At 39.7% G+C, this 247,512-nt stretch overlaps 1 protein-coding gene and 1 long non-coding RNA gene across 5 annotated transcripts; one reads left to right on the top strand and one right to left on the bottom strand.

Moving 5' to 3' along the window:
- Positions 1–57,512: 57,512 nt before the first annotated feature.
- LOC126253627 (mucin-5AC-like) lies at positions 57,513–199,711 on the bottom strand. 4 transcript variants are annotated; one of them, XM_049955104.1, is made up of 15 exons: positions 199,621–199,711; positions 186,813–186,881; positions 186,598–186,707; positions 180,098–180,230; positions 179,282–179,942; positions 178,619–179,199; positions 176,777–176,899; positions 159,090–159,462; positions 150,511–150,982; positions 135,164–135,361; positions 127,857–127,940; positions 102,234–102,395; positions 88,231–88,428; positions 79,103–79,248; positions 57,513–65,122 (listed from the first exon to the last, which is right to left on the bottom strand). In XM_049955104.1, exons 2-15 carry the CDS (start codon positions 186,876–186,878, stop codon positions 64,986–64,988), a joined length of 3,444 nt encoding a protein of 1,147 aa, XP_049811061.1. In that variant the 5' UTR covers positions 186,879–186,881; positions 199,621–199,711; the 3' UTR covers positions 57,513–64,985. The 4 variants fall into 4 exon arrangements, with proteins under 4 accessions (XP_049811061.1, XP_049811062.1, XP_049811063.1 ...); XM_049955105.1 differs by having other exon boundaries at positions 127,857–127,937; XM_049955106.1 differs by lacking the exon at positions 102,234–102,395.
- Positions 199,712–200,355: 644 nt separating this feature from the next.
- Positions 200,356–240,505, top strand: LOC126253425 (uncharacterized). Its single transcript, XR_007545955.1, has 3 exons — positions 200,356–200,480; positions 237,581–237,738; positions 239,327–240,505. It is a non-coding gene; the product is annotated as an uncharacterized LOC126253425 (long non-coding RNA).
- The last annotated feature ends 7,007 nt before the right edge of the window (positions 240,506–247,512 follow it).

Raw genomic sequence — 247,512 nt, 5'->3', positions numbered from 1 at the left:
ACAACCTAAAGGCTTTTCCTGAATGTTCTTTCTGGTTCTTGGTTTTTAACTGATATGTCCGGTCAATCTGTTGGGTAGAATATCCATATTCCCATAAAACTGTTTTCAGGTGGGCAAACTATGTAGATCTGAGATTGTGAGCTCTGTGTGTAGTTTTAAGCATGCTCATACACTGCTAAAAAGAAATAAGGGAACATGACTCTGTGCATCTGCCATTATTTGAGCAATAATTGTGGACTGAGTATATTACCAAATTATACCTTCATCTTTCACAAAATTAAGTACACAACAAAACATCATTACATTCTTGATTGTCTACATGAAAAGAACTGAAATCTCTAACAGGTATTGAAAACAAAGTGGAAACAATCATTCATCCCATTATTCAGGGCACTTTTCATTGGACTTTGACAGTTTCAATAATGTGTATGCCCTCCATGAGCCTTTATCACTATCTGACATCTATGTGGCACACTCTTGTATAAGTCTATGTTCCTGTGATATCCATTTCCATTCTTCAATGAGAGCCCATGATTATTTTGGAGATTCTGTGGTGGAACAGGATGACCACAAACACAACTGTCAAGCATGTCACACATATGCACAATGGGGTTTATGTCAGAATTCACCATCAGCCATTCCATTTCTTCAATGTACGACCTTGGAAAGACATCTCTGCTGATGCCTGCCACATGGGTCCTGGCATTAGAAGGATTTCAGAGCATCACTTTATGCTGCAGCCACTATGCAATCCAACAGGATCTGCTTTATGGACTGCCTGATAGTAAGGCGACAACAGATAATGTTAAGATCTGTATGGAGGTCAACACTGAAGTCTGAACATCAAACAATCTTGGCTCGTTTTGCCAGTGACTAAGTTGCCAGTTGACATCGGAATAGCAGAACTGAACGTGAGCTGCAAGATGTTATCATCTCAAGTGGAGTCCTTGAACAGGATGTCTGGGTCATAAGGTCCTTTCCCATAAACTGTTTATTACAGTGTTATCGGAGACAGCGGCTCCAGTGGCCCTTCTGAGAACGTCTTTCAGTGCCCTGGCAGTATTCATATGGTGCCACATACAGAGATGGCCAGATATTGGTCCTCATTTGGGGTTGTAATGCATCGGTGATCTTGTCCAACCTGTCTCCCTGCAGCATGTTTACATCCAATGGATGACACATAGAAAGGCATTGGCATCTACAGCAGCCCAACCGATAGTCGATCCTTTTTGGATCATACAGACCACCCCTGCAACTTGTATTTCATTAAGACATCACACTGCATGTATTTAGTTGAGTACAACAGCCGCAAATAACAAATTCCATCTGTCTACTTCACTAGAAAACACTGGGACACTTGTACTCGCTTCCTTCTGAGGGGTCCCCTGACACTGTAATGTATAACACAGCCAATAGATAGTGAACGATTTTAATTGTTGCCTGCACTGAAACCATAGATCTCAAGCCATGCAATAAGACCACATATACCACCTGTATCAAAATAGATTTACGTATTGGTTGTTGAGCTGTCGATACACATGTCCCCTAACTCTTTTGAAGAGTGCAGTCTGTGACAGCTGATAACTTGATGCTTGTAAATACGTATGTGGGTGGGCTTTCCGTGAAAAGCAGGCAACGATCATTCTGTTTCCATCGTGAACCAGACGTTGTTATGAATGGAGATGAGAAGGTGTAGAAACTCCATTAATTTCTCTATGGGGTCACACTATGGAACTATCATCCATATAACTCCAAAATACAATTGCTTTAAGGGCAGCTGATTTAAGTGTGCTTACCTCAAAAAACCTTCATAAAAAGGTTGGCCACCAAGGGAGAAAAAGGTCTACCCATGGCAGTGCTGTAAGTCCGTTCAAAATATTCTGGTTGATTATAAAATAGGCTGAGGAAAGAGCATGCTAAAACAAAGCTGTGAAGTCCACCTGAAACTTATTATCAACTAGTGTCGAAGAATGAGAGGTGATACCACACGAGTGCTGACTACACAATCCAAACTGCTTACACAGAGAGTTCCTAGTCTATTGACAAAGTCAGCTGAGTTATCTATGTGATGTGAGCATCTGCCCATCAGTTGTCTCAGTAAAGAAGCATATGTAAGAGCTCTAATGTTGCTCACTACTGGACTTAAAGAAGACATTCTTTACGCATTTTTGGAAGGCCATACTGTTTTGGTGGTACAAAACTTAACCTCTTGAGGTGAGGAAGAGGAATTCAAAAGTGCAGAAGTTTTTTTGCTGCTCACACCCTGAACGGTAATAATCAATTGTCCTATAGGTAGAATTACTCAGCAGAGCATGCATCTTATCATCATGCACATTACGAGGTAGCAAAATGGTTGCATTACCTCTCTCAGCTTTTGGTACTACTATGTTAAGGTCCTCTCGTAGATTTCATAGAGTGACCCTTTCTGTGGCAATTAAGTTACTGCATTGAGAAGAAGCCATCTAAAGAGCACAGCAAGTTTCCCTTTTCATTTCTTCTGAGGCATTCAAAGGAAGACATCTTCAATACCACTCACAAAACTTATACAGACGGTTTCAAATCATCCAAATTTTTCTCCATGGAATGGGTAATGAAATGTTATGCAGTTACTTCTTGTGGTGATGGCTGCTAAGGCAACAGACAATCAAATTTTGACATCTTCTGAAAACTTGCATCCTTATGGGCCCAGCTGAACTTGGTCAAAGATAATAACACTAAAATACACAAGTACAGTATGGTTTTCTCTAAGTCAAAAAGAGCTCTATTTACCTCACTAATTAACAGTGAAACATGGGAGGAAGTGTACAGAGAAACAACTATAAATGGGAAGTTTTCAAAGTTTCTGTCAATGTTTAAATTCAGATTTGGAGAAGTATTTCCTAAAGTTCTAAGAATCACTAAATCATTAACAATAACAGCTGGGTAACCAATGGGATAAGGAAATCCTCTGAAACCCTGAAGCACCTTAGCTCAGTGAAAAACTACCATAACAATTCAGCATTTCATAACTATTATCATACATACATAAAGATCTATAGAAAAGTATTGTTAGCAGCTAAAAGGTATCAAAAAAACAAATTTATAGAAAAAGCTAATAATAAAATCAAAGCAGCATAGAAAAACACCAAACAGGAAAATAATAGGAAAACATTAAAGCCACTAACATTCAATTTCAACACAATGATACCAAAATAAATTACCCCAAAAAACTAGCAAACTTTGCCAATCAGGATTTCAGCAACATAGCAACCAAACTACAACAGAAGTTCAACAAAACAAAGCATTTACAAATGCTGAACAAAATACCACAGACAATGATGCTACGACCAACCACAGCAGGAGTAGTATGCAATGTTGTGAGTAACCTAAAATGTAAAAATTCTGAAGGCATAGATGAAGTACCTGTGTGCTTACTGAAGGACTGCATAGACAACATCAAAGACTCCTAGTGCACATCATCAATGAATCCTTCTCCACAGGTTGCTTCCCAGACATAGTAAAGCATACAAAAATTCTACCTATATATAAGAAAGGTGACCCAGAAATCATAGAAAATTACAGGCCAATCTCGTTACTGTCATCCTTTTCAAAAGTCATAGAGAGCATAATGAAAAACAGGCTCGTGGGGCACTTAACAAAGTTCAATCTTCTGAGTAAAGAGCAATTTGCTTTCCGGGCTGGCAAAAGCACAAATTCAGCTGTAGCTCATTTCTCAAACGTTATCCTCGAAGCACTAGACAAAGGGGACCACGTAACAGGGATCTTCCTTGATTTGACCAAAGCGTTTGACACAGTAGTCCACACAATTCTGCTGAACAGACTAAAGGCACTAGGAGTAAGAGGAGCAACAAACATGTGGTTTCATTCATACATACAAAACAGGGTCCAACAGGTGGAGATCACTCAAACTAACTCCAATCATACCTTTCATGCCCAGAATACATCAATATAGGAGTCCCCCCAAGGAAGTGTGCTGGGCCCAATCTTCTTTTTAATATACATCAACGATTTTCCAAAAAGTGTCAAACATGGTGAATCAGTACGGTTTGCTGATGACAGTAACATCTTAGTCAAAGCTGAGTCACCAAGTGTGCTCAATGAAAAAGCTAAGGAAACACTTCAGCATGTATGCCAGTGGATAGAGACTAATAATTAAACCATAAATGTAAAAAAAACTAACAGTATTAGTTTCCACTTAAACAGAAAACCAAACGGGTACCAAGCTAAAAGTTAATGACAAGCACATAGAATGTGTACCATCAACAAAATTTTTAGGCATACATGTCAACTCTCAACTAAATTGGACCGAGCACACTGCGGTACTTGGAAAGTGAACAGCTTCAGCATGCTATGCACTTAGGATAATAAATTCAGTGTGTAGTAGCTTGTGTACTAGAACTGCATATTTTGCTTATGTCCACTTTATAACTAGTTATGGCACATCCTTCTGGGGAACAGCAGAGCAGAACAGACAAACAATATTTAAGTTGCAAAAAAGGGCTGTAAGAATCATAATGGGAAGTAGCAATAGATCCCATTGCATGGAGTTATTCAAATCTTTGGGTATATTGACAGTTCCATGTGAATACATTTTGCAGACAGTAATATACGTAAAAAAACACATTGACCAATTCCCGATAAACAGTTCCGTACATGCACATGAAACCAGATACAGACAACACTTACACCTCTATAGGAAAAACAAATCAAAAACTCAAAATAGCATGTTATATAACGGAATTAAATTGTACAAAAATTTTCCACAAGGGATCAGAGACATAAGTGAAATAGATAACTTCAGGAAATCGCTAAAAAAATATCTGTTGGAAAAATGTTTTTATACTGTCAAGGATTATTTGGAATGATGTAAATACAAGGTGATTCTAAAGTCACTATACATTTCAGTGATATAGTAACGGAATATTTGTTTCTTGCAGGTACTACAACAGAATGCTAACCAAAGAAGAATGAATCGCGATTGTTTCTGCTCATCTTCATGGAATAACAGATGCGGACAGACTTTGCCCGTTGATTCCGGAAAACAGGCCCCACCAGGCTTGCTATCAAGACCCTAGTCAATGAATTCCAGCATACTGGTAGTGTTGCACATGAAGAACGTCCAGGGAGGCTGGCCATAACGCCAGAATTCTGATTGTGATAATTATAAAATTGTATACCTATTGTATATACTTCTGTTGACAACGTCCATGCAATCCTGATTGTCTACAGATGCATAAATAAATAAAAGATACTCTTTCAACCCAACAGTCCGATTCAGAACAAAGATGTGTTGCAACCATTAAATGTAACTGGTACAGTTCTTCTGAAATTATGCCCAGCCTTTATTTTGTATAGCAAATCCTTTCCTCAACAGTAGCATTACCAGGTTTCTCCGTAAAGTGGCAGCCATAATAAACTGTATCACTCTGGCAAATTTTGGTATTATGCATTATGCCATGGTCCTCACAATTCACAAAAAGTTTAAACAACTTAAAAAAAATTGCTCTTAGCCACTTAGCTTATTGAAACTTCAGACATGAGAGGCCACTCCTCCCTTAAAGTCGTCTGATGTGAATTTTAAAATTTTCCCGTCAAACTGATGGTTAAAACCAGTTTGGGCTTGCAGCCAGTGGTTGTCCAATACATTCCACTATATTTTAACTGGGCATATGCCAGTCGTCCTCAGGTGAGCCATCAAAGAGCGATGAAGACATCCCCCATTCCACAATATATAGTGTGCTGTCAATATTTCATGCATGTGTCAAAATAATTTTGACAGATGTACCACACTACCCGGTGGCAGCGACCTCCCTCATGTAGCTGTGGATCTCGGCTGTCCTCTGTGTCGCCACTTGTCACAGCTGTTAGTGCACTCTGCCATCTTCAATTTGAGCAAATCATGGAGAGGATAGGATCTCATGTATTGTCAAGCTGGTAGTCATTATAATGTTTCATTAGATTTTCCATCGGGCATATTGTTGTGTCATATCCAAACAACACACAGCCAGGGCAAAAGCACCACAGGCACAAAGATGCAAGCTGGTGCCAGTGCCCTAAAGACTCATCACTTGCGCGAGTTCTGCCAGCACCATGGGCGGCATTGAGGGTGAAGATATCGACTTCACCTCGGCCAATTGCCAGCTGAGTACAATCCACCAATGACTGGATGATGACAGAAAGAAGCCTACTTGGAAGACAAAAGGGCAGTTCTCACCCACTTGGTTATAGATCATCATACAGGGCTGATTTAGAGAGGGAACGTCATTTAGTGAACTCTTGGAAGTGAACAGACAGTTGTTGTAAATCACATTTGCAGTATACTGTGAAGTTTACCTACAATATTTTGCACTTAGTCATTGAGCGCCTCTTTTGTGTTATATTACATGAAGTGTTGCAGGCCTCATTATTCAACAAGTCACAAAGATAAGCACACACTTTTAACTCATTTGTGTGACTTTGTTACTAATTTGTCAGAGTGTTGTAGAACCTTGGTTCTCCTGCCCTGTTACCTGAGCCTGTGGTATAGCTGTGTAATAGTGGCAGGGAGAAATTATCTTAGTGGTGTGCTGCACCAGAAGCCATTTCACGAACTACTGTAACAACAGTGGCAACTCGGCCTCCCCAGCAGTAGCGGCAAAGCCTTTACAAAACTGGTGACAACAGTTTACAAAACATATTTCCATGTATACTCTAATAATGGTGTCCCAAAAAGTTGTTTCTCTGTACAGAATCGTTGTTTTATCATACATAACCCATTTAATGTTCAGTAGAAATACAATGTTTGGCAACAGTGGACCTCCTAGGTGTAAAAGGCAAGTGCATGTTGATTTCAGTGCAGGGTTCTTTCACAATAGGTATGGTCTGACCTATGTAAGCTATACCACATTGGGAAAGTATTCCATAAATTCCAACATTCCACAGTAACAAATTATCCCAGAAGGCCTGCAGTCTTCGATGGTTGGCACAAAAACCACTTTCACCTAATATCTATGAATTATTCTTGCTATCTTAAACAAAATGTTGCCAAATAAAGGAAGAAAAGCTAACGATTTTGCCTTTGTGTTCTCCTCTTTCTCCACTTTATGCTTCTTGGTTTTAACTGAGAGTTCCCTGTTAATTTGCTGGGTAGAATATACATTTTGCCTGAATGCTATCTTTAGGTGGATGAACACTTTAGGCAAACTATTGAGTCTGAGACTGTGTGAGCTCTGTGTGCAAGTGTTTTAAGCATGCTCATTGTTTTCAATGGGTAATGACACTTGTAAACACATATCAGTGTGAACAGGCTTTCCAAGAGAGGCAGGCAACCATGTTTCTCTACTTCTATAGTGAACCAGATGTTGTTATGAAAGGAAATGAGGTTACGTAGAAATTCCATTAACCCTTAATGCCAAGTGATGTGAATTCGCATCATAACATTGTTGTACTAATAATTGGAAGGTTAAATGTTTTTGAGCACGTGTGCCGGCAGGTGCTACCTCTGAATGAAGCTAGCAACACTTATGACAAGTGCAGCATTGTCTGAGTGTTTCGGGTACCTCTAAAGTGTGACGATTTTTTATTTTTATCTTTCATCTAGAAATTTATTCAAGTATTAAGGAGTTAATTTATCTTCTCTATGAGGCCATACTATGAAAGAACCATCCACATATCTCCAAAATACATTTGGTTTAAGGACAGCTGGTTCAAGCATGCTCTCCTCAAAATCCTCCATAAAACGTATTTTAGAGGTATGTGGATGATACTTTCATCTCATAGACAACGTACATCTCATAGACAATATACATTAATGGAATTTCTACATCACTTCATCTCCATTCATAACAACATCCAGTTCAGTATGGAAATAGATAAAGATGGTTGCCTGTGTTTCTTGGGAAGCCCAGGTATACTTATTTGTATTTACAAAGCATCAAGTTGTCATCGCCCATCGCATATTACAAGTGTGCTTGAAACACTTTGGTAGAGAGCTCACAAAGTCTCAGACCTAGATAGTTTGCCTAAAGAGTTTGCCCACCTAAAGACAGTGTTCAGGGAAAATGGATATTTCACCCAGCAGATTAACAGGGCATTATCAGTTAAAAACGAGGAACCAGGAAGTGGATAAAGAGAACACGCAGGCAAAGCCTTCAGCATGTCTTCCTTTTGTTGGCAGCATTTCTTTTAAGATAGAATGAATTCTCCATATATTTCAGATGAAATCCACCATCCACCATCTAAAACTGCAGACTGCCTGGGATCAGTGAAGGACAATTTGTTACTGTGGAACACCAGAACTTACAAAATATGTTGCCAATGTGGTATGACTTACATAGGTCAGATCATGTGCACCGTGAAGGAACACTGCACTGAAAATCTACGCTGCACTCAATTTTTGCAATCCAACAAATCCACTATTGTCGAACACTTTATTTGCATTTGACATTCAATGGAGTTTGATAAAACAATGATTCTGACCACGGCAACATCTTTTTGGAATTGCATTATGAAAGAAAATCTAATGAATTGTGACAGCAGCTACCAGCTGGTTGATGTGTGGATTCAAATTGAAGATAACAGTGTGTGCCAATGGCCAGAGCAACACAGAGGACAGCTGAGTCCCAGTTACACCAGTGAGGGTAGTGTGGTCCATCTGTCAAACTGATTTTGATGCAGAATACTTCCAGCATGCTTCATATTGTGAAACTAAGGATTTCTTTGATGGCTCACATTAGGGTAACTGGCAGATGCCCAGTTGAAATATCATGGAATGAATTGAATGACAACTGACCAAAATTTGTTTCAACATTCAATTCGCTGGGAAAATTTTGAAGTTCACATACAGATTACATCTTCCTAGATTTCAGAAAGCATTTGACAGTGTACCACAATGTTGATTACAAACCAATATATGATAATGCAGCATATTTGTGCAGAAATGTAACTTGACTGAGGAATATTTGACTAATAGAACCCAGTACATTATACTGGATGACAAATGTTCAAAAGAAATGAAACTAAATCAGTTGTGCAAATGGGAAATATAGACTTCAAACATTCTCAACATGCACTAACCATTTATCAGACAAGGTAGGTTTGTGTGTACAATTAATAACAGCTAAGTAATGATGAATGTGTAACATATGCATTGTTATCAGATAGGCTTGGTAGCATTGTAAGATGTTCATTGATGACACTGTTATCGATAGAAAAGTGTCGATGTCGTATGTTTGTAAGAAAGTGTAAAAAGACTTGGACAAAATTTTCACTTGGTATAATTAATGGCAGCACTCTTTTAATGTGGATAAATGTGTGATAATGTCCATAAGAAAGAGAAAGAACCCAATAATATCAATGATTAATGGTGTACATCTTGATCAAGTCCCACCATATGCTATGGTCACAAGGAAATGGACACTAAGAAATGCGAGATATGACAGTGAACTTACAGAGGGAAGTGGTTACCTGAAACTGATTAATCAAGAAAGCTGCGAATACTTCATTAGGTAGTAACCTACCAAAATCATCTGTGAATGCTTCTTTTCTGTTGGAAATGGAAATGTCGTGTGGCTAGGGCCTCCCGTCGGGTAGACCGTTCGCCTGGTGCAGGTCTTTCGATTTGACGCCACTTCGGCGACCTGCGCGTCGATGGGGATGAAATGATGATGATTAGGACAACACAACACCCAGTCCCTGAGCGGAGAAAATCTCCGACCCAGCCGGGAATCGAACCCGGGTCCTTAGGATTGATTGACAGTCTGTCACGCTGACCACTCAGCTACCGGGGTGGACTTTTCTGTTATTATTTTAAATAAGATCCCCCAAAGGCCTTGTTTGTCTGCAAAGAACAAAGAAGGTTCCCGAAACTATCAATGGAGACATGCCTTCCAGATCGCAACTGCAGAAATAAGAAATAATTTGTGTAACACCCAGTCATTATCTCATGAATCAATAAATCATTCACACTTTTTCTGGGGGAAAAGGAAAACATTTAACAGAAAAAAGTTCAAAGGCTACTCAGCTTTCTTTCCAGTATATTCTTTGAAGTTCATTTAAATGCATATAGACCTTTCAGTTTAATCCATACTGGCATGATAGTTCACCATAAATCATGTGAATAATAATCTAAAATACCAGGTGCCTACTGTGCTTATCCATACACAGCTCTACTGTAATTTTTTTCCTTAAGTACAACCCACTATCAGTGAAGTCTTGCGATAATTCCAGGTGTGAGCAGGAATATGGTGTCAAGAAGCTCCTGGTGAATTAATGGTGAGCAAAGAGGGGGGGGGGGGGGGGGGAAGTGTGCCACAATAATGACTTTTATCTCAGCTGAGTTATATACCACCCTCCATTAACAGAAGTTTAACCACAGTTTTTTGAACATTGACAATTTATATTAAATAATATTCATATATTTAACACACTTTGAGATACTGAGCATTTTTAAAACTTGTACTTTATAAAATGCAATAACATCCAGTTTCAGTGCTGGGTAAAAATGCAGAATTCTTCAACATCTTATGAAATTCCTTGAGATTTCCCTGATTTTTCCAGATAAAATATAAGTCCCTGAGAATTCCAGGTTTTCCAGAAGTCACTATCCTGGTAAAATATCATGTGGTGTGGAATGATACCTCACATATCTAGGTACAGGAAGTACAACTTTACATGTTGACTGCCTCATGCATAGTGATGGATGTTTCATTACCAGGCCACGGTGTCATGTGTGAGGATCTGCTGTGGCACCAGTGGGTACATTGTGCGAGGGTCTGCGGTGGGTGCGAGCAGCCTTGTGGCAGACAGCATGTTAATTATGCATATCATAACTGTTAGCGAACAACCAAAAACTTTTCTCTTAATCAACTAGTACTGGTAAACAATTTAAAGCTTTACTTGTTAACAAACTTGCTACTGCTCTGTCTCACATCCACCCACATCTGTCTACACATATTATAAATTACAGTCCAGGTTAATCTTAGGAACTACTTTAGGAATTTTGATACAGTTTTCACTAATAGATGGACTGATTCACAAGGAAGATTTGTGTGTATAATTATTAACTGCTAAGTATGATAAATGTGTAATTTATGTATTGTTATCTGTTCCATATTCAACTGGAATCTGGAGTCACATCTCATGGCAATGATGGATGCTAATTGGTCAGTTTCAGAGTAGGGGGATCTGGCAGGAAAAGCAATAAACAGCTGCCAAAACTCCAGAGAACATTGAAACTTGAATAACATCTATGTCAGGGCTGCTGGTGTAGCAGTAAACATGTGTTTGGAAATTAATAAGTTGCAGGACCCAGTCATGCCACCATTATTTCAGTCTGCTTTCTAACCTACCATTCACCTCTCAATGATGTGACAAACTATCAGAAACAACAGGCAGTTTGCATTTCACATTAAACTGTAGGTCCCCTATCCATGGTTGGATAATTGTGGTTTGTTATGGACTCCCCAGTACATCTACATCTACATCTATGTGATTACTCTGCTATTCACAATAAAGTTCCTGGCAGAGGGTTCAATTAACCACCTTCAAGTTTTCTCTCTACCATTCCACTCTCAAATGGTGCGCAGGAAAAATGAGCACTTAAGTTTTTCTGTGCGAACCCTGATTTCTCTTATTTTATCGTGATTATAATTTCTTCCTATGTAGGTGGGTGCCAACAGAATGTTTTTGCGATTGAAGGAGAAAACTGGCGATTGAAATTCATGAGAAGATCCTGTCGCAACAAAAAACGCCTTTTTTTAATGACTGCCACTCCAGTTCACATATCATGTCTGTGGCACTATCTCCCCCATTTCATGATAATACAAAACAAGCTGCCCTTCTTTGAACTTTTTCGATGTCATATGTCAGTCCCACCTGATAAAGATCCCACACTGCACAGCAATACTCCAGAATAGGGCAGACAATCATGGTGTAAGCAGTCTCTTTAGTACGCAAGTTGCACCTTCTAAGTGTTCCACCAATGAACCGCAGTCTTTGGTTTGCTCTACCCACAACATTATCTATGTGATTGTTCCAATTTATGTTATTGGTAATTGTAATTCCCAAGTATTTAGTTGAATTTACAGCCTTCAGATTTGTGTGACTTATCACATAATAGAAATTTAGTGGAAGAACCACAGCGGTGTCCAATTGAAAGACTTCCACCAGTCCATTGAGCCACATGAAATTATCATTTCCACAATCTGTACATCTACACATTTCTCCTTCTGTATAAATTATAAATTAAAGCTCTCTTCTGCATTATTCTGTCTATATGTAAATGAAGGCTAATCTCAGGCAATTGCTATCCATGGGTTGTTCCTCTATCACAGATACATGACCCTGGACAGGGAGGCAAGGGTTGTTACCTCACACCTCTCTTCTCCATGCAGCTGTTCTTGCTTGTTTATGATTGTGGTTGATTACCATGTTATAGTGTCTACATTATAAGCTCAACTGTTTTAAAAGCTAGATGTTCAAGATTGAGTAAGTTCTTTGACACACCATTCTCAAATGCCTTACTTAACAAGATACAGTCAGTCAAGCAATCAATTCAAATTTTAAAATATAGCATTAATATACCACACAAGCAGTAAGGAACTGAAAAAAAGGGGGATGCTTTAATCAGAGACACCAAATACACCTAAGTTGGATTATTGAGTCAAATCTCTGTCATTCTTTTGGTCCTGTCTTCACTTAGCAAGTATCATTTCAACATTTAAATATTTTTTTTAATCTCTCTCTCTGGTGTTGCAAATCTTTTCAGCTGATGCCTCACTGGGCAACTTGCATGTCGATGATGATAAAATGATGATGAGGCCAACACAACACCCAGCTCCGATTGGATAAAATATCTGACCCGGCTGGGATTGAACCTAGGCCCACTGCACGGCACTCTTATTCATTGACCATACAGCTAAGGTGGCTGTGTTCATTTACTTGTTTCTGTTACTGATTTGTGTCATTCTCGTGTAACATATACACAGGGTGAGGCAGAAAAGCAGGCTCTTTTAATTAGTCTCTAGATGTGGAATGGTATTATTGACAACACTGAATGTTATTCACATACGAGGTGCGGCTAGAAAAAAACCGGACTGATGCTGGAAAAAACATTTATTTACAATTATTTACAATTTCATGTTATCTCCTTCAATGTACTCTCCTCCTCGGTCTCTACACCGCTCCATACAAATTTTCCACTGTTCATAGCAATGCTGCAGATCATTTTCGGTAAGTCCATACATTACTTCCATCGCTTTTTCTTTTACTGCTTCAACAGTCTCAAATCTAGTTCCTTTCAAAGCTGACTTGACTTTAGGGAAAAGAAAAAAGTCACAGGGGGCCAAATCAGGTAAGTAGGGTGGATGATCTAAGATGGGAATGTTGTGTTTTGCCAAAAACGTCTTCACTGACAACGCACTGTGAGCTGGGGCATTGTCTTGGTGAAGGATCCATGACTTTTTTCTCCACAAATCGTTCCGTTTTCTCCGTACTCGCTCACGTAGGGTAGCCAGGACGCTAATGTAGTAATGCTGATTCACTGTTTGTCCCTCTGGTACCCAATCAATGTGCACAATCCCTTTGATGTCAAAAAAAACAATCATCATTGCCTTGAATTTCGATTTTGACATTCGTGCTTTTTTTTGTCGTGGAGAACCAGGAGTTTTCCAATGCATCGATTGGCGTTTAGTTTCGGGCTCGTAAGTAAAAAACCACGATTCATCGCAAGTAATAACATTTTGTAAGAAGGTGGGATCACTTTCAATGTTTTCCAGGATGTCAGAACAAATCATTCTTCGGCGTTCCTTCTGTTCAATTGTGAGACACTTTGGAACCATTTTTGAACACACTTTGTTCATGTTGAAACTTTCATGAAGAATCTGCCTAACACTTTCCTTGTCAACTCCTGTTAACTCAGACACTGCTCTGATTGTTAAACGGCGATCTTGTCGAACAAGTTTACCGATTTTTTCAATGTTTGCATCAGTTTTTGCTGACAATGGTCTGCCAGTGCGAGTGTCATCACTGGTGTCTTCGCGGCCATCTTTAAATCGTTTAAACCACTCAAACACTTGTGTTCGCGATAAACAATCATCGCCGTACACTTGTTGTAACATTACAAACGTTTCACTTGCAGATTTTCCTAGTTTGAAACAAAATTTGATGTTATCACGCTGTTCTTTCTGTACACTCAACATTTTCCGACACACAGACAAAACGTCAACTACTTAAAACAGACGCCACGGGCAGACTGAGTGCAGGAGGCAGATGAAACTTGAGCAGTAGGCAGAGCGAGAGTCACATGACAGGCCACGCGACTTTCAGCCTTATTGCATTCGTTTTATTGTTTCACCAGTACTAGTCCGGTTTTTTTCTAGCCACACCTCGTATTTCAGGTAGGTATGCCATTTGCTGATATGAAGTACAGAGGAGGCTTGAATGTGTTGTTGCTGTGAAGATCTTTTGTGAAAACTAACCCTGTTGCTGCTGCTGGTCGGGAATACCATCACCATACCAATCTTAGACAGAATGATCCTCTACCATCAGCACATACAATGAGGTTATGGGTGAAAAACCTTGGAACAAAAGAAAGTGCATTTAGGCTGAAACCGCCTTGAAGGCCTTGAAGTTTGGTGCAAGATGAGGTGCAAAATCTTGTAATCAACAGTCCAAAGTGTTCAGTGAGACAAATTGCAGCAGTAATGGGAATTCCAGTCGTGGTGTGCACATAAGATTATGGAATGACTTAAAGTTGCAACTGTACGAGATACACTGAGGTGGCAAAAGTCACATTATAGTGATAGGCACATATACAGATGGCGGGAGTACTGCATACACAAGGTATAAAAGAGCAGGGCATTGGTGGAGCTTTTGTACTTGGGTGATTATGGCCACATAGAGGTAATTAACAGACTTTGGACACGGAATAATAACTGGAGCTAGACATGTGGAACATTCTATTTCAGAATCATTAGGAAATTCAACATTCCAAGATTCACATTGCCAAGAAAGAGCATGCCAAGAATACCAAATTTCACCAGGTACAACTTAGTTGCCAACGGCTTTCACTTAATGACTGAGAGCAGCGGTTTTTGCATAGCTTTGACAGTGGTAACAGACAAGCAACACTGTGTGAAATAACCACAGAAATCAATGTGGGGTGTATTACGAACATATCCATTAGGGCAGTGTCGCAAAATGTAGCATTAATGGACTACGACAGCAGATGACTGACACAAGTGCCTTTGCTAACAGCACATCACCTGCAGCCCCTTTCCCAGACTAGTCAGAATATCAGTTGCGCTCTAGACGACTGTAAAACTCTGGCCCGGTCAGATGAGTCCCAGTTTCAGTTAGTAAGAGCTGATGGTAGGGTTCGAGTGTGATGCACACACAATGAAGCCATAGACATAAGTTGCCAACAAGGCACTATGCAAACTGTTGGTGGCTGTATAAATGTATGTCCTGTTTTTACAGTACTAGCGCCAGTACTGGCAGTGTCATTGTAACTGCCATCTGATTCACATCTCCTGTGCAGCAAGCTACGTAAATTTAAAAATTAACTGTGTTTTTCTTATTTTTTACTTCTTTTTTCCATGTGTTTTGCTTTCAGGAAGCTTTAATTTTCGAGTACTAATAATAGTGTTCCATAGATTTCGGGTTTGTTTTGAATACAGTCCAGAGACAGTTAGTGCTTATTTTCATTGTTTCCAACAAGAAGAGTCTACTAACCACAGTTTCGTCAGTTATCAGCCGCCTTTAGTGAATTAGCAGTCTAGTTAAAAGTTGATTATTTAACTCTCTACAGTAAATTGTTGATTTCCTAGGATGGATAGGATGTGTGACTGCTGTGTACAGATGCAGGAGGAGCTAGCCACTATTCATGAACAGCTGAATGTGCTGATGGCCATGGTCAGCTGTCTTCAGGCTGCTGCCTCGGAGTGTGGTGGCAGTTTGGTGCATCGCATGGTACACCTCAGGTGTTAAATGCTTCACCCACGGTCCCTGCTGTCGAGACATCTTCGCAGGTACCGGGCGCGGTTGGGCCACTCTCTCCCCAAGGGGAGTGGCAGGTTCCATGACGTTCGTGTTGCATGAGGCAGAGGGTCAATGTGGAGGCTGGTCATCGCCCGCTCTGCCTGTGAGTGGACATGTGGCTGCTCTTTCAGCGAGGTCTGAGCAGGCACACAGGGGGGGGTTGTTAGTGATTGGGAGCTCCAATGTTAGGTGGGTGATGGAGCCCTGTAGGGAAATAGTGGAAAGGTTGGGGAAGAAGGTCAGTGTTCACTCTGTCTGCTTGCCGGGGGGTCTCATCCGAGATGTGGAGGAGGCCCTGCCAGCAGCAATAGAGAGCCGAGGGGAAGGATTAAACCAAGGGCTCAGACAATTCTGTGGAGATCTGGGGTGCAAATTTCTCTACCTCCGCTATTGGGTGGAGAAATGTAGGGTCCCCCTGAATAGGTCAGACATGCACTACACGCAGGAAGTGGTTACAATGGTTGCGGAGTACGTGTGGAGTACACATGTGGATTTTTTAGGTTGGAGAATTCCCTCCCTAGGCCCGACAAGATGCCTCCTGAGACGCGACAAGGTAACAGAAGGCAAAATGCAACAGGGAATGACAATATTAATGTGGTAATAGTAAACTGCAGGAGTGTCTATAGAAAGGTCCCAGAACTGCTCTCATTAATAAATGGCCACAATGCCCACACAGGGATGGAAAGTTGGCTGAAACCAGATGCAAACAGTAATGAAATCCTAAACTCAGATTGGAATGTATACCGCAGAGACAGGCTGGACAGTGAAGGGGGAGGCGTGTTTATAGCGATAAGAACTGCAATAGTATCAGAGGAAATTGACGGAGATCCGAAATGTGAAATAATTTGGGTGAAGGTCACGGTTAAAGCAGGCTCAAACATGCTAATTGGATGTCTCTATAGGCCCCCTGGCTCAGTAGCTGTTGTGGCTGAACACCTGAAGGAAATTTGGAAAATATTTCAATTAGATTTCCTGTCCATGTTATAGTTTTGAGTGGAGATTTTAATTTACCAGATAAAGACTGGGAGAATCAAAGGTTTATACCGGGTGGCAGGGACAAAGAATCCAGCGAAATTTTTTTAAGTGCATTATATGAAAACTACCTTGAGCAGTTAAACAGAGAACTGACTCGTGGCGATAACATATTAGACCTTCTAGTGACAAACAGACCCGAACTATTTGAAACAGTTAATGTAGAACAGGGAATCAGCGATCATAAAGCAGTTACAGCATCGGTGATTTCAGCCGTAAATAGAACTGTTAGAAAAGGTAGGAAGATTTTACTGTTTACCAAAAGTGACAAAAAGCAGATTTCAGAGTACTTGACGGCTCAACACAAAAGTTTTATCTCAAGTACAGAGAGTGTTGAGGACCAGTGGACAAAGTTCAAAACCATCGTACAATATGCATTAGATGAGTATGTGCCAAGCAAGATTGTAAGAGATGGAAAAGAGCCATCATGGTACAACAACTGAGTTAGAAAACTGCTTCGGAAGCAAAGGGAACTTCACAGCAAACATAAACATAGCCAAAGCCTTGCAGACAGACAAAAAATACACGAAGCAAAATGTAATGTGAGGTGGGTTATGCGAGAGGCATTCAACGAATTCGAAAGTAAAATTCTATGTACTGACTGGGCAAAAAATCCTAAGAAATTTTGGTCTTATGTCCAGACACTCTATGACCAAAATGGTACTGAAACAGAGGATGACAGACTAAAGGCCGAAATACTAAATGTTTTATTTCCAAAGCTGTTTCACAGAGGAAGATTGCACTGTAGTTCCTTCTCTAGATTGTCGCACAGATGACAAAATGGTAGGTATCAAAACAGATGACAGAGGGATAGAAAAACAATTGAAGTCTCTCAAAAGAGGAAAGACTGCTGACCGCTGGACCTGTTGGGATACCAGTTCGATTTTACACAGATTACGTGAAGGAACTTGCCCCCCTTCTTGCAGCGGTGTACCGTAGGTCTCTAGAAGAGTGTAGCATTCCAAAGGATTGGAAAAGGGCACAGGTCATTCCCATTTTCAAGAAGGGACGTCGAACAGATGTGCAGAACTATAGACCTATGTCTCTAATGTCGATCAGTTGTAGAATTTTGGAACACGTATTATGCTCGAGTATAATGACTTTTCTGGAGACTAGAAATCTACTCTGTAGAAATCAGCATGGGTTTAGAAAAAGACGATCATGTGAAACCCAGCTCGCGCTATTCATCCACGAGACTCAGGGGGCCATAGACACAGGTTTCCAGGTACATGCCATGTTTCTTGACTTCTGCAAGGTGTTTGATACAGTTCCCCCAAAGTCGTTTAATGAACAAAGTAAGAGCATATGGACTATCAGACCAATTGTGTGATTGGATAAGAAGAGTTCCTTGATAACAGAATGCAGCTTATCGTTCTCAATGGAGAGAAATCTTCCAAAGTAAGAGTGATTTCAGGTGCGCCGCAGGGAAGTGTCGTAGGACCGTTGCTATTCACAATATATATATAAATGGCCTTGTGGATAACATTGGAAGTTCACTAAGGCTTTTTACAGATGATACTGTAGTATATTGAGAGGTTGTAACAATAGAAAATTGTACTGAAATGCAGGAAGATCTACAACGAATTGACGCATGGTGCAGGGAATGGCAATTGAATCTCAATGTAGACAAGTGTAATGTGCTGCGAATACATAGAAAGAATGATCCTTTATCATTTAGCTACAATATAGCAGGTCAGCAACTAGAAGCAGTTAATTCCATAAATTATCTGGGAGTAGGCATTAGGAGTGATTTAAAATGGAATGACAATATAAAATTAATCATCGGTAAAGCAGATGCCAGACTGAGATTCATTGGAAGAATCCTAAGGAAATGCAGTCTGAAAACAAAGGAAGTAGGTTACAGTACACTTGTTTGCCCATTGCTTGAATACTGCTCACCGGTGTGGGATCCATACCAGAGTAATCGCGAAAGCATTACGGAGATAGATAAACTCCAGTGGAAGACTCTGCAAGAGAGATGCTCAGTAAATCGGTACGGGCTTTTGTTGAAGTTTCGAGAACAAACCTTCTCAGAGGAGTCAAGCAGTATATTGCTTCCTCCTATGTATGTCTCGCAAAGAGACCATGAGGATAAAATCAGAGAGATTAGAGCCCACACAGAGGCATAGCGACAATATTTCTTTCCACGAACAATACGAGACTGGAATAGAAGGGAGAACTGGTAGAGGTACTCAAGGTACCCTCCGCCACACACCATCAGGTAGCTTGCAGAGTATGGATGTAGATGTAGATACATGGAAATGACTGCATCCTCTGAACCAACTGAGCCAATCATTGACTGGAAATAGTTATGTTCAGCTACTTGGAGATCAGTCATGGACTTTATGTTCCCAAACAACGATGGAATTGTTATGGATGGAAAAATGCTATGTCACTGGGCCGTAATTGTTTGCGATTTGTTTGAAGAAAATTCTGGACAATTCGAACAAATGATTTGCCTCCCAGGTCACCCGACATGAATCCCATCGAACATTTAGAACAAGTCAGTTTGTGCACAAACTTCTGTACCGGCAACACTTTCGCAGTTATGGATGGCTACAAAAGCAGCCTGGCTCAATATTTCTGCAGGGGACTTCCAAAGACTTTTTGAGTCCATGCCACTTTGAGTTGCTGCAGTATGCCAGACAAAAGGAGGACCGACATAATATTAGGAGGTATCCCATGACTATTATCACCTCAGTGTACATGTTGTGTGACAGTTAAATGAAAGTGATTATGAAAAGTGAATTACTCTTGCTGTTGAACTGTTGACTAAACTTGGAAACAATGAAGGCCATTTAAATTACCTATGGGTGAGTGAAAAGGCACATTTTCATCTCATTGTCGGTGCAGTGGACACCCACCACACTGCCTTTACTGGTGCGACAATAATCCTTGCAAACTCCATCAACACCCCTTACACAGTGAAATGTTGCTTTTTGAATAATTATTAGAATATGCCCCAATTGTTTAATTAAGGCTAAAATACATTAAGAATAAATTTTCTCTGTGTAAATAAATCTGTAAAGTAAGGAGAAAAGGTCACAATTTAATGTAGGGAATGTATTTTTTTGCATTTCCGATAAAGAATGTTCTAGAGAAATGTTTATATATTGAAACTTTACGCTCTGTAAAGCAAGTTGAAGGCAGTCACCATAGTTTGTTTTTGAATTATATAAAAGCAAAGCTCTCTCTCATTTGTTTTCGATGGTTGTTTCAAACAATGTAAGTGCCGCTCTCCTATCTGTAACTTTTGGTTAAATAATTACACTAATTTAATTACAATAGTCATGTTTGAATTGAGAAACTACTTTCCTCTTCCACTAATGCCACATCTCAATTTATTATGTTGCATTTTAGAACTTTTTCGGGCTGCAGTGAAGGAGAATTGCCAACAAATTGTTTGGTGGCCACAGCCAACCTGTACTACTGTTCAACTGGCATTTACTTTATCAAACTTTTATTTCAGCATCCCTGAGATCTGTTTTACCGATCTTTTCTACCAGTAACTGGGCAAGGTAATTACGCAAACTGTGTAATTTTGAGATGGGTCACTGGCCTCTAAACAATTCTGTCGGTCAACATTCTCGTCGGTCTGATGGATATCTGATGTTGGATGGCGTAATGCTATTTCATGACAAACTAAAAAAAATTCTTTGCACCATTTTACCGTTTCAAAAGCTTTGCCACCAGCAGAAGTGATTAATAAGTTTTATTTTTCTATTATATCGGTATTGTTATAACAGCCAAAAGTCACAGTGTGGTGCACTGTCTCTTCAGTGGACATGATCGACCCTGTCTTTTTTGAGGATGTACGTGGTCAAGCAACCATAGTCACATCTCAGTGGCATGCTTCCATGGTTCACACATTCCTCACACCAGAACTTGAACAGTTCCCTGCAAATGAGTACCAGTTTCAGCAAGATGGTGCTATGTCTCATTGTGCTCAAATTTCAATGCCAACAGTGCATGGAGTATTTGGTAACCACATCTTTTCAAGGAATGGTGATATTCTGTGGCAGATCACCTGACTAACTTCCTTTGGAGATTGCTCAAACAAAGTGTGGATGCTAGTACACACAAGTATGGAACTGAAAGACATCATTCAGGCAGAAATCAGAAACGTTCTTATACAGATGTTAGAACATGCCACAAATGATTTGCAGCACAGATTCTCTGGGTATCAATGTAACAATGGTGGCCATCTAGAAAACATAATTTTCAAAACATGAAAAGTGCATGAAATGGCAATACATAAGGATTTTGTTGTTGTGGATGAAAATGTTTTATAATAAAATCCTTGGACTATTTCGCAATATCCAAATTGGCCCATTTTTCTGCCACACCCTGTACTTCATAAATCAAAACCATGAAAACCAAAGACCCGAACTGAACTTTCTCAAGCACAGATGTCATGTACTCTGCTCCAGTGATCCAATCGTACTGCTTCACCTAGTCATCTTCATCTCCTCACAACTATCAAAATTGGCAACATTTTTATTTTGCTGATATCATACAAGAAAACTCCAATACCTAAACCATGAGTGTTCGACCCATGGCCCAAAGCCAGTCTCAATGTGGCCCAAATCAAGTATCAATGTGGCCCAATAAGTGAGGATCTATTACATGATCGGGGGAGGAGGAGGGGGGGGAGGGGGAGGGAGGGGAATCCATAAAATTGCAGTTATGATAAATTGAATATTTTCAAGCTAAAACTCCCACCACATGATGCTATTCTCTCATCTCCCCCCCCCCCCCCCCCCCCCAAACAGTTATTATTATATGTGGCCCAAAAATTTTCTTCTTCCCCTTGCCTTCTTCTAGGGTCGCACATGTAAGCTGAAAGGTTGGGCACCCGACGTAAACCATCTTAACTACACTTAAACATCACTAAAAATGTGATAACAGGGCTCCACTTAACACCATGCAACAGTTTTATTACTGCATTTGTTTCACCCTAGTGCCGTACAATAACTACAAATATGTATGGTTTCAACCTTTACACACAACACAAATCTGCCTGATAAGATGTCAGCAGAAACAGTATATCATCTCACTCACTTTCATTCCAGCATAAGAAAAGTGGATGCACAACCCCTGTGCAGCACAGGAAACTAGCATATGAAATCGAAAAGTGAGCCTATGTATTTATGGGCACAGCACCTGAACTTCCACCTGTATATGTATGGGCGTAGCAATTAAAGCGTTGAAACCACTTTTACCATTAAAGGCGTATTACACAAAATTGAAATTTTGAACATTAAAATAAATACTTGGTACTATCTACGTACCCAGCAGTAACAACTAAAATTTCTTACCAGCTCTACATTCCAGCTCAGATGGCCCATTCAATACCAACAACATCTATAGCATCATTCATCATTCAGATATGCTATTGAATGTTTAGGACTGGATTGATGATTTCCAGCCACTGTGAGCTTCCCAGACCTCGGAGCCACTTCTCACTCAGGTATCATCAAAAGGCTGGCTGCACCCTGTTCTTGTCTTCTCAAGTTGCAAAAATCCATGGCTGTAGTAGGTACTGAACAGACGTGTGTCTAGTGACAGAATTAGAACATCGTCTGCTGAAGGTAAATTCCAGTCAGCCATTCTGTTTCTTTGTGATTTTGTAGTTTTCTGGCGATTTTTTTTTTTTTTTCAAATTTGTTATGAGAAGCAATCAATAGAATTCAGTACATGAATTAATACAATTCAGTAAATGAAATTACACAAGCCAACTGAAGCAAGAATGAGAAAAAATGGCATTTTAAGAAATATTGTCCACAAGGAGGAATTTAATAGTTACTAACAAATCTTCAGGATGAAAACAGTGGGTTTTATCACATTTCTTAGTGTATCAGTCTCTAGAACAGCCATTTGTACACTTAGAAAATGAGAATAACAAAATTTAAACCATCTGAAGTGCAGTACTACACGAGAATATGAAAAATAGTGTGGAGAGGTAAAATTCGGAATCAGGAGGTATTCAATAAAATATGTAAGGTCAGGACTGGTTTGGCAAACTTTTTACTATAAGGAGCAGTTTCTCAATAGGACACTCACTTAGGCATCAGTCATAACGTAGTTAAGTTGTGTGTAAAATAAGCACATGGACAATGGATTCTAGCAAGGATTTCTGTGATGAACAGAGCAAGTGCAAATTGGAATTGTGGTGGTGTTATACATTGCTTGTCTTTCACCTTGGCTGTTACCTGTGTAGGTTGCTTCTGTCCTTATCACATTGCAGAATTGTGATCTGAGTCAATTACTTTGGTTGTAAGGTTTATAGTCAGTCAGATTGAGGCATGACGTATGGTTGGCTAAAACTGTGTACATTGTGCTAAGGCAGCTTCTGAACTGGACAGTTGGTTCATTTAAATTGTAATTACGTTGCTTGCGGTGTGAGGTTGTGCTGGTACCCTCCAGCTACCAGGTCGCTTAGTCTTTTGGTGAATGATCAGTGTCTTACCCAGTTGTGTTCCTGCTTGAAGATTGAAGTTAGGAGTGCTTATCTGCAAACAAAATCTGTTAAGATATCAGTGAGGGGACCATCAGCTGTTGACTTGTTTACACATAATAAATCCCCAGCTTCCTGGTTCTGTAATGTAAGCTACAAGCAGTGTGGCCACATTCAAACAAGTTGAGTGAGCTCCGGGGTTACCAGCTAAGGTTAACTACTAGTGTAAGATCAGAATAGTGCCTAGGGCTGGACACTGATTACTAATTAAGAGATATATACTGCAGTTTTTCTGCCCATGTACGTGCATGGTTCAGGGTACCCTGCACCACGGCTAGTCATTTCCTTTCTTGTTCCACTCACAGATAGAGTGAGGGTAAAACAACAGTTTGTGGTCTTTTCACAAAATGTATGTTAGCTGCAGTAAAATCATTCAGCAGCCAGCTTCAACTGCTGGTTCTCTAAATTTCCTCAATAGTGTTCCTTGAAAAAAATGTCTCCTTCCCTCCAGGGATTCCCATTTGCATTTCCATAACACTTGGGTGTTGTTTGAACCTACTGGTAACGAATCTAGCAGTCCACCTCTGAACTGCTTCTATGTCTTTTTTTAATCCGACCTGGTGCGGATCCCACACACTCGAGCAGTACTTAAGAACAGATCGCACTAGTGGCCTATATGCAGTCTCCTTTACAAATAAACCACACTTTCCTAAAATTCTCCTCTTAAACCGAAGTCTCCTTCCCTCTCATAATCCTCTCATGCTTGTTCCATTTCATATTGCTTTGCAACTTTACACCCAGATATTTAAACGATGCAACTGTGTCAAGCAGGACACTTGTAATACTGTATCTGTACATTACTACTTTCTTTTCTCTACTCAGATACATTAACTTACATTTTTCTACATTTAGAGCCAGTTGCCATTTGTCACACCAACTAGAAATTTTGTCCAAGTCATCATGTATCATCCTACACTCACCCAACTTCGGCACTTTCCCATACACCACAGCATCATCAGCAAACAACCGCAAATCACTGCATATGGAATCTGCCTGTTGTCCTTCATTCATAGATCACAGAAAATCATGTAAGAAAAGGGCAAGCTGAGTTTCACCAAAGTAATGCTCTGTGAAACCGTGCTGATTTGTGAGCATAAGCTTTTTGGTCTCTAGGATATTTCATATAATATTTACAGAATATTCCATCGATTCTTAATAATTATTGTGGAACATTAATATGTTTTATTCAAGTTATTAAATTTACTATTTTCAACCTCTGAATACGTTCTAGAATTCTGCGGCAAAAAGATGTCAAGGATCTTGGTCTGTAATTTTGTGGGTGTGTTCTTTTACTCTTCTTCTATACTGCAGTCACCTGCACTTTTTTTCCAGTCGCTTGGGACTTTGTGCTGAGTGAGAGATTTGCAAGCTAAGTAAAGGGCCAATGCTGCAGAGTGCTCTTTGTAATACCAAACTCGGATTCCATCCAGACCTGGTGACATGTTTTCAACTCTTTCACTTCTTCTCTATGCCAGGGATGCTTATTACTATGCCATCCATACGCCACTTTGTGTGATGTTCAAAACACACATTTGTACAATTCTGGTGTGTGAACGGTTTTTAAATTACTTATCACTCATGTAAGACTAGGCATGTTTCTACCTGCTTAAGTCGAGTTATTATTACAAATGCTAGTGCTGAAAACCCGTGCCTGCCTAGTACTAAGCTACTCATCACATACGCTGGCCAGTATTAGTAGTGCTTTCCAGTTGTGGCTAAGTATGCTAGTGGCCCAGATTGGAATGTATTAGCTAGACACTGGGTGTCCTTTGAGTGGCTAGTATGATTGGTTCTCTGTGCAGTTTGTGTGCACTACGTCACTGAGGTGGAGTGTATGCATCTTTGTGGCCAAGGCTGATAAGGGAAGTATATCTATATATCCTTTAAGTGAGATGTATTGTTAATTAAGTCTGATTTTCAAATTTCAAGGCTTAAGAAATTTAGAGCCACTAAAATCAATGGAGACCTTACCATGATATGCTTTCTAGCCACAGAGTTCGTTTTTAAATTATTGAAACATTTTAAGAATTGCAGTCAATTTTAGAGTAATACAGTTTTCAGAATCATAAAATTCAGATCTAAATATCGCAAATCACTTTAGAATTTTGAAGTTTCGTAAATATAATAGTGAGTTACTTAAGCTGCAGAAATAATGACAGCCCAATAATCTATAGCTGCTAAATCATAGTGTTTTGGTAAATGACCTTCCTTCTTTCTTATCTGGCAGATGCCAGAAAGTAAACTGTTGTTGGCATTGCCAGTTGTGACTTATACAGATCTCTGTTTCCGACAACACTGAGGGTCCTGGTCAGAAGAGTCTATTAAATTTGAATCTGTATTGGGGAGTTACTTCCTTGCTGATAGGAACGAGAGGCACCAGAACCTCCTCATAGATTATGGTCAAATAAACTCAGCCCTCTACTTCCTAAACATGTACCACCATGGGTTTAATGAACAGCAATACCTGGATATATTTGTCTCTCAACTCAAGTAAAATCACCACTATTAAAATCAACAAATGTGGATGGTAAGTTTCACAAGATGCAGGCTTATATTGAAGTAGTTTGATTTAAAGCACATCACATCATAGTCATTATATCCTACATACATGTAAACAAGAGGGGAACAGAGATTCAAAATTCAAATACTACTTCAAAATGGAAGTGTTTAAGCCTTGTCTAGTTGTGTTGTTGTGGTCTTCAGTCCTGAACTGGTTTGATGCAGCTCTCCATGCTACTCTATCCTGTGCAAGCTTCTTCATCTCCCAGTACCTACTGCAACCTACATCCTTCTCAATCTGCTTAGTATATTCATTTCTTGGTCTCCCTCTACGATTTTTACCCTCCACACTGCTCTCTAATACGAAATTGGTGATCCTTTGATGCCTCAGAACATGTCCTACCAAACAATCCCTTCTTCTGGTCAAGTTGTTCCACAAACTCCTCCCCAAATCTATTCAATACCTCCTCATTAGTTATGTGATCTAATCTTCAAAATCTTCTGTAGCACCACATTTCGAAAGCTTCTATTCTCTTCTTGACCAAACTATTTATCGCCCATGTTTCACTTCCATACAAAGCTACACTCCATACAAATACTTTCAGAAACGACTTCCTGACACTTAAATCTATACTTGATGTTAACAAATTTCTCTTCTTCAGAAACGCTTTCCTTGCCATTGCCAGTCTATATTTTATATCCTCTCTACTTCGACCATCATCAGTTATTTTGCTCCTTAAATAGCAAAACTCCTTTACTACTTTAAGTGTCTAATTCTCTCAGAATCACCCGACTTAATTTGACTACATTCCATTAAACTCGTTTTGCTTTTGTTGATGTTCATGTTATATCCTCCTTTCAAGACACTGTCCATTCCGTTCAGCTGCTCTTAAAAGTCCTTTGCTGTCTCTGACAGAATTACAATGTCATCGGCGAATATCAAAGTTTTTATTTCTTCTCCGTGGATTTTAATACCGACTCCGAATTTTTCTTTTGTTTCCTTTACTGCTCGCTCAATATACAGATTGAAAAACATCGGGGATAGACTACTTTTCTGTGTAAAGATGGCGACGCATATAGATGTGGTAGTAAATCGGTCCATAAATTGCGAGTATTTAGCGTCAATAAGGTGCAAGTTATGTGACAAAGTCGTATCAAGTGGCATTAGAATTTGTTCAGTGTTGCATATTTGGTATCATTAGCAGTGCTTCGCGAAAATAAATCAAGAAAACATTTCGTGTACATGTGGAACAAAGTGTAACGGACGTCTGGCAGCGAGTGAAATGTGCCGCGCAAATCGTGAAATCATAGCACTCGAATCATTGCAGAAAGAACTGAAAGCCACAAGAGAACATGCTCTGTTGTTGGAAAACATTATTAAAACTCTATCTGACCCATCACATAAAGAACTCGGTCAACTTCAGGGGTACAGTGAACCAAAGAAATCTTCAAAACCTAAATTTGTTTCCAGTGAGTTAAAAGTTCCGTTTATTACGGATTGTGAACTTAAAAATGTTGAAACAAGCAACTCACACCAAGACTACGAATCGGAATCGGCGGACAGGAAATTTACAAAGCGTAATAAGTCAGTAAAACGTAACTGTCTCGATGTTGCAAACAAAGTGACTCCTAAAAACTTTGGTAAGCCTACAGTTTTGCTTGCTGACAGCCACGGAAGAGGAATTGCAGGAATTCTTCGTTTCCAGCAGGATCTCAATGTTAGAAGTGTGAGAACTGGAGCAGGCCTAAAAGAAGTTTTGAAAGTCTGTAAAAACAATAATCACGTGACACAAAGTGAATGCATTGTAATATTGGGCGGCGCAAACGATGTATATAAGAATGAGCTAATAGTAGCAAAAAGAGTGCTAAGAGATGCGCTATGTACAAAAGAGGATCAAAAAGTTATTGTTGTAGGCATACCACACAGACATGACCTTACTGAATCTTCTTGTGTGAACAGAGAAATCCAAAAATCAAACAGGGTGTATAAAAAGATCTGCAAGACACTTCAAATGCTTTTTTCCTCAGTATTGAAGATCTTGAAAGACAGCACTTCACAACACATGGTATGCATTTAAATAAATGGGGCAAGTCGCTGCTCAGTCAAAAGATCAAAATGGTAGTTGATAGTGTTTCTCCTAGATGGAAGAAAAGTGATCCTATTCCGCTACCACTGGTAAGGGACCCCTGCAAAGTATCTTCCCTACCATGTACTCCAGTTGCAGCAGTAACACAACATTAGGTATCACTGATTACAAAAGAATGTGCTGGGAGAGAAGAAGCTGTAACTACAGTTACAACAGGTAGAACACCTCATTCAGGAACTAAGATAACAGAAACAGCAAAAGTGGCAGCATATTCAGCAACAAGTGTACCAACAGGTGATCCAGCTGTCCATTCTGCAACATTTGAACTACCTACAGTGGGAACCCAGCCACTTAGATCATGCCCTGAACAAGAAGAAGCCAAGAGACCTCCAAGAGTAGAAGCAGTATCAAGTGTAGCGGGCAAACAGAAAACTGTACCTCCATTACGTCTAAATGATTTTTTAGTAGAAGGCAGCAAGGGGAAGAAGCCCATAAGATAAATAGTGCCAGAGATTTAATAGCCTCTCAGCAAAATAGTGCATCTGTAAAGAAAGACAGGTTTGATTTTATAATCTGTTATCTTAACATTGAAGGAGTAAGGGATAAAGAATTTATTGTCAATGACTTTGGATTAGAAAATAAGTTTGATATCTTTTGTTTAAGTGAACACTGGTCTAGTGAGAGTGAACTTACATTTATTAAATTTGATAATTATAATCTAGCCAGTAGCTACTGCAGAAAATTGCATTTAAGAGGTGGTTTGGCAATATATGTTAACAAGTCACTTAGCGGTACAGTCAATAGATTAGATCTAGATTTTCTGTGTGATGAACAGAACTTTGAAGCTGCTGGTATAGTAATAGACAGGTTTAAGTTAGTTGTAATTTCCCTGTACAGGTCACCTAAGGGTATAATCAATGTATTTTTAGAAAAACTGGACCTGCTGTTACATGTACTTACAGATACTAGATGGATACATTATGATATTGTGATAGGTGGAGATCTGAATGCTGAATTCGATGTCACAAAACAAAAACATACTGTCACTGAACTCCAAAACCTACTAAGACAGTGCAACTTACATTCAGTCAATAACAAGCCTACAAGAGAACATGCATGTCTTGACAATATTTTTGTACATTTTAAAACAACAGAAGAATCATGTTTTGTGACAGTATTTCCATATTCTGATCATGATTCAGCATCTTTAAATTATACGAGTAGGTTCCCTCTTGATAAGAGTAATGTAAATAGGCTTGTCCCAGACGTTGTGGTCACTAGACCGGTCACAGATGAGAAAATTGACAGGTTTCGTATGTCCCTTTCTAACAGAGATTGGTTTGGCCTGTGTTATGATGAGACACATTATACTCTAAGCAATTATCTGCCAGCAAAGGTACTATTTGATAGGTTTTTCAAAGCATTTTTAGGACACTTTAATGACTGCATACCAATAAGGAAATGCAAAGTAACTGACAGAATCCTAAAAGCAAAAGTTCCAAATAGACAAAATACATGGTATACAAAACAGCTGTCTACTATGAAAAATCATGTTATGTTGTTGTACAATATTTATAAAAGTCTGAAAACCAACCATGCTAAATTAGCCTATGTTAGATCTAGGAATGAGTACAAAAAAGCAATTTGTATTTATACGCTGGGTCTGGCCTAGGGAAAACTATGCTATCTAACGAATACATCGATAGGTCGTGTGGAGAACGAGTGTTTAGGATCTTTGGTAGTGTTAACTCTGCCGCGTGGAGCGCAGGCCGAGCAGAAAGGGGTCTGGGTGGAGTAGTGCGGTTGAGCAGGTGTGTTGTGTGAAGCTCCCGCGAGTTGCCGCGCTTTCGGGGTTTGGCAGCATGTAATTGCGCTCGACTTGCGATGATAGTTTCTGGCGGGGTCGCGGACGGGAAGCATTAGCTGGCGCACATCAAGAGCCCGTTTTGTCTGGTGACCGTGTCGAGAAGGAGGCGCGCCAACATCCAGCTTCTGCAACAGCGACGGCCGACAATGAGTGACTGTCGCCACCTCCTCGATCGACGGCTTCAAACCTTCAATCAACCAACAAGGAAGACTGGAAGCACGTAAAGTTTTAGAACTGTATGGCAGACCTCAGTTTTTCAAACTTTTAAAATTGTTGCATCACAAAATTACAGAAACTTAGCACGAACCTTTGTTGCTCATTGTCCCAATTACATTGCCAAGCAGGGTCCCTTCCTTTTCCGGAATGAACCCGAGTGTCATTGAAATTCATACGCCAGCATTAAAGTAATATTCCATTTCACTGCTTTAAGTTCAAAGTTCAGTTAAAGTATTCATAGCTGGCTACAATATTTAGATTACACAAGCACAAATTAAGAGTGCGCGTTTTGTTACCATATTTTAGCTTACCTGTGACTGCAGCTCAGCTTGGTACGTACTAAATTTTACTATTGTTAATTGTTCAGAATCATTTAATTCAAGTTCAAAGTTAAATCTCTTATTTCTAAATTGCGTAGATTCAAATAGCTATTGAAATGATTGTTGAGGTAGTCCAAGACTAACCGTATTTTACTGAATTTCGATGTGCTTCAGAAAGAAAGCTCACTATTAACTTCAGTCACTAAATTAACTTTCGATTTTCCGGTTTTATTCATTCTTTTGCTAAATTAAGTCAGAGTGTAGCGAAATTTATTACCTCCGACAAACTTTCAGTTTTCACACTACACGTGTCAACCTTCAGTTGCCATGCTTCTAGTGCTAATTATATGTGTAATAACCTTTCTTTTCCAGTTACTATAGTAATTGTCCTTAGGACTGGCGACCGTAATTTCCCCCAAATCTCAAATATCTAATTACTGCTAGTTAATTGTTAATGTAACGGCCGCACATTTACTTTCTTTATTAACTTTACCCCCTTTTCAAAATTAATTTCCACCAGTTTCATTTGCATTTTTCCTTTCATTGAGATGTAACCCTTTCCTCCCTCTTTACCTACAGATTAACTTCGGTGACGATTGCTTTTCCCAAATTTCCATTAGGTACACGCGGTTTAATTTTTCAGTCATTAAGGTCGATAAGTGAGGGGGAGGTTACAAGCCTTAAAACGTGTTACAGAGACAATTGAGCAAGCTTCACTCTGGTTTAAAGCAAATAGGTTCTTGCTTAATGAAAGCAAAACCCAGCAGATGGTATTTAGTTTAAAAGACAAGTTTCCATCAGATGATCCTAGTTGTGTTAAATTTTTGGGGGTGTATTTGGATGATAAACTTTCTTGGAATCCACATATTAAGTATATTAGTGGTAAATTGTCTAGGGTAATCTATTTGTTAAGGCGATTAATGCACTGTGTACCTAAAAATTATGTTAGAGTATCTTACTACTCATTTTTCCAAAGCATCATATCCTATGGCATTATTTTATGGGGAAACTCCACTTGTGTGCATGATATACTATTGCTGCAAAAGAAAGCTATTAGGATAATTACAGGCTCACCATACTAGGCTCATTATAAACCTTTGTTTACTCAACAAAAAATCATGACAGTAATAAACCTATATATTTATTATGTTTTAATCTACACAAAAAAGAACATACCTAAAGTAAAACGCAGGGCAAATATACATTGTTACAGCACTAGGACAAACAGCTCTATCTATACGCCCTACCACAGACTGTCAAAATCAGTTAACAGTTATGAACTTATGGGCCACAAATTATTTAACAAACTTCCACAAGCTATACAAAATTTACCAGAGCAACAATACAAACAAACACTTTATGACTGGTTAGTTGTAAACCCATTCTACAATATAAAGGATTTCATGACCTGTGATATTAAACTGTAAAGTTCTTAACAATTCTGTTCTTTTATAGCTTGTACTGTACTGTATTGTATTATGTGTATGACTTTGTCTATTGCTGTAATGGCTTAAAGACAATAAAATTATTATTATTATTATTATTATTATTATTATTATTACAACCCTGTCTCACTCCCTTCCCAATATAATATAATAAAATAATGGAATAGATGATAATAAAATGGGTGGCTTTTTAAAATGTATTGAATTAATGAGATTAATTTTTCGGCATGAATGACAAGCACAATAAGCTGAGCTATGCCTGGAAATAAGTTCGTATTAGTTCATATTATTTTGGAGGGCAAAGTAGTTTCTTTCTCCGCTGTAGATTTGTGCTTACCATTCTTTATAATGCTACGTTTGGTCGCCGTGTTCACCTTTGAAGTCTTGACCGTGTTCCCATTAAGCTTATCGGATCTTCGTAATTTTCCAAAGTACACAGGTGGGCTTTCTGTTAATAAAACAATACTGTATTTTTCTAAACGGTGCACATATGAAATACATACTCCTCACTTATTCATAGCGACCCCAAAATGGCGGTCTACAATTACTCGCTAAAAATGGCGTGCTTCTCACTCGTTCACTAGCTGAGCGCGAATCCTTCCTTCCTTCTACTGGTGCCAGAAAAAATCCTCTGTTTTTTAACAACTGAAAGTCAAAAAATACATGACGGTAGGCATAGACTCTATGATGGGCTACCGCTTCATCTTCTCTCTTTGCCTTTAAAGAAGACGAAAACATAAAGGAAATGCGAAAGGTTTATCACACCAACCACTGCTTCCCTTTCATGCCCCTCGACTCTTATAACTGCCATCTGCTTTCTGTACAAATTGTAAATAGCCTTTCACCCCCTGTATTTTACCCTTGCTACCTTTAGAATTTGAAAGAGAGTATTCCAATCAACATTGTCAAAAGCTTTCTCTAAGTCTACAAATGCTAGAAACTTGGGTTTGCCTTTCCTTAATCTTGCTTCTAAGATAAGTTGTAGGGTCAGTATTACCTCACGTGTTCGAATATTTCTATGGAATCCAAACTGATCTTCCCCAAGGTCGGCTTCTACCAGTTTTTCCATTCGTCTGTAAAGAATTCGTGTTAGTATTTTGCAGCTGTGACTTATTAAACTGATAGTTTGGTAATTTTCACATCTGTCAACACCTGCTTACTTTGGGATTGGGATTATTATATTCTTCTTGAAGTCTGAGGGAATTTTGCCTGTCTCATACATCTTTCTCACCAGATGGTAGAGTTTTGTCAGGACTGGCTCTCCCAGGGCTATCAGCAGTTCTAATGGAATGTTGTCTACTCCTGGAGCCTTGTTTCGACTTATGTCTTTCAGTGCTCTGTCAAATTATTCAAGCAGTATCATATCTTCCATCTCATCTTCTTCTACAGCCTCTTTCATTTCAATAATACCGCCCTCAAGTACATTGCCCTTGTATAGACCCTCTATATACTCCTTCCACCTTTCTGCTTTCCCTTCTTTGATTAGAACTGGGTTTCCATCTGAGCTCTTGATATTCATTCAAGTGGTTCTCTTTTCTCCAAAGGTCTCTCTAATTTTCCTGTAGGCAGTATCTATCTTACCCCTAGTGAGATAAGCCTCTGCATCCTTACATTTGTTCTCTAGCCATCCCCGCTTAGCCATTTTGCACGTCGTCGATCTGTTAGTGCAGATGGTTGTTGTCTTGCAAACGTCCCCATCTTTTGACTCAGGGATCGAGATGTGGCTGTACGATCTGTTACAGCCATGCGGATAAGATGCCTGTCATCTCGACTGCTAATGATACGAGGCCATTGGGATCCAGCAAGGTGTTCCGTATTACCCTCCTGAACCCAACGATTCCATATTCTGCTAGCAGTCATTGGAGCTCGACCAACACGAGCAGCAATGTTGCGATACAATAAACCACAATCGTGATAGGCTACAATCCGACCTTTATCAAAGTCAGAAACGCGATGGTACGCATTTCTCCTCCTTACACGAGGTATCACAACAATGTTCCACCAGTCAACTGCTGTTTGTTTATGAGAAATTGGTTGGGAACTTTCCTCATGTCAGCATGTTGTAGGTATCGCCACCGGCGCCAACCTTGTGTGAATGTTCTGAAACGCTCATCATTTGCATATCACAGCATCTTTTTCCTGTCGGTTAAATTTCGCGTCTGCAGCACGTCATCTTCGTGCTGTAGCAATTTTAATGGCCAGTAGTGTATTAAGTCACTACAGCATGAATATTCTTCAACAATTTTCTGATGCATTTTTCATAAATTTCTGACTTATTCTTCTCTGTTTTCTTACTTCAAAACTTACGGTATTTTATTCTTTACATTAATATGATACGAGACTGAGCTGAACTGTAATATATTAACATTATAGACAGTCAATAAAAACACAAAATCCACTTCAGCAGATGAGCATATATCGTGGGAACTAATTCCAAACAAAAACAAAACCAATGAAGCTGATGACCATCAGCAAGCAGCACTTGCACGAAAGAGAAAAGGAAAGTCAAGTGAAATATTGCCTACAACATTTTCAGTAAGGAAAAAGATGGCATCTCAGCATTTGTCTGTTGATTTTTTATATTTTATAGTACAGTCACGGGGGGGGGGGGGGGGGGGATGGTGAGAAATATGAACATGAAATCAAACAGACTGAGAATTTAATCATTAAGGAAAAAGAAATAAGGCTCAAAATTCTGCACCAAAATGTAGAATACACGAGCAATAAAACAACAGCAGTATAAGTACCATAAGGGGGGTTATTTTTGCCCTTTGTGGGTAACTTTGGTCCACTGGTCAGAAAAAGTTTTAAATTTTTTCCTCTGCTAAAATTAATCTTTAGCATGGAGTAAACAAGTTCTTATGCCTTTACAGTGAGAGAATGATCTACATGCTTCTGAGTTCCTTGAAGTAATACTGTACTGGTAATAATACTAGAGAAGGAAAGCTGCTACTCACTATATAGCGGAGATGCTGTGTCACGATAGGGACAATAAAAAGATTCACACAATTAAAGCTTTCGGCCATTAAGGCCTTTGTCAGCAGAAGACACACATACACACACGCACACACACTCACATAAATGCAGCTTGCACACACATCTGCAGTCTCAGAGATCTAAGACCACACTGCGAACAGCAGCACCAGTGCATGATGGGAGTGATGACTGAGTGGGGGTAAGGAGGAGGCTGGGCGGGGGAGGGATAGTATGGTGGGAGTGGCAGACAGTCAAGTTTTGCAGTTTAGACGGAGGGCAGGAGAGAAGGTGCGGAGGGGGGAGGGGGTAAGTAACGGAAAGGAAAGAAATAAAAGAAATTAAAAGACTGGGTGTGGCGGTGAAATGAAGGCTGTGTAGTGCTGGAATGGGAACAGGGAGAGGGCTGGATGGGTGAGGACAGTGACTAACGAAGGTTGAGACCAGGAGCGTTACCTTTGTTAGTCAATGTCCTTACTCAGCACTACACAGCCATCAATTCACAGCCACACCCAGTCTTTTAATTTCTTTTATTTCTCTCCTTTACGCTGCTTACCCCCTCCCCCATCCACACCTTCTCTCCTGCCCTCTGTCTAAACTTAAACACTTGACTGTCTGCCACTCCCACCATACTATTCCTCCCCCTCCCCACCCCAGCCTCCTTCTTACCCCCACCCAGTCGCCACTCCATCATGCACTGGTGTTGCTGTTCGCAGTGTGGTCTCAGCTCTCTGAGACTGCAGATGTGTGTGCAAGTTGCATTTATGTGAGTGTGTTTGTGCGTGTGTGTGTCTACTGCTGACAAAGGCCTTAATGGCCGAAAACTTTAATTGTGTGAATCTTTTTATTGTGCCTGTTGCGACTCAGCATCTCCGTTATATGGTGAGTAGCAACTTTCCTTCTCTGGTATTGTTACATTCCATCCTGGATTTTCCATTATTAGACTGTACTGGTAATGCTAGACTCAATGTCAATCGTAAGTATTTTAACAGCACCCCAATAACTTTGGCCTGGAGTGTTCACATCAGTTAGGCTACAAATATAGTGAGTATAATTTTGCATTCCATCTGTATTAAGTAATAAAGCCAGAAACTGTCATTCATGTGAAATTCAGTTTCTGTCATTTAACAATTTTACAAAATAATGCTCTTGTTTAAAAATATACTCTTACTTTAGTCTGGGCCAAAGTAATTTGGAAATGAAAATGAAATGGTGCTTGGAATCTGATGGTGATTCAGAATGTTTCTTTGATGTGCAAGATAATGTCCAGCACAACAAAGTGTTGAAATATAAATATTCTAGTCTTATACGACAAGGAAGTATATTCTGGAGTTGGGACTGATGAGGGTGTTAAAGTGAACTGTATTCAAATCTCCAGAATAAAAATATAATCTATTTTATCCTTGGGACGTATTCATCAGAATTATCAGTCCAAAATGTCTAAAAAATTATGGCTATTTCAAAGTAACAAGCTTCAGTAATTTGTGTAATAATGCCCATGTTCATACTGTACAGTATCCTTAACATATGATATAGTCCCACTCAAAATAGTTACCATAGCGTAACATGTAACTTAAAAATTAGTCAGTCAATAGCTGAAATATACTACACATTTGAATATTTACGATATCAGTTTCTGAATATAGATCAGTAGTACCAATCCTTACGATATCAGTTTCTGAATATAGATCAGTAGTACCAATCCTTATCTTCAAAATTTAGTGTTTTATTTGTTTCTCATGCTCCTGAATGTCTACTGTAGAGATACAGCTTGAGTTTACTTTGTTCCATCATCATTATTACCACTTTGTCATTAAGAAATTACTGAACTGGTCAATGCAGCCTCAAGTGCAGCTAAGACCTGCCCACTTTTTTCTTATGGTACCACAGCAACAAATGTGATGTTTTTTGTTTAATAACTTACTAGAAAAATGTATTTGAAATTCTCTCTCAAAATGAAATATGCAGTTTTACTGTAAAAGACTGTGTTCTTGCTAACTATTTATGTAGATCAGAATATAAGGGTGGAGGAGTAGCACCAAAATTTGTTGACACCTGAGAATTATGATAGCAGTATGTACAATACATACAGAAATTTACCTACAACTAAAGAAAAAGACTTTGAAATTACAGGCATTGTGCATGAGTTAAAGAGGTTCTGTGGTTGCTGATCACCATATGGCAAAATAAATACTTACCTCAAAAAATGTCAAATCTACTAGAATAAAAAGAAAGTGAAAGACTGTGTATAGTATGTGGTAATTTTAACATTGATATAGGAAGACACACAAAGAAAAAAAAATTGAGGAGTTGTTGATACAGTACAATATGAAGACAACTGTAATGGAACCTACAAGAGCAACTTTTGGAACCTGAGTCAACTATTGATAATATTATCACAAATATGCATATATAACAAAGGTTCTACAAACAGGACTTTCTGATCATTTTTGGACAACTACCTGAAGGATATGGAAATCTAAACACACAAACAGAAAGAGATATTAAGCTTTTCAGCCAACAAAACATCAACATATTTAAAGTAATATTGAGACACTCTTCAAGTTCAGGGAACAGATGAAAAATACAATGTTCTTCAAAAAACTTCAACATAGTACTTAAGTATAGCATTTACAAAACCGAAGAGGAAAAGAAAAATTCTCCAAAACAAGCTGTGGATCAGAATGGAGTAATAGAGCTGTAGGCAACCTTTAGAGTAATAAAACAGCGAGAAAGTACTGAAACCTACGAACAGCACTTGACATACACACAGTAGATACGACAAGAAAAAGACAAATCAGTTAATGACAGTATTTCAAAATCAACAAATAAAATGAAAACTGTGAGAAGAGCAACAAAAAGTCAACTGTGCCCTTTTCAAAGGAAGCATCCTGGCATTTGGCATAAGCCAATTTAGGAAAACCCACGGAAAAACTAATCTGGGATAGCCATAGGGGGACTTGCAATTATGTCCTCGCAAATGTGAGCCCAGTTCCTTGTTGCATCACAATATTATTTTGAAAAGCTTGAGACTATATTGAGCAGCTCAGACTGGTGGGGCAATAATCATGTGCATAATGTTTGTGTGGAACGTCTACCATGTCTTCTTTCTTTATACAGTATATCATGTGCACTAATATGTCCACATATAGTATCCCACTTAAGACCTACATGTTCAGCAAGACAATACATAATGATGAATTATGAGTAGGTCTGCCTTTGGTAAGCACACAATTATTATCTTTCTTTAATATCCAAAAATGTTTAACGACAGTTGTGACACATTCAGTTGGTATTTTTCTAAAATACATATATACAGATTAAGTTAGGAAATATGTTCCAACAGATTTTGTTGTTATTTAAGTTACACAATATGAATTCCATGAAGGCTCGGGATTGCCCCTGGGTAACATCTACATCTACATACATACTCCAAAATCCACCATACGGTGCGTGGCGGAGGGTACCTCGTACCACAACTAGCATATTCTCTCCCTGTTCTACTCCCAAACAGAACAAGGGAAAAATGACTGCCTATATGCATCTGTACGAGCCCTAACCTCTCTTATCTTATCTTTGTGGTCTTTCCACAAAATGTAAGTTGGCGGCAGTAAAATTGTACTGCAGTCAGCCTCAAATGCTGGTTCTCTAAATTTCCTCAGTAGCGATTCACGAAAAGAAGGCCTCCTTTCCTCTAGAGACTCCCACACGAGTTCCTGAAGCATTTCCGTAACACTCGCGTGATGATCAAACCTACCAGTAATAAATCTAGCAGCCCGCCTCTGAATTGCTTCTATGTCCTCCCTCAATCCGACCTGATAGGGATCCCAAACGCTCGGGCAGTACTCAAGAATAGGTCGTATTAGTGTTTTATAAGCGGTCTCCTTTACAGATGAACCACATCTTCCCAAAATTCTACCAATGAACCGAAGACGACTATCCGCCTTCCCCACAACTGCCATTACATGCTTGTCCCACTTCATATCGCTCTGAAATGTTACGCCCAAATATTTAATCGGCGTGACTGTGTCAAGCGCTACACTACTAATGGAGTATTCAAACATTACAGGATTCTTTTTCCTATTCATCTGCATTAATTTACATTTATCTATATTAAGAGTTAGCTGCCATTCTTTACACCAATCACAAATCCTATCCAAGTCATCTTGTATCCTCCTACAGTCACTCAACTTCAACACCTTCCTGTACACCACAGCATCATCAGCAAACAGCCGCACATTGCTATCCACCCTATCCAAAAGATCATTTATGTAGATAGAAAACAACAGCAGACCTACCACACTTCCCTGGGGCACTCTAGATGATACCCTCACCTCTGATGAACACTCACCATCGAGGACAATGTACTGGGTTCTATTACTTAAGAAGTATTTGAGCCACTCACATACTTGGGAACCAATCCCATAGGCTCGTACCTTAGGAGTCTGCAGTGGGGCACCGAGTCAAATGCTTTCCGGAAGTCAAGAAATATGGCATCCGTTTGATACACTTCATCCATGGTTCGCAAGATATCATGTGAAAAAAGGGCGAGTTGCGTTTCGCAGGAGCGATGTTTTCTTAAGCCGTGCTGATGCATGGACAGCAACTTCTCTGTCTCAAGGAAATTCATTATATTCGAACTGAGAATATGTTCGATTATCCTGTAACAAACCGACGTTAAGGATATTGGTCTGTAATTTTGAGGATCCATCCTTCTACCCTTCTTATATACAGGCGTCTCCTGCGCTTTTTTCCAGTTGCTCGGGACTTTACATTGGGCAAGAGATTTGCGATAAATGCAAGTTAAGTAAGGAGCCAATGCAGTAGAGTACTCTCTGAAAACCGAATTGGAATCCCATCAGGACCTGGCGATTTATTTATTTTCAACCCATTCAGCTGCTTCACAACCCCAGGGATGTCTATCACTAAGTCCTCCATACAGGAATCTGTATGAGACTCAAACGGCGGTATGTTTGTACGATCCTCCTGCGTGAAAGATTTCTCAAATGCTAAATTTAAAATTTCAGCTTTCGTTTTGCTGTCTTCCGTTGCCAGACCAGACTGATCAGTGAGTGACTGGATGGAAGCCTTCAACCCGCTTACCGATTTTATGTAAGACCAGAGTTTCCTTGGGTTTTCTGCAAGATCTTTTGTTAAGGTATGACGGTGGTAGTGGTTGAATGCTTCGCGCATCGCTCTTTTTACAGCAGCATGAATCTCTAATAACTTTTGCCTGTCCTCATTCTACCGATCTTTCATGTACCGCGAGTGCAACTGTCTTTGCTTCCTGAGCATTCTCCGAATTGCGCTGTTAAACCATGATGGGTCTTTTCCGTCCGTAACCCACTATTTTGGCACATACTTGTCCAATGCTTGATTTACAATGTGTTTAAAATTTGCCCATAATTCTTCTACGTCCATCGTACCGGAAGTAAATGCAGTCGATTCATTTACTAAGTGTTATGCTAACAACTGCTTATCTGCTCTTTCTAGAAATAATACCCTCCTAACCTTCTTGACCGACTGTTTAACTTTCGTAACCATAGTCGTAATGACAACATCATGATCACTAATCCCTGTCTCAACACTGACACCGTCGATGAGGTCTGGTCTGTTCATGGCTACCAGATCTAAAATATTTCCATTACGCGTTGGCTGTCGATTTGGCTGCTCAAGACAGTTTTCGGATAATGTGTTCAAAAGTAATTCACACGACGGCTTGTCTGCACCACCTGTAATGAATCCATAGATATCCCAGTCTATATTAGGTAGGTTGAAGTCGCCTCCGACTAATACAGCATGATCAGGTGATCCGGGTACTTCTGCGATACAGAATGTAGACTCCCTTTGAATGATTCTAGAACTGTCACGGTGGAACCTGGTGGCCAGTAATAACACCCCACAATTAACTTTATTTCCCCTAGCCCTGTTAAACGTGTCCAGATAACTTCACAATCACACTCTACTTCGACCTCAGTAGACACAATATTTTCGTCAACTGCAATGAAAACACCACCTCCTACGGTGTCCAATCTGTCTTTCCGATACGCGTTCCAACCTTCACTGAATATTTCAGAACTTCCTATCTCAGGGTTCAGCCAGGTCTCAGTCCCGAGAACAATTTGCGCGCCACATGCTTCCTGGAGGGCAGTTAATTCAGGAACTTTATCCCGAACACACTGAAAATTTACTGCTAATATCTTGATACCTGAAGTGTCTTTATACTGAGCGCGTCCTAATTTCCCTGCCTGCACGTCAACTGGTGAGTGTTCATCAGGACACCTTGCACTACAGCCTAGCCTTAAAAACCCCCATGTGCACACCACAAGTACTCTGCTTCTTCTTCTTCTTGCCATGATATTTTGGCTGCCAATCATTCAGCCACCTTCAGGCATGTGTTTTGCAGTGGAGATTGCTAGTTCACATCTACCTTTATACAAAAAAATTGACGCGAAAATGCACGCGCTAAGACAGCCGCTACATGAGCAACCTCTGTAGAGTTATTTGCCCTCTTCAAATATGGGTCCATCTACGTCGCACAAACATGTGTAATGAGGTACTACGTATGCGTGCTCTGTCAGAATGTGCACATCTTGGAGTTAAAATTCAGAAGTCAAAGTGAATACAATTAAATACTGCTAGATGTATCATTGATCATAAAATGTTTTCTTCCTGAAGAAATTAAGTATATCACAGGGTCACACGCCTTGTCCAGTTGGAAGCCCACAATCACGTTAAATTATCTTGTGCCATACGTATTTCCATTGAATCCCAGAAGGATCTTGTTGGGGGACAGGATTTCTATGACTGAGTAATCCATGGAATGTTCTGTAAAGGTACAATGCTCAGCAATGGCTGAGTTACTGGGCTACAAAAGGCACCTGAAGACGGCTCAGTTGTTGCCCACCAAAATATCATGGCAAGAAGTCGATGTTAACCGAAAACTCATGGAATACTCTTTATGCTGGAGAAATTTTACGAATCATGCGTAGTTTTCACTTTATCTTTCATTCTAACTCACTGTCTGGTTTGTGGCTGTCAAGCAAAATCAGCCACAGGTCTAAATTAGTGCACCATGTCATCTGCAAATATAATGAATATCGATATGTCATTTGCACTGAATTTTTTGTTTGTAATCCAACCTTTAAAATATAAATATCCTGGTAAAAATCATGGCATATCCTCCTTTTTTGGCTTTGCCAATGCTATATTTAGCTTTTCCTGAGCTGTGGCTGACTTGTATGTGTGTGCTAAAAGTATTTTCATCATTTTTGTGTAGCTGGATTGACCTGCGGCCATATACTTGCATCTGCGGGAGTCGCCAGCAGAACATCTGTAGACGCACAGTGAAGGATAGCATTATTCTGTGGCGGTGCGCACAAAGGACAGATTGTTTATTCTTTGATTATATATAATAGGTCTATTGTTATTGATTCAATGTTAATATGAGCTTTTCGTTGCAATAAAAAAATAAAATATTATAGCCTAACTACTTCGTGAGTCGTTCTGAAGATTGTAATAAGACGTACATGGCAAAACATCTTTTGATATTATAAATCTCTATCATTCCCATACATGAGATAATCCCCATTACTGAAAAAAATTTCACCAAGTACAAGAAACTGAATTCAAATGAAATTAAAGAATTTGTAAGACTGTCAAGAATAAGTCTACTTCAGTATCAAAGTCAGCGTATCAACAAGATGAAGGTCTTGCTGTGGGGAATTATCTTGCTCGATTTCTATCTATCTTCATAATAATTTTGAAATACATTTTTGTAATTCCCACCTCATTCCAGCCAATAGTATTTCTTTCTGCAGACGTTATGCTGATGATACCTTTATTGTATTTAAAACATGTGAAGGACATGAAATCACTTAGTGAGTCCCTGAACTGCTTCCACCTTAAAATTAAATTTACATATGAAATAGAAAATCAACATAATGAAATTAGTTTTATGGACTTTATAGTGTCCCTTTCCATATATTTGACATGAACAATATAAATAATGAAAAAAGAACTATACATGCATAATGTTATGAGAACTTTAATGCCTAATTGTGATACGGACAAAGTGACGAAATAACTTTAAAGACAATTTATCGATTCTGATAATAGAAAAGAAGACATTACTCTCCGTGAAATAAGATCACATGTGTAAACTAAAGAATTGAACACTATAATCTTTGTTATATTATAAAAGGACTGGAAGACAATGAACTTAGTCGGCTGCTGTTGTTTTCTTGTGTCTTAGCTATTGTTTGAATGCAGAAGGTACGACTGTATTGTGATAGCTTTTGTCTTTCTCTCGTTTAATTGCTAGAACACAACTGATGTGTAAAATAGTTACGAAAATATAATAAGCTAATCTGGAGTGCAGAGTAATCATTTAAGGAGGCCACGCCACATTTGTTATAACGCAAGAGTTTGTGTAGCATTTTTTTGCAGCTGCGACCATCTTTGACTGAGAAAGTTGGCCGCTATTACGCGGCGCATTTAAACTTTTTATTTCCACAGGAAATACGACAAAGGTGGAGCAAAAGAACTTATTTAAAAATACTATCAAAATTAATTAGCATCAAATCACAAGATTTATTTCATCATAAAGTGACTATTTTCAGTGATACAATTTATTATAGGTCAGGTACCTCTCTGCATAAATTTTATTACGCTAACGCATCTGATATTATTTGTAGAGAGCCTGGCACTCGTTTTCAATCAGAATTTAAAGTTTAATGTGGCAACCTGCAAATATAATATCGCTTCCAGAATGAGATTTTCACTCTGCAGCGGAGTGTCCACTGATATGAAACTTCCTGGCAGATTAAAACTGTGTGCCCGACCGAGACTCAAACTCGGGACCTTTGACTTTCGCGGGCAAGTGCTCTACCAGCTGAGCTACCGAAGCACGACTCACGCCCGGTACTCACAGCTTTACTTCTGCCAGTACCTCGTCTCCTACCTTCCAAACTTTACAGAAGCTCTCCTGCGAAACTTGCAGTTCTGCAAGATTTTTGGATGTGCATAGCTTTGACTACCCAACAGCCAATCTCCACTAGCTGTGGGCAAAAGCTGACCGGTTATGCATCAGCAAAACAATGGTACAGCCAGATACAGCCAAGAAAGCAGCTCATTAGTGCAAATCACTGACAAGTAATAACAAAATAAGTGGTACAATTGCAGATTCCAAGTAAATTCTTTCATGACAAGACCTTTTTATTACATTGTGTTTCCTTCAGAGTAAAGCCTACCCAATAATACACTCATAAATTAAGACTGAACATTACGCAACACCTCATTCAACATGCCTGCTCTTCACAATTGCTACTATATCAATGAAAATAATAGATTCTTGAAAATATAGTGTAATTGGATGAATAAAAAATTACTGACCAAGCGGCGGCAGGAGAAAACACATATAAAAAAGGACATTACATATGCAAGCTTTTGGTGGCAGTGACTCCTCCTTGTAACAACAACAACTGTACATACAATAATTTTTTTCTTCTGATTTTCGTTAAATTAGTGTAATCGATGTTCTGATTTCATTTCTTTTTCTTTTCATGCCATGATGTTAAAGGAACTGTAACCAATTTTCGATGTGAATATTAATGTTTATGTCAAATTGCAAGCAATATTATAACAAAATGGAAATGTAAGGAATGTTGAAACAGTTGTAAGATGTTAAAGTTGTAATTATGCGCCTGGTCCATACGTAGGCAATGTATTTGGATATGTGGAATGCAAAACCTTTGGTGAATACCCTGTCTGTAGGGGAGCGGTAAAAGGTGGATGGCAGGCGGGCGCGGGAAAATGCACACGGGCGCGGCACGGCAAAAAGGGCTCAGCAGTAGTAGTCGGAGTTGGGCATCGGTCTGAGAAACACGCTCTGGATCGAAGAGGCTCTCATGGAAAACGTGATTTCTTTGAGCCTCGGATGTGCCGTTTCCGACGACTATACAGCATGGCTATATTCCATAGGCACTAAAGGGAAAAGTATTGCGACGCTAAGAAGAAGCAAAGTGTCGATACATCAAGAGCCATAGCTGTGATTGTATGTGTGCTTTGCGCCTCGCCATCTCGTCGCCCACCAACCGCTGCATCGACACGAACAGGTTGAAACTTTTAGTACTGTATTCGTGTGGACCAGTGTTACTTTTGTTCCTGACTGTTCAATAACAACTTAACTTTTACCAGAACTGTCCTATCATTTAATTATCCTCATCACTAACCTAGACAGTGTACTTTCCACATATTGTGCAATCCGAGTGTCCAGAAATGAAGATTTAAAGTTTATGTTAATAATACTTACCTGCAGACCTATCTATGTTAGAATGATGCTTAAAGAACTTTGTTGTTAATGAATATATAGTTCTGGCAAAGTTGGAAGATAATGTTGAAATTGGTTTAGTAATGAAGTTTAATTAATTAGAGACAAAAATAATGATAGTTAAATAAGCAAGAAATAAGACAAAAAGAGTAGTAACTCATGTATTGGAAATCTTGAGTGCTTAACGATTTCGATAAACTAAAATCTCAGTACAGTGATCATAACAGTTTCAGCCTCCCCCCCCCCCTTTTTCTTTTCTATTCATTTAAATTCTGAAGTGTACTGAACTGATTTGACTAGCAAAGTTAAAGTCAATATAAAAACAAAATTTATTAGTGTTTTACCTTTTTCAAAATTGACATTGTATGTATGTTTCGAAAGTGCTATTTCTAGGGTAACCTATGCCAGATTTTAATCAGATCAATAGACAGTACGAAGTCTGTAGTAAACATTATAGTGTATTGTTGTGTATTTATGGCTTGTTCACATTAGTACAGAAAGTGAAATCATTAGTTCAGTAGATTTTCTGGTTCTAAAATTTACCACATTATGCAGTGCTATTACATGTTGTTTTGTATGAACATACATCAACTTGTACTGGGAAGAAACTCAGTTAATGCCTAATTAGGCTGGCGACCGTATTATTAACAATTTGGTAGCATCTGCTGTGTCGTTTCTTGTCCGTCCTAACGTGTAGTTGCACTTCAGACTTGCTTGACGCATAATTGTTGTTACTGAGTGGGTGAAAGTCTGATTTTGCCTCCATTCGGGTACACGCGGTCAATATCTACCCCAAAATCCTTTCTTATAAGGTGAAGCCCGTCAACTTACCATAGTACAGGCTTTAATAAGTATCATACGCAGTAGCGTAGTGTTACAAGTGGCGACCGTGACAGGACATCCAGTTGTTGTCGGCCACAAATTAACGTGAATACCGAACAGTGGATGTTCAGTGGCACGAATTGCAATAAAATTCAGTAAAGTAAATAGCAGTGAACGTCAAGTACGGTGGAGTGGGGTGTAATTTGCATTCAGTATTGACAGGAGCGTAGACACGGTAGATGTGCCGAGCATAATGGAAGATGCGCATGGCAATGACAGGAGTGTACGCAGCCAGATAACAGATGGCGTTAGCGGAAGACAATTGGCGTACATACAATATCACGAACACGTTAACGAACAGATTGAAATGTCGAGTGTGCCTCGAACACAGCAAGGGATAAAACATGAAGTAGAGGGTGACTTTGTAGATGATAGTGGGTATGTGAATGAATCCACTGACATATTTGATTCTCCACAGATAAAGAAAGAACCGAAAGAAACTTTTGAGGTAGGATCGGAACACACAGATTCCGTAGAACAAAATAGTGTGAAAATTTTAAGCATGAACGATTTATTTGAACAATTAACCAAACAAATTGCGGGACAGAATAATCAGCTTAAAACACACGTTGCAGAGCAGCTCAAAACGCAGAATGATCAGCTTCAGAAACAAGTCAGTAATCAGGTTAGTCAGCTTAAAACACACGTTGACGAGCAGCTTAAAACACAAAGTAATCAGTTCAAAACACAGAACGAGCAGCTTAAAACACACGTTGGGCAGCTTAAAGCACAGGTCGAAGAACAAGGAATTAAAATTAGTAAACAAATAGAACAGGTAGAACAAAAAGTGGGTAATTTATGCTCTGTAGTAAATACTATGAAATTTGAAATTGACTCAGTTAACAAGAATATGGATACTATGCAGGGGGAAATTGACAACATTAACAGTAGATTTGATGTTGAAATCCTCAACATCCAAGAGAAAGTAGAGCCTCTGGTTGAAACAAAAGTAGACGAAAAAGTTTTCGGTCTTAAAACTGAGATCGTACACGAATGTCAACACGGAATCTCACAATTGAAAAAGGCAGTTTCAGACACTGAAAGAGATTTAGGTGAGAAAGTTACCGGATGTGTACAAAAATATGAACAAAATACTTCGAAAATTCAAGGCAAAATTTTCGATCTTGAGAGTAAAATTAAAGATAGACCTAGTGTTGTCTGTAGTGGCACACCACTTACGAAGCTGTTAGAAGGTGAGGAACGCTTCGATCCCGCCAAGAAACATAACGGATGGCATCCGTTAGATTTCATCAAAAATTGTGAGAGGATATTTCCTGAACACTTGTCTGATCAGGAAAAGATAAACGTAGTAATTAGCACCTTAGCAGGTGATGCTAAGCGCTGGGGAATTAATTTGAATGCCGAACGAATGACGTTCGAAGAATTTAAGCAAAAGTTTACGGAAGAATATTGGTCCGAACAAAAACAGGATCATTTATGGCGCGAGTTTATCATGGCCAAGCTTCATGATAACAGGGGCAGGAATTCTTTGAAAGATTTCTGCGAATATTGGTACCGGAAGTTGACGCATTTAAGAGGGAGAAGATCCGATTCGGAAATCATATGGGAGCTATACAAAAAGCTTCCAGAAGATTCAAAGATATACGTGGGAAGCAATCATCGCAGCTTCCAAGCGTTTCTTGAAAGGGTCGAAGACGAAGACCATTGGTGCGAAAGTCGTGCCAATCATCAAAATTTTAGTAACAGGAATAACCGTAATAATGACGAGAGAAATGACGGCGATGGGTTTCGCGTCAATATGATACAGAGAGGTAGAGGTAGAGGAAGTTATCCAGGTCGCGGTAGAGGGTACACCGTGCAAAATAATAACGACGCGGGAAACTGATTTCCGCGAACGTTGCGGGCCAAATGGAAGCGGACAGTATATACCGGCCCCGATTTAAGAAATGTTACCGGACCGACAGTAAAGTTATGAGACAGGTTAGAGACAGGCGTGGAACGGCGCAACGTGTTGTTGCGAAACAAGCGTCAGGTGCGAGCGCGAATGAGTCATCTTTGCCGCGCAGAGCGATACTTGTTAACAGGTGAGTGGAGCATCAGAGGGCAACGGCCCAGCCTAGCAGAACAGCTGTTCAGAGAGAAGCCGCTAGCGATGAGGCAGCATTAGATACGAACATTGCCGTAAGAGCTGGTGATTACATTACGAGTGGTAATTCAAGGGCGAAGGAAATAATAGACGAAACAGTGGATATACGGAGAGGTGCGGTTAGCAGTGTTAGCAATGAAGTAAATGGCGAGAATGAATTAGCAGAAGTAACTGATTGGCGTGTGCAGATCGACGATCTGTACAAGGGCCTAAAGCAATGTGAGTGGGAGGATTTTAAGAAGGAGTATGAGGCAAGGAAGTTAGTTAGTGGAAAAGGAGATAGTAGGGACGTCGATAAGGTGACGTGGCCCGAGTTTAAAGAGGAGAGAGTAAATAGCGCCGCGCAAAGTACGCGTGCTGCCAATAGGTCGAAGGTTAAAGATAGAAAGGAATTGGAGAATGAAATCCTCAGCATAGACGAGGAAGTAACTTCCGTTAATGATCCGCCAACAGTACAAGCTGCTACCGAAAGGCACCGTGGGGAAGAGGCAGGTGATTACATGAAAATAATTGAAGTCCACGAGGTTACATTAAATATGAAGTAACAGTGGATGTGAGTAAAGCTGATAATGAGGCCGTTTTGCCAAAAGAGGATATTAAATTAAAATCAAAGCCTGACGAAAATGCAGAGGGCGAACTTAATGCCTGTCTCAGAAAAGCTTTTATGTTAGAACCTGAAAGCGATCCAGAATGGTAGGATTCTGACGATAGTTCAGATGACGAATATTTCGGTAATAGTGGAAATAATGGAAATACAGTTAATTGCGATATTGTATATATTGATGATGAAGTTTCAAAACAAAACCCAGATGCTGAGACTGAACAAAGAAAGAAAGAGCCACCTGACGACTCAGGGTCTATTTTACAAAGAGTTCAAGTAATTAATGACTTTGAACTCCCGGAACCAAAGAAACCGCCAGCTATAGGTGAGGTGAATGTTAAAAGCATATCTTGGGACGATGTTATCGTCGACCCGGATTTGCTTAGGGAAGACCACAATAATGAAAAACATTCGACGGTTAAACAAACTGTAATACCAATTGAAATTTATAATGTGAAATTGCGAGTACTTCTTGATACTGGATCTCAGATAAGCGCAATCTCCCAGTCGTTTTTCGAACACATTTGTGATAAGCCTGGACTAGTAATTATGTCAGTGACGGGTGTAAAAATTGTTGGCGCTACTGGCAAAACTAGCAAGCCGGTAAAGAACCAGATTTTGGTTGAATTTAGTATAAAAGGACAAAAATTTGTACACGATTTTTTGGTTGTGCCAGACTTGAGTACTGAAATTATTCTGGGAATAGATTGGTTAGATAAAGAAAAGGTTATTATTGATTGTAGCCAGGAAGTGATCAAAATTAATAATGCATCTAGAAATTTGGAATTAAAATTTGAGGAAAATGGGAAGGTGTTCGATTCAGAAATTGATTCTTTATTGTTGGAGATCAACCAAGGGAATGATGGTTTGACAAACATGTATGAGGTGTACCATGTCCAGAGGTTAATAGATGAGAGTGACAAGCAGGGGCATAATTTTAAAGAAATTGTAGAAAATTTGAAGGAGATATCTCCTGATCAGAAAACAGAATTGCTTGATATTTTAGAAAGTAATAACACCGTATTTTCGGACAAACCTGGCTAGTTAAGAACTTCGAATACCAGATTGAGACCATAGAGCATAAACCTTTCTTTGTAAGACCGTTTTCGGTACCCATATCAAAGAGGCAGGCTGTGCAAGTGGAAATAGATAAAATGATAGAATGGGGTGTAATCGAACCGAGTAGCAGCGAATATAATAGTCCCCTTATCATCGTGAACAAAAGGGATGGGGGAGTGAGAGTAGTTATTGACGCCAGGACTTTGAACAAAATTGTAAAGAAGGAAATAGACAGACCTGAAAATCTGGACGAAATGCTCCAAAAATTTTATAACGTGAAGTATTTAACCAGTCTGGACATGACCGCCGGATACCGGCAAATCCCATTGAGTAAAGAATCCCGTAAATTTTCTATTCGCCGGGAAATGCTATCAGTATAAAGTAGTGCCATTTGGGCTTAGCACTTCTGTAGCAGTATTTATTAGGACACTGGACTTTGTATTGGGGAGAGAATTGAGTTCCCGGCTAACCATTTATGTAGATGATTTACTGATTGCTACAGAAGAATGGCAAGAGCATTGTGAATTATTGCAGAAAGTTTTTGTTGCTCTACAAGCAGGGGGCATGACACTTAAGTGGAAGAAATGTGAATTTGTGAAGTCGGAAATAAAGTTTCTGGGGCACATTGTTACTACGACCGGTGTTGGCAAGGACCCGGAAAAGTTAAGTGCAATAGCAGGGTGTCCAGCTCCTAGAAATAGAAAACAGTTGAAAGCCTTTTTAGGTTTTTTGTGGGTTCTATAGAAAATTCGTCAAGGGGCAAGTTTTTAATAGTCCTCATTTGAATAATCTACTTAAGAAAAATAGTGCTTTTGTGTGGACTGAAGGGTGTATGAGAGATTTCGAAAATTTAAAAAGTGAACTTTTGAATGACAATATTTTGCATCACCCCATACTGTCAAAACCTTTCCACATGAGTACTGACAGCAGTGCTTATGTAATTGGTATACAAGTTTTCCAAGAAATCTGTGATGGCAAAGAAATCGAACACAGGACTATCGCGTTTGCTAGTAGAACTCTAACAAAATACGAGAGAAACTACACTATATCGGAAAAGGAAGCTTTAGCCATTATATGGGGGTTAAAGAAATTCAGAAATTATCTGTGGGGCCATAAGCTCATCATACATACTGACCACAAAGCTTTAACTTTTCTTAAAGATTGTCGTTTACTTAATGGTAGGCTAACTCGTTGGGCTTTGTACCTGCGACAATTTGATTACGAGATTTGCTATGTTAAGGGTACTGAGAATTATGTGGCAGATGCTTTATCTCGATTGCCTAATGGTATGAGTGAAGTGCCCAATGAAAATGGTGAAGAGGGTACTTTTCAGATCAGGTATATGAAAGAGGTTTCAGGAAAAAGGAAAATTGAGCAAATATGTAAAAATATGAGATACCATCAAATGAGGATCCGACATGGAAATCTGTGAAGGTAAATTTTGACAGTGTGCAGTATCCTCAAATTAAGAAATGTTACAAAATTTTTAAAGGCATTTTATGTAGGAGGAAAGATTTAGTCATTGAGGAATGGAGAGTATGTTGGCCACACCAGTTTGATACTGATGTCGTGGATTATTTTCATTTAGCATTGGGGCATAGTGGGCCAAAGAAATGTTTGGATAAATTGAATAATGTAGTAGTGATTGCTGGTAGTGTCAGTAAGAAGGTAAAGGAACGGATTAAGTCGTGTGATGTCTGTCAAAAGTCCAAAGTACCGAACAGAACTAGTAGAGGTCCAATGCAAAGTACATTACCTGAAGACACCCTAGAATTATTATCTGTAGATTTGTATGGTCCCCTCCCAAAGACTTCGGGAAATTGTGCATATATTTTAGTAATTTTGGAAGTATTCTCAAAGTTTGTGAAATTATACCCCTTGAAAAAAGCAACAGCAAAAGCTGTATTTAGTAGGATGGTTGAATACTTCAGAACCATTGGGAAACCCAACGCAGTACTATCTGACAATGGTCCCCAGTTCATATCCAAAATTTGGAAAGAAGGAATGGAGCAAAATGAAGTGGAGGTTAAATATATCACAGCCTATCATCCTGCTAGCAACCCAGTTGAAAGTTACATGCAAGAAATCGGGAGATTGTGTAGAATGTACTGCAGTCATAACCATAGAGTCTGGGGCAGATTTATATCAGATTTTGAGAATGTCATGAACACCTTACATCATGAATCTACTGGATTCCCACCGGAAGAAATTTTGTTAGGCAGCAGAAGTAAAAGTTTAATTGAGGAAAAACTAGAGTTTCCACCTTGTACAAGTTTGGGGTTGAGTCAAAAGAAAGAATTAGTCAGAAAAAGGGCAAAGCAAAAAGCTGAATCTAGATCTAAAAGACATGATAAAAATCTGAAAGTTTCAAAATTTAAAATTGGGGATTATGTTCTTTTAAAAACCCACAAACTGAACCATGAAATTTCCAAATTTAAATACATTTATAATGGACCGTATATAATACAGAACATTCCACACGATAATGCTTACTACCTGGTCTACCCAAAATCCAAAAGACCTTTAGGTGTAAGAAATGTTGTGGACCTGAAACTGTATGTTCCTAGAAGTGAGTGACCTAAGCACAATCAGAAAGCAATTTGCAATAAATATGCTATATTTTATACTGAAACTATTTTATTCCAAATGTAACTAATCTTTGTAAATATGCGTGTACCAATATCAGTGTGCTAATGTACTTATGTGAGTTTCAGATTACCAAATGTACTGTAAATGTAAAGATGTATGGAGAAAAGGGATGAAAAGAAAGGGTAAATGCTGCAAGCCAAATAAAAGATGGGACTGTCAAAAATCAAAGTGGGCAGTATATGAGTCATAATATAAAGGACTGCCAAACACCAATGAGGGCAGATAAATAGTCAATGGAGAATTGTAAGTGTGGTACAGGTGATGTGGTAAAATGATGCAAAATGGACTGCCCAAATCTGAATAATAGGCAGCAAATATATGTAGTGATTTTTCTAAATATTATTGTATGTTTATTAGTAAGTAAGGAAATGAACTGCCATTCAATGCCAGCAGCAACAAATTGTCTTATAGTGTATATAGATATTTGCATTTGCTTTTGTAGTTAAATGTTTGTGTTCCAGATTTTGAAATTATTTCTTTAAGAAATTTAGTAAAAATAAGTAATTTGCTATTTAAATAATGTTGTGATAGGAGACTGGACTGTGCCAAAGGCACTTAAGTAAATGTTCTTGATATGTTAAAAAGTGTAGACCTATATAATGTGAGTGAAAGGAAGCTTGTGGTATAAATTTTTTTTGGATGGGAAATTCACATAAAGATTCAGTACTACTGTATAAATATAAAAATTAGTGTTCTCATCAAATTTGCACTTAGTGAAATTTACTGGAAACAGGGGCATGTGTAACAACAACTGTACATATAATAATTTTTTTCTTCTGATTTTCGTTAAATTAGTGTAATCGATGTTCTGATTTCATTTCTTTTTCTTTTCATGCCATGATGTTAAAGGAACTGTAACCAATTTTCGATGTGAATATTAATGTTTATGTCAAATTGCAAGCAATATTATAACAAAATGGAAATGTAAGGAATGTTGAAACTGTTGTAAGATGTTAAAGTTGTATTTATGCGCCTGGTCCATACGTAGGCAATGTATTAGGATATGTGGAATGCAAAACCTTTGGTGAATACCCTGTCTGTAGGGGAGCAGTAAAATGTGGATGGCAGGCGAGCGCAGGAAAATGCACACGGGCGCGGCACGGCAAAAAGGGCTCAGCAGTAGTAGTCGGAGTTGGGCATCGGTCTGAGAAACACGCTCTGGATCGAAGAGGCTCTCATGGAAAACGTGATTTCTTTGAGCCTCGGATGTGCCGTTTCCGACGACTATACAGCATGGCTATATTCCATAGGCACTAAAGGGAAAAGTATTGCGACGCTAAGAAGAAGCAAAGTGCCGATACATCAAGAGCCATAGCTGTGATTGTATGTGTGCTTTGCGCCTCGCCATCTCGTCGCCCACCAACCGCCGCATCGACACGAACAGGTTGAAACTTTTAGTACTGTATTCGTGTGTACCAGTGTTACTTTTGTTCCTGACTGTTCAATAACAACTTAACTTTTACCAGAACTGTCCTATCATTTAATTATCCTCATCACTAACCTAGACAGTGTACTTTCCACATATTGTGCAATCCGAGTGTCCAGAAATGAAGATTTAAAGTTTATGTTAATAATACTTACCTGCAGACCTATCTATGTTAGAATGATGCTTAAAGAACTTTGTTGTTAATGAATATATAGTTCTGGCAAAGTTGGAAGATAATGTTGAAATTGGTTTAGTAATGAAGTTTAATTAATTAGAGACAAAAATAATGATAGTTAAATAAGCAAGAAATAAGACAAAAAGAGTAGTAACTCATGTATTGGAAATCTTGAGTGCTTAACGATTTCGATAAACTAAAATCTCAGTACAGTGATCATAACAGTTTCAGGCCCCCCCCCCCTTTTTCTTTTCTATTCATTTAAATTCTGAAGTGTACTGAACTGATTTGACTAGCAAAGTTAAAGACAATATAAAAACAAAATTTATTAGTGTTTTACCTTTTTCAAAATTGACATTGTATATATGTTTTGAAAGTGCTATTTCTATGGTAACCTATGCCCGATTTTAATTAGATCAATAGACAGTACGAAGTTTGTAGTAAACATTATAGTGTATTGTTGTGTATTTATGGCTTGTTCACATTAGTACAGAAAGTGAAATCATTAGTTCAGTAGATTTTCTGGTTCTAAAATTTACCACATTATGCAGTGCTATTACGTGTTGTTTTGTATGAACATACATCAACTTGTACTGGGAAGAAACTCAGTTAATGCCTAATTAGGCTGGCGACCGTATTATTAACAATTTGGTAGCATCTGCTGTGTCGTTTCTTGTCAGTCCTAACGTGTAGTTGCACTTCAGACTTGCTTGACGCATCATTGTTGTTACTGAGTGGGTGAAAGTCTGATTTTGCCTCCATTCGGGTACACGCGGTCAATATCTACCCCAAAATCCTTTCTTATAAGGTGAAGCCCGTCAACTTACCATAGTACAGGCTTTAATAAGTATCGTACGCAGTAGCATAGTGTTACATCCTCCTGGCAGAAGGGTTGAAGGGGAAGGAAGAGGTGTGAAGTAAAAGGACTGGAGGAGTTTATGAAAGAGGTAGACTCCAGAAAAGTCACCCAGAACCCCACGTCTGATCCAATTCCACAAAGTCACCTAGGACCCAGGGTCAGACCTAGTGTTCTGGGCGACTTTTCCGAACTTGACACTTTTCTTAAACCTCTCTACTCCTTTTCCTTTACCCCTCTTTCTTCCCCTACAACCCTTCTGCCAGAAGAAGGACCCACTGGCTCCGAAAGCATGCATACGTAATGCCCTTTTTTTATATGTGTGTTCTCCTGCCACTGCTTGGTCACAATTATTGCTAACCAAAGAATGGCTGCTTTCTGTGCCACATTATTTAAGAGTACTGTGCCTTAAAAAAAAAAAAAAAAAAAAAAAAAAAAAAAAAAAAAAAAAAATTATATTTATTAAAGCAACACATAATAAATCCCAAAATTGTGAAATCGCTTATAGTTGGAAAATCTCTCAAATTTTAATGTGTAGATCTCATATTTTAAGAGGTCTTCTGGACATTAGGATTCATTGCTATTTTTCATGTCTATGCATTACATTGTATTTCTGTCACTCAATACACCTCCTTAACCTAAAAACAATTGACACCATTGACCTTTACTAAAATGTCAGGTCTTTTATATCATGTATTGTGTTCTTACACCTCTTCAGTTCTAAAGCTATTATGTTAGCGTCAGTATCTTCCAAATTTTACTTTCAGTGCCTAATAATTTAATTATTTAATGTGAATTATATGTGTTGACATTATCTATGAACTTCAGACTTATTCTTCCAGCATTCCTATTATTTATATTATTATACCTCTTAAAACTGGTGCATCATGAAGAGTAGCATTCCAAGTACTGTATCACATTTCTAACATTCCTGAAGTTCTAATAAAATTAAAGTTGCCACCCACCTGGATTTTGTTGGATATACACAGCATATTAATTCAGCTATTTAAATCTGCCAGCAATATTATTTTCCAAGACATGTACGGAGTTTCCTGTCACTGTTCTGAGAACGACTTCCATTATTCTACTTAGAAAAAGATTATTACAAAATCAAAACTCTGCTGTGTGTTGCAGTGACATTTATGTATCAATTATCAATAGTGACGATTTTAATTTTCTTTACAGCAGTAGAGGCATGCTGATAATTTATAGTTTTTAATGATGTCATGGTTTTCTTGCAAAAGTAGGCCTTTGCTTTGGTGGCTTTAATGAAACATGGAAGTTCTGTTTTGTAAGTGCACTTGTATAAATCTATTTCTTACTTTATTTAATAATTTATCATACTGATATAAAAGTAAATACGCCATCCGTTTTTAACAAAATCTAGGTGCCATCAAAACCTGTGCATTTCTTCAAGCTGTCCTGAATTTTAAAACATTTGGATGGTAATGTAAAGAGAAATTCACTCTCTGCCAATATCTACAAAATAATGGCTATGCTGTAACGCAGAAAAAAAGATGTAATGTAATCCCAACTGTCCAAATCATTTGTAAAAGAAAAAAAAAATATATTTAAGAGATCTGAATGGCTGAAGAATTTTCAACACACACTCACCCTCCCTTTTCCTTATGAAATTGAATTATGTGCTGGATCCAGACTTGAGGGCAAAGGTGTACAATTTTTAAATGCACTTAACTGCCTTTGGATATTATTTTTCTTAAAATATCAAGTAAATGCAACTTAACTTTCCATTACTTTGTCTTCATTGATCTTTATGTAACGTACCCAGCAACATAAGGAAAACAAACAAGTCTTATGAAAAAGACTTTAAGATGTTTAATAGTTACCAAAGCAAATATCTGTGCAATGGAGTGATCACTATGACATACATAGATTAATTCTGCAAAGCACACATTTAATAGTTAGAACGCATCTGATATTGGCCTCTATATAATTTGTAAAATTCCCTATGAAAACAAGGACACAGATATAAACCAATTTTGATCATACCTTCGACAACATTGGCAAAAAACTGTTATTCTCGTTAATTCAAAATTTATTCATTATTGGAGCTTAACTGAAGCCCTTGTTGCACTTCTAATTTTTATATATATATAATAACGTTGTAACCTTGGTTCAATTATGGCAAGACGATACATGCTGGGTACAACATTATTTTCACGAGTCTTTTCATTGTATACTCTTGATCTCGTTATGTAACTTACTTGTGATGGGTTATGTGTATTTATATCTTGCAAAGCTTCCTAATATTATAATTTGTTTAAGCTCTTTGCAAACTGTGGCTGAGTATGGAAAATAGAAATTTTCCTTTTCCACATGATAGATGACTGCTCCGAAGGTATGATCCAGCAAATACACTCTTACAATGGAGATAACAGTCAATTCCAGAAGAGCAACAAGTGTTTGTCATGATATTTTGTCATAATAAAAAAGTTTTACTACAGAGTTTTATTTAATGTACAATAATTTACACAATTCACTGCCCATGGAGGGGGGGAAAAATTCTTCGACAGCAGCAAAATTTACAAATTCCACATTTCATCTCTATAGTAAGTGGAGACCCTACTATGGTTTCCAAAAGTAACATGTTACCGATTTCTTTGTTTCCCAGCTACTAAAGCAGTAAGGGTATCTGAACACTTCTGCAAAAATTCATCAACAGCAGAAGACACTCTTCAAACAATTGAAATTTCTGATCATTTTTAAAAATTTCAGGATGTAGCAAATGTACACCTAATGCCACACAGCTTAACATTACTACTGACATCATCGCTCACAATGGAGGCTTCAAGAAAATTCCACGATGAATATTTCACAAATTACTGTAAACAAAAATGTTAAATGCAAAAAAGGTTTAAATCAATATATCTAGTTTCAATTATCAACACACACTGTTCATAATGCTGTTTGATCACGACTTCATTCTGTGTATCTGTGACGTGATCAACACTTTATGATCTATGACTGCACTTATCTGTGTGGCTGTGAAGTGATCAACACTATGATCTATGACTGCACTTATTTTCCTCATACAATCACATCACACGAATATAATTTTTCTTAACAAAAGTAACATCATGCGGTGTATTATGTCCATGGTACATCTGGTTTAATATAAATTTCACTGCATGTAAGATATCTGTTACAAATTTACATGTCAATATCTATATAGCATGTTTTACCACCACTATTCCATGACCTGGAAATCTTATGAATGTGAAATGACAACATATGTACAGCAGTATTCTTTAATAATATGTCTCCCAAATGAGAATTTACATGAGCATTTCCGCATTTTCAAATGGCTTTTAATATTATGGTATGGCTACTGGTTATTGCAATTATTCAGTGAAACATGAAAATATCCAGTAGTTATAGAGCTAACAGAACATGCTGATGAAGATGTCATACAAAAGGATACATGACTGACTGACTGACTGACTGACACACACACACACACACACACACACACACACACACACACACACACACACACACACACGTATAAAAATATATATGTACAGTTCTCATAAATTAGCACCACTCTCAAGTCCATATATACAAATTATGAAAACATTAAATTAGGTACATGCTTCTGAGAATACGGGGGAGACCAACAAATTGTACTCTTTAAGGCAAATATACCAGGCACCTCAAATGTGTCCTAATAAATTAAACATTATGTCTGCCACTGTTTCATGAAGTGTGCTTAGTACAGCACTGTTATTCACATCAATGCACAAATATTAGACTTTTCATATAGCAACATAAGGCACGAAAAACTGAAAAAACAGCACTGCCATTATGATTATGTTTTGTCACCACTGAATCTGCGTTGAAAGAAATTTTCAAGGACAATATACTTTGTTCGTAAAACAAATTTTGTACAATATTCAATGCATACACACAACCTTTATACATTCCACTTGCAGCCTTGTGTTCCCTTGACTGTATTTGAAATTAAGGCAGAAGACAGTAAACGCAGTTTCTGGCAGTAGTGGACAATTCATTTTGTTCCATTCCACCTACTTACGACAGTTTGCTAATCACATAAGCTTTTGTTTTAAACATAATGGATTACATATTTAGACTTATCAAGATTAAAGAGGTTAGTCATTTTCAGTACAACCTTTTAAAAGTAACAGGTAGTTCACATATTGTACTATTCAAAAGTTGCATTCTTCCTTAGTATTCTATGGCACAATTTGCAATTTAGTAATGGTTGTAATCTTTTATACCTAACATTTTTCAGTTAATGTTACAATTCAGAAGACAGACTCGTACCAAGAACTGTCACAGTATTAAATCTACATGCAGTCACCCAAAATTTACAATTAACCAAGGCACATCTAACATACTCCAGAAGACACAAATATCAAATAGTACATGGCAAAAATGATACAACACTGAATCAATGCCCACAGACTGTAGGCAAAGTATTTCTTACCAAACAAAAGTAACAGCCATGTGACTTTTGAGAATCACGCCTTGATAATTATGAAATGATATGGAAACGATTCAACTGCACATTGTATCACAGGAAATAGTGACATTAAATACTTTTTTGCCATATGCTGCATCTTGGCAGACTTAAAAGAAAATAGCACTGCCTGACCTGGAACACATGTAAGGTGTTAGGATTGCTAGCACTGCTTGTTCTACAGTTTATATGGTACAATCATGCAAAACTGGCAGAAACAGATGGCCGGGGGTGGGGGGCATACCTTAACATTCGAGTGAGCCATCAATCCATCAGCACAGACACACATTTCACTAACAAAGCTGTTGCAATTCTAAAATCACTATAAAAGAAAATAGGTCTACTATATACTTATAGAAGGTATGTCCAATACCAAAATGAAGATCATCTTTGCAGAACACAGGTTAGTTTATTCTGATTCTTGAATGAGCTTGGGGCTCCAAATACGTGTACCACAATCCAATGAGAAACCCAACAGTGCCTCTACTTTTTCTGAAGAAATAATGTATAACTTCCCACATATATATGTTATTTAGAAATGCTCAACAATATATGCTCTTTCAAATTTACAATAAAAAAGACACCATATAAATGAAAGCAGAATAATTTATCAATCCTTACAGTAACTGAAATGCTGTCATACATGTTGTTCAACAGACAGATAGCGTTTTCAGTCACCCCTAGATGTCCAGATATTTTACTGTGCACACAAAAAGTATCAGCAGCGACTATATCCTCAAAAGTTAACAGGACATAATTCTCCTATAATGGTGGCAGCATTTTATTCGGAAAAGATACAAATCTATTAATGCAGTCTGTTTAAACAAAAAGCAATTATCTGAGTACACTAATCCACTGCAGACACTGTCACTTCCTCACTCACCTATTTTCAACATACCGTGCTTCCACAAGAAATAATAATATTCACAATAATGGTGCAGACTACTCAATCAATGAATTAAAAGAAAAATATCATGTGATGGGAGAGTCCACACTGCGAAAGACGAGTGCTGAATTGATAATCTGGGGTATCTTACACCTTGCACGTAACACGCGCGTGCGCACACCCGAAAATACACACACACACACACACACACACACACACACACACACACACACACACACACACACAAATAGAACTAGCACGAATTCCCTATGGTGGGTGCAGAAACACCCTGTGATAAATGTCATGAAATTATCTTCCAAGAAATCTTTGGTAAGTGCAGAGACTTGTGTGATAGAGAATAACTTAAAGTACATTTAAATAATTTGAAATGTGAATATAGAATCAATTGCAATGAGTGGGTAAAATAGTTCCTAATACAAGGGCCAATTTTCTCTTGACTGCATTGCAACTTCTGTTGTTACAATTTATCTGAAGAACATTTGGAATTTGCTCATTGTCCCGAACACTATTATGGCTGCTACAAGGTTTGGTAGATAAAACATTGGAGAATAATATCTAAATATTTAATAACAATGGCTTGAAGAGGTCAAAAAGATTGTTGCAGTTACCTGGGCATGGAAATAAACTTAAGATTCTGATATTGCAAAACACGTTTGAAATATTAATGTTATGTGGGCAATCACTGAAAAAAAGTAAATGAATAGGTAGAGGTATAATTTAAGTGAAATGTGTCTATTTAGTTTTGTAATCTATCTTTTAACAATAAATAAGAATAATTCAACTATGTATTTTGTCTATCTGGCAGTAACAGACCTTCATAATGGCAAACTATTTACAAATTATACTGTTTCATATTTAAACATACACTTGTAAAAATGGTAAGTTGATTTAAAGTGACTCTTTAAATTTTAAGACAGCAAAATTGTACGTCTTTAGTGATTACTACGAGTAAACAAAAATAAACCTGTGTCACCTAATGATTAGACATGACTGATGAGAGACAACAGTATACAAAATATTGACACTTAAAATGAACAAAGAGCCAATGTACAAAGTAGTAGCTGTAATGTGTAGCTCTAACATGCAACACCATCTATAGCTTCTGGCAAACAAAATTTGCAATGCGAAAAGCACACCAAACAGAAACAAGTTACTTCTAAGACTGCCTCCAGAAAGGATGTATGCAAGTGTAGGCTTCCACAGTCATCATCATACTACAAACTATTCTCAGTATGTGACCATGTCATCACATTATATTCACCAAAATTTTAATCATTTGTAACAATGGTGAAAATATTGGTCAATATAACATGACAAGATGAACATAAATACAAAAAAGGATTTATTAAATTTCTTGAAATGATACTGTTTTATGCTGATGTCACTACCCAATCAATATACCTTTTCAATACTCTTAATCGCTGTTAGAATTATGGAAACACACAAAAAGCTTAACTATTAAGAGGCATAAGGTGCACATTCAAAATATTGTAACTATTCTACATTCATTTACAGCTTGTTCTAATAATACTTCATTCATACACACAAAACAGACCATTACACTCCAGAAAGGAACATATGACAAAGCGAGTATTTAAAATATTTTAAAACAATGAAAGTAATACAAAAATTCTAGAATCGACATGAACTAAAGAGTAATACTATTTCAACAAACATGAAAAAGGTAGGTGAAGCACTGAACTTTACTTTTAAGATTGTTCTATCAACACTATATGAAAGACATCAACTATCACAAAAATATTACATCCTAAGAATGACTATGTAAGCTTTAGTGACATGTCTTATACCTTTTTAATAAAGGAAACTGTTAATGGAACAATATGAATTACCTAGACACTGCCATTTCAGATACAAATTGGTTTCCAATTCCAAAATGTTATCAATTAATAGTTAACTATCACATGCCAAACACCGAAATTAATTTCCATAGCCCATCACGTAATTGAGTGGCAGGCAACACTTATTTGTTATTTCTGTCAATGTCAACAAAATGTTTAAATTTGTTTGTGATAAACCTTACAAAAGTGTTAACTAGAGGATTTCAAAGGACTGTCATCCAATTTACATTAATACACAACCTTGCCACAGGTATTATGCCAGCAAAAGAGTAAAAGGACTGAGATTAGCTTATGAAAGTTATTAACACTGGTAAAATAAGATAAATTGTACACCAACAAATAATGGAAGATAAAGTGTCTACTTTACTGGTGTGAAAGGGAGTTGTAGTGGAGAAGGGATTACTGCTTCAATGAAACACACTAAGAGATCAATGACAGATTTTTGGAACCTGGCACTCATTCACAGAAATGAAAGGGTGGAATGGAAAGGAGGAAGAACAGAACAGGTGAGGATGTGGACAGAAGAATTGAAGAATTCTTACTCACAGGAGTGTGAGATTAATTTGGCTTATGTGTTTCCCCTCAGTATTGGTGTCACGTTTTACACCACTAACAAGGAATTGTCCCCAGTGGGGTGATCAACTTTTTGAAACAATCTATACAGTGATGTAGGTCCATGGAATCAGATCCTGCAGCCATTCACCCTGGTAGTGCCTCCTTTAAGAGTAGCTGACAAAACAAAATTTCGGAATTTCGCATGATGTTGTATAGCTTGAAAAATATTAACAATTTACTGATTGGTTGCCTAACGTAATGATGAAGGTACTAATGTGACATGTACAAGATACATTTAAAACAAATACTCGTCACACTATGGACAAAATAACAAGGAAGATATTCTAAATGAAAGCAGTGATTATAAGTACAACAAAATTCAAGCAAACTGAGAAACAAATAATGAATGCAATAACATAGATGAAAATGTAGATGAGAAAACGAAAGAAATTAAATCTAAGGTAATACATAAGAATAATCAAAATAATACAAACAAGAATTCCAAGAGGAAAGGACTGACAGTGAAAAAAAAAAAGAAGTGAGAAAGGAATAGAAAAAAAGTTACATTTAAACCATTTAACTAAATAAAAATGATGAATAGTCATTTTGATAAAGATTTTAAAATAAAAATATTTCAATGTATCTGCCGATATTCGAACTGACAAACTTTTTAGTGTCACGCTAGTACCTAAACCATGACACTAAGTAAGCAGTCTGTTAACTGATACTATTTTTAAAGCTATAATAGAGCACCATGCGAAATTCCAAAATAGTTTTTTGCTGATTACTTGCAAACAAGGGTCCACCAGGTAGAAGGACTGCAATGTGAGATTCCCTGGATGCTGATCTACATCACCATATAGATTGCTTCAAAAAGTTGGTCCCACCACTGGAAATCTCTCCTTGTAAGCAGCTTATGTCTGTCTTAACTTGGCTGAAATTTCATGTAGGAAGTACTCTTTAGCCAGCACTTTTACAAATTATACAACTGAGGAACAATGTTAAATAAACAAAAACTTCTGAAAAAAATGTAGAAGGGTTACAACTAATATTTGCAATGGCAAGAACAGTAATTGGCTTGCCCATGGCAAACAAATATGAACTTTTAAATTACAGTAAATTATGACCACTGCTGCAGAATTCCACTGAAGAATGATGCAAACAGTACTTGCATTAATGCAGCATAATGATGAACAATAATTTGTTAAAAATGGCTCAACTTTTAGTGTTGTACTTATTCTGGTGATTCTCTACCCAATACTGACATACACATTGTGTCTGTTATACACCACACGCACACACACGTATAAAAATATGAAATACATATTAAATTTCACCACAAGTATTTGCACATTATATTGTCCCTGGTCACACTAAAAATGACATGCATCATTAAAATATTATTTGTCAAATCTTTTTAAAAGTTGTGAAACAATGAATGATTAAAAAATGCAGTGGTTGCTAATGAGGAAACACAATGTGAGCATCACACATCTCATGCACCTATATTTTACTGCTTCATAATAGGTGCTAAACACAGATTCCTCAAAATGTACACCGAAAGCCATGCAAGAATCTAATTAATGATGTAACTTTTGTTTGTATCCAAAATATATTGTGTTCGTAAATGAGCATTTCCAATGAAGTGTAATTTCAATATTCAAGGAAAAAGAGGTTCTTAGTTTCTCAAGAGAACTTTCATTATTTCAGTTCCTTTGTTATCTTAGCAGGGTAAACAAGACCAGAGATCATTATGAATACAATGTATTCAAAAGTAGCACTCAAATCAATGAGTGTTTATACTCACACGTAAATAACGAAATTAACAAATTTACCCAGACAAATAACTGTGACTGAGCTTTCCACATATTCCATTATATATTTATACATATACAAACAGCTGTGAGAACCATGCAGCTGACATTAAATTGTCATGGTCCATTTACCCATATTTATATGACATTATAAAAGACATGACACTAGTGGAACACATCTCGCAAAACACTACACCAGTAACATACAGCTTTAGAAATAAGTTATAATTTCTCCCCCTAACAAAAAAGAAATACTTTTAAGAAAATCACTCCTAGGTGACTACACCTATGTCAAACTTTACTACGTTTTCTAATTGTAGCTTGTGCTTCTCGCAGAAGCAGATCAAAGGAGTCCTCTTGCCTACTCTTCACGCTTGGTCCTCTTGCTGGAAACTGTCCTACACTGTCATTGCTTGTTGCCAGACCATCTATAAAAAAATTTGAATAATGTAAATTACAAAATTAATTTGAAAATTTAGATTGTATATGTTTGAGCTGTATAATCACATTCAAATCCATGGAAGAAGTGTACAAAAGATGAGAAACTCCAGAGGCCACCAAATACCCCTTCGATTTTGACTACAATCTGGTTCATACTGTTAGCAGAACACAAAATTCCAACTATTCTGGTTTCTTCAATTTATTTTTAGCAACCTAATAAACTAGCACTTTAGTACAAGGAACCTGTCCTATGATGGTTTTGTAAATTTCATTTCTTTGCTTTTACGCACAACACATACAGAAAACGTAGCTCAAAACTGAGAGAAATGCAAGGAAGAGGAAGCATTGGCGGGGAGGGTGGGGGTTGGGACTGGTGATGTGCGAGGAATATGGGTGCCTTACTCAGAAGGAAGATTACATTTATCCAGTCAACACCGGCTATCAGTTAACATTTTAGTGCTCACAAAACAGGAAAATAATACAAAGAGACACTATGATACCAATCAACACAGCACCCACTACATTATAACTACATGAACAATTTCCCAAGTATTTTTTGAATGTGATAATTGCTTTTTTTTCACGTTTAATTGTGTTCAAAAATTATAGTAGTATATTATCCTTCATATAAATGGCTAACTCCTAAGACCCAAGTAATTTCTCAATTTCACATAGCATAATGCTGGTTTGCTGTTGGAGAAATTGTCAGTTTTTCAATCATTGTCACTAGGAATGTGAAAATGAAGCATTTATTTCTGGTGAAATTCACATCTATTTTTGATAAAATTCGCATCTAAAATTCTTTTGTTTGTGAATGATCAGACATACAAATTCCTAAGGTTGTCACACCTCGCGACCACAAAACTTTACTGCGAAACTGACTGTTTAAAAAAAAACGTGGTGGCTCAGGAGCTTTCTGATTTGAATGTCTACTTTGCAAGAACTTCTACTGCCTTTTCTCTGAAATGGCCTTTGTTTCCCTCTGTTGTCTGCATTTAACCTTTCAACAAATGACTTGTTTCTGTTGAGATGCAGCAACACGTTTTCCACAAGTGAACTGAGTGTGCTTCTGATCGATTAGATTTTTCTTTTTCCAGCCCATTCGATAACTACATAAACAGCAAAATATTAATTCCAACCCTTTTCGGGCATTCATAGCTGTGAAACAAGTATGTGACAATAGTACATAGAAGGGAAAACCAATAGAGGTACTCAAGGTACCCTCCGCCACACTGTCAGGTGGCTTGCGGAGTATGGATGTAGAGGTAGAAAGAACCAAAAAGATATTTAGCACAGAAGTACAACAGAAAAAATAATAGTACATTAGGAGAGGAATATTTGGCGCAGTCAAAATACATTGACAGGTTGTTTTCTGGTCATTATAATGCAGAGTGTGAAGACTATAATCTGTCATCCGCAAACATAAAATAGCATTTTTACTACCAGAAGGGATAGGAGCGGTTTGGGGAGACAAGCTCCGCTAGCCTCTCGCAACTGTGATCCGTGCTTCTGCAAAAGCAGAGCTGACACACAGTAACAGTGACAATGATCCCAATCCCCTCTGGTATTGTGAGTGTCGTACTCAATCTGCGATGGACCAGAATTAATGTTTTCAGTCATTTCAAAATACGAGAAGAAAACAATGAGCAATGCACAGTACAAAGCATCTGGTAAAGGCTACCACAAAATTGCTTGCAGAGGTTGGCAGCAGCAAAAATGAGGTAGATCAGGCCTGACCTCTAGCAGCATTTAACGCAATCACGGTTCAAAACACCCACCACCTGAAACTTCCCAGTTAAAAGTGTACTCATTACACTAACTTCTGAACTTCATGTCTGATACAGTGCTGCTCACTTCAGTAAGTTTCGCTGGAGACATGCAGATTGGGAAGAAGAAGATTAGAAACCATGCTGAGACCCCTTTCCATGATGTATGAAGATGGAACTGCTGGCAGAATTGCTGATATCCATTTCTAAACTGTACTTCAAGATCTTGATTAGTAATTATTCTGAACAGATCATCTTGTAATATGACATACTTTTCTCCAATATCACTGTATGGACTGATAATCCACTGTGGTATTTCCATAGTCAAAACATCTTCAAATCTGGTTTCAAAGCCTGTGTGAAGGACATTTAAATGTTGAATGTAGGTAACTGGTTAACCTCATTAATTTAGTAAACAAGTCTGTTAAATAACCAATGTCTGGTTTCCACTTCATTAAATTTTCTTTTAAAAATGGATCTTTAGGATCCAAGCCCCATACACGCTCAAAAAGTGAGAAAAATCTTGTCAAACAAAAGTCTTTTGACAGCCAATATACTTCAGTGTGAAGGAATAACAGATTAAGGTTCTTATCCGTATCTTCTTCTTCACTACACTGCACAAATAACCTAGAATTCAACACATTGCTTTGAGGTTACTATATTAATGACAAATTGAGGAGATTGATGCATTCTAACACTCAAGAGTTTTAGCAACTAAATGTAGTCAATGGATGATTCAATGCACTGCAAGCATCCTAGGAAAGTTTTGTTTTAAATGGCTAGTAAATCCTCACAACAGTGCCCATACATGATAAGTGTTCCATCTGTTGCCACTGATATTATATTTGATAAAGGGATTGCTTTTTCCATGAACTAATCTTTGAAAATGTTTAAATATTAATTTACCTTTAGTGACTTATCACAGTTATTGCAAACAGCAATTGTATATGGATGTCTTTGTCTGTAACAAAACTCACTACCCCTACAATAATCTTCATTACCACGTAAAGTTGACACGTCCAGTCTTATGGAGAAATGAGTCATTTGAATATTAATTACAAAAGATGCTTTCAAGATTGTCATTCATTTCACCAAGACATCTTTGAACTGCGTTTCTCAAAGGAGTTCTTTAGAGCGTATCATAAGCAGATTTGTGTAAAACAGTTTTTAAAACTTCTTCAATGGCTGCCAAACTGAAATGTTTTCCAGATTTTGCTATAAGATGGGAGATATTGTAGGACACACGCAAACCACTGTGTCTTTGTGACAATAAAGCAAACATACTGGCCACTGTGGGCCTCTTTTTAAGTTTTACTTTAAATATTTTGAAGTATCCCAAATCTTTACCTGTATTATTTGAGTGACACCTTCTCATATGACCTTCCAGCTTGGACAGTTTCTTAGTGTTATTGCTTCACATTTTGTTGCATAAAAGGCAACATCTGAGTCCTACTTCGCATTATGCGACGTGCATCTTATACGGACCATTCAAATACCCATAACTGGTGTGGCACTGGAGCATCGCGAGCACTGTTTTGTCTTTGCATTGGTACACTTTTTATTTTGCAAACACATTCTTATGCACACTATCTTTTCAAACTGGGCTTCTATAGATGAAAACTGGTTACTTTGCCGATATTTATAGGCAGAAAATAATGTTATTACAAACTATCTCTGACAATGTAGTTAACCTGAATACGATCAAATCCCTATGAAACAAGGTCTCTTGGGTAATATTGCATTTTTAGGCAGAATTTGCATCTACATTCGCATTTATTGCGAAATGCGAATTTTTCAGGCCCCTAACTATCACTAACGAAAGAGTCTTCTCGAAAATTGCTGGACAGAGAAGGGATAATGTTAAAGTGTGGTAGTTCGAGATTAAGAGAATACAGGGGATGTGATGTCATTTCTCTGCGAAGCTTCTACAGCATTAGGACGTTCATTGCTGTCTTGCAGGAGAACTTGATGTAGTCATTTTGGTTTCTTTGTCTGTAAAGTGTTGTTTTTATTACGACTATGATAGTAAAAGTTATTAGATTCAAACTACACTGACTAGCAACCTAATAAAACAGCAGCTAGATTTGTAGATGGATGTGTTGTGAAGTACCTGAGTCAACTGTAGTTGAACGCAGTGCTGGTCCAAGAACATTTCTCCAACACAAGCACCTTATCATATGGCACTGCCACTGTGATAAAAGTGTATACAAATCTTGAACACGGTCACCACTGGCACCCCAAGCGCATGTTCCTAATTGTTTTACTTCCCATACAGAAATCTTACAGTTTCTAATGTGGCACCGGCCCCTTGTGCCACCTGACATCACTCAGTCCCGCAGTGGGCCAGAGCTGCTATGAGCTACCCAACTAACTTTCCGTGCTTGCGTTGTTTCAGCCCTCTCTGATAAGTGCCGGCAGCAGTAATCTTAGACATATACGTGGGAAATAGTGCCAGCCCCAGCAGTCAGTAGTTTTACTCCCGATAATGAAGGCAGAGCTTGAGAATTTTATTCAAATTGATGTGCCTTGAAATGCGAGAAGATTTTATTCAGTCAAGTCGTCGTGAAAGACTCCGTGGACACACATCTTTCCTCTATGGTGAGGACGTAACGCACAGTGTGAGACTGCAGGAAAAATTGCACAAAAAGAGATCACATCTGCTCAGTTCTTTAGCATTTTTGCAACGCTGCGAGGACAAGGAGGTAATTCCTCACTTTGCTGTAGTTAAGAACCACATCTGAACTGCTGCAGTGGACAGGATATTGAAGAGGACAAGTCATGCCAAGTGAGACTGAGGATACAGCAGACAAGATATGAGCTTCGTCTTAATGCCAGAAACCTGTTTGATAGTCATCAACTTTGTCACCATTCGACTGGGAGTGGGTAGACATATCCATGGCAGCACAATAGTGTTCTAGATTGTGCAAAACAACATCCAAGCAATGCAACAACTTTGACTGGAGGAACTGACGTGGAGAATGATAAGGCCCACAGAACAACTGTTAATCTCTCCAAACACGAACTGGACAACAGCTCTGTGGCAGCACTGAGTAATGGCCTTAATTTTTCACTAGTCCTGCGCCATCTGTCAGTTTTGGAGGTTATTAGTGGAATAGAGCAGTGCACGCGGCATCTCTCGCACGACGCAGCTGATGATGATGTCAGACTAATCACCAGCCATATACTGTCGAAAGCTAAGCCACCGAAATCAGATATCAGCTAGGAGGAACGATGTAGCTTATGCTAATTGTAAGAAAATGAGGAATTGGTTGTCTTGCCAGCCAACAAAAGAAATGCCACTGTGGTTCTGAACACTGAAGACTACTGCCAGAAGGTGCTACATTTATTGAAAGATGACATGTACTGGAAGCTTAGTCGCGATCCAACACAAATTATAGTCAGGAAGACAGGGCAGTTATTAATGGAAACTGGTTTGCCACATTAAGTAATGAAGAAATTAGTACCTCACACCGACAGTCCTCCCAGGCTTTATGGACTTCTGAAGATACACTCCTGGAAATTGAAATAAGAACACCGTGAATTCATTGTCCCAGGAAGGGGAAATTTTATTGACACATTCCTGGGGTCAGATACATCACATGATCACACTGACAGAACCACAGGCACATAGACACAGGCAACAGAGCATGCACAATGTCGGCACTAGTACAGTGTGTATCCACCTTTCGCAGCAATGCAGGCTGCTATTCTCCCATGGAGACGATCGTAGAGATGCTGGATGTAGCCCTGTGGAATGGCTTGCCATGCCATTTCCACCTGGCGCCTCAGTTGGACCAGCGTTCGTGCTGGACGTGCAGACCGCGTGAGACGACGCTTCATCCAGTCCCAAACATGCTCAATGGGGGACAGATCCGGAGATCTTGCTGGCCAGGGTAGTTGACTTACACCTTCTAGAGCACGTTAGGTGGCACGGGATACATGCGGACGTGCATTGTCCTGTTGGAACAGCAAGTTCCCTTGCCGGTCTAGGAATGGTAGAACGATGGGTTCGATGACGGTTTGGATGTACCGTGCACTATTCAGTGTCCCCTCGACGATCACCAGTGGTGTACGGCCGGTGTAGGAGATCGCTCCCCACACCATGATGCCGGGTGTTGGCCCTGTGTGCCTCGGTCGTATGCAGTCCTGATTGTGGCGCTCACCTGCACGGCGCCAAACACGCATACGACCAACATTGGCACCAAGGCAGAAGCGACTCTCATCGCTGAAGACGACACGTCTCCATTCGTCCCTCCATTCACGCCTGTCGCGACACCACTGGAGGCGGGCTGCACGATGTTGGGGCGTGAGCGGAAGACGGCCTAACGGTGTGCGGGACCGTAGCCCAGCTTCATGGAGACGGTTGCGAATGGTCCTCGCCGATACCCCAGGAGCAACAGTGTCCCTAATTTGCTGGGAAGTGGCGGTGCGGTCCCCTACGGCACTGCGTAGGATCCTACGGTCTTGGCGTGCATCCGTGCGTCGCTGCGGTCCGGTCCCAGGTCGACGGGCACGTGCACCTTCCGCCGACCACTGGCGACAACATCGATGTACTGTGGAGACCTCACGCCCCACGTGTTGAGCAATTCGGCGGTACGTCCACCCGGCCTCCCGCATGCCCACTATACGCCCTCGCTCAAAGTCCGTCAACTGCACATACGGTTCATGTCCACGCTGTCGCGGCATGCTACCAGTGTTAAAGACTGCGATGGAGCTCCGTATGCCACGGCAAACTGGCTGACACTGACGGCGGCGGTGCACAAATGCTGCGCAGCTAGCGCCATTCGACGGCCAACACCGCGGTTCCTGGTGTGTCCGCTGTGCCGTGCGTGTGATCATTGCTTGTACAGCCCTCTCGCAGTGTCCGGAGCAAGTATGGTGGGCCTGACACACCGGTGTCAATGTGTTCTTTTTTCCATTTCCAGGAGTGTACATAATGAACATGTTCCTCTTAGGCCCATTGTTAGTGCAATCAGCTCGCTCACCTACAGACTGGCAACACATCTTGCCACAAGTGGGTCATTTGAACACCATGATGTAAACTCGCAGACATTTGTTGAAACGTTCACGAAAATGAAAATAGGTCAAAACAATTTAATGGTTATTCTGGACTTGGTCACTTTTTACTTGGGCGCCAGTATAAGACACGCTGGATCTTTCGGCTCAACAGTTTCCACCTGGAATCGTCAATTTGTTCCATCCTGTTCTAATGACAATGTACTTCTTGTACTGTGACGAACATTATGAAATGACAGATGGCACAGCAATGGGCTCACCACTGTCTCCTGCAGTTGAGAATTTCTTCATGGAGCACTTTGAGGAGCAGGCTCTGAACTCTGCAGTGTTGCATCCATCTTGCTTCCTTAGGTATGTCTATGACGCCTTCCATATCCTCATGGTGAAAGTACACTGCTTCAGTTGGGCGGAAGGCTTGGGACTGACTTGGTCATACAGTGTACAGGAAACTGAAGGACACTGATCGATATTAGAATGCCGGTAGTTTTCACCACCCTGTACACAAGAAAGTGGTCCTGACCACATTAATACACAGAGTCAAAGTTATTTCTGACGACGACCACCTACAGTCTGAATTGCAGCACTAGAGGCACATGTTCTGGGAGAATGGCTACAGCAAAACGGACATTGTAAATGCTTTCAGGTGTCATCTAACAAACATGTCTCGTAAACTGGCAGAAGAAGCCGAGCCGGCAGCTTTCCTGCCATACTGTGGGGCAACGAGCAGCAAGTTAGGACGCGTACTACAGAGGCATGGATTGAGACCAGTATTCCGACCTGCCCCCAAGATATGAGATGTGTTGCATCCTGCTGAAGACAACATAACTCTTCGTGGGCCCAGAGTGTATGGTGTCCCTTGCGAGAGTGACAGTATCTATATTGGCCAGACAATTTGCACAGTTGCAGAGTGTTGTACTGAGAACAAGAGACATATTAAACAAATGGAGTTTGGTGAGTCAGCCGTAGCTGACCATTGCCTTGGAAATGGACACAAAATGAACAGTTTGAGAAAACGAGAGTCTTGGCCATGTGTCAATATACTGGGACTACGTTATAAAAGATGTGGCTGAGATTACAATGAACAGCAACAATTTCAAGAGAGACCAGGAATACACACTGAGTAGGGCATGGGGGTGGGTTCTGGATGTCGAAAGGAAGCAACAGCAGATGCTTATTGCCTTTAGGGAGGTGGGAGCAGCAGTTGCAAGTGTGGTGCTGGCCTCTCGCACCACTTGACACCACATGATCCCGCAGCGGGCAGGAGCCACGATGAGCTGCTCACCTCATCTTCTGTGTACATGTTGTTTTGGCCTTCTCTAATTCGTCCAGTGGCCATAATCATAGGTATACATGCAGGAAATAGTGCCAGCCCTGGCAGTCAGTAGTTTTACTCCTGACAATGATGATGGAGAGGCCATCAAAAGCTCGAGAATTTTATTTGAACTGACACGGCTTGAAAACCGAGAAGATTTTATTCCCTCTTAGACTGGCGCTCCAACTTGTGTCTTGTGCCCAAGACATGCCCTGGTTGGACGATACACATAACTAATCTCAAACTATGGACATTACACATTTCCATCAATAATAAATGTCTTGCTAATTTGATTTTCTTTCAATTAAAGATGATAGTTAAATAACAATAATAAAAGCGTAGGACCTCTCCAAAATTCAAGAAAACTGGATATCAAAACTTAGTGAATTGTGTAAATTTAATTTCCATATGGGAAATGGCAACTGTTTCACACATCCAAGTTCTCCTGCCGAAGTGTCAATACTAAAGTATTTTTGGAACAGAATATACAAGGCCATTTCTTCAATCGAATTACATTCTCACCAAGCAGTCAGAAAGGCATTTCAGTTCAGAAGCTGTTGTTAAGGCATTTGGTCAAAGGTTTGATGCAGCTCTCCATGCTTGTCTATCTTATTAAAGTATCTGCAAACTCACACTGCAACTGATGCGTGGCACATAGAAACACCCAATAGTAAAGAAGTGTTACTAACTTTTCACCTACCACTCTCCTTCTGGAACACGAGCAGACTTTCCTACATTATTATTGCTGCTGGTTGTCTTCAGTCCAAAGACTGGTTTGATGCAGCTTTCCAGGCAGTCTATCCCCTGCGAGCCTCTTCATATTTGAAAACTACTGAAACTTCAAGCCTTTGTCTTCATCTATAAATTTTATCCCTCCCTCCCCCCAACTTCCCTCCATTAAGAAATTAACAATTCCTTCAGGCCTTCAGGACGTATCCTATCAACCTATTCCTTCTTTCAATCAAGTTGTAACTTCTCAATTGGATTCAGATCCTCTTCATCAGTTATCCAGTTTCACTATTTAATCTGCAGCATTCTTCTGTAGCACAATATTTTAGAAGCTTCTATGCTCCTCTTACCTGAACTTTATTATCCACATTTAACTCCTGTAAAAGACAAGTATTATGTTGTTGTTGTGGTCTTCAGTCCTGAGACTGGTTTGATGCAGCTCTCCATGCTACTCTATCCTGTGCAAGCTTCTTCATCTCCCAGTACCTACTGCAACCTACATCCTTCTGAATCTGCTTAGTGTATTGATCTCTTGGTCTCCCTCTACGATTTTTACCCTCCACGCTGCCCTCCAATGCTAAATTTGTGATCCCTTGATGCCTCAGAAAATGTCCTACCAACCGATCCCTTCTTCTAGTCAAGTTGTGCAACAAACTTCTCTTCTCCCCAATCCTATTCAATACCTCCTCATTAGTTACGTGATCTACCCACCTTATCTTCAGCATTCTTCTGTAGCAGCACATTTAGAAAGCTTCTATTCTCTTCTTGTCCAAACTGGTTATCGTCCTTGTTTCACTTCCATACATGACTACACTCCATACAAATACTTTCAGAAACGACTTCCTGACACTTAAATCTATACTCGATTTTAACAAATTTCTCTTCTTCAGAAACGATTTCCTTGTCATTGCCAGTCTACATTTTATATCCTCTCTACTTCGACCATCATCAGTTATTTTACTCCCTAAATAGCAAAACACCTTTACTACTTTAAGTGTCTCATTTCCTAATCTAATCCCCTCAGCATCACCCGATTTAATTTGACTACATTCCATTATCCTCGTTTTGCTTTTGTTGATGTTCATCTTATATCCTCCTTTCAAGACACTGTCCATTCCGTTTAACTGCTCTTCCAAGTCCTTTGCTGTCTCTGACAGAATTACAATGTCATCGGCGAACCTCAAAGTTTTTACTTCTTCTCCATAAATTTTAATACCTACTCCGAATTTTTCTTTTGTTTCCTTTACTGCTTGCTCAATATACAGATTGAATAACATCGGGGAGAGGCTACAACCCTGTCTCACTCCTTTCCCAACCACTGCTTCCCTTTCATGCCCCTCGACTCTTATAACTGCCATCTGGTTTCTGTACAAATTGTAAATAGCCTTTCGCTCCCTGTATTTTACCCCTGCCACCTTCAGAATTTGAAAGAGAGTATTCCAGTTAACGTTGTCAAAAGCTTTCTCTAAGTCTACAAATGCTAGAAACATAGGTTTGCCTTCCCTTAATCTTTCTACTAAGATAAGTCGTAAGGTTAGTATTGCCTCACGTGTTCCAACATTTCTACGGAATCCAAACTGATCTTCCCCGAGGTCCGCTTCTATCAGTTTTTCCATTCTTCTGTAAAGAATTCGCGTTAGTATTTTGCAGCTGTGACTTATTAAACTGATAGTTCGGTAATTTTCACATCTGTCAACACCTGCTTTCTTTGGGATTGTAATTATTATATTCTTCTTGAAGTCTGTGGGTATTTCGCCTGTCTCATACATCTTGCTCACCAGATGGTAGAGTTTTGTCATGACTGGCTCTCCCAAGGCAATCAGTAGTTCTAATGGAATGTTGTCTACTCCCGGGGCCTTGTTTCAACTCAGGTCTTTCAGTGCTCTGTCAAACTCTTCACGCAGTATCTTATTTCCCATTGCATCTTCATCTACATCCTCTTCCATTTCCATAATATTGTCCTCAAGTACATCGCCCTTGTATAAACCCTCTATATACTCCTTCCACCTTTCTGCCTTCCCTTCTTTGCTTAGAACTGGGTTGCCATCTGAGCTCTTGATATTCATACAAGTGGTTCTCTTCTCTCCAAAGGTCTCTTTAATTTTCCTGTAGGCAGTATCTATCTTACCCCTAGTGAGACAAGCCTCTACATCCTTACATTTGTCCTCTAGCCATCCCTGCTTAGCCATTTTGCACTTTCTGTCGATCTCATTTTTGAGACGTTTGTATTCCCTTTTGCCTGCTTCATTTACTGCATTTTTATATTTTCTCCTTTCATCAATTAAATTCAATATTTCTTCTGTTACCCAAGGATTTCTATTAGCCCTCGTCTTTTTACCTACTTGATCCTCTGCTGCCTTCACTACTTCATCCCTCAGAGCTACCCATTCTTCTTCTACTGTATTTCTTCCCCCCATTCCTGTCAATTGTCCCCTTATGCTCTCCCTGAAACTCTCTACAACCTCTGGTTCTTTCAGTTTATCCAGGTCCCATCTCCTTAAATTCCCACCTTTTTGCAGTTTCTTCAGTTTCAATCTGCAGGTCATAACCAATAGATTGTGGTCAGAATCCACATCTGCCCCTGGAAATGTCTTACAATTTAAAACCTGGTTCCTAAATCTCTGTCTTACCATTATATAATCTATCTGATACCTTTTAATATCTCCAGGATTCTTCCAGGTATACAACCTTCTTTTATGATTCCTGAACCTAGTGTTAGCTATGATTAAGTTATGCTCTGTGCAAAATTCTATAAGGCGGCTTCCTCTTTCATTTCTTCCCCCCAATCCATATTCACCTACTATGTTTCCTTCTCTCCCTTTTCCTACTGACGAATTCCAGTCGCCCATGACTATTAAATTTTCGTCTCCCTTCACTACCTGAATAATTTCTTTTATCTCGTCATACATTTCATCAATTTCTTCATCATCTGCAGAGCTAGTTGGCATATAAACTTGTACTACTGTAGTACGCATGGGCTTTGTGTCTATCTTGGCCACAATAATGCGTTCACTATGCTGTTTGTAGTAGCTAACCCGCACTCCTATTTTTTTATTCATTATTAAACCTACTCCTGCATTACCCCTATTTGATTTTGTATTTATAACCCAGTAATCACCTGACCAAAAGTCTTGTTCCTCCTGCCACCAAACTTCACTAATTCCCACTATATCTAACTTTAACCTATCCAATTTCCCTTTTTAAATTTTCTAACCTACCTGCCCGATTAAGGGATCTGACATTCCACGCTCCGATCCGTAGAACGCCAGTTTTCTTTCTGCTGATAACGATGTCCTCTTGAGTAGTCCCCGCCCGGAGATCCGAATGGGGGACTATTTTAACTCCGGAATATTTTACCCAAGAGGACGCCATCATCATTTAATCATACAGTAAAGCTGCATGTCCTCGGGAAAAATTACGGCTGTAGTTTCCCCTTGCTTTCAGCTGTTCGCAGTACCAGCACAGCAAGGCCGTTTTGGTTAATGTTACAAGGCCAGATCAGTCAATCATCCAGACTGTTGCCCCTGCAACTACTGAAAAGGCTGCTGCCCCTCTTCAGGAACCACATGTTTGTCTGGCCTCTCAACAGATACCCCTCCGTTGTGGTTGCACCTACGGTACGGCCATCTGTATCGCTGAGGCACGCAAGCCTCCCCACCAACGGCATGGTCCATGGTTCATGGGGGGAAGTATTATGAGAAAATTAAATCGATATTTGATGTTAAATTACTCTTTTCTATAAATGTGATGCTTGCTATAGCCTGCCTATCTAACATTTTACTTTTTTCCTGTGAGCTTTAGTGCTAGCTTACCATCTGAGATCTGGAAATTCACAGAGGTGTTTCTCTTTTCTCAAAAGGTCTTCCATTTTGCTATAGGGGCATCTCCCTTTCCCATTATCAAGTATGCTTCTACAGCTCTGCGTCTCTCTTCTAGCCATTCTTGTTTTGCCATTTTGCCAATCTCATTTTTAGACAAGTTATTTTCTTTAGCCTGGTTCACTCATACATTTCCTCTTTTTAAATTCAAAAGTTGATATATTATTCAAGGATTTCTACTTGTACTGGGTCTAGTTTATTTGCCTACTTGACCTGACCCTCTGATGGCTTCATTATTCAATACCTCAAAGCTACCTATTTATCTTCTATAGTATTCCTTTCCTGCTTCCTCTGAAACCCTCCACTATCAGTCTCATCTCCTCAATTTTCTTCCTTTCTGCATTTTCTTCACTTTTAATCTGCAGTTCATAACCAATAAAATACGGCTGAGTCCACACCTACTCATGGATACACTTTGCCGTCTCATTTCAAAACCTGTGCCTTATCATTAGATAATCAATCTGAAACCACCTAGTGCCTCCAGGTCTATTCCACATATACAAACTTATTTTATGATTCTTAAGACAGGTGTTAGCAATGAGTAAAATGTGCTCTGTGGAAATTTCAATCATATGGCTCTCCCTTTCATTCGTTTCTCTCAGTCTACATTCTCCTACCATTTTTCCTTCATTTCCTTTTCAAGCAATTTAACTGCAGTCCCCCATCACAGTTAAATTTTTCATCTTCTTTAACAATGTGAATAATTTCTTCTATCTTATCAAACATCCTTTTAACAACTTAAGCATCTTCACAGTTTATTGTCAATTAATCTTATACCATTGTGGTACTGGCTCTGTGCCTACAATACAAACTATGTATCAGTAAATTAAAAATAAATCTAGATTTGCACTAAACTGACCTAGTTTTATGAAGAAAATGTTAAAAATGAACAGCTGGGGAGGGGAAGAAAGTACACCAAAGTAGCATTGCCTACTAAAAGGAAAAAATCCTACAGCAGCCCTGAAGGTTCATGGACAAATAATTAAGGTCTAACAACTAGACTTTAGTCATTCATGGCCCCCAACAATCAATGGCATTTATGAATAGAACCTAGTATAGCAGAAGTTGAGCTGTTAGTCCACCTACATAAGAATATGTTCATAAAAATCTACATTCCATTTCTATACTATGTTTTCTTATAATTACGTAACACTACACATAAAATGTAAAATAAAGCATTTTTGAAAAGAGATTTTACAGTCTCTCTCTCTCTCTCTCTCTCTCTCTCTCTCTCTCTCTCTCTCTCTCCCTCCCCCCTCTACTTACCCAAATCTGCATATCTTGTCTTACAAAATGCTCTCCGACCTCCAAAACACAGGTCATATTGCGGAAGATGTGGATCATCATTGCCATGTTCAACAGCTTCATAGGCATCCTTTTTATACATATATGTTACAAACCCATAATTGTCCCTAGAAAATATTTTAATACCATAATTAATTACAATATGGTAGCAATAAAGCTGTAAGATGCATAAAATATTAGTGAAGCAGAGAAGCAAATGAGAGTTTGTAGTTAAGAATATAAATGTAATATGTTGCACCTCTATTAACTCAGTTTATTGTCCCCAGAACCATAAGGTTAAAATTTAGAAATAAGGGTCTCATAACAGAATTGTAATTTTACTTCGTACTAGGATACGGAACAAGCAAAGAATAAAATAACTTTCACAACATCTGAGAACATATGTAACAATATTTTTTACAGGTTCAATGGTGTAGATCAGACCTAAAAGCCAAAGAGATTAGATTATAATTTTTAAAATAACTTAAGTTTCAAATTTATAGAGATCTCTATGACATTCAACATGAGAATGAGGGATATTACCCTGTAGTTTTCAGGACTGTTTATGTCATCCTCAGAAACAGAAACAACAATTGTGTTCTTCAAGATATTGGGGAATATAATAGCCTGAAAAACACAGCTTATACGATACGTCAAATGAGTCACTACACTATCAATTATGTGTTTTACGATCAATCTTTGCTATGGAAAATGATCGTATGGCGTCAGTGACCGGGAGTTCCCAGGTGGGAAGTTCAGCCGCCAAGTGTAAGTCTTATTGAGTGCGCAGCTATATTGGGCGACTTGCGCGTCCACAATGGGGATGAAATGATGTTGAGGACAGCAAAACTACCAGTCCCCGAGGGGAGAAAATCTCCCACCCCAGCCGGGAATCGAACCCGGGCCCCCGTGCGTAGAATCTTCGCTATACTGTCATCTAATTTAGATGATAAGGTGCACAGCCTGGCAATTAAAATGTGTCCACCAGAAAAGCACTGGGACTGACCAGGCATACACTTAGAACAAATTGCTGTGACAGAAAGTATCCACACCATTTGCAATTTGAGGAAATACTTCATACAATATAATTCATTGCAGAAGCCTTAAAAAATTATATATATTTGAATAAAATATTTACAATTCCTACAAGTGACAACAAGGTAAACACATAAACAAGGCAGATCTTCATCCGTAACATCAAATCATTAAAAATGACAGTCCGCTGGGACAGATAAAGACTGCAAATGAAACCCCTCAACCCTTCAACAACAGCAACAGGATCGTTAAGCACAAAGAAGATTTCTCATCTGATGTTTCCAACCCCAGTAGCAGTAGCATCTTATCACTCTTATTAATAATAAAAATGTTTTCATTTAATTTGAAAACTATTTTGTCCTTATTCACAGGCTCTACAACAATGTCTTCTAGGGTCATTTCCACTACTGTTCGTATACAGCAGACATCTGAAGCTGTATGTATTCCCCTTCCTACTCAAGATTTAGACAAGATATTATCACCTCCACTTACAAGTGCTGGATAAGTCATTACAACAGGACCTGGTGTGGATTCTCCAAACAGACTTTACACCATTCACGCTGTCTCACTCTTCAAAGAGACATCAAAATTAGAATCAGTTTCCTCAGATTCTTTTCTGTTTTGTGTACTTGGCACAGCTTTGGTTACAGGCATACTTTTCTGGCTGATGCTACTCACTAGCAATTTAAGGAATTCAACATTAACTTCAGTTCACAGGTTTATTCAAAGCAACCATTACACTTTCAGTCAGTTATGCACACACGCAGCAGAGAGCAGCACAGTCTACAGTTCTCTATATATCACCAACAGATGGTGTTAAAGAATCTCTTATTCCCTAACATCCTATCTCGAGGTGGATGGACCAGCTCCACCAGTCACAGATCTTTGTGTCATCCAGCTGCTGGAGAATGATTCATCTTATTTTATCATCTCAGTAATGCCACATCTCTTCCACTGCTTTTTTACACAAGTGCTGTGGTTTTTGTCCTCCTGAAATAGAACGACTTCTCCAACTCTTTGTCTTCTTGGGAGTATCCCTTCACCTCACAGTAGCTTCTTAGTAGCAGCAGCAGGTATTCATTTTTCCACCTATGCCGAATGACCTCAGTGATCTATCGCCTTCGATGGAACTCCTTTGCATGATGCTCTCTAGTTGCTGATTCTGACCCACATACCACGGTTATAGTTTGCCATCATCTAGGAAGTGAGCTGGAGTCAATGCCATCTCCCCCCCCCCCCCCCCCCCTTCAGTGATGGGTCTTGAGTTTATTGTGGCTTTTATTCCTATCAGCATGGTGTTTAGGCTCTCTTCACTCACCTGAGAGCGACCAAACACCTTCCTCAAGTGATGCTTGCACAGCCTATCATGAGTTCCCACCAGCTTCCAAAGAAGGGTTGGTCCTCATCACACACTAAGATCATTGGAAGTTTGTGAGATCATAACAAGGGTAGTTCTGAGGTGCAACTTCCTCCTGATCAATTTTAATGTAATTTTAGATGGTTTCCTCATAAATACACTTCAGTTCTTCATTACCTCGCAACTTATTTCGTAAGGAGCAAAGGTGTGCTTCAGCAGTAATCCGGTTGCTGGAAAAAAAGTATATCATCCTCCTCCACCTCTTCAGACAGGCATAGAACTCAGTGGCCACTCTCCTTGCACTATAACTCGAAAGTCTTGCCAAACAGGTTAATGCTTAAGCTTGCCTGTCAATGTTCGCTCTTGATCAGGATGCATATGCAGGAGGGAGGGGGGAGGGGGGAATGGTCCCACATTTCCCAGTTAAACCACAATTTTTCGCACTAAAAAACACACTTTTTCCCAGGGAAAAGACACATTTTCTCCATGTTAAGTGACAGTATACTTTCCCTCAGAACTGTAAAACTTATGAACCCTTCAAATGGTGGGTTTTATACACTGGTGTGGAACTTCCCGGCACTTTAAGAAATGAAACCCAGCAAAAAAAAAAAAATAAAGCGTTTTGGATGGCTATCTCGTGTAAAGCGACATGAACACTGCATATTTTTGTATTGCGGAAGTATAAATATGAATTCCATCAATCATAGCATGTTAGTTTTTGAAGCACTAAAAAAGAGAAATTACAACGCAATTTTATCAGCCAATCATAACTCACATGATATTATCTTGCCAGCTGATATTCAGAGCATAGGACACATGATGTAGTCAGCCAACAGTAACATCACAGTCAAGTAGCACAAACACACACATAGGAAAGGTTCATGGTTTAAATTAATAAACATACAGTATATCTACATGAAAAACTAAGGTTTCATATATAATATTGCTCTTTTTTGTGTGTGTTATACTTTAAGATATATCAGACACAAATGACGACATAAATGTTTGGGCTTCTGGGCCCAAAATTTTTCTTAGTGTTTGGCCCTGAAAGTGTTAAGTTTTGACAGAGTCAAATGGCTGGTTCAAATGGCTCTGAGCACTATGGGACTCAACTGCTGTGGTTATCAGTCCCCTAGAACTTAGAACTACTTAAACCTAACTAACCTAAGGACATCACACACATCCATGCCCGAGGCAGGATTCGAACCTGCGACCGTAGCAGTCCCACGATTCCGGACTGCGCGCCTAGAACCGCGAGACTACCGCGGCCGGCAGAGTCAAATGGTCTGTGATTTAATTCATCACACATTCTCACTGAAAAGTTGTACACTTTGTGTAAAAGGAAATTTACTTTGAAAGTAACGTTTCTCAAACCACTATCCATGATATTTTCCCACTACGTATTAGAAATAGGTAGCAAACAGCCAAGTCCTGCAATCATCTCTGGAAAGACGGACATACACAGACCTGTTAGAAATAGGTTTGTTTGAACAGTTACCAGAGAGCACCAGAAGATAGGCATTACTGCGCGTGCACAGATATGATGACAAAGGAAGCCCATGTTTGGTGTTTGCTCTGCACATACACCTTTCACTACATTTCTGTTCAGAATTTCTTGTATACTGTGGCATCACACAATCATGTGCGGCATGTTGTTCAGAGGGGACACACAGAGTTATTGTACTTGGGGGTAATTGTTTAATCATATCCTATCCAGAAATGGAATGCAAAATTAGAAAGCCGTCCTTGGCACAATACTCATCTCAAAACTAGACCCTACAACTCAAAATACCCTAATATTTTGCTATGTGGTGATTTTAACATAGATTTCTCTTTTTTATGTGTACTATGCAATACTATTATGTACAATTTTCAATCTAGTTTATATCCACACAGCACTGTGAAAAGCTAGTAAGAAAGAATACAAATTTCTTGTAAAAATAAAAGAAAATGGTTTACACCAGAGCTAAGAAGTATAAGCTTTCCATGACCTTTTCAAACTGTATAAAAATTAACAAGGTTACTTGTGAAGCCAAGAAACTGTACAATTGGCAGTTAATACTCTACTCCAGGAGAAAATATAAAACCGTGGGAAATTAAAATGATAAACCACGATGCGCTGTCAGTCTATAATTTACTGAAGAATTCTGTAAATTTAAAACATAAACAACACATTTGTGTTGTTCATGCTTTAAATAATATCAAGCTTAGCGGAGGTACCAAACAAGTGTTGAAAGATGTCTTGTGATCAAAACAAATTGTGTTTCATGGAAGGCAGATACATAAAACTCTGCTAAACCTTTTCAGTGTGGTTTTCAGAAAGCCACTTTTCTTGGAGTACTATTGCTGCATTACCACATGTTTGGTTCTTTATTATGGCATAGTGCCATACATTCTAGAAGATGGAAAAGTGCACTTTCAAGTCAGCAAACAATTCAAATAAATGTACTGCCTCTGTGGGGAAGATTTATAAAAGCCATATCTCTTTTAACAAACCAACAAACATAACTTCCTTGTTATGCAAACCGATTAAATGCTTCATTGCCAATAATTTGGAAATAAAATAAAATTGGAAAACAAACTAATAACATATTTTAGTCTTCATTAATTACGCGAATGTGTTTTAATTCATCTGCTAGCTCCCAGCCACAGAAATCCATTTTCCTTTCACTTGACATGAGAGCTGCAAAACAGAGAGAACAGCAAAAATCACTAAACACACATGGGTCACTTGGGGATTACTTCCCACTACAACCCTGACTACTCTGTGCATAAGTGAATTTTATACATCCAACAGCCACGCTTCTTGTAGTGAGAAGCGGAAGAAGGCACTGCTCATATATGACTTCAACTCACGTATGTACATGAGCCTGCTGGAAACTGCTCAAAGGAACCTAATTTAAACAGTTGTGACGCGACACACATCGAAAACAGTTTGCTGTTACAAAGTATTTCGTAGTTTTTGTCCTAAAGCCTTTGACACATTTTGCTGTCAGCAGACACTTGTGTCCCCACTGTGTTTTGTTGTTGTAAACAGTGCATTTTCCTTGCAATGTAAGTTTTATATTGGTGGTTTTCTCTCATTTATGTTTTATTGCTGCAGTTTTATTCTGCACTAGTGGGCTTAAGTAAAATTCTTTGTTGGAGCATCAGTTCTTACCAGTCGACGCTACAAATCCAGCAGGACAATAGACGTCCACATTCGGCTCCTTTGACACAATGTACTCAACCTGGTGTACAACAAATGGTCTAGCCAACAAGATCACCAGATCTTTCTTCACCTGAGCACATGAGGGACATTTAACTCAAAACTATGACAATAAAAAACTCCTGGAATTTTTGATGTTTCTACGCCTCCAGAGGAAGTCAGACACTGTTAGGAGTGCCTGCAGGAAACCTTAGAACAGCTGATTAAACTCAGTGACTAGATACAGGATCTGCCAGATGCCACGGAACATGAGGCTGACATAGAAGCTTGTGAAGCCTACACTGAAAAATGCATAAATGCACCATCCGAAAGGTGAAAGGGCTTTTAGGAGAAGCACATTCAGCACATAGAACTACAGATGATACACATTTGTCAATCTCAGCAGCTCACCAGCACAATTATGCAGATATCAAGTTGCCTACCCAAATGCATCCCTTCTCAGGTGACATAGAAGCATGGTCACGATTCTGGGAGCAGTTCACAGCCTCCATAGACAAAAATCCAATGGTCATGCCTATGAACAAGCACATACTCCTCCATGGATATTTAAATCAGGATTCAGTCAATAGGATTGCTGCTAAAGCTGGCACATATGAGCAGACGAAACGAATTTTGTAATCCGTGTATGGGGATAAGAACAGGATTATACAAAGCCACATTGACTTCTTAGAGAACCTTAATTCTCCTACTTCAACCAGTCCACAGACTGTCAACACCACTTACATTGACTGCCATAAGCAGATTCAAGCTCTAAGAGCACTAGGAGAGGATGTGGATTCTTATGGGAGAGTGTGTGTCCCCAAACTGCTACATGCATTCCCAGAAGAAATTTGCAGAACCTGGCTTACTCATGCAAGAATCCAAAATATCCACAACAGGAATCTCACACATCTGGTGGAGTTTCTCAGTGAGGAGGTGGAGGGAATCACCACACACACACACACACACACACACACACACACACACACACACACACACACACACACAGAATATGTGGAGATATTGTTCTACAAGACAATTATGTACCCATAGCACCTACCTTCCATATGAAAGTTAAAACATAGGCTGACAAGAAGAAGAAACAACAAAATTCAGACCCCCTCTGTCTATATCGCGAAGAAAGGGAGTACTGGGGCAAAGATTGCCGAAAGGTTGCGAACTTACAGGCTAGAATACATGCTTTGAAGAAAATGCATCGATGCTTCTTGCACCTTAGATATGGCCACAACAGAACTCAGTACTTTAAACGGGGAAAGGCATCCTGCTTGTATCAGTATCAAATGACCAACTGGTAGGAGTAAATTGACATGTGCCACCTTACACACAGGAGTCAGTCATGTTTTATACACTATTCATTGATAGAATCTCCAACTCAATGTCACTAGAACCACAGCTCTGGAGATGATAACATTTGAACTGTCGTGCACTTCTGCTCTCTCAAGGAGAAAAGTTCATTTTGATAGGATGGGATGGGATATTCCACCGATGTCCATGCATCAGTTACAGCTTTCAAAGACATGAATAAACCCTTGTGTCAACTGACAGTATCACAAGTTGTAGGAGCCATGGCCTTGATGGAGGATATAAACCTGGCAGACCCAAGAGGAGACACCGAATGGATTGTTACTGGAAAATTGTGATTCTGAAACAACCAATTAAGATCTCACATTCATTCTTCATTCAGGGAAGCTACAATGAGGTGTAAAAATACCAGGAATATTTTCATTTGTGAGAAAACTGAGAAAAATGACTCATTACATGCGTGGCATTTGAGCATAATTTGGTCCACTTGTGTCACAGTTTGGACATACGCTGCACCTGTGTTAGTCACCCCATAACGGGATGTCTATTGCCGCTAAGAGATGGTGCTACTGTGCAGTATTCACCATTAGCAACCCTTAGGAGTGCTTGTTCTTGCTAAAAGATGGCACTGCAGTCTACTAATACTTTAGCAGTCACTTTTTACTATGTAAATATTACACCAAATGCACAATATTGCTTTGCCATGAGCAAGCACGCACCTAGTAACACTATATAAACACAGAATCAGTCAGTAGGATCCTTTGGAGTTTAGTACAGTGATGTTGCAACTTATCTGCATGTGCTGAAATGTAGTGTGGCGTGATCGTATTTTGAGATTTAAGTCACTCAAAATCTTCTGCATTGATGTTGAATTCTCTTGAATGTGCAATAGCACTAAATCTCTTCATATATTCCTGAATTTCAATATCAAAATGTTGCTACTCACTAGTATTTAAAGGAATTAAACAGTAACTTCATCTCACAGATTTGTTCACAGCATCCATTACAGTTTCAGTCAGTTATATACACACGTTGCAGAGGACAGTCTACAGTTTTGTATACAACAACAGATGGTGCAAGAGTCTCCTTTTTCCCCAACACTGGCTCTCGCGATTTTGGCTTACTTTGTTTTTGTTTGGAGGCTTTTCTTTTTCAGCAGTCAAGTATACTGCTGGAGATGTGGTTTCCTTTGGTTTTGCTGATGCAGGGAAAGGGTGGCAACCTGTGGTACACAGCTGTGTGGGTGGTGGCTGGACAGTACGCGACAGTGTGTCACTTTCAGACATGAACTGTATCATATTTTGGAATGGAGTGTATCATATCACATAGACTTTGTTTTATTGGTAGAATACTGGGGAAGTGCAATCAAGGAGATTGCTACAAATCTTTCGTGCAACTGGTTCAAGAATATTGCATATGGGACCTGTACCATATAGGACTAACATGAGACACTGAACGTATACAAAGAAGGGCAGAACGAATGGTCACAGGTTTGTTTAATCTGTGGGACAATGTCACGGAGATACTGAAGGAACTGAAGTGGAAGATTATTGAAGATAGATATAAACTATCCCGAGAGTGTCTTATTAACAAAGTTTCAAGAACCAGTTTTAAATGATGGCTATAGGAACATACTACAACCCCTATGAACCACAGACTTAAGGATTGTGACGATAAATTTAGAATGATTATTGCACACACACATACACGTTCAAACAATCATTCTTCCTGCACTCCAATACATGAATGGAACTGAAAGAAACCCTAATAACTGGTATAATGAAACTTATCCTCTTTCATGCACCTCATGGTGGTTTGCAGAGTGTAGATGTAGACATAGATATTTAAGGATTATATTGTCTGAGTAATAATCATTGCCATATAATCAATGTATCAATAATGAAGACAAAGCACAATTTCATGTGTACCTAACATGAATTTGCAAAAGTCAATATTTTTGGAAACGTGGAAAGAGCAGTTTGTCACAAAGTGAAGCTTCTAACTGAGAAACAAACTATGATTAACTAGTCTTAAACAATGGCAGTATAACTAATAATAGGAACATTTGTGATAGGAACTTTTTTCTTATGAATGGATTTGGTGTACCACTTCTTGATCAGTTAACCATATATTACGATTCCTAGACCATCAGTGAAAAATCAACTTTGGCTTAAAGGTCTTTCAGTCAAATTTATCTTTTGCACATACCCATGTTCTCGGAAGTGAACGCTTATGTCAATAATTGGACCAAATACTTCAAAACGTTTCCGCAACTGAGCCTTCGAAGTTCCTTCATCAATGCGCCCAACATAAATGACTCGGCGTTCCTCAACTTGACGCTGTTTTTCACGGTCACTTATCTGGGAGATGTTTCTGCAGCGTGGTCCACGGAATGGAGAACGTGACCTGCCGAGAGCAAACAAACATGAACACTGCAAATGCAACCATGCATGTTTTCTTTGAAAATGAACAGTTTTTGATTGATGTTACAGTACCAACAATTAATTTTTCTTCCTAAGAGTAATATAAGGATGAAAAACACACAAAACATTTTGGATAAATACCAAGGAGAAAAAAATTCAATCAGTGTTTCACAAGACAAAATAATTTCACAAATGTAGTTGTTCTGATTCTGCACTGCAAATGCTAAAAATGGCAAACAGTGACCCAACATATGAAACGAAGGCAGCCACTGTGAAATTCACCAAGCAATTTAGGAAAACTGTGGTAAACCTAAACCTGGATAACTGAAAGAGAATGTGAACTGTGGTCTGTTTGAAAGTGATTCTCAGTGTGCTAACTACTGTGCCACTTCATATGGTGATTTTGTTTAGTTACATTAATGGAGTGATCAGAATCCAAATTAGAACATATAAGTACTCTCTAATCACAAACTTGTGTGTTGGAAATTAATATACAGCTTAGCATTTACTTAATACTTTTTCAATTTATATCACGTACTACCGACTCGGGTTAATTCAAAGAAAGCATCGAGATGTGATACATCACTATTTGGCAGTTGTTTTGTTCAACTAATGACACAGAAAAGTCATTATAAATGAGTTCTGTGCAAAAATTTCCAGAATATTCGTAAGTTTGAGCTGATAGTGTGTTGAAGCGAAATGTGGTTTGGCATCACTGCACACACCTGTGTCTAATATGTAACTGCCACAAGGTTCATTTTTGTTATGTCTGTTAGTTATTGTTTGATGCTGTGTAGAGTATAACGTTGTGTCACATAGTTAGCAAATTTCGAAATGGCAGAGTTAGTGGCACAACGCATCAGCATTAAATTTTGCATGGAACTCAAGAAAACCTCTACGGAGACACACAATTTATGATGCAGGAAGCCTACAGCAACGAATGCTTGAGCTTCACTGTGTTACCAATGGTTTACATGGTTTAAAAATGGGCGGATGGAAGTTAAGGATGGTCCTCATTGAGCAGGTCCTTCGACGTCTACCGACAATGCACGTCAGGAATGTCAACGAAACTGTGTTTGTAAATGGAAGGTTGACTGTCCGAGAGATTGCAGAAGAATGTAACACTTCAGCTGGATCATATCATGAAATCCTGACACAGCATCTTGGAATGCATCGTGTTGCCACCAAATTCGACCCAAGGTGTATGAGTCAAGACCAGAAGACCTTCACCTCCTAATCTGAGCTTTTGGATAGCACAAATGAGAATGAGATGTTCCTTAAGAGAATCATAACACGTGATGAGACATGGATCTACGGTTATGATATTGGGACGGTGAAAGGACGAAGATCTGTACTGATAGACGAGATAAAAGATAATCTGCAGATGGTGCTTCACGCGATTCAGCAAGAGGCGTACTAAAACCGCTTCCGGAAATGAAAATGACATAGGGAGCGGTGTATTAAATGTGTAGGAAAGTATTAAGGAGACCACGCACAATAAGTAAAAGGTAAGTGTAGAAAAAATTTGTGGACAAAGTTGCAAATTTTTTTGAACAGACGTCATATAAGACAAGAACACTATACTTTCTCCTTCCAGAAAATGTACTGAAATGAGTTGTCTGTCTGGTTCATTATGCAAATATAACAATAAACATTTCTACAATGTACTATATGATCCGAAGTATCCGGACACCCCCAAGAACATACATTTTTCATATTATGTGCAGTGTGCTGCCACCTACTGCCAGGTCCATCAGCGACCTCAGTAGTCATTACACATCGTGAGAGAGCAGAATGAGGCACTCCGCAGAACTCACGCACTTCGAACGTGGTCAGGTGATTGGGTGCCACTTGTCACACGTCTACAAGCGAGATTTCCACACTCGTAAACACCCCTAGGTCGACTATTTCCAATGTGATAGTGAAGTGGAGATGTGAAGGGACACTTACAGCACAATTGTGTACAGGCTGACCTCGTCTGTTGACTGACAGAGACCGCCAACAGTTGAAGAGGGTTGTAATCTGAAATACACAGACAACTATCCAGACCGCCGCACAGGAATTCCAAACTGCATCAGGATCCACAGCAAGTACTATGACATTTAGGTAGGAGGTCAGAAAACTTGGATTTCATGGTCGAGCAGCTGCTCTTAAGCAACACATTTCGCTGGTTAATGCCAGACAACGTCTCACTTGGTGTAAGGAGCGTACACATTGGATGATTGAACAGTTGAAAAACATTGTGCGGAGTGACAAATCATGGTACACGATGCGGCGATCCGATGGCAAGGTGTGGGAACGGCGAAAGCCCAGTGAATGTCATCTACCAGCGTGTGTAGTGCAAGCAGTGAAATTAGGACGCAGTGGTGTTATGGTGTGGTCACGTTTTTCATAGAGGGGGCATGCACCCCTTGTTGTTTTGCATGGCACTATCACAGCACAGGCCTGCACTGATGCTTTAAGAACATTCTTGCTTCCCACGGTTGAAGAGCAATTTGGGGATGGCAACTGCAGCTTTCAACATGATCAAGCACCTGTTCATAATGCATGGCCTGTGGCGGAGTGGTTACACGACAATTACATCCCTGTAATGGACTGGCCTGCCAAGAGTCCTGACCTGAATCCTATAGAACATCTTTAAGATGTTTTGGAACGCCGACTTCGTGGCAGGTCCCATGAACCGACATCAATACCTCCCCTCAGTGCAGCACTCTGTGAGGAATGGGCTGCCATTCCCCAAGAAACCTTCCAGCACCAGATTGAACATATGCCTGTGGGAAGCTGTCATCAAGGCTAAGAGTGGGCCAATGCTGTATTGAATTCCAGCATTACCAATGGAGTGCACCACGATCTTCTAAGTCATTTTCAGCCAGGTTTCCGGATACTTTTGATCGCATATGGTATATCCCTTACTAAAGTAACTGTATTAACTTTTCGTTTTTCTTTATACAAACCATTATCTACAGCAATTGTAATCAACCTGCTTCCTACCACTAGTGGGCATTCCAGTTTTCATGGAGGGAGATAGGTAGTAACTGCTCGAGTTTCCAAAACATTTTGACATAAAGGATTTCATGCATGATTATTACTGTATCCTTCAATCTGCTGTAAATCGGCTTCATAAATTTGATAAAATAAAGTTACTTATCTACTCCATAAATCACCATTAATGTGGAACCGATTGGGGGTTAGAAAATTTAGGGAAACATTCCGCGTGGGAAAAATATATCTAAAAACAAAGATGATGTGACTTACCAAACGAAAGCACTGGCACGCCGATAGACACACAAACACACACAAACATACACACAAAATTCAAGCTTTCGCAACAAACTGTTGCCTCATCTGGAAAGAGGGAAGGAGAGGGAAAGACGAAAGGATGTAGGTTTTAAGGGAGATGTCTGCTTGTGTCTGTATATGTGTGGATGGATATGTGTGTGTGTGTGAGTGTATACCCGTCCTTTTTCCCCCCTAAGGTAAGTCTTTCCGCTCCCGGGATTGGAATGACTCCTTACCCTCTCCCTTAAAACCCACATCCTTTCGTCTTTCCCTCTCCTTCCCTCTTTCCTGATGAGGCAACAGTTTGTTGCGAAAGCTTGAATTTTGTGTGTATGTTTGTGTGTCTACCGACGTGCCAGCGCTTTCGTTTGGTAAGTCACATCATCTTTGTGTGTGTCTATATATATATATATATATATATATATATATATATATATATATATATATATATAGGGTGGTTGGTAAAAAAGTTGATGCCAAAATGACCTACAGGAACCGATTTGGTACAACAGCTTGCATTTGACCTCAGTATGGTGTGCCACAGTATTGGAGAGTCAATGGAGAACAGACACGTGCATAATTGTAAAATATTGGGTTTATTATCATCATCCTTCACAGGGAGAATTATGTTCCAGCTCAGAGTTGTGAAATAAGCAGGAAACAAAATATTAACATTCCTGAGAAATGAGATATATTTTGATGTGGAGGGCCCCCGTCAATAGAAAGTGCAATCCTTCTTAGTCTACTCAAATATTGGCATACTAATTCCAAAGTAATCTTGTAAAAACGTTTGTAGTCATCCAGTCAATTCTAATGCAACCTTAACTGTAAAGTCTTTTTTATGCTCACAAAAAATGTGATTCAAAACTTCCAGGTTAGTAAAGACAGTAAGTTTTTCTTTGCATCAATCTTAACACCCGAAAGTGCTGTCAACCATTTTTTTCCCCTTTTGTGGTTATCTCCACCATTTACAATAGGAAGTACCCCAGGAGTGGTGTCAACTTTTTGAAACCACCTACATGAAAGTATACGTTAGGATCATGGGTATTACATCTGGCAGCCAGTGACCCTCGTGGGCTCTCGTTTACAAGCAACTGACAAAAAATAATTTGAGATTTTTTTAATGATTCCCTAAAGCCTTAATATCAGCAGTGATTTCTAATTGATGCTTTAGCCTGGCAGTTAAACTATGTGGCTGGTATCCTGAAGGCTGCGAGGTTAAAATCCTATTGGGTACACCTTTATTATTTTATCTTTACCGACATGACTGATCATTATTTTTTCAATATTTAAAATTATGTGGACAAAGAGTCTAAATGACAAAATAATGAAACAAAGAAAAAATTGAGAGCAAATAAAAAAAGTTAATATGTTGATTAAAATGACACAACTAGAGATTAGAATTGAAAAACGTCATGTTTAAACCAATCAATTAATAAAAATGATGACCATTCATTTTGATAAAAATGTAAAAAAGAATCAGTCTGCACCCAATAGGATTTGAACCTGCAACCTTCAGCATGCCAGTGAAATTACCACTAGGTTATGGCATTGTTTGGAAATCAATACTAATTTCAAAACTCTAGTGATTCACCAAGAAATTTTGAATTTTCCTTTTTGTAATTCCTCACAAACAAGGACTCTCCTTGTTATTGGTGCCTCTTCTGGATGTGTAAATTATCAAAGAAGCCAGTTTCACAAAAACTGAAAATGTTCATGGATTCTTAGCCTTGAATGAGCAAGGCCAAGTATTGCTCGTCCTTTATTCCACAGGTCCGCATTCTCTACTTAAGTTTATAAAATTTTTCGAATTGACCTAACAAGACACAAAATATGGCATGCTCTAGTCTTTCATGCTGTACATTTAATCCTATAACTTTCCATTACTTGAAATCGCTTCAGGAAGATGGTTATACACTTTGAATGACAAAGTACATTTTTCCTCACTCCAAACCTCCTCCCCCTGTCCTCCCCACCATTGCATTTTGCACATAGAAGAAACTTCCAGAATTGTGATTTTTCATTAAAACACAAAAAGTAAGCACCAAAACACATTTCTTTGCAGTTTTGAGCAAATTACAATTGACATTGTCTTTTCCATCACAAATAGCCATAAAGCAGTAGGTTTTACATCAAAAGGAATATTCAGTTTCTAGGCATTCAGAAAGACAGTAAGCTGTTGTGAAAAGCCCACGTTCAGGATCTTGTTCAAAGACTTAATACTGCCACTTTTACTATTCGAGTGATTGTTTGACGAGAAAATTTGTCTACTTTGCTGATTTTCATTCACTTGTCATACTGTATTAATTTTGGGGTAACTCTTCCCGTTCTAAAAGGATATTTTTGGCTCAGAAACGGCGGTTCGGGCAATAAGTGGTGTAAGTTCACAAACCTCTTGTCGAACCCCTGCTCACGAGTCTGGGTATTTTGACATTGGCTTCTCAATCTATATATATTCCTTACTGTCATTTCTTGTTAACAATATTGGCTTATTCCCAAGAATAAGCAACCCTTGTGCAAAAAAGTGTGCAGTATACTGCTGCATCCATTTTCAATAAGCTACCAATCAAATTCAAAAATCTTAGCAATAATCCACGTGCTTTCAAATTGAAACCGAAGAGTTTCCTCATGGGTCACTCCTTCTATTCTGTCGAGGAGTTCCTTGAAAAATTAAGCTGATTCTTATTGTATTGTTGATTGCATTTACTTAAAATTATGGAGTGACTTTTTTCGGGTTCCTAAACATTTTATTTTTATCTGTTATTACTTTTATGTTGTAATTTCATGTACTGACATGATCCATAACCTTGAAGATTTGCTCCTTAATTCAATCCTATGGAACTTGATGCGTAAATAAAATAAAATAAACAACATCCATAAAATTACAAGGAGGCACAATGGCTAGCTAGTAATTACCCTCAAGTGGTGAAATTCCAGTACTGCTGATAGAAACATTTAAAAGTGATAAAACTAACACTAATTTTCGGTTCCTTTCTCAGAGAGGAAAGTGGGATAGGTCAGGGAAAATTACAAAGGAAAGACACTTGACTCAGACCTTAAGTTGAGAGACACATTCCTTATCCTCAAAAAATGCAAAGCCTGAATGACCTGCCCCAGCTTTCTAACTTTCCCATAACTATCCTCCATTCTCTGTAAGGGAGAAACTAATAATTCTGAATTCCAGGATTCACGTCTTCATTTTTAAATGTGTGTATCTGAAAATAGCAGAATTATGCCTACCAAAAAGTGAGTACTTATCAGTAATTGTCTATTTGTAACTGAAAAATTATTGTTTCTTAATATGTGATGGTAATTCCATGAAACTATGGAAGATACACAATCTGACATTTCAATAAACAGAAAAATGTGGTGGTGGTTTCATTTTTCAACATCAAAACATTTCAACAGCCAGATGTCAGTTTTGTTTAATTCATCTTGAACTCATTAAATTTCAGGAAATAGTTACTGTTTTCAAGTGCATTATATAACATTCTTGGAAAAGGGGGGGGGGGGGGGGACACCACAAAAGAATTACCCAGATGGGATGGAAATCTGTAGATGTGGTGTACATGTACAGACAACCAAACAACTACAATTTCAGAAAAACTGGACGGTTTATTCAAGAGAACGAGCTTCACAAATTGAGCAAGTCAATAATGTGTTGGTCCACATTTGGCTCTTGTGCAAGCAGTTATTCGGATTGGCACTGACTGGTGGAGGCTGAGGGATATCGTGCCAAATTCTGTCTGACTGGAGTGTCAGATTATCAAAATCCTGAGCTGATTGAAGGGTCCTGCCCATAATGCTCCATATATTCTCAATTGGGAAGAGATCTGGCGACCATGCTGGCCACAGTAGGGTTTGACAAGCACAAAGACAAGCTATAGAAACTCCCGCTGTGTGAGAGAAGACATTACTTGCTGAAATGAAATCCCAGGATGGCTTGCCACAGGGGGCAACAAAATGGGGCACAGAATATCAACAACATACCACTGTGTTGTAAGGGTGCTGCGGACGACAACCGAAGGGTTACTGCTATGAAATGAAATTGCACCCTGGGCCACCACTCCTGGATGTCGGGCTGTATGGCGGGCGACAGTCAGGTTGGTATCCCACCACTTTCCAGGGCGTCTCCAAACACACCTTCACTGGTCATCAGGTCTCAATTCAAAGCAGCATACATTAATGAAGAGGCCTGCTTCTAACTGAGCCCTGATAACCAGCGAAGACCTATCTGGAGATGCCCTCGACAGTGGCAGGACACAAACCTGACTGTCACCAGGCATACATGAGTGATGGACTGGGATGCCAATTTACTAGATAGCAGGACCTCTTTGGCTGACATCTCATCTGCAGCATCCTTACAGCACAGTGATACATCAGCAATATTCTACATCCCATTTTGTTGCCATTCATGGCAAGCCACCCTGGGCTTACACTTGAACAAGATAAGGGCCACCCACAAACAATGTGTGTGTGTGGGTATTTCTCTTTTTTCGATGAAGGCTCTGGCCAAATGCTTGTGTGTAAGTGTCTTTTAATTGTGACTTGTCTCCAACTTAGCAAGTTATTTTACGGTAAGTAGCAGTCATCTTTTCCTGCATTATTGATACACTGTACACTGTTTGACTACAGAAGTGTGGTGCAGGTAACAGTTCTTCAAGACAAATTTACCTGGTCTTGTTGGCACTGTCAAAAAACAAAACAGGAGAGGAGTGCCATCTGCTTTGAGTAGTGCTCCTCTCCAGTGAAATGAAGTTACTTCCTGAAATAAGGGAAAAATTTTAGTCCTAAGATGGAAAGACAAAAGGGACATTTACATGCGAAGCTCAAGATACAGAGGTGACATGATGTGCAAACAGAAGAGGAAGAGAAAAACACAAACCAGGAGCAGTACTTGACTACAGTAAGAACAAGTTTGATGTCAATCTCAGTGATCATCATTGGGACAGGTGGAGGACAAAGCTATCATTCCATCTCATCCTGATTGCAACTTCCAATGTACATGTGTTGCACATGCAAGTGACAAACAAAAAATAATTGGAACAGCCATTTCATTTCTGCTGCTTGCAAAGACTAATCACCAAACACCCATTCCAACAGGGAAGAAGAAGGCATAGAAAACATGTAGAGTGTGCTCAGAGAGGGGCAAGAAGGAAGGAGGAGTCACTGTGGTAAGCAAAGTGGGGTTTTCTGTGCAACCCTGCTTCCAGTGATTCCACTCATTCAAAAGAGAACTATTTGAAACAAAAAATCATTCGCAGAAATTGAACAGTTACGATCTCTGTACACAAATACATGAACTCCACCATTTATATAAACAAACAGTATATAATACACAAAAACAATTTTTTTCGTATCAGAAAACAGCTTCTTTAGTTTTGTGGTGATGACAGGTTACAAAACATGGCACCATAAATGACATGTATTTGAAGAAGAAATAATAAACTTTATTTTGGTCAAAGTAAAACATATTTATGATTATTCCTGAATCTGTACCATACGGACGAAATGCTGTAGAAATGGCTGGCACTGAGTGAAGGAGACAGAGAAAATAGGCTGGCACTGAGTAAGTAGATTTGCATATATGCATGGCCCTCAAATTGATAATCATCATACTTGAAAATATGCTTTTTTAATCTAAATTCAAAGGGGTAGGTAAGCTGAAAATGTAAATGCCATTTTATAACACCAGATTCAAAAATGAAGAAAATGAACTCCTGGACTTGTTATGTATTTCAAACTTTCATTACGGCTACGTTCAAAAAGAACAACAGGAGTTTCTCCCATGGGATATGTGGGAATACTACAACTGAGGAATAGATTTGGAGGAGGACCATGGCTTGCCTTGCCACAAAGTAAAGTCACTGATATCATTGAAATGCATTAACATGAAATTACATCAAGTAGTTCAATTCAATTCATATAAATTTCTATCACAAGGTAAGCCAGAACCTGTTACAAAAACTGTTTCCCTATTTCGCAGCCTGGCACAAATTTTCATTTGGCATATATTTCGACACTAATGACACTGAACGAAACAATTAACACTTTACTGAAGTCTACACGCATAAGGAGCGGGAAACACGAAAAGGCTGCCAAGTACTTTAGGAAGTGGGCAACATGAAAGACCTGCCAAAAAGTAGAAGAACAGAAAATGTATAGCAAGTATGAAGAAGTATTTACTATTAGACTTCATAATAAATAATGCAAAACCTGAGGTATTGAACACTGTAATGAATATTGTTAAGTGATCAAATTAATGTCACTGAAGGCATTCTCACCATAAAACACAAATGGAAGGGGGAGTGAATTTTGCTAGGGCTGGTAGTTGAGGATGTATGAACTATCAAATTATCTTGGGCATTACTCCATCTACGTGCTAAAATATTCAATGTTATGACTGCCAATGTTTCTGCGAACTTAGTTTACAAGACAGAAATCAAAGCAATCACTTGCTCAAATATAAACCTTTTTAAAAATTGTTGTTGTTGTTGTGGTGGTCTTCAGTCCTGAGACTGGTTTGATGCAGCTCTCCATGCTACTCTTATCCTGTGCAAGCTGCTTCGTCTCCCAGTACCTATTGCAACCTACATCCTTCTGAATCTGCTTACTGTATTCATCTCTTGGTCTCCCTCTACAATTTTTACCCTCCACACTGACCTCCAGTACTAAATTGGTGATCCCTTGATGCCTCAGAACATGTCCAACCAAACGATCGCTTCTTCTAGTCAAGTTGTGCCACAAACTTCTCTTCTCCCCAATTCTATTCAATAACTCCTCATTAGTTATGTAATCTACCCATCTAATCTTCAGCATTCTTCTGTAGCACCACATTTCGAAAGCTTCTATTCCCTTCTTGACCAAACTATTTATTGTCCATATTTCACTTCCATACATGACTACACTCCATACAAATATTTTCAGAAACAACTTCCTAACACTTAAATCTATACTCGATGTTAACAAATTTCTCTTCTTCAGAAACGGTTTCCTTGCCATCGCCAGTCTACATTTTATATCCTCTCTACTTTGACCATCATCAGTTATTTTGCTCCCCAAATAGCAAAATTCCGTTACCACTTTTTGTGTCTCATTTCCTAATCTAATTCCCTCAGCATCACCTGACTTAATTCGACTACATTCCATTATCCTCGTTTTGCTTTTGTTGAAATTCATCTTATATCCTCCTTTCAAGACATCATCCATTCGGTTCAACTGCTCTTCCAAGTCCTGTACTGTCTCTGACAGAATTACAATGTCATTGGCAAACCTCAAAGTTTTTATTTCTTCTCCATGGATTTTAATACCTACTCTTTTTCTTTTGTTTCCTACACTGCTTGTTCAATATACAGATTGAATAACATCAGGGAAAGGCTTCAACCCTGTCTCACTCCCTTCCCAACCACTGCTTCCCTTTCATGTCCCTCGACTCTCATAACTGCCATCTGCTTCCTGTACAAATTGTAAATAGCCTTTCGCTCCCTGTATTTTACCCCTGCCACCTTCAGAATTTGAAAGAGAGTATTCCAGTTAACGTTGTCAAAAGCTTTCTCTAAGTCTACAAATGCTAGAAACGTGGGTTTGCCTTTCCTTAATCTTTCTTCTAAGATAAGCCGTAGGGTCAGTATTGCCTCACGTGTTCCAACATTTCTAAGGAATCCAAACTGATCTTCCCCGAGGTTGGCTTCTATCAGTTTTTCCATTCGTCTGTAAAGAATTTGCGTTAGTATTTTGCAGCTGTGACTTATTAAACTGATAGTTCGGTAATTTTCACATCTGTCAACACCTGCTTTCTTTGGGATTGTAATTATTATATTCTTCTTGAAGTCTGTGGGTATTTCGCCTGTCTCATACATCTTGCTCACCAGATGGTAGAGTGTTGTCAGGACTGGCTCTCCAAGGCTGTCAGTAGTTCTAATGGAATGTTGTCTACTCCTGGGTCCTTGTTTCGTCTCAGGTCTTTCAGTGCCCTGTCAAGCTCTTCACGCAGTATCATATCTCCCATTTCATCTTCATCTACATCCTCTTCCATTTCCATAATATTGTCCTCAAGAACATTGCCCCTGTATAGACCCTCTATATACTCCTTCCACCTTTCTGCTTTCCCTTCTTTGCTTAGAACTGGGTTTCCATCTGAGCTCTTGATATTCATGCAAGTGGTTCTCTTTTCTCCAAAGGTCTCTTTAATTTTCCTGTAGGCAGTATATATCTTACCCCTCGTGAGATAAGCCTCTACATCCTTACATTTGTCCTCTGGTCATCCCTGCTTAGCCATTTTGCACTTCCTGTCGATCTCAATTTTGAGACGTTTGTATTCCTTTTTGCCTGCTTCATTTACTGCATTTTTATATTTTCTCCTTTCATCGATTAAATTCAATATTTCTTCTGTTACCCAAGGATTTCTACTAGCCCTCGTCTTTTTACCTATTTGATCCTCTGCTGCCTCCACTACTTCATACCTCAAAGCTACCCATTCTTCTTCTACTGTATTTCTTTCCCCCATTCCTGTCAATTGTTCCCTTATGCTCTCCCTGAAACTCTGTACAACCTCTGGTTCTTTCAGTTTATCCAGGTCCCATCTCCTTAAAATCCCACCTTTTTGCAGTTTCTTCAGTTTTAATCTACAGTTCATAACCAATAGATTGTGGTCAGAGTCCACATCTGCCCCTGGAAATGTCTTACAATTTAAAACCTGGTTCCTAAATCTCTGTCTTACCATTATATAATCTATATCCAGGCTTCTTCCATGTATACAACCTTCTTTTATGATTCTTGAACCAAGTGTTAGCTATGATTAAGTTATGCTCTGTGCACAATTCTACCAGGCGGCTTCCTCTTTCATTCCTTAACCCCATTTCACATTCACCTACTACGTTTCCTTCTCTCCCTTTTCCTAATACCGAATTCCAGTCATCCATGACTATTAAATTTTCGTCTCCCTTCACTACCTGAATAATTTCTTTTATCTCATCATACGTTTCATCAATTTCTTCATCATCTGCAGAGCTAGTTGGCATATAAACTTTTACTACTGTAGCAGGCGTGGGCTTCGTGTCTATCTTGGCCACAATAATGTGTTCACTATGCTGTTTGTAGCAGCTTACCCGCACTACTATTTTTTTATTCATTATTAAACCTACTCCTGCTTTACCCCTATTTGATTTTGTATTTATAACCCTGTATTCACCTGACCAAAAGCCTTCTTCCTCCTGCCACCGAACTTCGCTAATTCCCACTATATCTAACTTTAACCTATCCATTTCCGTTTTTAAATTTTCTAACCTATCTGCCCGATTAAGGGATCTGACATTCCACGCTCCGATCCGTAGAACGCCAGTTTTCTTTCTGCTGATAACGACGTCCTCTTGAGTAGTCCCCGCCTGTAGATCTGAATGGGGGACTATTTTACCTCCGGAATATTTTACCCACGGGACACCATCATCATTTAACCATATAGTAAAAGCTGCATGCCCTCGGGAATAATTTTAAAAAGTGTAATAATCATTTGTTTTCTACTCTTTAAAAGTCAAATTCTGACTAAAACTGTGCCAAATTACAGCATTAACAAAAAAATCACTGGAACTGCTACAAGAAATTAAAAATACATAAAATGAATTACAAACTGGCAACTGGCAAATTTCTTTGGCTTCTATCCAATACACAATCATATTCTTTTTGCTGTTAGAAGACACACTTGACTGACATTCACTATCTCCCTTGGAGACCAGTCCTGCTGAAATATCACAGTACAATGATTACAATACATTTTGTTAATAACTAACAACATTAATCTACTAATTGTAAAAGTCAAATAGAAAATCGAACATAATACAAAGGAACCATATTACTAAATTATTAGTGTAAACTAACGACTGTGAAAGTAAGAAATGAGAATGAGCCCTGAACTAAGTTATGCAATGATGATAAGAGTAAGAGCACTTTATAGACATATGAGTAAATATAGGAAGAAATGTACTCTAACAATATCTTCAGTGTTTACAAAACTGCAAAACCAGATCGTTTATGTGGGAGAGAGCATTGTACCTGAGCCTTGAGCAATACTTAGTTATTAAAGAAACAATAGAAGAAACTACCACAAATCACAGGAAAAAGATGAAAATGCTTGAAACTATGCCACAGTTTAGTTTACTTACAACAGTTTATTATAACATAAGGGAGTAAATAATACTGTTCTAATAAATACAAGGCAATCGGTTTTTTGGCCAAGCTATAACTGAGCTACACTATCTGTCAATATGTGCTTAACAGTAGCACAGTTATTAGATTGTCACAGCTGTGAGTTACAAAATGAAATATGTGAATTACACTTATGATGCCCTATAATCAAGAACAGAGCAAATGAAACAATAAAAGAACAAGATGTTAATAAAAAAGTGCACAGAATACACAACTGGCAACCTGTAATTACTACACAATGGCCAGATTCATGATGGAAAAATAAACATGAAAACAAGGGTGAAGACTGAGACATGCAATCATCAATACCTCTGCCAACGATCTGCATATCCATCACGCCGTGGTCTGCCGCTGTGATGGGAGGGGCGAGAATTCCAGCGCAACCTCGATCTGGACCTGGATCGGGACCATGACCTTGATCGAAAACGAGCTCCGCTACTCCAAGATCTCGAGCGACTTCGAGATGAGTAACTGAAAAGCCGAATTGAAATCTTCAGTTCTTCGATTTCAATGCCATGATGGAATTGTGTTACTGGCGTTCACAGTCTCCTTCACTGAATTTCAGTTTTAGTTCTTTTCTTGGATGTTGAACCTCGCTTGGTCATGTCAGTTTAATTCAATAATTATCAGAGAATGGGAGCTATGCACCACATTTCCGACAGTTTTCTTGGTATGAAATCATACAAGCATTTTAAAAAGAATACATTTATTGTCTCCACTGCACCATTTGTGCTAAATAAATGATAAAAGCAATACCCAATTTATAAGTGAAACTGTTGCACATTGTTCAAGGCTGTAGTGAAGAATCTTTCCTACACATTATCAACATTAGATGACATTTTTTTCCAGAATGAAAAGAAAACAATGAAGCCGATAAGACCAAAATCTGATCACATGAACTAAGTCCAAAAAGGTATACTATGCCAAATTTCAGCTGAATGGCCAACAAGAACTATAAAGAGAGCAGTCAAAGCTTCCATCTTCTGAATATTAAGAGTGCATTAGAAGTTGCAGTGTGCAAGGACTGCAATTTTCTGCAGTACCAACACACAAAATTTCATTTTTTGATAGAACACTATATCACTATAATACAGGCTTTCACAGCTGGTATTTGGATTAATTGCATCCTTAGTGATTTCTGTTACATGGGTGCCCAGTGGCAGGGTCTCAGGCATGTATCTGTACCTAACATTTTAGCTCCAAATGCTGGACACATCATCAGTTCGTAACCACTATCAGTGCCTGTATAGCCTCTAATTATGTTTCCGGTAAAAGGAGGTAAAATATTAAGCACAAAAATATGCCTTAGACTGTGGCGTAATGCTATTTAACAGAAAACACACAATACAGCATTACTTAAAAGAATTGTTTATTACTCAGCACACAGCAGCTCATTCCACGTTTCTTAAATGGAATTTGTGTGTAAAAAGGGATAATACATACAAAAGCTAAATGTAACGCATCTGTCACATATACACAGGTTACAGTACCATACATGACACTACTGCTTACTGTGTGCCTAGTGATGGTGACACATTTGGGACTGGCCATGCAACATCACACAACACTTCCAGTAACAACTCCTAAATAAGAGGGCTTCCTCATTCAGACCACTTATTTATAACCATCATACGGATGTGAATAACAAATCATCTTTGACTGACCCTGTATCTTGAACAAGGGTCATGTATACCATGGATGATGAAAACAAAGCCTTCAAAAGTCGAAGATGGAGGAATACCTCTGCATTAAAAAAGGAATCAATAATTTTGTTTTTTGTTGGAGCAGCCAAGAAAGATTATATCTATTTCATAATAGTGCAGAAATCACTTCATCACTGGCAGAAACTGTGTGATATTAAAAGACCTTGGTATATATTATTTTATCTCGATGCAGATTCACCCTTTCTGGAATAATTGTTCTTGGGGGCACAACATAATTCTTTGTGAAGATTAATTTTATCAAATAGTCCGTCAATTGTCTCATTCCATGTGCTCTTGATGCACAATATAAATTACTCATATGACCAGAATGAGACGAGATGAAATGCTTCCTTCCTCCACCCCTGCATTGAGACAGTAGGGTAGTGAAGCCAACCTAGCAAAATACACTGGCAGGAAAAACAAAAATCACAACAAGAATGAGTTGTGTGACAAACTAAAGTTGGTAGGCATATTTCTGCATCCAAAAGATGATGCCTCTTAAAATTTCTCGCCCGTCACATAAGAGTGGTGCTGGTAGCGCCACAGCTATGAAGCAAATCAGGTTTGCTTTCATACGCACTGTAGTGGTCGTAACACTTAAGTTACCTTTGAAACTAGTTGTGGTGAGTTGATGTTAGTCAAGAATGGCTTTAACCCTGTAACTGCTCTGGACACGTTAACGCGCGCACCTCTGTACCTGTCCCTGTGTGCTCTGAATGTGTTCAGGCGCGCCACCAGTCCTTCCACCTGGTACTCTAAATGTGTCTACGTGTAGACACATTCAGAGTACCTGGTAGAATGACTGGTGGCACGTGTAAACATGTTCAGAGCACGCAGGGACAGGTACAAAGGCGCGCGCGTTAACACGTCCAGAGCAGTTAAAGGGTTAAGGCAACGAAGACGCTACAATCAACACCTCACCAATTTTGAATGAGATTGCATAACAGGGCTACGAGAAGCTGGATGTACCTTCTGTGATACTGCAGAAAGACTTGGCAGAAATGTAGCCACTGTAAATGACTACTGGCAGACATGGTTCATGAGAATGTACGGTCACATGAAGACCGGGGTCTGGACAGCCACTGGCACTATCAAGGGGGAAGACCACTGTGTTCAGCATATGGCTCTGGCGCATTGTACTGCATCTGCGGCAGCAATTTGACCAGCAGTTGACACCACCATGACACAACGAACTGTTACCCTGTAGCATACTTTCCACTGACCCCAAAACACTGCCATTTTTTACTTCAATGGTGTCAAGTGAGAACTCAGGGGAGGGCAGGGTGAAGGTCTATTGTGTTTTCTGAGAGAGCTGGTTCTGCCTCAGTGCCAGTGATGGCTGTGTGTTGGTTAGGAGGAGGGCTGTTGAGGACCTGCAACCAACTGGTCTGCATACTAGACACACTGGGCCTGCATCTGTAGTTATGGTCTGGGGTGTGATTTCGTATGATAGCAGGAGCACTCATGATTATCCCACGTATCCTGCAAGAGCACTCATGATCACCCCACATATCCTGACTGTAAATTTGTACATCAATCTGGTGATTCAACCTATTGTGCTGTCACTCAAGAACAGCATTCCAGGGGTTGTTTTCCATCAGGACAATGCATTCACATACTGCTGGTGTAACCCAACAAGTTCTACAGCCTATCAACATGTTGACTTGGCCTGCTTGATCACAAGATCTGTCCAATCAAGCACATATGAGACATCATCAGACGACTAACTCCAGCATCATTTACAAACAGCATTAACCGTCCCAGTATTGACCAACCAAGTGCAACAGACATGGAACTCCATCCCACAAACTGACAGCTGGAACCTGTACAACACAACACATGCTTGTTTGTGTTTCTTATACTAAGAACAACACATACATCCATGCCCAAGGGAGGACTCGAACCTCCGGGAGGAGGGGCCACGCATACTTGCATTCAACCTTCTGACTGTTACCTCAGTTATTAATGTACCAGCATTTCATATTTACAATGCTTCTTTTGCACTTAAATTATCCTGTGATCTTGCAATGTTAACCACTTAACATATGTTACCTAGACAAATGTATTTCAAAATTCCATTACTCTACAATAATTATTGTTTGGCGTTACAATATTTTTCCCATAAGTGTATAAATGCTATACTGTTTGAATATTAATCAGAGTATGATATGGGATGTCTGTGGGAAGTAGTGAAACTGTTCATTCTTATTGGGATATTCAGTCATGGAACCTTATAAGTAAGTCTGTGATGCCAAACTTCCGTCCTCTAGTGTTTATCAACAGTGAATATACAGCAAATACACAGTAATGACAACTGGTCATATGCAGAAATGTTAATACAATCATAATATTACTCAAGTAGAATCATTACCAAATAGGAATAACAGGGATATTGAACACAGAAAAAGATGCCCAAGGTTTATTTGACACATGGGAAAGTGTCGCAAAGATGCTGAAAACATGAAATGGAAGATGCTCAAAGGCACACGCAACTGATGAGCCAGAACATTATGACCATTGACCTTCTATCGATATAAACCTGTCCAGATGATAGCAGCATCACCTAGCAAGGAATGAAGGCTAGTTAAATGCATGCATGGTGCAAGAAATATCAGTGAGCATGCTGTTCGTGTGCAGACTGGCAAGGATGCGCTACCTATCCGAGTTTGACCGCGGGCAGGTTGTGACGGCCAGGAGGCTTGGCACGAGCATTTCGGAAACTGCAAAAAAATGGTTCAAATGGCTCTGAGCACTATGGGACTCAACTTCTGAGGTCATTAGTCCCCTAGAACTTAGAACTAGTTAAACCTAACTAACCTAAGGACATCACAAACATCCATGCCCGAGGCAGGATTCGAACCTGCGACCGTAGCGGTCTTGTGGTTCCAGACTGCAGCGCCTTTAACCGCACGGCCACTTCGGCCAGCTCGGAAACTGCACAACTTGGCACATGTTCAAGGAGTGCTGTGGTGTGTGTCTTCAACACTTGGTGAAATTAAGGTGAAACTATGTCTAGACGTCATGGGGTTGGGTGGCCACCTCTCATTTCACACACTGGACATCGTAGGGTTTGGGGTCAGTGGAAAGCATGCTACAGGGTTTCTGGCTATGAGCTGTCCTTGAAGTAACTGATTTGTAACAGTTCGTTGTGTCATGGTGAACACGGCAGGTGGCGAAATGTGGCAGAACTAACATCATCAGACTTTAATGTTGGGCAGAGTACAAGTGTGTTTGAACACAGTGTACCAAACACTTCTATGGGGCTCCACAGCTGATGAACCATGCCTATGCCAACATTAACATCACGATATTGGCAACTATGACTTAAATAGGCACATGAACATCGTCACTGGACATTGGCACAGTGGCAGAGCATTGCATCGTCTGATGGATCCTGATACCTTCCCAATCATGCTGATGAGAGGGTGTGAATCCATTGTCTTCCATGGGCACAATTCCTTGACAACTGTACTGCAGGACAGGGACAAGCTTGCGTGACTCCATTATGCTCTGGGGAATATCCACATGTGCATCCTTGGGTCTGGTGGAGCTCATGCAAGGCACCGTGACAGCCAAGAAGTATCTTACACCAGTTGCAGATCATGTACACCTATTCATAACTATCATGTTTCCTGACGGCAGTGGTACTTTTCAACAAGATAATGTGCCACGTCACAAAGCCACGAATGTGATGGAGTTTCAATTGGTGTGCTGGCCCCCCCCAACTCGCCAGATCTAAATGCGATCAAACATATCTGGAATGTGATTAAACATGGCATCAGAGCTCATATCACCCCTTCCTGGAATTTACCAGAATTACGTGACTTGTGTATGTAGATGTGGTGCCGCCAGCTCCCTCCAGTGACCTACTAAGGCATCACTGCTTCCATGCCACAGGTGGACATACCGGCTATTAGGTAGGTGATCATAATGTCCTGGCTAATCAGTGTACCAACTATCCCACAAAAGTCTACTTACAAGATATTAAGAACCAGTAATAATTGAAGAGCATTTTTTTCAGAACTCGGTAAAGGCAAAAAATCGTTTTTAGGGAAATGCAGTTTTTAAATCTCCTACCAAAATACTAATTACGTGAGTGAGATAATTTAACATTTGTAAAAAGCCCATAGGCACAATTTCGTCTGTGTTTGACGTCTCTAAAATTTTCATTGTTTATTTCAGAATAGAGGGACAGAGTCTCCTAGTTTTTTCAAAAGTCCATAAATGCAAACATGGAAGTTAAAAGTATGCTACTACACACACAAAATTGATCTTTTTTTTCTTCTTTTTTATCCTTAACATTAACTACAAAGAAAGCAACTTTATTGTTCATTTTGCATAGAAATGCAGTAATGTGTAACAATGTAGCACTTTACTCCCCATTTTCGCATAAATGTTTGAAAAGCAAAATTGTAACAAATGCTATTGATATACGACATAAAATACTGGCTACAACAATGCTACACTGGGAATCTGCTGAGCACTTCCAAATCTACTGTGCACTTACAAAACTCTTCCACTCCTTCTGTTATGTTAAAATGCCTCAAAAAATTTTAAGGCATCCTTTTTCTTTTCCTTGCTGACCAATTTCTCCCCTCTCAAGATGGATACAGTTTTCCTCACTTACAGGGGGGGGGGGGGGCAGTTCTGAATTTCCGTACCTCAAACTCTACAGTGCATTATTAAATGACCAATACTGAAACAATACTTTATTCTTAGACTTTTCATATATAATCACTCACTAAACACCTCATTTGAAAGTCATGTTAGATCATAGGGCTCTTAGTGCACTGGACTTGAGATCCTTTGCTTCCTGATCTTTATTTAGTATCTTAGCGATGCTATGTTCTTCCAACACTTTACAGCATTGAGCCATTGAAAATGTATCTTCCTTTTTCTGGCAGTCTTAATCTAACCTACCAAACACTGTCACAATTATAGACGTGATCACAAATAGGAAAATAGTGCACCACCATATTAAATTTTCAGCTTTCTTTCATGAAGGTCATTAGTGTGCACATCATTACTATCTTTTTATTTTAACTGGTACAGGAGTCAAGACAGAAAAAAGATCATTTGGACCATTTTCTGGTTGGGACATCTCAAGGTTTCTAAGAAAATTCAATAGAGCGGACGCTACTTGGTTGTGTCCTTTCAATCCTTCTGTACACAGCCAAATAAAGAAAGCAGTCCCTTTCTTTGTCTGTGCTCAGAAATGAATCATAATGCAGAAATTGTATAGCCAAATCTGTCTAAAAGAGTATACTTCAGCTACGGATAGTTTTGGTATTGGCTGATTCTTTGGTAAATCAAAGCGCGCAGTGAAACCCTGCTTTTACACTTTTCAAGGGACTAGAAAAAAAAATGGCGTAAAATGTGGGAAACAATTTTTTAAGCATTAAAAGTTACGTATACGATACCGCTTGCATTTACACACTTTGTGCAAGATACGTCTACATAATAGGCATCAAAATACTTGTCAAGTGACTTGTTTACCACCTAATAATATTTTACTATCAGAACAACCGCCAATGTAATTGAAACTGGTAAGTAGAAAAGTGTGACTTAATTCAATACAGTACAATAATTGTTTTTGGAAAGACTGCATCTGTCATTCATTACATAAATAATGAAACATTGCAACAGTTATGTGTGGTGTTTACATATATGTTGTTCTATGTCTCTTACACTGTAATCATCTTCCTGAGGTTATGAGGTACTTTGCCTCCTCAATTATGCAGGAAACCACCCACAAGCAAACATCACAAAAAATACGTATGTAAATATACGAACTTAAAAACAAGATATTAATTTTCCGAACAAGTGTTGCTAAGCATGCAAAAATATGTAACTAGTGGTCTGTTTAATCAGAGGCATTTGCCCCAAAGTTAATAAGTGCCTCAGCTAGCACTACAAGTGTCCAAATGGCTAAATACACTAAATATTGTTTGAATAATGCAAATAAGCCCCCCATGAACCATGGACCTTGCTGTTGGTGGGGAGGCTTGCGTGCCTCAGCGATACAGATAGCCGTACCGTAGGTGCAACCACAACGGAGGGGTATCTGTTGAGAGGCCAGACAGACGTGTGGTTCCTGAAGAGGGGCAGCAGCCTTTTCAGTAGTTGCAAGGGCAACAGTCTGGATGATTGACTGATCTGGCCTTTTAACAATAACCAAAACGGCCTTGCTGTGCTGGTACTGCGAACGGCTGAAAGCAAGGGGAAACTACAGCCGTAATTTTTCCCGAGGGCATGCAGCTTTACTGTATGATTAAATGATGATGGGATCACTAATTTAGTATTGGAGGGCAGCGTGGAGGGTAAAAATCGTAGAGGGAGACCAAGAGATGAATACACTAAGCAGATTCAGAAGGATGTAGGTTGCAGTAAGTACTGGGAGATGAAGAAGCTTGCACAGGATAGAGTAGCATGGAGAGCTGCATCAAACCAGTCTCAGGACTGAAGACCACAACAACAACAACAACAACAACAACAACAATGCAAATAAGATGACCACAACAATCACAAAGCTATGTGTGAACAGTAGACAGTTTGGAAATGGTAGTGATTGGTCATAATACTTTTATTCCTGTGAGTGTAATTACTCCCATCAGCCACCATGGTGAGTAGCACTTGTGAGAGGCACAAGATAAAGCGTGACTTGTTTCGACTTTTTGCTGTTTACCGGTTGAGATCAGCTGAGTAGAGTGCCCTGGTGTCAATAAACTTAACCACATAACAATTGTCAACATTACTGGACGTCCTGCATAACGTAATGTCAATTATTTTCTTGGCAAACATTTTTTCATGATGCATAAATTGTGGAAAAATTGTAAATACGTTAACAGAAAATCAGTTGTGAATTAACATTGTGAACACACGAAATTTGACAGGAACAATAAAAAATGTTGTAAACAGCGGGAAAATGTTAATTACGGGAATGTAAAAGCAGGGTTACACTCTAACTACATTTGGATTTTCCTCCTCCATTATTGCACAGAACTTTTTTGCACAAAGTTTGTGCAACTTGTGGTTTGTCATTATTGATCCTTTTTCCCCAGATCTTGTTCCTTTTAAGTGTCTGTCTTTGGACATCCCTGATGTTGCTTGAAATGTTGCAGGAGATACAGGTACTGTCTGGCCATCTTTTTTCCTTATATTGTACTTTATGAAAACAGCTTTTTGCTTCTTTCTTGATGTTTCTTCTTCCTGGATAGAACTGTGCAATAAGCAGAAGTTCAAGTTGTTGTGTAAACTACTAATTTATTTCTACTACTTGTTCTGATGGCAAGTGCTTGTGTACATTTTTGCAGAAAACACTCACTTTATCACTATTTACAATGACATCCTACTTTTTTTTTCTCACTTCGCGTCTCTCAGAAATAAATCAAAGTTTTAATTATCGACTTTTCTTTAGACTGCCTGATAGGAACTATAAAGTTTCGCAAAAGCTTGTAATTTCCAACACTCTATCAAACAGCAAATATCAGCTTTTGACAAAATCGTTTCAGTAGGTTGTGCATGGCAACAAGGTTGGTTTGTAATTATACAAATCTAAATTTTGAACAACTCAGTATTTATCAACTTTTGAAAAAAAAAAAAAAAAAAATCTCATCAATTGAGAACTCCAGGCATACCCTACAACCTCCTACATTTCGCTTCCATAGGGATTGTAAAGACTGTTATACTAATTACAGTGGTCAGTCTTTCCTCACCCCATAAACAAATGGAATGGGAAGAAAGCCTAATACACGGACATGTAGTTTACTAATGATGAAAACAAGATGAATACATACCTAACAATGTTTAGTTCTTAATTATGGATGTACATGTGAAAGTGTTTAGAATAACTGGATTTATAAAAGTGTGTAGGACTTTAAGCATGTATGTCTACGCTTTTCTAAATCTGACACGGGACTTTCTCCAACAGCTTAGTCTTCTTTTAAATGTGCTAGCCTGCCACTAGATGCCTCGTCAGTGTGGTAAGTAGCAATCTATCCTAATTCATATTGTTGGAACCATAATAGGCAAGATTAGGTGCCAGCTTCAAAAATAAATGGACGTAGAAATGGACAATTGGAAGGGGAAATTTGTAATGGCAAACAAAGACCTCTACAAACTAAAGAAGAGTCACAAAACATTATACTTATATTGAATACTTAAGATTTTTTACCATTTGATGCACACACCAAAAAAAGTTTTGCATCACCTTGGTTCCGCGAGTTCGGAAACCTGTACAGAAAATTGGAATAGAGATCAACATAAACAGCATTTCCATCCTTTTTACTGCTCATGAAAACCACGCATAGCATGTTGTGCCACCATACAGCAAGACCTACAGAGGTGGTGGTCTAGATTGCTGTACACACCGGTACCTCTAATACCTAGTAGGATGTCCTCTTACAGTGATGCATGCCTGTATTCATCGTGGCATACTATCCATAAGTTCATCAAGGCACTGTTGGTCCAGATTGTCTCACTCCTCAACGGCTATTTGGCGTAGATCCCTCAGAGTGATTGGTAGGTCACGTCGTCCATAAACATCCCACGGACGCTCTAGTGTTCATGTCTGGAGAACATACTGGCCACTCTAGACGAGCGATGTTGTTATCCTGAAGGAAGTCACTCACAAGATGTGCACAATGGGGGCACGAATTGTCATCCATGAAGATGAATGCCTCGCCAATACGCTGCCGATATGGTTGTACTATTGGTTGGAAGATGGCATTCACGTACCGTAAAGCATTACAACAGTGCCTTCCATGACCACAAGTGGCGTACGTCGGCCCCGCATAATGCCACCCCAAAACACCAGGGAACCTCTACCTCACTGCACAATGTGCCTAAGGCGTTCAGCCTGACTGGTTTGCCTCCAAACACGTCTCCGACAATTGTCTGGTTGAAGGCATATGTGACACTCATTGGTGAAGAGAATGTGATGCCAATCCTGAGCGGTCCATTCGGCATGTTGTGGTCGCGAAGATGGACCTCGCCATGGACGTCAGGAGTGACGATGCGCACCATGCAGCCTACTGCGCACAGCTTGAGTCTTAACACAACATCCTGTGGCTGCACGAAAAGCATTATTCAACATGGTGGCATTGCTGTCAGGGTTCCTCCAAGCCATAATCTGTATGTAGCAGCCATCCACTGCAGTAGTAGCCCTTGGGCGGCCTGAGCGAGGCATGTCATTGATAGCTCCTGTCTCTCTGTATCTCCTCCACATCCGAACATCGCTTTGGTTCACTCGGAGACACCTGGACACTTCCCTTGTTGAGAGCCCGTCCTGGCACAAAGTAACAATGTGGACACGATTGAAATGCGGTTTTGACCGTCTAGGCATGGTTGAACTAGAGACAACACGAGCCGTGTACCTCCTTCCTGGTGGAATGACGAACTGATCAGCTGTCAAACCCCCTCTGTCTAATAGGCACTGCTCATGCATGGTTGTTTACATCTTTGGGTGGGTTTAGTGACATCTCTGAACAGTCAAAGGGACTGGGTCTGTGATACAACATCCACAGTCAACGTCTATCTTCAGGAGTGATGCAAAACTTTTTTTGATGTGTGTATAAGTAGATTCCAATGTATGTGATACAGTTCACCAGAACAGTGGCTGTAACTAAATCATGTAAAAGAGGAATAATTTTATCTGCAAACTTGATGGTTAAGTTACCTCCTATCATTTTGCACACGGTTTAGACTAAATAACTAATATTATTTTTCTAACTAACTAACTTTAATGGAGACAATATTGAAAATTCCCTTATTCAATGATAAAACTCTCTTTTGTTTCACAATAATCACATGCTGTGCAATTACGTAAACCCATCCACAATTTGAAGGTTTGTTTGAACACTTCAGTGTTTCACTAAGAATAGTCCTATTTGATGTACATGCCCTTTTACTTTAACTGCCTCAGCCAGCAATGTGTAAGGGGATCTGCAAATTGGCGTTTTTCACATTAACTTATCATTTCCAGAAATGCAGGACTATGTAACACAAGATTCAGCAGTGTCAAATTTGCTACAGAATTCTGGATACACGCATTATCGGAAGACATGGCTAAAAGTTGGCATAGTAGATACACACATCAAACAAAGCTCGTGGTGGTAGTTTTTTTGGCAGCACATTAGGATTCTACTCTCAACAAGCTTTGGTAAGCTACCTGAACAGGCGGTGTCATGTTGATATCAGGCACCGCACCACACAGTCACACAAACCTACAAACAACAGCCTTGACATCAAGAAAAACATATTTATTGTAGAAAGACAGTGTGAATGGTTGAGCAATTACTAAGGTGCAGCTAATGGTATCCTGAAAAAACAGGAGTCATTACAAGCAATATTTTTCAAGAAGTGAATATAAAAGAACAAGCTATCCCGTGACAAGGGCTTAAGTTTTGGTGGTGAGTGTCCAGAAATTGGTGACAGGTCTACAATACAGAAATTTTATATGAATGCATCTTTATGTCAACACAAGAATCACAGCTACAGATATATAGCTATATTCATTGCTTCAATTTATCACTGTATATCCAGATATGCGGTAGCGCTAACTTCGACCTGTTAACAATGTTTCTTTAAAAAGCCATTTCACCTGAATGAGTTGCGAATGCTCAGTTGTGTTGCAGGTGATTTTGACTTGATACTACCCATGAACCATGGACCTTGCCGTTGGTGGGGAGGCTTGCGTGCCTCAGCGATACAGATGGCCATACCGTAGGTGCAACCACAACGGAGGGGTATCTGTTGAGAGGCCAGACAAACATGTGGTTCCTGAAGAGGGGCAGCAGCCTTTTCAGTAGTTGCAGGGGCAACAGTCTGGATGATTGACTGATCTGGCCTTGTAACATTAACCAAAACGGCCTTGCTGTGCTGGTACTGCGAACGGCTGAAAGCAAGGGGAAACTACAGCCGTAATCTTTCCCGAGGACTGTATGATTAAATGATGATGGCGTCCTCTTGGGTAAAATATTCCAGAGGTAAAATAGTCCCCCATTCGGATCTCCGGGCGGGGACTACTCAAGAGGACGTCGTTATCAGGAGAAAGAAAACTGGCATTCTACGGATCGGAGCGTGGAATGTCAGATCCCTTAATCGGGCAGGTAGGTTAGAAAATTTAAAAAGGGAATGGATAGGTTAAAGTTAGATATAGTGGGAATTAGTGAAGTTCGGTGGCAGGAGGAACAAGACTTTTGGTCAGGTGATTACAGGGTTATAAATACAAAATCAAATAAGGGTAATGAAGGAGTAGGTTTAATAATGAATAAAAAAATAGGAGTGCGGGTTAGCTACTACAAACAGCATAGTGAACGCATTATTGTGGCCAAGATAGACACAAAGCCCATGCGTACTACAGTAGTACAAGTTTATATGCCAACTAGCTCTGCAGATGATGAAGAAATTGATGAAATGTATGATGAGATAAAAGAAATTATTCAGGTAGTGAAGGGAGACGAAAATTTAATAGTCATGGGCGACTGGAATTCGTCAGTAGGAAAAGGGAGAGAAGGAAACATAGTAGGTGAATATGGATTGGGGGGAAGAAATGAAAGAGGAAGCCGCCTTGTAGAATTTTGCACAGAGCATAACTTAATCATAGCTAACACTTGGTTCAAGAATCATAAAAGAAGGTTATATACCTGGAAGAATCCTGGAGATACTAATAGGTATCAGATAGATTATATAATGGTAAGACAGAGATTTAGGAACCAGGTTTTAAATTGTAAGACATTTCCAGGGGCAGATGTGGATTCTGACCACAATCTATTGGTTATGAACTGCAGATTGAAAATGAAGAAACTGCAAAAAGGTGGGAATTTAAGGAGATGGGACCTGGATAAACTGAAAGAACCAGAGGTTGTACAGAGTTTCAGGGAGAGCATAAGGGAACAATTGACAGGAATGGCGGAAAGAAATACAGTAGAAGAAGAATGGGTAGCTCTGAGGGATGAAGTAGTGAAGGTAGCAGAGGATCAAGTAGGTAAAAAGACGAGGGCTAATAGAAATCCTTGGGTAACAGAAGAAATATTGAATTTAATTGATGAAAGGAGAAAATATAAAAATGCAGTAAATGAAGCAGGCAAAAGGGAATACAAACGTCTCAAAAATGAGATCGACAGAAAGTGCAAAATGGCTAAGCAGGGATGGCTAGAGGACAAATGTAAGGATGTAGAGGCTTGTCTCACTAGGGGTAAGATAGATACTGCCTACAGGAAAATTAAAGAGACCTTTGGAGAAAAGAGAACCACTTGCATGAATATCAAGAGCTCAGATGGAAACCCAGTTCTAAGCAAAGAAGGGAAAGCAGAGGTGGAAGGAGTATATAGAGGGTCTATACAGGGGCAATGTTCTTGAGGACAATATTATGGAAATGGAAGAGGATGTAGATGAAGATGCAATGGGAGATAAGATACTGCGTGAAGAGTTTGACAGAGCACTGAAAGACCTGAGTCGAAACAAGGCCCCGGGAGTAGACAACATTCCATTAGAACTACTGATGGCCTTGGGAGAGCCAGTCATGACAAAACTCTACCATCTGGTGAGCAAGATGTATGAGACAGGCGAAATACCCACAGACTTCAAGAAGAATATAATAATTACAATCCCAAAGAAAGCAGGTGTTGACAGATGTGAAAATTACCGAACTATCAGTTTAATAAGTCACAGCTGCAAAATACTAACGCGAATTCTTTACAGAAGAATGGAAAAACTGGTAGAAGCGGACCTCGGGGAAGATCAGTTTGGATTCCGTAGAAATGTTGGAACACGTGAGGCAATACTAACCTTACGACTTATCTTAGAAGAAAGATTAAGAAAAGGCAAACCTACGTTTCTAGCATTTGTAGACTTAGAGAAAGCTTTTGACAACGTTAACTGGAATACTCTCTTTCAAATTCTGAAGGTGGCAGGGGTAAAATACAGGGAGCGAAAGGCTATTTACAATTTGTACAGAAACCAGATGGCAGTTATAGGAGTGGAGGGACAGGAAAGGGAAGCAGTGGTTGGGAAAGGAGTGAGACAGGGTTGTAGCCTCTCCCCGATGTTATTCAATCTGTATATTGAGCAAGCAGTAAAGGAAACAAAAGAAAAATTCGAAGTAGGTATTAAAATTCATGGAGAAGAAGTAACAACTTTGAGGTTCGCCGATGACATTGTAATTCTGTCAGAGACAGCAAAGGACTTGCAAGAGCAGTTGAACGGAATGGACAGTGTCTGGAATGGGGAAGAGCAGTTGAACGGAATGGACAGTGTCTTGAATGGAGGATATAAGATGAACATCAACAAAAGCAAAACGAGGATAATGGAATGTAGTCAAATTAAATCGGGTGATGCTGAGGGGATTAGATTAGGAAATGAGACACTTAAAGTAGTAAAAGAGTTTTGCTATTTAGGGAGTAAAATAACTGATGATGGTCGAAGTAGAGAGGATATAAAATGTAGACTGGCAATGGCAAGTAAACCGTTTCTGAAGAAGAGAAATTTGTTAACATCGAGTATAGATTTAAGTGTCAGGAAGTCGTTTCTGAAAGTATTTGTATGGAGTGTAGCCATGTATGGAAGTGAAACATGGACGATACCCAGTTTGGACAAGAAGAGAATAGAAGCTTTCGAAATGTGGTACTACAGAAGAATGCTGAAGATAAGGTGGGTAGATCACGTAACTAATGAGGAGGTATTGAATAGGATTGGGGAGAAGAGAAGTTTGTGGCACAACTTGACTAGAAGAAGGGATCGGTTGGTAGGACATGTTTTGAGGCATCAAGGGAACACAAATTTAGCATTGGAGGGCAGCGTGGAGGGTAAAAATCGTAGAGGGAGACCAAAGGATGAATACAGTAAGCAGATTCAGAAGGATGTAGGTTGCAGTAAGTACTGGGAGATGAAGAAGCTTGCACAGGATAGAGTAGCATGGAGAGCTGCATCAAACCAGTCTCAGGACTGAAGACCACAACAACAACTACAAAGTATGCTGAAGCTTCTGAGCTGATTACTGTGTCTTGATACACCTTAATTTCTAGATTGTTTAATCACAATACATATATTGAAAATGGCTCCTTAGTTGTCAGAGAAGGAAAGAACAGAATATTTTGCATGCCTGCAACCAACCAACGAAACAAACAACCCACCCACCTAAAGGTAGTGAAATTAAAAGAAACAGGAACTAGTAGTACCGATTATATTGCAGATAATGCAGGTAGTGAAATCGAAAGGCCAACAGAAAATAGACAATTATACAGCAGGCAATGCTGAATACAGTGAAATTAACATGCGATGCGCGTGGAGAAGTTACACCACTGAGTGTTACATGAGCAAGACAAACCCCTCCTTCAACATTAATATAGCACCCATAAAAAGATGACATTCACTACAACAGAGAAAAACAGAGAGGAAGTGGAAGTTTTAATTTATTTTCACTATTTTTTGTGGACAGCTGGGGGAAAGAGGAGATTTTGGATCACATCCTGAATGCATAGAAGGTGCGTAAATATTTAGTCAGATCTTGATCAGATTTCAAAGTGGTGCAAAGACTGGCAACTTGCTTTAAGTGTTCAAAAGAATGAAGTTGTGTACTTCACAAAATGAAAAAAATGTAGTATCCTGTGACAATAATATCTAATGAGTTGCAGTTGGAATCAGCACACTCATACAAATATCTGAATGTTACACTTTGTATGGATATGCAATGTAATGATCATATAGGCTAAGTCAAGGTTGGTGGGTTGGATGAATACAGCGACCAAACTATTATGTCATCAGTCCCTTTATCCTCAAACAGACAGGGCTACACAAACGTAGATCAGAGGTAGCTTAGCACACAAAATCTAGAGGAAGAAAACCTCAAGGTCTATGAAAGATCAACAAAGGTGAGATACAGGACAAAAAGAAGAAAGTGAGACAAGAGGAAGAAAGGCAGGCAAGGTGCCCAATCTAGGTAGCAGCCAGAAGGCCCCCCAGAGCAGAGTGCAATGATGGGACACACATCCCCCGGCTCCCGCCACTTACCAGAGGTTCTCTACTCAGAAACTGCCTAGGAAAGACTAGCAACACAGACAGGGCAAGACAAGCAAACAGAGACAAGAGATCAAGTCTAACAGACCACACGAGAGGGAGGGAGAAGATTAAAAGAGCAGGTAGGGTGAGGATTGGTCTGGACCACCCAGCCCAGACAACTGCAGCCTGGTCTGCAACAGTGTGTTCCGCCAACCACTCAATAGGCCAATAAGGTTAAGTGGTACTCCCTTAAAGTGAGTGGTAAAAAGCCCCCTTCACGAATATGTCTTAAAACTAAGTCAGCCGCTGAAGCACCCTCTCCTAACACTGCAGCATCATCTTCTAACACCATGGGTAGCAAGTCAGGGAGATTAGGAGTCAGCCACAGGGTGCTGAGGTTAGTACAGTCCACCAAAATGTGATGCAATGTCAAATTGGAACCACAACGGCAATTGTGCGGGTCCTCACGATGGAGGAGATGACCATGAGTAAGGCACATATGGCCAGCGCAGAGCCGGGAAAGGACGGTGGTAGTCTCCTTAATCACCCTCAGCTAGCATGGCGAAGTCAGAGTGGTCCATTCCATATTCCAGGCTCTAAAACTCGATGGTGTACCACCAATCTGAAGTCAGTTTACTGGTAGAGATTTTGGCCAAGTTACCAGCGAGTTCATTCCACACGATCCCAATGTGGCCCAGGTTCCAGACGACGGTCACGAAGCATCCACTTTGTTCGAGGGCATACAGGGAATCCTGGATAGCAATGACCAACGGATAGCAAGGATAACATTGGTTAAGAGCTTGCAAACTGCTCAAGGAGTTGCTCCAGATGAGAAAGAACCCACTGGTGCTAGAGAGGATATGCTCAAGAGCCCGAGAGATGGATACCAACTTTGCAGTGAAAACACTACAACCATCTGGCAAAGAATGCAGTTCAGTATATCCCACATAAGTATAAGCTGGTATTGCTCAGGAGAGACAAGTCTTTTGTACTTTGTGATAGGTCAAGATGAGACTGTGGCCAAGGGATGCACCACTGAGGTGCATGTATGTGGGCCCAGAGGAGAGATGGAAGAGGAAACAACTGGAGTTTAGAGAAGAGGGACCGGACACGGGCTGCGATCATAATCCCTGATTTGGGCTGCCTTTGCACAAGATTGATTTCTGTGTTTAGAAAGAGGAGATGGTAGTTTGGATGCTTAGGGGAGCTGTGAATGTGGGTAGCATAAATGACAAGCTGTTGCTAGCACCTGATCTGCAATGGAGGGACCCCACCCTCCACAAGTAAGCTACTGACAGGGCTAGTTTGAAAGGCTCATGTTGCAAGTCGAAACCAACAGCGGCATATCAGATCCAGAATCCACAATGCTGAGGGCGATGCCGAACCATATGCCAGACTCCCATAATCAAGACGAGACTGTATAAGGGCTTTGTAAAACTGGGGAAGGGTAGTGCGATCTGCACCCCAGCTGGTATTGCTCAGACAGTGAAGTGATTAAGGTGCAGCCAGCACTTTCAATTAAGCTGGCAAAAATGGGGAATCCACATGGACCAAGAATCAAAGACCAGTCCTAAAAAGCGATAAGTCTCCACCACATTGAGTAGTTGTTCGTCAAGGTACAGTTCTGGTTGTGGATGAATGGTACATAATTGACAGAAGTGCAGGATGAGAGTCTTGGCAGTTAAAACCAAAAGTCATGGAAGAGGCACCATGCCTGTGATTTTCATGTGGCACCTTGCAGTTGCAGTGACACCAACACTACAGGTGCAATGGTAAAGACAAAAGTCATCAGCATGTAGGGAGGGTGATATTGAGGACCCCATAACTGCTGCTAGATCACTGACGGCTACTAGAACGGGAGAATATGGTGGGGAGGGAGGGAGGGGGTACAATGAGAAGCACCAATGCAAACCTGGAACACATGGTGCAATTGGAAGTTCTGGATAAAAGTGGACCCTGGAGACCCCATTTGTGCAAGATAGCAAGGATGAGGTGTCGACATTTGTTGTCATAAGTCATTTTCAGGTTAAAGAAGACGGCTATGAGATGTTCACATCGGAGGGCAGGCATGGTTAAGTGGCCCCCGAGAGCCCACTGTAGGAGATGTAACAGGCAGGAGTACCGTCACCAAAGGGAGCGACGTCGTTATGACTGTAGCTTATGACATTGCTGTAAATGCTGGGTGCTGCCGTTCCTACTTCTTTCTGGCCTCTTGGTAAGTAAGTTTGTTCAGAGTCCTGTGTTCCCGAATCTTCTTCTCCCTCTGGAAAATCATGCAATCTGGTGAGCTTGTAGAATGGTGCTTTCCATAGCTGACAAAGATTGGGGGGAGGGGGACACAATAGGAGCATTTGCATGCTGTTCTTGTCCACAATCCCTACAGATGGGGCTAGTGCTGCAATGCTAAGACATAGGCCCAAATTTCAGACACTTAAAGCACAGCATAGGGGAGGGGAGGAAACATATGGTTTCACATCACATCAATATACCATCATCTTTACCTATTCAGGCAATGAATCACCCTCAAAGGCCAATATGAAGGCACTGGTAATGACTCTTTTGTCCTTTGGCCGCCTATGCACCCAAGATGCAAAGTGTACACCCATCACTCCAAGCTGGCACGTACATCATCATCAGATTGTTACAGCAGGTCTCTGTGCAAAATAATGCCCTGAACCACATGAATACTGTTATGGGGAGTGGTAGTCACTGGTGGGTCACCTGGCTTGTTACAAGCAAGTAGTGCCTGTGACTGGGCAGGGGATGCTGTTTTGATCAAAATGGACCCCGTCTTCATTTTGGAGATAGCTGCAACTTCCTCAAACCTGTCTTCTAAGTTCTCCACAAATTACAGGGCGCGAGTATTTTTCTGCTTGCCACTAAGCCCTACGTTCCTCCCACAGCATAGCCAGGGAAGGAAACATATTAGGGTCATATCTCTCTGCAAAAAAATGAGAACTGTCCTTTCACAGAGACTGCTGGGTGCTGTATGGCCACCAGGAGGAGGTAACTTCATCCACTTCATGTGTGGCCTTATCCGTCATGGTTCCACCCATTCCAAACAAGGACTCTCCCTACGGGTGCCACCCAGCCTCAGCAATGGCTACCTGGCAAGTAATCTGTTGCTTATAGTCCCCATGCTCCAGTCACGATGGGCACATACTCCTTGACATACATGTGGAGTTTTCAGTTTGGCACCAACTGTGCGATCCCTGCCTAGTCAGGAGGCTACCACTGTGCACCGTTATCATGTCCACAATGTTAATCTGCACCTGATTTTGCGTAAACATATTTATAATTTTCCCGCAATTTACATATTATGAATAAATGTTCATGAAGAAAAAACCGACAGAAAATGACGCTGGTGTGATGTTGGCTGTCAAGTAGTGTTTCAAACATTACGTGGTTCAGTTTATTTTCACAACAGTGCTCCACTCAGAGTATCTGAACTGGTAAACATGTCAAAGTTGGAACAATTCGTACGGTATCTTCTGCTGCTGCTGCCAAGCTCTACTGGGCATGGTGGCTGATGGGAGTATCTAGCTACATTTGAATAAGATATTGTTACCAATCGCAACAATTGCCAAACTGTCTCTACTGCGAATTGGCAGTTTCGTGATTGTTGTGATCATTGTGACAGCTTTGTCGAACCATATTTAGCGCGTTTCAGCATTTGGCCACTTGTACCGCTAGTTGACACCATCACTCACTTTTCATTGCTCAAATGTTTAACAACAGTGCCACTTACATATTTTTTCATGCTGAGTGTGTTTCAAGAATTTATTCTCATTGTCACATACAGGTATTTACATGTGTATTTTTTGTGATGTTGCACAATCAATGTCAGTGATGGTTTGCTTGTGTGTGGTTTTCTACATAACTGAGGAGGCACAGTAAGTTACCTGACAACTACAGTGCAAGAGATGCAGAACAACACATACACAAACACCACACAAAGTACTTACACACATATTTGCACTTGACAACGAGAAAAAATTATCGAAACATGTCATGCTAAGCATGAAAAAATACGTAAGTAGTGCCATGTTTCATTATTTAAATAACGAATAACAGCTGCAGGCTTTCCAAAAACATCTATTATTACATATGAAACTGAGTTAAATGCTACTACTTCCCAGACAGTTATCAGTTCCACTTACACCAGCTGTTTCTGTTAGATAATAAACCTTTATTAGATAATAAACAAGTTCCTGATTTGTATTTTGATGTGTATTATGTACATATATATCATACATAAAGTGTGAAAATGCACGGGGGTATCCTACACATAACTTTTGCAGCTTAGAACATTATTAACCACAGTTTACATTTTCCTGCATTTTACACCATTTTTTGAAGTTCCTTGAAAATTGTAAAAGTGGGGTTTCGCTGTATTATCTTATTAAAGAGAAAGGTACAAAGATGGAGCTAACACCACATCGGCTGACATTTCCTGCACGATCCGCAAATCTGGAATGGGGAACATGGGTTTATTTAATGAAATATTGTAGAGAGTGGCACAATTGGAAACTCAAGTTCCAATCATAAACCTGGTCCAAACAGAACATACTCCAAGAATACCATCCGATGGAGAGGCAGAGAGGGAAGCAATAGTGGAAGGAAAAGCTTGTAGCACAGAAACAAAGTAACGTTGCAAAGGCAGGGGCTCCATGGTAGCCAAGCACTTACTCACAAAAAAGTTGTGAGTCCCCTGGTGGACCTGTCAAGGGTAAAGCAGACAGTAGACTTTAGTTTATTGGCGCAGTCTACATAGGAGATTGCTTACAAATCACTTGTGCGACGGGTTCTAGAATACTGCTCAAGTGTGTGGGACCCACACCAAAAATGACTAACAGGGGATATCGAATATATACCGGAAAAGGCAGCTTCAAATATCACAGGTTTGTTTGACCTGTGGGGGCGTGTTACAGCGCCGCTAAGAAATTGAAATAATAGACTCTTGATGACAGACATAAACTATCCTGACAAGTCTAACAAAGTTTTATAAACCAGCTTTAAATGATAACTCTGGGAATGCACTAACTACCCCCACGTATCGATCACATAGGGATCATGAGAACAAGATTAGAATAACTAGAGGCATTCAAACAATCATTCTTTCTGTGCTCCACACAGGAATGGAATAGGAAGAAACCCAACAACTGGTACAACTGGTACAGTGGTCAGAGCTGTGGATGTGGATGTAGATCACTAATGGGATTTACGAAGACAAACATTAAAATTTACAGCACTGCTAGTTCTTTGCTCATAGACAACAACGCAAGAAAACATAAATCTGTGCACAGACACATTAGCTCATAGGCAACTTTCACAAACATTTGTTGTGTTTCCCTATCTGAGCTTAATGCATTGATTTCAGTTATGCGTGCCCTTTTTTGTCCCCTCCAAACAGAGGAACCTAAATTGAAAGCTTGTGGTCTGGAAACTCCCCAATATTTTTACAATAAAATTTAGGAGATGTAGACACGCCAAGGGGGAGGTAACCACAAGAAAAGGATCCAATAAGCAATGAAAGGATAAGATTCCGCATGACAGAGTGTGGATTGACAAAATTCTGAATGTATTAGGAAAGCAAGAAAATCTAAAAAGGAAAATGGGAAGGCTCAATCTCGATATAGTGAGGATCAGCGACATAAAATGGGAAGAAAGCGATTATTTCTGGTCAGACAAATGTAGGGTAATTATAGCAGCAGAACATGGTGTAACAGGAGAGGGATTTGTTATGAACAGGAAGATATGACAGAGAGGGAGTTACTGTGAAATAGTTCAGTGGCAGGTTGTTCTTAATCAGCATTGACAGCAAACAACTGCCAACAACAATAATTCAGGTATGTATGTCAATGAAACAAGCTGAAGATTAAGAGAAAATACATGAGAACATTTAACGGGTAATTAAGTATGTAAAGGAGATGAAAATTAAATAATCAAAATGGGTTGAAACACAATAATAGGGGAAGGGTTAGCAGAAAGAATTACAGGTGAAGAAGTACTGGATAGTAGGACAGAGAGGAGAAACAGAGACATGAAAAAAAGAGAAAAAAAAAATCCAGCTAGCAATAGTGAATACACTGTTCAAGAATCACGAGATGAGGAGGTACATTTAGTGAACAGCTGGAGACACAGGATGATTCCAGCTGGACTACATCATGGTCGGAAAGAGATTCTGAAATCAAATATTGGATTGCAACATGTACCCATGAGTAGATGCACACGTGGATCAAAATTTAATAATAATGAAGAACAGACTACAGTTTAAGAGGATCATTCATTCAGAGAAAGCAATGTGCAAAAAAGTTGGATACTAAATAGTGTGGAATGACGAGATGTGTATGAAGTTCTCTTAGGTTGTTGATACTGTGATTATCAAAATTTCAGTAGGCAATTCAGTTGAAGAGGTACTGACCTCTCTAAAAAGAGCACACACAGAAGGTGGACAAACATAGGTGCAAGGAAGATAACTGGGAAGAAATCTTGTGTAACAGAAAAAATAGTTCAATTGAACTACAAAAGAAGAATGTAAAAATATATTCACGAAAGATAGGGACACATCAATATAAGTCACAGAGACATGAAATAAACAGGAAGTTCAGGAAAGCCAAGGAGAAATGGCTGCAGCATATAGAAAGTCAGGACAAATCCAGCTTGTGTGTAGAGTCTATGAGACTGGAAACATACCATCAGACTTCCGTTCTGAATTCCCCCCCCCCCCCCCCCCAAATACCTGTGACAAGAGATGGTTGCTAATAAGAACTTTATGAATCGTGAATCACATGCAGTATTCTCTTCACCGTAAGAATAATACGAATGTGAACACTATTCCATGTATTCTTTCGTGTTTGTTGCTATCTCATTTAAATCCTGTCTGCCTAATTAACTACGAAACTAGAGCGAGACAACAGCAAACACGGAAGAATATACATATCATGTCATGTTTATATTCGTATTATTCTTATGCCGAATAGTGACACAGTCAGAAATGAAGCACGGCATCTGACTAGATTTTTAAATCTAAAATGACTAATTTCTGTGCAGAATGTAATATAAGAGGCACCTGCAAAAATTTTCAAACGGAGAAAATTTTTCGCTAAACTCTCATTCAGAACATCATCTATCATACACAGTCTATTGTTTGGTTGTCCTTGATCATTATCAAAGAAAGCAGCAGCGCAAGTAACATCAAATAGCAGTCTCTTGCCATTGTTTTGCTAATGAGACAATTCCTCTCTTTTTTTTATTGTAAGCGGCGGTAGCACGCACAAAAGCAAGCCATGCTACGAGTGGCGACAGGTCGTAAACACTCATTATCAGAATGCGACAAACAATGCATGACACACACAATAATGCATTTTCAGCTTAGAGTGACGCAAACATCTATAACAAAGAAAGCGGCACTTAACAAATCAAAGCAAAATAAGCAATCGATTCAAGCCAGACGAAGCACATGAAAAAGGAAGGGTACCCGTATAAATACGGACGGAGCGCCTGACGCATAGCAATGGCTGGATGGTAAAGCCTAACTGTTAAGCTTACGACTCGAACCAAACTACTGTAATTGTATCTTCATAGATTCAATCTAAATTGTGTCTCATGTTACAATGGATCAACTTTGTTTCGATTTGGAGGTGCGGTCTAAAACTTCTCTCCCCCCTTGAATTTCGAGTCCCAAATTTCAGGTGCGGCTTAGATTCGAGTAAATACGGTATACATTATAGAAGCAATGATGGCAATAAGAGAGAGGTGCAAGAGTGGGATTAAAATTCAGGATGGAAGTATACCAATGATAAGATTTATCAATGACGGCGAAGATGAAGAAGTAATAAAAGACCTGTTGAATTAAATGGACAGTCTAATTAATGCAAAAACTAGATTGAAGATAAACCAAAGGAAGATAAAAGAGGAGCAGCAGAATGAAAAAAGACGAACTTAACATCCAAAATGGTGAATACAAAGTTAAGGAATTCTGATACATTCGAGGTAAAATAACACGATGAATGAAGCAATGAGGACATAAAAAGCATACAAGCACAGCTGATGCAGGCATTCCTGGCCAAAAGAAGTCTGTTAGTATCAAACTCAGGCCCTAATTTGAGGAAGAAATTTCTGAGAATGTACATTTGGAGCACAGCTCGCGTGGCAATGAATCGTGGACTGTGGAAAAAAAAGAATAAGAAGAAAATCAAAGTGTTTGAAAACACTGACAAGGAGCATCAGGATGATAGGACACCTGTTAAGACACCAAGGAATATCTTCCATGGTACTAGAGGAGCTGTAGAGGGTAAAATCTGTAGGGGATGACAGATACCGAAATACATCGAACAAATAACAGAGGGCGATGGGTGCAAATGCTACTCTGATATGAGGATAGGAGAGGAATTCATGGCCAGTCTTCTAAGGGTTGAGATGACTATAAAATATCTACAGAGATGTCAGTAATACTGTTTTACACTAAATGAACTTTTCTGGAAAAAATGCATGCATCCTTTACAGGGCAGTTACAAGGAAAGTTCTCCACCATAAGCAGTTTATACACTATCTCAGCAAAGACAAAGAGAGTGTCAAAAACAATCTTCTGTAATTAGCAGTGGTTCAAATAATGAAAACAGGCCAGTGAGTAAGAAATGAAAAACAGTGTATAGTATCAAAAGGCCAGAAAATGACAATTGACGTACGTGATATCAGTAAGAAACCTTTGTGTGTAAAATCTACAAAACACAATTTTACTTCCTATTGCATTCTTATCTCAAAACAAAGTCAATCACAAAATAAGTGCAATTTCAATGTTCTTTTGATAAAGTTTCTTTTCACAGGTAACAATGTGTTAACATGGGAAAAGAGGGGTAGCACCACAGACACTGTCAATTTGACTTCTGCTGCTGTTCTTTGTATAAGAATTTCGTAAGTTCTTGTGTCAATTACTTCTAGAGGTTGCTTCTTGCCACATAGAGCAGGCATTGGAGTCACAGCTAAGCACAATGAAAAGACTACTAAACATATAAGATGAGGCTTTCTTTGGAAACAGGAAACAAAACACACACACACACACACACACACACACACACACACACACACACACACACTCATACATGCACAACTCACACTCACATGGACATTGTCTCTGACAACTCATACATATATGACATTATTAAGAAAGCAGTAAGAATATTAATAAATTTCATTAAACATATAACAGAAATCGAGAACAACTGCTAACCTTGAAGATGAGCCTCCACGACTGGACCTTGAGGAGGATGACCGAGAGCAAGAACGGGATGCGCTCGAGTGCCTACGTTTGCTACTGAGAAAGAAACAGTGACATGAGAAAGCAATAATAAAGTACAGCAATGCATAACAGTAGTTTAAAACAGAGTAAATTAACGTTACAGCTTCATCACAAAATTTATACAGCTATTTGTTGTCTGTAAATTTTGAACTATGGTAAAACCAAGATTATGATGAATGAATGAACACCTGTGGAAAATTCAGGCATGTCAGAAGGAACACTGCATCATAATTCTTAACACTGCAGGCACTACAACACCATATTTATCCGCCAATACCAGGCAGTGACTTTCAATTACAACGTGTCCTCTCCCCTATGGGAATTACAGGTTTTCACACATGAATGACATATGATACTTTGGGTCAGGCCTTGAGCCATAAATGGACAGACAAAGTGGGTAAGGTGAATGCTCATGTAATCAGGAAATCCAGGTTCAAGTTCAGGTTCAGCACAAAATTTTCATTGTCATCATTCCATTACACAGCCGATGGATGGAAAACACCGACCATTGTTTAATAACAAAATTCAGAGGATGCTCAGGAAGCGGAGGCTGTTCCACTACGTTCAAAAGGGAACGCATAAATGATGAAAACAGAAGGTTAGTTGAGATTCAAGCGTCTGTGAAAAGATCTATATGTGAAGCATACAACTACCACCGATACACCTTCGCAAAAGATTTGGCAGAGAACCCAATTCGAGTCTCATGTAAAATCGCTAAGCGAGTCTACGGCTTCCATCCAGTCTCTTGTTGATCAGTCTGGTATAGCAGTTGAAGACAGGAAAACAAAAGTCGAAGTCTTAATTTTCACATTCTAGATATCGTTCACGGAGGAGAATTGTACAAACATACCATCATCATATGGACTCCCATATGGACGATATAGTACTAAGCACCCCTGGCATAGAGAAACAACTGAAAGATTTGAAAGAAAATAAATCACCAGGTCTCGATGGAATTGCATTTCGATTTTACAAAGGGTACTCTAAAGTATTGGCCCCTTACCTAGCCTGCATTTACCACAAATCTCTCACCCAGCAAACAGTCCCAAGCGACTGGAAAAGAGTGAAGGTGACTCCAGTACATAAGAGGGGTAAAAGACCGGACCCACAAAACTGCAGACCAATACCCCTAAATTCAGTTTGATCCAGAATCCTTTAACATATTCTCAGTCCGAATATAATAAACTTTCTAGAGACAAAGAAGTTTACGTCCACGAATCAGCATGGTTTTAGAAAGCATCGCTCACACGAAACTCAGCTTTCTCTTTTCTCACGATATACTGAGAACAATGGATGAAGGGCAACAGGAAGGTTCTATATTTCTAGGTTTCCGGGAAGCATTTGACACAGTGCCCCGCAGCAGGCTTTTAATGAAGGTATGTGCATATGGAATAAGTTCTCAGATATGTGAGTGGCTTGAAGATTTCTTAAGTAATAGAATCCAGTATGTTGTCCTCAACGGCAAGCGTTCAACAGAGACAAGGGTATTGTTAGGAGCACACCATATGAAGTATGATAGGTCCACTGTTGTTCTCTACATACATAAATGATCTGATGGACAGAGTGGGCAGCAATCTGTGATTTATTGCTGATGATGCTGAAATGTACAGTAAGGCGTCAAAGTTGAGTGACAGTAAGAAAATACAAGACGACTTAGACAAAAATTTCCAGTTGGTGAGATGAATGGCAGCTAGCTATAAACGTGGAAAAATGAAAGTTAATCTGGATGAGTAGGAATAACAAACCTGTAATGTTCGGATACAGTATTCCTAGTGTCCTGTTTGACGCCGTTAAGGGGCTCCGGAACGCCCTATACTTGCAATGTTAAAATAACGCTTATAAATTACATCTTTCCTCACAAAGTATTTGAGGTAGGAAGTTGAACTTTTTCAAGATTATTTATTGGAATATGGGCTACAACTTAACACAGGGATTTTACAAAATTTTAGTTCAGTTATTAAAGATGATTTTTTTTTTCAATTGTAATGAAAATTCACAACATTTTTTTGCAATTTTTTATTTATATATTCAAAAATATACAGTTTTTTGGAAAAAGGCTGTGTTAAATTATGCAGAAGGTATTGTGTAACATTTACTGAAAGTTTGAAACAAATATGTTTGGAAGATCCTTAGAAAACATGTAATTAGTATGAGAAAATAAAAGTTTTGGGAATCGAGCGACAAAGATTGGATTAACTTTTTAGTGCATTCCAGGTCCATAGGATGGATTATCTTCATCCTCTGCAAACTCCTCCTCCAGCTTCCTCTTGTTCCTCCTCCTGTTTACTCTTGCTTGTATTTCTAGACTCTTTACAGCCCTGTCTGCAGCCCGAAGGCGTTCCTTGTCTAAAGAAAGCATCGCTCGTACCATGTTAGAACCTATCTTCATTCCCATATTTCTAAATACCTTTGGCTTTCCAACGTTTCTCCTTTTCTTAAAAGCCTTCAGAGGATTTCTAATAACTTTACTTTGACTCATTATTATACTTCAACAAAACAGAGACTCAAGAAACAGAATTAATTACGAATATTTTCGAGATAACGACAGAGTAAATAAACATGAAACAATCGACAATCACACCAGCGATATATATTGAACCATCACAGGTTAGCCACAACACATACTTTATCTCACATCACTAAAATGTACCTGATGAACACTGACATTAATAATAACACCATTTGACAGCAGTTTAACAGCGCCACAGTGGGTCACGCCCATGTAGAATACATTTCAAAAAAAATTTAAAAATAGTTGTAGTCTTTGGAATTGAATAAATTATATATCTATTAAAAGGTAATAGTCTGCAGATTCAGAAAACGCAAAATAGTAAAAATTGAACTTTTCATGATTTTGAGCCTTTCCGGAGCCCCTTAAAATATCTGTGTGTATTTATGATCTTCACGGGTATGCTGAAAGATATGATCGTCTTCACTACATGATATTTCGGTGATCCATCCGGCCGCCACCTTCAGGTGCAATCACTGAGTGCACAATCACACCGGAACTGAATGATTATCAGAAACGGGGGCTCCTTTATACCCCAGGTTCAGGCCACTGCACCGCAAGAAGCAGAAGAGCCTGCAAAGTGAAGAATTGCAGCGCTGCCAGCGGTAGAAACTGGCGAAAGCGATAAATCGCAAATCAAGATTGTAGAACAAAAGCAAACTGTTACTTATCATTTATTAAGATTTAGCAGGTCGAAAACCAGACCGTTGTTGTTTTATATCTAATGTAATAGGGATCCATATCTTACTTAAAGGACAACCTTTAACTCTATTAATAACGTCATCAGATAATCGTATTTCGATGGATTCCTTGAGCACACAATCCCAGTAGCCAGAGGCTGGACCAAGATTTGCATCTCTTTAAATGACATGACATGCCCTTCATTGAGACAATGTTTGGCGATAGCAGATTTTTCAGGCTGGAACAAATATATGTGACATTGATGTTCCACACATCAGTCATGAACAGTGCGAATAGCCTGTCCAATATAGGCCTTTCCACTATGGTTGGGAATTTCATAGACTCCAGGCTTTTTCAGTCCGAAATGATCTTCAACAGGTCCAAACAGAACTCTAGTCTCGGCCAAGGCAAAAGTACACATTTAATATCATATTTCCTGAGAATTCTAGAAATTTTTGAGGAAAGGGTAGAAAAGCAACCGATTTACTAGTATCTGGCGTTGGTTCTCTTGATGGTCCAAACTGTAAATCATGATTAATTTGATGATTAGTATATCCGTTGAGCTTGAAGACAGCATTAAGATGATCTAGTTCCTGTATCAAATTTTCAAAATCAGAAATGGCATAAGCTCTCTTGACCAATGCACGTAGAACTCCCATGCGCTGATGTGGTGGATGACAGCTCTTAGAATGAAGAATGAGAATGTGTGGGTTTATAGTATACGCCATATCCCAAGATACCATTTTCTTTTCTTATGTACAAAACACCCAAAAAAGATAATTTCCCATCTTTTTCAATATCCATCGAAAACTTGATGTGTGTATGAAGACAGTTAAAATTATCTAAAAACCGATTAAGAGCTTCCATTCCACGAGGCCAAACAACGAAAGTATCATCCACTTATCTCCAAAAACATGTAGGTTGAAGAGAAGACGACCTGAGAGTGATATGTTCAAAATCTTCCATAAAAAGACAATAGAGGACAGTTTGTTAAAAAAATACATCATTAAATAAAAAAATGTCGATGTCAACACATGGCGACACAGTTCAGTAGCGTTATTAACCAATTAATGACAGCATACCCACCGTGAAAATCTATGGGATCACATCTGTGTGTATTGTTGCAAAGCGATATGAAATGGAGCAAGCATATAAGAACTGTGACAGAGAAGGCAAATGGTTAACTTCAGTTTATTGGGAGAATTTCAGGAAATATTGGCTTAACTGTAAAGGAGACTGCATATATGATGCCTGTGCAACTAATTCTTATGTACTGCTTGAGTGTTCGGGATCCGTACCAAGTCGGACTGAAGGAGGACACTGAAGCAATTTTGTGACGGGCTGCTAGATTTGTTACCGGAAGGTAACATTCTTTTTGCTGAACACTCATGAGAAAATTTAGAGAACTGGCTTTGAAGCTGACTGCCAAATGATTCTACTGCTCCCAACATACATTGCGAATAAGGAGCACGAAGATAAGACATGAGAAATTGAGGCTCATATGGAGGCATATACAAGGTGCGGCTAGAAAAAAACCGGACTGATGCTGGAAAAAACATTTATTTACAATTTCATGTTATCTCCTTCAATGTACTCTCCTCCTCGGTCTCTACACCGCTCCATATGAATTTTCCACTGTTCATAGCAATGCTGCAGATTATTTTCGGTAAGTCCATACATTACTTCCGTCGCTTTTTCTTTTACTGCTTCAACAGTCTCAAATCTAGTTCCTTTCAAAGCTGACTTGACTTTAGGGAAAAGAAAAAAGTCACAGGGGGCCAAATCAGGTGAGTAGGGTGGATGATCTAAGATGGGAATGTTGTGTTTTGCCAAAAACGTCCCTTTGATGTAAAAAAAAAACAAAAAAAAAAAAAATCATCATTGCCTTGAATTTCGATTTTGACATTCGTGCTTTTTTTTGTCGTGGAGAACCAGGAGTTTTCCAATGCATCGATTGGCGTTTAGTTTTGGGATCGTAAGTAAAAAACCACGATTCATCGCAAGTAATAACATTTTGTAAGAAGGTGGTATCACTTTCAATGTTTTCCAGGATGTCAGAACAAATCATTCTTTGGCGTTCCTTCTGTTCAATTGTGAGACACTTTGGAACCATTTTTGAACACACTTTGTTCATGTTGAAACTTTCATGAAGAATCTGCCTAATACTTTCCTTGTCAACTTCTGTTAACTCAGACACTGCTCTGATTGTTAAACGGCGATCTTGTCGAACAAGTTTACCGATTTTTTCAATGTTTGCATCAGTTTTTGCTGACAATGGTCTGCCAGTGCGAGTGTCATCACTGGTGTCTTCGCGGTCATATTTAAATCTTTTAAACCACTCAAACACTTGTGTTCGCGATAAACAATCATCGCCGTACACTTGTTGTAACATTACAAACGTTTCACTTGCAGATTTTCCTAGTTTGAAACAAAATTTGATGTTAACATGCTGTTCTTTCTGTACACTCAACATTTTCCGACGCACAGACAAAACGTCAACTACTTAAAACAGACGCCACGGGCAGACTGAGTGCAGGAGGCAGATGAAACTTGAGCAGTAGGCGGAGCGAGAGTCACGTGACAGGCCACGCGACTTTCAGCCTTATTGCATTCTTTTTATTGTTTTACCAGTACTAGTCCGGTTTTTTTCTAGCCACACCTCGTAGACTGTTGTTTTTTCCTCACTCTATTTGTGAGTTGGACATGAAAGGAAATTACTAGTGCTGGTACAGGGTACCCTCTGCCACAAACCATACGGTGGCTTGCGGAGTGTAGATGTAGATGTAATGGTTGTCCATATTCACAACTGTGATTACATTTCATGGAAATGTATCTGTTGTAAATGTGCATTGCAAAGGGTCACAGAATATGTCTATCTGGGTCAACTGCTAAACATGAAAGGAGGCCTAAATTCATAAATATTTCAGCGCATTAAATTAGATTGGCAAGCCTACAGAAGATACTCTTCAGCTTTTAAGTCTAAGATATTGGCAAAGCTGAAGAAAGCTTATGGCTGCGGCACATGGACATTAAATGAATTCATTGATATACAACTGAATACAGCCCAAAGAAGAATGAAAAGATCAATGTTGGGCTACATGAAGAAAGAAGCTGGTATCAGACAGACAACAAAGGTCAGCAAAATAATGGAAAGAGCAAATACACAAAATGACAGTGGGTTGGTCAGGTCGCTCACACGAAAGAGTAGAGCCCAATTTACCAAAAAAGACCAAGGGGCAGACTACCAGACAAATAGGACTGGGACTTAAGAAGACAGATGGATTGAACTGGCAATGGGAAGTTCAAATGAAAGAACCTGCAGGGACGCTATGTTGCATGCTGGTGATGATGATGATGATGACGACGACAACAATGATGGATATCTGAATAAGACTGGTATAGTCTATCAGCAAACTGAAGAGCGAGAAGCACTTTTAGTGGAGGAAGTGGCCTCCCCCACCAAACAGTATGAGAAAGTATCAATTTCCCATTTAGCAGTGCAGTGGAATGTGCTGCAATTGAAGTAGATTCTGTTTGTCCAAGTTTCTTGCAGTAGTTGTTTTTGTTAGTAATTTCCACACTCAGTACAGTGTTCCTGCATTTGGTGGAAAATAAAAACTCCAAATGTGATTGGCATCAGATCTCCACTGATTTTAATTGGCACACTGCAGAATGGTCGGTGTAACTTTGAAATCACATGTAGCTGTTCCTTGTGACATAGTAGGAAACAGAGAGTGGGTACTTGCCTGCTCACTCTTCAATTTGCAGACAGACTACAAGAAAAGAAATTCAAACGAGGAAGTCACAGAGTAGCTTACTTCATTAGTTTTGCTAACCAATCTTTGTAACTTCAACATGTTTAGTCCTTTACCACCACTTTTATTCTTGCCGATTTAAATAAAAAAATGTTTACTTCACAATAATACCCTACCACAGTAATCAACATTAACACTGGTTGGAAATATGCTTGACAAAGCTAGATGACATACAGGTATCCAGCAAGCAACACTTTATTCCAAGTAAAAAATTCAATAAAAAAAAGTCTCACCTTGTCCGCCGTCTAGATCGTGACCTCCTGCGATGGCGGCTGCGATTTCTCTGTCGTCTTTGTTTTCTTGACGGGGAGTATGAAGAACTACGAGATGAACTTGATGAGCTTTGTGAGCTCTCACTGGAACTGGAACTAGAGCTAGAATGTCTTTTTGATCTATACTGCCGATGCCTGTGATCTCGTAACCTTCCTAACCTGTTGAATAGACCAAATACATTTTTATCCACTGAACTTGGGCTTCTCATGTGTATTAAATGTCACACAAAATCCTTAAAGCGATAAAGAGTAGTACAGACAAATTGCTAAATGTGGAAAAAGGACAGCAGCAGCAGCATTCTTTAGGACTGTGTGTGTCATGTCAACTTAGTCATACAGTATGTAATTTGCCACTACAAAAGGCATGAAGGCAATGGAAAAATTCAGTTATTCCCAAGTGTGCATCAAAGTAATCAACTTGTCTGAAAAGATGAATCATCTTAACTCATATGTATAAGAAAATCCAGTGACATAAAATTATTTATTTTAAAACAGCAAACCTTGTACAAAACAATGTGTTAGGTGTGTTTATAATTACCAGGGCAAGATTTGTATCAAAGAAAATTTTTGGAAACTCCACTGGAAAAGTCAGATATTTTGATGGCATTTTTGTACCAAAATACCAACAAAAGGAGTGTGACAGTTGATGTGGCAGTTTTGCTGTCCAATGTTATCAAAACATTACGAAATTCATTAATTTAGCTTCGATTAGTGCACAAAGTCAAATAACGCTGGCCATAGCATTGTCTGGGATTGCTGCCATGTTGTTAGGAGGGTGATGAACAGCTCAGTCTGTGCTCAAACTGACACTGGATTTGCAAAAACAATATATGAACTGATGTACAACATTGCCAAAAATTCAGCAATGGAGAAAGTACTACCAAATTGAAAAATAATTATTTGGGATGAGTGTATAATGTTGCACAAATGAGCACTGGGGCACTCAATCGAGCATTGAGAGATCTGCACAATAATCGGGACGACAATTCTGCTGGCCAGTAACGTTTGCCAAACACTGTCGGTCATTCCAAGATCAACAGCTGCTGATGAAATAAACACTTGCTTCAAGTCATTGACTTTATGGAAATATATGAAAGCTCAAGTTAACAACAAATATGCAAGTCACCTTAACAAGTGATGAATAAGCGGCAGTTTTTTCCAAGCAATTATCAGACACTGGCAATGGAAAATTCTGGTTGATGCTCCCAATAGTGTCTTTTCATTTCCACACAATTTTTGTCTATTCACAACATCAAAAGAAGATTTAATCACAAAAGTGTTCATGAATATTGCTGCAAATTACAAAAATGGGGCTAACTGCATTCATGTAATCAATTCCATTACCGATACAGATGACGTCGTCAATTAACCAACTGAAGTCACTGGATTTACCAGGAATGGAACCACACCATTTGCAGCTCCAGGTCGGCTTAGTGATAATCATGTTACGCAATCTGAACCAACCGAAACTATGCAGTGCAACAAGACTTGCTGTTAAGCAACTGACGAAGAATGTGAATGAAGTAATAATAATCACAGGAGAGTTCTAAGGCAAGTATGTTCCGATACCACAAATACCACTGATTTCAACACAATTGTCATTTCAATTTAAGTGTGTCCACTTTCCAGTTTGCCTCATATTTTCAATGTCTATTAATGAATCACAAGGCCAGTCATGGGAAGTGTGTGGAATAAACTCTGAACTGCCATGTTTTTCCCATGGACAGTTGTACTTAGCGTGCTCAAGAGTCAGTAAACCACTGGCACTATTTGTTTTCTCTCTCGACAGAACGACAAAATCTATCATTCATCACCAAGTGTTGAACGAATGCATTAAAGACACTGACAAATTATTGTTGAAACAATGAATTTAGATTTATTTCATTGTAATAAATTCATCATCTTAATGAAATTGTTTTGTTTCAATTCACACCAATTCAAGGAAATTATTTGTTGGATGAATCCCTTCTCAACTGATTAACTGGCTGACTGACAGAAAACACACAGCCTAAACCACCACTGGCGATATAGACATGTTATACAATAAACACTTTCTGTTAAACCTGTTGCGAGAAAGAATGTGCTAAACTGTGCTGTGTTAATGTGCAGTTGTTTTCCCTTTTGCTGTCATTTTTAAAAGAAATCAGGGAAGTTGTTTTTATTTGGCTACCTTTATAATCCTTCCTGTTCATGGATTAAAACCATGTGAAATACTGTCATTAAAGCTATTTTCCCCACAGATCCAGCAACTGGAAAGGTCTCTCTTACACTCCATGTACTAATGATTCCAAACAATTTACCCATTCATTTTGACTTGTATTCCCAACCAGAGAAACAAATAAGGTGAGAGGAGGAGGTGGGGGGAGGAGGAGGGGGGAGGAATGGGGAGATGAGGAGGGGGGAGGAGTGGGGAGAGGGGAGATGAGGAGGGGGGAGGAGTGGGGAGATGAGGGGGGAGATGAGGAGTGGGGAGATGATAAGGGGGAGGAGTGGGGAGATGATAAGGGGGAGGAGTGGGGAGATGAGGAGGGGGGAGATGAGGAGGGGGGAGGAGTGGGGAGATGAGGAGGAGGAGGGGAAGGAGGAGGAGGGGAAGGAGGAGGAGGAGGGGAAGGAGGAGGAGGAGGGGAAGGAGGAGGAGGAGGGGAAGGAGGAGGAGGAGGGGAAGGAGGAGGAGGAGGGGAAGGAGGAGGAGGAGGGGAAGGAGGAGGAGGAGGGGAAGGAGGAGGAGGAGGGGAAGGAGGAGGAGAAGGGGAAGGAGGAGGAGAAGGGGAAGGAGGAGGAGAAGGGGAAGGAGGAGGGGGAGGGGGAGAGGAGGGGGAGGAGGAGGGGGGAGGAGGAGGAGGGGAAGGAGGAGGAGGGGAAGGAGGAGGGGAGGGAGGAAGAGGAAGGAGGGTGGGAGGAGGGGGAGGAGGAGGTGGAAAGAAAACAGGGAGGATATGGATATTACGAAGGGGAAGGATACGGACAGAGACGTAAGACAGTAGAAGATGGGTATATAGAGAGTGGGATAAGAGACACACAGGGGAGCAAAAGGAAGATAATCAACAGAGATTTTTTTGGGGTGAGGAGAGGAGGAGGAAATGGACAAAGGAAGGGGGCGGGGAAGGAGGAGATGGACAGAGGCAGCGTGAAGAAGGAGATAGTAGGATACACATCGAATTCCCATACGTATTTAGCAATTGCGAAATATTGCCGGGTTCGCTAGTTTATTTTAAGGGGGATAGGACATCAAACGGGCCGACTTGGAGCAGGAGAGGCAGCACAGGACATTTTCATTTCCACTGTCTATACTTTTACAAGTAAATTCATAAAACATTGTCAGCATGACCAGGAAGGATTCAGGATTCACACTTGTAGCAGCAGAAGTTCAAAAACATAACAAAATTTCATCATTTTTTCACTTACTTTTGGCTGCATTTGTTGATATAGATACACTTTTCTTCATAAGTAAGAGACTGTTCGATGAATTTTGCACAGCATACAAACCATACCTACAAGTGTCAAACTCTAGGATCTATTTAATTTATGAAAAAATGAATGAGCTGTTACTTTTTAAACTTTATGTTTAGAAAAAAAAATCGAATTTTGTAGTTAAATGTCTCAATTTTTACCAGTTTTTAATAGATTTGGAAAATTCTAGAGTTCATACACCTGTAAGTATGGTTTGTATGCTGTGCAAAATTCATCAAAAAATCTCTCTTACTTGTGAAGAAAAATGTACCTATAGCAACAAATGCAGCAAACAGTAAGTGAAAAAATGATGAAGTTTTATGAATTTATTTGTAAAAGTATAGACAGTAGAAAATAAAATGTCCTGTGGTGCCCCTCCTGCTCCAAGTCTGCCCGTTTGACGTCCTACCCCCCTAAATCAGGGTGTATATGCGGACAAGAAAAAATATGTACGCCGCATATTTTCGTATAACGAAAATGTAAATTTAAATTCCACCAAACGCCGCATGTTACTTTCCGAAGTCTTGAAATCAAGATTGCAATGCACTTTTGTAGCCAGTCATACCTCATGTCACGTGATCTCGCCAGCCGTTGACAAGAGGACATTCGCGCATAGGACATGTGATTTAGTCAGCCAATAGCGATATCACTTTTCAAATAACCATTCGCAATATTTTTCCGCGACCTGTTAGAAATAGGTTCATTTCAGTAGTTGCCAGAGAGCACCAGACAACAGACGTCACCGTACTTGTGCAGCTACTAGGATGCGGGAAGTGCGTATGTTCATAGGTGTAAGACATTAAAAGATCGTACAATATGTCATAAAAGAAACAAGACATCAGAGGATACTCCAAGAGCATCGGAATTTCGTGAACCATACTAAAACGCATAATTCAGCTTGAAGTGCACATTCGTATGTGCAGATTCGGATGTAAATTTTGTTGAAGTACCAGTACTGTATTATCTAATGTTTGGTTCTTCACTATGACATAATGTCATATGTGCTAGAAGATAAAAACATGCACTTTTGAAATGCAGCGAACAGTTGAAACTAGCCAATAGTGTGGAATTAAACACTTTGTTTCAAATAAATTGACTGCCCCATCGGAAAAGATTAATAGAAGCCAAATTTCGTTAGCAAATCGACAAAAATAACATTATTCTGCAAGGCGATTAATACTTGACTGTCAGAAAGGTGGAAATAAAATAAAACCCGAAACTAATAGCATATTTTAGCTTTCTGTACTCATGTCAATGTACTTTAATTCACTTGATAGCTCCCGGCCACAGAAATCCATTTTGTTTTCACTTGATGTGAGAGAAATAACGAAGAGGAAACAGCAAAATCACTAAACGTAAATGCCGGTCACGTGGAGATTATCCACTGACAATTTGTAACCGGGAGAACAAGAATTCTTCAGAAAATCTACATTCTTTATTGCCCATAGCTAGTAACTTGTTTTTTTGTCTGCACAAAATTAAATATAAGATTCATGAAACCAGTAGAAGAGACAAGCAAGACAGTGCACATTTCTTAAGTCCATAAGTCCTAGCAGTTGTTCTCTCCACCCTTGTTACAGCTTTACGTGGCATGCTTTCCTTTCTGGGAAAGAATCTATTACCTCATCAAAGATCATCAAATGTTTTGCTACATGAAAAGAAGCAATGTCTTTGTCTAGTACTGAAAAAGCTGTTAATACAAACAGTACCCAAGGCCTGTGTGGTTTCTCTATATGATTATGTGTATTTTGTCGCGGTCTGCTAGATAAAACAAAATAGGCCCTTCTCATATTGCAGCTATTGTAACACACACCAAATAAACGAGACTGTTTTGGCACAAATGGTCATTTTTATAACACAAGAAAATATAATTCACAAAGTACCAATATCAAATGCTTATTAGGCCTACAAGGAAAAAGTTTCATGTTCGGAAATAGTTTCACATTTCGTTCATACGCTCTAGCTTCTCCAGCATGAGATTGAAAAGTAGTAGTATGAAATTTTTATATATATTTGGAATTGTCTTATTCTTCAATAATTTGTGTGATGTCCCCGTTTCTTCTCCTTCCTCGTCCTACCAAACAATCTTGTTATCACTAATACTTTAACTTATTCTCCGCTTAACTTCGCTAACCCTGCCACAATCAACGGTTTAGTTATCCCGCGTTTATTCTCCAGTTAGGCGTTATTATGTCTTCATACAACGCGTTTTCCGCACTCAGGCAGCTGTTACCGGGGACAGTACAACTGGTCCTCACTAATGTAGCGGTCTGGCCAAAAATTTTCTATCAAAATTTCATTTTCTTGGATACACCAAGAAGAAAATAGGTAATCTTCCTTACCTATCACTCCTGTTGGTCATTTATTTCCACTCTGGTTGTATGAATCTATGGATTTCGCTGGCAATCATAACAATGCTGATCATTCGCAAACACAGTCCATCACAAAAATAAACAGCGATTGCCATTCACTCGTTCGGCTTTATTCCGCTCAGCTCATATAGCCCCGTCCCCTTCTGTCTGCAGGAAAGTTTATTTCTAGACGCAACAGGATTCCACTGGCAGATACATGACGTACACTATACACGCATTCAAAATTCAACTTATGATTCATTCAGAAATAAACTTAGAATATGTTCTAAAATGTTAAAAAACCAACAGGGATGCGTTTCAAAATCATACGAATAATCGACAGACCAAAGCGCGCTGGATACTAGGCGCTTTGTGAAACAAGGTTTTCTCCCCTCAATAATATGAATTTGGCGGCCCCCTCCCATTCCTTGAAATTGTTGCCCAGGGTAGATACCCCGGTTTGCCCCCAGTGAATCTGGCAACTTGCACGTGCCAGTAAAATTTTTCCGGGTAGCATTTTGCTGTTGCTGCAGCAGCAGCTGCTGCTGCTTATACAGCTAACAGTCACACTTCTGTAGTCAGAAGTGGGAGAAGGTACTCCACATGCACGACTCAACTGCGCATGCGCATGAGCCCGCCCACAACTGTTCAAACGAATCTAAAGTAAACAGTTGTGACGTCACGCTCATCAGAGACAAAGGCAATTTGTTGTTATGAAGCACTGAACAGTCTTCCTAAGGCCTTTAAACACATTTTGCTATTGGCAGATGCTTGTATGAGCACTGTGTTTGCCGTATTTACTCGAATCTAAGCTGCACTTTTTTCCGGTTTTTGTAATCCATAAAACCGCCTGCGGCTTAGAATCGAGTGCAAAATAAATTGGAAGTTCTGAAAAATGTTGGAAGGTCCCGCCACAACTAACTTTTGTCGTCGAATATATGTAGCGTTACGCAGCACCTGCACAAAGAAAAATACTGGCGCCAAAACCTCTGTGTCAGTAAATAAATTAAAAAAGGGGGGGGGGGGGGGAGAGAAGAGTTTTTTTCTCCGCCCCGAGTTTCGACCACTGCATTTTCATACATTATCCAACGAAGTAAATACAAATTCCGTATTGTTCATCTTCGAATGTAGCAGCATTACAATGTACTACGAAAATCCAACTGGCAAGACTGTTTGGCATGTTTGTCAATATGGCCAACGCTGCGTTCTGAATTTTTTCCTACCTGTGAGAAGAGGAGTCAGAAATGAAGTACGGCAATTGACTAGATTTTTAAATCTAAGATGACTCTAATTTTCGTGCAGAAATGTAATGTACTAAAGAGGCGTCTGCAAAGATTTACGAACGGAGAAAAATTTTCGCTAAACTCTCGTTCACAACATCGACTATCATAAGCAGTCTATTATTTGCTTCTTGTTGATCATTATCAAAAAAAGCAGCAGGGTAAGTAACAACAAATAGCAATCTCTTGCCATTGTTTCGCCAATGAGATGATTCTCTCTCTCTCTCTCTCTCTCTCTCTCTCTCTCTCTCTCTTTTACGCCTATAACAAAGAGAACGGCACTTATCAGATTAACGAAAAATAAGCAATCAATTCAAACCAGACGAAGCACACGAAAAAGGAAGGGTACCCGTATAAATACGGACGGAGCGCCTGAAGCATAGCAACGGCTACCTGGAATAGCTTAACTGCTAAGCTTACAACTCGAACCAAACTAGTGTAGCTGTATCGTCATTCATTTGACCTAAATTGTATCTCATATTACAATGGACCAACTTCGTTTCGATTTGGAGGTGCGGCCTAAAACTTTTCTCTTCCCTTGAATTTAGAGTATCAAATTTCAGGTGTGGCTTAGATTCGGGAAATTTTTTTTTCCTCGATTTCGAGTCTCATATTTTTTAGGTGCGGCTTAGATTCGAGTAAATACGATAGTAGTTGTATATGGCGCATTTCCTTTGCAACTTAAATTTTATTTTTGCCCCCCCCCCCCCCCCCCGCCCCTCGTTCATGTGTTATTGCTGCAGTATTATTCTGCAGTAGTGGGACACATAATATCCTTTGTTAAGAGTATTGTTTCTTACCAGTAAAAATTACAAAAATTTAACTGAAAGCTAAAATGAAAAAATTCCCAGAATTCCCGGGTTTATCCCGGTTTTCTCCCGGATGAAAAAATTACCGGGTGTCTCCCAGATCTTCCGGTTGTCCTGGGTCGCAGACACCCTGTAAATGTCAACATCCTAAGAGACATAGACATAAGAGAAAAGTTTATAGCCATATTAACAAAGAAAACAGCAATTAAAATATGTTCCTCTCCTTAATTACACTACTTCTTGAGCACAAACCCCCATCCCCATATCACTTACACAAAGACAGAATGTAAACTTTCAGGATGTGTTACTTGTTGGGGGGGGGGGGGGGGGAATAAATAAATAAAAAAAAAATTAAAAAAATAGGATCCCACGCCGTGCAGCAGTATTCTAAAGGAGGACGGACAAGCGTAGTGTAGGCAGTCTCTTTAAGTAGGTCTGTTACATTTTCTAAGTGTCCTGCCAATAACACTCTGTCTTTGGTTAGCCTCCCCCACAACATTTTCTGTGTGTTCTTTCCAATTTAAGTTGTTCATAATTGTAAGTCCTAGGTATTTAGTTGAATTCACGGCTTTTAGATTAGACTGATTTATCATGTAACTGAAGTTTAACGAGTTCCTTTTAGCACTCATGTGGATGACTTCACACTTTTCGTTACTTAGGGTCAAACTGCCACTTTTCGCACCATTCAGATATCTTTTCTAAATCGTTTTGCAGTTTATTTTGATCTTCTGATGACTTTATTAGTCGATAAGCAACAGCGTCATCTGAAAACAACCAAAGACAGCTGCTCAGATTGTCTCCAAAATCTGTTCATATAGACAAGGAACAGCAAAGGGCCTATAACACTACCTTGGGGAAAGCCAGAAATCACTTCTGTTTTACTCTACGACTTTCCATCAATTACTACGAACTGTGAACACACTGACAGGAAATCACAAATCCAGTCACATAACTAAGACGATATTCCATAAGCACGCAATTTCACTAAGAGCCACTTGTGTGGTACAGTGTCAAAAGCCTTCTGGAAATTCAGAAATACGGAATTGATCTGAAATCCCTTGTCAATAGCACAACACTTCATGTGAATAAAGAGCTGGTTGTGTTTCACAGGAATGTTGTTTTCTACACCCATGTTGACTGTGTCAATAAACTTTTTCTTCGAGGTAATTCATAATGTTCGAACACAATATATGTTCTAAAATCCTGCTGCATATCGACGTTAACAATATGGGCCTGTAATTTAGTGGACTGCTCCTACTACCTTTCTTGAATATTGGTGTGACCTGTGCAACTTTCCAGTCTTTGGGTACGGATCTTTCGTCGAGCGAACGGTTGTATACAATTATTAAGTATGGAGCTAATGCATCAGCATACTCCGAAAGGAACCTAATTGATATAGAGTCTGGACCAGAAGACTTGCTTTTAAGTGATTTAAGTTGCTTAACTACTCCGAGAATATTTACTTCTACATTACTCATGTTGGCAGCTGTTCTCAATTTGAATTCTGGAATATTTACTTTGTCTTCTTTTGTGAACGCATTTCGGAAGGCTGTGTTTAGTAACTCTGCTTTGGCAGCACTGTCTCTGATAGTATCTCCATTGCCATCACGCAGAGAAGGCACTGATTGTTTCTCGCAGCTAACATACTTCCCATACGACCAGAATCTCTTTGGATTTTCTGCTAGGTTTTGAGACAAAGTTTCGTTGTGGAAACCGTTATAGGCATTTCGCATTGAAGTCTGCGCTAAATTTCAAGCTTCTGTAAAAGATCGCCAATCTTGGGGGTTTTTGCGTCTGTTTAAATTTGGCATGTTTGCTTTGTTGTTTCTGCAACAGTGTTCCAACTCGTTTTGTGTACCAAGGAGGATCAGCTCCGTCGTTCGTTAATTTATTTGGTATAAATCTCTCAATTGCTGCCGATACTATTTCTTTGAATTTAAGCTTCATCTGGTGTACACTTATATTATTAATTTAGAATGAGTGGAGATTGTCTCTTAGGAAGGCATCAAGTGAATTTTTATCTGCTTTTTCGAATAGGTACATTTTTCGCTTATTTTCGAGGCTTTGGGGATTACAATTTCAATCTCGCTACGACAACCCTGTGTTCACTAATCCCTGAATCGGTTTTGATACTCGTTATAAACTCAGGATTATTTGTTGCTAAGAGGTAAAGTTTACTATTCACATCGGCTCATGAACTAACTGCTCAAAATAATTTTCAGAGACTGTGTTTAGCACAATTTCGGATGATATTTTATGCGTACATCTGGAATTAAACATTTATTTTCGCCAACATATCAAGGGTAAATTAAAGTCACCACCAACTATCATCGTACGAGTTGGGTACGTGTTTGAAATCAAACTCAAGTTTTCTTTGAACCTTTCAGCAATTGTATGATCTGAATTGGGAAGTCAGTAAAAGGATCCAATTATTATTTTATTCCAGTTGCCAACAATGACCTCTGCCCATACTAACTCACAGGAACTCTCTACTTCAGTTTCGTGAGAAGATAAACTACTTCTGACAGCAAAAAACACACCACCGCCAACCGAGTTTAGCCTATCCTTTCGAAACATCGTTAGGTTCTTCGCGAAAATTTCGGCTGAGCTTATATCCGGATTTAGCCAGCTTTCAGTGCCTGTAACGATTTGAGCATCAGTGCTTTCTATTAGTGTTCGGAGCTCTGATACTTTCCCAACACAGCAACAACAATTTGCGACTGTTATACCAATGGTTCCTCTATCTACGTTTTTCCTGTGTTCAGCCTGCACCCTTTCTGACTGAAGCTCTTCTTGTGTTTTCCCGAGAACCTCTAACCTAAAAAACTGTCTAGTCCATGCCACACAGCCCCTGCTACCCGTGTAGCCGCCTCCTGTGCATAGTGGACACCTGACCTATTCATCGGAACCCAAAACCCAAACACCCTTTGGCGCAAGTCGAGGAATCTGCAGCCTACACGGTCACAGAACCATATGAGCCTCTGATTCAAACCCTCCACTCGGCTCTGTACCAGAGGTCCGCAATCGGTCCTGTCGACTATGCTGCAAATGGTCAGCTCTGCTTTCACCTTGCAAGCAAGACTGGCAGCCTTTACTACTTCTGTTAGCCGCTCGAAACCAGAGAGAATCTCTTCTGATCCAAAGTGACACACATCATTGTTACTAATGTGAGCAACCACCTGCAGTTGGCTGCACCCTGTGCTCTTAATGGCATCCGGGAGGACTCTTTCCACATCTGGAATGACTCCACCCGGTATGCACACAGAGTGCACATTGGTTTTCTTACCCTTCTTTTCAGCCAAGTTCCTAAGGGGCCCCATCACGCGCCTAATGTTGGAGCTCCCAACTACCAATAATCCCACCCTCTGTGATTGCCCGGATCTTGCAGGCTGAGAGGTTTCCTCTCAAAGAGGACAGGCGACAGCACCTGGAACCTGTTTGTCAGACAAACCAGGGAGGCCTTACGTGCGGCCACCTAGGAAGTCTTTCGCCGCCTCCTTCGCCCCGGAGCAACCTCCCACTCAACCACAGGTGAAGTGTCAGCCTCAGTGCGAGCAGTAACTGGGATGGCCACCGGTGAGGACTGATGGGAGGACTCTGACGTGCTGGGCGTCCGTTGGATTCCTACAGTCAGCCCCCAACAGTGGTGCCCATCCACTGCAGCCTCAAGTTGTGCAACCGAAGCCATCACAGCCTGAAGCTGAGAGCAAGTGTCACCAACTCTGCTTGCACCCGCACACAACAATCGCAGTCCCTGTCCATACTAAAGACCATGGAAAACTAAACTATGCAGATAAACGGGCTATCGGCACATGCTGCGCAACTCTACTCTAGACCCTGACGGAAATGCACGAACTGTGTCTAGTAATATGCAGATATTCAGAAACCTAACTATCAAAGCACTCAGGTGAAACTAAATAATTTGCCCCTATTAGGAACTTGTAATATGTCACAAAATCGGTTTACTTTCCAATGCAAATGAAAACGAAAAAAACTGTGGCTATTAGATATTAAATTTACATGCAGAAACTCAAGAAACTAAACTATTAAAGCACACAGATGATACAATAAAATTTGCTCCTGGTTAGGAACTCGAAAATGACACAAAAGCGGTTACTTCCCTGCTGCTGCGTCTGTTTCTGTCAGCTACTGCTGTCTGACTGTCACAGATATACTGAAGAAACTAAACTGGCTGACTCTTGTAGATAGATGTAGACTATCCCAAGAAAATATACTAAGTTTCAAGAACAAGCTTAAAATCATGATTCTAGGAATATCTAACAACCCCCTACATATCACTCATATAGAGATTGTGACAACAATATTAGAATAATTACAGCATGCACAGAGGCATTCAAACAATCATTCTTCCCGCACTCCATATGTGAACGGACTGGGAAGAAACCCGAACAACTGGTACAATGAGACATATCTGCCATGCACTTTGCTGTGATTTGCAGGGTACAGATGTAGATGTTCAAATAGAAGTAAGGCCGCACAGAGGGGTCATGAGTCGTGCTCAGTTGATAGCACACTTGTTTGCGAAGGGCAACGACCCCAAGTTTGAGTCTCAGTGTGACACACAGTTTTAATCTGTCACAAAGTTTCATTATTTAGTTCATTAGCTAGGTAGTTTCATCTACCACTGACCATTTATATGATTCATCAAAAAGATGTGGAACAAGTCATTTTACATTCACATTACACATTAATTTGTGAATATGTGTACATGCTGATCATCTGAAAGTTGAGTTAATAATTCCAACCCATCATCTTTTACGTATTACAAAACTTGAAATTCTTCTACATAACAGAAGGAGCTCTCGACGAGAAACTTATTCAGATTGTTTTCAAATTTATCTTTGTTGTCAGACATTTTAGATCACTGGGTACGCGGACAAAAATTTTGGTGGCAGCATTGTGCACCTCTTATTGCGCGAAAGAGTACCGTATTTACTCGAATCTAAGCTGCACTTTTTTTCCAGTTTTTGTAATCCAAAAAACCGCCTGCGGATTAGAATCGAGTGCAAAGCGGAAGCTCTGAAAAATGTTGGTAGGTGCCGCCACAACTAATTTCTGTCATCGAATATATGTAGCGCTTCGCAGGCACAAAGATAAATACTGGCACCAAAACCTCTGCGTCAGTAAATAAATTTTAAAAAAGGTGGAAGACGAGCTTTCTTTCTCCACCCTGAGTTTTGACTACTGCCGTTTCATACATTATCCAACGAAGTAAATACAAATTCAGTATTGTTCTTCTTCGAATGTAGCAGCATTTCAATGTACTACGAAAATCCGACTGGCAAGACTGTGTGGGATGTTTGTCAGTATGGCCAACTCTGCGTTCTGAATTTTTTCCTACCTATGAGAAGAGATGGTTGCTAATAGGAACTTTTATGAATTGTGAATCACAAGCAGTATTCTCTTCACCATAATAATAGTACGAATATAAACATTTTGTCATGTACTCTTTCGTGTTTGGTGCTATCTCATTTAAATCCTGTCTGCCTAATAAACTACCAAACTAGAGTGAGGCAACAGCAAACGCGGAAGAATATACATATCATGTCATGTTTATATTCGTATTATTCTTATGCCTAATAGTGATACAGTCACAAATGATGCACGGAAATTGATTAGATTTTTAAATCTAAGATGACTCTAATTTCTGTGTGAGTGTGTGTTTTTTTTTAATTGTAAGCGGCGGTAGTGTGCACAAAAGCAAGCCATGCCGCGAGCAGCGACAGGTCGTAAACACTCATTATCAGAATGCGACAAACAATGCATGACACACACAATAATGCATTTTTAGCTTAGAGTGACGCAAACATCTATAACAAAGAGAACGGCACCTATCAGATCAAAGAAAAATAAGCAATCAATTCAAACCAGACGAAGCACGTGAAAAAGGAAGGGTACCTGTATAAATACGGACGGAGCACCTGAAGCATAGCAACGGCTACCTGGTAAAGCTTTACTGCTAAGCCTACGACTCGAACCAAACTACTGTAGCTGTATCGTCATTCATTCGACCTAAATTGTCTCATATTACAATGGACCAACTTTGTTTTGATTTGGAGGTGCGGCCTAAACTTTTCTCTCCCCTTGAATTTCGAGTCTCAGATTTCAGGTGCGGCTTAGATGAGAAATTTTTTTTTCCTCGATTTCGAGTCTCATATTTTTCAGGTGCGGCTTAGATTCGAGTGCAGCTTAAATTCGAGTAAATACAGTACTTCAATTTGGAGTAATAAATGTCACTTTTCCTTCTGAAATTGTAATTATGTGCATCATTGTTGCAGGAGATTGCAGTATTTACAACAAACTTCATGGGGGAATAAAAGTACTGTAAAGCAGTAGTAAAACTGATCTCTCACCATGTTTTATATGTATGAACTGTGTAAGTTTCTCAGAAGTAGGGAGAAAACAAATTGGATACGGCATGAGTACATTGCCACGAGGTCAAGAACTTCATTACTGTGATGTGTCCACCTATGTTTTAAGAATGGTCCAATGCTATAAAAAACTACAGTTGCTAAAAGAGTTCAATATTCAAGAGCCAACATTTAATCTAAATAATAGCAGGGAGCCTTGCAAGACGAGTGCCAAAATGATAAAAAAACTGAACCAAGAAACAAAACTAAAACAATGGAATTTGTAGTTGACACTTTGCCACTCGGCAACTGAGTCACAAATGCAAAATTCAGCACCACTTCTAAACATGTCTATCCTTTCTTACAATTATTGGTAAAGCACTAGACCAAGTTGAAAATGAAAGCTTCACCATCTTTCTTGTCCTTTTAATGTTTCTTCATTCTCTCCACTCTCTTCCCACTATTCTGATGTTCCAGTTGGTCTTCAGTTATTACTATTCTGCATTTTATATAAGTCACAAAATTTTTCTCCATGTTAACCAGAGATGTCGTTACATTCATTTAATTTCTTAAGTTTGTCATTTTTTGCTCACACTGAATGTGTATTTAGTCATCAAGTTTCACATTTACTAGTTTCAATGTCCATCCAGAAACTGTGGGAATTTAATCACAATTCTTACATTAAGGCACTTTCAGATATCCATCAAACAAGACACTATCCATCAATGTAATTCTGAAACTGTGAACACCCAGGAAAATATGAAAAACTGTGCAGATGTATACAGAGAAATGAAGGTATTTGAAAGGAACGTTGCACATTCATTGAGACTAATAATTAACTTCAAGAGAGAAACATGAGTGCAGTAATCACAGAATAATTCATTGCTCTCTAGTCAGTTTCTCTGTGTCATCGACACTTTATATGCAGTGCATTTCAATCCTACAACTGAAACTTTTTCTATAAATGGTACAAAAATAATACAATGATTTTCACGCTATATGTTTTTCTCCTACAGATTTTCAAAGTTCAACAAAGATACATACCTTTTTTCGGTGTCTGAAGTTGCACCCATTTCTTTCGAAACATCAGCCTGGACTTCAGCATTGCACATTTCTGGGCGCACACGGGACTCAACTGTGTCTGTGGATTTCTTATTTACTTCTGCTGCAGTATTGGAGGGAGGCATAGGGATATCAGCAACAGAAATAATTTTTGAAGTTCCCATTGGTGTGTCCTTTGCACGATCACGATCTTTCAACCGATTACGATATTCCTCCAAGTTTAACTTCCGTTTCTTTGGAGCCTGTTGAGTCTGAGCAGATGGAGACTGTTGCTCTTTCTGGTGGTGGTGGTGATGATGGAGGTGCTGCTGCTGTTGCTGCTGCTGCTTTTGAAAATTCTGTTGTTGCTGTTGCTGTGATATTTGCTGATTCTGCTGCTGCTGCTGTCGTTGCTGTTGCTGAAATTGCTTCAATTTTTGCTTCTGAGAGTTTGTATTATTAGCCACATGGGGTCCTACGAAATGCAAAACAGATGCAGAAATTTAATACAACTACTTTTTTCATCTCTCTCTCTCTCTCTCTCTCTCTCTCTCTCTCTCTGTGTGTGTGTGTGTGTGTGTGTGTGTGTATAATGAAAGACTATGATAGTCAAAAATAACACAGGAAGTGTGTTACACAATATAGCAGAAGTAGTAGTAGCAATAATAATAATAATAATAATTATGCCCCCATCAAAAAGTTAAGCATATAATTGGTTCTCATATCTTGAAATGAGATAGATGTCTTATACTGCATTCTTTGATAATACAGAATATTACTACTCTTCTCCTACAGTCTCTGCAAAACCAATGACTGTGGGTCGCAGAAAGTTGTTTTCATACACTGCAGCAGTTATGTTGCCTTCAACTGGAACGACCAGTGCATGGCGGCCATACGCAAAACCTGCCCAGAATATGATTGAGCCACTGGATTTTTGTTGATATCCCAGTCATTGATGGGTGATTGTGATCCTCTGTTCTCCTCCATATGCGAACAGAACTGTTATCACGGTGCAAGCCTATTTACACTTTGTATGTGAACAGCATTTTGATCCATTGGTCTTGTGTCCAATGTTCATGTGCTCCAGCCCATCTTACACGGCATCCCTATGATGTGGACGGAGTGCTGGAGTCTTGAATGGTCCTCAGCTATACAAGCCCCAAATCATGAAGTCTCTTGCGCACAGTTTGGGTACTTAGGGTAGCCCCTATGGTTTCTCGAAGCTCATGGCATAGATTAGTCACTGTCTTTCTAGGACGTATCCATGCAGATATCATTACATACCGGTCCTGAGTTGCTGTAGTTTTGCATGGACAGCCTTCGCGATGTCAATCCGCTATAGAATGCATTTCCTGGAACTTTTTCCACAGTCTGGAGACAACACTTTGATTTATGTGAACAATATTCACAACGTCAACTTGTCTCATGTTTTGCATGTCTATGTCATGATTTTGATACGGTCTGCCATAAAGAGCCTGTTCTGAGGCCTTGTGCTATACTATGAGGCACACAGATAACTGTGAATTCACAAGAAATCAGCTGTGATGTACTGTGTTTGTTTACAAGCAGTGACAGCATGGCCCCTGATGAGGCTGAGTGGCAAAGATGAACAAGTTCGCATTATGTACACAACCACCCTCCTACATAAACACAAAAGGAAAATCCATAGTGACTATTGGTGGGTAATTTGGAAATGTGCTTAACTTTTTTTGATGAGTCTAAAAATAATAACAATAACAATAATAATAAGTATGCTGGATGGTCAGTGTGCAAGGCAAACTTTTGAAACATTGTATCAAGTGGTGATAAACAAGATAACTGTATATTAACTCTGTACATGATATAACACAAAATGTTTTTGTCTTGCTTTAAGGTACAAAAACAAGTAGGTCATATGTACCCATGTCAGAACTATAGAACATTAGGGAAAAAAGGAAAGAAAGAAAGACTACACATTAACCCCAAGCGACAGAAGGAAAGACAGCTAAAAGCAGGGACTTGGAGAAAGGTCCATGAAATACATCACAGAGAAACAGAGGTCCTGAACTAAATATTAAATGTCCTTTGTCTTATTGCTATTACAGATAAAAAGTAAAATGCGGTCGACAGCCCATGCGTCGTTCATTAAAACGTCTGATAACTCAGACAGCAAACAAAAGTGATAATATAAGTGGTTAAAAAATGGCATTCTGTTAGGAAATTGCGAACTGTCAGAGGTTGAGGGCAATGAGCACATACTGGCGGGGGAGCACCACTTAACAAATGGCAATGGGTAGAAAGACAGTATCCAACATGCAACCTAGCTAAAATGGTCTCCCAACGGCGAGAGGGCTGAGAGGAGGTCGTCCAAGCCAATGGGAGAGGCTTAATTTTCCAGAGCTTGTTCCCATGAAAGAAGGACCAGTGGTGATGCCAAAGTGACACCACCTGCTGACAGACGGCAACACAGATATTGTCAGAGGGAGTGAAAGAACTAGTGGGCCGAGGTACTAAGACTGTAGCCTTGGCAGCAGCATCAGTAGCCTTGTTCCCCATTAGACCAACATGACCAGGAACCCACATAAACATCACAGTGGCTCCATCAAAAGTGAACAGGTGACAGCTTTCTTGTACTTTTGCACTAATGAATGGATGGTGTACAGCACACTGAGGCTCCAAAGGGCACTGAGAGAGTCAGAGCAGATAACACAATTGAAAAGCCAGTGTCACCAGATGTACTGTGTGACCAGATACAGGGCGAAAGAACTCAGCTGTAAATACTGACCTGTGTTACAGAAGTCAATACCGAAAATCATTGGTGTCAATGATGAAGGCACACCTGACACCACAGTCAGTCCGAGAGCCATTAGTGCACACAAAGGTACTATTGCGAAGTTCTGTGTGGAGGTCGTGAAACCTTGAGAACTCTGTCTTTTAAGAATTCCTGAACGAAACGGGGCATGCAGCCACAGAAGGATACCAGTCCTTCCAGCAGGTGTCGTAGGCTTTCTCCAAACTGAAAAACATGGCCACAGTCTGGTATTTCCGCAGAAAACCATTCATGATATGGGTTGACAATGTGACGAGATGGCCAACTGCAGAATGGTGTGCTCTAAATCCACACTGTGCAGGGGTTCATAAATTGCGAAACTCGAACCACCATATCAGCCAGGCATGAATCTTACTTTCCATCACCTTGCAAACACAGCTGGTGAGAGAATGGGGCAATAACTAGAAGAAAGGGTTGTTCTTGCTGGGCTTAGGTATGTGTATGACAGTGGCTTCACGCCATCACCTGGGAAACATGCCATCTGTCCAGATGTGATTGTATGTATGAAGGAGAAAGTGCTTGCCCACAAGAGAATGGTTCTGCAACATCTGAATGTGAACATCGCCCAGCCCTGGGACAGAGGATCGGGATGAAGTGAAAGTGTGATCTACCTCCCTCGTAGTAAAGGCAGCATTGTAGTACTCACAATGCCGAGATCCAATGGAGGAAGGCAGGGTGATAGTGGGTGGAGCTCAAAAGCTCCTCAAAATAGCTGCGCAAGGTATTGGAGATAGCAGTAGGGTGCACTATGACATCGTCTGCTACTGACGCACTATGACATCGTCTGATACTGACAGGCTGGAAATTGGGGAATAAACCTTGGTCCCAGACAGCCGTCAAGAGATCGGCCCACATGACGGAAGAGAACTGGTAAAGGAAATCCAGTTAGCTTTTTTACTATTCCAAAGAACACGATAACATTGTGCACCTGAATGTTTGTTACAAATACCATTGGCCATTGTAGGACGATGGTTAAAAATGCAGAGAGCACATCTTCGCGCACGAACTGCATCGCGGCACACCTCAGTCCACCAAGGGACTGGGACATGGTGCGGCAAAGAGGAAGTGCAAGGAATGGATTGTTTGTTTGTAAGATACACTACCAGGTCATCACAAATGGGTAAATGTTGTTCATCGAATGTCGCTAGTCGGCCTTAGAAAGCCATTTGGGTGTGCACATAGATGGGATAGGAGTCAGCAATCTGACAGCACATGGGAAATGGTCGCTCAAGTATGTGTCAGAGAGAACGGCCATTTGAGATGATGGGCTAGCTAGGCAGTGCAAAAGGAGATGCCCAAATGGCAAAAGGTGAGTGGAGTCTGAAAGGAGTGAGGGTGCACCCATTTTAAGGCAGGTGAGGTTAAGGTGATTGAGAAGGTCAGCCGAGAGGACATCTCTCTGACAGGTTCTGGGCGATCCCCAAAGGGGATGTTGTGCATTAAAGTCACCGAGCAGCAGACAGACATGAGGGAGTTGCCCAATAAGCTGGAGGAAGTCTGCCCTGGTGACACCAAATGATGGAGGGGTAAATGGTCAAAGGTCAAACGAAGAAGGAAAATGCAGACTGCAACAGTCTGAAACCAAACGGTCAGGGATATGGGTCGACTATGAACATCATCCCAGATGAGCAACATGACTCCTCATGAGAGGGAATGCTGTTCTTGGGGGAAGGTCAAAGCGGACCGGGAAGAAACTTGAGAGCTCAAAGAAATCATGAGGATGCAATTTTGTTTCCTGGAGGCAGAGAATAAGCGGACGCTGTGATTCTAAGACAACCATTAAGATGTCTTCGATGGATCGAAGGCCAGAAACGTTCTATTGGAGGAGAGTCACAACAACGAAAGTGGAGGAGGAAAAAAAAAATGAAGGGGTGTCACCTTCGCAGCTGCCGAGTGGCAACCTTCGAAGACTCACTGCTACACGGCACAGAGGCTGGAGGATCCTGCTCCATGAGGTCTACAGAGGCATCGACATTCTCCTTCTCTCAGTCTGTGAAGTCCAGGAAAGAAAAACGGTTGGTTATATGCACCGGCGGCATGGGGGTTGGCTAGGTGAGGGTATCACGTGGCGACAATGTCAAAGAGGATGTCCAAGTTGGCCTTTATTTGACTTCTTGGAGCCTTTCTGGTTGGCTGAGGAAGACTCAGATGTTTGTTGGCTGAAGGGATGTAGGAAGTCTTTGCAGGAGTATTCCTTCCGTCCTTTCCAGCCTGCCGGTTGCGTAGCAGTGAGGCGAAAGTTTGGTGGTTTGTTGCGCAGCTGGAGGAGACAGGGACACTACCATGATGCTGGGCGATTTCACAACTGCAGTGCTGAATTTGAGGTTGCATGTCTGCGTGGCCACGACCTTCGTGGAGTGAGATGCAGCAATAACAGTACTGAAAGTGCCACATGGTAGAACACAGGGTATCCAACTAGCCAACTACTTGCAAGCAACTGGGTAGAAGCTTTTCCCTTCGCCCTGCTCACCCAGACAGCCCACTCATCAAGATACATGAGACAATCTCGGGAGGACGCAGCATAGCTGCTGTTGCAGTTGATAAGGCAGGGAGGAGGAGGTGGACAATCGCCCTCATGAGCATTCCTATCGCTGGTTAAACATTTGGCCGGGTGTCGACAGGACATTTGTATGTGGTTGTAACGAAGACAATGATAGCAGTGCATCGGGTTCGGTATGTATAGTCGGACTGTGATAAACTTCATAGCCTGCTTTGATCTTTGACTGAAGCACCACTGTATCAAAAGTGAGAAAAAGAATGTGTGTGGGCACTAAGGATGCATCTACTTTTTTCATCATGCAATAGTTGCACTGCACTGAAATCCTGATCAAAGAGGTACATTTGCATTTCTGCCTCAGTCAGACCATCAAGCAGCCTATGTAAATAACATCACGCAAAGAATTCAGTGTTCAAGGGGCCGCGCACGAACACGACAGCCATAGAGGAGAGAAAATGGCTCTGAGCACTATGGGACTTAACATCTGTGGTCATCAGTCCCCTAGAACTTAGAACTACTTAAACCTAACTAACCTAAAGGCATCACACACATCCATGCCCAAGGCAGGATTCGAACCTGCGACCGTAGCAGTCGCGCGGTTCCGGACTGAGTGCCTAGAACCGCTAGACCACCGCGGCCGGCAGAGGAGAGAAGCTACAAGCAGTTGTTGTGCTTGAAAATCAAAAATAGTCTCCAGAACAAAAGGGCCATTTCGCAAATGAGAACAGGGTTTCACCGGACCAGCAATTACATTAATACCTTTCTGAATAATAAACAGATTTACCGTAGCAAAGGAGTTACTGTCTTTAGCACATGAAAACATGAGGAACCATGATGCAGCTGGGAGAGTCTTTGAACTGTTAGCCTCATTCCGTTTAAGTTTAGAGGATGTAGACTATGCAGAAGATGTTTGGCTCACTGCAAGAGAATCCCCCACGATTGCTGGCATCTCCGATGATGCACTCCTCCCAACTGAGGGGGGCCCCTCCTCAGAAGGGGCCACACCCACCTTTGGTGATTGTTCACACCTCCAGAACACCTGTCAGAGGGACCAATCAGCAATTTAGGAAGGTAGCAGCTCAGGCTATTGCCCCTTTCTGGGCCTAGCCTTTACCGGGGGTATGTACGAACCCTACCTGTCAACCAAAGGTTGGGAATTTCACGTTACCTAGTCACTGGTTACATGTCAGTAAAGTTACTCTCAGTAAAAACACACATACAGAATGTAGCATTCATTTTTGAATCACAGTCCCATAATCAGTTTGTCAGTGGAGAAACGCATAAAACTATTTCAAAATTATAAGCATTTTTCCTGAATCAATGATGTAAAATGATTGTTCTTCTTTCATTCTGTTACTGATACAATCATAAGAACTTTTCAAATTGCAACCAATTTCAAGCACTTACCCAGCTGTCATCAGCAGTTGTACTGTATGACAATACCCAATGTCACTGTACGCAACATGAGTGGTTAGTCCGAAGATTATCAATATGTGATTGAAACCAATTAAATAAGTCAGTCACGGTCTCTGTTGATTATTTTTCTGGTGTTTATTTCTGCCAATAACAATTTCGATTGTGACCTTGTTTCAGAAAACATAAATGGTGCAGTTAAGTCATGCGGTGGAGACCAGGTGACTATAGAGCATGTGAAGAGTGTACTACCATCTTTTTGTGGCGATGATGATGATAAAACAACACCATCATACAGCCTTTTCCTCAATAGCAGACAACACCAGGTTGCCCAACTTAATGTTCCCATCCAAACAGTGTAGCATGCCCTCACTCATAAAACATTGCAAAGATGTTTGGCATTTAGTCCCAGACACTTGTACCAAGTCTTGTAATCAAGTACTCACTGCTACCACCTCCCCTTCCCTTGCTGGCTAAATAAAGGCAGTGAAAATTGCTTCTATCACCAATGTTTGAACCAGCTAGCTTCAAGTCAATAAATTAGACATAGTCATTGCAAATATTTTACTAGGCACTGTTTGGACTACCATCAGATAACTTATGGAACAATATTTCAAAACTTTGCTCATACATATCTAATAGAAAATATCTCTCATGACGTGATACTTACTGTAAAGCAGACAAAGTAATATCATGTAAGGCATACACAATACCATCATGCAAGGTGAACAAAATAATAATAATAATAATAATAATAACAACAATATTAAGACAGTTGTCAGCAACACTATTTAATGCCTTTGTTTCCATACATAAATTCTAGATTTTAGAGAGGAGGTAATAAAAATACACACACAAACTCTACTTTCTATCATTTTATCACTGCTGTTTCCTCAGCTACAGGATGCACGCCTACAATTGATGAAAGTCCAGCAGCAGCCCGTCACATGAAGCATAAACTTCAGGATCATGTTAGCATAATACATTAATAACAAAATTTTGTTGCAAACTGTTCAGCCAATGCCAATGCTTCCGTTGTTTTGTTCTAAGAGCCCCACTTCCCAAGATAAAGGCACAACGTCATACAATTTATTTTATAAAAGACCCTACTCCAAATAAACTCTTGGATTTTAACATGTTCTTTATTTTATTCTTCACATATTTACCCCATTATATTTGACTATGAATACTGCTTCTGGGTATTAAATGAATTTATTGTTTGATATATTAATTCTAATTTAGAATTACATTTATTTGCACAAGTTAGCAATCATCCTGTTAATAATTAATTTCCTACTTTTTCTGCAAATTTCATATAAATTTATTTTAAAAAATTATCAAAATCTAACACCCTTGATAACTGACCAATTTGTTGCCCGCGCATACTAAAAGCAGTAGGATTTTGCACTACTGGCACAAATACAATGTGAACACGCATTTATGGCAAGTTTCTGTGTTGAATCAGTATTAAAATTTTCAATACCGTCAGACATGCTGCTAAAAATTTTATGAGAAATTTATTGTATGAAAAATGATACTATAATCGTGACATAAAAACACTATGGGAAACATGTATATCCATGAAAATTGCCCTCTAATAGCCTTCCGAACCTGATCTACAAAGGGCACAAGGAAGATTTGTACAGCTGTTGTTCCCATGACCTGTAAGTTCTAAATAAATAGCGAACACTAATATCTCAGAAATTCCCATCAGTAAAATGAAGAATTACCGGTGGCATTCATTTCCACCTTTGTATTAAATGTTCGAAAAGGCACCTTTATATCCCTCTGCAGTTACTTATCAGCATACCTGCAAAAAAAGGTTTTATTTTGTAGTGCAAAAATATGTGAAGTTAAACTAACCTGTGTTCAAGCTTTTCCTCAAAAGTGATGTTCCAGGCTGTATCTGTGCTGAAGTCACAGAACTTTTAAGTGTTGCGATGACTGTACCAGAGCCACAATCAACAGATGTTACAACTGATGAACCTCCAGCTTCCTCACTAGCATCGCTAACATCTCCAGACTCAAGGCCACTATCTTTCCGTGAACTATTCTCCCAGCAATCTGTCGATGATGAATGTTTCAACTGCTGCTCTTGCGGAAGCAGTAATGAGGCATTTGGCGCTACTGAGTACTCTGAAGCATCAGAGTGATAGAAAGGGCGTGGGGCTTCAACAGTTCCACTGGACATTGAGCAGTAGTCATGGTCCAGTTGGATGGACTCACCGCCTGCTACCTGTAATATCAATCAATAATTTAGTAGTTATTTCACTGTATTATAAGGTTAACTCTTTTATTCTTGAGGTTCAAAATCAATAATTTATATAAAAAATTTAATATATGAATCTTCAAGGAAAAAATAAAAACACAGTGTGGAAAAAGAATACCTGGACGTAACTTAAAGAGTTAGAGGCATACGTAATAAAAGCAAAGAATACAAATATATTCGATCTCAATCTTTCCGATATGGTACACGCTTCATCAGGAGAAAGGAAAGAAGGATAGGCAGGCAAGGTGGACTTCTAACATCGTAGATTTCTCTGTGGAAAGGTACGTCAATGCTTACATAATACACTATGTGAATGTATCCGGACACCTGGCTGAAAATGACTTGCAAGTTCATGGCGCCCTCCATTGGTATGCTGGAATTCAATATGGTGTAAGCCCACCCTCAGTCTTGGTGACAGCTTCCACTCTCGCAGGCGTACGTTCAATCAGGTGCTGGAAGGTTTCTTGGTGAATGGCAGCACATTCTTTACGGAGTGCTGCACTGAGGAGAGCTATCTATGTCAATCGCTGAGGCCTGGCACGAAATCGGCATTCCAAAACATCCGAAAGATGTTCTGTAGGATTCGGGTCAGGACACTGTGCAAGTCAGTCCATTACAGGGATGTTATTGTCGTGTAACCACTCCGCCACAGGCCATGCATTATGAACAGGTGCTCAATCGTGTTGAAAGATGCAATCGCCATCCCTGAATCGCTTTTCAACAGTGGGAAGCAAGAAGGCGCTTAGAACATCAATGTAGGCCTGTGCTGTGATAGTGCTATGCAAAACAACAAGGGATGCAAGAAGCCCCCTCCATGAAAAACACGACCACACCATAACACCACCACCTCCGAATTTTACTGTTGGCACTACACACGCTGGCAGACGACGTTCACCGGGCATTCGCCATACCCACACCCTGTCATTGGATCGCCATGTTGTGTTCTGTGATACGTTATTCTACACGATGTTTTTCCACAGATCAATTGTCCTATGTTTACGCGCCTTACATCAAGTGAGGCATCGTTTGGCATTTACCGGCATGATGTCTGGCTTATAAGCGGTCGCTCGACCATGAAATCAAAGTTTTCTCACTTCCCACTAACTGTCATAGTACTTGCAGTGGGTCCTGATGCAGTTTGGAATTCCTGTGTGATGCTCTGGATAGATGTCTGCCTAATACACACTATGTCTCTCTTCAACTGTCGGCGACCTCTGAGTGTCAACAAACGAGGTCGGCCTGCACACTTTTGTGCTCTGTGTGTCCCTTCATGTTTCCACTTCACTATCACATCTCAAACAGTGGACCTAGGGATGTTTAGGAGTGTGGAAATCTCGCATAGAGATGTATGACACAAGTGACACCCAACAACCTGACCATGTTCGAAGTCCGTGAGTTCTGTAGAGTGCCCCATTCTGCTCTCTCATCGTGTCCAATAACTACTGAGGTCACTGATCTGGAGTAGCTGGCAGTAGGTGACAGCACAATGCACCTAATATGAAAAACATATGTTTTTGGGGGTGTCCAGATACTTTTGATCATATAGTGTACAACAGCAATTCCCATATGTTAACTTTTTTTTTGGTATCCTTTTGAAGTACGTGGATTTGGAGATGAGGCTGCACTGCCTACAGAGTTTGACACGTCTTTCATCATTCATGTCAGTATGTTTCCGTCGAGTCCACTGACAGATTTTTTTTTCTCTTCCTAGTTGAGCACCCAAGTCCCTGTGTAGTATCTTGACACACCTTTTATTTAGGTCAGAAAAAATCTGAAAAGCTTATAACAGTGCTGCAGGGTGCAACTGCTAAGACCAAAATTCAATATGTTGCACTGTTTAAGAGTTCATTAGCATTCAAGTTAGCCAATCAGGCCGTTACGCTTGCAAATTCCAGCAGACTGCCACATACAATTAGTGCCAGTTGCTCTCATAGTTTAGAAGAAGGCGGATGAGATCATTCCGCCTTCGGCTCAGATTCGATCCTTACTGGCTGGAATTTGCACATGCAATGGCCTGACTAACGAACTTCAATGCTAATTACCTTGGAAATGGTGCAACATATCAAACTTTCTTCTTAACAATTATTTCTCAGCCCAACCTACCCTCAACACCCTTGCCAGCCTTTTGGGGTGTTTCTGACCCACTGCCTCATTCATCACCACCTTACTAACTTTATCCTTAAACACAAGTACTTCTCCTTTGAAGGGAAGGTACACAAACGTATCTGTGGCACAGGCCATGGGCACCTAAATAATACCCCCCCCCCCCCCCTATGCCAACCAGTTTATAGGCCATCTAGTGGAAATCTTCCTAGCTTCCCAAAACCTCGAACTCCTCGTCTGGTTTAGGTTAATTGATGGTATCTTTGTGGTCTGTACTCACAGCCAAGGCACCTTATCCTCATTCCTTCATAATCTCAACACCACTGTTCCATTAGTTTCACATGGTCCTCCTCAATCCAGCACGCCACTTACCAGGAAATTGACCACCTCCTCTCTGATTGATCAAACCACACTTATATTCTCATTAAACCCACTAACAACCAACAATACCTGCATTACAACAGCTGCCATCCCTTCAACACCAAAAAGTTCCTCCTATACAGCTTGGTCACCCAGGGACAGTGTATTTGCAGTGAAAAGAACTCCCTTGCCCAGTATGCTGAAGGTCTCTCAACCACTTCTCAGACAATAACCCCCAGACTTTGTACATAAACTGATTTCCTGCACCATATCTCCAAATACTCCTAATCCTCCCCGCTACCACCAAGAACCAGCTCATTTGTCACCCAATAGTGCTCCACAATACAACAACTGAACCACAACCTTCATCAGAGCTTTAATTGTCTATCACCATGCCATGAAACAAGGGACAGCCAACCCAAAATCCTTCACAGCTCTCCTAAAGAAATGATCCGTCACCCACACAACCTCCACAACCTACTAGTCCATCCCTATGCTACTCCCAATCTCAACCTTTGCCACAGTGATTTTATACCAGACCCAGGTGCAACACCTGCCCAATCCACCCACCCAGCACTTCTTATTCCAGTCCTGACACAGACTTATTCTACCCAGTCAGAGGCTGGATCATCTGTGAAAGCAGCCAGATTTTTTGAACTGCACAGATGGGAATTATCCTTACAACACTTCCTCCACTCCCAAAAACTTTCCTGGCCTCAACCTACAATAACATACTGTCCACACAACCTCCATTCAGCAGATTGCACACCTTCTGTCCTATCACCTCCTCCCAGTTCACATCTCCTCACTCTGTACCAATGCACTCACCAGTCTTTTCCCCTCTGTACTCCTCTCCTTTTCCTATCCCCTCACTCCCTCCCACCCCAATAGCCTCCTGACACTAAACTTGGCAGGCTTGTCCTGGCTCCTTGTAGTCCTTGCTTTCTCTGCCAAACAGTGCTCTCCTCCTCCCCCCTCCTTTCTCTGCTCTACTCAGGATCACTGCTTTGTTCCACCATTCAACAGTTGCAGTCTGGTCATAGCAGCTGGAGATAGCGGTCTTGTGTGCATGAGGTGTGCCTGCTTGTGTAAATGTGTGTTTGTTTTCTTTTCTGTGGAAGATTTTGGGCAATAGCTTTGTGTGTAACCACCTTTGTTGTCTGAAACTCAGCACGTCATCTTTACAGTTACGAGGGTGAGTCAAATGAAAACCTTAAATATTTTTAAAAATATTACTTATTGTGCAGCTGTCCTCTTTCCTTGTTTTACCCTCACATGTTCTCCTCATTATGCCACGTATCTGTTGGTAATACTAATTTTTTCCTGTATACCTATATCTTGTTCATATGACATGACAGATCCTAAATATTTGAAATAGGCTACCTATTCAATAGGTTTATTATTGGGACTACTTTTGTTTGTACTGGATGAATACCTAAAAAGGCTAAGGGTTTTGTTTTATTTATAGATATAGTCAGATTGTCATTTGTGTTTACCTCATTTAGTTTATGTAATCAAACACTGGAAAATCCAGGATGGAATGCATGGCCTCAGCAGCCAGAGATTGTGATCTTTCTGTTGTGCCTATCTGCAACTCAGCATGTCCGCTCAATGGTGAATAGCAACAATCGTTTTCATAATACTGTTGGTTTATGTAATTCCATTTGTAATTTATCTTTGCTGTCTAGTATGGGAATGTCAATCAATAAACATCGTCATGTTAATGTGTTTATTCACCCAAATCTTTATACCTGATGGTGTTCCATCTCTCTTTTCCATTCTCTGATCAAGTCATCTATAAAACATTGAATGATGTTGGTGACAAGCAAAACCTTGGTTTCACTAATTTTGATTTGTTTTTATTTCACACATTTTTATTTATATACATTAAAAGAAGGTGGTGGTACTTTTTACTTTTGTTGTAATAAAGGTGAACTAATAAAATTATTATGGTGAAAGTAGAAAATGGAAACTGTCACCTCCTTTTATTAAATCCACTGCTGAACTCCCTAATATGAAATATACAGGGTGGTCCATTGATAGTGACCGGCCCAAATATCTCACGAAATAAGCATCAAACAAAAAAACTACAAAGATAGAAACTCGTCTAGCTTGAAGGGAGAAACCAGATGGCACTATGGTTGGCCCGCTAGATGGCGCTGCCATAGGTCAAACGGATATCAACTGCATTTTTAAAAATAGGAAGACCCATTTTTTATTACATATTCGTGTAGTACGTAAAGAAATATGAATGTTTCAGTTGGACCACTTTTTTGCATGAACCACATATTGTCAAAATCAGGGTCACTTTGGATTATGTAGATGAAATCATCTGAGCACGACTCCATCGAACCAGGAGTGTGTCTGACGTCCTGGAGGAGCACTTTGGGAACCACATTCTGGCTCTGGGGTATCCAGTACACTGGCATGGGCCTAGATTGGCCACCATATTCTCTGGTTCTGAACACATGTGACTCCTTTTGTGGGGATATATTAAAGACAAGTTGTACAGCAATAACTCCAAAACCATTGCTGAGTTGAAAATAGCCATTCAGGAGGTCATCAACAACACTGATGTTCAGACACTCCAGTGGTCTCCCAGAATTTCACTACTCACCTATGCCATATCATCGCCATTGATGGAAGTCACATTGAACATGTCATAACCTAAACCCAGATATCTGCACTGACGTTTACATGTTGAATAAAGTGTATGCACACCTTAGATTGTAACTATAGTCCAATAATTGACATCCTGAACATCACAGTTTGGTGAAGAACATAGTACCACATGGAACTGAGATGTGGCCTCAAACAAAGGAACTTCGAGAGAAAATTAGAACCATGGAACTGGAGTATATGAGATGTCTGCACTTAATGAAGCAACACAGAATAGGAAATAAGGATGTATGGAGGCGAATGGTGAGAGAATATCTGACCATAGGTGACCAGGAGCTGCCCAGTAGGAGGAGGAGAGGTAGGCAAGTGCTAACATGGGAAAAGTACATATAGGAAGCAATGGAAGACAAATTTAAGCTAGAAAACTGGAAGGAAAATGACCTGTGGAGATCAAAAGTGATGGTGAAGAAGAAGAAGAAGAAGAAGAAGAAGAAGAAGAAGCTGCAATAAAACGACATCTTGTCGCACACTATGACCTGCACTTCAAAAGTGTATTTGCCAGACCAGTATTCAGGTTTACAGACCTGGCAAATAACCACCTTTGAAGAGTACCTTGTTCCAGTGTAACACGAAGATGACAAACGCTAGAGCAAACAATGCTGTGAGACGACATTAGCCAATAGCCCGCTGACTAGGACTGCATCACGACAGGAGCAGCCTCTACAAGAAGGGAATATATGGGCCGTACATGCCAGCATCGGCCGGAGTAGGAATCGGATGCTAGCAAGACACGTACCAGAAGAGAGCACTACGATAGCCGTTATTAGTGATCCACAAACTTGCTCGAACATTGTATATAGCAAAGGACACTAATTGTTTGAGTGACATCCATCGCTTACAACATGTTCTCACAAATCAAAGTTAAGTATTGACAATCTACTTCGTTGTTATAAAAACCAATAATGTGACTTGCTTGAATTGTTGTTTAGCTAACAGAGAAAGCAGCATCCTTTAGGCACCCTATAAGAGACGAGTGGGCAGGACCCCACATACCTCATGGTGTACAAACATGAGGTCCTTTGTGAAGTACAAGATGTTCATTATGGAGTATGACTAAATGAAAATTATCCGAGTCAGTGGACAATGGACACAATAAAAGTGAGGAAGGGGTTGGAGAGGGGGCAGAATGAACGAAATGTAATGTAACAAACATAAAAAACCCTATGAAGGCTAAATAGATTACCTCAGGTAAAGTGTTAAAACACATGCAAATGAACAAATACTCATAAAATATTGGAGTTTATCAATAAAAGGAAACATATGAATACAAAAGACGCAGGTAAGATAAAGTATTATCAGTTCTTTAGAAGCAAAATTAAAAGTAATAACAGTATCACTGCAATGGAAAAAAAAGGACACCTAAAGAAATTGGAAAACACAGTGTTTCATGCATAATGAATTTTGCAGGAAACAACACTGGGAAACCAGTTTCTGATCATTTCATGTGCTGCAGCCCACTAGTGTACTGGTTTACTGAATGAGTTACTAGTGGCTTTGAAAGGAAGCCCAAGGAAATCACTGCACAATTTATCATTTCAATTTGTTGTGCTCAGAGAGATGTGCACCAAACACAAAATACAACCTTACAAAGTAATAGTGCATTGGGTGACCGATTTGTTATGCTGCTTGATGTCAGTACTGCACCTAGCTGCTGTATGCTGTGTATGACGGAGAGGTTGATACATAGCTCTGATGATGCAAGGCTGCATTTATTAGGATCCATGAAATTGCATAACAACTGACATTAAGAGTTCTGAAAATCCTCGTCGGCTACATCAAGAGACTGCTTGATGGGAAACAGGATTGTGAAGTGCAATTAGAATTACTGGAGTGCTCTTTTCCCATAAAAGCAGGACTTTTGAAGGTATGTGAACATATCTGCATCTTTTTTCCAGAGAACTAACAACTACTGAAAGACTTAAGGTCATTTCATGTAGGACAATGCATCTATGGCAATATTTCAAAGTGTTTTTGATTAAAGGATGATTGTCTGGTATCACTTTGTGTTTATGAACAGCTCTGTGAGCCTGAAGCGTTACTAGTCAGGCCACCAAAATCTGACATTTCATTTATGTGGATCACATTGTGTGTGGGGGACTTCAGTGCCAATCCAAGCACTGAAATGTGTAGCTGTTACCATAGTGAAGGTGCAAGGTTGCCACCCCTACCACTCGAGGTCGTGTGTGGCACATCCTACCACTCGAGGTCATGTATGGTGCGAGGCTTTCTGAATGACTGCAAAGCATCTGCCACATGTTCATCGTTTGTTGCAGATAGTGACTTTTGATTTAATTTGTGTTAATGGTACGGTGTAAAGTGTCACAATTTCAAACGTTTGTGATATGGTCTCTTCCTCTATATTTAGGAAAGCCGGCAGGGGCGCTACCTTAAAGAGCCAATCTCGTGAGCTTGTATTTTCACACTTGGTGCTATTTTGAGGAAGGAAGGGATAAAGGCAGGCCTCTTACACCATTGTCGCAGGTCATTGTCAAGTAGCTGCTGTTCTGAGAAAAGGAATGACTTCTGTGAAAAAAATAACAAGGGAGGAATGTGCTAGAGATCTACAAGAGCGAACTGCCACTCTTGATTCCAGGGAAGACCAGCATGCTTGCTGCTAAAACAATAGAGCTGAATAATTTTCAAGAGGACAGAAGCTGGTGACATGTACGAGGGTGGTTTGCAAAGCTCTCGGAATCACCACAAGAGGTCAGCGCTAGTGCAACGAGTTGTTCACGTAATATTCGTTGGACTGTTGCCTGTAAACACATGCCACGTCAGTGCTCTTGAAACAGAGCTTTGGCAGTGACGTGGCTCTGTTCTTGTTCCTGCACATTGATTTGCGAAGATGGGAAAAATTGAGCTTCGAGCAGTGAGTATGTATTTCATAAAGAAAGGTATGAAAGCAAAGGACATTCATGCCGATTTCGAAAATACACTGGGGGATTCTGCTCCTTCACATTCAACTGTTGCTAAGTGGACAAATGAATTTAAATTTCGTTGGGAGAGCTTAGATGACGATCCGCGCAATGGTCAGCCAAGATGTGTCACTACTCCAGAAATCATTGCAAAAGTGCACAAAATGGTCATGGAGAATCGCTGATTGAAAGTGTGTGAAATTGCTTACACTTGCCAGATGTCACATGAAAGGGTATATCACATTTTAACTGAAGAATTAGAAACGAAAAAAAAAAATTATCTGCAAGATGGGTGCCGTGACTCATGACGCTGGATCAAAAACGCAAGACACTGGACATATTGGAACAATGTTTGGCCCGTTTTAGGAGAAACGGGCAAGATTTTCGCGTCTGTTTGTGACCTCAGATTAAAGTTGGGTGCACTACTATATCCCAGAGACAAAAACCAACAGTCAAAGCAGTGGAAGCATGCTGATTCTCCGCCACCAAAGAAAGCAAAGACAATTCCTTTGGAGGGGAAAGGTCATGGCATCAGTGTTCTGGGTTGTGAAGGGGATTCTGTTTGTAGATTATCTCCCTACTGGGCAAACAATTACTGACGAATACTATGCTAACCTCCTGGACAAATTACAACAAAACATATGCGAAAAAGGCCAGGTTTAGCAATGAAGAATGTCATATTCCAAGTATGCGCGAACGGACACATGCCATGGACATGGCAAAATTACACAAACTATGGTATGAAATGTTGCCACACCCAACTTATTCACCTGATATGGCTGCGCCAGATTTCCATCTCTTCCCAAAACTGAAAATATTTCTTGGTGAACGAAGATTCACTTCAAATGAAGAATTGATAGTCGGAGTTTACAACAATTTTGCAGGCCTGGAGGAAACTCATTTTCGAGATGGGATCAAGGCACTGGAACATCGTTGGACCAAGTGCATTAATCTGCAAGGAGACTACATTGAAAAACAAAAAAAATTTCAGTGATGTAAGTACTTTTTTTCTATTCCGTTCCAAGAGCTTTTTGAACTACCCTCGTACATGACTTGTGTGTGGGAAGAATATCCAGCCTGAATGAAGCAGCTTTTCTCACTACGAGATAGTGAGTTGTTTTTCGGAGGAGTCTTTCAGTTATACTGTGGAAGATGGGATTCTGACGGAAAACTTTTGCTGGAAGAAATATTCCACTTAAAAAAAAAAAAAGAGGATATTGTTGCTTGGACATGCCCTTTCTCCTTCTCTAAAGGAAGTATCTAAGTGTAAACCTCATGAAATCATTTCGTTGGATGAAACATGGGTAAATGATTGTCATTCCAGATTGACTGCACGAACTAATGACACAGCTTGAAGAACCATGAAAGCTCCAGTTGGAAAAGGCAAATGCTTTGTTGCTGTTTACATCAAATAAATATGGGGTTTAATAGGAGGAAATGCTTGTAACAAAATTCAAGGAGAAGTTCACACACTCTTTGCTTCCAAACATAGAAAAGAACTCCACTACAATACTGGATAATGCACTGTATCACTTCAATCAATTAAAGAAAGCCCCCTACATGCAGCAGAAGGAAGAGTGACATATAGTGGACTGTCTAGAGAAAAATGGCATCATTTCATTTGACACAGCGATGAAAAAAGTAGAACTGCTGAAATCGTGGAAGAGCACAATTCACTTATTATTATTTATGAGACTGACAAAATTGCTGAATAAAATGGTCATAGTGTTGCACCTTCCATTACATCTTGCAATTTTAATGCAACGTAACATGTGGACTGAGGTGAAATTGTATGTTTCAGACACAAATAAAAGTTTTAAATTGAAAGACATTAAATTTTTAGTGCATGAAGGATTGGACAGTATCGCTCCCATAAAATGGGAGCATCCTGTCGAACATATGTGGCACATTTTGGAAGAGGTGTGGCAGTAATAAGATGCACTGGAAGAAAGGGTGGAAGAGGTAATAGTGAGATTAAGTGATGATAGCAGCAATGATGAAGATAGTGACAAGCAATGAAGAAGATAGTGACAGCAACAAGAGGGGTGTGGATAATAAAGACACACTTTTTGACTGATTAAAGAGAAATACAAACATCAGCTGCATGAGGGCATTGAAATAATTCAATGCAGTGAAAATTTGGGCCAGCCTGGGATTCATACCCGGATGTCCCACTTTATTGCAAGCAGTCATCATAACCAAATCAGCTACCCGAGCACACTTCCATCCAAACCAAATTCCCAACTTGTCGCAAACTACTACTGCAGTAACCCCCCCCTCCTCCATCTACCATCCTCATTATGATTCCTGCAAGAGGTTGGACCAATGGTGCACCAATACTGAAGATATCATGAAATGCCATCAACGTGTTTATAGATTACTACTACTTTTTTTTTAGGGCGCACAACTACAGTGGTCATTAGCACTCAGACTAAATTACGAATGCACTGCGAGGCCCATTGTTAAAACAGCAACTAAAAAGGACAACACTATAAAAAGGCACATTAACAGGCAAGAGATTAAAAGAAAACAGCATAATCAAATGTCCTTAGACAGGTTTGTCAAGTGGATAAAACGAAGAACACGAACAGCTGCTCCTGGGTCATCCGCTAAAATTCCATCCAGAGTACATGGCAGGCCAAGATCAATGCGCAGTGTGTTAAAATTCGGACAGGACGTTAAAATGTGGCGTACCGTCAGCAATTGCCCACATGGGCAGAACAGCGCTGGCGCAGCCGTCAGCAGATGGCGGCGGATGAACTGGCTGTGTCCAATCCGTAACCGGGCCAAAACGACCTCCTCCCGCCGAGAAGAGCGTGAAGAGGTCGTCCAAGCCGTTGGGAGCGGTTTCGAGGCCCAGAGCTTGTTTTCAGTAAGTGTAGACCAATCGGCATGCCACAGCGATAAAATGCGCTGACAAATGACCCTGCTAATATCAGATGAAGGCACACAACAAGAAGCTGTCCGAGGCTGGAGGACCGCAGCCTTGGCCGCGGCATCTGCAGCTTCATTCCCAGGGATACGGACATGGCCAGGAAACCACATAAAGGTAACCAGAGAACAGTCGTCCGCCATCTGCTGAAGAGAGCGTTGGACCCGGTGCACGAAAGGGTGAACTGGATACGGATCACTGAGGCTCTGGATGGCGCTCAGGGAATCAGAGCAGATGACATAAGCAGAATGTTGGTGGCAGCGGATGTAAAGAACAGCTGATAGAGGGCAAATAGCTCAGCTGTGAAGACCGAACAATGGCCCCGGTATTTGAAACTGTGTGCCCCGACAATAAAAGAACACCCGACACTGTCATTGGTCTTAAGAGCCATCTGTATAAATGAAAATCGTATTAATGAACTTTGAACGAAGTTCGACAAGCTGCGAGCAGTATACCAAAGCTGGGGTAACCTCCATTGGGAGCGAGCTGAGGTCAAGGTGAACGCGAACCTGAGCCTGGAGCCAAAGTGGCGTTTGGCTCTCGCCCACTCTAAAGGTTGCAGGGAGTAGAAAATCAAGTTGCTGAAGGAGGTGACGAAAGCGAACTCCAGGGGGTAGCAGGGCAGGTACATACAACCCGTATTGACGGTTGAGAGAGTCGTCAAAAAAGGAACGATAAGACGGGTGGTCGGGCATTGATAATAGCCGACAGGCATACCGACAAAGCAGTATATCATGCCGGTAGGGTAGTTGCAATTCAGCGGCTTCAGCATGAAGACTCTCGACGGGAGTAGTATAGAACGCTCTGATCGCAAGATGTAACCCCCGATGTTGTATAGAGTTGAGTTGAGGTGGCGTAAGATGGACGGCCGTGCAGAGGAGTATACAAAGCTCCCATAATCCAGCTTTGAGCGAACGATCGACCGATATAGTCTAAGTAGGACGGTTCAATCCGCTCCCCACGACGTACCGCTGAGAACACTGAGGACATTTAGGGAACGGGTACAACAGGCAGCCAAATATGACACATGTGGAGACCAGCTAAGTTTCCTGTCAAATGTAAGACCTAAAAATTTTGTTGTCTCCATGAATGGGAGAGCAACGGGACCGAGATGTAAGGACGGTGGGAGAAACTATTTGTAGCGCCAGAAGTTGATACAGACTGTCTTCTCGGCAGAAAAACGGAAGCCATTGGCGACACTCCAGCCACGAAAAGGGAGCCTGATACATCAGCTGGGAGGCAATCCATTATTGGATTGATCGCTATGGTGAAGAGAGCGACGCTCAAAACTGAGCCCTGTGGCACACCATTCTCCTGGCGAAAGGCGTCGGACAGGACAGAAACCACACATGCCCTGAACCTTCGAACCATTAAAAATGCACGAATAAAAAGAGGGAGGTGACAGCGAAGGCCCCACGTATGCATGGTGCGGAGAATGCCCGCCCTCCTACAGGTGTCGTAAGCCTTCTCCAAATCAAAGAACACAGCCACTGTCTGGCGCTTCCGCAAGAAGGTATTCATAATGAAGGTCGACACGGTAATCAGATGGTCAACAGAAGAGCGGCGCCTACAAAATCCACATTGTACAGTGGTAAGTAGGTGTCGAGATTCAAGCAGCCAAACCAAACGAGAGTTAACCATTCGTTCCATCACCTTACAGACACAGCTGGTAAGGGAAATGGGTCGATAATTGGAAGGCAAGTGCTTGTCCTTCCCCGGCTTAGGAATCAGGACAACAATAGACTCGCACCGGCATGTGGGAACATGACCCTCAATCCGGATGTGATTATAAGTACGAAGAAGAAAACATTTACCCGCAGGAGAAAGGTTCTTCAGCATCTGAATATGAATAGAATCAGGCCCCGGAGCGGAGGACCAGGACCAGGCAAGCACACTTTTGAGTTCCCACATGGTGAATGAGGCATTATAACTTTCATGATTCGAGGAGCGGAAGTTAGGTGGCCTTGCCTCCTCTGCCTGTTTTCGGGGGAGGAAGGCAGGGTGGTAATGAGTGGAGCTCGAAACCGCTGCGAAAAATTGGCCAAAGGCATTGGAGACATCCTCAGGGACCACAAGGACGTCATTCGCGACCATCAAGCCAGAAACTGGTGAGTGGACCTTAGTGCCAGATAGCCGGCGCAGGCTACCCCAGACAACAGAAGAAGGAATAAAACTGGTGAAGGAGCTTGTGAAAGCAGCCCAGCTGGCTTTCTTGCTTTCTCTAATAACATGACGACGCTGTGCACGTAATCATTTATAATTAATACAATTCGCCATCGTAGGGTGGCATTTAAAGGTGCATAAAGCACATCGACGAGCAAGTATAGCGTCTCTATATGCTGCGGTCCACCAGGGGACCGGTATGCGACGTGGAGAAGAAGTAGTATAAGGGATGGAATATTCAGCGGCTGTGAGAATGACTTCCGTGAGGTGTGCAACCTGACTATCGCAGCTTACGAAGTTTTGATCCTGAAATGTCGCCCTGGAAGAGAAGAGCCCCCAGTCTGCTTTGGAGATGTTCCAACTAGTTGAGCAAGGAGATGGGGTCGCTTGAATACGTATCAGAAAGAGATTACCATTCAAACCGACGTGCAAGTTGGGTAGTACATATAGAGAGGTCTAAATGGGAATAGGTGTGAGTTGTCCGAAAGAAATGTAGGAGCGCCAGTATTGGAGGTAGACAAGATTGAGGTGGTTGAGAACGTCTGCTAACAGGGAGCCTCTCTGGCAGGATGCTGGAGAGCCCCAAAGGGGATGGTGGGCATTGAAGTCTCCAGTCAACAAAAATGGTGCAGTTAGCTGAGCAATAAGTTGCATCATGTCTGCCCTAGTAACGGCAGACGACGATGGAGTGTAAACAGTATAAATGGAAAATGTGAAAGTGGGGAGAGTAATTCGGATGGCAAACGCGTGCAGATCGGTGTGCAATGTGATGGGATCATAGTAGATATCATCCTGGACCAGCAACATAACCCCTCCATGAGCCGGAATACCTGCCACAGGGGGTAGTTCAAAACGTACAGAGGTATAGTGTGCGATACGATCGCATGGGCATAGCTTCGTTTCCTGGAGAGCTACTACGAGCGGCCAGTGCAAGCGTAGCAGCAACTGTAGGTCCTCTCGGTTGAAGCGAATGCCGCGAATATTCCAATGAAGAAGTGCCAGCGTAGCAGCAACTGTAGGTCCTCTCGGTTGAAGCGAATGCCGCGAATATTCCAATGAAGAAGTGCCATCGTGAGCAGAAAAAGAAAAGGAGAAGCAAGAAGAGGTCACCTCGAAGGCCACTGAGGGCCTGGCTTCGAGCGAGCACTGCTGCCGCTATCAATAGGCGGAGAGTCATTGTCCATTTTTTCAATAGGTTCTTCGGCCACCATGTTAAGATGGTCGGGAGGGGGAGCTTCCTCCGCCGGTGAACGGCCAGATGTTCCGCCACTAGTGGTGCGGCCAGGCGAAACAGACGACTACCTGGGGCGGCAACCGCTGGGTGGCACAGGAGAAGAAATGCGCCGTGGCGGAGAAGGAGAACTTTTCTTCATATGAGCCTTCTTGGAAGGTCGTTTAGTGGAAGTACTGGTCAATGGCTGAGAGTTCGGGGTACGTAAGAAGTCTTCACGGGACGGTTCCTTCTTGAAGGCCCGTGCATCTGACTTCTGGGTCTTAGTCTTGCAGAAGTTGATGAAGGTGCTTGTGTCTTAGGGGTGACAGGAGGAGGAGGAGGAGGAGGAGGAGGAGGAGGAGGAGGAGGAGGAGACGTTGACCGGACTATCTTAGCACTGGCCGAACAGACGACCGTAGCGCTAAAGGTCAGATTGCATGTCTGCGTCGATACCTCCCTGGTAGGTCGAGGAGAGGCAAGGACGGTACTGTATTTCCCCACTGGGAGCAGTGTGGGCTTCCTACTAGCAAAAAGCTTGCGAGCAGCCGAGGTGGACACTTTCTCCGTGACCCTGTATACAGCGTTCATCCTTGTAGATGGGACAGTCGCGAGAGGACACTGCATGGTCACCCTGACAGTTCACGCAACGAGGAGACGAAGGTGGACAGTCACCCTCATGGGTGTCCCTGCCCCAAGTGACGTGTTTAGTCGCATTAGAACAAGACTGGTGGGTGTGGTTAAAACGCTGACACTGGTAGCAGCACGTAGGTGTCGGGACATAGGGGCGAACAGAAATAACCTCATAGCCTGCTTTGATGCGCAATGGCACCTGAACACTATCAAAGGTCAAGAAAAGTGTCCTGGTCGGTACAAGGTCATTGTCGACCTTTCTCATGACCCTATGGACAGCCGTCACACCCTGCTCAGCAAGGAAAGAGTGGATCTCCTCGTCAGTCAATCCTTCGAGTGATGTAGTAGATACCACACCACGCAACGAATTCAAAGTGCGGTGAGCCTCCACCCGGACAGGGAACGTGTACAGGAGTGTGGCCCGAAGGAGTTTTTGTGCCTGAAAGGCGCTCTCTGTTTCCAACAACAAGGTACCGTTACGCATCCTGGTACAAGACTTGACAGGTCCGGCTATGGCATCTACGACCTTCTGAATTAAGGGTTGACAGATGAAAAATGCTTCCGTCCTCAGATCTAGAAACTACGAGGAACTTTGGGGCAGGCGGTAGTACTTTTGTCACTGGTGGCTGGTCAAGTTTCCGTTTATGGGCAGAAGTCGAGAGAGAGAAGAAGAAGAGAAGTCCATTGCAGATGAATCCCCCATGATTGCCAGCGTCTCCAATGGCGAGCTCCTTCCTTGAGGGGACCCTCTCAGAGGGCACTCCCACCTTAGGTGAATGTTTACACTTCAGGTCACACCTCCTGAGAAACGGACGGAGGGACCAATCGGCATGGTCGGAAGGTGTCAGCTCGGGCAGTCACCCCTCCCCGGGCCTGGCCTTTACCAGGGGGTACGCACGGGCCCTACTTGTCTACCCAGGACGGGGAATTACACTTTACCCCGTCACCGGCTACGTGTGCGAACGCGTGGGTCGGCCTTCAGGCACGCACAGGGTGGAAAGAAGAATAGGAAAAAAAAGGGAGAGAGGGAGAGAAAGGACAGACTGTCTCAAACGCCAAGGCGGAGACCATAGGGTGGACAAAAAGGCAAGGAGAAGGAGGCAAGGTAAAAAGTAAGGAAGACAATGAGAAAGGGAGAAGGGCAAAGAAAGGAAACAACCAAACGAAGGAAGAAACCAGAATAAGCGAAAAACCAAAATGTCCACAAATGTAAGTCGTTGAACCATCTGTCTCCGGACGCAGGCACAAACTACCCCCTTGAGGGGGAGGGACTCCTTTTAGTCCGCTCTTACGACAGGCAGGAATGTCTCGGGCCTATTCTTACCCCGGGCCCGCAGGGGGAATATTATTACTATGTGGATGGTGTCTGTTCTTTCACATATGTCCGAATGGAGAGACACCACACATATAATAGGAACTCTCTTTGAAGACTGTGGAGTCGTCTCCAAAATACAGGTAAGAAATAAAATATGCACCAAAATACTGAAACACCGTAATCTTTATCACGACATATATTTGCAAATATATTGTTTTTAATTATGAACTGAGGTATCTTGATCCCTCGAGATTATTAGCGTTTTGGCACTGCAATGGCTCTAAAATTCACAGATGTGACATTCGCAGACTGACAAACACAACATAACAACAAACTGAGATGTTGTAGCATCGGCAACATGGCTGCCAGCTGTCAGGGATGTTCTTTCAGTGGCTCAACTAAAACCCATACGACACTTGCCCAAGCCTGAAGCACAGGTTGCAGAGTTCATGGTGAACAGAGCCCACCCTCACAGTATTTATTACTGTAGAACACCAAACACGCCACTTGCGTTGTACATGAAATACCCTATAGGTGCTCACAGAAAACACAAGATTAAATGTATTTCAAGATGAGTTTAAAGTCAGAATGGCATGCTACAAGGAGCGCACAGAGCAGGGCAAAAGAAGGAGCAGATAATGACTTAAGTACACAGTAGGTTTGTGTAACTGAGAAGAAGCTTACTTATCTGGTCCTTCATAATATGCTGTTTATCGAACTGCTAATTGACAATAAAATATACCATTTCTTTCACACTCTATCCTTGTTTCCTTACAGTTTCACACTATTCTGTTACATTGTGTTTCTTTGCATTACACTAGTTCATTTCATCCAATCTACTCCAATTCCATCAGCACTTGTTCAGAAGTAAATCTGTATTATCTACCGCATGTTACAAACCGATCAAGAAAAATAAGTCACTTAAGAAATGACTATATTGTATAATTAGAGCAAACAACACAAACACTTACAATTTTCAGAAGCTTGTTTCTACTGAGAGCAGCTCCAGCATCTTGCATTCGGGTGGCACCTCTCCCTGAACGTTTTGTTGGCATCGCTGGTATAACTGGTATTGTTTTCTTGCGGCCACTGGCCTGTAACAGCACAAAATTCATTAGCATGCAGAATATTAATTGTAATACCACCACCTGTAACTGTCAACATAAAAAAATGTTTAACAGGTCAATAAACAATATTTAACTGCAAGATGGCTGTCTAAGAGTTACATCAAGCAAACAGAATATAAGGTTTTGAAATATGGTGCTACATAAGAATTCTGAAGATTATATGGGTAAACCAAATAACTAATAAGGATGCACTGAATCAAATTGGAGAAAAGTGAAACCTCTGTCATAATTTGAGAAACGATCAGCTGATAGGACACATCATAAGCCATCAAGGGATAGTCAATTTAAAAACAGCACTGTGGGAGAGGGAGTAATAATTGTAGATGGAGACCAAGGCATGAATATAATAAGGAGGTTCACATAGATGTAGCTTGCAACAGTTATGCAGAGACGAAGAGGCATGTACATGATAGGCTAGTGTATAGACTGCATCAAACCAGTTTTTGGACTGATAATTACAATAAAAAACATGAGCCATATCAGTCTTCCTTTACAAATTTATATAAATGAGCTATCTGAAGAATGATAGGAACACTATACCACTGATGATTTTTTTACTTCGTTGGGGACCACAGTCAAGTACAACTTTTTGAATGAAGTTCTGCCATTTTACATATTTTTGATCTGCGCTCATCTCCTGTAATAAGGCGAGTGGTTTATAAAACCAGATATGTTATTTCAATGATGACATGTCATGCAGGTATGTTGGACATTTGCGGTAGTATTTCACTTTGCACTTTATAATGGCTACAGCACTGGAATCACAACCGTGTGAAGTAAATGAGTAATAATTTACAGCAAAATGGCAGAAATTTCATTAAAAAACCCTACATTGGCTTCAGAACTAAGTATATAATTCATGTAGAGGAGTATCTTCACTGACTGTAACTATGCGAAAGGAATATCATGGTGTTCCCAATAGCAAGCAAACTAATTGTTCACAAGATCTTTCACTACTTAATGACTGGCAAACTAAACTACTGCCCCCTCCTCTTTCATACTCTCCAGCTGTCACAGCTTTCCTATTTTAAAACTGAAGTCAATGAAGTTTCAAGTACAAACCCTTGCATCATATCTGGAATGACATTACAACACCAACACAATCATAATAGAAGTACTTACAAGAATGAGTCATTCTGATTCTAAGTGACAAGTTTACAGCTGGAAGGCATTTCTTGTTCACACTATTAAACATCATTAATTAACAACTTACTACTACCATAAAGACACCACACATTTTTCTTAATCCTGAGTGGATTTCCACTGAAAGGAATAATAGGTCCACAACCAGTCCCTGTGGTTAAGCATTTATTCAGAACAAAGAAAAGTTGGCGTTGATACATTAATTTAACTTTCATGACTATGAAATCTTTATTTCTAAAATAACACCTAAGAACGGTTTATACATCAAATCCGTTGCAGAAGGCTTCAGGGTAATGTAAACTGAAATAATGTTCAAACACAAAGTTTTCTATGTAGTACATTTGCTGCATTTATTCCCTACAAAAACCTGAGCTTTCAACAATAACCATCATTCTGTTCATAAAGAAAGTCGGCAAAGACAACGGTGAATATCACCACATTTCAAAATTCTGTAAAAAAGGTATACAAGATACTGTGTGGAGTGCACATTTATATTTAGCCGATCTACTGCTTAGACTAATTCCTAATCTATTTCAAACATACCTTTAGTTTCTCTATAAGTGCAGCAGATAATGACTCCTGGATTTTATGGTTTGACTGGGGTGGTGTAGTTGGTTGCGACACTGGACTGCTGCTCCCACTGCTTGCTACAGATGTTGAAGGTGACGAATTGTCAAACAACTTGGATTCTTTGGGACACTGATTGGCTGCAACAGATACTGCAGATACCGATTGAGACAAATGTAGGGATTTAAGAAGTGGTCGCGTTGCAGAATTAGAAATTTTGAGACAAGAAGGAATGGCAGATGTAGCATGTGGTGCAGGGGTGTGTGTTGTTAGTGTGCTCACAACTGAGGTAGTAACTGATGTGGTAACATTCGGCAATGCCTGCTGACTTGAGGAAGGTAAAGTAATTGGAGGCTTGATAGGTGCAGAAACTATGCTAGTGGAGGGAGCATGTGTAGCAGCAGTGGCAGGTGTATCTGCTTTCTCTCTGCCCAGTGTACTGTCAGCTGGCATCTGCTGCTGTAGTGATGTTGCAGTTCCTGTAGCTATGTTAGGGCTTACTGCTTCTGATGCCTCAAATTGTTCTAGCAGACTCTTAAGATCACCTGCTTCAAGAACTGGAAGGAAGAAAAATATATGTCAGAGAACTATAAGGGAAATTATGAGTAAGAATGCTATAGACACTGATTAAAATATTACCTGGAATCTGTTCAGATACTGTCTCAATGTCTACACAATCTTCATCAACTTCTAGTTTGAGATCCAGCTCTGATGGTTCAACTTTTATTTTTGGGAATGTTTTTAACAGTTCTTCTTCCATCTTTAAAGGATCACAGTTCAACAGTTCAAAACTATCATTTTGCTCTGAAAGAGTGCTTGCACCTTTAGCAAATTCTGCTGTCGCTAACTGTTCATTAATGTTGTTAATTTTCATAAACTTGCAATCAGCATATGATTCCTTCTTCACTGAAATTCTAGGTTCCAAATTGACAGATTTTCTTTGATTATTTTTATCTATTGATTGTTCTCCTCCAGCTTCGCGTATCTCACATTCTGACTTCACCACCGCCTTTATCTCAGGCTTAGCAACTGGATCCACTTTAAACTGTCCCATTTTTCTGAGTACATGTTCATGAATTTTTATAGGTAATTTGTCATCATTATCATCTGCACAATCCAACAACTCATCCAAGTTATAGATATTGATATCATCGTCCTTAATAGATATACTTGGTGTTGACTTCGAAGTTACAGAAGTAAATATTGGTTTCTCTGTAAACATGCTGTCATATATGTGATCTTCAAATATGTTGTCTGGTAGCTGCTCTGGCACAGCATCTATTTCTTCTGTATCTGACACCTGGGGAAAAAAAAAATCTCACAAATGTTAGATTTTCATGTCAATGTGTCACACAGTTTGGATTCATGAATATATGAAGGTTCAAATTTTGCATGTTTCACACAAAGAAAACAACTCACAAAAGCCAACATACACTATAATAATATGTTACATACCTGCAATGATCCCAAATGTTCCTGCCAATCCAACAACATTTTTTGGAAATCTTCCTTGTTACTATGATCAATTCGAGACAAGCTTCCCTCTTGTGGAATGGTGACTGGTAGAACTGATGAATCACTGTTTGAACTGCAATACCACAAAAGCATTGTTAAATGACAACTACCCACAGAAAAAAAATGAAAACATAGAATTATTTCATTTGGAAAAAATAATAAAACTGCAAATTTTACCTGAAAAAATAAGAGTAAATAATGACTTCTCATTAGTCTGCAAATAGCAACTATTTTCTTTGCCAATTCAGTTCATACAATATTCACACACAACAAAAGCACCAACACTCTTGGGAAGATTAGAGAATGAAGGTTCCATTTGAACACTTCATAGGATGAGAGAAAATACTAAAGAGAGCTAGTACAAGTAATCATAACTGTGATGACACTGAAATAACATGAGTAAAGATGGAGCCATGGGGGGAGGGGGGATAAACAGTACTTCACAAAGAAATGTATAAGGGTTCACTGAATTGAAACATGCAAAACATGGCATTTTGCTTCCGATGACATATTGGGAAATGGGCATTCTCATGTCACTACAGGTGCGAAATCTGCTATGTATTCAGCGGGTGGGGGGAAGGGGGGACCAGAACTTTTGCATTCTCAAGCTCTACCCGTAACCACAACTGCAATACATTTCTAAATTTTTACTAATGGTCTATATAGAAATATATTGCCTAATTAGTTTGGTGAAACTACAGTCCTAGATAATGATACCTGTAACACAGTAAAACCCCGATTTTACGTTCATTTTTGTTGGTACCAACAGATGTCCTATTCTCTCAATAAGATTCTTTCCCATCATTAACAATTCCTGCATTTTAAGTTTTCTTTCATATTATCACAACCCTTAACAATGATTTTCATATAGATTTCTGAAAAAAGTGCATCATATTCCTGCTCAAACTAGGCCTTGGAACAAAGCAGAATGCACTGACAATACGCAAAGTTATCTATCATGTAATGTAGCGCTAGCAAGGCAAGCAAGATTTTCATTGTTGGCATATTGGGTAACATTGAATTACAGCAACATTAATTTAATTTCATAGCCATTTATTCAAATAAACACCACTTTCAAAGACTGCCATCTTTATAATGAGCTCTCACAAATCGTCGTTACTTCTGCACGAGATATTTTAATCCGCACTAGGCGCAGTCTTAGGTTGGTACAACCTGATGACGTAAGCATTGCTCCTCAAGATGCTCTGTAACATCACAACTATTTCTGGCCTCTTTCTCAACCAGGATGTCCCTGAAGTACTCCTTGCAGACAACAAGCTGTGGATTTCATGCCTACTGATCTCTGTTTACGAAGACTGTCAACTTCAGTGTTTTAAGCAATACTGTGTTACAAGTTTTATTTATTGCAGTTTTATAATGATTATCAATAACAAGTCTCACATTAAAACACAGATATCTTTTTAATATGTTTTCACAAAAGACTTTTGCTTCCATGTTTTATTTATTTCATCGGACCTCAATGGTACTGTTTTAGCACTCGGCCACTGCCTTTGTCATTTATTCTTTTAAGTACTGTGGAGAGACAAGTAGAGCTAATTGCTTCTGAAAAGAAACAAAAACAAGTAATGATTTCAGATTTTTTTAATAGGCAAAATTTAAACTGTTTTAATTTCATATTTTGAACAATACGAAGAAAATGACAGCAAGTGTAATTTATTCATTTCTGATTGCTGTGTTTCCTATGCTTTTCTGTATTTTACACTATCCTGCATTTTAAACTTTTTTGGATCAGTCCGCAGAATAGCATAAAAAAGGAATTTCACTGTGTTGTTGTAAAACTAGAGACAACTGGCATGGATAGTAGCAAAATACGAAGTTCTTGTGTTTGAACATTTCTACATTTTAATAGAATTTCTGTGTGTATATCGATATGCCATGATTTTCAGTTTTGTATTCAGTTATTGTTTATTTGCTTCAATGTGCATGTTACAATATTACTGTGCAGAATTTCTGCTTTGTGTTAATGAACACCTGTACTTGTATACCAGCTATTTTAAGAATATAACAACTTGGCCGCTAACCAAAAATTTTATCTCATGATGAAAACTCAAATAATTGTAAAGACAATCAACATTGGCAATGCCAGAACTCTTAGAACCAAAATGTTGGATCAGTTAACGGAACAACAACAGGAAGCGTCAAAAGAACAACAAAATTTGGAACAAGTTTCATATACTGAAAAACCATTATTTACTTTTTCCACCGATCTATGGGTACAATGTCTATCAATGGATGCATATGGTCTCCAAGTAGCTGAAAATAACTATTTTTAATCAATGATCAGTTCTGCTGAACCTGAGAACTCAGTCCATTCCCAGTTTTAAAGAAGGGTCGCCGAGCAGATGCGCAAAACTATAGGCCTATATCTCTGACATCGATTTGTTGTAGAATTTTAGAACACGATTTTTGCTCGCGTATCACGTCATTTCTGGAAACCCAGAATCTACTCTGTAGGAATCAACATGGATTCCAAAAACAGTGATTGTGTGAGACCCAACTCGCTTTATTTGTTCATGAGACCTAGAAAATATTAGATACAGGCTCCCAGGTAGATGCCATTTTCCTCGACTTCCGGAAGGCGTTCGATACAGTTCCGCACTGTCGCTTGATAAACAAAGTAAGAGCCTACGGAATATCAGACCAGCTGTGTGGCTGGATTGAAGAGTTTTTAGCAAACAGAACACAGCATGTTGTTATCAATGGAGAGACGTCTACAGACGTTCAAGTAACCTCTGGCGTGCCACAGGGGAGTGTTACGGGACCATTGCTTTTCACAATATATAGAAATGACCTAGCAGATAGTGTCAGGAGTTCCATGCGGCTTTTTGTGGATGATGCTGTAGTATACAGAGAAGTTGCAGCATTAGAAAATTGCAGCGAAATGCAGGAAGATCTGCAGCAGATAGGCACTTGGTGCAGGGAGTGGCAACTGACCCTTAACATAGACAAATGTAATGTATTGCGAATACATAGAAAGAAGCATCCTTTATTGTATGATTATATGATAGCGGAACAAAAACTGGTAGCAGTTACTTCTGTAAAATATCTGGGAGTATGCGTACAGAATGATTTGAAGTGGAATGATCATATAAAATTAATTGTTGGTAAGGCGGGTGCCAGGCTGAGATTCATTGGGAGAGTCCTTAGAAAATGTAGTCCATCAACAAAGGAGGTGGCTTACAAAACACTTGTTCGACCTATACTTGAGTATTGCTCATGAGTGTGGGGTCCGTACCAGGTCGGGTTGACAGAGGAGATAGAGAAGATCCAAAGAAGAGCGGCGCGTTTCATCACAGGGTTATTTGGTAAGCGTGATAGCGTTACGTAGATGTTTAGCAAACTCAAGTGGCAGACTCTGCAAAAGAGGCGCTCTGCATCACAGTGTAGCTTGCTGTCCAGGTTTCGACAGGGTACGTTTTTGGATGAGGTATCGAATATATTGCTTCCCCCTACTTATACCTCCCGAGGAGATCATGAATGTAAAATTAGAGAGATTCGAGCACGCATGGAGGCTTTCCGGCAGTTGTTCTTCCCGCGAACCATAAGTGACTGGAACAGGAAAGGGAGGTAATGACAGTGGCACATAAAGTGCCCTCCGCACCACACCGTTGGGTGGCTTGCGGAGTATAAATGTAGATGTAAACACAGCCCTCACCATTATGGAGCCTCCACCAGCTTGCACAGTGCCTTGTTGTCAAATTGGGTCCAAAGCTTTGTGGGGTCCTACCATCAGTTCTTACCAAATGAAATTGGGACTCATCTGTCCTACCACAGTTTTCCAGGAGAGGTGCTACCAGCAATGGAGTGCTGTTAGCAGAGGCACTCACATCGGTTGTCTGTGTGCCATAGCCTGTTAATGCCAAATTTCACAGCACTGTTCTAATGGTTAGGTACGTTGTATGTCCCATGTTGATTTCTGCAAATATTTCGCATAGTGTTGTTAGCACTGACAACTCGATGCAAACAACGCCGCTGCTCACAGTCATTAAGTGAAGTCCACTGGGCACTGAGTTGTTCGCGGTGAGAGGTAATACCTGAAAGTTAGTCTTCTCAGCAACTCTTGACACTGTGGATCTCAGACTATTGAATTTCCTTATAATTTCTGAAATCAAATGTCCCAAGCATCTAGGTCCAACTACCATTCTGTGTCCAAAGTCTGTTAAGTCCTGTCATGTGTCCATAATCATGTCGGAAGCCTTTTCATATGAATCACCTGAGTGCAAATGACAGCTCCACCAAAGCCCTGCCCTTTCATACCTTGTGCACACGATATCACTACCATCTGTATTATGTGCATATCGCTACCCAATAACTTTTGTCACCTCAGTGTATATATGTATTGCAAGAAGTAATGGCTAGACATTCGTCTAGATTACAGGGATCTTTTTGTGTTCCTCTCAGTGTAAAAGTAAGTTCGATGAACGTTTTTACTGAAGGATTTATTTTTCTTATTAAAAGTCAAGAGCCTGTATTTCAGTGTTTTCCCCTTACAAAGAGTGAGAAGAATACCGAGGGGTTCTAAAATTAGGGCTAAATGTAAACTGAAATCCATCTGTAAACATCTGGTTGCAATTTTAATTTTCGATTTATTTTTTATCAAACATGGTGTGAGTATGGATATCAGGCCCCCTCTTACATCAGACCATGGTTTCACACAAACACTAACTTCTTACACCACAGCTTCCAAGGAAATAATTTTAATAGTGTAAGTAGTATTAAAATCACTGAGAGTCTGCCATGTGGCAATGTAAGTTAATCATACTGACTATGAACTAGTAAAGTTAATACAGGCAGTACTTGTACTGCTGCCACTACAAGCTATTATAACAACATTAGTAGTAGCATTAGTAGTAGTAGTAGTAACAACAACAATAATATTATAATAATCTCTATGTGCAGCAGAAGAATGACTTATTCAACATCATCCAGAACGAACTGTTGGGCTTTCAATATGATGCACAAGTAAACCAACTCAAAGATTCTTCAGGTAAGTAGATGGGTGAACTGCACTTGACATGGAGGCAACTATCAAATGCATTCACTTGACTGAAAACCAGTAAAAAAAAAGTAATAATAATAATAATAATAATAATAATAATAATAGCACGTTAGTCCATCAAATGAGAAAAAGTAAATAGTAATAGTAATTTACAATTTTTTATCCTGTAATGACTGCACCATTTTGCCTGTGTCATTTCCTGGTTGCAGTGTGAGATTAAGAATTGAAAGTTATAATTACACTGACAGCAAGTGAAAGATTATATAAAACAACAATAGGCCATCAGGTCTACTAGCTACACCCAATTTTATCAAACAAATTCACGAAAAACACTAAACGTCGAGTTATATGTCTCATCCTCCAAACTACCTAAAAATTAGTTTAAGAATAAAAATGAGTTACAAGTTTGTACGAAATTTTATCAATATGCATAAATTAAATGGCCCATGTCAACTCCTAGAAGGAGATTTTGAGGGTGTCTGAAAACAGAAAACTACTACAAAACAAACAAACAGGAGCAATTCTGCAACAGCTATTTGAATCTTCTGTTTCCACTCTTGTGAATGAAAACTAACAGCAAGTTCTTCCAAATAAACACTATTCCTCCATATCGACATAATGCCATGTGAATATGATTTGCCTCTGTAAATATTTTAGAATTAAAAAGGATGACTCACCTAAAAACAGAAGCATTGAGTCTTCAAAAGGCACACGCAAAAAAAGGCAGAAGACTTGCTATGTGAAGTAAATCCTTTCCAAGCTATAGTTGAGCCATGACAGTTGCAGTGTGCTGGCCAGCAGCAGGTCTGTCGACTTGCCTCAACCAATATCATAATACGATTTTGTAAACATCTGTATGCTAATCCTTCGGTGTTGTCACATCTCAGTATACAGCTACTGTTTTCACCTTCAGCTGTCAGCACTTCACTGACTGAAGTTGACAACAGCACTGCAAGCTGTCGGGAATCTGACTACACCGGCTCGACTACAGAGTAAATAAATCATACTCTTGCACAAGAAAATATTTACTCGGAAACCTAACAAGTTTTCTGTCTTCTTTTATGCGTGCCTGATAACACTCAGTGCTTCTAATTTTTGGTGGGAGGTCTCCTTCACTCCTGAAGTATTTACATTTTATCAGAACTTTTCTACTATAACCGTGATTTGCTTTATATAGAACTTATCACATGTAGCACAAAAACTTGTGATATTAACTGATTTCAGCCCTGAGTATGGATGTTTTCCAGCTCAGCTATTGTGTATAAGCATCTGTTTGGTGTACTGATGTGTTCATGGTGTATTACATGTGTAGCTGGGCCCCACTGGTGTCAGTTTTGTTTTGTTTAAAGCAGCATTTCTTTGTTAAATGTGTAAGTAGTCAAACTTTGTAGACTATTTTTGTTTAATTTCTTCCACTTACTCTTGTTCAGTTTCCCAGAGATCCATTGCCACCCCAAAGTTTGATGCCTGGTATGAGAAGTCATCATGAATTAAATCAAGCAGACCACTGTCTGGATCATCTGGTTCATCCTTTAAAAAAATCGTAAATCAGTTAAAGTTGGTGTGAAGCATAAACATCTACATACTTGCAATTACGTTATGATAAGCAAATTTATTACTGCTGAACACACGTACCTTTCGGCAAAAATGGGACAAAGTTGTAAAATTTTCATCACAAAAGTTTAAAAATGTTGCCTCCATTTTCTGCAAAACAAAAACAATAATTATAGACAAATGCAAATAAGTATGTATAGAAATAAAAATTAATTGCACTTATTTAATAAATACAAAACGGTTGAAAAGCAAAAATGACTAAGAATTAACCTCACAAAATAAATAAATAATACAATACCTCAATATTTAGACAGTAAGTGAGACATGAAAAATCATTCTGTTTCCAAAAATTATTCAAGAAAAAGTTCCAATGCTTCCTAAGACAATTTCATAGTCTATATCCTTTTTTTTTACCTGCTTAAGAAAACAGTATTTCATTGTTTTACACAAAGTGTGTAGAAATTTTCATGATTTGTGTAACAAAGGTATGCAGGAAAAACTAAAGTGTACACATTTACACTCGAGTTGCAGCCTTCCTAACATAACACTAATTTATAGGGCTGTTCCATCATGCTGCCATTCACATTTCTGGTTAAGGAGAATGTCACAATTCCAAAGTATAAGAAAACAATGTTTCATGTTACTGTTGCATCTCTAATGAGATTTTATGGTGAGTCAATTTATACATTATGATAGCTTTCTAGACAAGCATAGGCTGGAAGAAGGAATGGGCAGTAACAACATAGGTGGGGAAGCTGACATTCAGAACACAGAACTAGAGACTGCTTGCTGGTAATTAATTCCAGCTACATGTGCAATTTTGTTTCAACTACACTGCAGATGTATGAACTTGTCTTAGAACATGGTTTTTTAATGTTCTGTCAAGCAGTTTCTAAATCAAATCACCAAAGGAGTGGACAGTTATGTTTACAGATCCTGCCAATAATGTATCTTCAATAGCTATATTGTAAAAAACTTTATCATATACCAACTGAAATTACAAATGCCAGGAATACATTAACAAAAGAGAAAAGTATGCTTTCTGTAGGACACATTGGTCCTGCCAGAGTTCTTCCGATCATACTGATTGTCTCAGTTAATTTATATGTATCCTTGTCTGTGCTTTTCTCAATTCAACATAAGAGAAAAATTAATAGTTTACATACCATACAGTTGGACACTTTTTCCCCACTATCAATGAACTACAAAATTTTTATCTGTACAGAAACAGAAAACGATTTCTCAAACTATTCTACCATTCAGACCTATTAGTGAAGATCAGGTGAGAGGTATTTGTAAATAAAAAGCTGGCATAAAAGGACTTCCCAGACCAAAAACCAGCATACATGAACATAAAAATAGCAATTTAAAAATTAAAAATAAGGAAACAGACAATAGAGATACTGCGAATAAATTAGTTGTGTTAATTTTAGTCACTGAATATCTGACTTAGCAAGAAGATCGTCAAAAAATGGAATCTTACACTCCGTTGGAAAAAATTTACATTCTCCTGAGAAAAAAAAAAAAAAAAGACTGACAAGGGTCATTCCACGACAAATCACACAGGCCTTGTCACCCACCACCTCAGATTTTCATAAAACTTTGCACATTTGCTTATACTTATACTTATACTGGGCTTTGCGAGAATGTCAATGCAAAATGGTACTCACTTACATAAATGCCCACAACTCAGGTGTTTATGGAGCTTTTGATTTAGATTTCTTTTATAAGTTAAGAAAAGCACATACTTAACAGACATGTAATTACTTGAACAATAAAGTTACAAAGAACAATGCAAAAAGTTTTAATATATGGCACTTTCCTATTTCTGAAAAAAGTAACACACATTGAAAAATGCCTATATCACAGTCTCCAACCTGGTGGGAACTTATAATTGCTCTTAAATAATTCAATAAAATAAAATTATTAATGAGTTTTCTACAAATGGACATATAAATAAATCAGAATCACAATAGACTTTGTTGTGATGAAAAGAAATAATTCTAAGTAAGCTCATCCATACCTAACAGCCACTGCTTCAGTATTCACGGAACTTTTTCTATTTGTTACTTTCTGGATGGCAATAATAAATGCAAAGTATCTCCACATACTTCATATAGTTTGAGGACAATAAATGGAAATTTTTTACAAATGTAAATGCAGCAACTGAAGTTTGTCATTTGGATTTCATTACTTCAGACAACAACAACAACAGAAAGTATCTTATTTTCAATACATCACAGTCATATTTTGCCAGATATCAGAGAAGGGGTGTATCTTTATTGGAAAAAAATAATAACTACTCTTGACCTGTTGAAACATAGAAAATCAACTTAAGCTGTTGAGGCCCAAACAATGATTTTTAAATAGTATGTAAAACACTTTCTGCCAACTGACAGAAGATTTATTTTTATCAAAACTCCAATATTATTATTTTAAAAAAAGTTTAAATGGCTCTAAGAACTATGGACTTCACATCTGAGGTCATCAGTCCCCTAGACTTGGAACTACTTTAGTCTAACTAACCTAAGGACATCACACAACACACATCTATGCCCGAGGCAGGATTCGAACCTGCAACCGTAGCAGCAGCGCAGTTCCGGACTGAAGCGCCTACAACTGCTCGGCCACAGCGGCCGGCTTTTAAAAAGGAAAAAGCACCCTGAGTTTTGATAGATATTGGATATTCATTTCACTATATCACATCATTGTTCAGAAGATCAATCAAATCAGAGTATGTAAACTGACACTCAACAGTAAGGCTGCCTTGTGAATGTACAGAACCAAAAGTTAAATTAACTGAAACATTTTCATTACATGGGTTAACTTTATTTAGGGTGTCAAATTAACATCTTTAAACAGCAATTATTCTATCCACACTAATGTTAATTTAAAATGTACATGTTCAGCAGTGAAACTATCAATGAAACTTTTTAAGAGCATCTCTGTTTTTAATTCACTGTGACAAATTATATTCTGTTAGCTTCACATATTTTTCATTAAAGTAATGAATACATTCCGCCTAATGATGTTGATTTACATACACTAACAGCACATAAAATTTTTTCCAAAGGCACAAAACAGAGTTTTCCTTCTCAGGCCAAAAGAATGACTTTGCTGGTCCAAGTGGGTGGAGAAAAGTAGTTCAATGTCTCCTTCTTCATCACATACATTTTTGATGAAGGCAAAGTACCACCTGTCATCATATACAGGCGCTACAAAAGAATTTTGTTGGGGACGAGTGCATGTTCATTGTGGGCCATTTTCACTGAATGAAAAAAAATCAAGAATGACTTTTCAGAAAAAGTCACTCTTCTAATCTCTAAAGAATCACAAGAAAGTGGTTTTAATGGTGATAATTCCTGGTTCCTGGTACCAGGTATTGTGCGGGTTGTAGAAAATCTCTTCTTGAGGTTCTTGCATAGGTAATCCACATTTACTTTCTCAAAGAAGCGAAATAAAAATTTGTCAATATTAGCTTCGCAGAAATCGTAAACACCAGATGCAGTTGTTATTTTTTGCATCACCCGGTAGTTGGAGACTAGCTCTTCCCAATATATGTTTTATAGTTCCTTCCAAACCATCACACACAAATTTACCATGGCTAGTAACAAAAAAATATGCTTAGCATCAATAGCAAAATCATTTTTGTGCTCACACAAATTTTTAAAGCTGCTTCTATTCTTATAATGACCAGCACATCCATCAGTGAAATAATGCACTTTCTTCACTTGTGGGTAATGCTCTGCTAGCTACTTAACCATTTCTTTCTGGACAGCATTTACAAATACAACACCATGTTCCACACAATCACTTGTAAAGCATTGGTTCACTACTACCAATTAACTTTGTTCATTTGCCACAAACACACAAGGGATGGACTGTAAAGCTGCTTCTTGTCCAGTGGCAACTCATTTCATTCTGAATTATAATACTGTAGTTTTCTGCAAAGTCCACTAACAGAACTTTTTTTCCAGGGTTAGATTTTCTTTCAGTTTTTTCAATGATTTTGACTGACATTTGGATATAAATGGGTGTGGTTCAAAGTGCCTGTAATTTTGTCACCAACAAGTCTATGTATTCAACAACAGTTGCACAATGCTTTACCGATGCTAACCAATGATCTGTGTTTATCCACTGACAAATCAATTTCACCATCAGCATCTTTGAAAGCTAATTTCTGCTTCAATAATTCTGACAGTTTGTCACCACTAGGACAATTATCACAGTGATTAAGCCAGCAGCCATAGTTTTCAGAGTCACATATAAGAAATTTTATAAGTTCTTTGTACGTTTCCTCAATGTGTTCCACATCCCAAAGCACTTTTACATTTTAGTGGATACCCCCCCCCCCCCCCTGACACACACACACACACACTTTCTCTCTCTGAATGAATTTCCACAGCACCAGCAAAAATACACACTTTGGTCTTAGTAAACAAAATTTTGACTAATGTTAATGTGCTTGGATTTTCCCATTTAAAACAAAGAGTATATACACATTCTTCTGAATGCTAACTTTGTCTTTTGCTCTTGGTAACATTCGAGTATATTCATCATTTTGATCAGTGACAATCTTTACCACTTCATCAGCAAAATAACTTTCCCACTTTTTGGTTTAGGAATTGATAAAACATCCATTTCTGTTTTCAGTTTCCTCACTAACATTGAATTCTGACACAGTTTCCTTTTGACGAAGAGGGTGGAGCTAAAGTTAAAATTTGAATTTTTTCAGGTGCTCTTACACTACCCACTTTTTATGTCATTAACAATATCATGGCATCAAAGCCTTTGGCTTACTAACAATGTCATCATCAAAATTTTCTTCTCTATGGTCAGAATCTTGAATAGCTACTGCAATCTAATGCCCAGCATGCTTTTCTTTCCAAAACATGCTTTTTCTAATTTCTTTTTGCCATATGAAGCCTTGTTGTGATTTGGAATGGAGTGAAGTCTTAACCCGCGAGTGGGTAAAGTGCGCCAACCTAAAATAAAATGATTTTGTGCTGTTCCATTTTTGTTTCACAACTGCAAACCTATACCTATTCCTTCAGGTAACAGCGATAAATTGTGCTGTCGTACGTCCAAGGGAGCAGCAGCAATATAAAATACAAAGAGAGCTTGGTGAGAAAAAAAAACAATTACGAACTAGCACGATAATCCCAAATTGAGGCAGTTGTCTACGAGATAATTAGTGATCGAATAAGCAGCTGACCAAGATCTGATGCAACTGCACTGCTTAATGCTTCGAATGGGTCATTACTGTCTCTTTAACACCTGACCTTGGCAACAGAGAGTTATAGTGAATATTTATTTCATTACTGTTTAATAAAACAGTAGTTTATCTCATATTATGTAAGTTTATTTTCTTCTTGTTGAGATAAACTAAGATTAAACTGTGATTTTGATCACACATGACTTACCTTGGTAACATACGGAAAACTATTCTTTTTCATTAGTGCGCCGCGTGACCGCTCGTCTTATGAAAAACGGCGCGCCCACTCGAGAGTTAAGGGAGAGCACCCCAAATCATGCAAAGCTTTATTTGCACCCTCAATACTTTGACTTATTAGTACTGATTTGTGAAATGTCACCTCCAGTTCATCTACATCATTTTCATTTCCATCACTGATGTCAGTTTTCTGTTCATAAATCTTGACATATTATTATAGGGCCACACCACGAACAGATATCATCTGTCTCACAGAAAGACAAAAGAGCAACTGAGGCCAAATAAACTAATTGTTGCATGCCAGTTATTCTCAACAATGTATTTCAGCAATTGTTGCATTGTTTTCTTGCCTATAAAGGCAAGAAGACAACTACAATTGAGTAACGAATGTCCCATTACTAAGAAAGAATATCATCTTCCTTATCCTTCAGGCTTCACAACCATTTGAATTAGGATGTGTGGAAAGAATATTAACATAACTATTCTTATGAAAACGCGTATCGTGTATTATTGTTCTTACGACAGCTTCTACATCCTTGATGTTCTCCTTACCATGGAACTACTAAGAGGAATTTGTATGTATCACAGAAAACAGTACAGAAGCACTAAAGCTGTGCCAGACCAAATCTCAAACCCTGGGTACATGTCACTTGCTGGTAACATTCTTCCAACTGAAAGAAGACTGCCCATGGAAAGATGATATTTGGGTTTGAGTGCCAGTCATGAACCATTATTCTTGATAAGGGGCAACAATATTTATGAAGGTGACAGTGATCCAATGTTAGAAATTCTGTAAATATCACAACTGTTTCTGATTGCAAATGTGTGTTTATTTAATCACTAGTTTCAATCCTTATGCTCACCTTCAGATTGATGTAAAAAGAAAAAAATGTACATATTTATGAAAAACATACATACTAGTAGGCTATCAACTATTACAAGCAGTACGTAACATCCATAGTCCAGAAAGTTAGCAAACATACCTGTCTTCATGAAGTTAACAGAGTAAGCAAATAAAACATGTAATATAAATGGCATCATCACAGAGTAAATGCCATAAGCTAAATAAATAAATCACAGAGTAAAAATCATCATAAAATGGTAAACACTCACAACTCATAATGTTAGGTCATCATCAGTGTACTGTGCTTACAACTATGGTGCAAACAGCTGAGGGGGTATGGTCACTAGAAGTCGCTGGCTGGAGGCAGTTTGCAAAGGCGTGACACAAAGTCAGAAATATGAGCTTAGATATTCTGCATAGTAATAAACTGCACACATTAGAATGCACTTTAAGAAAGAGCTACAGTTTTAACATGGGTCCACAGAGAAATATTAGTTTGAATTTTAAAAGGTAACTGCAAATAAGTGTCTGTGAAATATGCAGTACAATATAATTAACTTCAGTGTACCAAAAAGAAGTCACAGATGCAATGGGGATACCAAGAAAAGATTTAAGAAACTGTGGATGGCTTAGGGCCAAGGCATAACGCAAAGGGGCAGAATCAGAAATACAACCGAAAGCTCTGAAGCTTAAACAGTGATCAATTAAGGTAACTGAAAGCAGCACATGAAAACGTGATAAAAAGGCTGCACACAGCAGCAGCCTTGACACAACCAAGACAAATAAATGTGGGCAGCAGAGGCAAGGGGAGAAACAGCTCCATTAGTACATGTAAGGCCTACAACAGCCTGTTATATGATGCAAAATAGATGTTAGACGCAAATTCATTCTATTAATTAAGAAGGGTTGGGTTTCCTATTCCCATAAATCTCTACCAATTCCAAAAGATTCAGAAAACATCCCTTAGGCACAGCTTCTACAACTCGCATCTTTTAGTCTATGTTAGTTACAGTATGCTTGTGTGCAGTGAAGTACTGTCTAAATGTGGTTATGTTTTGTGGAAGTGTATGTTCCTTGAACCTAATGTAAAAGTTTTAAAGTGATACTTATTTGAAGAGCGCATCTGACAGTTGTGTTCTTTAATTGCTCCTATAAGTGCTGAGAAAACTTGTAATCTGAATTAATATTTCCCTTTGGACGTATGTTAAAACTCTAGCTCTTTCTTATAGTATTTACTATCAAAAACAGTTTTGATCACAATTTATTTATTACTTGTTAAAGTGCATTTTAATATACCAGATTAAGTTTTATGCAGAATATCTATGATAATATTTCTTACTTTGTATCACACCTTTGCAAATTGCCTCCTGCCGGCAACATCTAGCAGCCATTCCCCCTCAGCTGTTTGAATCACAGTTGTTAAGTACCGTACACCAGCCATGACCCGACATTAAGTGTTCTGAAACTTCCTGGCAGATTAAAACTGTGTGCCCGACTGAGACTCGAACTCGGGACCTTTGCCTTTCGCGGGCAAGTGCTCTACCATCTGAGCTACCGAAGCACGACTCACGCCCGGTGCTCACAGCTTTACTTCTGCCAGTATCTCGTCTCCTACCTTCTAAACTTTACAGAAGCTCTCCTGCGAACCTTGCAGAACTAGCACTCCTGAAAGAAAGAATACTGCGGAGACAGCTAAGATGGCAGAGCACTTGCCCGTGAAAGGCAAAGGTCCCGAGTTCGAGTCTCGGTCGGGCACACAGTTTTAATCTGCCAGGAAGTTTCATATCAGCGCACACTCCGCTGCAGAGTGAAAATCTAATTCTGGATTAAGTGTTCTGTTAACTTACACAAATAAATACCTACAGTTAACACTTTGTAGGGATATGAAATGGAATGAGCATATAGGTTCAGCTGTGGGTAAGACCGGTATTACACTATAAAATTTCTTTGTCAAAGATTTGATGAGATATTTGTCAAAATTATTTGACAAAGGTCTATGACATGGCACTAAAACGGGGTATTACACTGTCATCATATTTTTCGTCAAGCAGTTGCATGTACCACAATTGCACTGTGTGCACATGTGGTAGAGAAGCACGGGGGAAAAAAGGGAACGTACCTAGGTGAAGCCATGGGTTTTACGATGAGACGATAAAAGCATTCAACAAAACTTGTTATGAGAGCTTGTAGTGGAGGACATCAAGTCATACATATATTACTTAAGAATACATTTCAGTATTTGCTCAGTGAAGTGTATACTCATATCACAAAGCACAATACTCACTTAAGAACTGCTATATCTGCAGAAGACAGGCTCACTGTAACACTCAGATTCCTTGCTACAGGAGAGAGTTAGGTTAGGTTAGGTTAGGTTAGGTCTCCAATCTTCTCAATCTATTTTTGTATTCATATAATAGAGGGAAACATTCCACGTGGGAAAAATATATCTAAAAACAAAGATGATGTGACTTACCGAACGAAAGTGCTGGCAGGTCGATAGACACACAAACAAACACAAACATACACACGAAATTCAAGCTTTCGCAACAAATGGTTGCTTCATCAGGAAAGAGGGAAGGAGAGGGAAAGACGAAAGGGTGTGGGTTTTAAGGGAGAGGGTAAGGAGTCATTCCAATCCCGGGAGCGGAAAGACTTACCTTAGGGGGAAAAAGGACAGGTATACACTCGCACACACACATATACATCCGCACATACACAGACACAAGCAGACATGTGTAAATGCAAAGCGGTTGGGCAGAGATGTCAGTCGAGGCGGAAGTACAGAGGCAACGATGTTGTTGAATGACAGGTGATGTACGAGGGGCGGCAACTTGAAATTAGCGGAGAGATCTCTGCCCAAACTCTCTGCCTTTACAAATGTCTGCTTGTGTCTGTGTATGTGCGGATGGATATGTGTGTGTGTGCGCGCGAGTGTATACCTGTCCTTTTTTTCCCCCTAAGGTAAGTCTTTCCGCTCCCGGGATTGGAATGACTCCTTACCCTCTCCCTTAAAACCCACATCCTTTCGTCTTTCCCTCTCCTTCCCTCTTTCCTGATGAAGCAACTGTTTGTTGCGAAAGCTTGAATTTTGAGTGTATGTTTGTGTTTGTTTGTGTGTCTATCGACCTGCCAGCACTTTCGTTCGGTAAGACACATCATCTTTGTTTTTAGATATTTTTGTATTCAGGATGACTCATGTTGTAAAGTGTCTCATCAGCTTTATACATCTCTATTAATTTTGTAGTTGTCGGTACACACCAATTGTATTTACCGACCATGTTTATAAACACACTACAGATGACAGAACGCCGCAAGCGATGCTAGCACTCCACGTGGTAATATGTCACATTACAAGGAACAGAAGCCAAGCGACTGTTACGATCAAATCACCGAGGCCCTAGATTTGATCAAATTTATTTGATGACAGACAAGATTTGACCAAGTTCCCTACTACACCATCAAACTTCTTTGACAAAAATTTTTTACTTATAAACTTTGACAAATTTGATAGTGTAATACCGGCCTAAAGCAGATGGTAAGACTGTGATTTATACATGTGTGGGAAGTGCAATCAGTCTACAAAGAAGATTGTTTATGAATCACTTGTGCAGCATATCCTACAATATTGTGTGTGTGACTCATACCAAATAGGACTAACAGGGAATATTGACTGTACTCAAAGAAGGGCAGCATGAATGGTTGGTTTGATCTGTGGCAGACTGTCAGAGAGATACCGAAGAAACTGTACTGGTGGACTCTAGAAGACAGAGACAAATTATTCACACATTCCTACTTACAAAGTTTCAAGAACTGACTTTAAATGATGACTCTTGAAATATACTACAACCTCCTACATATCACTTCCACAGGGATCCTGAGGACATGTGCAGATCAGTTACAGTACGTACAGAGGCATTTAAAATATCATTCTTCCCGCACTCCAGAATGGGCAAAAACACTAAGCTCTGGTATAATAGGAGATAAACTCTGCCATGCACTTCACAGTGGTTTGCAGAATATAGACAGAGATGGTTATGGGTACACTTGACAAAACCCTATGTGTACTTACAAAGCAGGCAGCAAAGGTCAAATGTGACTTTCTAGAGAGAACTATGATTGACTGGCAGTTGGTCCATACCACTCACTTGCTGAAACGTCAGTTACAATGTTATCTTAATTAATGTACAAACCAAGAACAAAAATGAAGGGATATTTGAAAGCAGTACCTACTGTGTTCAAAAAGTATTATTATTTGCAGGATTTCAAGATCTACGTTTTCTTTTAACTGCCAGTCTTTTATGACCCAACTGTTTTTCTCTACTGCCAAGACCCTGCCCATATTTTCTCCTGGTCAACAGTTCTGGTCTTATTCTAACAACTATGTATAGACTTCCAAATGTATTATGCACATGAGCAACAACAACAACAACAACAAATATCCGATTCTGTTTGTATCAAACATTGTTTGTACAATTAAAATAATAAACCTGGTGCCAACCAGAACCTGTATTGCATGTACTGACAGCTAGAAATAAATAAATATTACGTTTGGATTCCTATCCAGATGACAACTTATATTTCTCGAAACAGGTTGAAACTAACCAGCAATACTGAGCACTGATGGACATCGGGGAAAGACGCAGCAGTTGTATTATTTCTATGTTATGAAAAAATGACAATTTACATGTGTGCTTTTCTTTACTTGGAAAAAGAGCTGAGAGAGTTGTACGCAAAACAGTTTTGTTTGTTATCTAGCATCTTCCCATGATTCATCTAGGCTACTTTCCTCTAGCACCCCATAATGGAATTGTCACCTGCAAAAAGAGCATCAGTGATCATTTAGTACAGGCCACATCTTGGATACTACACATTTTCTCCAGGTCAGCAGTTTTATTCTCAGTGACAACAATGATTACACTCTAAAATACATTATACACACACTGTTTTTCAGAATGTTTATTATTATCTAAATGTAACTGAAGGTTTAAATGTTCTGTTCTTTGTTTGACAGAAAAAGATAAGAAGAGGCACAAGTTTTTAATTTTCACATCATCAATAACAACTGCAAATGTGAAATATGGCAGACAGGTAATAGATAAGAAAAATACAGACATTTTCATAGTTGCTTGTAAATAAAGTTAAGCACGTACAAAATCTGTCAGTTCAAAATTTTTGCCCTTTGACGGGCAGTGACTAAAGTCATGAGCAGATAGAACAGTATGGTATTTGTGTAAATAAAGGTAATGCACCGCAACTTTTGAAATGAAGTATATCACTACTGGATGTTATTAATGTAGTGTATCAAATGATTAGTGGTGCTAGAATCAATTAGCTTGGGCCTCCAGTACACAATAAGCACTGTTATCTAATGTTAAAACTGAAAATGTATCACAATGAGCAAGCAATTATGGATTTATGTGTATATATTTTTTATTTGTTTATAAGCTGTACTGAATGTTGCAGTGACTGACTGCTACTATTCTACAGTTAGCACAAATACTTCAAACATATGATCCCGACGTCGGGGTATTCTCTCTGCTACTATTGTAGCATGGTTAGTTGTATAGGTAAGAAGAATTTTTTTTGCATATCAACAGTTACGTAGGCTACCTATATGGCTACAAAGCAGTAAGCACATTATCTTCTGTATAATGCCAATTTTATTATTAAATATTTGAGAAACAGGACATTTATAAATGTTCTATAGTAGTTCGCTTATCTACGGCAAATCCTAATCTTGCCTATTAATTCATTCCGAAAAAATACGAATGAAAACTAATTTAGACCTAACAAAGTTGTTGGAACGAAAGTCAATAAAAGGAAGAACACCAGTCAAATATGCAATTGGATTTTTTTTTTTTTTAATGAAGAAAATGCCTCACTATGTGATACAAACATTTGTAAATCTGATTTACTTTCACTTCACCTTTCGCAATATGGTTATCCGAAACGCTGCTTATAATGTCCAGACATCCGCTTCTACTTTAGTTACGTTAGTATATAATTATCATCATCATTATTAATAACAAAAAAAGGCGGTTTCAGGAAAGTAAATTCCGTGGCAGGCATCGATAATTTTTTCCGTCCACGTAAAAAAAAAAGAACGATTATACAAACGAACGAGCAAAGCTGCTGACTGATCGAAAACAAAACCTCATCCAACTTCTCTCATTACAATCATCGTACTTATATTGGTACCTCATATTTATATTCTGAACAACTAGCAACCGGCTAACAGTAACCCAAGCCGTAAAGCATGGTATGCTATCAATGCTCACTTGTTTAGCTTGGCGCCGGTCGGAATACCTACGAAACTTCGGCGTGTCCTCGAAGTGATTAATGCAGGAATAAACAAAAAATGACCTATATTAATCAATTATTACACCGAAAAGTTAAAATTATTAATACAGTAACGTTATTTATAGCCAACGTGAACAGGCAACACTCCTAAAAAATATGCCACACGATAGGCACATTTTTAAACACCAGCTTTCGACAGCAAAATACGTTCCAACAGATGCGCTGTTGTTTACAAATCGACAAGACAGCTGATTCTACATTAACCTCATACATAGCTTAAAATTTTTCCTTACTGGGTGTCCTCCAATTTTTCAATAATCTTCACATGTGGAACCAAACTTTGGGGACTTGCACACATCAACACACACACACATTTACCAAGCGCCGATCACGTGGACACTATTTAACGTCATGCAACACTAGATGGCAGCACGATGAGCACGCACGAAATTTTGAGTGGCCTGTTTCCCCAAAATTCAAATATGCGGAAGATTGAGAGATGGAAAAACGATTTGTGCCTTAGTTTTGAACGCATAATGTATAAAACGAGAATCTATAATTTAATATATCTAATCTAAGGAAGGGTATTTTATTGTCATAATGCGCCAGATATTTTTCTGATTGTAATCGCATTGCTGAAATGAGCGCTTTGAATACCGTAAACATTCATGCTGTAAGCTGTTGGAATTAGGGCAGTCCTTTGTTCTGCTTAACATTTGCATAATTATTTTTCGTGTAATGTAGAACGCTTCACCAATAATGATAAGTTACACGATATGCAAGCGACTGCTTCGGAAGAACAGCAAATGGTATTCACGCAAAAGCTCAGAACAGTCGGACAGTTAAGAGAAATTAGTTGCAGTTATTGCTATCGGCTTCACTCCGCACTGAGTTGTTTGCTTCTACACTGAATCTACTATTAAACTGTAGACATAATTGCCCGTACTCCCCCATTACAACCACTTCCAACATTGAACACATGGCTTTTTTTTTTTTTTTAACCACTTGTAATAAGTGACAGACTCTTACAAAAGGTTATGTACTAAATGCTTGTATTATAGGCATAGTAGTCCCATGTGTTCGACAGAAGCAGGGGAATGGTGAAAGTTATTAGTTATTTCACGTGGTTAACAGCTCCAGCATGAAACAGACCGTAAGTTTTCAATACAGACACTTATAAATGGATAGTAAATTAAATTCGTTCCTTAATTTTGTCAAATAAATTAAATCTCCGTATACGTTCATTTAGTAAACGTAATCTTTCAAAAATGTTGAAGTACGGTATACGTAATATTACGACGACTTCGGATTTTTCCATTAAGTTTGTTCAGAAATACTGCGGGACGAGTAAAAATGACAGTCACGTAACCACAGCATATCCAGTTGCAAATCCAAAAACAGAAATCCTTGTATATAACTATCGTTTCCGTAGAGTAGAATGGCGTGGCCTGTGCCTTAATAAAATCACCCAGGATGTTGAAATAGTAGCACCTTTACCTTGGCCACAAGCTAGCATTTACACCTTATAACTTTTTTCCATGTTTTATGCCTGACAAACTGTTTAGTTTTTCTTCCATGGATTTACATTCTTTCTCCATAAGCTACTGTACAGTGTGTAACAAAGTCATTTTCATATTTTCCCCTCTACATTTGCAAATCGTACAATTTCCTTCTGTATATGCTAATCATACAAGAGAAAAACATTTCACACCAACAAATAGTATATGATCAAATTTCTCTACTTCTCTCTGTTAGGTTATTATTTGAGATGATGTAGACAGGCTCTCAGAATTTTGAACGTAAGTCTTTCTGAGATGCTTTCGCCCTTCCGGTTATGTAAACCAATGACCAACAACACAACCCTTCTTTGCATCTTACCAACTTCTTCCATTAATTTGGTAAGAATCCCAGACTAACAAACATTATTCAAAAAAGATCAAATGATCATTTTTGTAAGTGACTTTTGTGGGTGATCTACATTTTACCAGGATTTTCTTGAGGATATGCTTTTGATAGGAGTTGACTGATATGGTGCTTCCTCCTCAGATCATTCTAGCCCAATGTTTTCTTTCAGTCATGTTGTGCCACAAAATTGTTTTCTTCCCAGTTCAGTTCAATACTGTCTCATTAGTTACGAAATCTACATATCTAATGTACAACATTCAACTAATCATTAACATTCATCTAACCGTCAATATTTGTCTGACCTTCAACATTCATCTAATCTTCAACATTCTTGTGTAGCACCAGATTAAATTAGATTAATACTTGTTCGATAGATCATGAATACGACGCTTCGTAATGATGTGGAACGTGTCGGGTTAATAAAAGATGTCTGTACAAGATATTACATTACACAAAATATTGCATGACACTAATGTTTAAGTTGTTGTTCCCCCCTTAATTTATATCTAAAATTTCAGCCAATGAGTAGAAACTTCAGTTCTCTTCTTGTATGAACTGCTTATCGTCTATGTTTCGCTTCCATACAAGGCTGCACTCCAGACAAATTCAATACCTTCAGAAGAGACTTTTTAACACTTAAATTTATATTTCATGTCAAAGAATTTCTCTTCTTCAGTACCCTCCCAGGGTGCCATCTTATCGTAGGCACCCTCTGTGACAGGCAGGAGGGTTTGTGCACCCCAATGGCACTGAGGGCTATGCTGGCAGCAGTGTAGCTACTTGTTAGGGCCACCCAAGCTGGGCAGGTCTCAGCGGAGGAGCCTGACAATGAGAGCCCACAACTTAGGAAAGGGAGGACTGTTTTTTTTTCCCCAGGTAGCTTTGCCAGCAATGGTTCGATACAGAGACAGCAACAAGGGGTTTCCCACGCCTCGGACTGGTCAGTGCTGCCAGACCTTATCTACCTTGAACATTGGGCATACTTCATGGACCATCGCTAGGTATGGCGGTGGAGAATTAAGTTTTCTGTAGAATGGGGGCCTAAGCTTCATCACCTGGGCTACAAGGAATATAGACATCTCTACACTAAAAACCTCAAAGTGTGCTATGTGCCAATGGGGTGAATGGCTGTTGAGGCAAAACAGCCTCTACCAGGCAACCTCTGGGGCACTTGCGACCCCCAGTTGTATAAGGTTTGCTGAGGCACACGGGACTCTGCCTGGATCGACATCTGTTTCTGTAGCGATTCATGGTCACTCAATGGAGAGACTTCAACTCAAATCTACTCATAATGAGACGGATGTACTGTCAGGTAGAACACGCGCCCACCCAACAAAGAGATGTCAAATGGTTAGTCTTCTTTCACATTGGCCCTGAAGAGGCCAGTCACCAAGAGTGATGCCTCCACACAAACCCAGACTACAGATTCAAGTATGAGTACATGCACATGTATTTTCAGGAGGAAAGCTACACTTGACCCCAAAACCATTTGCCAGCTGTCAACAACAGACTTGGAACCACAGCAACATACCACAGCTCACCATCAGAGACTCATTAAGCCATCACCTCTACTCACGCAAGCAACTCCTCCCATAAGTAAGGAAGATGTCAAATAAAAAGTCCTTCAAAATCACAGAATGTGTCAGCTAAAACACCTGATCAGTGTGCACTCTCCGTTTCCAATGGTGATTTTACTGACAAGGATATTGATATCCATAAGGAGGACCCGGAGAGCCAGGTACCATCTAAAGTTCCTCCCCACCTCTTGTGTAAATCACTGCCACTGATGAAGAAGGACAAGGAAAACCAGTGCTTATCAATGACCCCCAGGGACTTCTCTACTGCAGTGGAGCTGGAAGGAATTTTTGACTTCCATTAATCAGCCCACTTCCATTGCAAGAGTTTGGGAATCAATAAGCAGATTTCAGGCAAAGGAAGTTCGCTTCCCCTAATAGCCTTGCTGGGAATTAGAGTCTTGGTAGACGTGCCTAAAGATGTGACTAAGGTCTTAGCTGAACATTTTTTTACTGTCATTATGTCATCTGAACAAACTTATGACTTCTGTAGGACTGTGGAGATGAGGTGGCTCAAATTCTTCTCATGTAATGAGGTGGTCTACAATCATCCATTCTACATATTGAAATTGGAATCAGCTCCATCCGCAGCCAGGGACACTGCACCAGGACCGGATCAGATTCATTATGCCATGCTCCATCACCTGTGCCCTGGAGCCGAAGGCAAGCTCCTATCTTGTTTCAATCAGATCTGTCACTTGGAAGGAAGCAATATCAATTCCATTAAGAAAACCAGGCAAGGATCTTGCCAACTCTTAATAGGTACCAGTGTGTACCCATTACCAGCTGTGTGAGTAAGACTATTGAGCACAACTAGGCAACTATAGCTGACCATTAGGAGACTGGATGCTTGGGCCAATAAAACTGGTTTTAGATCTTCACCAAAGAAGGCTTACTTGCATCAGTTTTAACTGAGCTCATCGAAGTTTTAACCAACGAGAACTCATGATGAGGGACACTATTTTAAATTTTAAGGACAATGTGCCCTTTTTGAGTCCACTATTTGATATGAAATTAACCTTGCTTCTGCACCTGAAAGATTTGCGAAAAAGAACATCAAATCACTAAATCTTTTGAGTCACCTTGGTGGAAAGGCGTGGCGAGCTGACAGGCCTCATCTCCCACATTTTCGTAGGGCATTTGTCAGATCACAATTAGATTAAGGCAGTGTTGTTTATGGACTGGAACATACTTTCTGTCTCAAGATGTTAGACATTATCCACCATGAGGGCATTTGGATATCAACTGGAACTTTCCGAATCAGTCCAGTTCAGAGTCTGTGTGCAAAGGTTGGAGAACCACCAGTCTGGATTTGGCGACACTTCTTCAAGCTCAACAGGCTCCGAAAATCTTAGCTTTGCCTCAGTCATTAGCATTTAGGGTGACAGTCCACACCAACTTTGTGGCTGTTGAGGAACTGATCCCATGCAACTGCGCCATGCAGGATAGGTGTTACTAACTGTCTTATAGTTCTGCATATATCAGACCTCTGAATACACAACCAGAGATGGAACAAATTGTCACCTTGGTGTCTTCAGAGGTCCAAAGTAATCTTAAGTTCAATACTACAAAATAATGTGTACTCCAGATTATATTTTAACAAATCTGTTTTATTGTTGCATATACGGATGGCTTCCAGCAATGGAATACACCTGACTATGGGTATAACAAGGGCAAAAGAACAGCCCCAAAAAAATTACAGACCAATATCCCTAACATCGATTTGTTGCAGAATCCCTCAGTTTGAGTACAATAAATTTTGTTGAGACTGAGAAGCTTATTTCCACACATCAGCATGGTTTTAGAAAGCATTGTTCATGCAAAACTCAGCTTGCCCTTTTCTCACATGATATACTGTGAACTATGGATGAAGGGCAACAGGCATAATCCATAGTGCTAGATTTCCGAAAAGCATCTGACACAGTGCCCCACTGCACGCTGGTAAAAAAAGGTATGGGAATATGGAATAGGTTTACAGATATGTGACTTTCTTGAAGGAGACTTCTGAAGTTACAGAACCCAGTATGTTGTCCTTGATGGCAAGTGTTCATCAGAGACAAAGGTATCATCAGGAGTGCCCTTTATTCTTCATACACATAAGTGATTTGCCAGATATGGTGGCAGCAATATGCAATTGTTTGCTGATGATGTTGTGGTGTACAGTAAGGTGTCGAACTTGAGTGACTGTATGAGGATACAAGATGACTTAGACAAAATTTGTAGTTGGTACGTTGAATGGCAGCTAGCTCTAAATGTAGAAAAATGTAAGTTAATGTGGATGAGTAGGAAAAATAAGCCCCTACAATTTGGATGCAACATTAGTAGTATCCTGCTTGACACAGTCACATCATGTAAATATATGAGTGTAACATTGCAAAGCACTATGGAATGAAACAAGTATGTGAGGATTGTGGTGGGAAAGGTGAATGGTCAACTTCGGTTCATTGAGAGAATTCTTGGAAAGTGTGGCTCATCTGTATAGGAGACCATGTATAGGACGCTAGTGTGGCCTGTTCTTGAGTACTTCTCAAGTGTTTGGGACCCGTACTAAGCCAGATTAAAGGAAGACATCGAAGCAGTTCAGAGGCAGGCTGCTAAATTTTTTTCTGGTAAGTTCGAAAAACAAGTAAGTGTTACAGAGATGCTTAAGAAACTCAAATGGGAATCTCTGGGGGGAAGGCGACATTCTTTTCAAGGAACATTATTGAGAAAATTTAGAGAATCAGCATTTGAAACTGACTGCAGAATAATTCTGTTGCCTCCAACACACTGCAGATGAGGACCAAGAAAATCAAATATGAGAAATTAATGCTCGTGTGGAGGCATATAGACAGTTACTTTTCCCTCATTCTATTTGACAGTGAAACAGGACAGGAAATGGCTGGTAGTGGTATGAGTGATATGGGGTACCCTCTGCATGCGCTGTAAGGTGGATTGCGGAGTATTGATGTAGATCTAGATGCAAATTGTTCAGCTGTTTTCTCCGATAGGGTTTCCTAGTATGCCTTCCAGAACACTTTACAAATTACGATGTGGAGTTATATGCCATTATGACAGCACTAAAGTGAATTCAAAGGCATCACAGTACAAAGTTTCTCATCTGCTCGGACTTGCTCAGTGCACTATGAGCAGTCCACTGCATGTATCCAGTAAACCAATTGATTCAAATCATCCATTCATCCGTGATAACAGTATTTTCTACACTGAGGCAAGGAGATGGTATTTTGCTGGGTACCTGGACATGTCGGGATACAGGGGAATGCTACAGCCAACAAAACAGGAAAAGAAGTGAGTAGGGATGGCATTATGCATCGATGTGCCATTCCCTTGCACATCGTCATGTCATTGGCTGACAGAAAATCATGTGTCAGTGGGAAGCCGAATGGTTGGAAGTGGTGAAGAACAAACTGTGGTTGCTCAAATTGACCATGAAGGCAGGGCGGACTTCAGGCCAATGACAGCAATGGAAGAAAGTGCTGCCCACCAGACTGCACATAGGAAATTGCCCACCAACACATGGTTTCCTCCTCTGGCTCCACCAGTCTTTGAAGTTTGTGGTGTGCCACTTTTGGTTCAACACGATTTGGCTTTGTGTTTTCTGTATATTGACATAAGGGCAACCCTCAGCTGGGCTGGATATCTGCCCACCATCCTAACCAAGACTAATGTAACATGGGTTTTGAAATTTTGTGAACTATCAGGCCTCATCCCTTAAATGTAGGGGAGTTGACGTCAGCATCAAATGAATGAGTAGCTTGCCCAATCAGTTTGACATTTTCATTCTTCTATATTCTGCGTCATAGCTTAGTGCATCATGATAGAGGTGTTTTATAACTGATAGGTTGATCTTCATGCTCTATAAATCACTCTGCTCATGGAGACAGCTTCTCCCTCCTCCCTCTCTTCCACTCCCCCCACCCAACTGAACGGCTGGCATGCTGACACTTCATAAGGGTCCTGATGACCATGCTGTTGAGCACCATCCATCAATCAACATCTTCTTCAGTAATGCTTTTCTTGCCATTGCCAGTCTACATTTTATATCCTTTCTACTGCAGCCATCATCAGTTTCTTTACTGCCCAAATACCAAAACTCACCCACTACTTTCAGTGTCAAATTTCCTAATTAGATTCCCCCAGCATCACCCGATTTAATTCAACTATTTTAATCTCCTAACCTTGTTTTATTTTTGTTGATATTCATCTTATTTCAAGCCAGTCTACATTTTATATCCTTTCTACTGCAGCCATCATCAGTTTCTTTACTGCCCAAATACCAAAACTCACCCACTACTTTCAGTGTCAAATTTCCTAATTAGATTCCCCCAGCATCACCCGATTTAATTCAACTATTTTAATCTCCTAACCTTGTTTTATTTTTGTTGATATTCATCTTATTTCAAGCGATATAGAGTCAATTCATTTTTTTAGTACAGTAGATTACATTTATTTATGGTGTATGATGACTACATGCATACTATAATTATGTCCTGATGGTGGTTGAGTAACGACTGATGATGAGATTGTAGAAGGTTTACAGCTGATCAAGTCTCTTTTAGAAAGATAGAGGAAGTGCAAAGGAAGAAAATTGGACTGCTAAAGTGAAGGGTTAACTGTTTAGGAATGTGATTCTTCAAGGTAAAGTGCTTGATTTTTTTGTTTCCACAGGAGCAGTTGCTATATGTAGTAGAACAGTATCCAATGCAGGGTCATCTCTGTCCGTCTGTGGATTCTTCCCAAATGATTATGAAGGCACATTTCACTACACCAGTTTGTGGTTATGTTCCTATGCCTCACATCTTCGACTGTGGCTGTGTGTTCACCAGCAGTGAAGAATGCTTACACTGTTCATTTTTGTGCACACACATTGCTATTGTAATTTTTACTAGAGAAGTATCAGTGACTTGAAATGCATTATCTCTTGTAAATTATGCACACTACACTTTTCCACTAGTGACAGTGCCAAATGGTGTCACTAAACCTATCCAATATATGAGCACAGAAATCCAAACCCTGAATCTTTTGATCTTGACTTACCCACCATGGCATGCGACAGCTGTACGCAGTGACGGCTTGTAAGTATACAATATGGGTGATCACAAATTTCTGAATTCAGTTAAATATGAGAGTGTGGAATTAATAGCATCTGCTGTATAACATTTATGCTTATCATAATATTTATACAATTTGAGCTGCTGTCGAAAATCATAATAATAACATTATTATTATTATTATTATTATTATTATTACATGCATAACTTTTGTGAAAAAAGAAAAAAAACATTTTTTGTGAATTTTGTTATTTTTCACATAATTAAGTACAGTTTATGGCAAGAACAAAATAATGTTTAAGTTTTCACTACTCTCAATTTCGCATTTTGTGTAAATGGGAGTTTTTGGGCTTTTTCATTTTTTCGGACAAATGTAAAAGACCCCTAAAACATGTATTAGTTAACAAATTAACTTCCAGGCTGAAAATCAGACATTCTTACACTGCACCTACATAACAACTTGTGCTTATTATACACTTCTTTGTTAAATGTTTGCTTATAGTCTCACTTATTTCATTTTGTCACTTTCTCAGACAATGGATCTGGTCTACGAGACAGTAGTTACTTTGTGGTTAACTTTTTCTGGTAATTTTCTCTTCTTTTAGCACTTAAAATAGATTCAAAAGAGTTATGTTATGGAAAGCTGATTCCTGTACAGTAAACAACCAACTAAACTCTGAATAGTAATTTCTGTCAAACAGATCATAAAAGTGGGGGAGTTGCCATATATTGTAAAGACAATCTACACATCACAAAACTGGATTTTATCACAGGGCTTAGTGTGGACATGGAATTTGAAATTTCAGAAATAAAGCTGTTGGTAAACAAAGTGCCTCTGATTTGATAGGTCTGTACAGATCTCCTAGTAGTATCGTGGACAATTTCTTACAAAACATGGGAAAAATGATAGAAATTGTATGTAGTAAGTATAAGAACATTGGTATTGTTATAGCTGGTGATTTTAATATAGATTCCTTAAAGTATACTAAAGATTATGAAAAATTAAATGATATTCTATGTAGCTATAATTTGTCAGACAGGGTTAATGGGCCAACCAGACTAACTAAGGACTCCTCTAGCTGTATAGATCACTTTTACACCAACATAGATAACTGCAGAGTTGACATAATAAACCTTCACCTCTCTGATCATCTTTGCCAGACAATGGAAATACTGAATATGTATGATTCACAAAGTACATATGAGACAATTGAAATAAGATGCACAAATGAAAAATGTTTAGAGAAGTTGGGGTCCGCACTATAGTCTGAGACACGGAATGAGACATTGTGCAGAAAATGTTGCAGACCTATGGAATAACTTTTATAACACTTTCTTCACCCATTTCAATGTAACATGTCCAGTTACTTTCAAAAATAAATATACTCAAAACTGCATAAGACTTCCTTCAGAAGTAAAACAGCTGAAGAAGAAAATGTTTATTATTTGGAAAATATATAGTGTGTTCCAGGACACATCAACTAGAGACAACCACCAAACATGTCGAAAAGCCTATAAACAAGCACTGAATGTATACACAAAGGAAACTATACAGCAAAAAATTGCTACCTCAAATAACATAAGCAAATCAGTATGGAACTGTGTAAATGAGAGAATCAGCAGAAAACCAAAGCCTAGTGTCAACAATATCCAACTAACGACTGATAATGTAAATATTTCAGTCCGCTGCTCGTGGTCGTGCGGTAGCGTTCTCGCTTCCCGCGCCCGGGTTCGATTCCCGGCGGGGTCAGGGATTATCTCTGCCTCGTGATGACTGGGTGTTGTGTGCTGTCCTTAGGTTAGTTAGGTTTAAGTAGTTCTAAGTTCTAGGGGACTGATGACCATAGATGTTAAGTCCCATAGTGCTCAGAGCCATTGAAATATTTCAGATCCATATATGATCAGCAATGTTTTTAATACCCACTTTATAAATTCAGGTAACATGTATGTGACCTCTGTCACTGATGACTACAGAACTCCTTACCAGGTACAAAAATCAGTGTTTATGTATGAAACAGGTACAACTGAAGTAGAGGGAATAATAAATAAAATGCAAAACAAATTCTCTACGGGATGGGATGAAATCTCCTCCATTATATTAAAAGGATGCAAACATTCACTCATACCTGTTCTGGTCCACCTCTTCAATGAAAGTTTGAATAAAGGTGTGTTTCCATCTGAATTAAAATATACAATAGTCAAACCATTGCACAAAAAAGGTAGTATTAAAAGTAGACACTGTGTCGAATGCACGCAATAAAGTTAGGAACAAACATGCCACCCTTTCTTTTTCATCTAATTTCATAAGTATCGTATGTACTACATCACATATGGCAGATGATGTTGAATAGCCTTTCCTAACACCATGTTTGGTTTCTCGTAGCACTTTTTCTTTGACAAGAAAGTTTTCTAACCATACTGATAATCTTTTCTAATACTTTGCTTAGGATTGGAATTAAGCTAATGGTAGAAAACTACCGACTCATTTGTATAAATAGTATTTGTGTAAATAGTATTTACATGTAAAAAAAAGCAACATAATTTTTTATCTGTTAGACCTATTTTATATAATTGTTTCCCACAATGTTATAAGGGGAAATGGTCAATATGTAAACTACCCAAAACAAATCCTTGTATTTGTCCATGGGGAATAACTAAATAAATAAAACTCCAAACATAAACTGTCATTTGCGAAAATGATTCAATTGAAGTAGTACCATCCACCAACAATATCATTTGACTAGAATACAAATGAGGCACTGAGAGCCATAAAGACCAAAAGCACACCATCTTCGACACCACATTCAAGTGAATATCAGAGAAACCATTGAGACAGCTTTTCGTGAATGTTCATATATATGTACAATGTGGGCCCACAGTACAGATAAACCTGACCCACCATAAGATCAACAGATGTCAGAAGCATGAATAAATGACAGCCTTACAATTGATGATTAAGTGCTTTATGGTTCTCAGCACACCTCACATGGATTACTGTATGATAAAATCCAAATCTGAATACACTGTATCTCATTCAGAACCCCCAAAATAGGTTTTTCTATCAGTGTAACTATAACATATTCTGATATCCAATCTAATTTTACTATATAGTGAGTGAGTTGGCATATCTGAGGAATGTGCTACTGTCTATATTTATGCCAAGCGAATGGAGATAAAAGTCTGCTGTAGTGTGCTACCACCTGGTAGCATTGGTGTTAACTTGTAGCTGAGTAGTAACGGCTAGCTGTGCATGCCATGAACCGTGCACATCATTTATCAAATCCGTATGTATTTGGCCCTTAAGGCAATTACGTCACGTCAGTTGCACATGTGCAAAAGCTTCTTAAAACATGCACAACTAAAGGTGTGCTTGCCACCCTGATGCCAAGTTTCACCAAGTCTAGAGAAGCAATGTAGCATAGCATGGTAGATTTAGTGCCATCTATTTCAGATTACCATTTTCTGGTAAACATAGTGGATATTCTCTCTGTCTGAACATAAGACTATTATTTCCTGCATTAGCTGTTGCTGGTGGCCAGGTCAATTTTCATCTTCAGTAGTAACTGTTAATGCACACACTTAGCTCATATTGAGATCACAAAAAGTACTGTTGCAGAAATGTTCCTGTTTGTACGAGGATTGACTGAAAAGTAATGCCTTCACCTTCGTAACTCTTCAACACTTGGCAGCATTGGTATGCGGCAGGTACTGGCTTGTTCCATAGCTTCTTCCCTACAGCTCCAGTTGGCACAAAACCTTAGCATTGAACGGTTGTGTTGTTACAGTGTAAAGTATGGAATGCTGTGCAGACGGTCGGTCCATGCGATTTAAGCAATGTGCAGTTATTGAATTCTTGACAGCAGGAAGTGTCACCCCAAAGGAGATTCATCAGAGAATGAAAGCAGTTCATGGTGATTGTGTTGATGTGCGGCGTTGGGCGAGTAAGTTTAACAATGTTGAGGCGGGAACATCCGACCTGCTTGACAAACAAAGAGTTGGACGTCTGTGGCAGCAACCACAGAGTTTCACAAGCAAAATGTTGACAGAGTGATTCAGAATGATCGTCATGTCACTCAGAGAGCACAATCGGCATTTCACAAGAATGTGTGGGTTACAGTATTGGTTTGCTTGGTTATCGGAAGAACTGTGCACAATGGGTACCCCGGATGCTGACTCCTTAAATGAAAGCGCACAGACTTGAAATTTGCCAGGAACTCCCCTCATGTTACGAGAATGAAGGTGACACCTTTCTCCATTCAATTGTGACAGGAGATGAAATGTGAGGACACTATTACGACCCGCAGATGAAATGTCAGTCTACGGAATATCGACACAAAGACTCGCCCCAGAAAAAGAAATTCAATATGCAGCCCTCAGTTGGAAAAATCATGGCCACAGTGTTCTGGGATGCAGATGGTGTTATAATTGTTGATTTCCTTGATTGTGGAACAACAATATTCTCAGAGCATTACATCTCAATGCTGTGAATTCTGAAACGACGGCTAACAAGGGAAAGGAAGAGGGAAATGTTTTCCTGCAGTATGACAATGCCAAATTACACACTTCACATGCCATCACAGCAGAACTTCAGAGACTGAATCTCAGCACCGTATGGCATCCTCCATACAGTCCAGATTTAGCACCATCTGACTTCCATCTGTTCCTAATAATGAAAGACGATCTGCGGGGACATCATTACACTTCTGATGAAGGTGTTGAAAGACCTGTGAAACTGTGGTTATGGAAACAGAATGTCGATTTCTTCCCTGATGGCTTCAGAAAACTTGTTCATCGTTGGTAGAAATGTATCCATTTGGCTGGTGATTATGTGGAAAAGTGAATATTGGTAATTAAAAATCACATTCTAAGGACTATTTCTGTGTTTTATTTATTAAAATATTCCCATCAAAACCCAATTACTGAAGGTGGAGGCATTACTTTTTATTCAACCCTCGTATTAACAACAACATGGTTTAAATTGAAGAAATGTAATGCAAAACCAAACAGTGGAAACTGTTTTACCCCGTATAACAGCTGCACATCATTGAAAGTTGCCACAGTACATTGGCCTGATCGGTGCTATATGATGTTATTCCTGAAAATCCAATGATAGCTAAGAATCTGATTGGTTTCAAAATTTTCAGTGTGATCATCATTACAACGGCAATTCAAGGTTTCATCTCTGAACAGAACAACTACATGGAATGAGATTTGCACTACGTACACCTACCCCGTTCACTGAACAGAATGCTATATGACTTGAAGATTTCACTTACAGAGAATTATTTTTGCATGGGGCATTATTTACTGATCTAGATTCTGACATACAATGCTTGCTTGGTCTTGCTACCTCCTCACCCCCATCACTGTGCTAGAAAACTTGATATTTGTCAAAGCAGGAATAACACCAACAACGAAACATGTAGTATGTGCCTTTTACATTATCTAGGAAAACAAAATATCATAATTATAAGATATTTTGATAATGACTGAAATGAAAAAGAAACTGTGGAAAAAAGTTGACTGGCTGGGTCAGCTGAACCTACCATTACCGAATTTCGGCTTTGTCATGTAACGTAATGATGTATTTTATGTCATATGCCTGCAAATAAAATGAGAACACAACACTGACAATATTTCTTTTGATTCAATATTAGTTGTTGGAATGTAGGTTTGGTTGACATACTGATTTATGGTATATCCCAAGATCCATGTTACATTGAAAGTGACAGTTTGGTTTTGTGTTGGCGAAACGGTATTGAATGGTTCAGTTAATCAGACTGGCCAACTCAGGGAAAACAAAAGTTATGTTTGTGAGGCACAAAGAGTCTTAAATAAAGGAGGGACTCAGAAAATAAAATAAATCCAGACCTGAGACTGCCAAAAGTTTCCAAGACAGAACGAGATCAAAGCTTCAAACACTATCATTTTGAAGTTTATTGCAAAAGCACTCATTAATACAAAGGTTTTACTACAGTATCTACATCAAATGAAAATCAAAATTCAACCACTTGAAGGTCATAATTACTGTCTTCACTGTCAGGTGATAAAATCTGACTGCCAGTTTGTGTCCCATAGACCACACAATTGCAAAGGCCTTTGCTGTCGTTGATGGGTCCTCCTTCCACAATAAACTAATTCAACTCGTTGCTGGAGAATGCCTACTGGCAATAGCGAGAGTTTCTGTGAATACAGACACACCTATGAGTCACAAATCAACAATCAGATTTCATCTGCTAACAATCAGGACAATGTAACTCTCAAAAACTTGAATCTTATATTTTTTGATATGACCTGAGTACTAGAAATATTGTATTAAAGGTGAAAAAAGAAGTTGATGATTATTCTTATATTCACTTTTGTATTAATATTAGTCTCGAACAGATGATCGCCGTAAAGCTACCACTGAACCCTGTTCTGCATACAATGAGAAATACACTGATGGCAAGGAGTTCTTTTTTCTAATCTGATGATCAGCTAATGTAAAATTCAAGAAGTGGAAATTGCAGTTAAGTATTGTGAATGTGTAAGAATTATACTAAACTCTTTTGCAGTAACTTTCAATAGGAACATCAACTTGTTTGTTTTTAAACTTTTTCAATAACACTTTTTTTGTAAGATAGTCCTTCAGGACACCAATATAAGAACAATGAATATCAGGTAGCATGTAACACTGAAGTACCGTACTTCATAAACCTATAAGTCAAACCATACTGGTAAAATATCAACATTAAACAGGGGCAAAACAGTGTAATTAACTGACAGTCGAAATCCTTATCAAAGATATATATAAAGCTGCAGGTAATAGAAAAGCACACTCTAATTTCAAAAAGTGTAATTTTAAAGTCTCCTTGCTTAGCTCCAAGCATTTATTGGCTGGAAAAGCAATTCAGCAAGAAAAAAAAGCAGTAGCTGTTTTCTCTGGCTTTAAGACTGGTTTTTCCCTGCATGAATAATAACATTCTTTTACACAAATTAATATGAAACTAGCAGGAAACTCACTCATCAAATCTGATGCTGACAGACAATATCAAAAAGTAGAACCTCCACAACTATCTGTGTTATGTCTCATGAGTAGGAAGTTAATAACATACTCATCTATACAATTTTTCACAGAAATTTATCATAGTATACTAGTAAATAATTATTAGAAAAAATTTACAGCATTTATATGGCTACTGTGGTTAAAGTGTAACCTGTTATCAGAGTTGTATTATACTTCTATAACATGCAGTGCCTCAAAATTAACTGATGAGATCCATTCAACCAGACTATCTGTAGGATATGATGCTAAGTCAGACATTAGAACTCAATTGCATTTATAAGTAAAGAAGATCCCAAATTCTATCTAGTGTATTATGTTGTAAAGGTAAGAAAAACTCTGACATTGCTAAAATCAGAAGTATGTTTCATGTACATTCTCCATCCATTGTCAGTTAATATTTTGAAAATGATTGCTTCTGTTTATCCATGTGGATGCTGCCCTTCATTCACTGTGTAAACAGTGCTCTCTACTGAAGATACATGATCAGAGGGTTTAGTAATTTTGTCACTAATCTGCAACGCAAATATAAAATATTATTAAGGTTATATGAATTGGGATATGTTGTCCAAGTCTTGTGGAGATGGTTGTCAATAACATGAATTTGTACAGGAGAACCTGCTACATACTTGGATTAAAATTTCCTAAGTTAATCTACTGAGACAGCAGTTCTGTTCTCCAGCATTTATTTTCAGTAGGATTACATAATCAATGATAAAGGTGTGAAATTTACAGTTTTAAAACTAAATTAAAATCCTTTTATGTAACACATTCCTCCTGTTTTCTTTGGGAATCCCAGTTCAAGCTGGCAAGTTGGAAAACTGCTGTGGCCAGGAAAATCATTTTCTCCTGGAAAAATAAGCAAATTCTAAAAGACTCAGATAAACCTGAAAGACTTTGTAGGAATTTCAACTGTTCATTGGCTGAAATAGTTGTTGGTTGGTTGGATGATTATAGGGACCAGACTACTAGGTCATCAGTCCCTTTTCCTTGAACAGACAGGTGTACATCATCGTACATTAGAGATGGCATATCACACAAAACCTGGGCAAAGAAAACTCCACTGTCCACCAAAGGTCTGCGAAGTCTAGATAAGGGACAAAAAAGAAGAAACAGAGACATAAGAAGAAAGGCAGGCGAGGTGCGCCATCTAGGGAGCAGCCAGAAGCCCCCAAAAGCAGAGTGCAATGATGAGACATACCTCCCCCACCCCTCCCAGCACTTACCAGAGGTATCCCACTCAGAAACTGCCTTGGAAAGACGAGCAACACAGACACGGCAAGAGAAGCATGGACAGATGAAAGAGTAACAAGTCAAATAGACCACACAAGAGGGGGCAAGAACAGTAAAAGAGCAGGTAGAATCAGAGCAGGTGTGGACCATTGAGCACACACAGCTGCAGTCTGATCTGGACAGTGGAGGCAACAGTTTTCTGCCAACCCGTCAATGGACTGATAAGGTTAAGTGACCCTCCCTTAAAGTGAGCAGTAAAAGCCCCCTTCACAAATAAATTGTAAAACTAAGTCAGCCACTGAAGCATCATCTCCTAACACCACAGGTAGCCAGTCAGAGAGATTAAGAGTCTATTGCAGGAGGGCTAGATTGGGACAGTTCAACAAAATGTGGACTACAGTCAAATGGGAACCATAATGACGGTGGGGTGGGTCCTTGCGATGGAGATATTGACTATGACTCAGTCAAGTATGGCCGATGCGGAGCCGGCGAAGGACAGTTGAGTCCTTGCAAGAGACCTGCATGGAAGGCCTTCACAGGTTTGTAGTCTCCTTTATCACTCGCAGTTAGTTTGCTGAATTCAGGGTGAACAGTTCCGTGTTCCAGATCCCTAAAACTTGATGGTGTAACACCAATCGGAGGTCTGTTTCCAGAATACTGATCTCAAGAGTCATGTTACTGGTAGCCTGTTTGACCAGGCTATCAGCTAGTTCATTTCCCAGGATCCCAAAATGGCCCGGGCCCAGATGACGGTCACATCCACATTGTTCGAGGGCATACAGGGAATACTGGATAGACATGACCAAGAGATGACAAGGGATAGTCATTTTGAAACATTTTCTTAAATTGTTGCTATTGTTCTGAGCAACAACTATTTGTGGAGCAGTCACAGAAAACTGTGTATCGAGTTATTTTGTTTGTTGTTCAATATCAAATGTTTCTAGTACAATCACTTCCTTGGAGTCTTCACAAATGCCCATGGGTTCCTGGATTACCAGATCTGTTTTCCTTTGACTGGTTACAACTGCAATATGCTTGTCAGTATTTAGTGCACAACTATAATTTCCTCATTCTACCTCAAGCAAAGGTGGAACACATTTTTGGAACACAACCTACAACCAGCTTAGAGACAGAAGTGATGACACTTTCTGCAGGACCTGACCATGAAAAAATGAAATGATTGTATGGCATTGTTGGCCGGGAGGCCCCAAGCGGGGAAGTTCAGCCGCCGTATTGCAAGTCCTTTTCAGTTGACGCCACTTCGGCGACTTGCGAGTCAATGTTGATGAAATGATGATGAAGAACACAAAACACTCAGTCATCATAAGGCAGAGAAAATCCCTGGCCCCTCTAGGAATCGAACCCGGGACCCCGTGCATGGGAAGCGAGAATGCTACCACAAGACCACGAGCTGCGGACACCTGACCATCATTTTGCAGGACAATGGTGAAGCATGTATAGTGCAAGCTGTTACTGATTTGTTTGACTGATGGGGCTGCTAAGTGCTGTACCACCTACGGCACTCCCCTGACTTAAGCCCTTTTGAGTTCAACTCGATTCCTAAACTGAAGGAAACACTTCTTGGCATTCGCTTCAGAACTGCTACAAATTCGTCAGGCATTAGACCATGCCACTCAAACTGTCAACACAACTGGCTTGGGGACCACTGCTCCCTATAGGAACAATGTGGACAAATTTGTTACAGCTCTTGATAGATTTAATTGCAGGTCTTCTGCTGATAAACTTGCGGCTTCTCAGTTGCCAAGGGAAAAATCCAGTATTATTGTGAACGTTGAGAAGAGATTATAGAAACAGTTCTTGAACTCAATCCATTTTTTTCACTACACTAAAACCTGTATGTGATACCATCCAGACTTGCAGGGTTGCTACATGTTCACTGTGGGAATCAGTATGAGCAGTTAATCTGTGAGGCGGAAAACTGTGTGCATACTCGAGCAAAATCTTGAGGTCTCTGTTCTGTAGTTATGTAATATACTGATAGCTATTTTGACACATATCAGCACACGAAGCACTTGGTTTGTATAATAAGCTTGTGAGTGTCATAACCGTTTTTCAAACAATCACAATGGCACCTCTGTTTTGTCGCCAATGCAATGAAACTACAATTCAAACAATGAGCAAATGCGCATCTTTAACAAAGAAAAAAAGAGGCTTTGAAAATAATGAAATAATTACAGGGTTATTACAAATGATTGAAGCGATTTCACAGCTCTACAATAACTTTATTATTTGAGATATTTTCACAATGCTTTGCACACACATACAAAAACTCAAAAAGTTTTTTTAGGCATTCACAAATGTTCGATATGTGCCCATTTAGTGATTTGGCAGACATCAAGCCGATAATCAAGTTCCTCCCACACTCGGCGCATCATGTCCCTATCAATGAGTTCGAAAGTATCGTTGATACGAGCTCGCAGTTCTGGCACGTTTCTTGGTAGTGGAGGTTTAAACACTGAATCTTTCACATAACCCCACAGAAAGAAATCGCATGGGGTTAAGTCGGGAGAGTGTGGAGGCCATGACATGAATTGCTGATCACGATCTCCATCACGATCGATCCATCGGTTTTCCAATCTCCTGTTTAAGAAATGCCTTTTCCGTAAGATTTTCCAAACCGTCGGCTGTGGTACGTTTAGCTCCCTTCTTGCTTTATTCGTCGACTTCCGCAGGCTACGCGTGAAACTTGCCCGCACGCGTTCAACCGTTTCTTCGCTCACTGCAGGCCGACCCGTTGATTTCCCATTACAGAGGCATCCAGAAGCTTTAAACTGCACATACCATCGCCGAATGGAGTTAGTAGTTGGTGGATCTTTGTTGAACTTCGTCCTGAAGTGTCGTTGCACTGTTATGACTGACTGATGTGAGTGCATTTCAAGCATGACATACGCTTTCTCGGCTCCTGTCGCCATTTTGTCTCACTGCGCCCTCGAGCGCTCTGGCGGCAGAAACCTGAAGTGCGGCTTCAGCCGAACAAAACTTTATGAGTTTTTCTACGTATCTGTAGTGTGTCGTGACCATATGTCAATGAATGGAGCTATAGTTAATTTATGAAATCGCTTCAATCATTTGTAATAGCCCTGTATATAACAGTAAGGAAAAGAAATTCTGACATTCATGTAAGGGTGTCAGTACACTTGTCTCATTTGGCACACTTTTTACACCTCTTTCTCATCACTCGCTTCTTCTTCCTGTGGATCCCATCTCTTCTGCACAAAGTATGGTATTTGCCATTACTTGTCCACTTTACTGCAACTGGTGTTTCAATGGTAGATATAAGAAACGTGTACAGTGTGAATGAGGATCAGGGAGGACACAGGGCATTATACTGATTCCCCTAACCAACAAATTTGAGGTCCTGTCTTCCACTGAAATTGAAACTGAGGCAGTGGGACAATAATGGTACCCCTCAGGGAAATGGCAGCAAGGGACAGGAAATGACACAAGGTGCACTTAGTGTGTATGTCTGGTGGCTTCATTCAACATATAGCAGAGGCTATTCCAGCAGCCATTAAGTGAACATGATGCAACCAGCTGCAGACTGTGGTGCACATAGGAACAAATGGTGCCTGTCATCTGGGCTCTAAGGATTATTCTGCAACTAGTAGGGTACAATGAGAAGAGCAGCCTTGTGCACAGAGTTTCAACAAGGCTCACAATTTGTAGCATTGACCCCAGAACTGATTGTGGTTCCTTGGTCTTGAGTTGAGTGTAAGGACTGATTCAGACACTTTGAAGGTTCTGTGACAAGTTAGGCTGTGACATCCTAGACTTGGGCCACAGGGTTGAGATCTGTAGCGCCTGCCAAAATGGTCAGGTGTGCCCTACACATCAAAGACTGCTACTCAGGTAGCTGAGTGTGTGGGGTGCACAAAAGGGCTGCTTAGGTTAGGTGACTCTCCATCCAATCCAGGTAACAACAGCTGTAGGAAACCCAGAAGTAACAGTGTAAGATTGAAAGTAATGTCTCCCACAGCTGAGAGTATCACAATCCTAATAGCTGTCTCCCACAGCTGAGAGTATCACAATCCTAATAGCTAACTTCCAAAGCATTCACAACAAAATGTCAGAGTTTGGAGTGCTCATGAAAAGCAGTGAAGCTCAAGTAATATTAGGCACAGAAAGCTAGTTGAAACAGGGAAACTAAAAGCAGTGAGATTTTTGTGGCAAACTAAAGTGTATATCGAAAGGATAGGTAGATGGGAAGCGGAGGTGGTTTATTTGTTACAGTACATAAGAAACTCAAATCCACTGAGGTAGAAATTGAAGCTGCATGTGACATTGTTTGCACAAAACTCAATATCCAGGGTGGGCATACAATAGTAAATGATCCTTCTATCACCCACCAGACTCATCTTTTGATGTAACCAAAAACCTAATTTCAGTTTGCTTGTACATTCAAGGTCCCAAATCATACTGTAATCATCGGTGGAGATTTTTATCATCCAACAATCAACTGGCAAAATTACAGTTTTGTTAGTGGTGGACATGATAAGACATTCTGTGAAATAATACTGAGTGCCTTCTCTCAAAACTACCCAGAAGAGTTAGTTTGGAAGCCCACTCATGATGGAAATATATTGGATCTAACAGCAACAAATATGCCTGACCTTTTTGAGGCTGTCCACATCGAACCTGGTCAGTGGTCATAATGCGGTTGTGGCAATAATGATTACCAAAATACAAAGGACAACTAAAATGAGCAGAAAGATATATACGTTCAGCAAACTAGATAAAAAAAACAAAACCAGTAGGGTCATATCTCAATAAGGAACTTGAAACTTTCAGTACAGAGCAGGGGCATGTAGGTGAACTATGACACAAGGTTAAGAGAGTAGCTGACATGCACTGGATAGATATGTACCAAGTAGAACCGTTCATAATGGGAGGGACCCTTCGTGGTACACAGTCACTGTAGAGAAACTTCTAAAGAAACAGATATTACTGCATATTAGGTGCAAAATAACGCAAATAGATAGAGACATACTGCATCAAATGTGTGTGGCTGTCAAGAGAGCAATGTGTCAAGCCCTAATGGCTACTATAGTGGAAACTGTCAAATGATCTTTCACAAAACCCAAAGAGATTTGGCATAGGCAAAAGCCAGTTAGTGACACCAAAGTTAGTGCCCAGTCCCTACAGAATGAGGCAGGAACTGAAACTGAGGGTAGCATAATGTTTCACTGATTGTATCAATACCTGTTTTTATTACGATATATTGTGAAATTTCGAACATTTGCGAGAGCCATGATAAACTTTTACTATTATCATTAATTGTAGGCTTAAACATAATTGTGCTCTTTTGAAATTTTTGAGAACAGTAGGCCTATCCTCATTCAAAACAACCAATCTAATTTCACTATACAATTATGTGAGAAATAGGTTAATTAAAGAATTTTTGGAAGGTCACAAAACCACGAGGGTCATCCACAAGGTAAGTTCCGTTTCTATTTCTATCCGCGGCAGCGCTACGATCGCAGTTCCGAGCATGCGTAGCAGTTACTCTGACTCAAGGAGAAGACATGTACGCCATTTTCAGATTGATGCTGCCAATGTGTGCTTTATAGTGCTTCTTTATAATGTCAGCCTTAATTAAAAATGCTGACACATGTGAAATCAGATCTGTGATTTGTTTTCTAAATGCAAAGAAAGTTAAACCAACGGAAATTCATCGGCAAATCTGCGAGGTTTATGGACAAAATGCTATGAGTGATTCAATGGTTAGAAGATGGGTCAGACTGTTCAATGAAGGACATGATCAAGTGCACACAGAAGAACGAAATGGATGCCTGTCTGTGGTTACTGATGAACTGGGTCACACAACTGAAGAGAAGATTAAGCACAACTGTAACATTACACTTAGTGCCCTTGCTATGGAAGTTCCGTAAATCTCATGATCACTAATTCATGAAATTGTTACTGAAAAACTGAAATTTTGAAAACTTTACTCACGTTGGGCACCCAAAATTCTTACTGAACAACATAAGAAACACCGGGTGGGCAGTGCACTTCCGTTTTTGACATGATGCTACAATGAAGAAGGCGATGGTTTTCTTTCTTGGACAGTCATAGGGGATGAAACTTGGGTATCATAATGTGTAGATACATAAGTAAAAGCACCTGACAAAAGTTAAAAACCAATGATAATAAACACTAGCACGACTGCTATAAGCATCTGAAAATATGTATTTTGCTATGCCAGAAGGCGAATGACAAAATGATGGAAATTTAATTTTTTTTCTTTTTGTCAATTATTTAATAGACTCTGTCTTTAGTTCTCATAGGGAGAAGACATATTCTTGTGAGAAGTGTGTAGTAGACATTGTATTATCTGAAAAATAATTTTTATGAAAATATGAAGTGTGAGGATCCTTATTAGTGCAAAACCGCAAAAGTTTTAATTTCCTTACGCGCGTTATGCTAACGTCGTGTCACTATAGCTGCCTGCATCTGAAGAGGAAGTCTGATAAAAAGCAGCATTGTATCCAAAATGAGAATTACATAACTAATTTAAGGAAATTTCAACGGCGTAGAGAACACAAAAATCAACGTAAGTTCACACTACTACTGACTTACAGTTTGCAAGAGTTGTAAATTAAGACCGAAAGATAATCCATTCGATTCAATTTATTCACTTCAAAATATATAAAAATCACATTTGGTACGATTGTAATTAATTTGTATTATATATATATAAAAAAACAAAGATGATGTGACTGACCATACGAAAGCGCTGGTAGGTCAATAGACACACAAACAAACACAATCATACACACAAAATTCAAGCTTTCGCAACAAACGGTTGCTTCATCAGGAAAGAGGGAAGGAGAGGGAAAGACGAAAGGATGTGGGTTTTAAGGGAGAGGGTAAGGAGTCATTCCAATCCCGGGAGCGGAAAGACTTACCTTAGGGGGAAAAAAGGACAGGTATACACTCGCACACACACCCATATCCAACCACACATACACAGACACAAGCAGACATTTGACGAATGTCTGCTTGTGTCTATGGATGTGGATGCATATTATGTGGATGCATAAAAGGGTTTTTTAGATTAGGCCATTTTCTATCCAAACCAGATAACAATAACTGTAGGAAACTCAGAAGTATCAGTCTAAGAATGAAAGAAATGCCTCCCACAGGTGAGAGTATTAAAATCCTAATGGTAAACTGCCAAAGCATTAGCAACACAGTGCTAAAGTTTGAAGCATTCAAGAAACACAGTGAAGCTCACATAATACTAGGTACAGAAAGCTGGGGAAAATTTAAGTACATATCTAAAGGATGGGCAGATGGGAGATGGAGATGATTTGTTTGTCGCAATGGAGAAGAAACTCAAATCCAACAAGGTAGAAATTGAAGCTGCATGTGATATTGTTCGGGGGAGGACTCGGTATCAGGGGTTGGCATAAAATGATAATTGGATCCATTTATCACACACCAGACTCATCTCCTGATGTAACTGAAAATTTTACAGAGAACCTCAGTTCAGTTATACATAAGTTCCCCAAACATACTGTAATCATTGGTGGAGACTTAAATCATAAAACAATTAATTGGGAAAATTACAGTTCTGTTAGTGGTGGGTGTGACAAGACATCCTGTGAAACTTTACTAAATACCTTCTCTGAAACTTACCTAGGACAGATAATCAGGAACCCCATGTATGACGGAAATATATTGGATCTAATGGGAACAAACAGACCTGACCTCTCTGAGGATATTTATATCAAAACTGGTATCTGTGACCATGACTCGGTTGTGGCAACAATGATTACCAAAGTACAAAGGACAACTAAAACAACCACAAAGAAATATATGCTCAATAAACTAGATAAAATGTCAGTAGAGACATATCTCGATGAAGAACTTGTATCTTATAGCGCAGGGCAGGGTTGTGCAGAGGAACTCTGGCTCAAGTTTAAAAGAATAGTTGACCATGCAGTAGATATATTTGTACCCAGTAGAACAGTTCTAACAGTAAACCAGATCAACCTTGTGTTGACAAATGTGATACACAAATCGGACCTATTGGACGTGAGGAGTCTCAGAGGCCCAAACATACATACAGATCATTTTCTGGTATGGGCACAGGTGAGGGTGAGGATATCTAATGCAGTGAAAGGAGTCCGACCCAGGGCACAGAAATATAATATAACAACTTTAGAATCAGTGGAAGTTAGATAGCAGTATCAGGAGAAGATAATTCACATTCTGGAAAACGTTGGAGAATATAACAACATTGAAGATCAGTGGGGAGTGATTAAAAAGATGGTGGAGACATCGGCAAGAGAGATACTTGGAATTGGGACAAGACAAGTAAGACCATGATGGTTTGATACTGAATGTGAAATAGCAACTGAAGAAAAGAACTAAGCACATAGAAGGACACTGCGATCACACTGTACGAGGGGGATAGTAGGAGACAACAAAGAAAAATGGTGGATTGAAAAGAGGACTCGAAGAAGAAGAAGAAGAAGAAGAAGAAGAGGAGGAAAAGAGAGAGAGAGAGAATGGATGAAAGCAAGAGTCAAAGAAATGGAGCTCATGAGAAGCAAAAATGAAATAATAAAATTCTAGAGAGAGGTGAATGCGGCACGGAAGCCTTTTGGTAGTAAAACAAGCTTAATAAAAGATGAGACAGGAAATATAATAAGTGAAGAGAAGAGAATACGTGAAAGATGGCGCAGGTATTTTGATAGTCTCCTCAACCCTAGAAAACTATACCAGGGAATCCAATAGAAACGAATGGGGTAGAGGACACAGACAACAACAGTACCCCACCAAATATAGAAGAAATGAAAACTGCTGTGAAGAAACTGAAAAACAACAAGGTGGCAGGGATAAATGGTATTCCAGAAGAACTGTTTAAGCAAGGAGGCAGAGAGCTGGAACGAAGCCTTCTGGAAATGGTCACCAGAATATGGGAAGAGGAGAAAATGCCCCAACAATGGAAAGAGGGTATCATATGCCCCATGTATAAGAAAGGAGATCAGATGGAGTGTGGCAATTACAGAGGGATCACACTACTTAATCAGGGATACAAAATATTCTCTAATATGCTATTCGACAGAATCCTCCCAATCATACAGAGGGAGATGGGGCCATACCAATGCGGATTTCTCCCCGGGAAGTCAACTGTTGATCAAATATTCACCTTAAGACAAATTCTTGGGGGGGGGGGGGAGAACGAATATGGGGTTGGCACGCATCACCTATTTATAGTTTTCAAAGCAGCTTGTGATAGCATAAATAGAGAGCAGTTATATCAAGCTCTAGATGAACTGGGATTCTCGACAAAGTTGGTAAGACCAACCCATCAGAAGGAAAGTGAAATCATCCAGACTGAGATGGGTGGGACATGTGGCTCACATGAATGATGCAGAAGTACCAAAAAGAATATTACAAGGAAAGCCAGGAGGGCTGAGAGGACATGGTCGACCAAGAGCCAGATGGGAAGATGGAGTAATTGAAGCTCTTAGGAAGATGGGCTACAGAAACCGGAGAAAGGACCGTGAGAAATGGAAGGATATTTTAGAAGAGGCCAAGGCTCATCATGAGCTGCAGAGAAGAAGAACAGTTAATAATGGGTGGGAACCTCGATAGTATATAATCACTGTAACGAAACTTCTAATGAAACCAAGATTACTGCATAATAGGTGTAAAACAAAGCACAGGGATACACATAGAGAAATGCTGAATGAAGTGTGTTTGGTTGTCGAGAGAGCAATGGGTGATGCCTTCAGTGATTACTGTAGCAGAATACTCTCAAGTGATCTTTCACAGAACCCAAAGAAATCCTGGTCGTATGTGAGGGCTGTTTGTGGTACCAAAGTTAGTGACCAGTCCCCAGTGAATGAGACAGGAACTGCAATTAAGGGTAGCAAAGCAAAAGCTGAAATGCTTAATTTTGTTTTCAAATGTTTCTTTACAAAAGAAACCCCAGAAGAATTTCCCCATATTAATACTCGTACCACTGAAAAGATAAATGAAATAAGTATTAAGTGTCAGTGGTGTTGAGCAACAACTGACATCGTTAAAACAGAACAAAGCTTCATGGCCCGAAGAAACATTGCCAGATTCTATACTAAATCTGCGGCTGAGTTAGCCCCTGTTCCAACTATAATCTATTGAAGATTGTTTAAACAGAAAACCGTGCCTAGTTCTCGGAAAAAGTCACAGGTCACACCCATCTACAAGGAGGGCATTAGAAGTGACCCACAAAACTACTGTCAAATATCCTTGACACCGATTTCTTGTAGAATCTTAGAACATGTTCTGAGCTCAAACATAATGAGGTATCTTGAACAGAATGATCTCCTCAATGACAACCAGCACGGATTTCGAAAACATCGATCATGTGTAACTCAACTTGTACTTTTCTCACATAACGTACTGAAAGCTTTGGATCAAGGCAATCAGGTAGATGCTGCATTTATTGATTTACAAAAAGCATTTGACTAAGTACCACACCTACATGGCCTTCAGAAGTACATTCCTATAGGGTATCAAGTGAAATTTTTGACTAGACTCAGGACTTTTCGGTAGGGAGGATGCAGCATGTTATCTCGGATGGAGAGTCATCATCAAATGTAGAAGTAATTTCAGGTGTGCCCCGGGGAATGTGTTGGGATCCTTGCTGTTTGTGTCATATATTAATGACCTTGCATACAAGATTAATAGTAAAATCAAGCTTTTAGCAGATGATGCAATTATCTATAATGAAGTGTTGTCTGGAAGAGGATGCATAAATATTCAGTCAGGTCCTGATAGGATTTCTAAGTGGAGCAAAGGTAGGCAACTTGCTTACATGCTCAGAAATGTAAAATTGTGCACTTTACGAAACAAAAAAACATAGTATCTATGACTATAATATCAATGAGTCACAGCTGGAATTGGCCAACTCATACAAATACCTGGGTATAACACCTGGGTAAAGCAGGTGGTAGACTTCGGTTTATTGGTAGAACACTGGAAAAGTGTGACCTGTCTACAAAGGAGATTGCTTACAAATCACTCGCGCAACTCGTTCTAGAATATTGCTTTGTGGGTGACCCATACCAAATAGGACTACAAGGGGATACTGAACGTATACAGAGAAGAGCAGCACGAAAGGTCACAGGTTTGTTTGACCCATGGGAAAGTTTGACAGAGATGCTGAAGAAACTGAACTGGCAGACTCTTGAAGATAGACATAAACTATCCCAAGAAAGTCAGCTAATGAAGTTTCGAGAACTGGCTTTTAATGATGATTTTATGAATATACAACATGTTATGTATCGTTCACATAGGGATTATGAGGACAAAATTAGAATAATTACAGCACACACAGAAGCTTTCAAACAATCATTCTTCCTGCACTCCATACGTGAATGGAAAGGGAAGAAACCCTAATAAATGGTACAATGGGACCTAACTCTGCCTAGCACTTCACAGTGGTTTACAGAGTATAGATGTATTTTGCACAATGTATTATGATGTCTCTTTGAATTTTCACGGGAGGAAGTTTTTATTATCTATTCATACCTCTTTGTTTTGCTTCTTAAGTATTTATTGTACAGGTAATGCAAATTGAAAAGTAGCACATCAGTGATGTGGAAGAATAGTTCTTGTGCCGGCATATTGTCCTCCATGAACATAAACAAGATCATCTGGTGCTTTCTATCACTCCCATACATATTTGTGGTGTACTTGACAAATGGAAGCAATTTTGAAATTATTTGCTAGCATGAATTCATCAACTGGAACATTGTATTATCGAATCTGTGAAAATGTAACTAACATTCTACCTATCATTCCATTTTCTGATCATCATGTCATGCAGTGAGCAAATGTATTTCATTTACCAGTATTGTGACAACTTCTTTAGGGATGTTCTTCCTATTTAACCTTAGTATCTCAATGCAATCCATTTTCAGATACAACAGAGTTTTAGATATCACAAAGTTATTGTAATAACTTCCCATGTAAATATGATGGGCAACATGGAGTTCTCCATCAACAAATGTAAAATGACCTTTTCAGCATTAGACTTTCCACCAGAACATCCCGGTGCACACAGCACACTTGAATATTTTAATTTGTATTTATTGTCTAAACGACAATCTCCTCCTCCTCCAAAGAACAACTGATTTATTCAGAGATAGGCCTCATTCCATTGTTAAAATAATTCAGTATAGGCCATATTTTGTATAACTGATCATGTGATTTTGGATGTCCTGGCTGTGGATTTTCAGCAAAATGCAATGAATGTAAGTTGGTAGCATATCTGTCTGCCTCATGATCACTGCTATTCCTCTATTTTCAAACTGAGAATCTTTCTCTCAGTAGTTTTCTAATTGGACAGCTTTCATCACCATCACTGCCCATATTTTCCAATACTATACTGTCATAAAACATATTTGAAATCTCTGCTTCCACGCTATCATCACAACAGCATACCCCTACGTTCTTAAGATTTAATCTATTCTCCACCAATTCATTATGTTCAAACTTAAAATCGCTGCCTTCTAATATGTTCAGTAAATGACCATTAGTAAATTTTTGTTCTTTCTACTCTTTTTAATGATAGTAAGTCCTGGTATCAACTGATTAGTTGCCATTTTAAGCCATGCAAGTGATATACAGCTAAGCTGTAGAAATAAAAATTCTGTTCTTGAAGACTTTGTAACTTGTGCAAACATGTCTTCACAATTAGACGGTATATTAAAGCTGTAGATGCACATTCTTATAACTATTGACCACGTATAAGCAGTAGTAGCACTAGAATAGTGGCTCTTATTGATGCCTGTAAGTGTGCTTTTGAATTTGTTAGTGGTGAGGAGACATTGCCTGTCCACAGTGGAGCACCTTGTTCTAAAATCACCATTACCACTAGTCAGGATGCCGTTTTTGTGCACCAGAAAGAGACCACTGAGGAGAGGAAAATGGCTCTGAGCACTATGGGACTTAACTTCTGAGGTCATCAGTCCCATAGAACTTACAACTACTTAAACCTAACTAACCTAAGGACATCACACACATCCATGCCCGAGGCAGGATTCGAACCTGTGACCGTAGCGGTCTCGCGGTTCCAGGCTGTAGCACCTAGAACCGCTCGGCCACTCCAGCCAGCTGAGGAGAGGAAGTGAGACGCCAATTGTATTGATGTCACCAATGACGAAGTTTGCAACAGCCCTTTCTGAACGTAGGAACTGGATTTGGACATGTCTCCAGCACATGATGTGGTACAAGATCACACTAAAAATCAACTACAATATTATGAGTAACATTTTGGCCAAAAGAAATTGGCTCCCGAGGGCAGACTGTGACTCAGTATTTCCACTGTACAGTAAGGAGCAATCTATTTTCTTCCTAATACTGTCATTAATCTATACTGAATTTTCCAGAATCAACTACAGCATGTTGTGGCACCTTAAATGGAAGTGTTAAAGAAACTCTCCCAGACGCTTTTAATCTCATATCTGAAACAGTAAAATTTCTCAGTTCCTGGGATAAGGAAAGTATTTTAATTCCATCCTCCACCTGGGAAGGACTTTACATGCTTGAGTAGCTGTTGAACTGTTACCCTCTACAGGTGCATAGGAATAATCTTGGGAACATTAATCAACTGTCACTTCGGAAAATTCAAACACTTCCTCAGTCATTTTCTGAGTGGATTCAGGTAGTATTTTTCAACAGTTTATATCATGAAGCTAAAGGAGTGTCAGACTTTCCTGAATGTGGTTGTTTTATTTTATTTAAAGTTAACATTATTTCATTATTAATACTTAGCTAACTGTTCATACAAATGTGTTATTTCAAATACCAAACATAGGAAAATATCTTCGTTCAGAAATCATATTACATTATTTTGATGCATAGTATCCTCAGACGACTCCATACACTGGATTTTCACAACTATCTTGCTTTTCTTTGATTGTCCTCGTTCACCCCACACTGACTTGTTAACATTCTATCTGACTGTTTTAAACAAGAGGACTGCATCCTTCAAGTAGTGAGTCAATGTGAAACCCACTTATCATCATCATCATCATCATCATCATCATCACCACCACCACCAACATCAAACTCACATTATTATGATTCTTCCACACTAAGAAGCCTCAGTCAGTGCTTCTTATTTGGGGAAAATTGTTTTTCTATTTTTTGTGGCCTCCTTGAACCCACTTTCCATTTGCAGCTAACAATAAATGGGCCAGAGAAATTTGCAGAGATTGTTGCTTGGTTTATGGCCCTCTCAGTCAGTGATAAACTAACAAAGAGATCTGAAAGTGCGAGTACTAAAAACATCGAAAATTTTGAAGGGTGTTATAGTGATGTGCACATAAGGAGGCAGGTGGAGAGGCAATGCACAGAGTCAAGAGGCAGTGCACCGCATGGCATGATGCTCCAGCCAGTAGTGCCAGTCTGCGTTGGCTGCCTGTACTGGGATGCACACAGCATATTTAGCATTGATTTTCATGTTAGCTAATGTATGATGATGTTACTTAGCCGCTATAGTGTTCATTATGGATGGCATAAATGAAATATGACAAGTACTACACTAAGAAGTGACAAGGATAGTCTTCCCAAGCTTATCAATGTTATTATGTGACAATACTGTGGCACAAAACCCAGACACAGTTGAAGGATGCCTATGTAATAGCTTCCACGTGCAACAAAAATTTGATTTTCAATATATCACTGAATGTAAAAAGTTAACGTAGTCTAATCATTAATAGGTATAATTTTATGTGAAATGTTCAACGCAGTATGACAAGTATTACAATTATAAACTGTGTATATGCCTCGAGGCAACGTAACTTACCGTGCGCAAATACCCTGACTATATTCATCCAGTATTTGAGAATGACAGCACTTGTTGACTTGCAAAAAACTTTACACACAATTTCAAATCTTTGTGGAAATTTTTCTTGTTGACACCTCCCCCCACCCTCCTGGCCGCATAAATGATGAAAGAGAAAAAGTTCATTCCTTACTACATTTTCGTTGTGCATAGCGTAAAATTTCAACAGCAGGCATTACTACTAAGTTTATCTGCAACACATTTTGCATACAGTATCCACATATATCACTGAATGTACCTGTAAAATAATATAATTGTATGACAAATGATTACAGGTGGTAGGACAAACAGTGAGATGCATGAAAAATTAGCTTTTTCTTAAAACAGAGCAGAAATGACCTAAAACATACTCATCCAGTGTCTGAAAATGAGAGCATGTAGCGACTTCAACAGACTTTAAATATACTTTCAAATATTTTCTTGCTTACATGTTTAATGTCAAACATTTAACACATTAACTCATTTGTAAAGTAATCAGAAGTTTGAAGCTGTCTTATACAGGGCAGTTTGATTCATTTTACTCTCTCTCTACCTGCCTGCTTGCCTCTCTCTCTCTCTCTCTCTCTCTCTCTCTCTCTCTCTCTCTCTGTGTGTGTGTGTGTGTGTGTGTGTGTGAGAGAGAGAGAGAGAGAGAGAGAGAGAGAGAGAGAGAGACAGGGGGAAGGAATCTGCATGCACAGAATGCATTGTGTTGCCGACTTTTCACGTGGAAACCACTATAGCCATGAGACATGGGGGGCAAACAAAACATGCCTTCACCAGTTTTATAAAGCCTTTGTGTTGCTGCAGCTCTATTATGGTTGTATTATGTGTGGGCTGTTCCATATTTTTAGTGTATATTATCCTTTGTCAGTGCAATGTTGTACTCTGCATAATACTAGTCGGCAGTTGCATCCTATGTAAATGTGCACTACAGGGATAAAAGTCACCACATACAGAAAGTAGTCAGTGTGATGTCAAAATATGCATCTGACTGTAAGTAGAAACAGACACAATGCATGAATACTATAATATTTGTTTCTGCCAGAGCATGAAATAAGCAATTTCTTGTTAGTTAACATTGGTTGTGTGCCACTACAGCATTACCACATTGTGTGTCAATTGTCCCTTGCTCAACGCATTGATTGCTGCATGAATAGTGATGGATGTTTCACTGCCACGCCAGGCACAGGGTATTAGACATGAGAGTCTGCTGTGGCTGCCCGTTGCCAGAAAGCAGACAATGCTTTGGAGCTATCTCAAAGACGAAGCAGGACAAAACAATATTTCCTGCTACAGTCAGTGTAGTCAAACAGTCTGTGAGTAGGGCTTAAAATATCAGTTTTTACATGCTGCTTGTTCCAGGTGTCTCAGCTGCATACATTAACATGGCACAATTGCAACAGCATACAATTTGCGCACGACATCAAGAGTTTTGATTGTAGGAAGTCAGTTACAAGGTGTGAATAGTCAGCTAACAAGTAATTTTATCGGACTATAATAATCTGTTTTATTTGTTTTCTGCAATACATTATGTGACTTGTTTCATTGTAAGAAATTCTACACTGTTTTAAAATATGTTATTAAAAATCAAAATGTTGTGATATAACATAGATAATCAATCATTTTAATAAACTGAAAACCATGGTGAATGATAAAGAGGAAACTGGAAGTATTTCAAGTATCAAAATCATTTAGATGTTAAAGAAATGACCAAACAATACATTACAAGTGTAATAAACTACGGGTACTTAATAATCATATTTTTTGCTGGAAGGATGTGTTAACTTACTTATGTGCTGTCATATCCACATTGCAACAGCTGTGACAAACCATCAACCTGCAGTACTATTGAGTTTCCTGTATACACTGCCTAACTGTTTGTTCTTGGACCTACAGCTTTGTGTGTAAGATAGTACTAATCACAATCCCATGACTTTCCTCAGAATGCTGGCAAATGGAAGTAAATATAGCAATATTTTGAAGATACTCTTCATGGTAAGGTAACCAGAACTAATGCACATATGTTAAGCCTTAAGAGCAGCAATGAAATTTACTACAGGACAGTACATTGTATGTGTTGCAAGAGAACACTAGTTGTGAATAAAGGGACTTGTAAACAAGTCGGAGCTGCCAGTTTTGCTGATTTTTGTTTCAAAAGATCTTGTATGAAGACCAACTTTTGTACACACACAACTGCAAAAACCATTCTTTGGACTGAAGTGACCACAACACCACCACCACCACCACCACCACCACCACCACCACCACCAACAATGCATTATCTCCTTTGATTAGCAAACAATGACAAATGGCATACTAACAATTCCTGGCAAGCAAAAGCACACTCAGTACTAAAAAGAAGAACTGCAGTCTGAAAGAGTTCAACTTTATAAAAAAAAAAGATCAAATTGGTACAGTCTGCTCTAAAGAAACTGTATTACGTAGATATTATATCACAAACATTCCATGTATACAGCATTAATCCATTTCAAGTAATAATAGCAATTAGGCCCTACAGTTGATTTCAACCCATCATTTCATGACTTCTACGAGAACTGTTCATTCCACCATCATTGTAGTATTTGGATAAACAATTGTACATATCAGTTTATGCCAATAAAGGTCACTGGATGTATCCAGTCTTAGAAATTATTCCATCAAATGGTATGTCCTGTATGTCTGAAATGCTGTCTTTCTGTAAATAATGGCGCAGAAAATGATTACAAAGGACTATTTTGTTAATGGAAATTGAACAATGAAGTATGAGAATTACAAGCTTGATTTGGTGTGGAAGTTGCACAATTTCTGAGCAATGCGTTGCAGTTGTATGCCCTATCATCAAGTGATACAAGGATAATGTAGCTTTTTCCACCAATGTAAAAATAGCACAGTTACTGACATCATCATCATTCAACCATATAGGGATAAGTAAACCTAAATCTTTCCAGTTGCCCTGTCCAGTTGTTGTTGTTGTGGTCCTCAGTCCTGAGACTGGTTTGATGCAGCTCTCCATGCTACTCTATCCTGTGCAAGCTTCTTCATCTCCCAGTACCTACTGCAACTTACATCCTTCTGAATCTGCTTAGTGTATTGATCTCTTTGTCTCCCTCTACGATTTTTACCCTCCACGCTGCCCTCCAATGCTAAATTTGTGATCCCTTGATGCCTCAAAACATGTCCTACCAACCGATCCCTTCTTCTAGTCAAGTTGTGCCACAAACTTCTCTTCTCCCCAATCCTATTCAATACCTCCTCATTAGTTACGTGATCTACCCACCTTATCTTCAGCATTCTTCTGTAGCACCACATTTCGAAAGCTTCTATTCTCTTCTTGTCCAAACTGGTTATCGTCCATGTTTCACTTCCATACATGGCTACACTCCATACAAATACTTTCAGAAACGACTTCCTGACACTTAAATCTATACTCGATGTTAACAAATTTCTCTTCTTCAGAAACGCTTTCCTTGCCATTGCCAGTCTACATTTTATATCCTCTCTACTTCGACCATCATCAGTTATTTTACTCCCTAAATAGCAAAACTCCTTTACTACTTTAAGTGTCTCATTTCCTAATCTAATCCCCTCAGCATCACCCGATTTAATTTGACTACATTCCATTATCCTCGTTTTGCTTTTGTTGATGTTCATCTTATATCCTCCTTTCAAGACACTGTCCATACCGTTCAACTGCTCTTGCAAGTCCTTTGCTGTCTCTGACAGAATTACAATGTCATTGGCGAACCTCAAAGTTTTTACTTCTTCTCCATGAATTTTAATACCTACTCCGAATTTTTCTTTTGTTTCCTTTACTGCTTGCTCAATATACAGATTGAATAACATCGGGGAGAGGCTACAACCCTGTCTCACTCCTTTCCCAACCACTGCTTCCCTTTCATGCCCCTCGACTCTTATAACTGCCATCTGGTTTCTGTACAAATTGTAAATACCCTTTCGCTCCTTGTATTTTACCCCTGCCACCTTCAGAATTTGAAAGAGAGTATTCCAGTTAACATTGTCAAAAGCTTTCTCTAAGTCTACAAATGCTAGAAACGTAGGTTTGCCTTTTCTTAATCTTTCTTCTAAGATAAGTCGTAAGGTTAGTATTGCCTCACGTGTTCCAACATTTCTACGGAATCCAAACTGATCTTCCCCGAGGTCCGCTTCTACCAGTTTTTCCATTCGTCTGTAAAGAATTCGCGTTAGTATTTTGCAGCTGTGACTTATTAAACTGATAGTTCGGTAATTTTCACATCTGTCAACACCTGCTTTCTTTGGGATTGGAATTATTATATTCTTCTTGAAGTCTGTGGGTATTTCGCCTGTCTCATACATCTTGCTCACCAGATGGTAGAGTTTTGTCATGAATGGCTCTCCCAAGACCATCAGTAGTTCTAATGGAATGTTGTCTAATCCCGGGGCCTTGTTTCGACTCAGGTCTTTCAGTGCCCTGTCAAACTCTTCACGCAGTATCTTATCTCCCATTTCATCTTCATCTACATTTCTTCCATTTCCATAATATTGTCCTCAAGTACATCGCCCTTGTATAAACCCTCTATATACTCCTTCCACCTTTCTGCCTTCCCTTCTTTGCTTAGAACTGGGTTGCCATGTGAGCTCTTGATATTCATACAAGTGGTTCTCTTCTCTCCAAAGGTCTCTTTAATTTTCCTGTAGGCAGTATCTATCTTACCCCTAGTGAGACAAGCCTCTACATCCTTACATTTGTCCTCTAGCCATCCCTGCTTAGCCATTTTGCACTTCCTGTCGATCTCATTTTTGAGACGTTTGTATTCCTTTTTGCCTGCTTCATTTACTGCATTTTTATATTTTCTCCTTTCATCAATTAAATTCAATATTTCTTCTGTTACCCAAGGATTTCTATTAGCCCTCGTCTTTTTACCTACTTGATCCTCTGCTGCCTTCACTACTTCATCCCTCAGAGCTACCCATTCTTCTTCTACTGTATTTCTTTCCCCCATTCCTGTCAATTGTTCCCTTATGATCTCCCTGAAACTCTCTACAACCTCTGGTTCTTTCAGTTTATCCAGGTCCCATCTCCTTAAATTCCCACCTTTTTGCAGTTTCTTCAGTTTCAATCTGCAATTCATAACCAATAGATTGTGGTCAGAATCCACATCTGCCCCTGGAAATGTCTTACAATTTAAAACCTGGTTTCTAAATGTCTGTCTCACCATTATATAATCTATCTGATACCTTTTAGTATCTCCAGGATTCTTCCAGGTATACAACCTTCTTTTATGATTCTTGAACCAAGTGTTAGATATGATTAAGATATGCTCTGTGCAAAATTCTACAAGGCGGCTTCCTCTTTCATTTCTTCCCCCCAATCCATATTCACCTACTATGTTTCCTTCTCTCCCTTTTCCTACTGACGAATTCCAGTCACCCATGACTATGAAATTTTCGTCTCCCTTCACTACCTGAATAATTTCTTTTATCTCATCATACATTTCATCAATTTCTTCATCATCTGCAGAGCTAGTTGGCATATAAACTTGTACTACTGTAGTAGGCATGGGCTTTGTGTCTATCTTGGCCAGAATAATGCGTTCACTATGCTGTTTGTAGTAGCTAACCCGCACTCCTATTTTTTTATTCATTATTAAACCTACTCCTGCATTACCCCTGTTTGATTTTGTATTTATAACCCTGTAATCACCTGACCAAAAGTCTTGTTCCTCCTGCCACCGAACTTCACTAATTCCCACTATATCTAACTTTAACCTATCCATTTCCCTTTTTAAATTTTCTAACCTACCTGCCCGATTAAGGGATCTGACATTCCACGCTCCGATCCGTAGAATGCCAATTTTCTTTCTCCTGATAACGACGTCCTCCTGAGTAGTCCCCGCCCGGAGATCCGAATGGGGGACTATTTTACCTCCGGAATATTTTACCCAAGAGGACGCCATCATCATTTAATCATGCAGTAAAGCTGCATGTCCTCGGGAAAAATTACGGCTGTAGTTTCCCCTTGCTTTCAGCCGTTCGCAGTACCAGCACAGCAAGGCCATTTTGGTTAATGTTACAAGACCAGATCAGTCAATCATCCAGACTGTTGCCCCTGCAACTACTGAAAAGGCTGCTGCCCCCCTTCAGGAACCACATGTTTGTCTGGTCTCTCAACAGATACCCCTCCGTTGTGGTTGCACCTACGGTACGGCCATCTGTATCGCTGAGGCACGCAAGCCTCCCCACCAACGGCAAGGTCCATGGGTCATGGGGGAAGCCTGTACAGTATGTAAATTAAAAATCTAGTTGGGGAAAATAACTTCATCTTTCAGGAAAGTTCTAGCTTTCCCCCAGAGAGTTAGAGAACAAGTGAATAATGGTAAATTTTCCAATCATCTGACATAGTAATAGTAGTAGCAATGGTTTATTTAATTGAACCATTTGCCCAGACAAACTTGTAACTAACATTTTTGACAAAAGTGAGTTAGAATTGGAATAACATTGTATATGACACTATATATCTGCTGATTAAACTGTTTCCACTCCAGATTATTTTTATTATTGTTTCCACTGCAGATTATTTTTATTATAATTGCTGAACTGTGAAATTCTTTGTTGCAGTGTACTTCACTATGAGTGAATGCACTGTGGGTTGAATAAGAAACGAAGTTAACATTTGTGTGTGGAAGGACAATATACGCAAGGTGCTAGGGGATAGTGGGCACCGCTACACATCTAGAGGAAATGGTCCTGTTCTTGGAAAACTGCTATCTGAGGGGGTGAGTGGAACACCATAACTGCTACTTGAAATGAGAAAATGTTTTCATAATTCGTGTAGCCAAAAAGGTGTATATGTTGTATATTTATAGAGTTTTATAACAATAATGGAAATTCTTAGATGGAGCAGTATGTAAAATACTCACCTATAGTAGATCAATGCATGGAGCACAAAAACACACAACAGCATTCACACTACCTTTCGAGCACTAGCTCTTTTTCCAGGAATAGTACACACATTCACACACACAATCACACAGACACCCAAACACCTACTCCTCTGGCCATGGCAAGACTGACTGAACTAACAACAGAAGTAACCCATCCGAGCATTTTCCCTCTACCTCTCCTCCCCCCTTTTCCCATCTCCCTTCCCACTCTTTCTCCCTCTTCATCTTTCTCTCCTTTTCCTCCTCCCCTTTCTTCCCCCTTCAGTCATCCCTCTCCTCTTCCTACATCTCTTTTTGCTGTACCCTCTATCCTCTCTTCATCTTGTGTGGGCAGGAAATCATCTGTCCACAGACCTTGCTCTTTCCTGCTACTCCTTCCCCACTTCCATCAGCTCAGGCAACTGCTTTCAATAATGAAGTATCAATAAATTAGTCTTTCTGTGGCCTTGGGAGTGTGTGTTTGGGTGTTTTTGCATGTATGTGAATGTGTGAACTATTGCTAGAAAAAGAGTTTGGTGTGAATGCTGTTTTCAGTTGTGTGTTTCTGTGCTCCATGTAACTTGAGATGAGGGATATCCTACCCACCTCCCACACCTTACAAACATCCTTGTCCATCCCTATTCCAACCCCCAATCCTGCACCCCTTGGGTGCTATGATACAATTACTGCACAGCATTATATGTGGGTATGACAAGTAACTGACTGTCTAATTAATGGCCACTGCCAAACTGTGGCAAATGCCAATTTGACCATGCAGTTGCTGATCAAGCTGCACACCACAATACAAATGGCTTCAACAGCTGCTTCACAACATGAGCCATTTGGATAACCCCTCACAGCACAAGTTTCTCTGAACTATGCAGATAGGAATTGCCTCTTCAACACATCCTGCACTCTTTCAATCCCCCTGGCCTAAACCACCACTAACCTGTACCCACTGCCTCACCTTGCCTTTTCCATACTCTCTTCTGTCCATACTACCCCTTCTCTGTCCAGACAATGCACTGCCTTCTCCCATCATTTGCTCCCCCACCCCCACCCTCCGGGCATTATCCCACGCCATCTACTCTCCCTCCTTTTCAACCCCTCTTCTCCCTATTTATCTTCACCTTACTCTCCTCTCCCCTTTCTGCCCCTCAGTTTCTTCCACTGCCTCCTTCTTCCTACTCTTTTCTTTTTTTTTATTGTGCCCTCTACAACAGGGCCAGCCACGGCATGCCAATCTTCATGCGGGTGAAGTGTACATGCCATGGCTCTGCCTATATCAACACTGCTTGGTCGTTCTTGAAAGTACTTGGTACAGTGTGACATTTCATTTAGCAATGCAGTGTGATTTTTTTGGTCAGCATAACTCTCTTCAATTCAGCAGAATTGTGATATCAGCAGTGTTTACTCTTCACTATTTGTTCATTTTTCACAGGTCAAGTGGATGTTTGCACAAGAAGAGGAAATCAAGCACTCTATCATCACAGGCCTATAACAATGAATGGGAATGACAAAAGAGAGGGATGAAATTCTCAATATATATTACGCAATTGCATAAGCAACAGGTACTGCAAATTTGCTAGGAAACAATATTACAATGCAGAAAGAATATAAAGATTTAGTTGACAATAAAACAGCAAAGAATTGCAATGATTGACAGATGGGATTTAGTGTTCAGTACATCAAGAAGCACTTTGTCCTAAATTTGCAGGCATGCAGCATGTGAAGATATCGGTGATATAAATAGTTAAATTTCTGATGTTGCAAGCATTATTCCTTTGTCAGTTGCAACTGTTTTCGATGGAGTTGAACGAAGAATATGAAGACTGTATATATTACTGCAAACTACATTGGTTAAGTCAAGAGTCAAACCCGGAACAATTTTTCGATATAAAACTCACTATTGTTTAATTTACGTAGGAAAGAGAAGTCAGGAACAAAAATTATAACATCTGGAATGGAGCGCAGACCTTGCATTTTAAGCAAACTTCACTGCACACTGCCCACAGTAAGGCACTGCAAGGGGAGGGACAATTTTTTCTGATTTGATGAGGAGGTATTTAGAAAGAAAATCACATTAAACAAATGCAGTACACAACCCTAAGCTCACTGCTGTTGAAGAAAATGTGAGGTTTCAAGAATCCATTGAGGCCTCGGAAGAATTAAAAAAGCAGTTTTCTAAATGTTTTGAGGATACTGTCAATCTTACATCAATTTTTGAGACCATTCGCTGTTTCAGTTGAAAGCGCCCTTGTGATGTGCACATGTAATTGTCTGATCTGCAAGGTAATTCCTGTTTTAACGACAAATTCTTTTATGTCAAAACTGTCGACGATGTCTACATTGCTTTCCTCAGGTAGAGTTTCCATGTCTTCATAATGAGGTAGCAAAAGTGCTTTGATCTAATTATTTGTGTGAAAGTCCTTTTTTCGATTATGAAACTAAATAAGTCAAGGCTACATGGCAACCTGAGTGCAAAAATGTGTGAAATTGTCTGCATCTGCCAGTACGCCGAAAGTTTGTACCAGACCAAAAATTATGTCTTCAGTGCACCAAATAATTAAATAGTACTGAAAATTTGTTTGTGATCCATGCTGCTGAGAAATCTGAAATATAAAACCAAGTTGTATGCAGTGCAACTGCACTGATATTTAAATGTGGCATGTTCACAGTTTCCTTCTCCTGTTCAGACAGTATGGCATGGCAGCGGGGAAATGTGCAGCGAAGCCGAGTGCTATGGCACTCACGCCAGGGCATGTCCCATGAGCCAAAATCTTGGCCACCCCTGCTGTATACTTTGTTCATCTTGTTGCATGGCCTTTATGTCATCTGTTAAAATACTGATCTCTTTCACACTACCCCCTCCTCCTGTTTTTCCTTGCCCCTCCACACTTCCATCTAACAGCCCAGGTAACTGCTTTCAATAGTCAAGTATTAATAGTCTTGTCATGGCCATGCGAGTGTGTATTTGGGTGTCTGTGAGACTGTGTGTACTATTGCTAGAAAAGTACTACAGTAGTACTCAAAAGCTAGTGTGAATGCTGTTTTCTGCTGTGTGTTTGTGTACTCCATGTGTCAGTCCGATGTAGATGACTGGTTTCCTTTCCCTTATTTTACATATTTGTAGCGCACTAAAATAGTAGTGTGACATGTAATCGAAACTGCAATGTTCTGAACATAATTCCTATTTTGCAGAGTTTTATCAGCAAATAGTAAGGTGCAGCTCACTTTGGAGATTTTGCGCACCTGATTTTGACAAGCAAACACATTTTTGGGCTGCACAGTGCACTGAGGTAGCTGATATGAAGAGATGTACAATATAAGAGAAAACATTTTGTTGCCATTGTTCACTGATATACATTTCATTTACCTTTAGAAACCAGTAGATGTACACATTTGTCAAAAGACACTACGTAATGTTTTGCTAATTACATTTCGCGAAGTGCAAATTTTGATTGACAAATTTAAGAACAATTCAACCCTCGAAGACAAAACAGAAGAGCATTCCAACAGCTTAAACACAATCACGGATCATGACAGAGGTTTTGGTGAAGAAACACACTGAATCACTTTCAAAGTAAGAGAGCCACTACTCGAAGGATAAAACTGTTAGTTGGTATTTAAATTCAACTCTGAGTCTGCACAAAATGTATGCCCTTTTTCAGAATAAGTACCCTAAACTAAATATCAGTGAAAACGTGTAAAGAGATATTTTCAGAAATGATTTTAAATTAAAATTGTGCGCATCAGAGTCGGACAATATTTTTATTAAAATTTTGCCAAATGATTTAAAAAGCCGAAATGGAAAGTGCAATTCACCACATAACAGCTGAAGCAGCATACAAGACGCTTGCAGCTGCTACTGGAAAAGCAAAACAACAGGAAGTAATGTGACTTTGTGTGACGATCTTCAGTAGCAATTCTTCTGCCCACAGTTGAATCAATTCTTCTGCATTTTATCAACATCAGAACTGTTGTTACAATGTGGCAATATGTAATATTGGTAATAACACTGATTTCATGTCTTTATGACAAGTAAACATTGTGAGGACATGCGCAGCAGACACACCTTCATGCAACCTGAAGTATGTTCTTGCACATTTCGATCCGCTCAATGATGGTGTTTCAGAATCTGATAATTTGGTCTGATCACTGCTTTGGGCAGAACAACTGGCAGAAAATTTCCTTTTCCAAAAACTGATCAACTGTAAATATTTCACTGTTGTAGACTGGAAATTCGTAATTGTGTGGCATATTTTCCTACCATGTGATAGGAATTATGTCCTTACAGAGAAGAACAAAGAATCTTTTTGTGTGTATTACCAAAACAACTGATTCAAGTAACTGCCAATGCCAAGGACAATGGATTTCGAACCTGCAAGGTGAAACCAGAGGCTTTCAGGGATCTTAGTGCACTAGACCAAGGGTTGCATAGAGGCTCATTCAAAATAACTGAGTATGCCTGACAATAAATTTCATGCGACAACCCTACTACTGTACCATGATGTGGTCAGATCAATGCAAAGAAGCCGAGAGGTACTGGGTAAAGAAATCTGCTGTCAGCTAACGTTTCATTTTTCCCTACCTTGTGTGATAAACTTTTGCCAAGCAAAAGTGACAAGAAGAAAGATTTAACTGACATATGTTAGAATTTCTATCCACAACTACCAAGTGAATGATGGATTTGTCATGTCTGTCTGGTGAAACCCATTGATTGAGGACTGAAAATGTAATGCTGACTACATGTTTAAAGTAATAGCAAGGAGAATGGTGTCAAATTTTTCAGTATTTTGTACCGCTGCTTGAGCAGATCTGTATTGCAACAAACATTATGTGATTTTAACCCATGTTGTTATCTTTTCTCAAAATAAGCTTTCAATTTCTGCAACAAGCAACACAGAAAGACCAGTGCATTGCAACAGTGCAACATTGTAACTGCATGAATACAATGTTGTTCACCCAGGAAAATCGAAATATGATTTTTTTCAAAAATAACATAAGGAATTGTGTAACAACTGTTACAAAAATATGCAGAATGATGTTTTTCCTCATATACATTGCCAGCATCAATAAAGCCCAAATAGATAGGCATGAAACAGCTGCCTTTCTTTTTTAGTTACAACACTGTTTAGCTGAATGATTCAATGACTCTATATGACCATTCTTGCTTTTACTGAACTGCAAAGCTAGCTTGATTCTGGTTCAGTGTAAAGGCCATTTTATGAGGTGCTAGTTTAGAGTTTTTTGTGATTTGCATGATCTGGTCATAAATTATGTGAAGTTATCACCATTCAGATTGATTTTTACTGAAGTAAAAATAGCAACAGCCACTGTTCATAATCCTGAAAAGTGTCCATTCTAACATATTGTTCCACACAACATGTGGCATTCCATCAGAAGACATCAGACTCCCAAAAACAACACTGGATTTTCAATAAATTTTGCTGAATACTGCTGGAAGGCTATCATCGCAGGCCACTGTAAACCAAACCATGCTCTCCTTATGCACAAGACAGGATCACAAGAAGATTTTAATCTTCCCTGGCTTTGAACATCATTCACTTTCAGATACACAAGTGGTCGGGAGATGAGAAGGTGCTGGCAAAAAGCATTAGTCCATTTATTCAGAATGAACTAACAAAACTATCTGTTACTGGATTTACGTGATGATCACCACAATTGTGTGTGGAACATGTAACTCAGCTCTTCGCCTGTCAAACTTCTGGGTTACCTTACTCAGTCCAGATGTAAGCAAGGATTAGATGGCTCATTTTCACAGCTGATGGACTATGACTGTAAGAGTGTATCTAAGGCAAAAACACAAATTTTTCTCTCTTATCATAATTCCTGTGTTGAAGTACCACACAATGATGCATTGCCAACAATCAGATGTCAGACAACTTGTGCCTAGTTTTCAGGGAGTGATGAGAGAATTCTCTGCAACATTAAGCACACTGCCATCATTACTGAAAGGAGTAGTTCTAGAAACCATGGGAAAAAAGTTAATGTCTGACACTTGTTCAGTTGCACCACTAGAGACAACAGTAGCCATGCTGGTCACAGCTAGGAAAAGGTACTTAAGGAAACATCCCAGCTTTTGCCTGGAGATGTTTAATAAAAGTGTAGAAAAAGCAAATTGAGATATAGAATTACTAGCTATCACTTTCAATCAAGTGGCCAAAATTCAGTACTGTTGATAGGCACATGTAAAAATACACGATACTACCTTGGCTTTTGGAACTAACAGCTTCTACCTTGGGAAAGAGGGGAACGGGATGGATTGGCAAAGGTTAAAAAGGAAGAGCAGGTCACTCAGACCCCACAATAAGGACCCGCCTGTTGTGAGGATCAGAGGAGACATTTTATCTGTCAGGAACGAACTATTAATTCCACAATCTGGGGCTGTGTCACATATCTAGGTGTTTCTATATGTCCCTATCAGCAGTTTCGAAATTTCACAACCTGAATGTAAGTTCTGGCTAACAATTCTGTCTCATAGTTTTATAATTTTTTCTAGTGCATTTTCCTCTCAATATACAAAAGTAAACTGGATCTGAAATGCACATTTTCTGAATATGAATTTTTATATACAGGTATTGGATAAAAATATAGAAACACCATGAAAAATGTATGCTTGAATATAAATGCACTTTCTAGCCAAGCCTGGAGATTGCACTGTTGTATTTGGCCATGAACAGCACCTGTGTAATGTCCTCAACACATTGCATCAGTTGTGGTCAGAGCAGTATTCTATGTAGTTGTGAGTGCATTATCTCAGAGCTATGTAAATTTTAACGCACATAAACTGTTGGTGCTTGTATGGTGCAAGGCAGTCTAAATATATCATGTTTCAAGAGGCATCATATTGTTGATTTATAACGCATACAGGGATATGGGAAAAACATCATCCACTAAGTCACAATGTGGATGAGTGTGTGTTGAGTGGTCATGGCAGATTGTTATTGAGGAGGATTGTGATAACAAATAAAACAACAGCTGCAAAAGTCACTACAGAACTGAAGGTCACACTCATAAACCCTGTCAACACCATAACAATACAAAGAGAGCTCCATAAGCAGAGAATTGCAGGGAGCACTGGAATTCCAAAACCACTCGTAAATGATGCAAATGCCCGTAACAGGGAACTTTTGTGCTGAAGCCATAAAACCTGGACCCTGGAGAAATGGAAGAAAGCCACTTTGTCAGATAAATCTTGTTTCAAACAGTTTCCAACTTATGGTGGGGTTTATGACCCAAGAAAGGAACATGATGCATGGGTTGATGATGATTTGGGCAACCATACAATGGTATTTCATGTCCATGAGACAATATTTGTTCCCCAACGGAGATGATGTTCCAAGACGACAGGGCTACTGTTCACACAGATCACATCGCCATGGACTAGTTTTGTTAGCACAAGGATGAATTGTTGCAATTCTTCTGTCCATCACAGTCAGCAGTACTCAACATTACTGAGCATTTGTGGTCTACTTAAAAGAGAAGGGTGAGCGATTACTATCCATCTCTATAATTATTTTCTAAACTTGCTATTATTTTGCAAGTGGAATGGTATAAGATTCCCTTGAAACCCATACAGGACCAGTATTTATCCATTCTGTTGGTTTGAATGCCAATTGGTTTCCTATAAGAGCATGTTCGGCACAGGAATGTGTTTTGGTGTTCCATATTTTTGTCCACACTCTGTATATATCTAGTCACTTATCCATAAAGCGCAAGAACAACACCACAGTTGAACACAGTTGTGTTGCACAGGCACAAAAGAATCTGCTTACAAACTGTAGAGGTGCGGTACTATCATCTTTTGTTTCCTGGTTAGCAGCAGCAGAAGTGCAGCTTATCAGGAACACTTACTTATAATTATCCAAAACTTCTTTCGCTATCAAACAATGCCTGTTTGATGTTTATAATTATATCTTATAGTGATCAACACAACAGTCTCTTGTCTTCAAATTCTGGCCACTATTGGTTTAATTCAATACAAGACAGTGAGAACCACAGCACAACCAAACATTATGTTATTAGGTTTGTGTATTTTACTGCTGCCATGAAAAATTTACTGACAAATAGTAACACAAGGACAGAAATGGTACATTTATCCTACTATTACTACTAAGTTTAATGAGTAGTTCAACAGTACACACAGTTCCATGCCTCGCTCTTCAAGATGAGATTTCAGGTGCAGATACACTCCTGGAAATGGAAAAAAGAACACATTGACACCGGTGTGTCAGACCCACCATACTTGCTCCGGACACTGCGAGAGGGCTGTACAAGCAATGATCACACGCACGGCACAGCGGACACACCAGGAACTGCGGTGTTGGCCGTCGAATGGCGCTAGCTGCGCAGCATTTGTGCACCGCCGCCGTCAGTGTCAGCCAGTTTGCCGTGGCATACGGAGCTCCATCGCAGTCTTTAACACTGGTAGCATGCCGCGACAGCGTGGACGTGAACCGTATGTGCAGTTGACGGACTTTGAGCGAGGGCGTATAGTGGGCATGCGGGAGGCCGGGTGGATGTACCGCCGAATTGCTCAACACGTGGGGCGTGAGGTCTCCACAGTACATCGATGTTGTCGCCAGTGGTCGGCGGAAGGTGCACGTGCCCGTCGACCTGGGACCGGACCGCAGCAACGCACGGATGCACGCCAAGACCGTAGGATCCTACGCAGTGCCGTAGGGGACTGTACCGCCACTTCCCAGCAAATTAGGGACACTGTTGCTCCTGGGGTATCGGCGAGGACCATTCGCAACCGTCTCCATGAAGCTGGGCTACGGTCCCGCACACCGTTAGGCCGTCTTCCGCTCACGCCCCAACATCGTGCAGCCCGCCTCCAGTGGTGTCGCGACAGGCGTGAATGGAGGGACGAATGGAGACGTGTCGTCTTCAGCGATGAGTCGCTTCTGCCTTGGTGCCAATGATGGTCGTATGCGTGTTTGGCGCCGTGCAGGTGAGCGCCACAATCAGGACTGCATACGACCGAGGCACACAGGGCCAACACCCGGCATCATGGTGTGGGGAGCGATCTCCTACACTGGCCGTACACCACTGGTGATCGTCGAGGGGACACTGAATAGTGCACGGTACATCCAAACCGTCATCGAACCCATCGTTCTACCATTCCTAGACCGGCAAGGGAACTTGCTGTTCCAACAGGACAATGCACGTCCGCATGTATCCCGTGCCACCCAACGTGCTCTAGAAGGTGTAAGTCAACTACCCTGGCCAGCAAGATCTCCGGATCTGTCCCCCATTGAGCATGTTTGGGACTGGATGAAGCGTCATCTCACGCGGTCTGCACGTCCAGCACGAACGCTGGTCCAACTGAGGCGCCAGGTGGAAATGGCATGGCAAGCCGTTCCACAGGACTGCATCCAGCATCTCTACGATCGTCTCCATGGGAGAATAGCAGCCTGCATTGCTGCGAAAGGTGGATATACACTGTACTAGTGCCGACATTGTGCATGCTCTGTTGCCTGTGTCTATGTGCCTGTGGTTCTGTCAGTGTGATCATGTGATGTATCTGACCCCAGGAATGTGTCAATAAAGTTTCCCCTTCCTGGGACAATGAATTCACGGTGTTCTTATTTCAATTTCCAG

This window comes from Schistocerca nitens, chromosome 4 (genome assembly GCF_023898315.1).
Source record: "Schistocerca nitens isolate TAMUIC-IGC-003100 chromosome 4, iqSchNite1.1, whole genome shotgun sequence".
NCBI lineage: Eukaryota > Metazoa > Arthropoda > Insecta > Orthoptera > Acrididae > Schistocerca > Schistocerca nitens.
The sequence above is the reverse complement of the archived record's forward strand: the minus strand, read 5'-3'. Positions and strand labels throughout refer to the sequence as shown.

Coding starts and splice junctions, on each gene's coding strand:
- LOC126253627 (XM_049955104.1), bottom strand. CDS start 186,878: ATGGAGGCAACATTTTTAAACTTTTGTGATGAAAATTTTACAACTTTG. Junction 179,200..179,281: donor AGTATCTGAACAGATTCCAG/GTAATATTTTAA, acceptor TCTTCCTTCCAG/TTCTTGAAGCAGGTGATCTT. Junction 150,983..159,089: donor GAGGAAAAGCTTGAACACAG/GTTAGTTTAACT, acceptor TGCATTTCGTAG/GACCCCATGTGGCTAATAAT.